We start from the raw sequence: 266339 nt of genomic DNA on the forward strand, positions 1-266339 counted from the left end.
AAGGTACCGCTGCAACAGTACTGCTACAAGCAGCAAATCCAAAAAAAGAAAAAAAAAAACAGAACAGAAATATTAAATGAGATGTGCTCTTTTCCACAAATAGCATCAGGGTAGTTCTATGATTTCATAAATCATTACAGGAATTATGGGCTTTGGCCATAAAAAGAACTGCAGAGTGTACTATAAGTCTACTTAATTCAAGGAACCAGTGCCAGTCATGACTATTTGTCACTGTGAAAAGAGATTTTATTTTTTCCCATATTTGAACACGTTTTACAAGTGCATGTGGTGATCGGACAAGGGGAAATGGCTTTAAACTGATACAGGGTAGATTTAGATTAGATGTTAGGAAGAAGGTCTTTCCTGTGAGGCTGGTGAGACACTAGAACAGGTTGCCCAGAGAAGATGCCCCATTCCTGGCAGTGTTCAAGGCCAGGTTGGATGAGGCTTTGAGCAACCTGGTTTACTGGAAGGTGTCCCTACCCATGGCAGGGGGTTGGAACTAGATGATCTTAAGGTCCCCTTCCACCCCAAACCATTTTATGACTCTATATAATGCATACATATGCATAGGCAGAGAAGTACACATATATTTTGTATGTGTGAATATGTGGATTGAATTAAAAATGTTTTAACCTACTTGCTCTCAGACTTAGCTAAAGGCACAGAACCCCTCATGAGTTAAGTCTGATACAGAAGACACTGATTTCCTCACCCTGTTTGTGGAGGTTTTATATTTTATATTTATATTTTATATGGTTTGTACTGATAAACTTTATTAATAATAATAGTATAGATCTTGTAGATTACATCCTCCAAATAAGGATATATCTAACCTGTTCATAGGTCTTCTGATTTCTTATGTGGGTAATCTAACAGCATTGGTGCATGAGACAGCCATATACAATATGCCATGAAGAGAAGATGTTCAGCCAATGTTTATTGTTAGTTTCATTATGCTTTTATTATGGCAAGAAGAGTATTTTTAATTGAAATTAATTGCTAAAATATGAACAATTCCTCCAGAATCTAAACCAAGAAATGATTTTAAATAATCTTGTATTTCTTTCCTTAGAAACATCAATTAGCCAAAACTGATAGAGTTTTTCAGCAAAATTCTGACAAATTTCCATTAGTAATATTTGAGTTGTTTTTTTAAATTATGATATGCTCTGTTACCATATTTTCTCAATAAAAGTTTACATTTTTTCCTAATTATTTCCTTACTTATAGCAGCTAAGAAAAATATTTCAAACCCTGCCATTTTAATGTTCATCTCTGTGTGTGCATGCTACATACAATACACATAAAACTGTAAGAGTATGTCTGTGGTGAGTCAGATTAAAGGTGTCAAATAGCAGATCCTGAGGAGAGAGTATAAGAACGTGCAAACAGTTCTGCTTCTTCAGAATACCTTCTGAAAAGCAGGAATTTATTGCCCAATAACTACCAAATATTTAATAAGCACAGATGACTTTTCATCCACAACATAATTTCTGGTTTTGAAAATATGCAAACTTTCAGCTTCTACAGCATCTTATAATGAAACATTTCAAGTAGAGCTGTGCATTTTGCGTTGCTTTCAAGCCTCATTTCATGCTCCCAACACTTTTTTTTTATTTGAAGCAATTAATAATTGCCTATTCACCTTCTCAGCAGCTCTCATAATAGCCAGCCATACTCATTTCCTAGGCTGAAAACTCTATTTATTGTTTCTTACACAAAATCTGTTTTTTATCTTTTAATTTCAGTTCTTAAACACTTTTGACAGTTCAATTTTTCTTCTTGGTTTAGTCTGGGAAAAATGTTTGAAATACAAAAAAAAAAAGAGATTGTTGGGGATGGGAAAATCATTTTCTGTCCAGCTCTAACTTTCAGTTCCATTTTACTATCAAGAACAAAGCATACAAAATCCACAAACATGTATAATACATCTGGAAGCAGGTACTTTGACATAGAAAAAGACTTAGACAATGAAATAAATTTACTCTCCCTGACTTCCTCAGGTGATTTGTTGTCACACAATCTTCTTCTATTTTATTTTTATTAAGTGTATTCACTATTAAAAATTATTACCATCTGTTTGAGTTGTGCTCCAATTTGTAGTGCTATAAATTAGAAGTAGCTTTGCAGAAATCAATATGATGTTTGCTTTAGATTACAAACTTGGCTATATTCTACTGATTTCATTCATGTCTGCTGGAACTTTATAAACAGTAAAGTGTATAGAAAAAATTAGGATAACCTCAGAAGTCAAGCTATTATCATGAGTCACAGGGTTTCCAAAGGGCATTAACATTTATGAACACCCAAAATAAAAGCTGCAATTTTAGAAAATATTTAGCACACATCCAGAAGATGAGGTCATTTTCAAATGTTTTCTGTGTACTTAGTAAAGAAAACCAATGATTTTTGAAAATCAAATGGTCTAATGCGTTGATTCTGCAAGCTTACTATTCTGGAGATATCAAAGCCTCTAACGCTAGTAACCAACAAGATTCTAGATGTGTTATGTACCACCTGTATAAAAAGTTAAAGTTTTTATACCTCTTTACTTGAGGATGAAGTAAAATAAGATATCAGACAAAGCCAATTGATTGAAAGAGAATACCCATAGGAAAATAAACTGTGAATAAAAGGGAATGTGTATGCTTTCTCCTGATACCTTTAAACCAAGGGTATGTGCTTCTCTGGAGTCTGTTTCACCAACAGTAGGTAAAGGATCAGTGTAGCAGTGACTGTTTAGTATGTAATTATTGTTGCTATATAAGACATTACACAGGAAGAGACACTGGCCCCTTCTGCCTTACCTTTTTTTTTTAACTTTGAGGGCTTACCCACGTGATAAACTATCATGGATGTCTTCATAGGATACGATGGATTGAAATACACCTAAAATATGGAGCTGCAGACTGAATGACAAAAGCAAGAAAATTACATTTTGATGAGATGCACAATAAAACTGGGGAAGAAACAAAAAATTTGTGCATGCGAGTAACAACGGATAAACCAAAGAAATTATTAGTCAGCTACTATTTTTTAGTTACGCTTAATTCATTCGCACTTATTTAAAAATATCTATCTATCTTTGCTCTTGATTTAGGACTAGAAGAGAGTTACTATTAATTTATAAGGCCTACAAAATCTAGCAATAAAATATATGATCAAAGATTTTAGTGGTGGATGCAACTTTTCTGCCCTGTTAGATTTTGTGTTACAAAAAGCATTCAAGACAAAGACCAGCTGTGTAATTTTTATTAAGACTGGCCAGAAAAAAGATAGTGCCTGATACTTTTATATACTGGCTTCCTCTACAAGGTAAAAAATGCAATTTCCAGTAGTCCTATTAATCATCTGTCAAAATTCTTGCTATTACTCTATATGTAAAAGGTAACATATATTGCAGAAAAAAAAATTTATTAAAAGATAACTGAGTAAGCAGTTTAATGCAGAGACTGTGACAGTGACTTAACCGAGTCAACTGCCAAATAAGTTAATTAAGTTTCTACTGTGAAGCTCCGGAGAGAGCAGAAGAAATAGTTTCCCAAAATACTGGGGGAAAGTTTGTATTGTTAGAATGAGTATGCAAGGAGGGATTTCATTCTGTCTAGTATTTCAAACACAACTCCAATCTTCCAGTTACCCTTAGCTATAACACTTGCTCTTTCTCAGTTGGAAGGGACTCATACTTTCCATTTAAAAAGCCTCTAATTTGAGAGTCGCATCTGAGAGATTTCTTCCAGTTGCCTCAGTTCCTGAAAACTTCTTTCTGGTCTTGACAAATGAATTAAGTTTCATATTTATTTGTAATGATATATTCCTGAGTATGGAAGGATTACAATAGAAAGTACAATGGTATGTGTTTGACAATATAGCAAGCTAAGGAGAGAGACTGGCATCATGGAGTTGAAGTAAGGGAAAAATAGGAGACACTATCTTGTGGGTAAGTGGCAGATAGATCAAGATAGGACAAGACTGCAAAATACTGTGACCACAAAGACAAAATCTTATGCTTGCTTCAGTAGAGAGGAGGCATGAAACAAATAGACTGAGAAAATTATCTTTGCTCTAGTCTCCCGGTTGACATAAGAAGGAAGAAAAGTTCCTTCTAATGTTACCTTGTTTGAAGAACCTCCATCTTTGATGTCCAGTGATTTTTCACATCTGCCAGACAACAGAAAATACAGTTAAGTTCCTGACATGCAAAATAGCAGGTTTTCTGGTGATCAGTTTTCCTTTGACTCTTGTCTTCACTCCTATCCACCTACATCTGTCTTAAACTAAGGCTACAAGCCCTTTTTGTATTTTATGCATGCTCCACCAGGGAAAAACAACAGTCTAGTTCACAAACAAGGTTCTTTGGTACTACAGTTAAGCATGCAATAAAATTATCCTTTATCACATTAAAATGGTGATGAACTGTTGGAATGAGACCTGTATCCATCTCTCAAGACATAATATAGACTCAGAGAACCACAAAATGGTTTGAGCTGGAAGGAACCTTAAAGATTATCTAGTTCCAACCCCCCCTGCCATGGGCACCTTCCACTATACCAGAGTGCTCAAAGGCCCATCCAACCTGGCCTTGAGCACTTCCAGGGATGGGGCAGCTACAGCTTCTCTGGGCAACTTGTGCCAGTGCCTCATGGGCTGCTTGATCCTAAATATCTAACCTAAATCTACACTCTTTCAGTTTAAAACCATTTCCCCTTGTCTTATCACTATTTGATCTTATAAAAAGTCCTGCATAAGTTCAAAGATCCATTTGGGAAAATATGCAACATCACTATAAACACACCAATATGGATATCATTTAGAAGTACCAGAGGTCCCAGGAAAGTTACTGCTACCGGAAACATACCTTAGACTTGATTTTTGTTTTGTTTTGATTTTGGGTTGTTTGGTTTGGTTTGTTTTGGTTCTTTTCAGAATTCAGTGATACTCTATAAATTCAGAATATAATTACTTTGATATTTAAAGGCCAAATGAAATGGATGCCATTGGAGCCATTAAAGGGATTTAAGGAGGCAAAACTCAGATCCCTGCTGTGTGTCTGAGAAATCTCTGATGAAAATCCTGCCCATTTACCTTCAGAAAAAAGTCTTTTCAAAAGTCAGATATAGAAGCCTTAGCCCAGCCTGGAAAACTCAGTTTCTCCTCTCATGTGATGTTTTTCCCATGATGTCTCCACCAGATGTTTTTCTTACAGAGTACTGGACCATGAGCCAACTGTGAAATTCTGAAAGCTGCCATCCTTTGGCTGGCTTTTCCCTCTGCAGAATGTACATAAGGAGGGTGGTGGGGGAGAAGTGGGAGGAAGCACAAGAGAGAAAGGACATGCCTTTACACAGCAGATCTTTCTGTTAATTATAAAACAGTTTTGCAGTAAGAAATCAAAATGTTTAATAAGTAAACAAAGTGAGCAGTATTTTACTCTAGGTTTCAACAGGACTATTTTATTAATGGAGCAGACTGCACAGCATGCCAGCACCATGTCCCTGAAATGTACTTATATTTGACAATGCCCTTCTAGGTAAAAATAGCTCCTGTAAGACATGTTTCTTTTCTGTACTGATGATATCTATATCTATACAGCACAATATAGCACAGTGATAGAAATAGCTGTGTTACTTCTGAACAACCTGAAGCAAAGATGTGTGCAGAATTAAAAGGATGCTCCTGGAAGCAGTGACGACAAGTTAACGTGTCACTGCCTCTTTTCACACCATCTCACTGGGGACAGAAACACAGCTACACCTTTTCTTTTTCCAGAGCTATCATGTTCAGAGCACCCCACAAAACACTGATACACAGGCTGAAGCCAAGCCTTGAAGGCAGTGAATTTCATAATTTCATTCTATAGATACATCTTTTCTCAGTTCTTGTACAATAGTAATAAGATAAAGTGAGGACTACACCATTTGGTGTGATCAAGTAGTTAAATGCTTTAAAGGGCTTCTTGCACTTTTGTGATTTACTGAGTACAATTGGAGGGGTGAGATTAGGACACTGGTGGAGAGGTAAGATGAGAGGCAGATTCCTTAATTCAATTTCACATCAAAAACCTTTCCAAACAGCAGCAATAGTTTATAAAAGCCCTTGCAAAGACTCTGCAGCTGTCTGTACTCATTCTTTTTCCATTAGCTGTCTTCTAGCTCCTTGTACAAGGCTTCTTTCAAGTGTGTGTCTACTCTCACCTGGGCAAATATTAGAACTTCATAGAATTTCATCAGGATAATGTGGCGTATACTTCCTTTGCAAAGTAACCTCACTTAAAGGCCCTATAGTATTATTATTAATAGTTTTGGCTCTAAAGACTCTTACAAAAACTAGGAGATGATTTAATAAATACAAGAAAAGAATAAAGTTAAAATCTGAGTAGTTGTAGAGTGTAGAGAGTGTGCAAGAGGATGAAGGACAAGGATGTATTTGCTGCCTTCAGTATTTATTTACTTAGTAAGTTATATTCTGACAATTACAGGCAGGGCTTGAATAGACCCACTTGTTAAAAACTTGTGGTATTTTGAGTCAGACCCCTAGGCTGAGGAATGAAGAGGTAACTTGCATGTTAGGCTTTGAATTGCTACAGTGCCTAACATTTATGAGAGCTCATATCTTTTCCAGAGCTGGATCCACTGCTGCCATCCCAGTCTGTGTTGAAGCTTGAGACTTGTGTAACATTCCACATTTTGCTTAACTCTGACTGCTCAATCCTCTGTGCTACTGACCATGAAAACATGCAGGCAGCAAAATGACCAGAAACAGTCTAGATTGGGGCCCAAATTCTGTTACTTGGGAAGGTTACTGTGCACTCTCTGTGTGTGACGAAACTGCACAATAGTCCAAAATTATACTAGATAACCAAATAACTGACAATTTGTTCTCAAAAATATGAGATCTGGACTTTTTCTTTGGGCAAAAGACACATTATTCAGCCTAATGAAAACAAAAGCAACACGCCATAATGTGGAGGAGTAAAGATCACTCAAAATTCATAAGTCCATCACTCTAAGCAGTCCCTTTTAGCCCTGGGTAAAGAGAGGTGGCTATTTTAAAGGTCCCACTGGAATATTTTCTTCAACAGCATCTCACATCTCACATGCAGCATATGGGTTTTTGTGGAGTCTGCAACTATTCAAGTCATGGCTCATAACAGACTGTGAAAACTAGAAGATTCCTGATAGAGATACCTTCCTCCAAAAAGTGCTTGGGTTATTTACCAGCCTTCCACTGTGTGACTATCAAGGCCATAGATCAGGTGACCAGTACTTTGTAGGGGAACAGCTGGGATAGCTGACCCACACTGACCAGAGGGATATTCTACAACTCACAATGTCACATTCAGCAACAAAAGGCTCAGGAAAAGGAGGAAAAAGGGTGTTGCTCGTGGTTATGATAATTGTATTCCCAAGTAAATGTTACAGGTGCTGGGGCCCTGCCTTCCATGATGGGGTTGGACAGCTGACAAAAGGAAGCAGTGAAAGAATTCCTTTTTTTTCCTTTGCTTGCACACATGCCTTTTTCTTTCCCTATTAAAACATCACTATCTTCATTCATGAGTCTTCTTGCTTTCCTTCTATTTTCATCCTGTCTCGCAGGCAAGGGAAGTGAGCATATGACTGGAATCTGGTCTATATAAACACAGTTTCTGATTTATTTTATTTTTTTTTTACTTGCCCCAGCAATTCTGAAGTAATTATATGATGAATGCTGCAATCAAAATATTTTGCAAAAGAGATACCTCATCCTACGTATTATGGTAATGTTGATGAGAACTGTAAAAAAGGTTATCTTCATGTCAGGCTAAAGCAATTGAACTATGATAAAATGAAGAGCTGTTATACAGAGAATTTTCAGGGAATTACTTGGTGAAGAAGTTTTTCTTAATATCCCATCTACACCTCTGCCAGCAGAACTTGAGACCCTTTTCCCCTTGCCTTCTCCTACACTTTACATAACTTGGTAATTGATTAATTTTTTGCCTATAGTTACTTGTCGATGGAAACTTCCCTTCCTTCTCTTCTTTCTTATTTCCCAGTAATCTATCAGCTTTTTTTATTTTTAAACATTATTTTGGTTTTGCCACAACAGAGACACCTGAAGGGCTCCCTCCCCTTTCAGGTTCCCTCTGCCTTCCGGTTCCTTCTGCTTCTCCCTGACTCCATCCTGCTCCACTAAAATTTCTTGTGGATTAGTTAGGTTTTTGTTTGGATGGGTTTGGAGTTTGTTTGGTGTTTTTGGGGGGTGTTATTTTGGTTTAGCGGGGGGGTGGTACTTGACTGATGCTGGTTTTTGATCTGGGGAGAAGAAATGAGGTATTTGTCTGCAATGTTTGTGCAGTGCAAAAGGTACATCCCTTTTTTCTTCTCCATTTCTCAATGGATTGGAGAGAATAAATCACCATGTGTTGGGAAATGGACGACAAACCTAAGAATCATTAAAACAAGATGTTATCAGACTTTTTCTTATCACTCTGTCTCTGCTTATTAGAAAGAACATAACTGTTTATCTGGTGGGAACTATGTAGGGTAACACTTTCACACCATGGGACTTTTCAGAAATAGGATATATAGCCAGGTGGAAGAAAACCCTAATACAGGATGTCCTGCTGAATGTTTATTGCACGAATTGGATTGTGAACTGAGCAGTTCCTCGGTGTGACTGGGAGAGTAAGGGCAGTGATTAAGAGTGGCTGCAAGACAAGTCACACTTGTGCAATTAAACAGATGAGTTGCTGGAATTTCCTTGTGTCATTTATGCTGCTTTAGCCCATGCTATGAACAACTGGATGCCCTGGCAGTCATTTATTTAATTTCCTGCTCAACTTATCTTCTAAACTGAGAGAAAATCTGAATTTTGGAGTGAAACTGAGATGCCAAACTACAATGCAATGAAATGGCACTCAGGTGGACTCTTTGGCACCCCTCTTATCTACAGATAAAGAAGGCAGATTGGGAAATACAACCTATCAATCCTAACATCATGGTGCCTATGAGACAAACATTCATTTTTCTTTCCATCCATTCCACTACTGACATTCAGGCAAACTACAAGACTATGACAAACCAGCTAGTAACAGCTGTGAAGTTCAAAATCTTCCAGACAAACAAAGCACATATAAATACATGCTATATTTTGCCTTTTGAGCAGAATTTATCTGGACACAGCAGGAAAACTCATATTAGCCCAAAACTGTTTTATTTGTTTAAAACAAATTAATTCTGGATTTTAATCAATCAAATTCTAATGATCACAACAAGGACTAGAGCTTGGTAGGGAATGAGTCATTTAATGTATTCTGGGAAAGCTGCTATTGAAGGGGGAAAGTCAAAACTTTAAAAACAAAGAAACACACACACACCCTAAACCAAGCAAAAAAGAAAAAAAGAGAATGAGGTAGAAATAACAAAGTTATAAATTCCATTTACAAACTCAGTCCTACAGACAAGAAAAAAAGTCCAGAAAGTTTATCTAGTCTACAAAGCCAAAAGAAAATAATAATTGAATATTACCAAAGAAAAGAAACTGGGAAAATTCTTGTCCAAACTGTAAGTTTGATTATTTATTTCCACTATAGGTTATCATGCCTGAGGTCCTGAAGGAAGGAACGTAAGGAAAGGTACTCTGAAAACACACAGACAACAAGGCAAAATAAAAGTTTGCGCTGAGCCATTTCCTTAAAGAAGATAGACTTGTGCCATGACTGCTTGACCAGAGGGTTGTCTCCTCATTGACACAGTTACCCAGATAGATAGTCATTAAACCATGTTGCAGTGAGTGCTTCTGGACTAGTAATTCCTTCAGTAGTCCAGAAAAGGACTTATATGCTATCTTGAAAGTTAGAATTTTGCTACCCTTTTTGTCCAACAGATTCATGTTGTGTGCCATTCAGGAGGTTGTGACCTGTCACACAGTTGCCAAATATCTTCCTTAGAACAAAAAATACTGTCTATTTAGCAGTAAGGATAAACACTAGAGAAAAAACAAAAGTAAACAAGTTGCCCACATACCTGTCATAGCCCTCAATCATCATTTTGTCACGGCCTTGAGAAACCTTTCACAGTTCAGAGCTCTAACTTATTTTTTCTCTTTTGCTTTTCTCCCCAAAGGATCATACCTCTTAAATCTGAACAGAGGGTGATTTCCTTCCACTTTGTCCTTTGACTTTGGCTTTCTTTCACTAGGATAGATTTCATGGTCAGCCTGGAGAAGCTGGGAAAATAACCAGAGTTCTTAATGTGAGAACTGGCCCTTTATCATTCCTTTATTGTTTGCTAGTGGGTGCCAAATTTGCACTTATTTTTTAGAAAAAGACTGTTTTAATAGAAAACATTTCCAACAGATGTGACAAGATGCTGTCATAGGTAGTTACTCACACTGCTGAGAAGTCAGCATTTTTACTTCTAATATGAATTCATGTAACCTTGGGAGTGACTCCTGGTCTGTGTATCATCTCTCCATATTATACTGGAATGCCCTCCACCATCACACTTCTGCTCGTTGTATAGTAATGTAGAAGAATTTGAAGGGAAGTCATCCTGTATCATTGCTTTCTGCAAGCTAACCAAGCCAAATTTTTAAATTCTTCTGCTAAGAGACACATTTTTCAATTCAGTGGTCTTAAAGCTTTCCCAGGAAACCTCCAGTTTCTGAAAGACTATTCTAACAGGTTCAGTAGATTATTCAGAATCTATGTATTAGAAAAAGACTACCTTTAGTGAGATACAAACGGATTGCTTAGATAATGGGCTACATGCTTTTGCAGTACACCTCTGCAAAACTGTGTGGGAAATGAAGCCAACAAACATTTTATTCTAAATACCAGAGTCACTATGGAAGGAAAGAGCATGGATAGATTCTTCAGAAGCTTCTTGGAAACGGTGTACAAAAAGCAACTAAGCCAAACATGCTTAAGTGGGAGAGATCCAAGAAGTTATAGCATGATTTTAAGAGAGCCTCTAGTCTGAAATATCAAAACCATGTATTTGGATAATTGTCTAAATATAGAGATGTTTCCGATTGACAGTTCTGATTAACTCCATGCACTGGTATTCACACCACACAAAAAAGCACTGCCCACATATGGAGATAACCAGAAACAGTTACTGAAACAGCTCCAGTTTAGCTGTGGGGTTGTGACCAGAGCTTTCACACTGCCCTTAATAGTGCTAATTAGGAAGGTTCAACTTTTTCAGCAGCTTTCTCCACCTCGGAGAATCAGGTTTGTCTGATTTTACATCAACTAGATTTTGAAAAATCTTGAACAGCTCACACATCTCTAAAAAAAACCAAACAAAACCCAAACAAAACATACGGAAATAGTATAATGCAGTATAAGTATCAGACTGTGGGAGTCCTTAAAGAAAACAAGTTTATGCCTACCGTGACAAAGTTGCTAGGAAAACTTTTAATGGCTAACAACTTAAAGGGTGTTAGCATAACAAATCAGAAAGATGGAATTTATTTACTGATTGAATTCTGTGGGAAAATACTGCAGAAATCTTATCCTTGGATGTTGAAGGTTAGTGTTTGTACAGAGTACCCAGAAAGCCCAGAGGGAATTCCAGCACAGGGAATACAAGCCATCTTACTTATAACTTGTACTGAAAGAAATGCTGGAAAAGCACCCAGCGAGTGCTCAGGGCATTCTGGCCTGCGCTCCTAAACAGAAAAAGAGAAAAAAAGAACAAAAAACACAACCAAAACCCTCAGTATTAGTGACACTAAACAAATTCATTCAAAGCAGCAACACCTGTTGCTTTTTAACTATACTTCCCAGCAAACTTTTAAAAACACTTCCCATTGTATTCAAAGCCCACAATTTTCTCAGTCTCAGACTCTCATGATGATTTGTTCATATTCATAGGATTTTGAACAAGCCCAGTTCATGAACAGGGAGTGTGAGATATTTAATAAGGCACAGGACTGAATTTGGCAATAGCTTGGACTGTGGATCATTGCTATATGCCCAGCGAGACTCAGACTGAGCAACTGAGCATCTATGTGCTTAGATCATCAGATTGTAGCTTAGCAGCTTCTCATGACTCCCAAGTTACTACTCACTGTTTTGCACAGAAGCCTACAGTTAGGCTTCAGAAATATTTTGATTGCTTTGCGCAGAGCATGAGCAGATCAGTGCTGTTGTCAAGGTCAGTCTTCCGACGAAAGAGAATTAATGATGTGCATCAGTTACGTTCCTAGGATTTTTTTCTCCACAATGCTCCACTGAAGTTATCTATGCATGGGTCAAGTGCAATGTATCACTTACTTCATGGAGTCCCACCTGTGTCCAGATGTCAGGTAGAAGGCAACACAAACAACACCCCACAGTAACATAGCACTGAAAACAATCCCTAGATGTTGAGTAAAATTCATCCTATAAGACTTTACGTTTATTGCATGAAAATAAGAGCTTCTTCTAGAAGTGGCAGATTTTTTTCTATTTAATATAAAAGGAGTTCAAAATGACCAGCTTACACTTACACAATTAATTTTAAATTTCCAAGTTAATTAAAATTAATTTTTCCCCCATATCATGGTCTGAAAAAAACAAATTTTAGATTGTGCTGTTATACATTGTTAGAATAATCCCAGCAGAATACAAAACTGAACTCCAAAAGGTGATTTTAGGAACTGATCAAAACCCAAATCTGAAAAGGCCACAGAATTGCCAACATCAAAACCTTCTCATCGTTATGGAAACAAATCCAGTGAGAAATGATTGCATATTTCTTTTGCGTACCAGTTATTTCTAATAACATAACTTCAACAATTCCTCAGTTAGCAAAAACACTGTTCACAATATTTTTAATCTGATGTCATATTCAGAATGTCTGGTCAGCTTATACAAGGAAATATCTGTCTGCATAAAGATGAAAATGTTAAATATAGCACAAGTTAACTTATAGATGTGACTAAGGATAAGCTATAAAGACACAAACACACAAGACTAAACAAGCTTACTGAAATATCAATACAGTTGTTGAGAAAAAAAAAGTGCTATTGTACTCTCCCTAAAGCAAAAGGCAAAAAAAGGGTCATACAGGGCAAATAAAGACACATGAAATATATGACTGATCATAACCTGGAAGAAGTAACTGTGAATAAGTCCAGCCAAGAAGTGCTGTAACAGAACTTGCCTCTACAGGACAAATCACAGGAAAACCAGAACTAAAGCAGCTCTACGTAAATTTTAGTAGCTGTAGCTATGTTACCACGATAATCTGATTCCCATTTCTCATTAAATTACTTAGTGTAAAAGAAGATCTGAGTAATGAACAAAACCCACACATAGAAGCACAGGCATTCTACTAACTAACACACTTACTTCAGCATCTTATCTGGCTTCTTTGAATTACCCATTGTTTAGTTAATTCCAGACTTCATGTGAAATACTAGTAAACTAATCACTGAATATTGATTCTATAATTAAAATTGTCACATTGATATCGTCCTTAAAATAGCACAGAATTCAGCTGGCCACAACTATATAGCCACAATCAGTATTTCCCTAATAAAATGGCCTACTTTTTATCCCTTACCATTTCACTAATTTACCATTTCATTATGGAAGTTATTTATTTCCTATACTTCCAGCATAAAAGTGTTACTGTATAAAAAATTCTTTCTATATTTTTTGGCTCAATACTGGATTATTTAAAATAGATAACAAAATTGGGATTAATCTCAAATTTAATATTAGTCTTAAAGTTAGCAAATAAAAATACCCTTCCCCAATAAATTAACAAAAAAGAAGAGAGAGAGGAAAATAGCAACACTAACAAAGATGAAAATTCGGGCTAGAAAAAGCTTGTGCAGTGATGAGAAAAAAAAAATACATGACCAACAGGATAAATGAACCATAACACATGCTATGATGGCATATATTCACCATGTATTTTCAGAGTAAATATTTATATTCAGATGAAGTTATTGCTGCCAGTGGATAAATTCCTCTTGTTGAAGCAGAAGAATAAACAACATAATAAGTTAGTACAAATCCAGACCATCAGTTGCAGAAGGATGATATCAAATATACAGGGTAGAGGAAAAGCAACTTGGACAGTTTTCCAAAGGAAAATAGAATTGTAAGAAAACAGAGTCTTATATCAAAAATGCACCTGGCAATTCATTAAAAAAATATTGCAGAACAGACTGTTCTTAACTATATCCGGAAGTAGCTGCTGAGCATCTGTACCAATGACGTCCATCTCAATACATACTTTCCTTGGGGACAGCAGGGAGCAGAAAAACAATGCTGTGAGAGCTACAATATCTTCCCATTGCAATGCTAAAGTTTGTTTGTTTGTTTTCAATAAAACTGCAGTAATTTCTTCCATTTTCTATGGGATCTCATAGACACCTGGCAGCAGATACAGTATTAGCTCATAAATAATCTGTCTTGTCTAGGTTTTGAGGAAGAATTTCATAGAAACATAAGCACTAAAATAGATTCTTTTTAAGAAAGGCCTATTTAGAAGCTAGTATTTGATGGAATGTATTTAATGGAATTTATTTGTTTAGACCTATGCATACTTTTACTGTACAGACTTTGGAGTGACAATTCACAGACGAAGTATCTTTTAGTATTCACCTAAAACTACTTTCACAGTTTTGCCACTGTCTTTTTAATTCACCTTAATGCCACATTCTCTAAATTGAAGCCACCTGGGCAGGTCAGCTCTATCGAGCTCTGAGAATTGATGGAGAATTAGATAGAACAGGCAGGTACTCAGGGAATTTTCACTCTCCACAGTTATCAGGAAGCATTTTCACAAGAAACTAGTGTCTAAAACAACCCACCTATTAATCAAAGTAATACATGCTTAGAAGCATTAAAAGTCTGTTGGATTTTATAAGATAACTACAAAGTTCTGGCAGACCTTCTTATGAGAGGAAAAAGCAGAGTTATGTAAAATCTGATTAAAGTCTTGTTGGCATTAGAATAGAGTTATCCCGTTCACCAGAAAATGGTTGGCCTCAAACAGGCCAGACAGTTTCTTGGACATAGTTCCTGAAAAAGGGTGGCATATACTGGCCTGCAATTGCACTTACATGACATGCAAAGTTGCTAGACTAGAAAAACCCCCTAACAGTCTTCTGGGGATAACTTTTCATCCCCATTAACAAGCACTTACTTCTAAGATGTAACTTTTCTAATGCAGGTAAGAATGTTTCCTTTTATTTTCAGAACTGGGAAATTATTAATTAGAAAACTAGTATTTTAAAGAGAAATTAGTTAATTTAGTGTTTATGAGAGCTTTGGTGGGTTGAACTTGGTTGCCTGCCAGGCTGCTACCCAGCTGCTATCTCATTCCGTCTCCTTAACAGGACATGTGGGAAAATAAGATGAAAAACCCTGTGGATTGAGATAAAGATAAGGAGATAACTTCAACCATAATGGGCAAAACAGACTCAGTTAGAGGAAAAATTAATTTAATTTCTTGGCAATTAAAGTAGGTTTAGGTAGCGAGGAGGGAAAAAAAAAGACAAGATAAAATGGCTTCTTTCCATCCATGCCTACTTTCTATCCATGCCTTCTCAGGTGCAACCTCACTCACCTCCTCCACAATCTCAGTGGTGCAGTTTGGGTCCTTTTATAGGCTGTAGCCTTTCAGGATAAACCTGTTTCACCACAGTGCCTCCATGGGCTCCAGCTCCTTTGGGAAATATCCACCTGCCCCTGTGTAGGGTCTTCCATGTGCTGTGATGTGGATGTCTACGCCACTATGGTCCTCCACAGGTGTCAGGAAGTACCTGCTCCACAATGCTCTCTCCCATGGACTGCAGGGGAATGTCTGCTCCAGTGCCTGGAGCACTGCCTCCCACTCCTTCTGCTTTCACCTTGGTGCTCACAGGATGGTTTCTCTCACCATTTTTAACCCACGCTCCTGTATGTGTGCTGCCGGTGGCTCTAATGGGAACATTTCACCCTTAACCATCATTGTTCTCAAGTTACTCTGGTGCTCACAAAACCTGAGAGACAATATTTTTCACCACCATTTGTGTAGCTTTTAGCCTTTCAATTTAAGATCAACAGGGAAGCAAAATATTAACTGGCTATTTCATAAGCATCATGCTAGGACAGGCCTGGCGGCTTCCACAGAAGCCTGGGGAGTAATGCGATTCATTTGCTGCCATCCTGCCCCCATTACAGCCACATATTTGCCCTGAGAGGCTGCATTTACCCTCTTCTGCATGCCCATCCACTGAGTCATCCAGTGAACCTAGCCTCCCTATTTTGAGACTCCATTGAGCATACGATGTGGCCATAAATAGAAACACGTCTGAAGACAAATAAATACAAAATAAATTGCTCATTTTAGCTCGTTGTAAAAACTGTTGAAAATAGCTGTCCTTCCAACATGAAAGTCAAGGCAGTTTTTTGCCATTTTTAGCTAGGAGTTCATCTGTTTCCTTTGAATTAAGGAGTATTTCTGTACTTCGAAAGCTCTGCAATCTGAATAAATTAGAATCTATTTTGTCGCTTTCCAGTATCTTAACAATTTTCCTCTTTTTTGTTGATTTCAAATCATTTCCATTTTAATTCAAAATGGATATTTCTGTCAGCTGATAATATTCAAGTTTTCAATTTCTGTAAAAATTAACCATCCTGTTTGGTTTCTGATGGCGGTAGCTGAAGTATGAAGTCAGTGATTACACCTGCTGGTGTTGGCTTGATTGAAGTTTTGTCGTCTGCTTTGCAGCTGTTTCTAATGCCATGTGTATGTGGCTGTTGCTGGAGATGACTGGAGCACAGTGGTGTTCAGGGCAGATATGTGATCTGCTGTGACATCTCTGTGTATTTTGGGAAGACATCTATTGGTGCACTTTAAAGACGTGTCTATACCATGTAAGAACACTTTCAGGCCTTTACAAACATGGAGAAGTCAGTGGTTTGTGGCAAAAACTTGTGAGCTTTGGAAAGGTTAAAGTGTTTGAATATTCCATTAGAACACTCTCACAGTTCCACTCTGTACGTGTGGCAGTTCAAGAAAGTTTAAGATTTTTTCCACCAAGAACAGCAGAAGAACTGTATTAAAATTTAGAAGATTTAATAATTTATAATTAATAAATTTAGTAAATTATGAGATGCAAAATACAAGATGCAACATTACAAAGAATTTGAAAGGCAGTACTAGATGCCATATAGGAAAATACTGATAGAATAGCAAGAGTGAAAGCTCCAAAGTAATTATAGTTTTCCTTGGTCCAAAGGAGTAAGTTAAACAATTTAGTTAGAAATCTACTAGAAATGTCATTGCCTTGATATCTCCAGGTGTTTGCTCACTTCATACCTATTAGTAAACCAAACTTGTCAAATTGTTTTTATGTGTCATCTTGGTAAAGCTCTGCAGTGAAACATGCTTGTTCTTCTTGTGTGCTTGTATGCAGTCTGATGAGCACGAATGTTTATATGTGTATATGAATCTCAGTTTTTAACATATAGGAGATTGGATGCCCAGCCTTAGGCATCCTCCTTCCAGTCATAAAATCTTTTTTCCTTCTAAGCTTTTAAAAGTTTGGCCTTTTAAAAGTTAAATGAAATACAAGGTATTTCAGTGAGAAGTTCTGTTTGCAGTCTGGGCAGGAGATGATTCACTCTAGCCCAGAGACTGCAGCATTGTCAACATCAGGTAAGGGCCATCCATAATTCCTTTGGGAGAAGTAGTAGAATTAGAAATGCATAATGAATTAATGAATCACACAAAAACCTTGGGGAAGAGATTTGAATCAGAACAAAACAGAAAAAAGAAGGAAATGGTGTGAAAGGAACTAGTGATTTGGTATCATGACTCTGTTTGTTGAAAGCAATACCCAGGATGGAATCTCCCACTGAACACAGAAACACCCAAAGAGACAGTTAAGGAACTAAACTGAATGGCCACATCTAGAGAGTAGTGGTGAATATCCTAAAGATCAGTGATGAGTGGTATCCCTCAGGAGTTCGTACTGGGACAAATACTGTTTAACATCTTCATCAGTGACATAGACATTGGGGTTTAGTACACCCTCACCAAATTTGCAGATGACACACCTGAGAGACAGTATGCCATTAAGGAGAGACCTGTACAAGCTCAAAAAGAGGGCCCATATGAACTTCATGAAGATCAAAGAGTCCATGTGCAAGGTCCTGCACCTGGGCAACCCTCAGTATCAGTGCAGGCTGGGGAATGAAAGGGTTGAGCTCAGCCCTGTGGAGGACTTGAGGGTGCTGAGGGATGAAAAGCCAGACATAAGTCAGCTTTATGTGCTCACAGCCCAGAAAGTCAGCCCTATCCTGGGCTGCATCAAAAGGAGAGTGACTAGCAGGTTGAGGGAGGTGGCTCTCCCCTTCTGCACTGCTCTTGTGAGACCCCACCTGCAGTACTGAATCCAGCTCTGGAGACCTCAACTTAAGGAGGACATTGACCTGCATGATCAGTCCAGAGGAGGGCCACAAGAATGATCAGAAGGATGAGATAACTTTCCTGTGAGGAAAGGCTGAGAGAGTTGGGGTTGTTTAGCCTGGAGAAGAGAAAGCCCCAGCAAGACCTTATGTGTGGCCTTTCAATACTTAAAGGGGGCTTATAAAGAAAGATGGGGACAGACTTTTTAATAGGACCTATAGCTACAGGACACAGAAAAATACTTTTAAACTAAAAGAGAGTAAATCCAGACTAGTTATAAGGAAGAATATTTTTGCACTGAAGATGTAAAGGTGAAATACTGGCACAGGTTGCCCAGAGAAGTGATAGATGCTCCATCCCTGAAAACATTCAAAGCCAGATTGGATGGGTTTCTGAGCAACTGATCTGGTTGAAGATGTCCCAGCTCACTGTAGGGAGGGTTGGACTAGATGACCTTTGAAGATCCCTTCCAACCCAAACCATTCTACGGTCATGAATGATTAATTAATATTACGGCATAGAGTATCCATGGCAAACATGCCAACTTTCGTCTGATAGTTTTGAAAGAATTTAACAGTTAAATTATTGAGCTGCTTAGTTATAAAAACTTAATGACAAATTCAAAGGATTAGATCAACCTTTAATGTACCACCAAATATGAGCACAGTGGATCTGAACAGGAAACCTGAAAAATCATTGAAATGAGAATTATAAATCACTTTGTTAAAATCATATGGGTTTGTAATGGGCAATAATGGTTGTAATATTTCAGCTAAACAGTCAGTAAAGGATATCTAACTAATTTATTTGGACTTCAGAAAGCATTTCAAACAACCCACTAAACAGACAGTTATGGAACTAAATAGACGCAGGGTAAGAGATAATGATCATCCAAGATGAAAAAACAGTTAATTTCTAGAACCAGTTAATTTCTAATCACTAGAACAAGATCCACAGACTTAGGTGCCTTATGTAGCTCTCCTGGGCTCAGCAGTAGCAGTCATGTTTCTCCTTCGTGGTAGCTGGTGCAGTGCTGTGTTTTGACTTCCAGCCTGGGAGCAATGCTGGTGATACCTATGTTTTCGGTTGTTGCTAAGTGATGTTTACCCTGACCAAGGATTTTGTGAGGCTCATGCTCTGCCAGGGAGGAGGGGAAGCCAGGAGGAAGCAGAGACGGGGCGCCTGACTCAGGCTAGCCAGGGAGGTATTCCATACCACAGCACGTCATGCCCGGGGTGGGGGGTAACTGGGAGTTACCCGGAAGGACACGGGGCTTCCAGGTGGGACTCGTTTCTTGGCTGGTGGTATCGTATTCTCTTCCCTTGTTATTTTCTCTTATCATTGTTGTCGTTGGTAGTAGGGGTGGTGATTTGTGTTGTACATTGGTTGCTGGACTGTTCTTGTCTCAACCCGTGGGAGTTGCACTTTCTATCCTCCTCCCCATTCCTCCGGGAGCAGGGAAGGGGAGAACCCCGGTGGGGGGGGGGGGGGGGGGGGGGGCCCTCAATTGCTCTCAGCCCGGCACCACTCACTGGGAGTGAGTGAACAAGCTGTCTGGCTGGGGTTTAAACCACGACAGTTCTTTTGCCATTCCCTCCCACGGATGATGACTTCTAGAATGCCTGGACGACTGAGATTTCCTGTTTGAGTTCGTTGTATAATTAGTGCAGCCCATTTACTCCATGTAGCATCAGTTGCATGATGTGTAGAGGAGACCCTGCCTTTGAACATCCAGCCCAGCACGGGCAATCGGGGTGCCAGGAGGAGCTGTGCTTCAGTGTCAATCACTTCTAAAGCACCTCGAACCCCTTCATAGGCTGCCAGTATCTCTTTCTCAGTTGGGGTATAGCTGGCCTCAGATCCTTTGTATCCCCGACTCCAAAAGCTGAGGGGGGAACCTCGAGTCCTACCTGGAGCTTTCTGCCAGAGGCTCCAGGTAGGACCGCTCTCCCCAGCTGCAGTGTACACTGCATTTTTTTCATCTGGCCTGGTCTGGACAGGTCCAAGGGCTACTGCATGAAATATCTCGCATTTAATTTGTTCAAAGGCTTGTTGTTGCTCAGGGCCCCATTTAAAATCATTCTTCTTCCGGGTCACATGATAGAGAGGGCTTACAATCGAACTGTAATTTGGGATGTGCATTCTCCAGAACCCCACAGCACCCAAGAAAGCTTGCGTTTCTTTCTTATTAGTTGGTGGAGACATTGCTGTTATCTTGTTGATCACATCTGTGGGGATCTGTCTACATCCATCTTGCTATTTTATTCCCCAAAATTGAATCTCCTGTGCAGGTCCCTTGACCTTACTCCGTTTTATGGCAAAACCAGCTTTCAGCAGGATTTGGATTATTTTCCTCCCTTTCTCAAAGACTTCTTCTGCTGTATTGCCCCACACAATAACGTCATCAATGTATTGCAGGTGTTCTGGAGCTTGCCCCTGTTCCAGTGCAGTCTGGATCAGTCCATGGCAAATGGTAGGGCTGTGTTTCCACCCCTGGGGCAGTCGGTTCCAAGTGAACTGGACAACCCTCCAAGTAAAAGCAAACTGTGGCCTGCACTCTGCTGCCAAAGGAATTGAGAAAAATGCATTGGCAATATCAATCACTTGGCTGCCTTTGACTCTAGTTCATACTGAAGTTCTAGCATGTCCGGTATGGCAGCACTCAATGGTGGTGTGACTTCATTCAGGACACGATAGTCTACTGTTAGTCTCCACTCTCCATTAGACTTTCGCACTGGCCATATGGGGTTATTAAAGGGTGAGCGGGTCCTGCTGATCACCCCCTGACTCTCCAGTCTACGGATCAGCTGATGGATGGGAATCAGGGAGTCTCGGTTGGTGCAATATTGCCGCTGGTGCACTGTTGTGGTTGCAATTGACACTTGTTGTTCTTCGAGTTTCAGCAACCCCACAGCAGAGGGATCTTCTGAGAGACCAGGCAAGGTGGACAGCTGCTCAAATTCCTCAGTCTCCAAAGCAGCAATACCAAAAGCCCACCGGTACCCTTTTGGGTCTTTGAAGTACCCTCTCTTGAGGTAGTCTATGCCGAGGATGCATGGAGCCTCTGGACAAGTCACAATAGGGTACTTTTGCCATTCCCTCCCAGTCAGGCTGATTTCAGCCTCCAGCACAGTCAACTCTTGGGATCCTCCTGTCACTCCAGAAATATAGATGGGTACAAATTGTTCCTCTGGTTTGGCTGCAGTAATTATCACTGTGATTTGAGTAGAAACTGTTCTTGTTGCTGGGGGTGGTGTAGCTGCTGTGCTTGGAGCTGGGGTAACCGCGCTGTCTGTTGCAGTCGAAGTTTGAGCAGCTGCTGTACTTGCCACTGGAGTAGCTGTGCTGTTCATTGCAGCCAAAGTTTGAGTAGCAACTGTACTTGTCGCTGGGGGTGATGAAGCTGCTGTGACTGCAGCTGGAGTAGCTGCGCTGACTGTTGCTTTGCCCTCAGATCCGCCAACATTCTTTTCCTTTTGAAGGTGCTGGATAGTGTTGAACAAGGCCCTGTAAGCATAGGCCAAGCCCCAGCACTTTGCCATGATTTGTCCATCTCTGGTATGGCCAGAATGACCACACACCTCATTTAAGTGTTTTATTAATTCTTCTGGATTTTGCAGTTGTTCGGTGGTGAAATTCCAAAGTACTGGAGGGGCCCACTGACCTAGATACTTGCCCATACTATCCCACACACCCTGCCACTCATGGCTCTCCAGCCTCAGAGAAAATCTCTCGGTCCTCCTACATCGTCGTTTGACCCCAGACAAGACCCAAACCTGACTCTGCTTAACTCTTGAAATCAGTAGTGGGCCAAACACACTCTGTATGCGTGTTAGCATGGTGATTCCCATCACCATCAGCAAACAAGTCTCAACAGCATTAAAAGGCCATTCAAAAAATTCAAAATTCTCAAATACAGATGGTCTGGGGGGAGGACTGGGAGGGTAAAAGGATGTCTCCTTCACAGGTTGAGCACCTGAGAAGGAGAAAAAAGATGTGTAATTGCTAAGCACTTCTATTATATACCTCCCAAAGTATAAAGGTGGTGACCACACTGGGAACATAAGCCAGATCAGTTTCATGATCAATGATTCTATTGTATTACAAGTCATTACCATAAAGTACAATGAGACAAAAACCTTAGCCCAAGCCCCACACTTGAAAAACACTAATACAGCAAATACCGGATGGAAGTAAGATCCAATATACTGAAACTGTGAGATCAAGAGGAACAACCTTGAGAGCCAATAAATCAGCATTGTGACGAGTGACTATTAATCCGGACAGATCTGTCATTATCTCAACCCCTCGTGCCCCACGTTGGGTGCCAAAAGAACTGTCGTGGTTTAAACCCAGTCAGGCAACTTGTTCACTCACTCCCAGTGAGTGGTGCCGGGCTGACAACAATCGAGGCCCCCCCCCCCCACCGGGGTTCTTCCCTTCCCCGCTCCCGGAGGAAAGGGGAGGAGGATCGAAAGGGTGCAACTCCTACGGGTTGAGACAAGAACAGTCCAGCAACCAATGTACAACACAAATCACCACCATTACTGCCAACGACAACAATGATAAGAGAAAATAACAAGGGAAGAGAATACGATACCACCGGCCAAGAAACGAGTCCCACCTGGAAGCCCCGTGTCCTTCCGGGTAACTCCCAGTTACCCCCCACCCTGGGCATGACGTGCTGTGGTATGGAATACCTCCTTGGCTACCCTGGGTCAGGCGCCCCGTCTCTGCTTCCTCCTGGCTTCCCCTCCTCCCTGGCAGAGCATGAGCCTCACAAAGTCCTTGGTCAGGGTAAACATCACTTAGCAACAACTGAAAACATCGGTATCACCAGCACTGTTCCCAGGCTGGAAGTCAAAACACAGCACTGCACCAGCTACCACAAAGGAGAAACATGACTGCTACTGCTGAACACAGGACAGTAGCCTTTTAATATACACCCACAAAGTTACTTTTCATCATACAAGAATGATGGGGAAAAACTATATATATATAAAAAAAAAAAAAAGATTAATCCAGAATCCAGAACATTGCAAAACTAGGTCAGTTTGCTGGAAATTGTAAAAGAAACTTTGTTTCTGAGGAAGTTAACCTCACTAAGACCAGATTCCACTTTTTGTGCAGCCTCTTGGAGAGTACTTAAATAGCTACTTGGAAAAAACAAGAAAGTATTTGTTTACAAACTGTGTCAGTAACTTATGTAAGGAATTGATATATAACAGTATTAAAAGCATGTTTATATGGAGTCAGCACAGATTAAATCACCTATAAGGGAAAGGGCTATTGTGCTTTGGGGCATAATCAAAACAGGAAACAATGGAGCTAGAAAGAAAGTTGGTGTTGGCAAAATGATACTTATGTCTGCAAAGTGTATCTGAGCTTCCTGCTTCACACGTTCATAGGTTCTTGTGATCTAATGTATGTTCTTTCACATCATAAGCTAGAAACACTGTGTCTGGCTAGGTTTATTGCTTGCTCTTGTTCCCAAGTGAAACATTTCTTCCTACATTATTTTAGCAGCTTAAGTGGGCCCTGGAGATCCTACATCCTGCATCTTAGAACACCATCAGAGCTGTACAGAACTAGTCACCCTTATCTGACTTCACAGGATTCCCTTTTTTTTACATTTTGATTTTTTTCTTTTTCTTCTAATTCAATATGTTACTGCTTTTATTTGGCACTATAAATCTGTCAGTTTGTAATCTCTGCCTTTAATGCATCTTAGCTCCCTGTGTTGTTCTGGGCATTTGAGAGTTTGTGGGTTGCTAAAGACAGCTTTCCAAATGCATTCTGCCCATTACATAGCCCTGTGCCAGCTGAAGAGGACTGTATGTTGAAGTGAAGTTGAAATCTGAGCTCCCCCAGACCCATCTAGAATCACCTAGCTGGGGTGCTGACATTGAACAAATTAGATTAGTGTTACTGCAAACTGTAAATGGCAAAGAAGAGAAAATCTCTGAATCCTTCCCTATTAAACTATAAGAGAACTGGAGATTCTTATTTTTCTTTTCTCTTCACCACAGTATAAAAGTAGTAAAGATCTTGATCCGTAGACTGACAAAAAAGCTTTCTGGTACTGGTATTGGGCTGACCTCAGGTTGATTACTCAAGAATGCGCTCATAAGGTGTCTGAAGTCTGGGCAGGCCATTATGAGGAAACTAAAGAAATTGTAAATCAACTGCTTTACTGCTCTTTGGTCTTTTCTTGCTCACTATTAGCTGAGAAGTAGCTGTCTGATACTTACTTTTCTTTCTTTTGTAAGGTGTTTTGTACCAGGAGATAGATACTTGTTATTTTTGGATTCCAACAAGAAAGCCACAGAGATTTTCAAGAGAGTCAACTGTTTTATCAACATCCTGGAAAAGATATGCTGAGTTATAAAAATCTTATGCCTGTTCCTGATTCTGCTATGATGATGTAGCATCTGACAGACCTTTGGTCAGGGCACAGCACATGGAATATGGCACATGGCACACATCCTGTCCATGGTGAGGTTTGCCAGCATTACAGTCTTTACTGGGTTTTCCTGCAAGTAAACAACTCTACTCATCATTTCTGCTGTTGAGCAAAAGGATCTGTATGTGAAAACATGCTGCTTTGCTTCAAGATACAGATAAGAACATGCTGGTGGTGTCATCACTGGTAATAATACATCAAGGTATTTGTGCAGCACAGAACAGTCCTAAAGGCCAAATAATATATGCAGTAAATCACATGATTTCACCTACTCAGGTCAGCTGCTGCTTGGATCAATAACTACTTATCGTACAACAGTCTGTCCTGGTTCCATCTGGGATACAGTGATTTTTCTTCCTAGTAACTGGTGCAGTGTTTTTTACTTTAGCCTGAGACCGATGCTGATAACACACCGATGATTTGGTTGTTGCTGAGTAATGTTTACCCTGATTAAGGACTCTCATGCTCTGCCAGTGAGAAGGGGCAAAGAAGCTGGGAGGGAGCAGAGACGGGACACCTGACCCAAAGCAGCCAAAGGGGTATTCCCCACCACAGTACATCATGCCCAGTATATAAACTGGGGAGAGTCACTTGGAAAGCACAGATCACTGCTCAGGCTGGGCTGGGTATCGGTTGGTTGGTAGTGAGCAATTTTATTGTGCATCATTGCTGTTTATTGTTTTTTTCCTTTCCATTTTTAGTTTTATATTCTCTCAGCTGCTTGTTTCCCTTATTGTTATTATTAGTAGTAGCAGTAGTCTTATATTATACTTTAGTTATTGGAATTCTTATCTCAGCCCATGGCTTTAAATTCTTTTTCATTCCATGACTTTTACCTTGTGAGTCTTAGGCCACAACCTAAGTCATTATCACAAATTTCTGAACAGTTTCACTTTAATCAAAAAATATGATTGCTAGGCTTTTGCCTAAGATATTTAGAACCCTTTAAAATTTCTCTAAAGCCAGAGGTCTTTAGGGTTAGTTTTCTGTTGCCTATACATATTGACCATGTATCATCCTTCTCCTCCAAAACAAATAACATAGAAAAAGCATGCTGATGACCCTTTTGCATTCTTATTCTCTCCTTTTGTCCCTCATTGTATTAAACTTTGTTTTCCCTTGAGGAGACTGTAGGATCATAGGGTAACTAATGGTGAAAGGAACCTCATGAGAGTCAGCATTGAGATCAGGCCAGGTTGTTCAGGGCTTTATCCAGTCAGATCTTGAAAAACCCCAATGATGGAAGCAGCAAGTGCTAAGTAGAGAGGTATAGTCTCTCTCCTCAGTCAGCTGGCTGTGCTTCTGCTAATACACAGCATAGGATGCTCTTGGCCATCACTAATGACAGAACTACTGACAGGACTCACTACTGCCTCAGGCTCAGCTCCCTGCCCACCAGGAACCCCAGGACCTCTTCAGCAGAGCTGCCCCCAGGCAAGGTGGCCTCAGCTGGGATCACTGCAAGGGGATTAATTTCATTTGAAGTACTGATCTGAAGAGTTGTTCTTATTGTGGAAAACAGATGTTAACAATTTAGTGACTCACCTTAATAGAATTATGTGTGACACTGAAGCCCACAGAAGTTAATCCATCTCCTCACAATTCACCATCCTGTGAATGCATATCTTAGTAGTTGCCTCAAAGTATGTGATGATAAATGTATTCCTATTTCAGACCAACCTTTTCCAAAGGATTTCAGATCAATTTACTACAGCATCCAATGTTACTTTAATGACTAACATTCTTCAATAATTCTGGTATCCTAGGCTGATACACATTTTTACCACTCAGTGACAGGTAAGACATCTATGTCCTTTAATGTTATACTCTATCACTGAAATGAATGCACAAAGTATTTTATTCTTGTGTTTTTTTCTTTCACTTGCCATGGCAACTTCACCTTCAATCCACCCTTCAGTCAAATTCTGGCACACAAAGTACTGTCAGTGTCACTGTTAACCTTGAAGCCTTGGTTGGTGTGAATTAGTTATCTTATAAAAAATTTTCTTTATATGTAGCTTTTCTTTGTATCCAGCACTATACCTGAACATCCTTCCAACTGAGCATTTGCTAATGACACCGTTACCGACACTTGTTTTACCTGATGACTATTTGTCTACTTGATTACAGCTCTTTCATTTCATTAGTAATGACTGCCCTTGCACCTAGTGTTCTTTTAACTGTTGTGGATTATTACCAGGATGTAACAGAGATCACATCATTCAGCTGAATTTCCCACTGACACAAGTAGAAATAGAAATTATTGTAAGTGTTCCCTGAACTTATTATTTCTTATTTCTTATTATTTCTTCAAGAACAGACCATTTCAATTTCTAGTTATTGAATCACTTCATTTTATAGTCCATCTAAGGGGTTAATTTATTTTGCTTTGGTAATTTCTTTTACTTCGTGGTGGTAATATCTTCTTGTTTCTTTCTCTCAATAAACAGATTGCACAATATTTGCTCAGACTGACCTTGAGCATTTTCATTTTTCCTGTTTTGGTTTTTTTTTTTTGACTATTGCTCCATTTCTCTACCATACGCAAAGCTCAATTTTTCCAAAAAAGGCTCTTCATATAAACTTAAATCTTTTAAGAATGATTTTATGTCAGGATTAATATTGTCATGGTGCATAAGGGAAAAAAATGAAAAATTGAATATTATAACGGAAACAACTGAGACTGGTAATTTAGACCTAAATTAAGTGTGGTAATTTATAATCCTAAATTAGGATTAGGTGAGCTGTGATGGCAACCTAAACTTTTCAGGGGAACCAACAGATCTATTAGAAAATTGGATTCAGTTCTTTTGGTTTCTTGAGCTATTTTATTTTAATGGAGATGGATGGCTTTATGTTAACAAATAATAAAAGCTGAGAATTCTTCTAAAATTGAACAATGAGAAATCATACATCTAGCCAGTTTAAGTGTTTCAATTTTGGATTGGTTTCCTGAGTCACATGTGTAATTCTGGCTTTCAGTAATGCCACTTGGCTCTGTTTTCATTTAGCTATCTCAGCCTAATAAAACGTGCCTTGTCTTCTTGTGTAGAATCACCAAGCCTCCTGTGATCCTGTGATTTTCTAAACAGGGACTTGCCAAGTTTTAAATCTGAGGCTGTTTGTATGGGGCTTCTGCTTTTAGTAGGCTTCACCAATTCAGTTTTCATAATCTTTGTTCTATATTGTTCTCCTGTCACTTGTGATCATCCTACCTACTTAGTCAGAAAAATAACTAGCTCTATAAGGTATGTAGTTTGTGAGAACTAAGGCTGGCTTTGATGATCCAAATAGCGAAACCTGGGCATTCTTTTTTAACCTTTGTGGAAGCATACTCTGGTTGTTCCTGCTGCAGGTAATAGTAAATTAAATAGCTATAGCTTATAGTCGCTTGATAATACCTTGTGATGTGCAAGGGTACAGTCAGTGCCAGCACAGCCTGCTCTCATCTCAGGAAAAAAATTTTTAGTCTCCACCATTCCATGTTTTGTTCATCTGCATTCTCTAAATGGCCTGGAACAAATAGTCTCGTTGGACCTTTCAGATTCATTACACTCTTAATCACAAACTCAGCTATTTGAGGGGTACTTTGTTTATACTGGGGATATCGTCTTTTTCTTTCTTTTAACAAGCTTCTTCTGGATTGTGACTGCCATGGTCCATACCTACATAGATACAAGTCAGCCCCCTTGCTGGCTGTCAATCACACCACAATACTTGACTCACTGTCATCCTTCTCTTATTAAAGGAACGGCTCATAGCCCTCATGCTATATCGTGCGTATCATTATTAAAAGAGAAGTCAATATATTGATTGTCTTACAAAGAATTCACAGCAAAAAGTTCTTTGCAAGGACCTTCTGGGATTGCTCCACTTTGACTTGCTGACATCTGTTCCCCTGAAACTTCTGCCAGTAGGAGACAAGTTTGCAGGGTCTTGAGAAACCTATGTAAATGTTAACCTCAATTTGTGTGTGCCAAACAGAAGTACTCTCAATTTAGACTATTGCTGATAAAGGGGACAGTTACATCTGTATGTGAGCATTTCATCATGTAACAAATACATAAGGAAATTTCACTCTGGTTTTGACTTTCTCAAATATTCCTGCCTTCTGTCATCATTCCTGTTTATATGTACTGCAACTGTGATTTGCATTTCTGTCATCCTCCAAAGCATGACTACAAATCAAGTTATTCAGTAAAATTATTCCCATTCCTCTCCTAACAATATACCCACCTTTTCCTTCCCTGTTTTCAGTTTTAATCTAGTTTTAACTCTAATCAGTCTGTCCCAGTGATTTTATTTTAGTCCCTGTTGTTTTCTCTCCACCTTTACTGTTTCCTCGGGCCAGTCATCCTTACCACAAACGTCTTCCCTTTGCTTTTTACCTGAGGAAAGCCCTGTTCTGGATCCTATGTGCTAAGCACAGTCTTATCCCCCCTGTATTGTTTGGCAGTGGTGTTCAGCTGGTTCCTGCCACTTTCTAGACATAATTTTGAGGTTGTACTGAGGGAGAAGGAGCTCAGGGAAAGGGGTCAGAGATTACATTTTTTTTGCTTGCTTGTTCGCTCTGTTTCCCTTAGGAATCCAATGAAAAGAGTCAGAAGGTGGAAATGCATTTCCTAAGCTTGTGGTCAGCAATATGCTATAGAAGCATACCATGGGGTACACAGAATATTCTTGTATTTTGGTCCTTTTAGGACAATAACTGTCTATAAAAATGAAGCAGGGAACAAGCCAGGTGTTATTACCATCAGTTGTTAGTTTACTGTGGGTAAAAATTCCGACAATGTAAGCATGTGGAAATTGTAAAAAGGCATCCACAATAGAGGTCAATTTAGGGAGATATACATGGTGGAATAAAGATTCTAGGTCTAAATGCAAGACTGAAAGGAATGTGCTAGTCCACACAAAGGAGTATAGGTTCCTCCCAAAATAGAAATAAAGCCAGGCCATGGCAAAGCAAGTAAAAAAACTTTTTTCCCTAAGTGACACTGAGCAGCTAGAGCTCAGGTTTTATGTCCTGTGTCAAGAAAGAGAAGATGCACGGCCATCAACTTTCTCTTCTTATTAGCTAGCAGGATAGAAACACTATACATTATAGTCCTTGTAGACCTCTTTGAACCACACAGAATTGAGGTAGCCACCTCCAAGTGCTTTGGACAGTTATCCTGAAATTAACTTATCTCATGAGTGCCAACAGTGGAGACTGTGGCACTTAGCTGTAGAACTGGCAGCTGGCTTCCTTGGGGACAAGCTATGCATGGTGGCCTCTACCTTGTAAATACCTGAATTTCTTAAGCAATGTTTTCCTTAACCAACTACCTGCAAATGCTTTTGCAGTGTACTTGTTCTGTTGGTTTTTTTTTTTCTTTTTGTTTGTTTTTTTTTTTAGTGGTTGCTTTCAACATTTTTCCTTTTATTTTGTAAACATTTTGTGTTTTCCTGATGACAGGACAGTAAAAGTCTCCCATGGATGAGTATAAGTCTATACTCTGGATTGTTCTATTTGAAACAAACTAGGAATTTTCGGATTTCAGAGATAACTTTGATGTGGCAAACTAATCACAGTAAGAGACAGCTGGGGGCTCTCTGACTCCAGGTGGTGGAGTGGAAAGATATGTAGTCATGGTAAGTGGTCAGATCTGAGCTATTATGTTAGTTAAGTAAAAATGACACCTGTATTACTGGAACATATCTCAGAACATTGATTCACTCTACAGAGTGGGAATAGAAGTTGCTTATTTGGGACAGTACATCACGGTTTCACTTTACACTAATAAATTGTTGGGTTTTTTTGGCATAAAAGTAGTAAGGACTGAAGATTAAGGACTAGACGGCAGGGTGGAAAGTTTTCCTAAGGTTTCTACCTACTATATTTAAAATTTCTTTCTGCAGATCTGCCAGCCCTCACTGGCACAGGTTGCCCAGCAAAGCTGTGGTTGCCCCATCCCTGGCAGTGTTCAAGGCCAGGCTGGATGGGGCTTTGAGCAACCAGGTCTAGCAGAAGGTGTCCCTGCCCTTTGCAGGGGGGTTGGAATTAGATGATCTTAAAGGTTCCTTACAACCCAAAATATTCTATGATTCTGTGACTAACAGAATGAGTTCTTTGAGTTTCCAAATACTTAAAATATCAAGGCTACCCTGTAGCTCACACTTCCAGTAGAGCTTGGATATCATGATAATTCAGTACTAGTAGTTGCATCAACACTTGAGAGAAAACTCCCCCCCCCCCCCCCCCCGCCCCCCCATCATGTAGACTTCATTACTAGGGTATAACCTGATACAAATACAGACATAATCTACATTTGACAGAACACAGAAGGCACAATGCATAAGTTTTAGACTTGGCACTAAGCACCAGACAAAGCAGAATAACTCTACAGTCTGTGTCCAGCACATATTTTCCCCACCATGGTTTAAATTTAACAACTTCAAGTGGTTTTCTAGGTTACAAAACACTTTCCAGACTCATTTCTGGGTTATGAGCATTAGTTTTGATACCTGTTCTTCTTCAGGCCAGACTGTATGTCTGCTTCCTGCTCTTCCCTGCAATCTCCCTTGCTAAGACAACTCCTATTCTTGCTGAAGACAGTTAATTTGCTGAGATAACTTCTTCTTCTCCTTTTTGATTCTCCTTAACCCATGTTAAGGAGCAGCCTTCTTAAGAAGCATCTTTTTTATTTTCAGGAAAGAAGTTGTCTCCCTCCTTGCAGATAGTCCTGTTGCAGCAGGCAGAACAAATTAAACAACCGGCCTTCCTTTCTACAGCCTGGCCTACTCTTTTACTTTTAGAAGGAACATGATGTACAGTAGCTGTGAATAAACCCATTAAACAGTTGCACAATCCACCATAAATGTCAAAGACCACTTTGTGATTGTCACAGAAGTTTAAGGTGCACAGTCATCATTGCAGGACTGATTTATAATACAGGCATTGTTGAATCTCTCACGAACATACTGCCATTGTGTTTTAAGAAGTGATCCATCCCCACGTAACTTTGATGAGAGTCGTATCACACCCTTAATCTTTTGATCTTTTATGTACCATTGCAACTGCATTTCCAAGAAATCCAAACTGGGTAATTTTCAGTAAGTTTTCCTACCAAGCATGTTCCTTGTGGTCCTCTGATCTTCATAAGCAATCAGCAGCACATCAGACCCATCTGTGAGAACAGCCTTGTTAGAGGCAAACAAAGCGGAATTTTCAAGATACCTAAGGGACTTCTGGTGGGTTAGAGAAGCCTGTCCTACTTTACAAGAAAGACTTTTTGTTGTATACTGATCTTCTAGTACTAACGCTTTCTCTCTCATAACTCTTGATCCTATTACCATTTTACCTTTCTGCAAGGAATAGTCTTGCAGGTTCCATTTCCTGATTGAAAGGAGAGAAAAGCAAAGACAAGAATTATAAAATACAGACACTAGCAAACTTGTAAGTATCATAAAAACACCAGTTAAAACCATCTTGTGAATGTGAGTGCTCATGCATATATGGTTCTAGTCAGCCAGAACTACCATCAGAGGAAAGGTTAGCATTGTCTTAAGTAGAAAATAGATTAAAAATTGTGTGTGCTTGTAAGCACATAGATATGTAACACTTGGGGACATAGTTTAGTGGTGGGCTTGCTAACATTAGTTTTACAGTTGAACTTGATGATCCTAAGGGTCTTTTCCAACATAAATGATTCTATGATTCTGTATTTTCACATTGACTTCACAGTCAGACACAGAAACACAAATAATCACAATAGCTTACATGACATCCAAACCTTACCCATATGGATTTTCTTAAGATTGGGAGCACTGAATTTGAATACACAATGTGTCAGGATATCCAGAGCATCCCACTAGTTTCACATTTTGCTGCTCTGGAAGGGGACAGGCTTTGTGCCTAAAAAAGCATCGGCATGGACCATGATGCTTAGTGGAATAAAAGTGGTGAAATGCCATACCTCTATTTAGAACACGTAAGGTTACAGTCTTATGAGGCTTAGAAATCTCCTTGTACATAACCCAGTTGAGAATCTAACCTTCAGACAGATTATATTTTTCCTGGTGTGTATTAAAATGACACACCTCTGCAGGCCCCCTGGGGCTGTGGAACACATTCAGAGTGGAAGTGCTGAGAGTTGCAAGGTGGCCTCTTGATATTAATAGCCTTATTATAACACTGTGTTCTTCCAGCTTATACACTAGTATTGAAAAATGTTTGTCCAGACAAAGTGTTTTTGGAGCAAATTGCTAATGAGAAATAATGAAATGCTGAAATTTCTTCCTTCCTTTCACAATTTCTTATTTAAGGCACCAAACTCTCAACATTAACTTATTCCCTTCAGAGTCATAGGACAGAATCTAGCTTAGTAGCTTCCTGCCTAATGGATCTTTCTACACAAATTGGGCTTATAGAGGTTTATTTTTCCCTGGAGAGAAGATAGCTGGATTATTCTTTTTTTGTTGTTCTTTATCTACTATTTACATAGAAAAACATTCCCCCTTTTTTTTTTTCTTGCTGAAAATGCAGTTATTCCTGGCACTAATAAAAGGGGTTCTGTTGGTGTAATACATGACCAGTTACTGTTTTTTTTTCTAAATTTATGTCTTACAGAAATAGATGTTGAGTGTAGAGCAAGTCTAATTTTGACATATCTAATTGATTTGAGTTGAGACAATGTATCCCAAAATAGATAATATTTTTATGAGTGTACTGAAGTTTTGGAGATACCCATGTATATTTTCTCTGATCCACAAGAATTATTTCTCCATGATTCTACACTTTTTCAACATCAGTCTTAGCTTTAAAATACAGAAAATTTGTAATATTTGTTAACACCAGCTAATACATACTCACAAAACACATTTTAGTGTAGCTAAAAGGAGATGATTAAATATTACTGTGTTTAAGTATTAAGGGATGGGGGTTTTACTGACAGGAAATCCATAATATCCAGAATCAGAAGATTTTTTTTAGACATTACTGTTCTAAATGCAAGTTCCATTAGGCCTATGGAACTTTGTCTGCTGACATTTAACTGTTAGCAAAGATGACTTCAGTGTCTGGCTAATGTGAATGTCATGATTTTTTTTTTTTAATGAAGGAATTCAGTCACATGCCCAAGGAGATGACGTTCTTCAGGTGAGTCTGTGTCACAAGAAATTACTAGATACAGAAATGTCTGATGGTTAACCAGACACAGAATCTACCAGTCTAGAGAGAGCTATTTAAAGGCAGCAGCTTTCTCTAAAGGAAGTCCAAACTTAGCTGCTCATGCATCACCCCGATGGGAGAGATAAGAATGCAGTAAGCGATTTAAATGTGAAAAAAGTAATATATCAACAGTTGATTCCATAAGGATTCCACAATGAACAAGAGACAGACTGGGAAAAAATCTGCTCCCATTGAAATGAAATAAAATATTCCATTGGACTTCAAGGGACCCAAAGTTTTACCTCTGTTCCTTGAAAATCGGGACTTCATTCCTCGTTTGTAATATCATTATATATAATATCAATAGCTTATCTGACTAAGCAGGTACAGGAACATTTCTAAAAGTCATATTGTCTGCTCTGAACTTATATGCAAATGTAATACTTGTATTCAAGAGTATACGTGTTCAGCATGGTCATTGTGAGTATAGGTTAAATATTCTGAGGAAGGTGTACAAAAAAACTGAAGGAATTATTATGGTATTTGCTGGTCCAGATTACTGCATGGAATACATATGTATTTGTGTTAGGGATATACGATCAAAGTCAAAGGTCTGTCTAAGATTAGGGACCACCTAAAAACATGTACTCATTTCCTTAGTTGCTAGGGAAACTTATCCTTTAGAATAAGGTGAAGTATAAGTGTGGAAGTCATTTAAAGACAGATCATCTCTAATAACTGGTCACCTCTTGCACATCCAAACAGCTTTTCTGTGTGATCCCCTTTGGCAGTTGTGCATATTAGCCAAAATCATAGCAGCACACATCCATGATGTTGCATCACTGTTGACTGCCTGGCCATAGAAGCTGGCATTTATATTATACAGAAAGTGTCTTATAGGATACGTCATTTCATTTTTTCTAAAATTTTCCTTTATTTTTAAGAAATTCAATCTTAAGGAGGGCTTGTTTTTTGTTGTTCCTCAAAACTACAAATTAATAGTTTTTATATGTTTTCATTATTTTAAAATTCCAATGCTTTTTAGAATTTCTTAGAAAGTTTCCTAGAAAGAGTTTTTCAGAGAAAAAAATAATAAATGATCTGGCAAATCAGGTGAATTCTTTGAAGTGGCAAAGTCATGCATCAAAGAAAGAAAGAATGCAGTACAGCTCCATAACAATGCCACAGAACCAGGTCCTGAGAACATGCTCATAAACTGTAGACAATAAAATTTTCAGAAGAGTAATACATATTGCCAGTACCATAGTATGTATTGGTTCACTTATCTATCAATGACATGATCTACAGACAGACGTTTGACCTCTCTTGATATTTTCTGTATTTTTCCCACATTTACAGGTGTACCAGCAGGAGAGTTCAGTCAGTTTCACAAAGTCACAGTAAAAAGAAATTACTACATTTTGGTAACATTTTCCACAGTGAAAAAAGATGTACAGATAATGTTAATTCTGATCACTAATATCTTGTACAATCATTGGCTTTTGACATTGTCAGTACTGCAATTATTTTGCTAAAGTTGACCAAGAAATTTAGGAATAAACCAACTGTAAAGCTGCACAACCACCATAATATTTTGATAACTATTTATCTCAGGTACCTTTTCTGCCCCTATTTTTTTAATATCACCTATTGCTGAAGAGTAAACCCACAGTTCATGTCTTTTTTGTGCTACAATTTGTATGCCAAATAAGCAGGCTTTAGACTGTCTTGACAACTTAATTCTTCTAGAAGCTCTACCAACACTTTCTGCAATGACTACTGTTTTAAAATGGACTAAAATACCTCTACTATTTAATATCAGTAATGCCATCAGATAGCAACACACATTTTTTACAGATGGCTAGCATGAAGAGTATATAATTGTCCTTGCTAATAAATAAACATGTAGCTTTGGTTAGAACACATGAAATTTCAGCCAACCCTTCCAAACAGTGAATACCAACATCCTACATTGGCAATAATGAGGTCAGTTGTCGTGGTTTAACCCAGGACATCAGTGCTCGTCGATCAGTTACAGAAGGTAACTAGAGAAAGCTTAGTTTCCCATAGGTAGCACAGGAATCCCTATCTATGTCATCTCTAACAGGAAAGTTAAAAAAAAATATTTATGGGTTAAAAAATCTGAAACTACTGTATCAGGTATTTATGGGACATGTGCTATTATGAAAGCCTTCCTGACTCTTAAGTTCTAGAAATAGAATAATTGGGACAATTCTCACTAGCCAAAAGTGAAATGAAATAAATTGAGATCTGTGCCACTGAAGTGGGCAAAATTCTCCTGGAGTGAAATTAGTTGATGCAGCCAAGACTAAATTATACTTAGTGACAAATAAAACTTACAATTCTCTCTAGTCACAATCCCAAATCCTCAGAAACAAAGTAAAATGAAAGGTAAATTCAATAAGAATTCTGAGGAGGATTTCTGGTCTTCCACTTATGTCCATTATCATGTGATTCTCATTCTCTGCTGCAGATATTTTGATAAATCTCATCTCATTAGATAAAACTTTTTAATTGAAAAGACAAAAACCACACTATAATTACAAAAATGAAACAACCTCATTTTTTTTTAACAAGAAAAAAAAAAAACAGTATCATTGGATTTATTCCAGCATCAGATAATGTCCTGGGTTCAGCAGTAGCAGTCATATTTTTTCCTTTGTGGTAGCTGGTGCAGTGCTGTGTTTTGACTTCCAGCCTGAGAACAGTGTTGGTGAAGCCGACATTTTTGGTTGTTGCTAAGTGATGTTTACCCTGACCAAGGACTTTGTGAGGCTCATGCTCTGCCAGGGAGGAGGGGAAGCTGTGAGGAAGCAGAGATGGGGTGCCTGACCCGGGCTAGCCAGGGAGGTATTCCATACCACAGCACGTCATGGCCAGGGTGAGGGGTAACTGGGAGTTACCCGGAAGGACACGGGCACGTTTATCAGCTGGATACAACTATTTTATGCAGTTTAAATTACTCTGAAATATAACACATTTTCCTAGGGTGACCTGTAGTTGTCTAAAATGACTTGACATAGACTTCCCTTTGCCATCACAGGTCTTTGTTTACTCATTTCTTACTGGAACTCTGTGAATGAGTTGTGTTGATGCATTTTTAACCTGCTACAATTAATTTCAATCCTCCATGTGAATTGCTATCTATCTGTGTGACTGGATTTTTCATGATTTCTATTTCCAAAAAGGTGTTCAAAGCTGGGCAGTATCTTTACAAAAGTAGCTACTGTGAGACGGTGAAAACTCCCTGAAGGTGTATGCCAGCTGACTGCAATTTTGTTTCTGAATCTCAAAATTTAAAAAAAAAAATCAATGACTCAGAAAAATGCAGATTCTTTTGGGATTCTTTTGGGATTCTTTTGACTGTGATTCCCGGTTAAAGTTGACAACCAGGCCTATTTTCCACAAGAGGTGTTTCTTTCCAGACAATTTTCTCCTGTTATTTACAGGAAAAATTGTGAACCTGGCTTCTGCTGCACTCCCAATTCATATTAAAAAACCAACAAATTTGTCATTTGAAAAAAGCCCTGATTTTCTATTTTTCCCTTTGTCCCATAAGGAAAATATCCTCATGAACACCTGGTGAACTCTCACTAATGAGATTATTTGTCTGCCAAGGCAGTTCCTACGATTACTAGCTCTGAAATATGTAATTCCCCTAAAACATAACATACTTCTGTGTTAAACTCCCAGTGATGATACTCATAAAAATTGCTAAGTGATAAACGTGAGGTTATCTGATGAGGAAGTGTATTTTATTAAATCAGTAAATGTGTGTGTATATATATATATAAATTATATATCTGTATGCCTGAAACAACTTTTCTTAAGGTATGTAAAACTAAGAAAGCGTAGCAGATATCGAACATGCACTCATGAAAAATAAAATCTTGACTCTTTAATGGAAAGTCAACTAAATATTAATTTAGTACTGGAAAGAGAAAATCTTGCTAAACTACGTCTATAACTGAAGGGTGTCTAAAACTGTCTACAGCTGTAACATTGTGCTTCTATTAGTACTTCTAGGAAAATCAGGTTTTAATTGGAAGAAATTTCTAAATGAAGTGACTCAAGGTAATTTCATTAAAAATAGGAAACTGAAAGAGCAGACTGCATTACAATATACCAGAAAAAATTGAACTGATTAATTTAAAACTTTGAACCTCAAAATATGGGAATATGAAAGACGAATGGTAAAGTCAGAGACAATTAAACTATTTGAAATATATAATGATGTGTTCTTGCTTCTGTTCGTAACACTACTGCCAGTGAAGGTCTTTCTGATTTATCTAGCTCATTCAGAGATGCAACAGAAATATAAGGTAATGGACATAAAATGAGAATGTGTTTGTCATGCTGCTTGAGTTTTATGCTTCTTTGCTCTGTAAAATTAGCTATTAAAGAGCACAAAGGCCAGGTTTCTTATAATGCCTAAATTGTTTTCAAGCTACCAAAAATAATTCCAGTGAAGGTGTTCTGTGTGATGTCTAGCGCAAAGGGTAGGGTGCAGTTCACATTCTAGCTTATATGAACCATTACCCAACACCATCTGAATCTGACACCTCACCCATCTAATGCACCCCTAATCTAGACTGTAACATGCTAAATTGCTGTCATGGTTTAACCCTAGTCAGCAGCTCAGACCCACAAGCCACTCGCTCTCTCCCCCCTGTAGTGGGATGGAGGAGGGAATTGAAAGGATAAAAGTGAGAAAACTCCTGGGTTGAGATGAAGACAGTTTTATAGGTAAAGCAAAAGCTGTCCACACAAGCAAAGCAAAACAAGGAATTTATTCACTGCTTTCCATTTTCAGGCATCTCCAGGAAAGCAGGGCTCCATCACACGTAAGGGTTACTGGGGAAGACAAACACCATCACTCCAAACAACCTCCCTTTCCTTTTTCTCTGCCAGCTGTATATGCTGAGCGTGACCCCATATAGCATGGGCTATCCCTTGGGTCAGTTGGGGTCAGGTGTCCCATCACAACTTTTTGCGCACTCCCAGCCTCCTTGCTGGTGGGGTGGAGTGAGAAACAGAAAAGACCTTGACTCTGTGTAAGTACTGCTCAGCAGTTACTGAAACACCCCTGTATTATCAACATTGTTTCCTGAACAAATCCAAAACACAGCTCCAAACTAGCTGCTATGAAGAAAATTATCCCAGCCAAAAATAGAACACTTGGATACAAGGATACTGTCAGATGTCATGTCAAAAACCTTGCTAAAATCAGACATCCACCTCTCCCCCTTCATCCACAGATCATCAGACCTACAAATTATTTCATCATAAAAGGCAACTGGATTTACATTTGATTAATCCATGCTGGCTAATCACCCAACCAGCCAATCATCTTCTCATTTGTGTGCTTACAAATGTTTTTTGGGGAATATGGCTTTGGATTTTTCCAGGACAGGACTGAGGTTAACAGCGAATAGTTGCCCATTTTCATGCCCTTTTTGAAGATGGATGCAACATTCCCTGTTGCTAGTTTAAAGGTATGTCCCCTGAACACTAAGGCTCAGAAAGCATCACCTTATCTTCACATGTGGTCACCTTATTCATCAATGGCCCCACATTTTTCTTGTTCACCTTTTATTATGATGCAGCTGTAGAAGTTCTCATTGCCCTTGACAACCCTTGCTAGTTCCAAATGCAGAAAAGGTTTGGCTTTCCTAACACCATCCCTGCAAGCCCAGACAGAGTTTTTCTATTTCTTCTTTATAGTCTGTCCTCACTTCAATGTTGTTAGCTTCCTGTTTACCCAAGCTGAAGTCCTGACACATATAATTATTTTCCTGAATATAGGAGTGAACCATTCTTTTACTGAAACAAGGTTGTCCTTACAGATGCTAACACAATGGAGAAAGAAAGCATCCCCTTCCTTGAAGGGAAAAAAGGAATACATCTACAGATAGAACCAAAATGGTTATTCACTTCCTTCTACCTGCTAGCCAATATGAAGTTATGCTCAGGGTACCAACATAATTCACAATTAAATAAGCTAATTGTTAGTAATAGAAATGAGAAATTTCAGTAATACCTTTATAAATTAACAAACTGAGCTGTACTTGAAATTAATGGTAAACTGTCCCATTGGTAATCACCAAAACCTTTAGCTATTCTATCTCATTACAAAGAAAAAAATCCACCTAACAGCTAAAGAAAAAAAAAAAAAAGAACCAAAATCAAAACCAAGTGAAAAGTGGTGTAGAACTGAATGTAGAAAAAGTCTATATGACTAAAAACAAGCACTTGGAATATGATGCATAAATGCTAAATCAGACAATTCCAGATGTGAGCAGGTTTTATTGTTTACATATAGAATATTACAAACCATATGTTTTAGGACACAGACACAAAATATGAATTTCAAAGAAATAGTAGTCCAAGCCAGCTAAATTATAATTTATCAAAAGAAATTGACGTGGTTCTTCAAATATATTTGAATTCACTTACTCTTATAGCCATTTTGTATCATGTCAGATAACTTCAACCTAAAATGAAGGGTTGCATACAATTAGAACTAGACTAATATAGTCTTTTTCACATGGCAAAGTTATAAATGAGGATTAGTAAAATCAACTAAACATGCAAAATGTATTTTGCAGTCATTTATGAAATTCCATAATGTATGTACATTTAAATCTGCTGTCCACAGATTTCTTAGATTGTGTGGTAAATAATACCTTCTCCCACACCTGCCTAACCATTTTTGAAATAAAGAACAATAACAACAAAACCACACTGGCATTAGCTGATATTACCAACATTCATATTTTTAACACTAAATTAGATGTCAGAGCACAAAATTCAGTGGATTAGCATAACAATATGAGCAATTTGAAGAAGAGAAACAACATTTCCAATAATGTATGAGAATCTTTGGAAGGATTTTTATTTACTTTTTGGTACAGGCATTTTGTTTTCTTTGGTCAACTGTATAAAAAATAATCCAATATTTACCAGGCTGCTCTCAAACAAAAAGAATTGGATGGTACCCATATTTTGTGCTAAGCTTCTGTTATGGGAAAGAATGTGTAAATTGGGTTTGTGCCATTGAGTTTTGTACCTTGGGTATGAATTATATCTGAATAATATTGTTTTCTGGTGCCCAGTTCTGTGGAACCCTATTCTTTCCCTCTCCCCCTGCTCCCTCACATGGAACCCTACAAACTAGTTCCCGGCTTCCTGAATAAAACTGAGGAAGCGCATTTATAAATACATTCTGCCACTTTCAAACAGGAATACTGTGCTGAAGGGAAAATGGGACCTTACAAATGCTGTTAAAGACCTCATGTTGCAGTTTAATTTGGTTTCACCATTATGGTTTCTGATAGAAGAGACAGGAGAGAACATTTTTTGGAATTTTATGAGGGAGAACGTTTCCTTATGTTCTAAAAGTTTTAGTTGAACATAATCTTTAGCTCCTCTTAAACTATTTACTTTTTCACTTTTATTAGAAAGGCTTTTACAATTTAACAGAAATCTACACAATTCAGATGTCATTTACATTTGCTAGTCTGCTTACCAGTTACAGCATTACAAAGAAACCTCATAATCTGAATTTTGTGATCTTTTCTAAATGTCACATTAAAATTATCACCCAGCTTCATTAGATAATGCACATGCTGAGATGCTGCTCCACCTACTGTTTGCAGGAGCTCCTGCTCAGTGACTGTACTTGTTACTGGTAGAATAAAGACAACTGGAACAAAGACATTTCTTCCAAAACTATAATGTGGCACTGTGTTGCCATGGGAAGGCCAGTACAAAGTTATTTTGATTGTGAATATTGCAATGGCAATAGTACCTACAGAAAGGAGAGAGGGAACTCAAAGCATAGTACTTATAATTGACACCAAGAGTCAGAATCAGTATATAAAAGGAATTGTCCTTACGCTGCGTTTAAAACGTCATGGTTTCTCTGGGTTTTTCTTAAAATGTATGTTTTCTTGAGCAACTGATGGCTTGTTGAGAAGATTTTCAAGATTTAGCCAACAAAATCAACTTAAATGAATGCTAAACTGTTAAAACATCACTAAGGTTGTGAGAGTGCTCATGTCAAGAAAGTTGACAAAAGTTAAAAAGCAAAGCAATCTTAGCTTATACAAATTAATACCATGTCAAGGATGATGTTCAATACTAAGGCCATCGTAGCAGCAGATGGGTCAAATTTTTGCTTGGTTTTAATCAGTCAAATTCTCCATGTTCCAACAGAGTTCTTCTGATTAAAAACATCTGAGAATCTGGACCAATTATTTCCTGATAAATCATTCATGAACTAATGGGCAGAATTGCAAATAATCAATTTTATTAATATGGCCTGACCATCTATAGAGTTGCCCAAGTAGGAAAAAACATTTTTGTTAAAACATTACATGATAATTAATTGACAAAAAAAAATCAGTTCTAATTATTCATCTCATGCAAAAAGAACACAGAATACTGTAATAAAGTGATGACAGTGACTGCAGGATTGTTTATTGAATAATTACAAGCTATAGAAGTGGAACGCATATGTGTAACTTGCTCCGAGATAGAAGTTTTATTGCTCAATTATATTACAATTACATATATATTAATCAAGCTAATGTGAAACAGAGATCAGTTTGACTCCAAACATCCAAACAAAGTATTTTAGAGAAAAATGTGGACAGGTTTTGACTTTCTGCAAGTGGTGTAACTGCATGGATGGATTTGAACTTAGGCCTCTGAAAGACTTAGCCTGTTTATATCTGATGATAGTGAGGGAAAACAAAGTGGAAGCACACAAATATCAGAGCACATTAGGTATTACTGGGTTCCAAGAACAACACAGTACATCACTCCTAACATCAGGCTGAGCGTCAACAAAGAAATAAGATGCAAATTTGACATTAATTAAACTTGCTATGTTTCCACTGCATCCTGGATATGTCCCAAGTAAGTATAAACAAGTTTATATATATTGGATAAACATCTGGACCATTAATATTGCCATGTATAATCAAATTAGAAAACAGTTGCTTAGACCCAGTCAACTTTCTGAGGTACTAGAAACACAAGCAAAATGTCTTAATTGTGCAAGCCAACATATGTTAGACATTACCATATTACAAAATTGCTCAACATAGCAATTAAAAATTCTCAGAAATAATTGCTTCTAAAAGAGAAGTCTTTAGTTTTTATAACTATCTCTGCTTCAGTACCCAGGTAATTTTTTTTTGAGATTTCATTAGCTTCCATATGCATCAGTAACCTTACTAGTTTGAAAGACTCACAGAGCATTAGGCCTTGAAGTTTCTGTTAAATGTTCAGACAAAGCATTAAATGAAAAGTCCTCTGGCTTCTGCTAGTATGCTGAGCCCTAGCGTCGACAGAATCCAGTCTTTTGTCACTTCCTCACACTTGAGAGTACTGAAAATTATTGCTCTGTATGTCACTAGATTTTTTGCTCTTCTCTTCCCTCTCCCTTGTCTAGGTCCAGGTCTACTACCATCTTCTCTCCCACAAAGCACAGGCCAGGCTGTAATTGTTAGCTCATGCTACATGCTAACAAGGCTCTTGTTTTCTTGGGAACCACAGTTCTAGGACATAAAAGGTCTGTTAAAAAGGATTTCAATTGCTTCCTTCCACTCCTAGACCTACATTTATAACATCCTTTTATCAAACTCTATGTGAAATTACCATAGAAAGGAAACCAGAAACACAGTTTTCGGTCAAACTAACTGGTAATTTCTTTCCCCCTAAATAGCTTTTAAAGATCTGCACTGACACAGTGAAATGATAATACAAGTCCAGGACTCATGTCTTATGGATAAATAAGGGGAGTAATTTAGTTTTAAATTGTTTGTTGCCTTCATTTCTTTTGTGTAGATTTTAATTTTTCTTTGATTTCTCTTTAAATCTCAGAAAGTATATTTGGCAATATTTTTGTGGAGAGGAAAACATTGCTCTGCCAGATCTCTCTCATTGAGTTCTGATACAGTAAGTGTAGAATTCAAGCAGCTAAACCTGTTTAAGGAAATGGTGAAGGGTAGCTATTCTTACTTTTATTAATCTTAATTTTGTATCCTATCAAATATTAAATATTAAATCTGTAGTTTTATGGAGGCTACAGCATCATTCTTTGTGCTTTACAGCAACCCACACACATGAGAAAAACTCATCTGATTTCATTAGAATTACATTTTATCTTCACTGGTGCAAATAACTTTGCAATCCTGGGTAGGATTAGAAAGGTAAGCTGAATGGGCTTTCTGTCACTTTGGCATTATGTAATTCTAAATCTCTTACAAATCACTTTCAGTTAAATAGGGAGAAAAATATGCATCATTATATTACTGTCCTGCTCAGACTGAGCAGTGGCTCAGTATTTTGGCTGCAGTTAAAATAAGAGAAACTAAGTGATTATTAATTACACTAAGCATAAAAACCCCACAGCATTTAAGGAAGAAGACAAACATAATTTAAAGAACATGAAGTCAAAGACAAGACACATAAATTCCTAACAAGCTCTTATACATCTGAGAGACCACAGGGCCTCTGTTTTCCCTAGAAAATTTTAAAAGCTTTCATTTCTCTGCAGATACTGAACTGCAACCTTAACACCCAACCTGGCAAGCATAAAATAACGATGACTATCAAATGCACATACAGTCCGTTATATTTCCATGTTTGGAAGAGATGATAATGCCAACTTGTGGTATCAGGGTTCTAAGGATTCAGGGTTCAGATTTTCCTCAGTGGAGTCTGCAGATTACTGGGAGTCCACAGACATGATGAGAAAAAACAAAAAAGTCACATCTGTCTTGCTGAAACTAAGACTTCTGCACAGAAGGAGAGAAAATTTTCGACCTGAGAGGTGAGTGGCAAGAAGAAATCTCTGCATGTGTGTGTGGCTCTCACTTGAGAAAGGAGACTTTGGGGCACTCCTCTGTGCAGAACTGTTCATGTTTTCTGTCACTTTAAAAGGAATTATATAAGATTTTGCTGAAATAAAATAATCTTATTAAACCATGTTTAATTTAAGTATGAGTGTGTGTATGCTCTCTCCTCAACTTAAAGGTGGTAGAGTTGGGGCCTCTGTAAGGAAAAGCATTTCTCTGCCATGTACTGTGTGGAGTGAGCAGCTCCAGAGCCACAGCTCTTTCTTTGCTTCCAAAGAAGAGATATGATTTTACCAGGGAGACTGTGTTGTGTTTTCTCAGCTGTTTTGATTATTTCACACTTTTTTTTTTATAGCTAATTCTGACCAACTGAGGGAGCAGGCAGTCTGGCTCGTAGTCTTTCTCAGTGTGTTCCAGCAAATCAAATTGCTATGACCACTGCTGAAAAAAGAGGCCCTAGGTGGTTAAGAAACTGTGATGACAGAGAAGAAAATATAAGATTCATGTCTCTTTAATTTGGACTGGAAGTGACATTAGAGCTGTTCCCAGGACTTCTGAAGAAAGCTGGCCATGTGGAAAGGTTTTGTTTCTGTTTAATGCAGTCAAAAATCTTTAAAATAGTTAATTTTATAGCTCCAGAGTTGTCTACATAGGAACTAAATCTGTATTCTTTTAGCATGACTTATACTCAAAAAATATCTATTGTGACATGCTTCTTCCTTTTTTCATGACATGTGATAATATAATATAGTTGTTATTGCTGTACTATGATTCTGAGGCTGATACGACCTGAGGATCTCAGTATAGGCATATGTTTGCATTTTCAACGTAAATGTAGTCTTATCTATTGTAATGGAAATTTTCCAATAAGCTTGATTTGTTTTCTAACTCATGTTGTCATTCTCTGTCACCATTTCATATTTCCTCATTTGTAAGCAATTCATAGAAAATATTCCTCTGGTCCCTTTTTATAGGTACCCAAATGATTAATTAGAAAGCTCACCTGCTCTGTGAGAAGTTGAAAAGACACTCTCAGGGGCATCTGGTCCAAATGACAATCTTCATTCTTCTCTCTCCTAAGCTGGTTGCAAATGCCTTGCACATGTTTATCATAAAGTCAAAGTCACTGTTTACCTGAGAAAGTAGAAGTTGGAGTTGGTGTTGGTTTGCACCTTTTGTTATTCTTGTCCAGTAAGAAAAACCATGTGTGAAATACATTATTGTATTTGCTTAATTATTTGCAGAAGAATGAGAGTAACAACATGGTTTGAAAATGCCTGGGTTTTTTGTCTCCTGAACAAGACTTCTGACATTATCCTAAATGTCTTACATCCTTTACGGACATAAATCTTTCAGAACATAAAAAGTTTATGAGCCACCAGAACCAGAGAGAGAGATTCCATGAATCCTGTGAAAGCTGCAAAACATAAAATGTAAAACATCAGACTACAGCAAGTACCGGAGGCTGACTAACATAGATCACATACACATATGGTATGAAATAATACCAAGAGGAAACTGGATGGACTAATTAAATGAAGGTAATACTTGATGAATGTTCCTGATGGCATTGTCATAACAAGCAGAAAAGAAGCAGTGCACAACATGGATCTTGATTTTAGGAAGGCTTCCTATACTTTGTTCCCCTACCCCACCTGTAGGGTGTGAGTGAGCTGCTGTGTTGGTGCTTCAGTTGTCAGCGGGGGTTAAACTACGACAATATGAAATGTTCAGATAATTTCTTCATGTGATGCTCATGTATCTATTAGATTTTCATTCTTGTAAGTAGAAGCATATTCTCCAATGCTCCAATATTCTCTGATTGCTTACAGTGTTTCTTACAGCATCAAGGAGCCTTGAAAAGGATACTGAAGAGCATGAGATGCCTTATGATCAAAAGTCATGATTATGTGCAAGTTAAAAAAGCAAGGTCTCTGAATTTTTTCATCAGGGTGTGGGGTTGACTATCATGTCATATAAGGAGTTGTTCTGGTGGCTTTCAGCAGGGTAATGCCTTAGAAATTATTTGGTTTGGTCACTTCTGTAGGAAGCTTCTTCTCACAGTGCTTTTGAGTACAACCCCAGTACTACACCATTAAATTTATTTTAGTCAAACTCATGTGCTAAGGGACGTACAGACACTGTTTTAGATAAACCAACAGATGAATGAATTTATTAAAATAAAAGCTTTTCAGACTAAGGTAAATGTCTAGAGATGGATAAGGCTACCCAGATCTAGACCATGTTGAGCTTATAAAAATATTTCTGTTAGAGCAGAAAAAAACATTTCTGTTTTTCATTCTTTTTTTTTTTCTGAAAAGTATCCAATTACTATAGAACATTTTTGTCTAAATCAAACTGCTATAATAATAATTTGCAAGTCTGAAATGATGGGAAGTTTTGCCCCAGTTAAAGTAAGACCCTGAGCCAACATCCAGAGAGTCATTTAGGTAACTCATTCCTTAGTCTCCTGAATTTCAACTGATATAGAAACGACACTTCTAAACAGTGCTGATGATCCTACATACCTTTCTAGGTTATTACTTTTTTCCAACTAGAGTCATTAAAAAAAATATATATACGTAGCAGTCTGTTGTTGGCAACTGCACACTATCACCTCAGCCGTAAGGTTATGGAATTTGATATGGTTTTACTTACAAGACCAAAAATCTAAAGAAAAGGTACATGAACACCACATGAAGAAAATATATGAACAGTTCATGTTGTTGTTTAACCCCAGCTGGCAACTAAAGCACCAACACAGCACACCAACTCCTTGTGCACCCCCAGCCTCCTCACTGGTGGGGTGGGTTGAGGAGCAGAAAAGCCATTGACTCTGTGTAAGCACTGCTCAGGAAAAAACTAAAACATCCCTGAATTATCAACAGTTTCCAGCACATATCCAAAGCATAGCCACATACTAGCTATTATAAAGAAAATTAACTCTTTCCCAGCCAAACCCAGCATATATAGATATGTGGCTTTGCCTCTTCTTAGTTGCTCCTTTAGAAGCTATGCTGCCTAGTGGAAGTGTAACAGGCAAAGGCTTGAGAGGCAAATGTGTGCTTTTCAGTTCCACCAGCTAACTAATTTACCCAGAAATGAGACAGCAGAGCTTGAGGCCTTTCTCCATCTGTGAGTCAGCTGTACTCTCCTCTCCCAGCAGAAAGCTGGGAACAGCAGATACTAGGTGATCAGCAACACTGGAAGTAAACCTGCTGAAGGTGGGCAACCTCAAATTAGCAAACCTAAGGTCTTAAGGGAGAGAGTGATTCCTACCTCTGCAACAGAATCAGCATGAAACTGTTCCTAGAATCTTCCTCTGGTAGGAACAACACTTGGGTTTTTGCATAAGGAATACTTGTGTGAAATGTAGTGGAATTCAGAACTACTTCCTAAGAAATTTTTTTCAGAGGATTTTCTGGCTGCATTTATTGAGGAAATCATAGAATCACAGAATAGTTAGGGTTAGAAAGGAGCTTAAGATCATCTACTTCCAATCCCCCTGCCATGGGCAGGCACACCTCACACTAAACCATGACACCCAAGGCTTCGTCCAACCTGGCCTTGAACACTGAGTGGGATGGAGCATTCACAGCCTCCCTGGGCAACCCATTCCAGTGCTTCACCACCCTCACAGTAAAGAACTTCTTCCTTATATCCAGTCTAAACTTCCTCTGTTTAAGTTTTAACCCACTGCCCCTTGTCCTATCACTACAGTCCCTAATAAAAGAGTCCCTCCCAGGCATCTTCAGAGGCCCCCTTCAGATACTAGAAGGCTGCTATGAGGTCTCCAAGCAGCCTTCTCTTCCCCAGGCTGAAAAGCCCCAACTTTCTCAGCCTGTCTTCATACAGGAGGTGCTCCAGTGCCCTGATCATCCTCGTGGCCCTCCTCTGGACATGTTCCAACAGTTCCATGTCCTTTTTAGGTTGAGGACACCAGAACTGCACACAATACTCCAAGTGAGGTCTCACAAGACCCACTCAGGATAAAGTTAGCTTTCTGGGCTGCAAGCACACACTGGAGCCAGCTCATGTTCATTTTCTTATCCACCAACACCCCTAAGTCCTTCTCCACAGGGCTGCTCTGAATCTCTACTCTGCCCAACCTGTAGCTGTGCCTGGGATTGCTCCGACCCAGGTGTAGGACCTTGCACTTGGCATGGTTAAACTTCATGAGGTTGGCATCAGCCCACCTCACAAGAGTGTCAAGGTCCCTCTGGATGGCATTCCTTCCCTCCAGCGTATCAACCGAACCACACAGCTTGGTGTCTTCGGCAAACCTGCTAAGGGCGTACTCAATCACACTGTCCATGTCAGTGATGAAGATGTTAAACAAGACCGGTCCCAGCACCGATCTCTGAGGGACACCAGTCATTACTGGTCTCCAGCCGGACACTGAGCCAATTACCAGAACTCCTTGTGTGCAGCCATCCAGCCAGTTCTTTATCCCCCAAGTGATCCATCCATCAAATTGATGTCTCTCCAATTTAGAGACAAGGATGTTGTGTGGGACAGTGTCAAATGCTTTGCACAAGTCCAGGTAGATGACATCAACTGCTCTACCCCTGTCCATCGGTTCTGTAGCCCCATCATAGAAGGCCACCAAATTGGTCAGGCAGGATTTCCCCTTAGTGAAGCCATGCTGGCTGTCACCAAGCACCTTGTTGTTTTCCATGTGCCTCAGCATGCCTTCCAGGAGAATCTGCTGCAAGATTTTGCCAGGCAGAGAGGTGAGACTGACTGGTCTGTAATTCCCCGGGTCATCCATTTTCCCCTTCTTGAAAATGGGGGTTATATTTCCCCTTTTCCAGTCATCGAGAACTTCACCTGACTGCCACGATTTCTCAAATATGATGGCCAGCGGCTTAGCAACCTCATTTGCCAGCTCCTTCAGGACTTGCGGATGGATTTCATCAGGTCCCATGGACTTGTGCACATTCAGGTTCTTAAGATGGCCTTCAACCAGATCCTCTCCTACAGTGGGCGCAAGGTCTTCATTCTCACAGTCCCTGTGTCTGCCTTCCAAGACTTGGTTGGTGTGGTCAGAGCCTTTGCCAGTGAAGACTGAGGCAAAGAAGTCATTAAGAACCTCAGCCTTCTCCAAATCCAGGGTAGCCAGTTCTCCTGATAGCTTCTGGAGAGGGCCCACTTTGTCCCTAGTCTAGTTTTTATTCGCCACATACCTATAGAGTCCCTTCCGGTTACCTTTAGCATCCCTAGCCAAGTTTAATTCTAAGTGGGCCTTATCTTTTCTAATCTGGTCCCTAGCTTCCTGCACAACACCCCTGTATTCTTCCCAGGGCACCTGTCCTTGCTTCCACCTTTTATAAGCCCCTTTTTTCCTTTGAATTTTCCTCAGGAGCTCCTTATCCATCCACGGAGGTCTCCTGGCCCTCCTGCTGCACTTCCTTCTCGTTGCGATGCAACACTCCTGAGCTTGTAGCAGGTGATCCTTGAATATCAGCCAACAGTCTTGGGCCCCCTGCCCTCTAGGGCTATATCCCATGAAACCTTACTAAGCAGGCTCCTGAAGAGGCCAGACTCTTCTCTCTTGAAGTCCACAGCTGTGAGCTTGCTGCACACGCTTCTCACTGTCCTGAGGATCTCAAATTCGACCATCTCATGATCGCTGCAATGAAGGCTGCCATAGAGTGTCACATTTCCACCCAGCCCTTCCCTGTTGGTGAGCATGAGGTCAAGCATGGCACCTCTGTTTGTTGGCTTCTCTATTACTTGCAGAAGGAAGTTGTCTTCCACACAATCAAGGAACCTCCTGGATTGCTTGTGCCGGACCATACCATTGCTCTAACAGATGTCAGGGTGGTTGAAGTCCCCCATGAGAACAAGGGCCTGCGAGTGTGAGGCTGTTCTTATCTGTCTATAGAGTGCTTCATTGGCAGGTTCTCCTTGATCAGGTGGTCTGTAACAGATCCCCACAGTAATGTCTCCCATAGCTCTTCTCCCTTAACCCTGACCCACAAACTCTCTTTTAACTGCTCACCTGTCCCCAGACAGAGTTCCATACTCTCCAGACTATCCCTAACATAAAGGGCAACTTCCCCTCCCCACCTACCAGGCCTGTCTTTTCTAAAGAGCCTGTAACCTTCCATTCCAACACTCCAGTCATAGGAGACATCCCACCATGTTTCTGTGATGCCTATTATATCATACCCCCGTAGAAGTGCACACATCTCTAATTCCTCTTGTTTGTTCCCCATGCTATGGGCGTTTGTACAGAGGCATCTGAGCTGAGCTTCAAATGAAGCCAGCTCTTTGGCTGGAGCGGCTAGAATATCTCTACATTGCTCTGAGCATTTATTATAGGTGCTGGCAACTGACTGGGTGTGTTGGGATGGAATGATGCCCCCCTCCCCCAACACATCTAGTTTAAAGCTGCCTTGACCAGTCTGGCAAGCCTTCAACCAAAACTGCTCAAGCAGCTCCACCAGCCCCCAGTAGACCTGGCCTACAAACTTGGGTCCCATGTTCAAGACACCCAAACCCCTGACTATGACACCACTCCTTTAACCATTTATTAACCTGGCTGGTCATCCTAGCTCTTTTTAGGTCCTCCCCTGTTATCCTGGAGAATTGGCGAAAAGACAATCTGAGCTCCAGTGCCGCTAACCACCTCTCCCAGGGCTCTGTAGTCCTTCTTTATGTTCCCCAGGCTACTACTATCTATATCCTTTGCACCCACATAGATCACTAGAAGTAGGTAATAGTCAGTGGGACTTACTAGAGCAAAATCCACATCAGCTTCAGCACAGAGTATAGGGAGAGTGTTCAAGCACTGCAGTCTGGCCTGATAAACCAAGACATCATGGTCCCACATGGGTTTCAGCCCCAGAGGTTTGAGCCAAAGGTAGCCTAGAATCCAGATCTCCAAATTCCAAATAAGAAGACGTACCTTTCCATCTTCACAGGTCACTTGATAAACTGGTCATAACCATGGTGTTGGCATGCCCATCATTCTGAAGTCGGTGTTAGCAGTGTCTTCCAGGAGACTCTGAGCACATGCATCTCCCTCAGGGAGAGCCCTGGTGGTAACTATTTTGTGAGTCCTAAACAGACCTGATCTTGTTGGACAAAATGGCAGTGCACAAAACTGCAGACACCAAAAGGCACTTGGGGATCCAGGCATGGAGGTTACATTTTATTGCTTTGTTAAAATTCAGTATCTAAAATACGCCTAAAGTAGTCCTAAGGCATTTTTGCTCTTTTATTCTTGCTTCAAAATATAATGAAAATAATAAGCAAAGAAATATATTGGGACTAAAAAGACATTCAGGGGGAAGTTAAAACTGTGCTCTTGGTCAGAGGTTTCCTCATAGTCCCATATCTCCTATGTTTCTTTAATTTCTCTTTTCATGATATACATTAGCAGAACTATGTGGTGATTTTGTTCTGCTCCTTATTACTCCAATGCCAAAATCTACAAAGTGAGTTAAATAATTTAGCAATCTTGCCCTTTAAACTAAGAGATGTTAAAAGGTCCAATGCAGCCAGGAGTTTCTTCAATTATTTAATTCAACCACCTGAAAATAGAATACAGTCAAGTAATAGGGCCACTGTTCAAACACTCATCTAAATTATATCTTTTTATTTCAAATGTTTTGCCATCAGGCAGTATTAAAAGTAGTATGGATCTTATTAAAGCAACAACTTTTATTCTGGAAATGTTCCTCCTCTGCTAACAGTCTTGAATTATCTACTGAAGGGTTTCCCTTATCAGCTAAAAAGTAAACCCAAGGTTACCTGTATTTCCTTCTTTCTCTCCCATTTTTTCATCACCCATACTAGACAATGCAATTTCTGCAAGCATCATAAATTCTAAGAATCAATGCTCTGCAGAGACTGCAGTCCAGCCTTAAAGCCAAGACAGTATTCCAGCCCCCAAAGCTGTCAAGTTGCAAGTGGTCAGTTTCATTATAGGAGAACTTTTGGCTGGTGCATAACTCTCCATTTTCTTGCTTTGTTCTTCGTACTCTTAACCCCCTTCACCTAACAGTGGCTGGCACTGTAGCATGTCTTTGTTGTAAACTTAGTGGTTTTGTGGATGGTTTCAACAAGCACCGCCAACTTAAGAATTCTTTATATGAGTTATAGCAATAAACAAAAGGCCTTAGGTTTGCCCTCTCTGGAGCTTATTATATACTCCTTTGGTGCAGATAGGATTAATATTTATATTTGTACTGTCTTTGTAAGATGGTGCTGTGGTTGATTTAGGGAGGATTGGTTTATCTAGATGAAATATCTATAGACATTCTATCATAGTGTCAGATCAGACGTCCCAGAAGTTAGTGCAGTTAATTTGTACATTAGCCATTCATTCGCCAGACCTGAGTACAAGCCTGTGGTTTAGTACTCTCTATGTAGAGTCTGCAGTGAGTTGGATCCTCTGAGGAGGGTAGCCTTTAGACCCTGAAGGAGGGGGGACAGCTCACCTCCCACCTACAGTTGGCATTTGAGCAGTCTGAGGGTCACAGAGGGCAGGCCTATCCACCTTTGTGCCTCTTCTGCTGAAACTGGGCCACCCTGAAAAGGAAACCACAAGTGTCACAGAGGCAAAAGATCAAAGGAAGGGCAGCATGACACAGTGGTCTTATGAAGAATACAGATGGCTAAAGTGTAGGGGGCATGGGTACTGCTCCTTGAAACAAATATCTTTCAGATGATGGGGTCTTTTACCTGAAATGCAAAAGCTGTCCTGGAACTAAGACCCAAAACCTGCCTGTTCCGGTGAAGTTTTCCAGCCACTAAGCTACAAAATCGTTCTTGTTATGCTTGCAGTTATTTGGTCTTTTGCCTTGAAGACACAGAAGCAATGTCATTACCATCTGAAAGTTAAGAGATGAAAGCTGTCCTGGCCTCTGGTGTTATTTGACTATTTATCTAATAGAAACTTGCCACCTGCCAGGCCCTTCTAATGGAAGTGCAAACAACTCCCAAGAGTGGTGAGGAATGCTGTGTTTGCCCGGCACCTGTGGGAATGAAAGGACAGTCAGAAAACAACAAAGGCAGAAAATTTTTATCACTTCAAAGCTACTTGAATTCATAATTCTATTTTTTAAAGAATCTTTGCCATGCTTTTGTTGAATCCTTTGTTTTCCTTTAACAGCCATGGCTGTAATGCCATACATCTGTATGGCATCTGTAATGCATCTGTAATGCATCTGTAATGTCATACTGAATGCATGGGTATTTAAATGTAGAAATTGAGCCGATGTTATCATGATCAGTAACAATAAACAAACATGAGAAATCAGTAAGATTGGTTTGGCCTTCTATACCATGCTAATATAGATAATCCAAACAACTGCTTACTTAAAATGACAAATCTGGCATTTAAAAAGTGAATGTTTGTATGTGTGCAAAAGGGAAACTCAAGTACATTCTTCCTAATGTCTAGCTACTTTATCAGAATAGCATTTTACACCTTTTAAAAAGCTAGCAGCCTATTACATATGACTAATGTATCAAGTTTCAATGCAGCTTTTATTCAAAGTTTAATAGAGATATAATAGTAACATAAAAGCTACCCTCTGGTTCTTATAATTAAAAGAACAAGAGCCTGAGAGTCATAAGAAGGGAACATAAAGTTAATTACTTGCTTGTGTGCAGAATAAGAAGTCTATAATCTTAAGTAGTAGCCAATTTATAGGTTTGAATTCCTGAACACTAATATATTAGGAGAATCATTTCAAATCCTTCTGATAATTTCTTCACATCATTGTGATTAGACTCTTAGTTATAGTTTAATTTACTATGATACTTCCCAACACGTCCCTTTCTCTATGGTTTTGTTTACCAGAGCAAAGATTTCAGGCACTAATATTGTCTGAAAGCTTACAGTAAATCTAAACACTAAAGATGCTTTACAGGCAGAGGTAGCAGAAAATAAAAAGAGATAGTACTGAGATATTTGTTAGTAGATATAAAATTCACTGTGGGGGAAAATTATTCTGACATATTAGCTTTGCTCTCTTTATAGGTAAAATAGCTTGAATTTAAAAATAAATACTTATGTTTTCTATGGAAATAATTTTCAGCTACGTTTTGGTGTCTATGGTAATTTTACAAGGATCTTTTTCATTATCGACTCTTCTGGGAGATTAACAAAGTCAGGAGACATAATGTTGTAGATGCAGAACTAGCAAACTTTTTCCAAGTTGCTCTTGAACATTTTAATTATTTTATTTCCTCCTGTATATAATTCTCAACTCTATTTTTTTCCTATTCCCTGTCCAGTTGAGGAAGGGGAGTGACAGAGCAGCTTTCTGGCACCTGATGTCCACTGTACGGCCAACCCACTACCATGGTTGTGTAATGCAATGAAATATAGTTACTGTACATATTCAATAAATTGCTGTACTTTCTGGAGACACTACTACATGATCTAGATCACACTTTCATTGATTCTGAAACTGGATTTGTAGCATTGTCTGGATTGCCAGGTCTGGATCTGAATATGTATTTATAAGAGTGTGTAGTTCACTTGTATTGCTCAGAGAAGTTGTGAATGCTCTATCCCTGGTGGTTTTCAAGGCCAGGTTGGACAGAGTCTTGGGTGACATGGTTTAGTGTGAGGTGACCCTGCCCATGGCAGGGGCATTAGAACTACGTGATCTTAAGGTCCTTTCCAACCCTAACTACTCTGTGACTCTTTGATTCTAGAAGTCCCTCACAAGCAGACTAATTTTAGGACAGTGTCACTGTTCTCAGAATCAATTAAATTGAAGAATTACTAATTAAACCCAATTCTCTAATTTATATACAAAACACATATGTTGAAAAGGAATACACGCATACCTGAGGGCATAAGTCACCCCCGGTAGTGTGCATTATTTATGACAGAGTTTCACAGCTTTTTTTAGTTAATTTCTCCTTCACCATTTAAGCCAGAGTACCACTACTAAAGACAAATGAAAATAATTACAGTAGAAGATCAGGAGAGGCATTTTTTTTAGGCACATGATAAAAAAATAATGCATAGTTTTATGCTTTGGGAATTCATTTCCCATGTCCTGCAAAATACAGTACTGAGATGGGTTATAATGGATCTGGTTTATCTGGTGCAAATACCGTAAGACATGATTTCCTCTTCAGCTAACAAGAATTTGCTAATTATTAGCATGGAAGATTAAGTGTTTTGGAAGAACAGTGAGAAGGAAATTGCAGTGAAAAAAAATCATATTAAAAACTTGAAGCAACACTTATTATTCCCATTAAATATGAATCATTTATTAAGAAAAGTGACTGTAAGTGATACATGATACACAGATAACTCAGTGTGAGGCTCATGAAATTAATGGGAAATAGAGCAATCTTTGTAATGTCCTGTTTAATGGCTAGATGGCTAGTCCCTGCTAATATAGCATGAAGCACTTTGAAGGGTCGTGGCCTTATATCCTTGCCTCAATTATGGTTATTGTACAGCAAACTTGGTACTGTGAATTGCGTAGAAGTACCCAGGATGTGTGTCTTTCCCTTGATTAGATACCTTCTGTAGAAAAAACACAGTCACATCAAGTTAAGAATGAAGGAAGCTGGAACAAGTAAAAATTAAATTAGTTACCCCTAGAAACAAACATAAATGCTAGTGACTAAGGTCCATATCTCAGCAGACATTTGTGTCACCTACCTTTTATTTAAAGAAACAGGCATAAGGAACTTGAGTCAAGAAAAAGAACTAATTTCTTCAAATAATTATTTTATTACTATTATTAAAAATGAAGATCATAGCATCATGAAATCACAGAAGGGTTTAGATTGGAAGTGACCCATAAAGGACATCTTTTTTGTGAGAGTGGTGAGGCACTAGAACAGGCTGCCCAAGGAATCTGTGTCTGTGTCATCCCTGGCACTGCTCAAGGCCAGGTTGGACACAGCTTTGAGCAACCTGGTCTAGCAGAAGATGTCCCTGGCAGGGGGATTGCAACTGAATGAGTTTCAAGGTCCTTTACAACACAAACCTTTCTATGACTCTATGATTCTATGATTCTATTTAGTTTCAACCCCCCTGCCATGGATGAGGACATCTTCCACTAGACCACATTGCTCAGAGCCATATCCAACCTTCCCTTGTATATTTCCCAGGGATGGGGCATGTACCAAACTTGTACAATGGAGCTGGAAAATATAGAGATTTTAAAAGGATGCAGTGTCAAACTACTCTCTCTGCTTCTAGTAGGACGTGGCCATATATCTCTGATACTGAAGTTACAAGAGTTTGAAAGGATTATGCACCTGTTAGATGAAATTATAAGGAAGATGTTTTGCCTAAGTTTTTAACCACCACACTGAGGTTTTCTCCTCAAAGAAGGCAGGTGAATATCAAGACATTTGGCAATTCCTGGGAGGAAAATTTTTATGTGTTGAAACCACTCAACTATTTCCTTGCCTTGAATCTCCGGTTCTCTGTACAATTCCTGAGTAGATTCAGTAACATACCTACAGGTGGCCTCATCTTTTCATGAAATATTTATAGTTTCTTATGCAGAAAAAAACTATGAAAGATAAAAGATAAAGTGTGGAATAAAAAGGTAGCAAGACAATCTGATCTGAGCTCACTGCAGTGTTTGTTACAGAAGTTGCAGGTAGCTTGTAGAGTATGTACATATGTATGTGTATTGGGTGTCTGTCTGGACATTGGCCATGGGGGGCTGCAGGGGTCACTGTGAGCAGAGGCTAGGGCTGCCCCATGCCGGACACAGCTGGTTTCAGCTGGATCCACCCCACCCATAGTCCCCCATTCCCCATCAACCCTGTCCCTCTCAGGGTGGTAAAGGAGTCAAGAGAGGGGGCAGGAAAAGTGTTGGTTTAGTATGTGTTTTTCAGTACCTGAATCTGTTTTAATTGGCAACAAATTAAATTATTTTCCCCCAAGCCAAGTCTGTTTTGCCTGTAATGGTCACTGGTAAGTGATCTCCCTGAATTTATCTCAACCCACAAGCTCTCTCATCCTGTTTTCTTCCCCCATCCCACTGAGAATGGGAAGTGAGTGAGCAGCTGGATGGAAGTTTGGCTGCTAGCCAGGGCTAACTCGCCATTATATATGAGTCTTATTCATTTTAAGACTTAGCTGACAGATGAGCAATCATCTAATAAAAAATATTTCCACAAAGATTTCTCTGTGAAAGCCTCATTAGAACATAAATACTTTTTCTTGTGACAGTATAAAAGATAGATATTTTCTATCCAATTCAGATCCCCTTCTACAATCCAATTAATTTTAGATTTCATTAGAGCTTCCTGAAAGGCTTTAGTTTAAGAAATAATAGGGTTGAGGATATGGTGCATAAAAAAATCATCTCTGGCGCAGGCATTTTGTTACTAGTAAAGCTTATCTTTGACTTAATTTGTAAGTCCAGTCTAAGCCTGACCTTTTTCTTTCCCTTTCATTTATAATATCCAGATTCTTTCTTAATAAAGCAGGATTTATAAATGCTATATTTTATATTTATTAGTCTATATTTTGTATCTGACTTTTTTCTTCTCAACAGTCTCTTTGTACTGGTTTTTCTCTTATTGTTACAGATTACTCTCCAATTTATCAAAATTATTGTGAGCCCTCCAAGGTGCTTGTGATTCCTCCAAGAGCCTTGCCATCAAATTTTACTGAATACTTCCATCTTTAGTTCACTAAACACAGAGTTTCTACCTAAAAAAAGAAAAAAGTATAAACACAGAGCTTGCAGCTGGGAATTCCTCTGTGATACTGTACAGAAGAGGCTTCTGTTTCCAGTAAAACCACTTACTTTTACATTTAATTAGAGGTGAAATTTGAATAAAAGCGTAATGTAATTTGTTAGAACTATAAACATAAGTGGAAAATTGGCGAGATATGTCCAATTTGCCAATTTTTAAAAGTCACTTGAAATGAAAGAATCATACCATACCAAATTAGTGGTCTTGCATATTTCATCACCTTGTTCTTCATTAGTGCTTCAAGACTGCATTGTATCCTTTAATAGACTTAATGACAAAACAAACATGTAAAAAAAAAAAAAGCAAAAAGAAGGAATACTTTATTATAAATTGTGGTTCTTCAGCAAATGAGAAATGTCTTAGATTCCTTCACTGGGAATTTGGGCAACAAAATACCTTTCATGTCTATATTTTAATCAAGCAGTGCCTCCCGATTCATAAGCTGAATCTTGAAACCATAAAGTGGAAAAAGATGGGGATGGAATAAACTCAGGAAACCCAGCAATAAGTAAATTGGCAGGTCCGTTGTTAGAGAAGTTGCCCATTCTAAGAAGTCCCAAGGCATGGTTAAATGCAATTTCCTTCAGCAGTAGGGCTAGTGTGTGCAGATGGCATACTCCTCTCCTTCCTCTCTTACCAGCTGTTCCTTCCTACCCCTGTGCACAGGTCTCACAACTAGATCACACAGCTGTTTGTGAGGATTCACGATATATCAGTTAAAAACTGGACCTGATGAAAAATAACCCTTTAAAGATAACTAATTCAGGTAACAATTGCTTCTAGCGTTATCTTCTGCTTCTATTTCATTCTCTCTACTCACAGTTTGGATTTGCAGAATGCTCACCATAAGTCAGTTAATCAAAATATCTAAAGAGAAGCCATCCCAGCTGAAGAAATTATAGTCGCATATGCAGCATCTAGGGAAGTCTTCCTCAGGGACATTAAAACCAGGTTTCAGTTCTCAGCAATAAATCTTGCCTTTGTGTGATCCAATGCTACAGAACTCCAGAGATTTACCCACCAAAACCTGAGATACTCAGTATTCAATGAAATGAAACTTTCCCATTACATGGATGTCAAATTCCTATGTCTTTTTACCTGCAGGCAATTCAGCTCCATTAGAACAGACAATTCAAGAGCATATATGTATAGTGAAGAAGACTGATGAGAATATGATCATGTTGTGGTTGGTTCCAACTATAGAAAGATAAAGAAGTTTGAATAATGTAGGAAAACTAGACAGGGAAACAGAAATAGAGGAGACTGGTATCATCATCAGGATAAATGAAATTCAAAGATCTTGACAAAAACTGAGTAGAAATTGGCAGCAGTGCACTTGTGGAGGACTCCTGGTCTCATCTTGCTTACAAATTACTTTAATGGACTTTTAAGAAATATCTTGGGAAGTATTTTTGTATGCTTCTTAGACATGTGTGATTATAACCACAGATATGGTGTGTGATACACAGTATTTATAAAAAAATCCAAACAGTATATTCCAATGCAGTTAAAGATTAAGTATAATGCAAGCGCCTAAGGAAGTGGAGATAGCAAGTTGAGTCAGCCTTATCAGAGATACTTTCAGGTACTCATCTTGTAGCAGAGATTTCAATGGAATACAGAACTTAAATAAATATGCAATTATTTTTTTGTTTCAGAATCAACATTCTATACCTTTGTCGTGGTTTAAACCCAGTCAGGCAACTTGTTCACTTACTCCCAGTGAGTGGTGCCGAGCTGACAACAATCGAGGGCTGTTCCCCCCCCCACCGGGGCTCTCCCCTTCCCCTCTCCCGGAGGAACGGGGAGGAGGATCAAAAGAGTGCAACTTCTACGGGTTGAGACAAGAACAGTCCAGCAACAAATCACCACCACTACTATCAACTACAACAATGATAAGTGAAAATAACAAGGGAAGAGAATACAATACCACCGGCCGAGAAACGAGTCCCACCCGGAAGCCCGTGTCCTTCCGGGTAACTCCCAGTTACCCCCCACCCCGGGCATGACGTGCTGTGGTATGGAATACCTCCTTAGCTAGCCCGGGTCAGGTGTCCCGTCTCTGCTTCCTCCTGGCTTCCCCTCCTCCCTGGCAGAGCATGAGCCTCACAAAATCCTTGGTCAGGGTAAACATCACTTAGCAACAACCGAAAACGTCGGCTTCACCAACACTGTTCCCAGGCTGGAAGTCAAAACACAGCACTGCACCAGCTACCACAAAGGAGAAACATGACTGCTACTGCTGAACCCAGGACAACCTTCTAATGTGCCTTATTTTCATTTATGCTATGATCTAGTTTTCCACACATATCCTTATTGGTCTGTACTTTTATCTAGATTTATGTCTTTTTTTTTTTCTATATGGGTATTTTAAATCACCATAAAAAGCATACAAAAAGAAATTAATGTAAAGGAAATTGTATTCAGAGCCTTCCCTCTGAAATTCCAATTCTTAACTGTGCCTTCAGTTGAATGACAGTCTTTCTTTCATCATTCAGTAATCAATACTATAATCAATAATATTAGGCACTCAAAATTTTAATGATATAGTTATTTACGTTTTCTTTGCTTTCATATTGCCCAATTTCCATGGATGTCTTTTAGGGGGAGAGTTATTGCCTGTTATTTTCCTGAATATGGCATATTTATTTCCATAGCCTCTTCCATACCTCCCAATATTGCATTTTATTCCTCTGCCTCTGATACTACCCCCATTCTCCAGTTCATTGTACATACAAGAGAGCATCTTTTTTTCTGCTGAATCCACAAATAACCTGATTAAAACACATACTTCTCTCTTATGAGGAGAGATTGCAGGAGCTGGACCTGTTTAGTCTGGAGAAAAGAAGACTGAGAGGGCATCTCATTACTGCATATAAATATCTCAAGAGCAGGTGCCAGGAGGATGGTGCCAGACTCCTTTTGGTAGTGCCCAGTGACAGGACGAGGAGTAACGATCATAAACTGTCATGGTTTAAACCCAGTCAGGTAATTCGTTCGCTCACTTCCCCCCCTCCTTTCTTGCCCTCCCCCTGCTCTCGGAGGGACGGAGAGGAGAATCAAAAGAATGCAACTCCCACGGGTTGAGATAAGAACAGTTTAGTAACTAAGGTATAACACAAATCACTACTGCTACCACCAGTAATAATAATGATAAAGGAAATAACAAGGGAAGAGAATATAACACCTCAGCACCAGCTGACCATTAACTCGCCCCCCAGGCCCGACCAAGCTCCAACCGATACCTCCTCCAACCCTGCAGTCTCCCAGCCCTTCCGGCTAACTCCCAGTTACATCCTGGGCATGACATGCTGTGGTATGGAATACCTCTTTGGTCAGTTTGGGTCAGGTGTCCTGTCTCTGCTTCCTCCCAGCTTCCCCTCCTCCCTGGCAGAGCATGAGGCTCACAAAGTCCTTGGCCAAACCAAAACATCCTTGTTATCAGCTCTGTTCCCGAGCTGAAAGTCAAAACACTGCACTGCACCAGCTACCAAGGAGGAGAAACATGACTGCTACTGCTGAACCCAGGACAGAAAGATACAGAAAGTTTCACCTCAACATGAGGAAGAACTTCTTTATGTTTAGGGTGGCAGAGCACTGGAGCAGGCTGCACCGGGAGGTCGTGGAGTCCTCCTCTCTGGAGAAATTCAAATCCCACCTGGATGTTTTCCTGTGTAACCTGCTCTATGTGGCCCTGCCTTGCAAGTGGGATTGGACTGAATGATCTCCAGGATATTGCACCCCTAATGGTTCTGTGTTTCTGTGTGAAATGAAATGACTGAAGCTTCCTCTCTTGATAAAGCAAAGCTTCCAGTCTAATTTTTATTGTCCCTCTGGATGCAGGAAGATGGCTGCACTTGCAGGATAATTACTTGCTTCTACTTTTAGATAAAAGTAGTACTGTTTTTCTTTAAGTTTATGACAAATCTATATTATGAGTCACTCTCCGTAAGGTCACTGTAGGTGCATTACATCACAGGGAGAGGCACAACTCAGCATTGCATTTCTGTATTATATCACTGGAACAATACTGCCAAGTTTTGTCAGCAGCAGGAAGGGTCAGGTCCAAAATCTATGAGTTCTTTGTAAAATTACAGAACAAAACCAGATGAGTATACATTCAAGCACCTGGGAAAATGAAACCTTTCCTCTGATAGGCCAAAGGTAGTCTACACTTTTGTATTCTAAAGGAGTATATAATTTTGTGCATATAGTAAAACAAATAAAAGCAACCCCAAAATATTAATATTAAGGTGTGAGAGAGCAAAGAAACAATGAATTACTAAAATGTAAATAATGTGTAAAGCACATAGCCCAAACTTAATTCTGACACTAAACCTTCTCCTTTGCTTTCTTATGTGCTTATGCAAGTATTCATTGGATAAATGTCCCTTTGACACATATATTTCTTGGTTTTAGTTTCTAGTGACTTGCAATTGTTTTCTCTAGTTAGTGAAGGTTCAGATGCAGGAATCCACCTGGATGGGTACATCTGAAGCCTCTCAATAGAAGTACTCCGTGGACTCTTTGGACATGCATACACAAACTAGAGCTCTTTTGATCTCACTAGGTTAGTATTGAAGTACCCAGTTTGCTATCAGGTCAGAGCCATCCTGCTCAGACAACACAGAGGATCATAAATCTTTCTAAACCCACCCCATAATGGAGTACGCCCATTAAATGACCTCCTGAAAGCACCTTCAGTTTTGCAACAGTCTGGTGAACCTTGAGCCTTTCAGATTTCTAAAAGTGCAGAAAAACCTTTAAATTTTTTTCCAGGTCAGCTGCTGTAGATAACAATTTGTAACGATCTGCAGCAGAGATGTTCTGCCATCTTTTTAACTGCCATATTTTTAATGCCCATTACATTTGTAGCATTCTACAAAGCCATGCTGGTTTTAGCTCTGCGGCTGTTTGAGAAAAGATGGCTATCGTAAGATCTAATTCAGCTCTTGATGTGAACTACAGTTTCAGCACAAAGTTCACATCACACTTCAGGAAGACCTTGGACTACACATTTGACCTTTGGACTGCATTATGGATATGATTAAATTGAACATGGGTGCACTGAATTGAACCTGTGCCTTGAAGTACATGCACTTTTCAATATGGGTCAGACAAAGATGGGCTGGCAAAGGCTGGAGCAGGTGGAGCCACATCTATCTCAATATACCCTCACAAATCTTTAATGTGTCTGTTATTATATAGAATCATAGAATCATAGAATAGTTAGGGTTGGAAAGGACCTTAAGGTCATCTTGTTCCAACCCCCCTGCCGTGGGCAGGGACACCTTACGCTAAATCATATCACCCAAGGCCTCGTCCAACCTGGTCTTGAACACTGCCAGGGATGGCGCATTTGGCACATTTTGTGCCTTCTGCATTTGGTACATACTACAGAGAGTTCCCTTCAGTATCATACAACACATATAGGAGGAAAAAAGTATTCCTGCACCTGAAACTTAGTAGAATTTTAATCTGTATGTTAACAAAATATTGGGATTGCTAGTGAAGAGGCTGTGCATTGCAAAATGCGTCTTCCATGTGATTTCTTCTCCTGGTTCAGCTGCAGATTGCAGAGTACTCATTCATTTTTGACCCATGGAAATGAACGGAGCAATATGATCCTTAAATACCATACATTTTTTCTTTCTCATTTCTTCCAGCTGTGTTTTGAAGCTAAAGGATAGTGAACCTAGTTTCTTTGTTTCATGTTGAAGAACGTCTATTGAAAGCTGAAAGAGGACCAGACTTTCAGCCCTATAAATTGGAAATGCAGAATCAGTTCTAAGGTTTTGTATCTACATCTGTTAGTTCATACCCCAGTTGAGGATCTGGACCATAGTCTCTAAATTAAACAAATGTGACGCTATCGTCTGAAAGATCATTAGTTCAAGTTTCCATTGAGTCATAACTCATATAACCTCTAACACTAGAAAGGCACACGACAGCTTTCCATCAAAGAAGCTAGTTTGTCCAAGTTGAAACCAAAGTTCCAGCTGGTTTCAGTGGTAGAAGACCAAACCATAGATGTTTAAATCTGAAAAGTAATGTTCTTCTGTTTCTGCTTGGCCTCCCAGGTGTCCTGAGTTTACAGATGATTTGAAACAGATGATGCAGAAAGAAAAACAACTATACCACCAACAGTTAAAGTTTGAGATTTTTGTTCATATGTTTGATATTTTTGTTCATATGTTCTTCAGAGGTAAAGGCAAGATTCTTGGACTAATTAGCATACTTGTTCTACTGGGTGGACAGTTTAATTCTTCATCCACTACTTGGCTTCATTTGGCATCTAGTGTGAAAATTCTCATCCAGTTTGTGAATAAAATGAAATAGGGTGAGGTGAATGAAAATAAGGGAATTTTAAGACAATTATTTCCTTAAAAGTTCACAATTTATACATTTGCCATTTTGTAACATTTGAATTCTATGCATGTTATCCCCATGACACCTCATGGACTTGTATATAGAAATGAGAAATAAGTTACTTACTTTCAAATCCTGAAAAAGAATCCACTCCTGAAAAATAATGTGTCTCTTCCTGAAAGCAGGAGCAAGAAAATCAAGACTAATGTAAATGAAACATTATGCATGATTTTTGGTTAAAGAATATTAACAAAATATTGATTTAAAATCAGAACATTCAGGAAATGCTAAAGGTGTTCATAAAGTTTAGATAAGTTTCAAAAAGTCAAACAAGATGTTTGTAAAAGAATATACGTTTTGCTTGAAAGCTGTCCAGCATAATTCTGCATCCATTCTGGATAAAAATTGACAATACAGAAAGACAAGGTCCATAGGGAGAATGCCAATGACCTGTCAATGCCATCCAAGACAAGATCTTGCATAAGGATTCTATTTATAAGATGATCCAAAGTTGAATATTCTGCTTTGAATTAATAAAAAGTAGGTTTCTGCTAGACAGCAAATTATCTATTCCTTCATTGCTGGTAATCCCAAAAAGCGTTCCTGACATGCTTTGCTCTTTTTCTGCTGGATACTGATGTGCCACATTTCTTAGTATTTTAATCTATTTCCCTCTTTACTAAATAAGCATAAAGATCTGGCAGGAAGGTTAATGGGGAGACACAGGCATATTTAGCAAAGAGACAAAGCATACTTAACACTGTATCTCTTCTACCAGTTATATCCGGAACTTCTGAGTAAGTGACTCAATGTGGATGAGACTGGAAATTTATGAAACTTGTCTAGCAAGGGGTCACCTATATAAAACACTAGAAAGCTGAAAGAATTGACAAAAGCAATTGCTCATGTTACACAAACTGTTTTGCATGTAATTCTGTGAGTATCTTCAAGTCTTCTTGGGCTGTGTCACACCAGCTTTTCAGCTCCTGGTAAATGATGGGTTACCAACTGTTCTGCATATTTGTAGTCACTGTATCAGAATTAATAAACCTCTAGAAAAAATTAGTGTCACTAACCTCCTGTCCCTCCCCCCCAAAAAACCCACCCTGAATAAAACTATTCTATTGAAGAGCACAACTCCATAGCAATTTAAATAATTTCTGATAGGAGGCAACTGTTTTAGCTAATCAGGCCTCATGTCTTTCTGCTGCCTTGACATTGTATTCATGCACAACAGAAGGCTAAGTTGTTTGGGGTTTTGGTGGGGTTTTTTTAAGTGTATGTAGCCTGGAGCAAGATTTTAAGAAAACCCAAACACCTAAAAATTCTGAAAGAACTGTTGAAATATGTACAGCATTTCAACTTGTAATTTTGACTTAAGATTACTTCATTTACTACATGAGTTAGACCTTTATGTTGATTTTTCTATGTACCTTTATATCTGTTTTCAGGTAACTAAAGAGATCTGCAAATCTTGCTGTTGTTGATTCACATTCTTGGTTATTCAGCTGATCACACACTCCTCAAGCTCTCACCTGTCTTTACCAACAACAAGTTACAAAATGTCCTGGGTTCAGCAGTAGCAGTCTTTTTTTCTCCTTCTTAGTAGCTGGTGCAGCGCTGTGATTTTGACTTTTGGCCTGGGAACAGCACTGATAACACCGATGTTTTTAGTTACTGCTGAGATGTTTAGTCTGGCCAAGGACTTTCTGAGCCTCATGCTCTGCCAGGGAGGAGGGGAAGCCGGAAGGAAGCAGAGACAGGACACCTGACCCAAACTGACCAAAGAGGTATTCCATACCACAACACGTCATGCTCAGGATGTAAACTGAGAGTTACCCGGCAGGGCTAGTTCACTGCTTGGTCGGGCTGGGTATCGACGGGTGGTATTGTGTTCTCTTCACTTGTTATTTGCCCTATCATTATTGCTATTGGTGGTAACAGTGGTGTTTTGTGTTATGCCTTAGTTACGGGACTGTTCTTATCTCAGCCCATGGGGGTTACATTCTTTTCGATTCTCCTCCCTGTCCCGCTGGGATGGGGTGGGGGGAGAGAGGAGGAAGGGGTAGAGTGAGCGAGCAGGCTGTGTGGGTCTGAGTTACTGACTGCACTTAAACCACGACGCAGAATTAAAAATGTGAAAGTCTGGTCTAAATTTTCAAGAGTGTGTAGTGATTTAGGATTGTTCAAACAGCTGGAGATCAAGCATATGAAATTTATAGATGCAAGAGCTAGCTTTCAACCAGTGAATTGCTGAATGCCTTCTGGAAAATAAGCTTAAAAACAACACAAGAACTGAATCATTCAAATGATGCACTAGCAAATTCTGAAATGCAATTGAGCTAATCTTTTCTGTTCTTTATTCTTCTTATGAATTGCTGTGCAGTTAAAATTTACCATACTGACAGTAGTGGCAATATCAGGATACAGGCAGAACAATAGGCCTCATCTTTGTGTTGAAAGAGCAATAGTAAAATCTAGAGATCAGCATAGTTAGCAGGTTCAGTATGATTCCTGCAGAGATTCACTTCCTTAAGGACAGAATTTTGTAAAGACAGGAAACCAAAAGGGAGGGAGGACCAGTTAAACCAAGTGAAGAATTTTTTAAGAAAATATTTTTTCATAATAAATTGTGTGTGGTCAAAGCAAAAAAATGTTCACAAGGAAGGCAATTATAATAATTTTCTCCTTTGGATTTATTTTTTTTTTTTCTATACCTTTGAAATTGCCATGAATAAAGATGTATCTTCTCTGTTTCATGTCGCTTCTGGATTTTAAATGTAAGCAAATTAGAGCAGTGGTCTTTTTAAGGCACAAATCAAAAATACATGTTTAAAGATTTGAGGAGAAAAAGAAAAAGACATTTCACCTGACAGGATACTGATTTTCCTTGGATAAATATTAGTTGTCATTCATGAGCCAATTTTTTTTTTAATTTTTATATTTCCAGCAAGAAAAAATATTTCCTGCCTATCTTCAGCAACAGGAAAGATTGTGACATTTTTCTCAGTGTAGAAAATAGAGACAGAGTGGACCTACATGAGGCCTTGGGAGAAAGCACTGTACCTCTAGACACTGGAAAGAATGTAAACTGATTTGCCCTTTTTAAGGATTCCCTTGCTCTTTTCTTAGATCAGTTTGGCAGGAGAAATATCAGGGGCTGTGACTTCCTTCTCTAGACTCACTGAGACTGGCATCCCAAAGATGGATGCAGGTAAAAATCCAATTGCATTAGTTTCTGACCCTTCACTAGTAGAATTTAGGGTACAAATTTAGTTCCAGTGAAAATTCAGCTCCACAGCTAAGTCAGATTTGGGAGCACATCAGAGTCTTCAGATTTAGGTACTCAGCTAAGATAGCAAAGTTATGTAATCATCCAGGACTTTCACTCTCAATGATGAAAAGAAATAGGTGTCTTCAGTAATTCAATCTATCTGAGAGCACAGATCTGAGTGAATTACCTTCTGGAAATACCTGTCATTTCCTCTCTTCATTGAACTGCAGAGCTCCTCAGTTAAACAGCTAAAATTAGGAGACGTAAATCTGTGCCCATCAGTCCCAGTAGCACTACACCTTAAAAAGTTCTAAGGGTCTGCTTGAAAGTCCTGTTGGAAAGATGTATATTGCATTGCTGAAGAAGTACTATGGTTTTGCTATTCCGTTTGTACATGTTTATATTGCTTCTCTTAATGCTTCTTTTTATAGTCAAAATTATAATTTAAAATTTTATTCACTCTTCATGTTTGTTAAGTTTATGTTTTATATTGGATACTACCCATATGTGTTACTTGGAAATCCAAAGCTGTGAAAATGTAACAGTAACATTTACGGTAGGATTTTCATTTTGTTGGACAAAATGCTGAATAAAAGCACCCCATTTTGCTAGCTGAGATAATCATTAAATAATCATGACAGCTCTGGTTATGATTATTAAAAAACATAATTCTTTGACAGTTATGTCTAACGTTCACATCAAATTGTAGGGAACCGCTTCCTGAAAATCAAACACTAATGAAACAAGGTAGCTGGCTGGAAAATTCATAACTCAAATTCAGTTGTCAAGGTTTCTCCTTATAATCTCAAAACTCAACCCAAAGAGTTGTCTACAAGTTGAAGAACAAAAAGCCCCTGTGTTGGAGCAAGCCTAACAAAATACAATAACTACAAGACTTTTCACACTAATCTTGCCTGATTTACCACATCCATTTTTCTATAACAGCTCATGGGTGATGATAATCAATTGGGCAAGCGGTAAGAATATACATTTAGGCCTTTCCAATTCACAGCAACATTGCTGATAAAGACCCTCACCAAATAACATTAGTTATCACTACATGGGAACAAGTGACATATTTTCAGTTCTTTAATCAGGCTGCATCGAATCATTCAAGGTCGAAACAACTAAGTATTTTTTATTAATATATTCTGTAGTCTATTACAAATAGTAATCAATAAAAATATTTAGAGTACTCAAAGAACTTTGTGAATGACATAGATGTATGTTTACTCATTTTTACAATTTTACCCTGGAAAAAAAGAGAGACATAACTGAAATAATACTCCCCTTAAATTTGTCACTTTCCAAAACTATGATCATAGAGTCACAAAATTACAAAAGTATTAAGTTTGAATCTACCACTGGAGATGGCCTAGGAAGATTACAGGAATATTGTTATCTGGGAAGCTAGGGACCAGGTTAGGAAAGATAAGGCCCACTTAGAATTAAACTTGGCTAGGGATATTAAAGGTAACGGAAGGGATTCTATACGTACATTGCAAATAAAAGACAGACTAGGGACAACGTGGGCCCTCTCCAGAAGCTATCAGGAGAACTGGCTACCCTGGATTTGGAGAAGGCTGAGGTTCTTAATGACTTCTTTGCCTCAGTCTTCACTGGCAAAGGCTCTGACCACACCAACCAAGTCTTGGAAGGCAGACACAGGGACTGTGAGAATGAAGACCTTGCGCCCACTGTAGGAGAGGATCTGGTTGAAGGCCATCTTAAGAACCTGAACGTGCACAAGTCTATGGGACCTGAGGAAATCCATCCGCAAGTCCTGAAGGGGCTGGCAAATGAGGTTGCTAAGCCGCTGGCCATCATATTTGAAAAATCGTGGCAGTCAGGTGAAGTTCTCGATGACTGGAAAAGGGGAAATATAACCCCCATTTTCAAGAAGGGGAAAATGGATGACCCGGGGAATTACAGACCAGTCAGTCTCACCTCTCTGCCTGGCAAAATCTTGCAGCAGATTCTCCTGGAAGGCATGCTGAAGCACATGGAAAACAACAAGGTGCTTGGTGACAGCCAGCATGGCTTCACTAAGGGGAAATCCTGCCTGACCAATTTGGTGGCCTTCTATGATGGGGCTACAGAACCGATGGACAGGGGTAGAGCAGTTGATGTCATCTACCTGGTCTTGTGGAAAGCGTTCGACACTGTCTGGCACAACATCCTTGTCTCTAAATTGGAGAGACATCAATTTGATAGTTGGATCACTTGGTGGATATAGAACTGGCTGGATGGCCGCACACAAAGAGTTGTGGTCAATGGCTCAGTGTCCAGCTGGAAACCAGTAACGAGTTGTGTCCCTCAGAGATCGGTGTTGGGACCGGTCTTGTTCAATATCTTTGTTGGTGTCATGAACAGTGGGATTGAGTGCTCCCTCAGCAAGTTTGCTGATGACACCAAGCTGTGTGGTTCGGTTGATACACTGGAGGGAAGGAATGCCATCCAGAGGGACCTTGACACTCTTGTGAGGTGGGCTGATGCCAACCTCATGAAGTTTAGCCATGCCAAGTGCAAGGTCCTACACCTGGGTCGGAGCAATCCCAGGCACAGCTACAGGTTGGGCAGAGAAGAGATTCAGAGCAGCCCTACAAAGAAGGACTTGGGGGTGTTGGTTGATGAGAAAATGAACATGAGCTGGCTCCAGTGTGTGCTCACAGCCCAGAAAGCCAACTTTATCCTGAGTGGGTCTTGTGAGACCTCACTTGGAGTATTGTGTGCAGTTCTGGTGTCCTCAACCTAAAAAGGACATGGAACTGTTGGAACAAGTCCAGAGGAGGGCCATGAGGATGATCAGGGGACTGGAGCACCTCCCGTATGAAGACAGGCTGAGAAAGTTGGGGCTTTTTAGCCTGGGGAAGAGAAGGCTGCTTGGAGACCTCATAGCAGCCTTCCTGTATCTGAAGGGGGCCTATAGGGATGCTGGGGGTGGACTATTCATTAGGAACTGTAGTGATAGGACAAGGGGTAACGGGTTCAAACTTAAACAGGGGAAGTTTAGATTGGATATAAGGAAGAAGTTCTTTACTGTGAGGGTGGTGAGGCACTGGAATGGGGTGCCCAGGGAGGTTGTGAAAGCTCCATCTCTTGAGTTGGTCACGGCCAGGTTGGACGAAGCCTTGGGTGACATGGTCTAGTGTGAGGTGTGCCTGCCCATGGTAGGGGGGTTCGAACCAGATGATCTTAAGGTCCTTTCCAACCCTAACTATTCTATAGTTCTATTATTCGATAGCCTAGTCCAACCTCCTGCTCAGAGTAGGGTCATCTAATGATATCTGATGACATTTACCTGGACTTCTATAAGGCCCTTGGCATGGTTCCACACAAAAACTTGTCTCTAATAGGAGAGATGAATTTGATGGGCAAACTATTTCATCGATAAGGAATTTTCCACGTATGAAGACTTGCAGACAATGATTCAATGTCCAAATGGAAAACAGTATGATGTGTTCCATATTGGGAACAGTACTGTTCAATTTATTAATGATGTAGACAAGGATGAATAAAATCTCATTAATAAGAAACCTGATGAACTGTACCTGTTTTCAGTTCTTTTTTTTTTTTTTTTAGAAATATCTGGAGAATGAAATTGTGACAATATTTTGCTTGCACTGCAAATACTAAAAAAAAATGAGTGCTAAGATAACCTACTTATGTTCTTGGCAGGAACTAGGTCCTTTTCTTTCAGAAAATATCGCTGAGACTTGCTAACAGAGCACATGCCTCATGTGCTAGCCTTCATAAAGTAATCTGCTATTGCCTAGTGTTAATGAAGACTTATTATTATTTTAGCTTTGCATAGCTTCCAAACGTAGTCTTACTCCTAATATCAAAGGATTGATTTTGTGATTCATGTTATCTCTTTTTCCTACTTAAAGTGACAGAGGTTTGGAAAATAATCTGTGTTCAAACTCAGTTGATAAAAACATGTGGTTGTCCATATAATATCATAAAAGTACTTTTTATTCAAGACAAGTTTTACAAGGTCCATTCACATGTGCTAAAAAATTACTGCTTGGTGCTTTTTCTCAATAAATCTGCTGGGTAAATAAGATTTTTTGTGGGTTTTGTGGTCACTTCTCAATTGTCCTTTATGGCAGCTGTATTGGTACAATTCTCTGACATGCAATCTCTATTTGTAGTGCCCAAAGCTATCTTTACCTGAAAAGTATATATCCAAAAATATTACCAACTGTTAGGTGTAGTATGCATTGACCTAACTAAGTAGGCATTATGAAGCAAATGAAGAATTACACATCTTTATGCGTCTTTATGGCATTTTTCAAAAAAAGCATGTTCCAGTTAAACAGTGAACATAATAGCAAAAAAATTAAAGCTGAATTTCCAGAAAGTTTTCCACAGATCATTTCTACTAATGAAGTGTTTCCATCAGCCTAGCAGTGTAACTTGCTGCAGCAAAGCCACATGGACTCATGAGGCCATAGAAGCCACATGGCCTCTTCTAGCTGTGCCAGGGATGGAGAGCATGGCCATGCAAAAAGCTAAACGTTTTTAACACTCAGGATCTGAAGGGGCTTCATTTTGTTCTAGTTATTGTCAAGACTTAATATAAAAATAAAAGGCAGGAGTCAGAAGCAAGGAAATCTAAAATGGAGGAAGCTTCTCCTGCTAGCAAGCAAGAAAGGAAGGAATCTGCCAACAGGAAGGATCCTACTTTAAACTAGCATGAGCTGCTTGAGACATCAAGTGTACCAGAATCTAACAATCATTTAAAATTCTGGCTCATTCAGCTTAGAACAAGAGTTGCTTTTCATCAACAAGAAACTTAAGGAGACAACATCACCATTTTAAAATACCACAGTATCAAGTATGACAATTATACTCTCTAGAGAGGTTTGAAGAAATACTAAGATATAGTTTTCTTTTAGATTCCCAACTCTTGTCATTGGGAATACATCTTTGATCATGAGCAAGTGAGTACCGCAGAGAAAAACCAATGTCTGCTACCAGGATTAGCAATGGTCCTGTTTGATTCTTTTTCTGCTTCAGTCATCATGAAATTTCTGGCTATAGAGTCCAAGACTGAGAAGGCCACTGTGGTTCTCTGTGCTGATCTCTTGTATAGCAGTGACCACCAGGTTTTCTTGAATTTTCATGTTTTCTTTACCTGAAGTTTTTTTAGTAGATAATTTACTCATGCTTTAAATCATAATCCAAATTTAACTTACTTCAGGTTTTAATCTTTAGTGTTTTTTTATAACTTTGCCTGCTAGATATGTAGAGCTTTTTATTAGCAGATTCCCGTTCCTTATGTAGATACATACAAAAATGAAGTCTTCCTTTTGCCTTTCCTTGGGTAACTCGTTGCAGCACAGGTCAGAAACAGTGTGAACGCTTTATATTTGAGTTTGAGCTAATTCTTCCACAGTCTGCTGTGAAATCATGAACTGATATTCCTACACAGACTTCCATTGTCAGAGTGTAGGTATGCATTTTCCATGTTTTTTTCAGAATCTGTTGTTGACATCACAGTATCAAACATAGAGGCAGTAAGATTTTAGAAGAAACAAAAATTCTCTTCTAGAATTACAAAATTTAGGAGTAAAAACCCAAACAATTTCTGTAAAATACATTTTACTTTCAGTGTTTCCTTTTCATTTTTTCATTTACAAAATAATTTTCCTTTCTCAGAATTTATCCTGGTTTAGGTTTTTTCCCCCTGAGTTTTAAGTCTAGGATTGATTCAACAATTAAAAATAGTTGAAAAATGAAGCTCACCTTGGGAGGTTTTTAGACTGAAAATAGAAGTCAATTTAAACTATGATGCTGTTATAGTGTTAGTTGTGAATACAGAAAAGATTCACTTCACTTAACAACCATGTCTAAAAAGTTAGATGTCTAAGTGTCAGTCACTCCCTTTACATGCAATGGAGTATAAGAGGCATCTCCATTAAATGATTCATAGCATCATAAAATAGGTGTCCAAGATGAGTTAGTTACCTGAGTCACTCTTTGCAAGCATATTTTTCTCTCCGGTAACTGTAAAAATGATAATTGTACTAGATTTAGAAGGATAGCTTTCAGGTATTTCAGGAATGATTCAGGTGTCTATAGAGAGGTGCTGAAGATTATGTGAGGCATCCTCATGGAGCCAACAGAGATGACAAACAAGTTAAGAGACCCACATCTACCCGCAGCAGCAGCTGGAAACCAAACAGAATGCTCCAAGTATCTAGTATAGTAGCAAATGCTTACGTAAGTGAATTTCAGCCCTACATTCAGGTAAGATAAAATTTCCATGATTACATTATTAAGTACAAAAATCATTGTAGGTGTTTATCCAGTTTTTTAAATATTCCATAAAAATAATTCTAAATGATGCATCAACTTATTTGCTAGTGTGTCTTGAAACATCAATACTATCAGAGATGTTGCTTCTACCAACAAATGCAGTTACATGAATGAATACATAGTTAAATAAATTTTTTACTCATACTTTTTCTCTCTAATGTTAAAATTATTTGTAAAAAAATTCCTAAGCTGTATAACCTCACTAAAGTACCAATGAATCAAACTTTTACTTGCCTGTTAGAGGGTCAGTGAAATTTTCTGCACAAGGGGACTAAATTTTGAAACTTGTTTATTGATAAATGTTGAAATTACTTATTTGATGGCTTGGATTTTGCACTATGTTGTATCCAGACTCCTGAGCAACAATAAAGATCTTCATGAAGAGGATAAATGGTAAACGCTCCATCCCTGGCAGTGTTCAAGGCCAGGTAGGACAGAACCTGGGGTGACATGGTCTAGGGGACCATGCCTGACCATAGCAGAGGGGTTGAAACTAGATGATGTCAAGGTCCTTTCCAACCCTAACCATTCTATGATTCTGTGATACAGATACTGAAGGAGAGACGATTCAGCTATGTATGAGGTTAACAAGGCTAGTGCTGAGTCCTGCACTTGGGTCACAACAACCCCAGTCAATGCTACAGGGTTGGGGAAGAGTGGCTGCAAAGGAGCCTAAAGGAAAAGGACCTGGAGGTGCTGATTGACAGACATTGAGCATGAGCAAGCAGTGTGCCCAGGCAGCCAAAAAGGCCAGTGGCATCCAGTTTCAAGTCAACTCAAAAGCTGGAATCTTGGGATGGTGATAATAGCAGAATTTGAGGTATCTAAGACAATAAATGGTAAAAGTTTAAGCCCTAACAGGTCCTTAATTGTGTAAGTACTAGATGTGAGCTTTACTACTTCAGAAATCACTTCACTAGACTTTGATGCCTACATTCCCTTTGGGAATGTCTTTCAACTGAATTCAGAACCTCCCTGTCTTGCACATCAATTTTTCAACTTGGCTTCTGTCATGTAAACCATAAGATGTGCATCCAAAAATGAACATAAAACAAACACTAAAGTAATAGGTTAATCTGAAAAATGCCCCCTAAAAAAATCTATGGCTATGAAAAACTACATTTCATACAAACTTTTCCCCTAAGATGAATATGAGAAAACTATGCAAAAACTACATGAAACAGGTGTAGCCATTGAACCTAACATAGCACTGGAGGGAGCCCAGAGGTGGTAAAAAAGACAGCTTAGCTATCTTTATAATCTGTATGAAAAACCAAGAGATGCTTTCTTGAAGGGATGCTTTCTTGTCAGGATGAAATTAATTTCTTGTCTTACTGATAGAATGGATTAGTTCTTTTTAATTGTTCCCATGCATTTGGGTTTTGGTACCCGTGTATTCATAGTACCCATACATTCAGACAGCATGTTACATCTGAGCCGACCAATCATTTCTTTTTCAATAAGTAATAATTTAACCAAAAAAAAAGTAATTTTTAGTTAAAAAGGTATTGGAATTGAAAGCCAGCAAGAAGATGCAGTTCTCCGTTTTCATCTATGTAATGAGAATTGAGAAGCTCGCTGAATCTAATTCTCTTTTAAAGCATATGGATTCTTTGCATCTTTTTAACATGCATACAGAGCCTGGTAATTTCATGTTTTCTGTATGTTCAGATGATTTTTTAGGATAAACAGAAGAAATATTTGTCTAACATTATTTATAAATGAACCTTTTTCTTTATTAAAAAAAAAAAGAATATAAAAGAGGGAGTATGGTAGACATTTGCACTTTAGAAAGATCTCTAGCAATGCATGCACAAAGTACATGAACTTTTCTCAGTTATTGATTCTTACACATTCAAGTCTCTTTCCTAACTTGGGAAAATGAATTTTCTGAAAACAGAACAGGAAAAGATCATGCAATGCAAGCACAATTTTGTTTATCTGCTGTTATAAATCCAGTCCACAGAGTTATAACTCTATTCTTGAGTAAAAACCACCAGTACCCCCAAGTCCTTCTTCATTGGGCTGTTCTCTACCTACTCACTATGCAGTCTCTACTCATACCAGTGATTGCCCCAGACCAGGTGCAGGATCTTGCCCTTGGCATTCTTGAACTTCATGAGGTCAACATGCGCCCACTTCTCAAGCCTGTCAACATCCCTCTGGATGGAATAATGTTACTGATGTTGACATGAAATGTATTAATTTAATATCTACAATTGCACTTCATTCTCTAATTTTTGCATTTATATAATCTAAACATTTCTATAATTGAAAATGGAATATATATACCTATATATTAAATATATATAATCTATTTAACAATTGCCATTTTGATACCCATAGGATACATTTCAAGATGGCTATTCTGATGCTTCTGGAACAAAGTATTGGGTTATTTTCCTCCATGCTGTGTTTTGAAATTTCAGCCTTTTCTTAAAACTTTATTTCCAGTGAGTTTGATATGCTGTTCTCTCCTGCTTTGATATTCAAAGTCTATCAAAGTTAACAAAAAAAACCCTGTCTGAGCAGTGATAACATCCTGTGCTGTACTCTGAAGATTTACCAGTTTCTAAGACTATGCACTGCATATTAGTTCAAATTTAGGCACATATATTCAAATATTAGAATCTCAAAAGCTGTGTCTTATTTAGTTGATAAAACTGTTTGGGCACCTACATTTCTTTTATTCAATGTTTCTTTAAATAAATCACCAGAACAGTGAAGCAAGGATGAAAATAAATTCTCTCATAGTTCAGATAAATTATCTAATCACTGGGATAATGAATCAGTTTTCCCTTTTCCTCCTTCCTTTATGCTCAGTAAATAGCAATTACATAATGCAAAGTAGAAGAGCTTTGCATTTCCTCCTGGCAACAAGGAGAATGAACTTAAATGGACTTATTTCTCTCTCTTCCCACTCAAGGAGGACCTGTTCTGGTTTAGGCACTTGAATCAGGGGACTGATGGGTAAAAAAAACGCACTAACTCAGCGTTATTGCTTGAAGCCAGTTTGAATTAACATGGCTTGATAGACTGGAGTAAATCTATTGAACTGAGGTACCCAACCCTGTGTGTTGGGGTAGCCCATCTCAAACATGTTTAAAGTGTATTAGACTAAACTTATTTTGCTGAAACTTAAGCTAACACCATTTTCTCACATTTACCATGATTGAGTGTGTAGATGGCAGCACACAACAGATATGTTGACAATGGAAGTCTCTGCAGTGATTCTCTCTACCTGCTACCCAACCTTAAAGGAATTAAATTCAGAATTTAAGACACCCAAGCAGGTGTTAACACAGAGATGTCTGCAGGTACACTGTTTGTTAAACTTTCATTACCGTCAATGGATAGTTAACAGAATCAGTAGAAATAAAAAGAGTGATACAGGTCATTATAAAATAGATATCTGGTGGTATCATCTGAAGCGGAAATGTTGATCACTAATTATCACTAATTATCGACAGTTTAACACCCCCCCCCCCCCCACACACACACACATACACCCCCCACAGTGAGGTGATTGCTTGTCTCTTCTGATTACAGATTAGCTCAGAAGCCTAGTTCTTACATGTCCAGAATTAGATGAGATCAATCTCACTGGTTTTACTACAAGCTTTTATCTCTGCCTCTCTCTCATACTCATCCTTTGGCCATTATTTCTGCAAATTTCTCTGCTACATTGTGAATTCTCTGATAACATTGTTAGCAGTGATTGAAAGAAAAAAATAAGTGGGTATGTATCCTGATTGTCTGTATTTCTTTCTGAAATTTCTGTAGACCTTTTTCAAAACAAAATAGGTAAACAGGCCTTGATTTCTCAATGGAGCAATAATCTGATAAAATGCTGTTCTCCCAAAGCACGTATTTTTGGTTGCTCAGGACAGTAAGACTAGGAAAAAAAAATCTTTGAAAGCAAAATGATTTGCAATGATGAATCACAGCTGAAAAAGGGAATATACCAACTCATCCTCTTAGCTGTATTGATTTCAGTGTACAGACAGCTCAACCTCTGATATAACAGGAAGCACTGTCCATGGCATTTCCCCAAGGACTAAGAGGCTTTATATTATTACATGAGTGTCTCCTAAATGAGGATGAGGATTAATTTTGAGAATTCTGAAACAAAAACTTAAAATAAGTTTTGTTCTCTCACACTCGGTTGAATTTATTGCATACTAACTCCCACCACTTCATTTTCCAAATTGCAGCAAATTGGCCCTGACTTTTTTGGCCTTATCTCATGCAATCTCCAGAACAACTCCTATTTTATTTCCTATTGTTTTCTAATAAAACAGCAAATTATACAAATTAAATTCCCTTCAAAGTGTTCTGTTAAAATATGTACTTAGATATACTGAGTTGGGAAAAACTATGAACTCTTGATCCTTTTCTCAAAATCATAGGCATAGAGACCTGAAGTCAACAAATTTTGTTTTCAAGTGATAAAGGCTCATGTCTTTACTGTTGGAAAGTGATTGATTAAATTATATACAGTGCAACTTCAGATCTAGCCAAACATGAACAAGTACAAATCTTTTCCAGAAAGAAATTCCAAGAGTTCAAAATATGCTTAACAAGATTAGTGTTCAAACATACACATACCATATATAGCACCTTCATGCTGACATTCACAATCTCCATTTCCTGTCCTTGTCTTTCTTCTTAATTTTCATAGAGTTCAGGGGTGTAATATAACATGATCTATTGAGAGCACTCAAATGCTTCAAACGATATAATTTTTAATTGGCTTAGCAGTACTGAAATCTAACTTAGATACCCATACAAACATAGGCTGTTTAATTATAGGTTCACATTTAATATCATTAATGAAAATAGTTTTTATACATGACATGCACATAAGGAACTCTGAAACCCAAAACAAAACAAAAGCCATATGCAAAGGAGGGAGCACTAGATTAAGCATTTACCTGAGTTAAAATCATTCTATTATCCTGAAACTTGATCATGTTTCTTTTGACTGAAACATGGAATTTTTGCTCCTTGTTGAAAGTTTTTGGTAGTTGTCTTGTTAGGGAGACTTGCAAAGCAGTTTCACACACAGTAAATTAAAAACGCAGAGTAGTTGCATTTTAGTAGACATGAATGTTGTTAAAATCAGATACCAACTAAGCTGTATTACTCTGATTCTCCCATGAATGGTGTGTGAGTTCTCTTTCAGTATCACAGAAAATACAGCTCAAATTCATTCATCAAGCAGCAAGAACCTGATGGTTTTATCACCTCACAGGAATCATGATGAAATTTAAGAAATGCATATAGCTTTATATATTTATCTTATTAAATCATTCCTTTAACATAAAAGTTCAATCTTCATAAGCATCTTCTTGTTTAAGCAGGCTGGCAAATTAAAATGAATGCTTTTTGGAGAACAAATCAAGAATACACTAGGAAATCCCAGATTAACTTCTGATCATGCATGAGATGCTGCATGACTGACGGGCTTGCTCTTCCTTCATGCATGATGCGTATAAAAGATCATGTTGGGCAACATGAAGTGGTAGAAAAAATTCATTTGGTAGTTAAGAGATACATATCTGTATGAGTTTCTGTATTTAAGGCACTGTAATGAGACCAGGTTTTATGTGCATATGGAATTTATATTCTCATTAAAAACCTATCATATTAAAAATATACAACTGGGAAAATATATCTTATTAATGTTATGGACTGGTTAACATCTGACAGTTACCATTTAAACCTTAAACTAGTGCCTGCACTGCCCTTTTTACATATCATACAGGATGGAGAGAAAGAAACGTTCCTATCTGACTATTGTTTAAAAAAATCCTCTAAGACAATCCATTTTGAACTACAGCATGGAAGGGCACACATATTTACAGCACTATGAGACCTTTCCTCCTCACATTGTGTGCTATGCACTCGTACTCTAAAAGAGTCAAAAGTGCTTGCAAAGAAGCTTCCCCTTACATAAATTTTCTTAAAGATAGCTACAGAAAAGGAAGGGATTCTACAGTGATCAGTTTACATTAATTTCACCTTCCTTTGAATGCCACAGGAATCCAATATTGTTAGATTGATTAGTTTCTTACGAACTTTCTCTTCTGTAACATCACAAAGACTCAGACTAAGAGAAGTTTGGGAGAAAAGACTCGGCTATTTTTATCCTACTACAATTAATCATGCTACTACAATATTTTGGCCTTGCCTATTCACTTACTTAGCCCCTTCAATATTTTAACTACTATCTTGTTTCCAACTCAGATCTATAAAAACTTTATTTCCAGTCCTTGGTGTATGAAGAAGGTAATAATGGCAAAAGTTTCTTTAAACCTCTGTTAAATATTCAGGTTTTGCATCTCAGAAAACCTCAAATCAGAAAGGGATAAACCAGTGGTTTAAATTTTCCAAGAAATAACTTCCATATGGGCTGTGTTGAGATTTTGTTTGATGTTTATTCCAGCTACTGCACAGTATTATGTCATTGATAATATAAAAAATAATAATTATGAAATTGAAATATTTCAGCTTCCAGAACTGGCTTGACCTGGCCATAGGACTTATGAGAGGTTGAGCTAAGACTGTAGGAGAAAAAGGGGGAAAGAACAAACATGACCAGGGTTTTTTTGAGAACTCCAGATCTGCATATCACACCATTGGACGGGTAGAAGCTAGAGGAACTAACAAATTACAAATACATACAAAATATCAGATAGAGGTGAGAACATAGCAATAACAGTACAGATGGTCATAAGAGTGGCACAGATACAAAAAGAGAGCAAGACCTGGAATGGGGACAGGATGGACGAGGCCAAGGTGGGCAAGTCCAGGTCAGGAGATGAGATGATGGAGAAAAGTAGATACGGCATGCTATTACGTTTCTTGTCAACGCACAATGTCCTTGCACACAGATTTGAGAGCTGACTGAACAGGATAGGCTATGACCATCACATCACCAAATTTCAGAACTTTTCTAGATGTCTTGGACTCACCAAAAAGGCTCAAATTCTCAGCTTGTCTCATAAAAGATGTATCTGAGCACCACTGTGAATATCTTAATTGGTTCTACTAGTGCATCCTCAGACTGCCTCCTGGCATAACAGCTGCAAAAAGCAAGTCTACACATAGGTTTAAGGTGAAGACATCCTGACATTATGTACTTTGTTATGTAGTCCAACTACTCATTGCTGATAATGAGCTGCCTTATTGGGGAGCATACCTAACAGCCTGTCCCCCAGACTATGTATCTCTTTCCCTTTATTTGGAATTCAGAATTGTCTTTAATTCTCAAAAGAAATACTAGCCATAGGAGCCAACAAAGGTCTTGCTGCTTAATATCTTGCTGTCTGAATATCACACATCAGAAACATTCTCTGGAATATGGTGCCAAATTAGAGATGTAGGGAAAGAGCTGTCCTAAATTATAGAACTATGCAGAAATGCCCAGAACATAGCCAGAATGTGTGACCACCTATCTAAGGAGATGTTCATCTGCAATTAATGAAAAGGTTTTCAGAAGACCATGAAATAAACATCTAAATATCTTAAATTAGGGTCTACCTACTTGTGAAAAAATTGAAAAAATTTTAAGAAATTGCTTTATTATAGAAGACAATGAAAAAGATATGTTCAAAGTTTTGCCAACAAGTTATCTCAGATAAATGAATGAAATCTATTGTTTAATAAAGCTAAACATCCTCAATAAAACTAGGTGCACTGCTAAAAGAGATTGTATACACCTACAACACATATGCACCAGTTTCTCCCCATGAAAATAGAATTATGTGGGCAGCAATACATAATTCTTTTGCTGCTTCTCAAATTTCAGTAGTAATCTACAAAGATCTACTTAGGGTAGCTGACTTTCTTATGTGTTAATATGTATAATAACATTCTGTATTTTATATGACCTTTTATCCAGACCTCATGAACTTATAAAATCTTTCAGCATACCATTAGTTTGATAGACTGAGGAGAGTATAGAGGATCATTGTTTCCAGAAAATTGTTGTTTCAAGAATAATGGTACTCTTTCAATCAACAGGGTATACCATTTACTTTTAACACTCTAATTTTGCTTTTTAATCGTATGCCAAAGAGGATAAAAATACTCGGGGCAGAATCCGAATCACTGAATTACAGAATGGATGATACTGGAAGGGACCTGTGGAGACTGTCTAGTTCAACAACCAGCTCAAGGCTGCATCAAGTGCAGGTAACTCAGGACTATGTCCATTTTTTCTTATGTTTGAACAGCTGTATCTGTGTTTCAGTTTGTGCTCATTGCCTCTTGTGCTGTCAGCAGGTACCAGTGAGAACAGTCTACCTCCCTCTTCTTCATTCCTTCCCTATGATAAGATCCCCCAATGTAGATTTTTAGTTATAACTGTGATTTTGAGGGGCTTTGTTCTGTTTTGGGGTTTGGTTTTTTTGTAACAGGCAAATACACACTGAAAACCAGAAACTAATGGTTAACTTTTGCAAAGAATGAAAGTCAAGATTTTGATAAGTAACTAAGGCTGAGTTCTTTGAAAATATACTAGGTGTTTATTTTCATTGAAATATTCTGATCACCTGGTCTTTGTGGCACAATTTTTAATTGCTTAAGTTTTTATATCGTAAAGGAATCCAATGATTAGATGAAAAATGCTCTGTAGTTGAAAAAAGTGTTTGAAACTGCATGTTGAAACTGAAGCTGATACAAACAAGATATTTAATTACTTCAAGAATTCTTAAAAAAAAAAAAAAGAAGGTTCAGGAAATACATCTTCACAAAATATGATTGATAGAATTAGGTTAAACAATTAAAAGCTAAAATAGTTTTGTTCAGTATTTCTACATTACAAATTGAGATCCATAGGCTTTGCTTCCCATCAGGTTTACTCTGCCATTGTGATCACTAGGCTATCACTGCCTGGCCACACAAGGGTTCTGCTACTCATATTTTCATACATAGTAGCAGTGATAAAATATATTTTTGAATGTCATAATCCGTGAAAGAATGCCATATATTTCAAATTCCAAATACCTTCACAACTACAACTGATAATGGCAGTTGCATCCTTATAAGAGCAGAAATGATTATAGAAAGAGCTAATTTTCCACTTAATGCTTTAGTGAAAAGCATTATTTTAGTTTTCCAATGCTCAAGTATTTTTGAATGCTTTTCAGATTTTTTTCATACTCAGGTTATAGGATTTACACTTGCCATTATTCCTTTACTTTGAAGTTTCATACTAAGGTTTTAAGAATTATAAATAACATTATAAAATAAACAACAACAAAAATAATTTTACCATTGCAAGTCCATTAGTTAGTTCCATAATGAATTAGTTGTTCATGTCTTAAGAGCAGCGTGATTTCAAAATAGAAAGGCAGACACGTAGGAAAACTCACTGAATACCAAAAATTCCCTTCTCAAAGCGCTCATTTCTCATTTTCCCCCTAACTACCTGTTAAGTAGATAAAAATCACTCTGGATCAAGCATGAATCATGTACCTGCTATTAAAGGCAGTGAAATTGGTAACATCTTTCTTCCTCCTGAAATTGACTTTACCTTTCCTTCTCTCAAACCAAGTTGAAGACTTCTCTTTCTCCTACAACTGCTCAAAAAAAACTTCTCAGTCTTATTCCTTGCCATTTATCTACTGCCTAGCACACTGCCCTTTGTGTTAATGCAATGATGCATGTTGTCCTCTGATCATTTGGAGGTAGAATTTCTACAGATTTCTTCTCCCAGAAGCACCCTGGAGAAACTTGATAAAGTAAACAACACTCTCTGATTACTCAGTAATGAACAATATTTCCCCACTTGCAAAAAATAACAACAATTAAACAAACAAACCCCACCAGGGAAAAAAAAAAACAAAAACAAACAAAAAAAAACAAACAAAAAAAAAACAACCTATAAGGCTTTCTTAAGTTTAAATGGGCTAAAAAGCTAATCACCTGGAAGGGTTTATGTCTTGCCCCAGTCATGATGTTACCATCATCACTGCTTGTCTTTCTGCTGCACTTATGACCCTTCTCCTCTGCCCACCTTTTCCAGCAATCCCAGCAAGGTTTCACCTCTTGCAGAAGAATCTGACTAAATTCTTAACATGCCAAAGAAAAAAAAATTGGTGTCTCCTTCACATTCTCATAGTTCTACTCATTTTAAACTTGATCCTGTCACAGGCCGCAGCATAGTTATGTGGTCACCCAGGTGCGTTGAACTGAGATCACACAACACAGCTCTTCAATTCCAAATAAAATCTCAAGCATCAAAATGTATTGGAATGCTAGCAATGCCTCAAATCCTTACATAACTTCATTTCAAATGAGGATTAGCTTACTCTGGCAGCTATCTTGCCAGCAGATGCTGGCAGAACACTTTTTCCCTGGGGAGGTTTCTCTCCATTTGCAGTTTTAAATAGCTTTGGACTCTGCTTTTGATCTGTTTCTCAACAAAGGTCAAAAGCAGATTTTTTGTTTAAGGTTTCAAACTAGAGTCCTAGTAGGCAAAACAAGAAGTTATCAAGACTTCCTTCTCCAAGCAGAGAGACCTTATCTTCGGGCAGTAGATATGTGTGCTCACATATCTTTACTGTCTCTCACATTACAGATGCTTTCTTTTTTTGTACAACCAGTGGCACAACTTCTTCAGGAAGTATGGTCATGGTTCTGTTCTCGCATCTTCTCAGCCTTACCTATGGCCTAGCAATGAGGATATTCTACCAGGAAATTGAAGTAGGATGTTCAAAATTCTGGGAAAGACAGAGAATCAGTTATTCATATTGTAAAGGTGCACACATACCTCTAAACCTAGTTGTAACCTTTAGCCAGACACTTTTGTGCCAGGCTTCTATATAATACATTAATAGATCTTTTCCCCTCCTCACTTAGCAACTTTCTGAAGGTCAAACACCAGCACTGTGAGTTCTGTGTTGGACTCTGCTGGGGTTACATGCTAAATATGGGCTTCTCCTATTATGGAGCTAAAGACACCCAACCCTAGCAGATGGTTCAATTGAGTCAAGATAGGACAAGCAAGAAAATTACTGTGAAACTGTTCTTCCTTATACCTTTTACCTCCTTACTACTTCCTCATTCAGAGGCATTATGAATTTCAGGGTGAGCTGTTTCTTCTTCCAGATAAACATCAAGGTAAATTTATGGCTTTGGCATCAGCTACAGCATTAACATGTATATACTACAGTATCAACTGTGTTGTGACTATGATCACTGATTCTGTGTTTATAGTATTCTATCTGAGAGCTAATACAATGTAACAGCTTGGAAAGATATTGCACCCTTAACAGTCTGGCCTCTGCAATAAAATGATACAGTAGATAAGCTACACACTCTGTTTTGCACCGATGTCTCAGCAACTTTATATTTTCAGTATCGTTAGCTAAGCAGCCTTTCCAGTATGTCATTATTTATACTCACACAATATTTTCAAAGGTAGCGTTGAAGAGCAGATGTCAAACATTCTAGCCTGGTAACAAAAGCCTCTAGCACATGATAGACATATAAAAGGAAATGTTCTTAAGAAGGGTGTCAGGTCTTTGCCCTTCTGAAGCTTGAGAGCCATGTGGCACCCAGTGGAGTCAATGGAAATCTTTTCATTAACTTCAGTGAGAGATTTGTATTAGTATTTCAAGTTTCTTGTAGTAGTCCTGATCAGCCACTGCACAAATGCTAATGAGATGAGTTGAACAATGCCTTTAGAAGCTAGAAAGACAGAAGATATCATTTCATCCATGCATTTCTGACAAGGGTGAAGGGGTGCAATGGAGGAATGTAAAGAGATACCACACAGGGTCTCAAGATGGGAAGTGAAAATGCTCATTATACAATTTAAAAGTCCAAAGGGATTTAGATGGGTGAGTTTCTATTGGCTCTCTAATAATTCCTCTTAAGGATAAATCCATGAGAGGAATTAGAAGGGAGATAATGACTGAGGTTAATAGACATTTGCTGAAACTTCTTTCCTGTCTGTCAGAACCATGCCTATGGGCTTTTAAGCATTTTAGAGCCACTCCTTAAGTGGAAAGCCACCAACGAATACTTAAAAGTAGCTGAAGTGATCACAGATGATCCCTTTGAAGTCTTAAAAAAAACTATTTTCTCACAATGCTAACTCAATGCCACAGCAAATTCTGGAAAATAAAGATATAAAAACAGGTTCAAAAGTAATTAGCTGTAATTTTGGAAGAAACGTTCATCTAACTATTAAAATAATGATGTAGGTATAGATTAGTCTCATGAAGTTTCTATAAAAAATGTTTGTGGGAGGACATACTTAAAAATACTATTTCCTATGCACCCACTCTTGGCCTCTATCACAGGTAGTGGCTTAAGCTAGATGTCTTGGTTTTCAGTGTGAATCTGAAGCTGTCTGCTACTAGGCCAAACAGCACATTTTAAAGGCTATGCTTGGGAGGTAGGAGACAGAAAATAAGGAAGATGGACAGAACAAAGACATATAAAGACATAAAAAGATCAGTTATGCATTACAAGGAGGTTTCTCACAAATATATACATAGGTCATATTACTCATTTGCAAACAAAAAATCACTATGAAATGATAGCAAAAAAACCCCAGCCTACTGAAAGTAATAAAACTTAACTAGAATTAACATTAGGTCTAAGGTAAATAGTCCCATATATCTAGATTTCGTAAAGCTTTGTCCATTATGTTGCCTATTACCAAGATCACATGCTTGGAATATATATATTGTATATATGTTGGAAAACTTACAAACTGCCATGTTTCTCCTTCCAGCAGGAAAGCCTGGGTGGAAGTAGTTTCTCAGTGTTTTCATGTTAAAACTTTCTGTGTAAAAACAGAAAAATGTCATGACTCCTATTAACTATGTGAACTCTCAAATAATTTCCTAACATAAAAAGAAAGGACACTTGAGAAAATACAAAAACCTTCAGACTATTATAATATGAATCATTACTGATACCAAAATCTTTCTTGTCTGTTTATCTGTATGCTCTCAAACAGAATTTTCTCCTATGCATTTTCTGTTTTACAATATATTATACAAACAACAAGCAATTGAACCAATCTCTGTCAAAATTTTAAGAAAGTAAAACAATACATTGCATTTTTGAGCATGATATGATCAAGAAACCTGATTTAACACAGGAATGACTGGATGAAATTCTAATTTTATTACACTTAATATCAGACTGGATAAATTCTATCTTTTTTGCTATAAAATGTATTAACTGATTAAATTGCATACTTCAGGTTTAGCTGGAATATGATAATTTCACACATGAAAATTATTTTGGAAATTTAAACATATGGAGTCTAGCATATCCTACTGAAAAGCAGTAAAGCTAAATGAGAAATTTATGTGCATTATTTTAGTTCCAATTACAGTAGTTATAGTTCCTTGACAACTATCAAGAAATGAAATTCCCACTGAAGGGAAAATTATTGCTTACTGCAGTGTAGCCACAATCACACTGGATCTGCTGCATTTAGTTGTGCAATTGTATGTATATTTCCTTGTTTATAAAATAGTCATAATTCTACTTTTTTCCCCTGTTCCTTCTAATATTTTCCAAAACAAAATCAGATGCATCTTTTTAGGCCAATTCTCTCATTGCAGGCTCATAAGTAAAATATTTTCACAAGTTACTGCTTAGTACCAGTACTGAAATACCCATTTTTCAAAGACATCTAATTAAGGAACATATAATATTTTCCTCTGGAATAATTTATTGTCATGGATTCTTCCAATCAATATAACTGTAACATAAATATGCTTTTCTTTTCATCTTTCACACTTAGATATTTGGGAATTTTTTAGAAAGTATAAGGAATAAGTAATTTTGCTGACAATCTTCTCCCTGCTGTGACTGCTCTGTGGGCATCTTCGTTTCCATATGCATATTGCAGGAAGACAAAGGACTGTGGTGGGTTTGACTTTGGCCATCAAACAGACCCCCATGCAGCCACTCTCATTCTCCCTCAATGGGATGGAGGGAGAAAATAAGATGGAAAGCTCACAGGTCAAAATAAAGACAGGAAGATCACTTACTAAGTATGACCATGGGCAAAATAGATTCAGCATGAAAAAAATGAATTTTATTTATTGCCAATTAAAATTATAGTAGGATGGTGAGAAACAAAAACAACTAAAGCACCTTACCTCTCTCCACTTTTCTTTGGTTCAATGTTACTCCTTCATTCCCAACTCTACTATGCCCTTCTCTCAACCCCACGTTGTACAGGCAGATGGGGAGTGGGGGACATGCTCCTTTCTGTTGTTTCTTCCTTCTCATACTTTTCCCCTTTCCCAGTCTTTCAGGGTAAACCTGCTCCAGCAAGATATCTCCACAGGCTCAGCTCCTTCAGGGCACATCCACCTGCTCTGCTGTGGTGCTCTCCAAGGATAGCATGGTCTCCATGCTCTTCCATGGGCTGCAGGGGAAATGCCTGCATCACCATGGTCTCTCCCAGGAGCTGCAGGGGAATCTTTGTGCTGGTGCCTGAAGCACCTCCTGCCCCTCCTTCTTCTCTGAATTAGGTGTCTGCAGGGCTGTTTCTTGCCCTCCTTTTTCCCTCTTCCTCTGCCTGTGTGGTGCTTTGCTCTTTCATAAGTATGTCACCCCAGAGACCACCACCTTGTTTGTGGGGCTCGGCTGTGCTCTGTCATGCATTGGTTGAAGCCTCACAGAGGTTGACCCTACCACCAGCCCCTGTGCGCCTGCATTCAATACAATTTCTCTGGGTAACTCTGTCTACAATCAGCAGCTGATAACACAAACACCCTCTTCAGATTGGCAAAAGCCAATTCCTTGGCTAGTAGAGCTTCTTTTAAGTATACCATTGAGGTTTACATTTCTTTTAGAGATCTCAACAATTTTCTGTCACTAGGGTTACACTAAGTGTATGCCTACAACTTACAGGTGCTCTGTATTACAAACTAGAATTCCTTTCTAACTGCACTGCTTACTGTTTGATGGGGTGTTCAAGAAGGGCAAGATGGAGGATCAACAGAATTACAGGACAGCCTCACTTCACAACCTCATAAGGTGATGGAGATAACTGTTCTGGAAACCATTTCCAAATATATGAAGGACAGAAGGGCGATTGGGAGTATTAAACAAAGGGAAATCAGACATAACCAGCCTCATAGCCATCCACAGTGAGATGACTGGCTCAGTAGGTAAGGGGACGTCAGTGACTGTTTCTTATCTTGAGTTTAGTGATGCTACTGGCAGTCTCCATCACATCTTCACAAACAATCTGGTGAATTGCAGAATCATAGAATACCAGTTTGGAAGGGACCTCAAGGATCCAGCCTTTTTAGGCAAAGAATGACCTAGACTAGATGTCCCAGCACTCTGTCCAGCCAAATCTGAAAAGTCCCCGCCACTTCCCTGAGGAGATTATTACAATGCCTGGTTGTTCTTATTGTGAAATTTTTTCCAATGCAAATTCAGATTTCTGCCCTTTCTCAGACTTCTATAATCCTTTTTTTTTTCTTTTTTTTTCTAATACCTACTTTTTTCTGTCCATGGTTAACTAATTTTACCGTGAAATTTACAGCTCTGTTGTGATTTTCCATTAGCACATGCCTTCTAATTTTAACTGCATCATAGGTCCTTTGTATACCAGGCATCTTGATTATTGGTACATTTATTTAAGCATTGAAAATTCCTAACACTGAATTGTGGTCTTGGACAAATCATGCATCATAAGAAAACTTCAAGTTTCATAAGCTTTGTCATTACTATAGCCCTATCATGCTCCTAACAGTAGAAGCTGTACATGAGCTTTCAACACATTATTAGTAAAGGACATATGCAGAAAAGGTACTTTCCTCTTCTCTACTGTGAGGAATTATGCTTCTACTTCCATTTGTTACAAGATTTTTTTGTATCACACTAATGAAAAATAATGACTAGTGTGATTCAAGTTTGCTATGATCAAATCATGTCAATTAAGGCTTGATTAATCTCTCCTAGGGTATCAAGGAAGCTGTAACAAATTTATAAATGCCAAATGTATGTGATCTTAACAAAGTGTTAACCCAGAGAAAGTACTGAAATCTTTTACTCGGAAGACAGAATTCAAGCAGCAGTCTTGAGAAAGGCAAAACAATGTACCTTAATTCTGATTAAATCTCATTACTTGCCTCTACCTACATAAGTTCAGCACTTCTTCAAGACCATTGTACCTTGGCCTCCCTGCCGCCCATTAAAAGAAAATACTCATTCTGATGATTCAGATGTACTTTATAACTGCATTATCTGTGATGCTCTTGCTTTGAAGATACATCAAAGATGAAGTGGTGCTGAACTGAACAGTTGCAACTTCTTACACTGTGGTCTAGCTTCTTTTGTTCTCTCATTTTCTGAATAACTTTTCTGTGGCTACTCCTAAGGATGAGCTGTATGAGTGTTGTTAAGTCAGGTAGAAAAAACAAGATAATGGAAAAAAGGGAAGTCCTTAGAGACAGCATCCTTTCAAAATTAAGAGGACTATAACTGATACAACTGAAAAAAGTTTAGTCGCAAGAACCTTTATTCAGATTTAAACTAGAATCCTTTAAACTAGAAACCTCATTCAATTTACACTGTCAAATATATCTAAAAAGACACAAAGTTCAGTTTTAAATAGAGATCACACCTATAAATAAAAGGCTATACACAGATTAGCTCTAGATTTTGAGGCAGCACTTTTATAATGAGGTTCATTCTTTATCACTGTATTTTGTCTGGCTGAGGTGGAGTTAATTTTCCTCGTAGCAGCCATAATACTGCTGTGCTTTGCATTGGTATCTAGAAAGGTGTTAATAACACACCAGTGTTCTGGCTTCTGCTGAGCAGTGCTCACACAGCAACAAGGCTGTCTCTCCAATATTACCCCCTCAGCAGCAGGCTAGGGTGGGCAAGATCTTGGGAGCAGAGGTAGGCAGGACAGCTAATCCAAACTGAACAAAGGGATATTCCATACTATATGATATCTGTTCAGCAATAAAAGCTAAGGGAAAGGAGAGGAAGAGGGAGCATTTGTTACTGTGTCTTCTGGAGCAACTGCTATATGTACTGAAGCCCTACTTCCCACAAGTGGCTGGACACCACCTGCTAAATCTTCTGTTTTCCTTTGTTTCTACAAACAACATGACCTTTCCTTTTGCTTTTATTAAACTGCCTGTATCTTAACCCACAAGTTTTTCCCATTTTACCCCTTCCTCTGCCCCCATCCTGCTGAGGAGGGGAGTAATAGAGCAGCTTGGGGGGCACCTGGTAACCAGCTGAGGTCAGCTCACCACAGTCAGATAGCTCCTAGGCTTCCATTCTCTGTTTTTGCACAATTATAGTTGTGGCTTCCACACTTTAATCTGATATTGTGCACAAATGTATGAATCCCAGAACCTCATTCATGCATTCAGTTTCCAAAATATAGCCTGAAGGAAAACTCTGGAAAGTTAAAAAAAGGCAGAGATTTTAAAAGCTGCTGTCCTTTGCCTTTTTAAATGTTACCTTTCAAGTTTGCTATAAATACTTCTATGTATTTTATAACTGAAGTAAGTTACCTTTGACAATTGAGGTTTCTCATTGATTATTCTGAATATTTCATTTAATGATTAAAAACAATGAAAAATTTGAGCAAATACTAGCATATTCTAAAAGGAGATACGGCAGTAATAGTCACAGATCTTCACATAAAATAAGCGAAAATCAGATTACTATTCAATAAAGGCTCAAAGAATTATATAATAATATAAAATTGTGGCAATAATTTCAAATATTCTTATAAGTAGGCAGTTCAAAACCAGCACAGTGAAACCTCTTTCAACAATGAAAGAGGTCAAAACTTTGCTTTCATCTATATTTGCAGCTTGCAATATTGTAAAGCAGGGTGGGTCTACTTAGTCACCACGTAGTTTATACCAGTCGCTTTCCATTAATTGCAAGACAGTGACATTCATTGTAACAGTCCTAATGAAACCACATCAAGTGATCTCTGTAGATGGCTGTAGTACATCTCTCTCCCTTTTCAATACATGCTGAGTTTTCTGAGGGCAGTAGTGCCACTAAACCAAATGTCAGAATCCCTTCTCATGAGGGATTAGCTCAAGTCGGAGTACTTCAAATATGTTTAAATTGCCTTGTTAAACAATTTTTTCTAAGTCAGGAAAGATAATTTTTTCTAAGTCAGGAAAGATAATTTGAGAAACTTCTATGAGGGCTAAGGTTGGTCAAATTATTTATCATTACATATAACAGAATAGGTTATTTACAAAGTCAGTATACTTCAGCTCCATGTCTCAGCACTTAATAACATACTGAGGAACATTTTCTGATGAAAACTTGTTTTAAGAGTGATTTTCCAGAACTTTGTAGCTTCACCAGCTCACAAAAAATGCAGTAGACACCTGACCTCTGCAGTATGCAAACAGAATGCAAGAGACAGAGAACAAAAAGTGGTATTAGAGAGTTCTCATCACTTCCTCTTTGTCCCTGAGTTATGAGTTACAGTGCAAGACTTCCCTTTTACCTCCATAGACTCATAGAATCATTGAATAGTTAGGGTTGGAAAGGACCTTAAGATCATCTAGTTCCAACCCAACTGCCATGGGCAGAGAAACGTCACACTAAACCATGTCACTCAAGGCTTCATAAACATGGCCTTGAACACTGACAGGGATGGAGCATTCACAACCTCCCTGGGCAACCCATTCCAGTGCCTCACCACCCTTACAGTAGAGAACTTCTTCCTTATATCCAATCTAAACTTCCCCTGTTTAAGTTTGAACCCGTTACCCCTTGTCCTATCACTACAGTTCCTAATGAATAGTCCACCCCCAGCATCTTCAGAGGCCCCCGTCAGATACTGGAAGGCTACTATGAGGTCTCCACGCAGCCTTCTCTTCTCCAGGCTGAACACCCCCAACTTTCTCAGCCTGCCTTCATACAGGAGGCGCTTCAGTCCCCTAATCATCCTCGTGGCCCTCCAACAGTTCCATATACTTTTTATGAGGTGAGGACACCAGAACTGCACACAATACTGCAAGTGAGGTCTCACAAGAGCAGAGTAGAGGGGCAGGATCGCCTCCTTTGACCTGCTGGTCATGCTCCTTTTGATGCAGTCCAGGATACGTTTGGCTTTCTGGGCTGTGAGTGCACACTGAAGCTGGCTCACGTTCATTTTCTCATCAACCAACACCCCCAAGTCCTTCTCCACAGGGCTGCTCTGAATCTCTTCTCTGCCCAACCTGTAGCTGTGCCTGGGATTGCTCCGACCCAGGTGTAGGACCTTGCACTTGGCATGGCTAAACTTCATGAGGTTGGCATCAGCCCACCTCACAAGCGTGTCAAGGTCCCTCTGGATGGCATTCCTTCCCTCCAGCGTATCAACCGAACCACACAGCTTGGTGTCTTCGGCAAACCTGCTGAGGGCATACTCAATCCCACCGTCCATGTCGGCAACAAAGATGTTGAACAAGACTGGTCGCAACACCGATCCCTGAGGGACGCAACTCGTTACTGGTTTTCAGCTGGACATTGAGACATTGACCAGAACTCTTTGCATGCGGCCATCCAGCCAGTTCTTTATCCACCAAGTGGTCCATCCATCAAATTGATGTCTCTCCAATTTAGAGACAAGGATGTTGTGCCGGAAAGTGTCAAACACTTTCCACAAGTCCAGGTAGATGACATCAACTGCTCTACCCCTGTCCATTGGTTCCGTAGCCCCATCATAGAAGGCCACCAAATTGGTCAGGCAGGATTTCCCCTTAGTGAAGCCATGCTGGCTGTCACCAAGCACCTTGTTGTTTTCCATGTGCCTCAGCATGCCTTCCAGGAGAATCTGCTGCAAGATTTTGCCAGGCAGAGAGGTGAGACTGACTGGTCTGTAATTCCCCGGGTCATCCATTTTCCCCTTCTTGAAAATGGGGGTTATATTTCCCCTTTTCCAGTCATCGAGAACTTCACCTGACTGCCACGATTTTTCAAATATGATGGCCAGCGGCTTAGCAACCTCATTTGCCAGCCCCTTCAGGACTTGTGGATGGATTTCCTCAGGTCCCATGGACTTGTGCACGTTCAGGTTCTTAAGATGGCCTTCAACCAGATCCTCTCCTACAGTGGGCCCAAGGTCTTCATTCTCACAGTCCCTGTGTCTGCCTTCCAAGACTTGGTTGGTGTGGTCAGAGCCTTTGCCAGTGAAGACTGAGGCAAAGAAGTCATTAAGAATCTCAGCCTTCTCCAAATCCAGGGTAGCCAGTTCTCCTGATAGCTTCTGGAGAGAGCCCACTTTGTCCCTAGTCTAGTTTTTATTTGCCACATACCTATAGAGTCCCTTCCGGTTACCTTTAGCATCCCTAGCCAAGTTTAATTCTAAGTGGGCCTTATCTTTCCTAACCTGGCCCCTAGCTTCCTGCACAACACCCCTGTATTCTTCCCAGGGTGCCTGTCCTTGCTTCCACCTTTTATATGCCCCTTTTTTCCTTTGAATTTTCCTCAGGAGCTCCTTATCCATCCACGGAGGTCTCCTGGCCCTCCTGCTGCACTTCCTTCTCGTTGCAATGCAACACTCCTGAGCTTGTAGCAGGTGATCCTTGAATATCAGCCAACAGTCTTGGGCCCCCTGCCCTCTAGGGCTATATCCCATGAAACCTTACTAAGCAGGCTCCTGAAGAGGCAAAACTCTGCTCTCTTGAAGTCCACATCTGTGAGCTTGCTGCACATGCTTCTCACTATCCTTAGGATCTCAAATTCGACCATCTCATGATCGCTGCAATGAATGGCTGCCGTACAATGTCACATTTCCACCCAGCCCTTCCCTGTTGGTGAGCATGAGGTCAAGCATGGCACCTCTGTTTGTTGGCTTCTCTATTACTTGCAGAAGGAAGTTGTCTTCCACACAATCAAGGAACCTCCTGGATTGCTTGTGCCGGGCCATACCATTGCTCTAACAGATGTCAGGGTGGTTGAAGTCCCCCATGAGAACAAGGGCCTGCGAGGGTGAGGCTGTTCTTATCTGTCTATAGAGTGCTTCATTGGCAGGTTCTCCTTGATCAGGTGGTCTGTAACAGATCCCCAAAGTAATGTCTCCCATAGCTCTTCTCCCTTTAACTCTGACCCACAAACTCTCTGTGGACTGCTCACCTGTCCCCAGACAGAGTTCCATACTCTCCAGACTATCCCTAACATAAAGGGCAACTCCCCCTCCCCACCTGCCAGGCCTGTCTTTTCTAAAGAGCCTGTAACCTTCCATTCCAACACTCCAGTCATAGGAGACATCCCACCATGTTTCTGTGATGCTTATTATATCATACCCCCGTAGAAGTGCACACATCTCTAATTCCTCTTGTTTGTTCCCCATGCTATGGGCATTTGCATAGAGGTATCTGAGCTGAGCTCCAAATGAAGCCAGCTCTTTGGCTGGAGCGGCTAGAATATCTCTACATTGCTCTGAGCATTTATTACAGGTGCTGGTAACTGACTGGGTGTGTTGAGATGGAATGATGCCCCCCTCCCCCAACACATCTAGTTTAAAGCATCCTTGACCAGTCTGGCAAGCCACCTACCAAAACCACAGCAGTTCCACCAGCCCCCAGTAGACCTGGCCTACAAACTTGGGTCCCATGTTCAAGACACCCAAACCCCTGACTATGACACCACCCTTTTAACCATTTATTAACCTGGCCAATCCTCCTAGCTTTTTTAGGTCCTCCCCTGTATCCTGGAGAATTGACGAAAAGACAATCCGAGCTCCAGAGCCCCTAACCACCTCCCCCAGGGCTCTGTAGTCCTTCTTTATGTTCCCCAGGCTGCTACTGTCTGTATCACTGGCACCCACATAGGTCACTAGAAGTGGGTAATAGTCTTTGGGACTTACTAGAGCAGGCAGCCTCTCTGCAACATTCCTGATCCGTGCCCCTGGTAGGGCAACACAAGCCCCTTGAGACCGGGTCAGGCCCACAGGTGGGTGCTTCTGTCCCTTTCAAAGTAGAGTGCCCTACTACTATGACCCACTGCTTTTTCCTGGCAGCACCAGTAAAGATCTTCTTTGCCTGTGCATCATACGGTTGTTTCTGGTGCGAGTGCATTTCCTCATCAGCCCCCTGCAGGACAGCAAACCCATCTTTGATGATTCCAGTTTAATTAATCCCTAGTTTATTCTGAATGTAATTAACTAAAACTGCAGAGTTCATTTTTCACCCTGCATGACACAAAATCATCTGAGAAGAAAGAAAGAAGACTTGCAAGAGACTAGTCACCTGCCAGTACAGGGGTACCCTACTATTTCTACCATGTAACACAGAATAGCAGAGGTGATTGGAATATTTAGGGACCATAGATAACCGAATTGCAGATAGAAAAATCTTTCAGTGTTAAGTACGGTTCTCACATCTGCATTTTTTCTCTTTTCTCCCATTACAGAGTGTAAAGCCAAATAAAACAATTTATTTAAATAAAAGGCAGCTAAAACTTATTATTTCCCAAAGAAAATTAGATCATATACCGTGAGGGATTTGGAGAAAACACTCCAAATATATTCTTACTTTTTGAATTGCCACGGGGATTCTGCCATTCTTTTTCATGCTAAATAAAGAAAAACTCCTGTTAGCTTTATGAAGTGCTGCTCCTGTAACACATTCAACAGATGTTTTCTATTAGGAAGAGAATGCTTATAGGGTTTAAGTCCTGTCTAGTCAGACTTCTTTAAACATGGACATATAAGGGATGCATATACTTTGCCAGGATTATCTGTCTCTTTTTTTATGATGGAACCTCAGTGAGAATTTATACAGGAATGAGGGAAACAAACCTGCAGAAAAAAAAAAAACTTTCAGAAGGCATAAAATGTTGAGGGAAGTAGATATATCAGTCAATAAAGCTCTCTTTGTGATACTGACAAGGTAGCTTGAAAAAAAAAATATGAATCTGAAAAAATTAACTTTTGGTTGATTATTTACATTTAGATAAACAAAAGCACATTTTTCACAGTCAAGCTTCAGTTAGGTAATAATAAAGTTACATGTTGCAGCTAACATTTAGATCCCTGAAACTTGAACTCAGATCTAGTCTCTTGATAGTATTTGTGGATACTGGGCACCTCAGAATAGGACACAAATCAAATAGCATAGAGGACATGAAGTCAAAGCAGCTATTAGAAAACAATATGAGGAGGAAAATGAGTCCTTGAGCGTCTGTATTGCCTAAATTGTCCCTGACATGCTTATTTCAGTGCTAAGAGCTAAGAGGGATTTAATATTTTATTCCAGAGAAATATTAAGAATGTTATCCTTCCATATTTTATTGATTAGTGCATACATGTGCGTGCACACTCAACCACCCCTTGTGTAGAGTGAGAAAGACTCGCTTTGTTCTTCAGTCTGAAGGGGCCTCACATGCACTTACAGACACATGCACCTTACAGTGTCTCAGGTAGTTCTCGAAGAGTTATTGCTTTGCAAGAAGAAAGGATGCTCTTCATATATCCTACGGACATTTTCTACACTGAAGGTTTTGAAAAATCATCCATGTTTTCAAATTTAGGAAAAGAAAAAAAAAAGACATAACACCGTTACCAGGTGGCTAGGACAATCTACTGGGAAATAGAAGGGCTGTTTATTGAACTGGTAACAATTTAATATAAAACGTAGGAAGTGAATGAGGAAGAAGATTAAAATAGATCTGCCTTCTTAGCAGAGATGCCTGGTCCACAGTCCGTCCTCCAGGCTCTCTGTTTCTCTTACTCTCTTAATCTTGAACTCCTTCTAGAATGGCAACGCAGCTTCTGTAGAGGTGTGAAATGCCTGGTCAACACCACCAAAGCAGCCTTCAAATAATATTCTCATGGAGATGTATTCTCCTGGACTGCATGGTCCCCCTTGGGCTGCATATGGCATACAATTCAGGTTCTCTGCTTTTTTGATGAAAGCTATAACTACATGCTACTATACAGAGGGGAAGAAGGATTGGACTGAGCTCAGCTGAGCTTGGCAAAAAATTGTGCTCATGTTTACAAAGGCTTCTATTTATACAGGGTGCCTTGTGCCAGCTCAGCACCAATCCCAGCCATATGGTGGAACAGAAGTAAAAGATTTCTGCTCAGAGTTCTCTACTCTTCACCTAAATGCTTTAAGCATGTACAAAATGAGCAAAATGTAGGAAAAGGGAGGCTGCATGTGAATTTAGCATTTAGGCCATTAACCTCTGTCTTTCCTAAAGAAATACAATAATGTGGGAAAAGCTTATATAAAAAAATCAGTTTGGGCACCATGCTACTGACTGCAAAACTGATGGCAACTGTGAATTTAAATAAATTTAAATAAGGAAAAACTGATAGGTTCAATGTTGGGAGAAAAACTGGTTACATAGAGGTAGGGCAGTTGGTAGAGTTAATGCAGTTTTTTTACAAATGAGGACTAACTATGATTGAAAGTTATTATTTCTCAGTAGAGGGCTTTGCACATTTAGACTCTAATGATGTTAATCCCTTCATCTCATTTGAATACCACTGAAAAAGCACACGTATTCCTTGAAATAAGTCTGGGGTAAGTATTAGAAAGATGTATTACTATGTTTTTATTTCTGAAGAAGACGCAAGGCCAAGGGGCTTTTGAAGGTTGGGAGAAATATTTTAACAGGTTTTGACAAGAAAAGGGTATATTTATGGAGCTTAAGAGGGCTATATGTTTTACTACATGCTCTCAAGACCAGAGACTGTAGATAAATGACAGTTAAAGAGCCCCCAGCTATGACTGAACTTCATCATGCTAAGATGCAAAAAGACATAAATAAGCACCTGCTGCATCGTAGCAGGTCTAAGTTAAATGTAAAAACTGTGTTCATAGCTCCCCAAGATGAATCCACCTGTTGTGCAAATAAATGGTTCTACTTAAAAGATTCTAGGAGGAAGGGAGATCTAATAAAAATTAGTAATTCACTTTTATGTACCTAAAAACAGCTATAGAAAAATTACCTTATTTCTGGTCCAAAGTTAGTTATATAATATAAATTTCAGAAATACCTACGTTAAGGTTTCCTGTGTTACCTCAGTTTAACTTCTTTATGTTTATTAAATGATCATTTGTGGTTTTCCTAAATTTATTCAGTTTTGAGGAAATCATGCAATGATACATCCAATTATTATTAAGGACAGAATCAATGTATATTTGTAGTAACTTCATTTTATTTGTTTGTTGACACTGAAATTGAGGGTAGAATACCAGTCTTAAGACAACTTTCTTTTCAGCACCTGTTAGCATGCTTCATCCATACCTTGGGCTGATTATACGCATGAAATAAGTCATTGTTACAACTATGTTCTGTTGTTTGGGATGATTTTTAGGGAAGGGAGTGTCCTGGGTTCAGCAGTAGCAGTCATGTTTCTCCTCCTTGGTAGCTGGTGCAGTGCAGTGTTTTGACTTTCGGCTCGGGAACAGAGCTGATAGAGATGTTTTGGTTTGGCCAAGGACTTTGTGAGCCTCATGCTCTGCCAGGGAGGAGGGGAAGCTGGGAGGAAGCAGAGACAGGACACCTGACCCAAACTGACCAAAGAGCTATTCCATACCACAGCACGTCATGCCCAGGATGTAACTGGGAGTTAGCCAGAAGGGCTGGGGGACTGCAGGGTTGGAGGAGGTATCGGTCGGAGCTTGGTCGGGCTTGGGGGGCGAGTTATCGGTCAGCGGGTGGTGAGGTGTTGTATTCTGTTCCCTTGTTATTTCCTTTATCATTATTATCATTGGTGGTAGCAGTAGTGATTTGTGTTATACCTTAGTTACTAAACTGTTCTTATCTCAACCCGCGGGAGTTGCATTCTTTTCGCTTCTCCTCTCCGTCCCTCCGAGCGCCGGGGGAGGGCAAGAAAGGGGGGGGAAGTGAGCGAACGAATTACCTAACTGGGTTTAAACCACGACAGGGAGGTAGAGAAACACTATAACTGAAGTAACTGTAAAACAAAAAGGAGAAAAAAATGCTAATAAAGCGTTGTAATTTTTCATAAGATCTACAAGAAACCTTGTAGTTAGCTCAACCTACCAGTAAGTCATCATTTTAAATGTAACATATACTGGTAACATAAATTTAAATCTCAAAATCTAAAGCTCTAGCTCTCAATTATTCAGAAATCAATGTGGCTCTTTGAACAGTCAGATAATAAATCTAAATTGGCTTAATTACACAATTTAGGTAAATTAAGGAATAATTTTAAAACTTGGCATTTTATCATCGCATATAATGCATATTTGTGAATAATTTACAATAGAGAAGTGAAAGGCAGCACTTTATGTTGATATTTTTTCCAGTAACAATTTCAAGAGTTCCTATAGAAAACAAAAAAAAAAAAACAAACAAACAAAAAAACCCCACACAAAACAACCACATTTATTTTCTCCATGAATTCTGAGAGTTTTGTAACTTTTTTTTTATGAGCAAGCAAATGAATGTAAGTATTTTTAGTAAGCACAAATTCTGGATTAAACAGTCCTTTTGGGCATGTTATGTCATTTAAGAACTCACTCATGAATAGGAAACGCAAGGAAGCGTCTGTGAAAAGATAAACACTAAACTGATACAGAGAACATAACACTATTTTAATTAGGCTTGGCAACACAGTCCTAACTTTTCATTCTGAAGGTGGGCAGCAAACTCATTTATATGGTGAATTGGGGATGAAAAGTCTGTTGTTTAATGCACGTGAGAAGTTCTCACAAAATTTCTTTCAGACCATGGAATATTTTAAAACCTATCCATATTATTAGGAAAAAGAGATTCATGTATTTTGTAATGAAGATATATATATATATATATATATATACACATGCATAATAAAGATGCATATAGAAGAAAACGGCTGCTTCATACAGCTTTTTCTTAACTAGACCCTAGGAAGGAGGGAACCTCATGATGCTCTTCAGAAGTAAACTTACTACAGGTTACATATCAGAGGCTTAAGAAGCTTATAAAAGGTGGAAACAAGGACAAGCGCCCTGGGAAGAATACAGGGGTGTTGTGCAGGAAGCTAGGGGCCAGGTTAGGAAAGATAAGGCCCACTTAGAATTAAACTTGGCTAGGGATGCTAAAGGTAACCGGAAGGGACTCTATAGGTATGTGGCGAATAAAAACTAGACTAGGGACAAAGTGGGCCCTCTCCAGAAGCTATCAGGAGAACTGGCTACCCTGGATTTGGAGAAGGCTGAGATTCTTAATGACTTCTTTGCCTCAGTCTTCACTGGCAAAGGCTCTGACCACACCAACCAAGTCTTGGAAGGCAGACACAGGGACTGTGAGAATGAAGACCTTGGGCCCACTGTAGGAGAGGATCTGGTTGAAGGCCATCTTAAGAACCTGAACGTGCACAAGTCCATGGGACCTGAGGAAATCCATCCACAAGTCCTGAAGGGGCTGGCAAATGAGGTTGCTAAGCCGCTGGCCATCATATTTGAAAAATCGTGGCAGTCAGGTGAAGTTCTCGATGACTGGAAAAGGGGAAATATAACCCCCATTTTCAAGAAGGGGAAAATGGATGACCCGGGGAATTACAGAGCAGTCAGTCTCACCTCTGTGCCTGGCAAAATCTTGCAGCAGATTCTCCTGGAAGGCATGCTGAGGCACATGGAAAACAACAAGGTGCTTGGTGACAGCCAGCATGGCTTCACTAAGGGGAAATCCTGCCTGACCAATTTGGTGGCCTTCTATGATGGGGCTACAGAACCGATGGACAGGGGTAGAGCAGTTGATGTCATCTACCTGGACTTGTGCAAAGCATTTGACACTGTCCCACACAACATCCTTGTCTCTAAATTGGAGAGACATCAATTTGATGGATGGATCACTTGGGGGATAAAGAACTGGCTGGATGGCTGCACACAAGGAGTTCTGGTAATTGGCTCAGTGTCCGGCTGGAGACCAGTAATGACTGGTGTCCCTCAGAGATCGGTGCTGGGACCGGTCTTGTTTAACATCTTCATCACTGACATGGACAGTGGATTTGAGTACGCCCTCAGCAGGTTTGCCGAAGACACCAAGCTGTGTGGTTCGGTTGATACGCTGGAGGGAAGGAATGCCATCCAGAGGGACCTTGACACGCTTGTGAGGTGGGCTGATGCCAACCTCATGAAGTTTAGCCATGCCAAGTGCAAGGTCCTACACCTGGGTCGGAGCAATCCCAGGCACAGCTACAGGTTGGGCAGAGAAGAGATTCAGAGCAGCCCTGTGGAGAAGGACTTGGGGGTGTTGGTTGATGAGAAAATGAACGTGAGCCAGCTTCAGTGTGCACTCACAGCCCAGAAAGCCAAACGTATCCTGGACTGCATCAAAAGGAGCATGACCAGCAGGTCAAAGGAGGCGATCCTGCCCCTCTACTCTGCTCTTGTGAGACCTCACTTGCAGTATTGTGTGCAGTTCTGGTGTCCTCACCATAAGAAGGACATGGAACTGTTGAAACAAGTCCAGAGGAGGGCCACGAGGATGATCAGGGGACTGGAGCACCTCCTGTACGAAGGCAGGCTGAGAAAGTTGGGGCTGCTCAGCCTGGAGAAGAGAAGGCTGCATGGAAACCTCATAGCAGCCTTCCAGTATCTGAAGGGGGCCTCTGAAAATGCTGGGGGTGGACTATTCATTAGGAACTGTAGTGATAGGACAAGGGGTAACGGGTTCAGACTTAAACAGGGGAAGTTTAGATTGGATATAAGGAAGAAATTCTCTACTGTAAGGGTGGTGAGGCACTGGAATGGGGTGCCCAGGGAAGCTGTGAATGCTCCATCCCTGTCAGTTTTCAAGGCCATGTTTATGAAACCTTGGGTGACATGGTTTAGTGTGAGGTTTCCCTGCCCATGGCAGTTGGGTTGGAAGCAGATGATCTTAAGGTTCTTTCCAACACTAACTATTCTATGTTTCTATGATCATAAAAAGAATTTTCCAGCATCTGAAGGGTTTACCAGCAATTGTAAACTAATCTATGCAGGTATGGATTAAAGTATACCTGAAGAAAGCTTTAACTTTGTGAATATGAAGAAGAGATTAACAAGGGTTTTTTTATGGTTTCTGTAGTCCCGCACTCTAGAACGCACAGTACTAGAGGCTCGAAGTGTGTCTCATACATGGCATGCTGTAGTCCACAACTGTTGGATACAAACAGAATTTCTATTTTGGGTGGCAGTTTAACTTTACAAAGCAGGAACGGAATTTTTCAGTTCTTTATGTGATTTACAGGGTCAGAAAAGTCAGAATTAGATGGATCTGGCCAACAAGTCTGTTATTAAAGTTTGATTTATATTTCATTTCAGTTTGAAGGTTAATTTTAGGAAGTACTGAAGTTGCAGGTTATAGATCGTAAGACTCACAGTCAGGAACAGAAAGTGTGAAATAGTTAAGACTATTTATGGAAGCTGCAAAAAAGGCAGAAAACAAGATCTGGAAATCTTAGAAACAAATCTCTTGCAGCTGATCTCCTGTCTTAAAAAGAAAAAAAAAACAAACAACCAAACCAAAACCAAAACCAACACAAACCTAACTGTAATATACAACCTCTTTTCACCAACAATTGACAATAGGCTTTCCAAGACCACCCCTTGTCTTGGCTCAGAATATCTTGAACTATATTGTAACCAGCTTAGCTCTAGAGGTCTCATTTTATAGCACCTAATCTTTAAAATAAGCATAAATTTACCTTTAAATAAGATATACAACCTGAATCTGTCTCAAATCTACAGAAAACCCCTTGCCTCTATTGCTAAATTTTTATCCCAGCTTTGTGAGACATTGTGGTTTCAGTTCCAGCATAAATATAGATTTTGGGTATCTTCTGCACTAGTCATTAACCAAGACATCAGCACCTACTCTAGTCTTAACCAAAATTTTCCTTTAAATACCCGTCTTTGTTTTAGTCTACACAGGCTGCAACAATTAACTTTTTTTCAGTCTCTGATAAACTGTAATACTCCCTTACAATCATTACAGCACCTGTCCTAGATTTATGTAAACCATATTCAAACCAGAAATAAAACCACTTATCCAGGCCAGCTGTGGGATCATCCTAATTCTGCAGGCATTAGAAAACACAAAATTCTCAAAACTTTTCAGTACCTCTTGTACAAAATTCATATTTAACCCTCTCCTCAACTATGCTTTAAGGACCTATAAACTCCTTAAAAGAACTTCTTGGCCCTGTATACTCTGCTCAGTCTAGCAATAAACTTAATTTCTTCATCTGATTCTCTCACCTTATTTCGATTTGTAAACCTGATTAAAATAGTAAACTGTCCAACAGAACCATCATACCTAAAAAATCAAGAGAAACAATTTTTTCTAACAACATTTATCCTCACTCTGCCTCTGTAAAATACATATGAAAAAACTTCATTACCTGCTGTTCCTAGTACTACTCCATACCATAAAATCAGCCCCACACTTTACCTTTTCCACGGAAGTATGATCCCTTCCCTTGCAGAACTAAACTTTTCATTCAGACCAAAACCAGCTAGAATTCTGGTCCTACAGAACTTGCAGGAAAGACAAAGCATTATGACAAATCTGCAGGCACGGTTATGATAATCCCTTTTATTTTTAAACTTGTTCACAGTAGTCTGATTTGTAGGAACAAGTCTCTAATGGCTATTGTCTAGGAGATAACCCTGTGGCTATTCCAGCCTGCTAGCATGCAGTTAAGATAAAGGAAAGGTTGCGGTTATGGCAAAATGAAGAGTTTACTGCATTATACTGTCAAGGCATGCTAGTTGGCAAAGTGGGACTTGGTCTGGGCCTGGCAAGGTTACAGATCAAGTCTTAACAGTTAATTCCTAGGCTATTTTAGGCTGAAAATATGACTGAAATTAAGATTTGAGTTTGGTGTCAGTAGGAGAGGAGATTATAGAAATTGGGGGATATAGCCATATTATGAATAGTGCTTTTACATCCCCTCCTCTCACCCCTTTTGCATTCCCCTCAGCCCCCTGATTTTGAGATTAAATTTAAGAATAGGAGCAACTGGCTTCTTAAGATTATTGCTGGATCTTGCTAAACATGAGAAACTGGATGAAGGCTGGGTCTGGAATATCTATATCCTTTTTCTCCTTAACCTGAACTTGATCTCGAAATGTACATCTACATTTAGCCAGAAAAAAAAAATAAAGTGTTTGCCACACTCATCCTAGCTCTGCATGGCTTGCAAGATGCCTTCAAGATCAAGTTGTTCAGTATCTATCCTGCCAGCATTAACTGCAGCACTGTTTCTAATATTTGCTCTCAATTTGCATTTGTTAGTCATAACTGCCACAGAAGGAACCATGAGACCCCCACTCCTCCTGTTGGTACCAGCTTTCATTACAATAGCATGAGCCTTTATTCCAATACAGTATTATCAGCCACTTGGTCTCACTTTATGACACTTGGTAATGATATGAAACTGTTTGGCACTTTTATCTTACCTGAGGATTTAGGGAGGAATGAAATCTCCTGGCCACAGCTGACTGCCTAGGCTTTTGGAAAAGGTGTGAGGTTCTTGTATAAGACACAGTAAAAACTTAACTTTTTAGAGTTCTCAAAGGACAGGAAAAGCAATGGTTGAACTTACAGAGGTGAATGGCTACAGTGTAATTACTACCAGCTATAATTCCCATCTATTGAATTCTTAGGGTCATTGATTTATTGAAAATTAAAAGTTTATCATTTTAGTAAAGATTCCACTTAGGAGCATAAGAGGCAAAGTAAAAATGAGATGAGTGCTGGATGTGACACAGGTAAATGTTTTACAGCTGTTTCTCTAGCTACTACAGGTACACTTTTGTATGGTGAAAGTGCATTTGGGGTGAATGTAAGGGCTCAATACCTACCAAGGACAAGGGCCTGAACTGAAATTCAGCTCCTAAGCCATCTGAGGCCTCCAACACAGCTTCTCACATCTCTTTTGCAACTCCTTTCACAGCAGTCTGATCCCAGGTGATATGGCTGCATTGTATCAGAGCTGGCCTTGACCACAGGTAGTCAAACTTCTCAGAGAAGGGAAAAGAATACTATTGTTGGTGCACCCATGGCCCTGACAGCAAGAGTAGGTGGGAAACTCCTACCATGAAACCTGAATGCATGTATGCTAACAGGGAATAGGCACATACAAAAGTAGATCAGTATCTCAGCTCATTTCTCAGTTACACTTGCAGTATTATCCCCTGTCCACATTGTTGCAGCCCATGCAAGACAGAAAGGTTAGCTCACTGATACTTCAGCTGAGATAAAGGCAACAAAACGTTCCAACACCCACAAAAGGTAATTGTGACACCAGCTGTGTCAGAGTCGATAGAGTCAGATCTGTCACGCTTTGTAACTAACATGGTTGCCTAACTCTTTAATGTTATTAACACCCATCTTTTGTTACCCTTTTACTGTATGCTGCAGGCTTTCTATACTCAGAAGTTGTACAAGCTCCTCTATGTAAGTGTCCAAATAAATGCATGTCCTTAAAATCAAAACAAACATCTCTGAAAACTTTCCAGGCAGCTGCTTATGTTCCCCTATTATCCTGAGGATAGAATCTCTGCATCTCTGATTGTGCCTCAGTCCTGAAACTGAGCCAGTTGAAAACATCAAGGACTTACTAAACACAAGACACCCAGGACTTGTATATTATAATAATACTACACAACATGCCACAGAATCCCATGAAGATCAGCAACTTGCTCTTTCTTACTGAATTAAAATACAATACTGGTTCATGGATACTCGAATAGATCCTGAGAATGCTTTTCATATCATATTCATATTGAGTAACCAGTAAGATCTAGCCTTTAGTTTTAGTCAATGCTAGACCACATTTTGACTTCTGATCTTCCATTCCTGCAAGAGTTCCTGCAGCAAGTCTGGGATTTTCCTAAACTGCCTTCCACAAATTGGATGGTTTGACAACCAAAGGCTGTCTGGATCTTAGTGAGCCACAGCCATTGCAGGAGGACTGCTGGCGTCACTCCACTGAACAGCTCTTGATCATTACTTCAAAACAGTGCAAATGTAGCAATTCTACCCAGGGAACAAAACAACAAAGCCCTTCTTTCTCAAGTAAAGATATTTTTTCAGTTATTATGGAAGAATCTGGACATACATAATGGCAGCCCTGCTCTTTTAAAATCTACAAATACTTGAAAAATTGATATGCAAGCTCTCCTACTCCTTCTAGCCTGGATCTTAATTCATTGAGGTAGGAATTAACCTCTGGGGCCTATCGCAAGCACATGCGTTATCATTTTATTACGGAACACAAACAGTCGATTTGCTAGATTCAGAAAAAGACACATGAACTCTATTTGAGGGTGCTAACAAAATTAGTCCTTGTGAGTCATCACAGCATTGCTGGTAAGGTGAAAGTATTTGGAACAGGAAGGATAGATTGATTAGCTTTAAACTTGAACCATGCAAAGCTTGCAGGGTTAGGATAAAACCAGGAACCAGCAGGCATATAATGGTTTTTATTTTATTTTCTAGAAAGTATGGATAGGTAGTTTATGAGGGTAACAGGGCTGAAGAGCAAAGCATATGCATCTACAGGATTATAACGACTGTCAGAGATCATACTGGTAGTGCGTATTTGGCTTTGGTCTACAGCAGAGTTAATTCTGGTTCCAATTAAGGTTTCTAAATCGAAGATGCTATTTTATTTATTTGTTTGTTTATTATATAGCTTTTACAAGATCTCCAGGAATACGTGGAGGTTTGGAGCCATTAGTGGTATTTAACTCTGAAGCAAGTATGATCATATTATCACATGAGAAAAATAGTTGGTTTTCAGCAACTCAAAATAGGTTATAGTGCATGATGGGATCATGGGCTACTGTTAAGCTAACAGTGTGGTCTGGAGATGGGCTAGGGCTCAGGCCTACAAATAACTGGGATGAGTGCTGTACAATTAAGATCTTTGATTGAGTAGGGTGAAGGAGTTAACAAAATGGTTTATGGTTAAAATTTTCTGAATTTACTTCTAAATATAAAGTAACTTGTTGCTGTCATGAGTAGCAGCATAAATAACCTAAGACTGCATTTCTCCACTTCCCCCCATAAATAAGTAGAGTAGTTGCTGTTAAGTACTTTAATACTCCAAAACACAATAGCAAAAGAATAAGATACAGAAAATCTGAGGAAGTGTCCTTGGGAAGAGAAATAAGATAATATTACAGCCAGTGCAGAAACAGCAGAACAGCAGCCACTGAAAATGGAGACATTACCAGCCTCAGTTAGAAAAAAAAAAAAAAGAAACGAAACAACAAATACGTGAATGCTTTGGACTGGTGAATTTGGAACTTAAAGGAACTGAATATGCCCAGACCTCTGAAGTATCTCTTCTTCAGTTATGAGAGGGTTTCCCAATACATCTGTCCCACAAATCACAAACAGATCTTGTCGATGGAGGCTACCTAGCACTGCCTAGACTTCTGAAGTAAATTCAGACTCATGTTGGAAGACAAACTATCCAGCTTCCCTTGCTGACTGCTCATATGTCCTCTATTCAGGTCTATCACTTTGGCAGATTGATTGTTTTGCAGGCTTGTAACTAAGATTCAGGTGAGAGGTGGGATTGGGATTGCAGGCTATGGCAGCAGTAATGAGAAGCTAAACCCCAAAAGCCTACAAAGTGGGCTGGTTCCTGTACGACCAAAATGTTCACAACTGCAGGTTCCCATGCTGTTGTGTTATGGTTTGTTTGCTTGGGGTTGTGTCAGGGCCCCTCAAAGCCTGTGTGGTTAAAATGAGGGCTGTATACAATGTGGGCAACTCTTTTATCAAAAACTATAGGGAAAAGCTGGTTCACTGACTTCTGTTAAACACAACACTGGGCATCATATTCTGATTAAAGTCATCTTATAAATAATGACAGAAAGCGTATTTATTATTAGATTCTATGAAATTTGCAGAGCAAGTATGTTGGACACCAGCAAGGGTGAACTGACTAAATTCTGCAGTTGATATAAACCAAACCAGTTAAAAACTATGGTTAGGTTGGAAATAAGGTTATAGTTATAAAAATAAGGACTGAAATGATAAGTAATTGATATTTTTTTATGGTGTCCTTGGAGCCTGGAGAAAAGTTAGAGCCAGGGACACAGTTTGTAGTTGATTCTGAGGTAACTGAAGGCAAACAGGCTCTAGATAGACTTAAAATGTAGCACCAAACTACAGTCACGACTGCCAATTTTGATTCTGATAGATCTGGACTTCTTACATTTCTTAAATATATTTAATTAAATTTCTTAATGGCCTACACTGAATTTTCTCTCACCCATAACATTCCTGAAGAGTGGTCATGCCTGTTGAAACCATGATTCCACACAGGCCAGCACCCAGACTTTGACAATAGAGCACATAGGAAATAGCATAGAAGTGCATGCATTTAATGATAAATTTATCAGAAAAAATTACTCTCGGAATCCCCAGGACCTCATTCAGACTTCAGAGAAAAGAGGTGTCAGCTTTTTAAATTAGGTAGCCTTTTGTTTTATTTTTTTCCATAGATTTTTCCAGTCACCTCTGAATACATTTAAACCTTTACCATTTGGACCATTCTGTGTCAGGGTGTTTTGCAGATAAAGCAGACTTTTTGTTAAGAACTGCTTCCTATCTTCTCTTTTGAATCTAAGGCCCCCAGACCTTGCAATGGAAAGCACAATCATTCTTATTCACTACTCCACCCATGGCACTCTTGATTTCACAGACTTCATCTATCACATACCCCTTATTCATATAATTTCCATGTTGAAAGTTCTAACCCACTCAGTCGCCCCCTGTATAAAGCTATTTTACATATCTGACCACCTTTGTTAAAGTTTTCATAACTTCCTCCAGTACTAGTATATATTCCTGTAGTGCGGAGGGAGGAGGGAAAACAGCTGCAGACAGATTACCCCACTCCATGGAGAGGGAAGGAGTTGTTTATAATGCGTTCTCTGTTCCTTTTTAAGTAGTTCTTAATACTGACTTGATTTTGAGGATGACATTTTTAACAAAACTTTCTATTCTAATTCCAAGACATCATTCCAAAAGAATAGTAGTTAGCTCAGAGATCATACTGCTTTCTGCGTAGTATTAAAGTAATAACTTTAGATTATTTTCCCCATATATTTTCATTAACATTGGATGTGTCTATACTGAGGTTCATTTCTATTACAGTGACCATTCAGTCTTCTAAGACTGATTTTTCATGGTCAGGATTTTCTGGATAACTTAATATCCATAAACACCACCACATTTTCCAAGGAAGGCCTCATTTATGAATATGCTGGAAATTACCAATCTTGGCACAGATCCCTAAAGGGCTCTACTGATAGATAACCTTCTTGCACTATGAAAATATACTTCTGACTCCAATCTCCATTTTCTGTATTCTAGGTAACTATTTACTCATATAATGACTTTGGTTCTAATTCAGTGGATGGTTTATTTATATAGGAGACTTTCGAGAGATTTTGTTGACTGTATCAGATAGATTTCCCTAATGCAATCTGATTCCTTCAAAAAAAGCACAGTAGATTTTGAGGCATAATTTTCCTTTACAAAACTCGTGTTAATAATACTGAAATACAATGTTAGGCAGCTAAAACGACCTGAACTATAGGAAAGCTAACAATGGCAGAAAAAAAATCCATTTGTAGCACAGCTAAGAGTGAGGAATTCTAATGCACTGAAAAAGAAATGAATCATAGCAATGAAACGGGCCTTTTAACTAGACATTAATTGTTAAATTATTAATAGTGCAGAAAAGGAACAATTATTCAATTAATACTTTTGTTCTGTCCTTAGAAGAAAGCAGATAAGATACATGGATCACATAGGAATAAATGAAAGATTCTTAATTCACTAGTAACTGAGAAAAGATATTAGACAACATCAAAAACACATAAGCATCTTATAGAAGGTAAGATGCTTCCAGTAACACTTAATTGTTTGCTGAGGAAATATCCAGCCTTCTGATTTTAATTTGATTTATTTATTACAGTGAGAACAAAACTGTAGAAGATTGAAAACACTCATTTTTTTTGTCACCCTTCAGGATGAGGAAATGGAGAGATATGGATGATAATTGATTCGTCTGATTACGGTCAGAGGTAAAGGAATAGAAAACTATTTTTAAATTCATAAATAAAGAATTAAAATATGGGAATCTACTGAATCTCAGTCAACACAGACTTTACAGAAAAAAAATAGGTTTTGTCAAACAGAGTGTGATGGATATTTTTTTTTGGTAGATTTTGTTTCCAAAAGTAACTGCAAAGATATGTTGTTAAGGAGATAAATTATGTGCTACAAATACAAAAACCCAATGCCATCCTGTAGGAAAAGGACAGAATGAATTGTCACTTGAGTTTACTAACAAATCATATACAGCTGTAAATCCAGATACAGCAGTAATGAGACTGCTGCTGGCATGCAAGAGAAGGCTATGTGGAGACCTTATAGCAGTCTTCCAGTATCTGAAGGGGGCTTATAAGGATGCTGGGGAGGGACTCTTCATTAGGGACTGTAGCGATAGGACAAAGGGTAACAGCTTCAAACTTAAACAGGGGAAGTTTAGACTGGATATAAGGAAGAAGTTCTTTACTGTGAGGGTGGCGAGGCACTGGAATGGGTTGCCCAGGGAGGCTGTGAATGCTCCACCCCTGGCAGTGTTCAAGGTCAGGTTGGACAGAGCCTTGGGTGACATGGTTTAGTGTGAGGTGTCCCTGCCAACGACAGGGGGGCTGGAATTAGATGATCTTAAGGTCCTTTCCAACCCTAACTATTCTATGATTCTATGCTATGAATTCTTTTGATATTTCCTTTTACAAAAGGATGTGTGCGGAGGGAGAAGTGGAAGTACCAAAAAAAAAAAAAACACCATAAAAACAATATAAGGACTGTAGGAAGTGACAAAAGAAACGTTCTAACAGAATCTAGAACAACTCAGTTGTTCTTTCCTTGAATAACATAAAAATCCCTTAAAATGGGCAAGTAAACACAATAACTTATGTCTGTTTTCTTCCATTAGCTACGATTAACCTCTTGATGTCTGAATGGTTAATTGGGGCTGACTTCATGAAGAACTCTTCTGGAGGCATAAAGTAAATGGATATTTCATCAGCTGAGAGAACTAGGACCAAGGTTAATGTGGTTCTGCTGAGTTAAATATCACCTGAATTTGATCTTCTGTAGGTATTCCTTTGGGTAAGATAAGAAAGAACAAAGCAATTTTCCTTTCATAGCCACAAAAAGGTACCTGTTTTCCACATTATCTGGAGCAACTAATCAGAGCATCTACTCTGGACACATGTATGATCAATATTGAAATACTGTTTCTTTTCCAAAGGATGCTACAAAAAACTGCCAGATCCATTTGGCATTCTCCTGAGATACACTGCAGACAGCTGCTCTGTTGGCAGGGTCATCTCACCTCGAATGTAGATTACTATGAATAAGATGAAAATACCTATTTTTGCAATGCACATAAACCCCAGAAGTTTTTCTGGTTTTTTTCTATGCCTCACTGTTTGGCAGGTAACTGCTTGCCTATACAAGGACTTCATTGTTGAACACAGCAAGTTTTACCTTTTTTTGGGGGGGGGGGAGTGCTGGAATTAGCATTTTGCTACTAAGAAACACCCTAAATGGATCATGTTCCTTTAATTTCTACTCCTTCACCCCATTTCTCAGACTGAGAACTTACTCTTTCTACTACATGAAGAAAGCTAGTATGATGCTTTCAAACAAGGCAATATTTCATCAGAGGAGTACTCCTTTGCTAAAAACAAAGTTCTGCTGGAATATTTTACTTTCTATCAACCACTGACAAACCACAACACAGCTCCCTAGTAAGCTGCACCAAACATATTGCTCTACAGACAGGTAACTGGGGACTTAACAGTTTGAACAGCCAATCTCGAGATCAAGTTTCTTGGCACAGTCAGGAGTCACAGGACATCAAGGTGCCAAGCACATCGTAGCCTTTGGAAATCTAGTTATAGTCAAGCTATAAAGACCCTGGAAGGCCTTTCAAGACTTGGTTTGTTAAGACATCCTGCTCCACATATTCCACACTCTAGTCCCAATTCAGGGGAATTCCCAAGAGTGCTCCCACTTCTGTATTAGCTGGGTTCACCATTTAATTTTGGAAAAATTACAGGATATTCTGATTTTCTGAAATTCTTTTAGTATTTATTTTCCACTATCAATATTTTGGAAGGGTTTTTATTTGACTTTCAGATTGTCTCAAATTGAAAGAAAGATGTTTTGAAATGTTAGTACTTTTTCAGAGAATGGAAGTTCCAGATTTCATCTAGCTCCTAATCACTATTACTTGTTCAAAACCCTTTTCCTTTGAGTACTGCCCTCTTGATTCTCTAACAAGTGGGGAATGAACAAAGAACAGAAGACAAACAGCTCTGTCTGAAAGAAGGTTTTTTTTTTACTCCGAATCCTGTGTTTAAATAAAATAATTGCAGAGGTCACAGCTGCATTGGGCAGCATTGACCAGGGAACATTCTCCCTTGATGAGAGCCTCTAACAGAAACATCTGACTGCAATTCCTGACTTAACTGAAGCTTCCAAAGTGATATTTTTGCTAAATTAGCAGTGCAAAATAAGTAAGACGATGGGCATAAATAGTCATATCTGTGTGCAATACCTGATGGCAGCTACAGAAGCCCATCTGCATTTCCTTAATTACAGAGACAAGTTCTTTGGTATATCAGAACAACATTTTACAAAATTTGCATAAAAGAGAAATAACCCCTTGGTTGAATATTTTAATTGGAAATTAACATTTTAAGACAGAAACCTTTCCCTTGTGGTATTTGTTGCCAAATCATTATAAAAACGCATGAAGACTTCCACAGATGACTGTGCCAACTGGAAAAGGTGAAAACAATTGCACTGCTTCTGTTATTCAGGCTAAGCTCAATGTAAAATCTAAATGAATTACATAAATACTGAATTGTCACTCAGATTTTTATCTTTAATGCTAACAAATCGGTACTAATTCAGCAACACAAGGTCTTCTCATAGCTATTCCTGTTGTTGGTTCTTTTACATTTAGCTGTGTTTCCTTCACAGGAACAAGTTAGAGCAAAAATTGCAGAAAAGGCTACTACAATGTGATTTTTTTAATTAATATGACACTTCAATATCAGCGATGGAAGAACCCATAAAAATTGAAGATTGGTCCCACTTTGTGATAAATGTCAAATCCAAGTAAATTTTCAGCTTCAGAACCATTTGGCATTAATGTTCTGTGAGACAAATTTGGAAAAAACTGACATTTTAGCTTAGAATAAGATTAAAAAGTGAAGAAGAATAGTAACAACAATAATAATATTAATCAACCCCTCGAATAGAACATTTTCACTGGTCTCAAAATGGCACTATTATGTGTGAAAACTTATTAAAAAATAGACTTGTAATTTTGAGGGAAAAATCAGGTCAGGAAAGAGGCTGAAGAGATCAATGGCCAGTAGCAAAATATTCAGTAAGTATGTTATAGCTTGTTAAAAATAATGTAATGTGAGGTAAAGTCATTTTCTGTCTTAGGAGAAAGACCAGCTTGTAAAGGTCATACAAAATTTATTTCTAACCTTTTCTTTTGGGCTAAAACTAAAGATATTGATAATTTTGGTCCATTGTCATACAAGATCTAGAAGCCCTTGCATTTATACAGACAAAATCTTTTTATTCTGTTCTGTAACTAAGTTGATTTCACTGTGATTCGGCCCAATTTACATTGATTGTTTGCTGCCTCCAGTGGAGGCCTTGTACAGCTGCCTAACCATAAAGACACGGAACTCTTCTTTTTAAGCTGATTTCAAGTTTTTAAGCTGTTTTTAGAAGCTGCTGCAGTTCCCAGATTCTGATGCTTATTTTATTCCAATTTAGGCCACGATGCAAAAAGCCCTCCTGTCAATTCTACTAAACGGTAAAAGTCTCCAAAGAGATGGCCTGTTTGCCGCCACCTCTATCCCTTCCATCATAGGAAGGTTGTGACTATACCAGAAGACAAAACTGAATGCTACCAGGGAGGGCTCCTGGCACTGGAACCCAGCTATTGAAACTGGTAAATCCCTGCCATGTGGTTAGCCTGTGACAACTGTCCCGATCGATTCCAGGGTATTGTTGGGAAGCTAGACAGTCCAGGAATTGTTCCTAATGAGTAGTCTGAGTAAGGCTGTCCTCTCACAGGCACTAAGAAGAATGGACAGAACAAATGTGGCCTATCCTGTGCCAGCTGGCTTAAGTGCCACAGACTACCAATGCTCTTGAGCACATTAGGTTTACTCCCGTAGATGAAGCCTCTATATGCCAGGTCCTGGATTTCCCGCAGTCTTGCTGACTCAGGATGTTTTTTCTCCCCCTGAAGGACAGCAGACTTCCACGCAAGAAGAAACACCATTCACAAATCTGGGCTAGTGGTTGTACAATACATTATATTGAAAATATATTCTGCATTTTTGTATCTTTGTACCATTTCAAGTGCAAAATCAAGAAAGGCTAGGAGTTGACATCTTAAATTTATAGACTTGTCTTTATAGTCATCTGCTGCTGTTGAGTAAACCTTCTAACTTTACTCTGGAAGGAAGTTTATTTCATTACAGAGCTGGTCATAAGTTGGGACTGCAATGCTAATTTCTGGAAGGAGAGAACCACTGGTGAACAGTGAACACATATATAGCAGGCTCACTGCTGCACAGTAGCTATAGAGCTGCTCATGGTTTCTTAGAATTGGATTAACCTCCCACCCTCCCTTAGCTGCTTTTGTAGGCACATGATCTTGCAAAGAGTACACTTGCCTACAAGGAGTCATTAGACCATGATCATGCCAATAGGCCCACTCTATAGCTGATCTGTACAAAGCTCTCCACCAGTCATGCTCACTTAATGGGCAGCATGCCTGCCTACTGGTGACCCACAGAAGAAAAGATGTACCTCTGTTCTTTAAAGTTCCCAGTGTTTGTGCTTATCATTCAGATGATGACAGTGAGTCAGATGGGATATCCTTATGTTGCCTGAAATGGCATTTGTTTTTCAGCATAAATTTTTTAAGAAGTGGTGCAAACATACTGTGAGATAACATTCTCAAATTTAGGCTATACTATCAAAACATGTTATCATTTATCAGCAATGGCTCTAAAAAACACATGTGATCCACTTGTCTCCTCAAGCTGAGAACTGTGGCTGGGAATGAAAGAGGAAGCTACTCTGCCTCTGAAACTGTTGAGTTCTTATGTACACTAAAGATACTCTCCTTCTGGCACAGAGAGATCAGAGTGAGCCAGAAAGTGTAATGCACTCATCAGCTAATGAGACATCAGCTAGGGCTTTTACTCATAATCTTATTTTGATGGGGAAAGGCAGTTTCTGCAGCTCCAGCTATACAACTCTAATCGAACAGATAGGATTCAACAGTGAACACACATATAGAAGGCTCACTGATGCACTGTAGCTGGAGAGATGCTTATGGACTGAAAGACAGTTTCTTAGAACATGATTAAGCCCCCCTACCATCTGTTAGCTGCTTCAAAGTTACGGGTTACATTAGTGTCCGCACACAGGCAACAGTCTACAGCCAAGAGAGGTTTGACTTGCTTCACTGGGGCATTAATTTTATTGTGCAAAATAAAGTATCTCTGAAAACTTAAATATAGAATAATTTAGAGTGGTGGTCTCTGGAGATTTCAGGCAATACTCTGAACACCATGAGAGGCAACTAAAAAAAGCAAGGCTATTCTGGTAAGACTTAAATGGTCTCCTGCTGGTTCAGCAGAATTTCCACACCAGCTTTACACTGCTGCAGCATTGCAAACTTGACTGAAGACAGTCCTGAAACTGGCTCAGTAACTGATGCATTGGCAAACTCAGAGTTTTCTTTAGGTTTGAATTTATATGCAGAGAATAGTTATAGCCAGAAATCTGGTTTGGGGTTTCTGTGGTGGGTTTATTTTTTTTTATTTTTTATTTTTTATTTTTTTCTTTTCACCGAACATCAAGCCATCAAGCTGTTCCTGGTCATAATACTGATAAAACATTTGGGAACTGCATCAAGGTTCTTCAGGTTTGGTTGCAGCAATGATTGATGGGATTTTAATCCTGTTGACATTTGCCTCAGGTAGGAAGTGGGGAAAGCCCGTAAAATGATCAATTGGCTTTAATATCCCTAACATCTGTTCAAGTTTTTGTTTGAGTTATATATGTTCTCTGGCTGATACAGGAATTCTTAATGCCTCATCTTTACTCTTCCCAGCAGCTGTCATTGGGCATTGCCTCTGAGAGTTGGAGGCTGACAGAGACGACTGAGCCAGGTGCATAAATATTATTTTATACTTATGTATAATACATTATATTGAAAACATCTTCTGCATTTTCATAACTTGAAGCAGAAATTTTGGAAGGTATCATCTGTTGGATGCAAAGTATATATTTTTCTATATAGATTTGAAAAGTAACTGTCACACATGTATCACACACTGCCATGTGTGTTGTCAGTATTTCAGAAGTCCAACTGCCATGTCATCCCACTGATACCCATTCAATTAACCCAACAGAATTACCAGCCCCATCTCATTCCATCCCATTTATGTCTAATGGGCCTGATGTGTAACCTGAAGATTAAACACTGGTTTTCTTCTGTGAAAAGTGGAAAGTCTAGATTTTAAACCAAAAAGAGCAACTTGATTTTTTAAGATTTTTGTAATCTGATGTAATGTTTAAGGAAAAAAAAAAACCTTATTTAAAAATATCATTTTGAGGTTCTGAATTCAGTAAAGACCAACAGAAGCAGCATTTTTGTAGGCTAGCTATATGAATGCCCATTGGAATTTTATCCTAAGTGTACACTCAGTTCCTGTATTGGTTATGAGCCTGATTTAGACAATCAGCTCTGCTCTGCAATCACTTCAGAAAACATTGCACTTGCTTTTATTAAATATAGATAGGAACCCTTATGTCTGTTATAATCAGCTGAAACAAGAGCATGCTTGAAACTGTAGGGCTCTTAGCATGAAAATTTCACCAGTCTTTGAAACAAGGAGAACACATTTTCTTGTTTTCATGTACACCATGTAAGAGAAGTCAAGACATCTTTCCTTTACTGTCTCACCATGGCATAATAAAATGGAATTGGTGAAAACAGTGACTAATGTGTGTTATTTAACAAAGTTAGAAATTCTGCCTGGCATTTGCTCCGAATACCAAATGTAGTGCCTCTGTTTCATAACCAGCAAGGGAACACAGGAGAGTATACAAGTTAAAACTATCCACCAGATACTGCATTTGATCTTCTCATTCATGTATGCTTACTTCACAAGGCCCTTATTCTGAGGATCATGAATTTTACTTTAAAGATGGGGCATTTTTAATTACAGTGTAGACTGATCTACTCACAAATTTTGATTGCAGAAGAATTCACTAACTCGACATCCTGTAAAAACACAGCAAAAAGTTGCACCAGGTGTTTTATAATGAAATCTACCACTCCAGGACAAGGCAAAATACTACTGTATAACATTACCTCCAATGATCTGCTCTCCCAGGTTCATGCTGCTTTTGGACACTATGTTTCATATCTCCCCCTCCATCTTCTTTCAAGGAACTCAAGCAGGGTTTTGTCCTGGCTGGGAAGGTGTGTTTATCTTTCATCTCTGCCTGAAGGGATTAAAACTTACATCTTGTAAACCCTGGAAGAATGTTTTTCTTCTCCATCCTGGCTGCTTGGTGTTGACAAGAGTCAGGTGCTTTCCAGTATCCAGGGAAGAAGTCCAAGAACCTGTGAGCAGTCATGGCAGACAGTGCACCTACTCACTTTAGAAGCCACAAGAGTCAGGCAGAGGGTGGGTGGAAATCTCAGGGATCGCAGTTCTGGTAATATACATGCGGAGTAGGAGCTTGGTAACATTTAGGTAATTAGCATGTAGATGGTTAGCTCAGATGGAGCCCTAAGAAAACATCCTTAAGAAAACGTAACCTGTTGGAACATCCAAGTATCATCCTAAAACTATCAGTGTGAATTTCAGTTAACTCCATTGAAGCCATGAGAGCTATTTCATACATTCATATAATCCAGAGTAAACAAATGAGAATAGACCCTTGCCTCAGTTTCTGCATGCACAAAAATGCAACAGACTGTTTATCTATCTGCCTCCTATTCCAGTATTACTATTGTACTTTGAGTCTACATGTCTATTGGTAAATGTAAAGGGAATATTCCTGAGCACTGGACTGAAATTTTCTATGACGTTAATTTGTCCTCAGTGCTTCTTGGGCTTGTGCCAGCTATCCTATTCCCAGACTCACGGTGGAGTTACCTCGTAAGAGGGATTAATGAAGTTTCTGATAATGCCCACTGTCACCTCAAAAGGAAGGAAGCTACATAAGCAGTATTACTCACAAATCACAGGTCTTTCCATGCCAGCTCGTCTCTGTGCCAAACATGACAGGCATGTCTAGATACACCTAACTTACTAGGAAAGAAACAGACTAATGTTCCTAAGTCGAACTGGTGTGGATTCAAAACACAGCCTGTTCCTTCCTTATGGGGTGGTGACCAAAAATGACACAGAAATTGTAGCTATAAGCTAGGTGAGAACCCACCCAGGTGTTCAGTTGACTTCCCAAACACCTCTTCCAGTTCTGCAGCTTTATCTACCTTTTTTTCCAAAGAGATTACTGTGGGTGAAGGATTACTTGAAATGTAATCACAGAAACAGAACAGCAGGCTGTATACTACCTGGCTCGTTTTGCACCTTCCCTATCTCCATTCGGTGACCCTAATGTGTCAATATTTGGTATGACTAACTTGTAAATACAGCCATACCAAGCTATTTCATGCAAAGGGCCTCTCTCTCCTATTTGTTGAAGTGCTCATTCAATTTATGTGTTTCTTCACGAGCCTTAAGGTGACTGGAAACAAACCATGAAGCCAAAGAGAAGGAAGGATTCTGGACTCCTGACAGAGCCTTCTTGCTCAGTCTTGCCTCTGGGTGTCTTTCTTCATCCTGTGCTGTATTTGTCCCTTTTTCTTTAGTAACTTTCTTGTGACAGCATGGACAGAGATTTTTGTGAAAACACATGTACATACCATTTATACGTTACTTTTAAAGGAAAGACAAATTGGGTAATACAGGTAAGAATAATAAAGCAGTAGTCAGAGACTACAACTGCATGAAGTAAGAGGGTGAAGGGTCTGGAGCACAATTCTTATGAGACACAGCTGAGGGAACTGGAGGTTGTTTCGTCTAGAGAACGCTCTTGGGGGACCTTAGCGCTCCCTACAGCTATGTGAAAGGAGGTTGTAGTGAGGTGGGTGCTGGCTCTCCTCCCAGGTAACAAGTGATAAGACAAGAGGAAATGGTCTCAAGCTGTGCCAAGACAGGTTTAGATCAGATATTGAGACAAATTTCTTCACAGAGAAGGTGATCAGGCATTAGAACAGGCTGCCCAGGGCAGTGGTGGAGTCACCGTCCCTGGAAGTGTTCAAACACCGTGTGGATGAAGCCTGCGGTGACATGGTTTAGTGGTGGACTTGGTAGTCCTGGGGACTTGATGATCTTACAGGTCTTTCCCAACCTGGTTGATTCTATGGAGGCGTGCAGCGCTGTGAAGGGCTATTAGCAGCTGTCCTGCAGCCCTCCCGCCCCGCTCCCTCCGCTCGCCCTGTGGCCGGCGGGACACGGCGGCTCCTCCGGGGAGTGGAGGGGCGGTGACCGCTAACGGCCGCAGAACGGGCCCTCACGCGAGTGTGGCGGGACCCTCGTGGTGGCCTCGTCCCTCAGCGCCGCCCGGCGGCAGCGCCTTGCCGAGGCTGGGCACCGGCCGCTGGGGGCCGCTGTTGCCTCTGCCTGAGTAGGTGCCGGCGGCGCGCGCTACCTGTGCGCGGTGCTCAGCAGAGCTGCGGTCCCACCGCCGCTGCCTTCTCAGGGGGCGGGCTCGGGGCACCGCCCGCTCGCAGCCCGCCAGCTTGCGGGGCTTGGGAAGCGCGCCCGCAGCGCGGTCCAACTCCGTGTTTGCCCGTTTCGGCTGCCAAGGGAGAGGTTTATCCACACAGTCAAAGTAAACAGGAAAGTTCAGGCGGATCGTGTTTCAGCCCCTCCACTCCGAGGGGCTCCGCGGGGAGGGCGGCAGGGGGTCGGGTTGCTGGTATTCGCTGAGGGAGCTCTAGCTCTCACAGGGAACCGCTACGTTCCCGGGGTGCCCCCACCCACCACGGCCACCACCTCCCCTTCCCTTGGGCTGTCACCGCTTCCGAGGGAGCCGGCGGCAGAGGGGCCGGCGGGGCTCTCCTGCCGGTGGCGCTGCCTTCTCCCTCTTCCCCACCGCACCCGGCCCCGATGGGAGCTCTTCCAGGCAGCGCCGCGCCACAAGCCCAGGAAGCCGCTTGGCCACCCGGGACCGCCCGTGCCAAGAATCGGCGAGGAGGGCGACGCGCCCGCTTCTCCCTCCCGCCCGCCCAGACCCCGCTCCAGCCACCTCTCCGCGTGCTTCCCGGCCGGTGGGAGCAGAAAATAGCCTTCCTCTTCCCCGGCAGCTCGCCCGCGCCCCAACACCTCCCCTTCCCCGCCGCGGCCAGGCGCGGAGTTCCCGGTAAACAGGCGTCTTCCCCGCCAGCCCCCGCCACCGGTCCCAGGCGGGGGAACGGCAGGAGCGGTGCTGGGGACCCGCCGGACGGGGAGCCGCGCCAGGCACATCAATATTTCAGCGGCTCCTCGACACGGTTCTAATTAAAGGCTCGGGCGAGGCGGACACCCCCCCCCCCCATATTCCCGCGGCCGCCCCCTCCCACTCCACACACACACGCTTGGGACCGTCTCTTTACGTCGGAGAGAGGCGAAGGAGTGACTGAGCCCTACCGGGAGAGCCGAGCGAGGGGGAGGGACGGGGGGACCGGGGAGGGAGGGAAGGGAGGGCGGGAAGGGGGGGGCTTGTGCAAGCAGCGACGCTCCCGGGGTTGCCAAGTGGACTTTTATTGTTTTCCACCCACTTCCAAGTCGATACTATCTGCCGTCTTATGTCCATCCTATAGCCTATATAAGCAGCTGCGCCCGGGCTGCCGGCGATGGAGTAGTTTGTGGATACGACAGAGCGCAGGGACGTGAGAGGGGCGGGCGGGCCAGCCGCAGAAAACTTGGGACTCCGCGCAGCTCGCGAGCTGTTGCCGTCCGGGGAGCGGCTCCCGGGGGAACAGCGCCTTGGCTCCGGGGAAACGAGAGACAGGTAACGCAGCCGGGAAGGGCCAGCAGCCCTTCTTCCTCCCCTCCTCTGTGTTCACCCCTCCCGTCCTGCAGGGCCAGCGGCCCGGCGGGGCAGTGCCGGTGACAGCCCGCGGGCCGGACGCCCGCGGGAGTTAGTGGCGACCCGCCGCACGGAGCGCGGGGCAGCCGGTGCATGAGGCTGGCGAGGGGGGCAGCTGTTCGTCCGAAGGCGAACGGCCCCCGGGACGAGGTACCTCCGCTGCGGCTGGCTGCCGCTCCCTGTGGAGGTGGCCGGGACCGTCCGCACCCCTTAAGAAAGGACGGGCGAAGGGAAGGCCGGCATTACCGCTCCCTGCCCCCGGACGGCTGTCCGCCAGCCGTGCACCGCCCGTCCCGGCTCTCCTGCCCGCAGCCCCATCGCGGCGCGTCGCAGGGCGGGGGACTCTCTGGGTGCACGGCTGCCGCCGCTCTTCAGCAAGAAACTTCGTGGAAAGTTGTCGCCCCTCGCCCCGCTCCTCAACTCCACTCCGAGGTGGGGCGGGACGCACCGCTAGCCGCCGCAACCGGGGAGTTGCTCCGGCAGCTCGCCGAACAAGGGGCTCCCGCCGAGGCTGCCCGCTCTGCGGCCCTCTGCTCAGCTGCGCAGCCCGCCCTCCCGTGAGCCCGCTGCTCTGCCCGCTGCTCTCCCCGCTTCGTAAGCTGCGAAGCGGCCTCCCCGCTTTCCTCCTGTAACATTTCCGATTTCACAGCCATGAGTCTCTCCACCCCCGACCCACCCCCGTTTTTCTCTTCCAGTGAAAGAGGCGGCCTCCCGCGGCAGCGGATCCTTCCTTCTCGTCTGCTCCTGAACCCTTCGGGTCAGACCGCAATGAGTGGACTGAGGTCTCCTGGGCTGCTGGGGCTGGTGCTCTTAATGCTCTCAGCAGGGTACTGCAAAGAGAAAACTGACTCCTCAGATTTGAAGGACAGACAGAGTCTCCTAAATCTGATCATGGAGATCATTCAGGAACTGAAAAGGTACCACCTGGAGAAGGACAGTGGGATGCAGTACTTCTCCAAGCACGACTATAACTTAGATAGAAGGGAAGTGGCCGACTACGGAGGATATCAGGACGAGCAGAGAGTTGGTAAGTCACAGTCTATGACTTGGGAGATCTTTTTCCCTGGGATGCCTTGGTGAATGAGACGTCACACCAGGTTACTAATTTTATATAAAGAATTCACTGCTCAAAATACGTGCAGATTCCCTTTGGTACTAGAAAGAGACACAGATGGCAATTTGGGATAGAAAAGCTCCATTCACATCTCAGAGTCTCTTAGTCTCTGGATAATGTGCTGAAATGAAAGTCCAACTTCCTGTGTGCTGGCTTCGAATAAAACCTATTAATAAGGGAAAAAAAATCTAAATGGTCTGAGATCAAAGAAGTAAGGGATGAAACCACTCCTGAAAGTTTACCACTTTTTAAAATGTGCTTTAAGTGTTTCTTGGAAACAACCCTAGTGAGAATTTCCCCTCCAGGACTATAGTATGTCCTCGTAGATCTCACAGCTAGAAGTCTTTCCTGCAGCTCAGCTTCATTAAAACTTTTTGCCCTGCTTATGAGTCCTTTTTGTACTACAGAGATAGCACCTTTGAAATACTAGGAAGGGAAACAGAATACTCCTCTGTCACAGTGCAAGCTATGACCACTTTGGGACCCTCCTCAGTCATCTTCCTACTCGTTGGAATGGCTCTTCTGTAACCTTCAGTGGAAGCCCCAGTTGGTTTGTAAGACCTTGTTCACAGTTGTACAGATAAGTCCAGAAACAGTCATACTAAGCCACACAGTGATGGATCGTTACCACTCAGTTTTGTGATGTGCTTCTGTGCATCTAGCTGAAAGTTGATGTGGCTTCTCTTACTGCCACCTCTAACATACCATTTGCTGTCACTCTCAAACCCCTACAGCATTACTGCTGCTCATCTTACCCCTCCTACTGAACGGAGTAGTTGCTACTAGTTAGGAATATTTGTTAGCAGCTGCCTACTCACCTTTTCCCAAACTGGCTTTCATTTATTAGTGTGCTGTTTATTTTGCCTTTATTGGTCTCAGGAAGCTTCATTGTACCTCTTCTTCATTCTCATTCATATTCAAATATCCTCATGACTTGCATTTGTTGGTGGTTGTCATGAAAATGTTACTTCTCCATCAGGTTGATTAATGAATATACAAAAGAAGACAGTTTTGTTCCACTTAAGATCAGCAGAGTGAGAACGTTTTGTTTTATAAATGCTGAAAAGTTAAGCAGGCCCAACTAAGCAGGGAACCCTGATCTGCAGGACTCTCAATCTCAACCTGGAACATGGGCATAGTTTTTGGTCACTCTGCATCAGCATATTGGTGTGAAACATCTGGTTTGTGCTAAGTTATCTATGTAAATAATAAACCTACTTGAGAATAGATTATTTAGTAGTGGTGTTACTGACTCCTAAGCAGTATTTTTCACTCTGTTATTATAATGGAGTTATTCCCAGCAACTCTGAAAAGGAACTACTGCTTGGAGTCTTTCATTTCAGTTTTGGCATCACTTTCCCAGTAAGCCTGTCCCATGGGAAATTTCTGAGTAAAGCATGTGTGTTTTTAATGCTCTTCACAACATAATTAGGTCAAATATGATATGGTCAATTTTACTTACACTGACTAAAGTCAGAAGTAAATGAAGAATGACTTTCGAGAAGTGTCTAACCTCACAAGTGATTCAGATCTCGATGGAAATGCTCTCCCTTATATCTGACAAGAGGTGCCAGGGGAATGAAAAAGGCTGCTCAGGCATTTTTGGTCAAATAAATAAAGTACCGTGTAGTGTATCATACACAATCAGCACTATGCTATCAGCATACACTTGGTAATGGAAAGCAGTCAAAATAGCTGTAAATCAGGAGGACACAAGCAAGGGTTAGAGCTAAAATGAATTTCAGTAAACCAGTTTCATTTTGCTATCTGCTGAACGCAAAATGCATGGCGGTAAACCACAAACGTAGGGAGCCAGAAGAGAGCAATTTGCTTGGGATCATTTCCTGTGAATTTTGTTTACTGCTAAAGGAGGCAGGGGGAGATTCCTGTAAGTAGATCAGTCCAGCTTCATGACTGCAGCAGGACAGCGCTTGTACAAACGTACCTGTGACAAAAGAGTGGATATATTTGAATACACCTTTGAGTCTTCATTACTAGCAGTATATACAACCATGAACTAAAATTTGTGGAAGAATTTAAATCTAGGTAGTCTTGATAATCTGACTCTTACTTGTTGTCATCATTAATGAGTGCACACCTAACAGACATAACTTCTTTCATCATCACAGTGTATTTCACATTGCATTTTACTGTGGCTTCTTATGTAAAACAAATGTTTGCAATCTGGCCTACTGTATGCAAAGGACTTTTGACCTCTGTGTGTCTGTCAAGATGGAGTGGTGATGTTTGCTGGACAGTTTATTCCCTGTCCTCATCCTGTGCTTGGCAAGCACATTTCCAGTGCAGCAGAATGACTGTTCTATTTTTATTTTTTTTTTTGTCTTGACAGAAATAGTTCCCAGAGATCTGAGGATGAAAGACAAGTTCTTAAAGCATTTAACAGGTATGTTTTAATTTTGCATTTGTAACCATCATTTCATGTACATACCATAAGCTGCACTACTCTTCCTGTGAGTTCTGCTGATTCATAACGTATTTTTAATTTCTATTTCAGGTCCACTCTACTTTAGCCCAAAATGTAGTAAACACTTTCATCGGCTTTACCACAATACAAGGGATTGCACCATCCCAGCATGTAAGTCCCAAAGCCAGAGGCCTTCATAAAAAACCTAGAACCTAAAACTTAATAGCTCTATAAGGTACCAGTAGTGATACCATGTTACATTACATTCTGTGCAATGAAGAATTTGGAGTGCTCTAAAATGTACCGGGTATGCTTTACAGTGTTGCCAAAACAACATCAACATTACAGTGAGGAAAATGGAAACACAGCTTTTTCACTGCAGATATACGGCTCAGAATGGCTGTAAACACAGGACTGATGTACATGATTCTCGTTCAAAAGGCATTTGCTTTTTGTAGGAACACATAACTCCTCTCACAAGCCTCTCTCACAAACCTTTAGTTTCTAGTGCTGCAAGTTCAAGGTAGAATAAGAAATCCAAGTGGGGCTATTTCCTTTTCAGTGATCATTTAAGTTGAATATGTTTTATAGACATTTTATTCTTTGGTCAGCTACAAATCTACCAGTGATGTTGCCAGTGAATCTTTGCAATCCTTAGGGCATTCGAAAAGTGTCACTTCCTAAGGCTTAGCTGATGGACACAGATAAGCAAATTCAACTTACAAGATCTCATCAGTGCTGACAGCACAAGAGAATTTAAAAAAAAAAAAAATCAAACATTGACATTTATCAGTCAGTAGATGTGACTCCAGACTCATACTGAGGTGGACCTGTTGTGTAAGCAGATGCTATTTTAGTACAGCCTTTTCAGAATGGAAGCACACTTTATTTTACTTGTCTGAGGTCAACCAGTTGGGTCAGTAGCAGAGCTGGGAATAGAAACAAGCGTTAGAGATTCCAAGTTTTAAGTATTAATAAATATTTCAGCCCAATATATTTTAAAGGCATATTTGGTAAGAACTGCAGACTTTCTCCCTATTTGTAAGGCTTCACATGAGGAGTACCTGGGAAAGATAAGGATTTACACATAATGGCTGACCAGATCACATTCCGTTTACATGGATGGAGACGGAAGTTGTTCATAACTAGTCTGCTTTGAACCATCAAATGGTCACATTACCTGTTTCTTAAGGACCACAACACAAACATCATTTGACTCAATACTAATGAGTACTCAAAGCTAAAATCTAGTTGCTCTTACAGTCTGAATTTGCCTTTTCCTCCTGACAGGTGACATACCCAGTATCACGTCTGGATAATAGAGAATAATTTATATGAATGGCAATTATACAATATTATAATATTGTTAACACTGCATCTCTAGGAAACATTAGATGTAGATACTCATTAATGAAATAATGCCTAATGAAAATCAACATTAGTCACCAGACTGTATGACTAGCATCTTTCTAGTAACTTTCTAACCAGTAACTTTCTTCTAGGAAAATGAGGTAAACAACCTGCTTGAATTCTGCATTCATACTGCATCATACACAGTATGATGTTACTTTATGAAAATATTCTGATTTCAGGTAATTCTGTTCATTCTGTGTAGAAATTCAAAGGCCAAAGAAATTAAAAGTGTCTATGGTACTGCAACATGGTGGTAGCCAGTACAGAAGCATACCTTCTAAGACTTTGTACAGCATAGCAGCATTGGCACCTAAAAAGTAATATACTCTGCTATCTGTCCATAACTAAATTTCACAATATTTGCCTTCAGTTTTCCATGTTGAAAAAATAAAAACAACCCCCTCTTAATTTTTCAGTTTTACATTGTTTCTGCCCCTTATTATGATGCATCAAAAAAGCAGAAGGTACTCAAAATAAGGACTACTAACAATAGGAAAAAAATAATTTTATTAGTTTTAAGATGAAGCTCCATACAGTTATGAATTAATTTGTATGATGTGGTCACCTACTCAGGCTGGAATTAACATTCCTGTAACTAGGAGATGTTATTTGTCTAATTTAACAGTTTTTCCATTAAGAAAATTTATTGGGGTTGCATTACTTAATATTAAGTTGATAGACTTGCTCCCTGAGGGCTAGATTTTAAAGATGGATGTGCACTACTTATTCTTCCTCTAGCATGGAAATACTGCAGTGACATGTTTACATCCCACATTTAAACACAGACAAGGATATACACATTTTCGTAGGTACATACATTTGGAGATCCTCCAAGCACATTCATGCTATTTGTTTATAGACAGTACATGTGCAGAAGTCACTTGCATATGTGCCACTGGACATGGCTTTCAGTAATGCAATTTTTACACACTATTTCTAAGTCTAAAAGTCTGATTTCTATACTGATTTCTATACACCAAACTAAGGTGTTCATTTACAACAACAATAATTCGAACAGTTACAAATTTTTATTTTTAGAGGCAAAATTGGTTACTTTAGTAATTTTATTTATGCTCTTTTCATGACAGACTATAAAAGATGTGCCAGGCTTCTTACTCGGTTGGCAGTAAGCCCAATGTGCATGGAAGGATAAAGGTAAGCTTTCTCATAGCAGTAATGACACTTAAGTGCATAGCAAAGCACTGAAAATTTATACATGAAAATTTATGGGCATGTAATATCACTTGTCCTTTGGCTAAGGTATCCCCTTTCAGAGTACTTTAAGTAACTGTCTCAATCTGGCAAATACTGGCAATAAGTAAAGGGTACCCCCTACTGGAAGTCTTTATAGAGAAGTCCATGTGCCTCAGCTGGAAATTACTCATAGCAGTATACAGTTATCAGAATGTGTTGTTACAGAACAAAACACAACAGCTGTAGCTTATTTTTCAAAAGTTGACTCAGTACACAATTGCAGCAGCCCTTTTATGTGTGCAGCTGTAGATCTATGGTGTGCATTTTAGGATGAGTTAATATATACATAGATATACACATGAAATGCAGATAGGTTGCAGGTGCTTTCAAGCAGTTCCATTAAAATGTATTATTAGTAGCATTGATAAACCAACTTTAAGCTACTCAGACTTTTTGGCATTTTCGTTGTGTTCACCTCTCATATCTATGGGTTTATGTATTCCACTTTTGCCTAGATGTACCTCTATCTCCTACAAATACTTGGGGAATTTCACCATGCACCAAAACAAAACCAAAAGCCAACCAACAAAAAAAAAACAAAAAAACCCCCACCAAATAAAAAAAAAAAACAAAAAAACCCCTTTCAAACTATCTGTATTTATAGAAAACCAACACATAAGGATAAAGAAGGACTAATTTACATTCTGTCCTCAACCTTTACCTGAGACAAAAAATGTGAGCTCTGACAAAGGGATAAATAATAACCCCTGTGGATCTGTCAGTAACAAATGCTATCAAACCAAGATACTTTGTCACAAATTACACATCTTGTAGGGAGTCTGTGAGAAAAAGCAGTAAATTAAGCATCTTAGTTTATTTTTTTAAAGCACTGACACTGTTCATACTGAAGAGTCTAAAACAGGATAAAATTTAAAGAGCAGAATTATGAAGTCATGCAGGAGTAATCAACTGCAGAAATACATGGGATGTTGTGAATAGGCAGACACAGTTCTGTAGAAAATGCAGGGGCTGTAGTAAATCACATACCAAGTGTGACAACCATTTCACACTTGGAAAAAGACAACATACTAGAATTCATGAATAGAATCATTGTTTATAAACCACCTGAAATAATCAGTGTTGCTGCAGTACTACATTTCAGGACACCACACCTGAAGACCTATGGGTGCTTCCTGTGAGGATCTAAAGAAGTGCAACATAGATGACCAAAGACCTAGAAAACTCAATTTACAAGAACAGCTAAAAGGATTTGGGATTATTTAATCTAAAACCAAGATGATTGCAGGAAAACATGATGGAGCTATTGAGTTTAATAAAAAGTAGCTACAAGCCATTCTTTTTATCCAGTGTTGATAAAAAAAATACTTTTTTTTTAATTTTGCAACAAAAGAGGATTCCAGCTAGATATAAGACTTTTCTAGTGGCAAGGGCAGAGATAATACATTAGATATAATTCAGCATCCTGAATTTACACTAAACTCCTCAACATTTCCTTAAGTGTTTTCTCCCTGACTTCCTAAAATAAACCTAAACTAGCCCAGCTTCAATGTGGAATGTTTCTAACGTTCAGTAACTTTTACACTACTTGTCTTAATTTGAAGCCTGCAGCCATGGAGAGGAATCTTACTCACAGAATCACAAAATGGTTTGTGTTGGAAGGGACCTTTCAAGATCATACAGCTCAACTGCCCCCGCCATGGGCAGGGGCACCTCCCACTCACTCAGGTTTCTCAAGCTCTATCTAGCCTGGCCTTGAACACTTCTTAGGGATGTGAATACATCATACATCATATGTTCAGGAATGGAATTTTGGAAACAGCTGCATACAGTATTTGGATAAATAAAAGTTAGCAATAGGTAACTCCTTTTATCTAACTGAAGAAAGGCTAGTGATTCAACCTTTCAATTGTGAAATCCAGAAAGCAAGGAACAAATAAGCCATTATCTACTCACCTGTGAAAGATAAGTGACTAATGTTATTGCCAATGCTAATAAGCAGATACATCAGACTAGGGAATTCTTTTCTCCCTTTTCTTAGAAAGTTTTATATGTACCTTTACATCTTGTCATGTAAACATAAACTCAGAATACAACGGAATAGTAACTGAAGTAGTTCACAGCTCAAGCTGGGAGTCTATTTTAAAAAAAATCCACATCATTTTGCCAAACAGTGCCTTGGTTCAACTAGCAGGCATGTTTCAGCAAGAATAGCAAGCCTCACTTCTGTTATTCTCCACACAGGCACAAATCATTAATACTATCAGCACTCATAAGTAACCTCCATTGGTAAAGAGGAAGGTTATTATCTACCACACATGCCTTGATAACTACAGGTGTCTTCATAAAATTAAGCACCATCCCTCCTCACAGCTTCTCCACTGCATCAGTTCAATTTATGTGCGTAAGACATCTCCTCTCACGCAGAAGTATAATGCAGGCCTTATTTGTTTTTGTCATGTCATAGACTGAATTGTAGAAAAATGGGTTCTTTTGCATTTTTCCATTTACCTTTCTCACCATGAAGCATGTAGTTATCATTAGTCCAAAATATTTTCAAGAAGTTGCAAAGTTTTGAACATGGTACCACTTGTATGTAGCAAGAAGAGATTTCAAAGCCATTTCATACTTAAGATGGCTTTCTGGTATATGAAGTTTATTTGTAGTAAGGCAATAGGTAAACACTTCTGGTTTCTGCTATAAGGCTACTACTTAGTATCAGGTCTAAAGCTCAGACTAGTGCTTGAATATTAGTTAACAAAAATTTCTTATATGATACTGCTCCACAAAGGTCTAAATTAGATTTCCTGTTTTGCTTAGTATGTGATTTTCACTTCATTGGATGCTTACGCATGGGCTGGGCTACAGATGAATTACTGCTCTCTGATACTTAGGCAAACTAAGATGACACATTTTTCAGATACACAGATATCTGTCCATTGGTTTGGGGGGAAGTTAAAAAAAAAAGGATTTGATTTTTATTTGTACTTTAAATGTATTTTGGACTATCATAGCTTTAAAGCACTCAAGACACTGAAACTAACTGTTAAGATCAAACAGGAAGAAGTGAAAACAGGAATTGGGCATCTGTTACTGTCACAGTACATACCTAAAGGTATGTGTGATACAATGTGCATTACAGAGCCTTCACTTTTCCTCATTTATCCTACACATATGTAACTGGGCTCCCTCTTCTCTTTAAGAGTACATGTTCACATTTTGCCTGTCCCACAGCTGTAAGCAATGCAGGGACTCAGAAACAGCGAAAACACTCTGATAACTGAAATTGTCTTTGGAACTCAATCTTTGTAAACCCCTCAGGATATATTGACCATACTAGTAATGTATGTTAAAAAAGCTGAAAATACAAGATAAACTTAGAAACTTTAAATGCCTACAGGTAAAACTGAAATTACCACAATAAATATCCAATTCCTGTACACCATTTAATATAGCCATTAATTCAAACTATTCTTAAACCAAAATAATATTTCAGCTCTTATGTTTTGCTTCAGGTGTTTTGTAACAATGGAACCAACAGCCCTTAATTGCTTTCTCTCTTACACAGCTTCTAATTCAAACTAGTATCAAGTGCCCTCAAGAAATGTCAGATGCTTTCATTTCATAAAAGAAGTGAAGGTAGAATTAAGATGTGGGGTTTGCATACTATTCAGTGAAGGCAGACCCTTCTCTAGATTTATCACATATTACTTCCTATGACATGTTCTATCACTTCTGCTTGGTGACAGGAAGCAGTGCCTACAGTAACAAGTTTAAGACTTTTATGAGAACTACTGCTTTGAACTAGAGAGGCAGACAGTGTAAATGGTTACTAGTGTGGTAGAGTACAATTTTTAATTTAAGTAGCAATTCTGCATTTTCCTTACTATGGGGTCTCTCTGTGGCTAGCACCAGATGTAAAATTATGAGCTTTATCAGCTTCAATGCACAGATCACTGCGATCTGTTGACATTAGAGCAGACTTCCACCTGGATATTCACCCAGGGAAGGAACTTCTTTTATAGCACTTGGAAGCTGAGCTACAAAATCCTGCTGGCACAGTATTTTAAAGCTTATATTAATATTTAAGCCACTAAATTCTTCTCTACTATAGATCAGCTTTATCTTAGAGAGTTTAATTCTATCATCATGAGCTGATGATAGAGGTTCCCAACAGAGACTTTAATCAGATAGCACTCAGGATCTTCACTAAGACTACCTGCCATTCTTCAGCTAAATTCCAGTCTAATTTTCCTAGACTGACGTATATAACATAACTACATGAAAAAAGTACAACAGATTGATTGATGCTAACAAATCTGGGGCCTTTTCAAGGGTTTCTGAAAATGCCAGGGATTTAGAAAACTGCAATTCAGCTGAGAATCTAGGACCCACAACTTTTGATCCAAAGGCAGGTATGGATGAGATGACAAATGAGCATCCTACCTACTTCCAGTTTTTCACCCTCAGTGAGCTGCACGTTCCCATTAGTATTAGTAATGAAAAAAAAACTATTAAATTCTCAGTGTTTAACTTGTCAGTTGTACCACACACTAATCAAAAGCATGTTTAAACATCACTTTTAAGCATCACACCTTAAACAGGGTACAGCAGAAGCACACATACGGAAAATAAGCTAGATGAAAATGCAAGACAAGGAAAATTTACGTCATTTTCCCCTCTACGGAAGGATATTTAAAAGAAGTATGTGTCCTATCTGCAAAGCCAGAAAAAAACCCTAAACTACATTAAGCTTTTCAGTAACATTATTACATTTCTTAATAGCTTTTAAAAATTGCAAAACTAAATATGTTTAAATACTATTAAAAAAAATTTCTGCATGCATCAATGGCTTGATTTCCAATGGATTATGTCAAGTCCAACTGACTCTGCATTCAAATGATTCTGTTACAAGTTATACTTCAGCAGTAGAAAATGCAGAGAAACCCAAATCAGAGAATTGCCACTGATCCTGGGAGAGATGGTTACATATAGTCAGATAGACAATATGAAATCTTTTTCTGTGAAAAGTGACATCAGCAGAACTCTAGTATCAGAGAACACCTCTGTTTTATCTCCTACATGGACTTTTGGGGTCCATGAAACACAAGCTTCAGCTGAACTCTCTTGGCATGCAAAAGTACGGAACCCGTGCAGGTCCTGTTGACCAGTAAGACATAGTGCATTTTTTACTTTGAAATAATGGCATTAACAGGTTGTCTTAAAACCACATGAAACTGAGGAGACTTGCTGCAAGTCTCGAAGATGTGGTTGCTGAAAACAAACTCAGAGGTTACTAGAGAGAGGATGGATTACTAGATAGGTATAAGCCGAGACAGTTACGCTACATTTTCTCAAAAGGCTTAAAGATGTGGGAGAAAAGGGTTGAAGCCTGTAATTTTCTGTCAGTGATTTTGATATCACTGTCATAAAAATGGTTTTGATTTCATTCCAAGAAACTGTTCTGGGAAGAGTTAATGGGCAGCAAATCCTGGAACTCCTACTCAGCTGGTGCTGCCTTAGTGTTTGCATATCCCAAGGGCTGCATTTATATGATCAAACTGTAGAAATTTCTGTTTGTTTCTTGTCTGCATGAGTCCAGATTTCTTCACTAATGGGCCCAATTAAACATGAAATCGCTCCTAGGTCCTTCCAGCCCTACCTTGACAAATTTGTATTACTGGGCATCGTACCATCAGCTTCAAGACACCAAGACATTAAGATAGAAATCTGCAATCTGTTAATACTATCATTGAGGCTTTTTGACTTCGCAGCTGCACTTTAAGAAAAGGCTAAACATAACCATAGCACATTTTCAATAGGTAGAACTGTATTTTCCTAATCTATTTACCTAAAATGAACCAGTGCAAAAAGGGACCCTTTCCAAAATTTCAGCCTTTATTAATAAACAAAACAGTAATTTAGCAGTCAGGCTGCCATGAACTAAACTAAGCTAAATCAGAACTGCACTACTGGATCTTTCCAAAGTTACTACTGAATTCTCCAGTTCTATTGACTCAATATGATGAATACATTCTTAAAACACATGCATACAAGTATAAAAATGATGAAAGGCAATTTTCTTCTTTCTTTTAATCCACCAGATGTTATTACCATGAAAAGAAATACCAAGAACCAAGAGAAGTGCCTTGGAAACCAACAGGGAAATAGAATTTACTACCTTTATAACATATTCCATTGTGAACAAGAGATTTATTTTTGCAGATTGACAGACTACTTCCCATAATTCTTTTAACATGCGTTTTGTATGTCATCAACAGTTTGCAGTGACATTCTTTCCAGTAGCGTAACTGCCAGTAGTACTTAATGCTCCATTCTTTACACTTTACAACTGATGTGTAATGCTACCAAAAATTATGTAAACACAAATATTTCACCAAGAAAATTGATGTTCTGTTGCTTAATTCTACAGTTTCAAGGAATGTTTGTTTGTATATCTAGAACTACTAAAGATCTGCTCCACAGTAGTTGTGGTCACTTGATATCCTTCATGCTTATGCAATTTTTTAAAAGTTTGGTTAAAACAGACTTGCATTGGGGTCACATTGTACCCTAGTAGTACAAATTGCATGACAAGCAGGAATGTGATTCCAAGCAGACATATTTTTTGGGACAATGGAGCATGGATTTTGTACACAAACACAAGCTGCCATTAATTTACTTTATATAATAAATGTATAAAACATTCCAGCAAACGTGCAATATGTAAATACTGTAAATAATAAGCGTAAGTAATAAAGTGTTTGGTATTAAGTTGTTCTCAGTTTGCTTTCTGTTCACTGAATCCAGATAAACTATCTTCTGGTAGCTGCTATCATTTATCCACACTCAAACCTCTTTCTGTAAGAGATCTGAGTGTAGATAAGACTTTCCCTAGAATGAGAAAGAAAGGTGTACCCACCTCAGAGGAGTCTGGTCATGTGAACACTTGGTATGGATTTGTGAGGATGGACCAATCTGTGTGTTCAAGTCTAGACCACAAGGCTGCTCCAATTCTCTACAGCCTCATAATCTTTTTTATTACCAATGATTGTTTCAGGGTGTTGTTTGCATGTTAAAAAATCATAAAAAATAAAAATAAAAAAATCTGCAGTCTATTTATGCTATTGCCAGGCAATAAAAATCAGTAAACGTCCAATAAATCATTTCAGTGTCATAACATTTTTAAGGAGTTAGTGAACTCAAGAAACCTTAACACACATTTCCCTTTATTCCTTAAATCAGGTATTAAATCCAGTTGTCATTATAAAATAGTTTAAACAGGAAGAAAAATTTTATCTGTGAACTATACATGAACCTCAGGTACTCTTACCTTCATACTGTCATTTAGCTTCAATTTTACCCTCAATTCAAACCACAAAATGCAGAAACAGAACCAAACATACCCCTCTCCACCCTGAGAAACAGCTAGAAGCTGGGATACTGGAAATGCACACTTCAGAGGCTTTAGCATCTAGCTCTTCAGAAGAAAGAAAAGGCAGAAGTACAAAATGCCAGCCTAGAACTTGGCTGTATTTAGTAAAAGAGAGGTACATATTTGTTACTTGGTTTCAGTGATCACTAAATGCTGAAGTTTCATTGCTCAATGGGAGTAACACATGCATACTGAAAAACTGGTAGTTAAAAGAATCTACTACTACAGGATTAACTTGGCTGCTCACCCGCAGTAAACATATGGGTGGGTGGAACTCTGCTTCTCTGTGGTTCCATGGGCTGAGATCAGATCACAGCATATGACTGAACATGAGTTATAAATTAGTACAAATCTTTCTTTCTGTCGTAAAACACCTGAAATCCAGTTCAATAAAAATCTTCTAGAAAATCTTGCAAAAGGAAAAAAGTAATTTATTTAATGATTTAATGGATGAATATAAATAAATCAATCCCATGGAAGTCTTCTCTGGATTTAGCAGAGGTCTGTGTGCTTTGAAAGAAGATACAACTATACTATAGCACAATTTTCTGTATTTAGTCTTGGATATAACCTTACTACCTGATGTAAAACAAGCCATGGGGGAGAAGAGAGGGAAGGAGGAGTCCGTTCTGTAGTTTTCCATTCAACGTTACATTTTTCATGACGGGTATTTTAAACCTGTAAGAGCTTAGACATCTGGATGATAACTTGTATATTAATCCAATGTCCACTGCTTCTCTTGGAACCCAAATAACGGTCCTGCACAACTGTCCCTCCTGAAGGCAATCCCTTCTCTGTATTCTTGTGTTCTACAAGTGATGTAAAATACCACGGTGCTCTCCTTCCCCTTCTCCAAAAGGAACCTACTAAGGGTAAAATCAATCCATCAGCTTCTTTCTCCTAACAGAGCTGGTGAATGATTTAGCCAATAGATTGCTTGCTGAAAATATCTTAAGGCAAAAACTTTTAAAATCTTAACTGAATTTAACACAAACAGTTTTGACTTCATGTTACTTTGCAGGGAGATTCCTTAGCCTAGTGAAGTTAAACAACCATACCTTTTTATTTCCCTTCTGTTACCCCAGCAACTCAAAGATTTAAGACTTTTAAATCTTAAGTTTAATATGTAGGAAAATATAGGCTCAATTCCATCATGGTCCTACTCAGCCATGAATGGCAAAGCACAAACCATCATGTTCTCAATCTTCTGAATTATTTTATTTTCACTGGAGTATTTTAAGTGGTCATTATACCAGAGAATAACGTTAGATTACACCTAAATACTTCCACATCTGAGGTCAGCGCATAAAACCAGATTTAAGATGGTTTGTCTCTAGCTGCTCATTGTTCTCCCTCATTTACTTTGTCAAAACATCCATAAAAGAAATGGGAAATAATTTATTCCAGAGTCGGTGCTTCATCTCACCTGAAATACTACATATATCGGTTACTCTTTGTCCTGAAGTGAAACATCTATTAATTTGCAAATCCCCAGCTTGTTCTTTTAAAGTCAAAGATACTGGTAAAGCAAAAAAGCACAAAGATCCAGATTTCTGTACTTAAGTGTTCCACCTACCACTTGCCTTTCTGTAAACAGGTTCTTAAGTTTTATGTCTGATGGAAATTTTAGCACAAAACAGAAACTTTACTAACACAAACAGCTGTTCTACAGCAAGAGTCCCAGGATGGATCATCCCCATTGCGCAGGCTGCTGCACAGGCAGAGTGACAACAGGATTCTTTCCTCCTCAGGAATAACAGGGACCTCTATCAAAACGCACCCCTCTCTCAGAGGAGAAAGTGGGTGACAAATATAGAGGCTACTCTAGTAGCTAGGAAGGCAAACAGAGGGAAAAACACAGCTCCATAAGTAAGAACGCAAGTTTTATAGATCCAGTTTTACAGACAATGTGGTAATGTGAGTTCATACCAATGTTGTCATTATTGAAAATAGGACAATTCTTCTGGTATCATTTACGTTACTGATCTTACTGATCGCAGTACACTTGCGTTTCTAGGCAGAAATGAAAGGTGATAGTCAGACAAAAAGAAATGGATTTTAACAAAGCATTCAATTTTTTTTTCCAAAAGCAGAACTTTCTACTTACTGGCCTTCTGTTAACTTTGCATTACATTACAGATGGACTGTCTCTGGGCTGAGCTATGTTCTCAGAGAACACTTCTGACAGACTATCAATTCTCCTGAGTAAATCTGAAAATACTGTCTGACACCCACATAGGAACTAGGATTACAGCAAATCTCACTGAATATATTGCATGGATTTGAGTATTTTACTACTGTGAGATACAAACTGTACGTTTCACAATTAGGCTTTTATGCTGACTTGTTCTGTCCCTAAAGTAAATACAATATTACTGTGCTTGTATCAGTGCACTAGGAATTGACCAAAAGACCAAAAGAAGACTAGCTGAAGAAGTCCTGTTAACATCAATCATTATTTCTGAACTGTGTTCTTCCTAATTAGTAGAAAATGTATTAGAACAAATATTACTTTTTCTTTAAATAACTAAGCACTTAAACTGACACAAAAACATTTTCACAGGATCCTGTTGACACACACAGAGGTTTTGGTTGCTTAAGCTCTGAAATAGTGCTAAGAGCAGCATCTGTCTGGGGGCAGGCAGTTCTTTTAGTCTAGTAGGCTCAATATGGAACAGCATCAGTCCAAAGGCTGTCTAACAACACCAGGATGACACGCCTACATTATCATACATGAAGTATTATCTCACAGACTCCCAATGAAAGTCATTTGTACTAACTCACTAATGGCACAATAAGACCTCAGTTAGTTAGTACAGCAGATAAAGAAGCAAGATGTTACTTTTGCAGTGCTTGCGAGAAAGCACTGGAAAAGTTTAGAGATAAATTTATTCTGAATTACATACTTTACTACAACATTGATGTGTGATAAAACGGTTGATCAGCTAATCCAATTAAAACTTTTCTATGCTTTTTAATTAATGACAGAAAACCTAAAATATAAAATGATACTGAAACAGTTTTGAACCCCGTGAGGCATAATTTTACAATTTACATACATCAATCAAGTAAACCTTACATATTTCAGGAGAAGCTAATTATTTTCTTTCAGAAATAAAATGACGAAGCATTAATGAGACTTCTCCAAAAACACTTTACAGCATCTAACACACTGCTCGTAAACAGTTTCAAAGTCCTTTTCACTCCCCTAGAAAAGAACAGAGGAAAAGAAAACCCGTAAGAACAGCAGTAGTGGCTCAAACAAAAAGGTTTTGCAGACTGGTTTCCCCATGGTCAGCAATGGTAAATAACTGACATTAGGGGAGAATAAGATAAGACAATACAAATACATAGTGATAGCTTATGCATATTTCTCCCTAATTTGAACTACCTGCAGCTCAGGAGTTTCCACAGCCAAGCACTATAACTTTGTACTCAGCTGTCCTGGATAAACTTTCCAAGAAATTCTTCCATTCAGTTTTTGAGCCCTTATAAGCCTTTTCTTTTTTTCTTTCACAGTAACCTGTCACTTTGAGATTCAGAGTTTGATGAAAGGCTTGGTGAAAAAAAAACCTCACCCAAAAAAACAACCAAAAAAACCCCCTCAAACCCCCACCCTGTTTCCGTTTTGAACCCACTTCCCACATATGCCATTTGATAGTTCTGTTCTTCTTGGGTAATGAACAGCAATTCCTTACTCACCTTTTCCAGTGATAAATCAAGATTTTACAGAACCCTCCTGCACCTTCATCTACTTCACTTTTCTAAACCGAAGAATCTTAATCTAATTGGTTGCTCTTAGTTCATGTTATTCAACTTCTTTGACCATCTCTGTCCATGTCTTTGTCTCTGTCTTGATTAGGTCCTCTTTGCAAGGAGGCTGACCAACTAGAGCATCATCCAATATTGAAAACATAGATGCACTGCCTTATTTAAATTTAAGCTATTGTTATAAGCATGGACATGCTCTCTTTTCCTATCCCAATAATTCATATTGTTTTGTTAAGTCATTTAAAAAAATACATCTACACTAGGTTTTGTGTAGTATCAGATCATATATCACATGTCAATATGCGGGATCTCAAAAGATCATATGCCATATACACATAATTTTTAATCAAGCCACCAGAAGAATTCTTTTATACATACATAGTATGGATCTTCAATGATAAGTTGTTTCTGTGGATCGTAAGTCCCAAGCAGCTCAATTTTGGCCTTGCAGTCTTTAACTTGGTTGCTTTTCCTTTTCAGATCTCTGTAAAAGAGAAAGTAAAATTTTTCTGTGAATTTTTCTTCAGAACTTTTTTGGCATCAGCATGAGATGCTCAATGACCGTTTCTAAAGAACACAGGAAAACAATATGCATCTGGACTCTGCCAGTTCTGTGGACCTTCTACTCTGCTGTTTGTTTTCATTTGTTTCTTATTGTGGGGTTTGGTTTTTTTTCTTTTAATTGAGTATGGAGAACATGTACATAAACTTAATTCAAAGCATAAACAAGCAGTCAGTCACTTAAGGTTTAACAGAACTTTGTAACAGTATGTTTATCAACTTCTTCCTCAAATCAATTATTAGTACTTTCAATATCCACCTTTAGCTTCTACTGAACAAAAAATAATGGAAATTGTCCAGATATTTTTCCAGAAGTATAAGTAAGCTTCTCCCATTTGTTCAAAACCAGTGTTTTAAACTGGCATGCTGCAAGTATTGCTCTCAATACTACCTCTGTAACTCCCATCAAGCCCTATTGCATTTGGTTATCAGAAAATGGTAAACTGGTGAGCTAGACTGGTCTTCCCTCTGAGATACTGTAACATTCGATCAGTTGTCACATCCTGTTTCTTTTACATTGGCTTCCATTGATAAAACATACTTGTTTTGAGATGGTATTTTCCCCACCTACTTATAAAAAGCGGTCTATTAACCCAAATGCAGTTATAATGTACCTCTCATCATCTTCAGATTAAAAGCAGCTCAATACTATGATTTTCACAAAGCTAAACAGCCAGAAATATTCTTTTAAGATTACACATCTCCATAGCAGCTTACTTACCCAACATTAAAAAGTGAAAAACCCTGTGAATACTTAGTCATAAGCATAATCAGTTTTAAGAAATTAAATTCTAATTATTAATTCTGAGTAAGAAAATAATTTTAGAAAGTCTAGAATAGCAGTGAGACCAAAATACTGGTTTTCCTTGAAAAATCAGGATTCCTCTACAAAGTTATTGCTTTAAATTACAGATTCTCATTAAATTCTCTAGTCTTTTATTATTAAAATAATGGCTAACCCTTTTCTTCAAGGCTTTTGGCATACTAATTAATGAACAGGAGAGGGCCAAGTAGCTATGGTACTAAGGAAAAGGGATGTTCCAAATTTTTCTTTTCTGTCACTCCATCAACACCTGGAATCAGACTCTGAGTGCTACAAAAAGGCACATTTCCCAGGGAAAATGGTTGAAATGGGTACAAGTTTAAGGTGAAACTTAAGTGTAGCAGTATCAATATCCCTATTACAGTTATGACATTTCTTCTGCTCTACAGCTCGTATCATATAAATTTTTAATATAGAATAAGTTTCATTCAAGAATTCAAGTGAAAATAGAAGTAAGCCTAGTCATGCCTTTGCCTGACACGCTGCAATCAAGCAAAGTGTTTCATTCATGCAGGCTGTGTAAGAGAGGTCATTCCACACATCTAGAAAATTCAACAAAATAATACTTCGTTAAGTAGTGCTGCTTCTGAAAGTCTATGTGCTACTAACAGGGTGTTTTTGGGCCTTGGGGTTTTTTAAACTAACTTTACAAGTAACAGTCCTTACAAGCACTTTGATATTAGTACTTTATTAAAGCTCAGCTCCTTAATCCCAATCACCAATATGTATGTAATTAAGTAAAAATAATGATACCCAAATTCTCACACTAGGCAGCTACGTCACCAAATCTTTCTAAAGCATAAATTGTCTCAAAGACACACTTAATTACAACATGGCTAACAGCAACAAACAAGATTTCCCCAGCTAACAACCTTACTTATCTCACAGCTTATTCTATTTCTATTAAAAAATAAAAAAAACACAACATATTTAATCCTTTCCAAATTTCCACAGTGTCTTTTAAATCCCATGCACTTAGAAAGCCAGATCACTGATCAAGACAGTACGTCCTCATTCTTAACTGTACAGGCATCAGCTGCACATGTATAGCACAAAGCATACTCAATTTTCACATCCTTAATTGGCATGGATCACACAAATAAACCATTGAGTTCTAGCTCACTGCACTTATTAGAGGTGAAGAGTCTATCTATTAGGATATCATCCACACAAACATACAAAAACCCTAAACCAAACAAAGAAACAAACCATACCCCCTCCCTCCAAAAAACCCACAAGACAAGCTAAACAGTAAAATGTGCCATCTGCCTTCGAAGTGATTTACAAGGCATCACTAGAATAATCCACATGAATTTGCTTCATATCTTCATACATTACCTTAGATTGCTCTCATCCATACAGAGTATATAATCAAAGGTCTGGAAATCATCTTTAGTAACCTAGAATTAAAAATACGTGCTTTAGCCTATAAACTGTGTTTGATTTATAAAAAGGGGAAAGAAAGTACTTTCAAATTTTGTAGTTCTGATTTATTAAAAGAAAAACAGATGGAAAGAATAAAACTGTGTACCTTCATCAACTTTTACAATAACTTAAGACCTTTTAGGTATACTCTGCCGTAATTACCCACTTCTGCAAGTTTTCCACAAAAAACCCAAGTTAACTATTTCACCAATACAACTGACATTTCTAGTGCTTTCCAATTACTAAAACTAAAGTAGGTTTCCAGTTACAGACACCATGCAGTGAAAATGTAGACGAATTACTTGCTTGATAGGAAAACAAAAATGAAGGTGACCTGGAAATCAGCTGCAATAATTCTCATCTAGAAATTTGTCATTACATACACAGAAAAAAGATACCAAATGAAATTCAAAGCTAAAGTAAGATGGTATGAGTTACAATCCCTTAAACACAAATGTATTCACAGTATTTTAGGCCATATAAAGTTCACAAAATTTATAGTATGATGTAAAAAAACACTGGGATCTATTGTACATCTTCCTACCACCATACCATGTTCCTTCTCTTTCCTGTAGTAGGACTACTGACTCCTAAGCATGAATATTAACTACATTCTAAATTCAAGATCCGAGTTCAGAGTCAGGTAGGCAAACATTGCAGATAAACCACTAACTTAAGTACTAATGTTATCTGTATTGAATAAGGATGGCTGCAGATTTTTACCAGTATAATTATATTTTATTTTACACTTAAGCCTTAGCATAAGACCTTTTCAGACCATGTCTACAATGCACAGTATGCTAGTATAAGATATCTGAACAAAGTGTCCATAATGAGTATGCATAAATGGAATAAAATCTGTAATGAGTTCACATTAAGACTGCATTTCATTAACAGTCTGTGGAAGTTTGTTCAGTACAGGTTTTTCTGGCAGGCATCTCTGAGAAGGATGTGCAGACAAGTGAGTGAGCAAGTGAACAGACAAAAGGGCAAAACACTTTATCCTTTAAGTCAGAGTTTTAACTTGTAAAATTCATTTACATATTTTAAGAAAAGTTTAGATGGCAAAACACCCACTTGTTTTTTGTGCAAGCAGCAGATAGATACTGATCAAGCCCCCATAATAGCAGTAAGAAAAGACACACAGAAATCACCACCAGAGTAAAGCCATTAAATGAAATATTCCACACAAGGAGAATTGAATGAGTGAGGTGTGGGGGAGGGAACATTTGAAAAGAAAGGGTTAATAGCGGAAACTAATGCAAACTTGTTTATTTTCACTGTAAAAATATTTGCTGTATTCATGCAGTGCCTTTGACCTACGAAAATATTTTTGCAGTGGAAATAGCTCTGTTTTCCTGGCAACTCTAAGCAATACCTCTACAAGATGCTTCTGATCACTCTACAGGGCTAAATACTAGCCCCTATGAAAATATGTGTAGTGCAGGCATACATAGGAATAAAATAAAAACCAGTGAAAGGGAAAAGCATACCCGCCACACTTCCCACACTCCCTGTGTACTTGACAACTTGATAGTTACTTCCCTGTGAAAGAGCATTAGCACAGCCCTAAAAACAAGATTACTGGCTCGCTTGTGCTCATAAGCCTCACAGTAATGTCAGATACAAAAAGCTTAATTGAGCAAACTCCAGTGAACTGAAGATACTCCTCAAAAACTGTAAAAACTAGTACTCTGGGGGAAGAAATTGAGGACATAAAAATTTATATACATTTTGAAGAGAGTAGCGGAGAGTTCAAGTAGTCAAGTTTGGATGGAACTACACAAACGGTAACTTTACATTCAAAAAAAACCCCAAACATATAACCATTATTAAAGACCATCAATGGAGAAACATATCAACATTCTAATTTATTTCTTAAAAATTTCCCTTTGTTTAGAGGAGGGAAATCTTTCCTCTGTCTAAAAAACAAAGAGAGGCAGCAGTCCTCAAATTTATCCAGTTGTGAAACAGTGTTAAATAGCAAATGGAGATTAGAGGAAGGTTGTGTTAAAGGCAAATGCACAGTATGAGTCATATAGAAATCAATTTTGGTTTCAGCATGAACAAAAGTGAAACACAATTAATACCTATCTGTTTTGTGCATGAAGAATAAGAGTTTAGAGAATTTCAACCAGTGCATAAACATATAGCAACCTACCATCAACTAAAATGTTAAAATACCCTTTATTTTATATATGAATATATACATTTATTGTTATACTTCACTTTTTACTTAAAATTCACTTGATCACTGTATATGATGGTAGGATGTAACCAATTTAACATTTTCTCTTACACAAATCATTCTTGTAGCATTTATGCCAGTTTTGCATTAAAGATACAATCCATGATTGTCATAATTATGCACAAAATTACATGAAAGAAAATGCCTTTCACTGGATGGGTAACAGTTTTCCACAGGAGTAAAGAGGATAATTGCATGAGGTACTCATCATATGACAGTATTTCGAAGGCAACAGAAGATAAATCCCTCCTCTCTACTCCTGCAGCTCCTGTATTAAATCTTTCTTAATCTATTCTGAAACAAGTCACATACAAAATTCTATCCTTGAGTTTGTCTCTAATGGTGAAACAAATACACTTCCATTTGTACTAACCTGACCACTTTGAAAACTCCTATTCTACACTGTTGAGTCTCCCTGCTTTCCAGAAGAACTACAAGACCGTATCAGGTCCACAGTTTAGAGAATCAGCAGAGACCATCTGACAGAAGCTTGAAAACAATTATCTGAGTTGCACAGTTAACATCAGTGCAAAATTAACAGTTACCTCTAGTTCAGGGATGTGAAATTTTCCTCATAAAAGAAACTGCTTGTACTGGAATGTTTTAGAAAAAAATTAATCCTCTTAGTCTTTCATTCTATTGTCTCATTCTTGTTAATTTTCTATCCCTTTATATGTAACGTTTTAGGCTCTTCTGCTTTAAGAATCTCTTAATTTGCCAGAATGTTTAAGCAAATGTCTTCATTACAGTGTTTTCATTCCCTCTCTGCCAAAGGAGATTACATGAATATGTTTCAAAGGAGAGGATCAACTAGTTTTGAGTGCTTTGCTTTAATTTAACTACTTATAAACCACCCTAGTAATACCCAAGAACAGTTCTCAAGTTTCCAAGGCTTGTCTTTTAAGAATGCAAACAAATTACACTGTTTTGACAAACACCAACTGATTAGTTTCAGTACCATTTAGCTTGTGTAATGATAAGTAATACTGTGTATCATTTATCATTACACAATCATGTAATAATAAAGCACTGATAAATAGTAAATCCAGAACTTCTAATACGAAAAGATCAGAACAGACTTCCCTTATATTTATTCCAATAGTAAAACACTGAACATCTGAAACAATGTTGTGCTCGATCCTGTTTCTTATTATATAACGGAGATCAGCATAAGGAGGGGTCAGCAGAGGGCAATTCACTAATTGAGGGAATTTATTTTTGAAAGTTAAAAACCTAAACATGTAGTCTTTGAAAGTGAACAAAGTAAATATGACCTCAGTGAGGTCTAGGAAATTCTGAAGGGAACAGAAATGGAAGGTAATAACAAGACTACTTGACCTTTTTGTCAATACAAAAACTAGTGGCATAAACTCAAGCTAACTAAAGATCAAGCCCTAAAGGACTACCTTATATCCAGAGAATAGTTAAATGAAGTAAGTTATGTGCATTTATTGGAGTGTCTGAATTATTTAAATAGATGCATACACATTTATTTCCAGTCTCTCTGGAATGCAGCATGTAAATACACATTCTTTTGTTCATGAAAACTGAGACGATTTCATTAGAAGACGAGCCGCATTTAAGCTAAGAATGCTTCAATAGTACATTTTCCTCTGAATTTACCACCAACCATGCTATTAATCTGGGGTTTGAGTGCCTTCACTCTAACTTAGCACCCCTTTTTTTTTTTTTTTTGTAAATGGTCTTCATGCAAGAGCAGCAGCTTTTTGTTACAGGTGAACAGGTATTCTACTTCTTTTTGGACCTGCTAAATAAAAATACAATTCCTGTCTCCAAGCAGCATCATGGATTACTAGAGTAGGTCCATTTTAAAAAGTATTAAAAAAAAATATTGTTTCATAAAAAGTCACAAAATAGTAAATACTTGAAGGCAGGATTTTCCCACAATTGCTCCTATATTCCCTAGTTATACTTCCACTGAAGCTTAATAATAGGAAACTCACTAACCTCAACTTTAAGAGTTAGGCCACTTCAGAGACCTTTGAAAAACTAAACATAGTATTTGTTACTTGGTCCTTAACCATGCATTGGTCAAATGACTTCTGTGATTGGAATGGTTAGGACTAAACAAAGCATCGGTATGAATAAGAAAGAAAATATACTCTCTTCTACCTGCCGTGCCTTATGTGCTGTCTCAATGCCATGATTTCTTAGACAGCTTAAAGCCCTTGTATCTGGGGAGCGCCCCACGTTCCAGTCTGAAACAGCAGCGCTGTCTGTCATCCACTGTAACAACAAAACAAATATACACATATATTTAAAGAAAATTAAAGTACAGTACCTGCCTGGCAATATGATTCATGGTAATGCCATGCTTCTTCATGCAACTCTGTCCTCGATAGTCAGGAGGGCTTCCTATTTCATAGGCAGATGTTGCTGCACTGTCTATCCTCCACTACAGAAAAACAGATTTATATTTTTATGTTTCCTTTCTCACTGTTTATATTTCTACTGAACTGGCTAGGAGACAGTTATTTCTTAGGCAGGAACAGAAATAAATAGCTTACCTTATTTTCAACTTTTTCATCAGTTACAAGTTTTCTAAAAACTGCTTCAGCTATTGGAGAGCGACAAATGTTTCCTACAGAAACAGGAGATTAAAGTGAAATTTAAGGCAATTAAAACCAAATAATCAACAATTGTGTGGATTTGTCAGCACAGATCAAAGATTTTTAGTTACTTAGGAAGAATGTGGATCACTTACATTATTATAACCCAGGAGATTCTGTAAGTGTGGAAGCCCAGAGTACTGTACCTGGGTTCCAGCAATTGCCAGTATACAGACTGAGGGATGAAGGGATTGAGAGCAGCCCTGTGAAGGAGGACTTGGGGATACCTGTGAGTGAAAAACTGGCCATGAGCCAGCCTTGTGCACTCGCAGCCCAGAAAGCCAACTGTATCCTGGGCTGCAGCAAAAGGAGCGTGACCAGCAGGTCAAAGGAAGTGATTCCCCCACTGTACTCCACCCTGATGAGACCACTAGCACAAAAAAGACCAATGCAGTGAAATGGCTGAACAACCTGCAGTAGAAATGCTCTACTGACAAAGGTGTAAATAAGTTAACCACCTAAGGTAGGCCTCTCAAAAATGCATGCAAAAATACACAGTCTTTGACAAAGAATGAAGTATCTCAACAATAAAAAGTCTATTCAACTATTACCTTATCTCCCACATTTTCATACTTCAGAAACTGAGTAACTAGATGACTATCCATAATATTTGGTATGCCACCCAGCTGCACAATGAATCATGCAAACAAATCTCCACTTTCCACCAAAGAGAGTGTATGACTTTGCTCACCTCTTACTTTTGAACGGGTAAGTATAAAAGACCACAAATGGCAACACTCATTTCTATACCTTTAAGTAATCACTCTGCTACTACTGATAGAGATCTTTTCAAACCTCAAACAGTAAAAAAAAAAAAAAAAAAATCAGATCAGGCACTTGGCCTCATTTTCATGCCTGTATTTTTCAAACTAAGCATCAAGGTAGATACTTCTGTGCTAAAGAAAAAGAAGCTGCTATGATCTGGGCATTTAATAACTTGCCATCAATCATACCACCTATAAAAAAGCCCAGCATGGGAAGTGAGCCACTAATAGAAATCTGATGTCAAAGTTTTAGAAAATATCAAATCACTAAATGGGCAAAAGGAACTGGCTAACCACTGAGAAACAGATCTTGCTGAAACATTAAGGGAATTGTGATGGCAGCAAATCTTCTTCCAGGAGAAAGCATATTATTTCTTTTGTCTGAAGTAATTTCTTCCAAGCAGAGAAACTAAATTGGTCTTACAAGAAAAATAAAGCAGGGAAAGTTGGTTTTATTTATAAAGTAAGCAAGAAAACAGGGTAGCAATTAATGATAAAAACATTAAAGAATGCGGTAACGTATTAAAAAGTTAATCTCACTTTTTTAATTTAATAAGCGAGTTAGGCATTAACCAATATAATTTTAACAGGAAACAGAAGGAACATGTAACATACATGAATACTTTCTTCCCACGGTAGCCTGAAACCTTCAAATTCCCACTTAGTATTTATTCTTGCATGGCTACGCTCATCTGATCTTTGTTAACATCACTATGTTAAAAACCTTTCTTTCCTTTAACAGATACAGCACAGCTGTGCTAAACTAAACAAACCAAGCTCTTGGTCTCCTCATGAAATGTAACTGACTCCTTATCCAATCAGTCCAAATAAGCCAGCTCTGTGCTTGTTCTAATTTCAATTTATTTTTCTTGAATACAGGCAAATATAGCCACAGACTACACTGCAAGCAGCTTTTTACCAATTTGTTTTATAAAAGAAAAATAAAAAATCTTAAATATTTACTTAGGTCTTTTGAAAACTACCTGAGATAACTTCTACAATCGCATTTGACTCCTTCGTGAGTATCAAGATTTGTGATCATAATCCCCTACTTCTAATTTGTCCATTCCCTCTTTCTCCTGTTGCATGAAACAGGTGACATTTAAGTCTTCTTTCTAAGCTATTAAATTCTGTTTCTATTAAATCAGCTGTTGAGGACATCCACTGTGTAATATTTTTCCTCTGTATGAACGATCCCACACAATTTGTGCATGAACAGTAAGTTTTATTACTACATTCAAAATTTCGGTAATAAACAATGATTAATACTATTGGCCCTACTAATTCATTAACCACCTGCCAAAATTTCAAAATGTTTCTTTTGGAATAAATCCTTCATTGCTTTTTCTATTTGTTTTAACCTTCTGCTTTACCTGGATAGAATGAATTGTTCCAAATTTTCACCCTTCTACAACCTGCTCACTTATTAAAATAAATGCCACAAATATCATCGTTGATGATAACATATAAAAAAATATCATCATGAATGGCACCATGATCACTGACTGATTAAATGTATTTACTACTACTTCTAGCAATAATTAGAAACTGTAGTTACATTATTTCTGAAACAAAACACGTAACCTAGTTTGTGACTTAAAAATAAACATATTCCATGATGACACATTCCAAATACTACCAGAATTATTAACTCTATTATGGAACTGCAGCCATCATTCAAATCTATTCTTGGGGACTATGGCCCAAATCCTAAAGCTGACTTAACAGAACCTCTTTTCTCCTCATGCCCTGCAATATTATTTTCATCCTAACCAACTCTGCCTATTCATGCTACACCTTGTGACTGTTACCATTCAGCTCATCATTAATGCAAAGCCCTATCTTTTCTCACTGACTTATGCAAACCTCAATCTTTGTTTTCCAGTCACTGTCCCTTTCCAAATATAATCTCTATCCATTTTGGACTCCATTTTACATCCCACATCTGTCTTTCCAGGCTTTGCCAAGGTTCCTTACAGGTGCATAGTATTTCCAAAGCTATGGATTGACAGCTGGAACTGGGGAATGAAGGGGGCAATCTCAGAAAAATATTCATAAGGAGATTACCTTCCTCCTTGATATTGAGCTTTATTTCCCTTAAACATTATCTACACCCTATCTCTGCTCTCTGTCCTCCTCTGGTGTTCCTTTCTCCTTTGTCATATTTCTGACTGATGTGCTCATGCTCTTTTTATGTAGAAGATAACAGTATTAAGTTCTCTGAATCTCCATCTTTTCTGTTTTTTATATTTCAACCTCTTTAAGTTGCAGTGACATTTTCAATCACAGAAAGACAGTACCTAAGGTACCAGACAGTCTGCCCACTGAAATACATCCTACAAAATTCTCCAAATGTGATGATTCAAAGATAAGAGACTTAAATTTCAATCACAGAATCAGTACTGGAACCATTTATTGATTACTTTTATGGAGTCATGCTTTCTCACTCATTTGCTAGGAACAAGGACTCCACTGATGGCTATCCAAGCCAATGCTTCATTTTCAGACTTCTTACTCCAGTTTCTGCTTTGACCCATTCCCACAGAAATGGAAGCACTGCTTCTACTGACAAGATAGACAACCTGAATCCATCTCATGCTCAGGTCCATAACTCATCTCTAGATACTGCTGATGTAATCATCTATTCTCTCAATCATTTTTGTATCTTCACTGTTCCTTATTCAGCTTTTTCAGAGCTTCCCTAAAGCAAACAAAGGTTTTTCTCTCCTTTGTTTTTCTATTGTATTACAGAAGTTTTATTCGCTTTCATCCTTTCACATTTAAAAACCTGCTTTTAACTCTACTTATTTTTCCATGCACATTTCATCTGAGTGACTATAATAATGCTTCCCAGTCCCATTTGCATGATCCATCAGGTTCCCTTTGTAAGCAAGCATTTAAAACTTACTACTCATTCTATTCAGTTCTGTACTCAGACTCCTGTCTGAAGCTCATCATGAGTCCTAGTTCCTTATGGTTAAGTCTATCGCATCACACTCAACATTCAGTTACCTTTGTAAGGAACCACTCAAGATTGATATTAGCACAGACTCCCTGGCTTTTCCATTCACAATCTCCTTGAATACTTACACTCTTTATCTAAAACACTTAAGTATATGGCTACCAAAATGACATCTGACTTTCGTATATGCCCCCCACTATCAAGACCCAGTGGGATTTCTCTCAGAAGTAGAATATTAGCCAGTGCATGTATATGTATCTAAGAAGAACTCCATTTTGGCTCAAGAGATCTAAATAGTGATCTCTACAGAAGCACTAGGTTTCAAAGTCCCTTGCCAATCAAGGTTTAGTCAATGTAACCGATGTCAATAGCAATATGACTTGCCAGGATTCACGGTAGTCAAAACATCAACTAATTTGCTCATGTTCACATTTTAAAAATCTTCCCCTGCAGCAAGATTTATGATACTGAGTTACCAGCTACTGGAATACTAAGCTTTATCCCAGCAATCTAAACGTTCCCCAATAACAAATTAGGATTTCCAACAAATAAGCACTTACTTACAACTACAGACTTTTTTAAGCATACATCTTAATCGTATTTTCCAATACCAAGATCACTTTTACAACCATGCTTTCAAAATCTCTAGTACTTCTGCATCACTGAAACGCAGACTAAATAAGGCATGTATTCCTACAGCTACCTTTACCAGTGCTCCACAGAAGAAAGGTATTTTTCTTATGTTTATCCAACATTCTCTTCCTTAGAAAAAAAAATGGCATTATTTCTTTTTGTCAGCTTGCAAAGAACCCTCATTACAGCAGCCGTTTTCTGTAACGTCTTCAATGTCTTATCCAACCTACTGCTTTCCCATTCTGCAGCTATAAACTGCATTTTATCCCACGTATTTGGCTGTACCTAAACATATGTAATGGATTGTGACAACTGAACTAGTGACCTGGGTTCAGCTGTAGCAGTCATTTTTCTCCTTCTTAGTAGCTGGCGCAGTGCTGTGTTTTTTGACTTTCAGCCTGGGAACAATGCTGATAACACCGATGTTTGTAGTTGCTGCTCAGTAATGTTTACTCAGACCAAGAACTTCGTGAGTCTCATGCTCTGCCAGGGAGGAGGGGAAGCCGGGAGGAAGCAGACACAGGACACCTGACACAAACTAGCCAAAGATGTATTCCATACCACAGCACGTCATGCCCACTATATAAACTGGGGGCAGTTACCTGGAAGGGTTGGTTCACTGCTTGGTTGGGCTGGGTATTGGTCGGCCGGTGGTGAGCAGTTGTATTCTCTGCCCTTGTTATTTCCCTTATCATTATTATTATTGGTGGTAGCAGTAATGGTTTGTGTTATACCTTAGTTACTGGGCTGGTCTTATCTCAACCTGTGGGAGTTACATTCTTTCGATTCTCCTTCCCATCCCTCCAGGAGCAGAGTGGAGGAAGTGGGGGAGGGAGCAAGCAGCTGTGTGGTTCTGAGTTACCAGCTGGGCTTAAACCATAACAACTAGGAACTCAAATCTCAAATTATCTGTGCAGTCTAGAATCACTGATAGGAATACTCATACTCAGTGGTTCACAACAAACATCAATTTTCAGAGGACCCAGCCAAACCCATGCTGCTTACTGTTCACCTGCCTTACAGCTGTTCCTCCACACCTGGAGGAGGTAAGTACACCAGAGCCTGGTCCAAGATGCTCATGCAGTTTATTACACTAGAGCAGACAAGTCAGCAGAGAGAGACTGACTTATGTCAACACAGCATCATATCAAGCTCATTTCTGGAATTCAACCATTAATTAAATGAGCTAGCTAAGTGTAAAAAGAGCAAACTGCATTTTGGTTCACCTCTAGTTTTAATTATTTCTTTTGCCTTACATGAAAAATATTATTTCCTGGTGCCATTTCATATATTGTAATTACCTATGTTCATTTATTTCTCAGTGATGAGGAACCCTTATAATTAATGTAGTAATGTACATTAACTAGACTGTATTTTATTGTGTAATGAATATATACTTATCTCATTACAAACAAATAATACAGTCAATAGATACCTCAGTAATATGTTTCTTCCAAAATAATGTAGGAATAAAATAATCTTTCATAAAGGCTTGCAGTTTTTGGGATCAGCTCTTACTGAATGTAGCAAACTTCAGAATTAATGTGCTTTATTAACCAGCACAGAATACTACAGATAAATGCAACTCCAGAAATCTGTTTAGTACTCGTTTCAACAATAACCATAGGTACTCTTTCTACTTAAATTTAGGAGGAAAAAAGCTATTAGGGCATAAGTATCACTCTTCAAAACTAACCAGAAAAAAACAAAAGAGGAAAAAGTTGCCTTTGAAACTTAACTGAAAAAAGTATGCATTTGACTGGAAAAAGAAGTGCTTGTCATCATACACTGTCATGGTTATTTTTTTATAACGCAGTAACATAAGAGTTTAAAAGGTATTTATAACAATTGTAAAAAAAAAAAAAAATCCACCCCCATTAACATTGGCCCTCACCTTTTCACCCTTTCTTCAAGCTTAATAGTAATAATATCACTCCCATACCTAGATTATTATATCATCTTCCATTAATAACAGTTTCTCAGAGACTCAACTAGATTAGGAATTTGTAACAGTACAAATCACCATCATGGGTTTACAGACCCATGTATATGAACACTTTCATAGAACCCTATAATCATTTAGGTTGGAAAAGACCATTAATATCATCACCCCCAACCATAAACCTAGCACTGCCACGTCCACTGCTAAACCATGTCAAGTGCCACACCTATACATCCTTTAAATACCACCGGGGATGGTGACTCCACCTCTTCCTTGCGCAGCCTGCTCCAATGCTTGACAACTCTTCTGGTGAAGAAGTATTTCCCAATACCCAATCTAAACGTTCCCTGGCACAGGGAGGCTTGAGACCATTTCCTCTTGTCCTACTGCTTGTTACCTGGGAGGAGAGCTAGCACCCACCTTGCTCCATCCTTCTTTCACGTAACTGTAGAGAGCAGTACTCAGCCTCTCCTCCAAACAACCCTGGTTCCCTCAGCCATTCCTTATAAGAATTGTGATCCAGACCCTTCACCAGCTTTATTGCCCTTCTCTGGACAGGCTCCAGCATCTCAATGTCTCTCTTGTAGTGGGGGGCCCAGAACTGAACACAGTATTCAAGGTGTGGCTTCACCAGTGACAAGTACATGGAAATGATCACTACCCTGGCCTGCTGGCCATACTATTTCTGATACAGGCCAGGATGTCACTGGTCTTTTTAGCAGCCTGGGCATACTTCATGCTCACCTTCAGTTGTCTGTCCACCACCATCCTCAGGTGCTTTTCCACAGGCCACCATTCCAGCCACTCTTCCCCAAGCCTGTAGCATTGTATGGGGTTATTGTGACCAAAGTGCAGGACCTGACACTTTGCCTTGTTGAACCTCCTAACACTGGCCTTAGCCAATCGATCCAGGCTGTCCAGATCCCTCTGCAGAGCCTTCCTACCTTCAAGCAGATCAAAACTCCCACCCAACTTGGTGTCATTTTCAAACTTACTGAGGGTGCACTCGATCCCATCATCCAAATCATTGACAAAGATACGAAACAGAACTGTCTCAAATACTGAGCTGAGAAACACCACTTGTGATCAGCTGACAACTGGATTTAACTCCATTCACCATAACTCTATGGGCCCAGTCATCCAGCCAGTTTTTTACCCAGCAAAGAGTACACCTGTCCAAGCCATGAGCAGCCAATTTCTCCAGGAGAATGCTGTGTCAAAGGCTTTACTGATGTTTAGATAGACAACAGCTACAGCCTTTTTTTCATCTACTAAGCAGGTCACCTTGTCACAGAAGGAGATCAGAAGAGTCAAGCAGGACTTGCCTTTTACCAACACAGGCCAACTGGGCCTGATCTCTTGGTTGTCCTGTATGTGTCACATGATGGCACTCAACATGATCTGCTCCATAGCCTTTTCTGGCACCAAGGTCAGACTGACAGGTCTGTAGTTACCTGGATCCTGCTTCCAGCCCTTCTATAGATGAGCATCACATCTGCTAACTTGCAGTCAGCTGGGATCTCCCCAGTTAGACAGGACTGCTAATGAATAATTGAAAGAGGCTTAGTGAGCACTTCTGCCAGCTCCCTCAGTACCCCTGGGTGGACCCTACCCAGCCCCACACACTTGTGTGTGTTTAAGTGGTGTAGCAGGTTGCTGACCATTTCCCCTTGAATTATGAGGGCTTCATTCTGCTCCCCGTCCCTGTCCACAAGCTCAAGGGGCTGGGTACCCTGAGAACTAGTCATACTATTAAAGAACAAGGCAAAGAAGGCATTAAGTCCATCAGCCTTTTTACTCTTCCTTTGTTACTACGTTTCCTGCCATGTCTAGTTTCCTTAGCCCTCCTCTTGGTGCTAATGTATTTATAGGAACATTTTGTCTTTCATGGCAGTAGCCAGATTAAGTTCTAGTTGGGCTTTGGCCCTTCTAATTTTCTTCCTGCAGAACCTCATGATATCCTTGTATCATCCTGAGTTGCCCACCCCTTCTTCCAATGGTCATAAACTCTTTTTTTCCTGATGTCCTGGGTTCAGTCTTTTGAGAGATATTATTATTTACCTTGAATAAGTAAGTTTTAAATAGTTTGAGTCAGTGTTATTATACTGTGTGGTTTAGAATGCTGTTTGCTTAGCTTTACTTGCGTACCATGAGCAGCTAAATTTACTGAAGCCTTAGGCTGTAAGCTGTGGACTTTCACCTAGATATGCTTTCAGCTGGAATAGAGTTAGCTTTCTTAGTAATTTTCCTAGAAGATGGTACAGTACTGTGTTTTGTCTTTAGTATAAGAAGAATCTTGTTAATACTGATGTTTTAGCTATTGCTAAGTAATGTTTATCCCAGACTTAGGACGTTTTCAGTGTCCTGTGCTCTGGCAACAAGCAGGTGCACAAGAAGCACAAATCAGAAAAGGGCTACCACTGTCAGCAGAAGCTGCAACTGAACAAGGTAAGAACAGTTAACGACCTACCTGTATGAAGACAACAGTAACATAAGACCCTAGACCAAAATATAACCATAAGATAAAAAAAAGGCACATGAGGAGCAGGTGCATAAATCACAACAGTCCAATTGCCCAGTGATGTCTTTGTTCAGGGTTCATCTCTGGAGGTACCCAGTTTTGTTTGTTTTTGGGGGTTCTTTTTGGTTTTTGGTGTTTTTTTTTTTGTGTGTGTGTGGTTTTTGTTGTTGTTGGTTTTGGTTGGTTGTTTTTTTTGTTGCTTTTTTTTTCTGTACCACTCAATTATTAAATTATTTTTTCCTGGAATCAAATGAGTGAGACTGCTGCAGGAAATCTAGGATCAAGCACAAAGGAGTAGGAATCATGTCCAAAAGTGAGTATGTATGTGACTGAGGGGTGGAAAGGGGCACTCCTCAGTTCACTGGAGCTGCCCGCTGCAAAGGAGCTCTGGTCTTAGCAGTTAAAGTCCCAGGTATTGTGAGGACAACTCCTCGAATGGTGTGTGAATGCTTGGGCAGCAGAGTCTCCCTAACACAGCCAAAGCTGTGTGAGCCAAAGCTCTGCTCAGCCAGGCTTCTTCCTTGCCAGCTCATCTGTCAGCACATGTGGATGATGATTATTGCCTTTAGATGGTGATTACTGCCTTTAGAACATAGTGTTTGGAAAGAAGGATGCATATTAATTACATGTTTTTCTGCAAAAAAATGTTTATCTAGGCCACTGGCTCCCAAAGATAAAGCAACTGACAATCCCTTCCTAAGAAGTTTTCCCTTAATTAGTATTAGGGGCCAATTTTTCTCTAAGGTAAACATTAGCACATATTTCACAAAACTAAACTCTTGGTTTGCTGTTTAATTAATCTGCACTTCTATTACAACAGAAACACAGGTACTAAAATAAAACCAAAGATATTAACCAATGGTGTTGTAACAAAAATGTCAAAATGCCAGGGATTCATAGGGATCAACTCTCAGCACATAGGTAAGATTATAAGGACTACGAAGCAGATAATGTTAAAATCCCTCCTAGATCAGTGCAAAGAGCTGTCTGGCTTGTTATCCCCAGGAGGGAGCCGAAGCAGATGTTTAGAGAAAGCATGTACAAAATGGGGCATGGCTCTGTAATCCAGGTAGTCAGGTTTGCAATCTATTGATTTTGAAGATGCAGATCACCTTGCTTATGAGTAACCAATTGTCTTAACTCTCAGGAAAGCATCCAAAACATTTCTGATCCCATTTACACTTCTGTTGTTCATGATCTCTTATGACATGAGAGTCACAATTTAAAACATACAGAACATCTTAAAAAAGAGTGAATAAAAAACCTAGTACTTCATTTACATAGCCCTTCAAAACAAGTCTTTTTTTTTTTTTTTTCATGTTGGCCAGAATTCTATAGCTCAAAATGACTTCCACCTCCACCAAGTTCCTTTTTTATAGAAGTCCTACCATATGTACTCTCTTTTTACAGAGGCTGCTCTACTAACTTCGGTCATTCTTGTCACTGTTTTAGCTCCCTTTTTAGTGCCAGATGCTCAGAACCATATGTCCATGTGGCACTGCTGCAGTATTCCCTCCCTGCTGCTCTAGAAGCAAAGCACCGAACAGCCTATTTCAGAAAGCTGTTCCCCACCACACTGCGTACAGCAGTATTTAACTCAGAGCTCAAGTTGATTTTCCCCACACATAACCTTCGCTTTTATTATTGCTGAATTCCACGTTATTTCCTACTGATTGCTGCTTTATTACCACAAAGACGCGCGAGGAAACGATGGATACTGCTCTGTGCCTCCCTTCTCGGCTATCGCTCCGACCCTCCCCGAGAAAACAGACACCCGCAGAACCACCCTCGTCCTGCACGCCTGAGCTGCGAGCCGGGCCTACCCGCAGTCCTCCGATCCTCACCTCACCGCGCTCCCTACACCCCCACCCGGGACCCCTTACGGAAGAGCGGCGGAAGGAGCCAGAAGAAACGCGGAGGAGCGCAGACCCGACTCTCCTGTCCCCTCGCCCAGCTCACCCAGGCACACAAAAAGCACCGACTTCACCTCCCCAGCCGCCATCTTCGTTCAGCCACCCGCAGAGAAAACCTTCCCGACTGTCGTGCAGCCTGCGCCACACTTTACGGCACAGGACGTTACAGCCATCTACGTTTTTTGCCTGATTTGAGTCAAAATTAAAAGGGGTAAACTGTGGCACTATACCGAGCACTCGCGCATGCAGGGGAGAGACCAGGACCGGCACCGGGACGGGGACGGAACGGGACGGGGACGGAACGGGACGGGGACGGAACAGGACGGGACGGAACGGAGCCGCGGGCGGGCAGGCGGTTTGTGGACGGCTCGGCCCTGTCCGGCTCCGCCCGGCCCCGCCCGCCTCACCTGCGGCAGGTGCGCGGCTTTGTGGGGCCGCCCTTGCGCAGTCCAGTGCCGCGGCGCTGAGGAGGAGCGAGGTGAAGGGAAGTGGGGGCGCTTTGGCCCAGGCAGGAGTGAGTATCGTTGTGGGGGCAGGTGGGCTCCTCAGCGGGGGAACCGTGGGGGGGGGGGGCTTCCGCCCTCCTCGGCTGTTGCTCGGGCTTCCCCCGCTGAGGCGGCGGCTCCCTCGCTCTCCTCCCGGGTAGCCGGATCAGTTGGTCCGGCGGACCAGGCTTGGTGTACTGGGGGGAAGCCCCTCGCCTCCCCTGTAGCTGCGAGAGGCACCCAGAAGGGGTGACAATAGGCTACAGGGCCAGTCAGCCCCTGGCGGGCAGCTTGGGTGGCTGCCCCCGGTCAGGCTCTTGCCACAGATCAAGCAAACAGGCGAGCAACAAGTAATTTTCTCATTAATTTGCCATCTCTCCCAACGTTGTGGCATGTAGTGCATCTTCCAAGAAGAAATTTCAGAGGTGCCAAATCCGGTGTCGACCTCACCAAGCTGCTGGTGAAGTTAAGAACGCACAAATGCTTTGTTTTCCAGAAAAGGTTGAGCGTTTTTTTTTTTGTGCGTGGCTTCTCCTGTAGGGTTATCCATGTACCTGACTGCATTCTGCAACGCTGGCTTTGCAATGGTAAGGTGTGGCCAGGGCTGGATTCCTCTGCTGCTTTTATGGCTTGTTTACCTTGGTTTTCAGTCAAAATGAAGCTCTTTGGAGGTTAAACAAAAATACCAGGTTCTGAAAATTGTGCCAAATCTTTGGCTTACACATGAAAGCAATGATTAAGTAACCTTATAACCTGAAAAGCTTATATAACATATTTTCAGTTGAGTGGAACAGATAGCACATTTCCTTTTATAGAACTTCATATGCTGACCTGCATATGTCACTTTTGTGTTTGTTTGTAAATGCAGTTGTACAACTGCATTTTTTAAATACTTATTTTACTTGGAAGTGCAATTACTGGTAATCAGAAACATTGATTCTCTATCCATCGCTCCCCTCCCTGTGCACTGCAGCATTCTGCTGTCTCACAGGCCTGCTTGCTGGTGTGAGGATTGTGAGGTGGTGGACCCCAAAGGGGGCTGTGGCACTGCTCAGTTGTCAGATGTGGCCTCAGCAAAGGAGGGCAGGGTGAGGTGAGTCAGTTGTGTAATTCTCACACGTAGCTCTGCCATGTTACACAACCAGAGCAGCGTAGATTGCCTTTACCCCTGCTTTCTATCAGGTGGAGTGCCTTGAGGTGTCAATAGAGGAAGCAGATTCGCTACCAACTTCCTATGCATGTGTGGGTCAGGGGAGATTGAAGCTATATATAGAAGCAGATGCTTTGAAAGACCATTCTGGAGGTTTTCTAAACCCCAGTATCTGTGTGTGTATGTAATATGTAGGTGTATGCCTAGCTCTAACTTTGAGATGAAGTATTTCATTTTTTGCAGTCCTGGGGAGGATTGTTATCTTAAGCATTCTCCTGCATTCTCAGCCCTCAGCAGGGGAAGAGAGTCACAGTCTGTACCTTCTTCAATTAACATCAAATTCATACCTTTGGAATGAACTGTAACAGAATTCACTGTTGTTCTTTGTCTTATATCATGGTTTCTCACCACTAAGAATTCATATTTCTGATGTTTCTCTCTGTATTTCTGTTGGGTTTTTTTTAGACATCCATTACATTGTTATAAACAAGCCTGTAACGCAAGGCTACTATGAAGAACAGTATGACTTTGTGGGAGAGGAGTGCTATTGTGAGCAAGACAATCTAAAAGCTTAGGTAGAATGAGGGTTTTTCAAACCCTTGAATAACAAATATCAAGCACTTATTTTTCTTTAATGTTTATTCCTTTTATTTAGAAGAAATTTCCTGTCTGATTAATTGTAGAAATTAATTCATTGTGGGAATTGGTAATTTCTTAGATTTGATGCATGCACATAGAGAATCGGGACATCTATGAAGTGGGGGCATGAGAAGGTCAGGATGATAGTGATGGTTTTACTGGTAGAAGTGTTGAATGTTTTATGCAGTAAATAACTGGAGTCTGTATTTTCTTAGTGTAGCTAATTTTTTTTTCATGTAGGTTATTATTTTAACAGACAGGACTATCACATAGTACACATTGGGGTTGTCATAAGTTACATGTTGTGCTCTCTATGCTTCTATCCCTGGTGAGGATATAAACGATGTTTTTTTAAGTTTTTTTTTTTTTCTGAAAAACAAGACTTTGTTTTGGAGCTTCTTCCACAGAGGTTAATGTACTTGTTTACAGGCTTGGATCACCCTGAAGTTTATTCTTCATGATTAAAATGAAGTTAGCAAGCATAAATTGGGATTCCCTTTGGTGTTTCTCCCTTAATCCCATATATAAATTTCCTATATCATGCCAACTCTTGTATTGACACAAGGAGAGACAGGCAGAACTGAATTCCTAGCTTTGACTTAGCTTTGGCTATGCTGCGTATCTTGCTTGGTGGGCAGCACCCAACCCCTTTGGTACCAACTGTTCACACATCAAACATATTACAAGTGTATGTGGAAGACTTGCTAAAAGGGTTTCACGTAGACAGTTTCCCAGGGCCTGGGTGGCCGGGTGGATAGGTGTGGCATGTTTTGAACAAAAGCTTGCAATTCTTGTAGTGCAAACTATTGGAAGAGTTCACTTGTTAGTCTCAGACAACCCCCAGGGTAACTGCCTTTGGTGCTTGTTGTAGAGCATACCACTGGCTCTATTCTTGAAAATGCTGTTTTCTGACTATCTTTGCACAAACTCAGTGATTTCTTCTTCATGACCCTTGTGTTTATCCTCTTTCCTAGTGCAGAGGCTACAATTTAGTTGGACTCTTGTAATTGCTAAGTTACAAAGATTTTTGAAGACTTTTAGCTACAGGTGTTCGCTGCTCTGCCTCCCATAGAGTTGAACAGATGTCTGGTGTGTTTTTTGGAGCAAATCCTCTGATTCAGCTGTACCTCCTGCAGTTAGCGACTGTCTTCATATGCCACAGTGCCTTAAAAATTAGGAGCCATTACCTAGTTGTAACATCTTGCATATACAAAGGGAATGCGTTTTTCTTCAAAGTGCATTGTTCAGCTATGCCAGTATCATTTAACTCTCATCTAACTTAGCTCTCATAAGAAAGTTCATCCTTCTAGGAGATCAGAGGAAATTCACCATCTGTAGAATTTCCTCCAAGATGACTTAAGTAACAGCTAGGAACCCAATTCATCAAATGCTTTTGATGATGTGGGTGGATTTGTATGTTACAAGTTTTTGATCTGGAGTTACTTTTTCAATTCCAAATTCGGTAGATTTAGATTAGATATTAGCCAAAAATTCTTTCCTGTGAGAGTGGTGAGGTACTGGCACAGGTTGCCCAAAGAAGTTGTGACTGCCCCATCCCTGGCAGTGTTCAAGGCCAGGTTGTATGGGGCTTGGAGCAACCAGGTCTTGTGGAAGGTGTCCCTGCGGGTGGTAGGGGGGTTGCAGCTACATGATCTTTAAGGTCCCTTCAAGCTCCAAACATTCCATGATTCAGGATCGATACCCCGTTAAGTTTTGTGTTTATGTTTACACTTTGTGTTTGGATAAGTCCTTTCCTCTTAATTGAAAAAAGTAATTAAGAATATGCACACAAAGAAACTGTGGGCATGGGAGCTTTTGCCTGTTGTAGGGTTTCTTTAGCATTAAAAAATGGGTATTCTACATGAAAAATAATAAGCTACCATGGTGTAGAAGTACTTATATAATTGGTAGCAGAATGCAAAACGGCAGCTTGTCTACACCGGCAGCTGACCAAAAATCTTGTATGCTTTTGGACACTATACATGACAATATTCACACTAATATAGCTAACACGCTTAAATACTTTTATCACATTTCATACAATTTAATTTATTCAGATAGCCCATGCAGAGGCTAAGTTTATTTTTGGATGTATTATTTTATGTAATTACTGTATTTAAAAAAAATCTTCTTTGCTTTCAGATATGTCATTGACTAATATCTCAGTTTGTATGTCTGTAAGCTTGAGTTTACAAAACCCCTGTGCTGAGAGGACAGCAGCCTAAAGACTTGACCAGGAAGGAGAAGTTTTCTCCATTAAAAAATTCATAGCAGAAAGCACAAAGTTACGTGCTTCTAAAAGCATCAAAGAGCAACTTGCCTCAGAATACCAGCTAATAGTAAAAGTAGTACAGGTGTGGGCTGGGGGTGAGGCACTTTCCATCTCCAGGTTCAGAGTTACTACATTTAGAAGCTTCCAATAATACTAGCTTCCTTCAAATTATCTTCAGAGGTATTTTGATTTCCATAATTCAGGGTAACATACTGCCAAAAAGCACCAAAACCAACCAACAAAAAAACCTAACAAAACTTTAACCCAAACAGAAAAATCAAACAAACCTACAGGCTTGCAGAGATGAGAGCAAATGAATAAATGTGCTTTTTATCTCCATTGCTTCATTTCTATCAGTGGAAAGGCTTCTGTGTTTCAAGTAGTTCCTTTTTGAATAAAGACTTGTGATTGTAGTAGATTTTGGTTTGACTTCATACTGTGTATTTGCGTACCAAAATCCAAATATAAATGTCTAGGTTTCTTGTTATTTTCTGAATTCTTAGCTGTCATGGATTAAGCACACAGATGCAATGCAAGATTCCATATAAGTTTTCAAAAGTACTAATCTTTAAAATGGTATTTGTCCCCCCCCCCCCCCCCCCCCAATTACTGTAAATACATAAGTATATACACAGAGGTAACTTTGGAAATATAAGCTTCATAAATTCAAGAATGATTTCTTTTTATAGCCCTCTCCCCGATCCAATAAAAGAATAAATCTTCAAAATACTGTAAATAGCTTTATGTAGTGATAGAAATGTCTGTGAGATGCTGATTTTAAGAAATATAAATGTCAGTCTTTTTTCCTTTTATAGAAGGTGCTGACTTTTGGTGTGTGACATTGCTTTTTAATATTTGAGTTCTTGAAGGCTGAATTTAGTTGCAACTTTATTTTGCTCATGAGGTTTTTCCTGTGTGCAGGATATCATCAATGGCTAACTTTAGTAGGTTATTGCAGGTACACCAAGAAAAAACAGGCTAGATTTAACATGGATTGGGGTGGGGTGGTGTTAATTTTCGGGTCTAAGTACCACTTCACTTCCTTCCAATGTAGTGTTTGGGAATAAAAATATGATTTCTTATATTTCCATCTGTCTTATGTAGCCTTAAAATGCTTCCAACTCCTTGTTTTTCTGTATGCTGAAGGCTGCAGGTTCTGCAGAATTTTCAAATCTGTTCTCCCTCCCTCCCCCACCACCTTCCTACCAGCACCAGCTTTATGTCATACCATCCAATAAACTTCTTGTTATCCAGGGTGGGGAAAGGGGGTAAAAGCAGTTACAGTAATCAACAATGCAAACACTTCTAGGGTTATGAAGCAAGTGCAGCTCAGCTGTCACTCTGCAAGGCCGTGTAGCTCCTGCTGTAGTACTTTTACCCTGCCATAACTCTGTCTCTTGACACAGCACTGACTACGTACTCCAAGCCTGTTGAAGAAAGTACTGCATGAAAACTGGTAAAATTTCAGGCATCTAAGTGAGGAGAGGAACATGGTAGAAATACATGACATTAGCGTAAGGCTTCCTTGTGTGGAGAGACCCTGTTTTTGCCTTTTCAACTTTGCTTCCATTGCCTTACACTGATGCATTTTCTGTTGTCTTCTGCCTCACTTGCTGTTCTCCAGGTGCCTATGGCAGAATTGTACAACATAAACAATTGGCATGAACTTTTGTGTCAGTAATTATTACTTTCTCATTCTCTGCTACTGCTTTCCTAGACTACTTTTTGCCATACAATTAGTGTTTTCCAGCAGGATGATCAAAGTGTGCGTTCTGAGGCTTTCCTCTTTCATGCTCCTTGGAGTCTTGGGGAAGAAGTATCTGCTTTTTGCTGTTGGCTCCAAAACCAGGAGAAAGATGCTCAAGCTCTGACAACAGAAGTCTGCTGGGTTTCTGCTAAAGGGAGTGGTTATTGTTTTCATTTTATTCCATCCTTTTCCCCCAAATTTCTTTTCAAGTTCTGCCACTATTTCCTTGGACTCCACAGACTTTTCTTGCCATTTCATTGACCTTGCTTCTTTGCTGCCTACCACTGGCTTCAAGGGTTGGAAGTAGTAAATGGAGGGAGACTGATGGAGACATGTTTAACGTAGTCTGCTCCTTGTTATCCACTCCTCTATTTTGCCTCACTTTTCTTGGGTTAGGCAAAATGCTTATGATTCATATCTTGCACGCTCTTCTAGGAATTCCAAGTACCAGGTGAATCCCAAGGCTGGAGCTGGCTACCACAATGTTATATATTTGTGAAACCAAAATTGCATTAATCTCTTTAATTGTAATGCTGAATTGAAATCTCTTGTTTAGGCTCTTTTCTATCACTGCACTGTCTTGCTTTTCAGGTTCTTCTTTCCCATTAGATGTCCTGTAACCTTTCTTGGCTATGCTAGTTCTCATGTTTATGAATGCTCTTAATTATAGATTTGAATTGTCTCTGTTCATGCAAGCTTTTTAGCATTGGTGTTGCTACTGTAACCATGGGTGTTAGCAAGCCAGCTATGCTTTAATGTATTATTGTGCTTTTACTAAACTTTTTAGGGAAGTGAAAGTGAAGACTGAATTACTGTCTGAGGCTTACAGCGAATACCACCTTACACAGCAAATACCACCTTATTTTGTAGCTAAAAAAAACCAAAACAAAACCATGACCCACCCACCAAATACTTTAAAGCTCATATATAGATGAGCAACATAGGGAATCTGCATGTGAGGTGTTGTCTCCACTTTATCATCAGTCTTCTTTGAAACTGTATTTTTGATGTTCAGATTCTCATAACACCACCATGCTTTATTTCATCTGTTTATATTCAGCAGAATTTTGATTATATCAGAATAAGTTATAGTTTTAAAGTAAAAAGGCTTTATTTATTCTTTATTACACCTTGCTCAGATAATTTCACCAAATGTTCAGCCAACACATTATTACTGTTAGTCAGAATGTAAATTAGATGCTGACGCACTTGCCTCATCAGCTTACAAATTAAGCAGTTAATCAATTTTGGTGTGATATTCCCCCATGGGGTTTGTGTTGCTGACTCACATATGCTCAATCTCTTCTCCTTTCAACAGCAAGCAGGAGTGCAAATGAAGCTTGCTCCCAGCTGAACACTGACTGGTCATGGCATTCCAAATCCATCAGTCAGTATATCCTCCTGATAGATGTTATTGTCGTATTGCTCCTGGTTACCTCTTCCCTGAGCATTACTTGCATACGAAACAGACAATTATATATGCATATTTAAAAGCTGATAGTGAAGACAATACTACATGATTATTCCATAAGTTATTGAAGGGTAAATTAAACATGGAACTAATGCTTATGTCTAAATATTTCATACAGTATTTTTACTAAAAAGCAGGTATTTCTATAATATCTCTCGAATAGACTTGCAATATTAAATCAGTTTTTAAGAAAAGATTTTCATGGTTTAAATTTTAAGGTAAACTTGAGGAGAGGAGGACAATTTAATAGGTGAACAGAAGCTTAATCCATTTTTCGTGTCACAGAAATCCCACTTAAAGTGTTGTCTGTTTATACAGTGATTAAAATAAGTACAAATGAGATTCTGTTCCTAACCTTCACTATAATCTTTAGGAACTTTATTTCTATTGTATTTTGGGAGAGACGGCACAATTTCAGAGTGCAAACCACCACACACTTTTTTTTTTAACTAAATAAGTAGTTTTGAAGCCTTTGACATATTTGTGTGATTTTCCACTTTTTCTTTTTACTGAAAAAGCTATTCTTTCGTTTTGAACAAGGTTTTATGAAACTGATCTAAAATTTAATAATATGTGAGGCCTCATCCATGCTTTATAGCTAAGCATTAACCTTTGCATTTTAAGTGTTAATTGTTGTGTCCTTAATTAATGTTTAATTCTGTCAACAAAATACTGAGTATGGCATAGTCCAAGAGGGAGAGCCAAGCCTCCCCCTTTTTTCAGTGATAAAAATATTAGTTTTCTTTTGCTGTGGCTTTAACATTTGTAGCAAAAATGGGAGTCCAGCCAGGCTTTATCAAACATCATATTGTTAATTAAGGTCAGGGTGTTGGCTTGTTGGTTGTGGGGGTTTTTAGACAATTTATCAGTTCCTCAGGACCTCCTGTAGGCATCCTGCCAGTTCCTTAGTATCTGTATAACATTATGGAAATAAATAGAGGAACTCAAAACGAGCCACTATGAAAATAATCATATGGTAGCCACTTGGAGTAACTATTGGTTTTCAGCAATGAAAGTGTTTAATCAGTTGGCTTACTGATCCTGTCAATTGTTGTTGAAACCTTTCTGTGCCATGCTTGCTTACCAATTAAAGTCGCTTTATTTTTTATACATTCTGTGGTCTAAATTAACATTGGGCATAAGTCATCTTTCTTGCAATCCTTCTCTACGAGGTGTAGCTTTGAGCTCTTCCATTGGCAGGCATTCAGCCTCCTCCTTTTCTCCTTCCCTCTCCCCTGCCTCTGTGCTTTAGGATGATCACCTGTTTCTTAGACCACTTGTGAAAGTGCATAGATCTGGCTCCATGCAAAGTAACTGGCTGAATGTTGTTGTCAAATCTGCTTGCTGTTTTAGTCCAGAAAAATAATCCTGCATTGCTTCAGTCTGTGGCAGGAAGGGAAGAAGCAGGGGATAATAGACAATAGACATCTTCAACTAGGTCAGGTTGCTCAGAGCCCCATCCAACCCAGACTTGAATGTTTCCAGGGATGGGGCATCTACCACCTTGCTGTGCAACTTGTTTGTAAAAACACCATCCTCATAGTAAAAAAATTCTTCCTAAACAGCAACATCAGGATAAGCAATAAGCCAGGTAGGAAAATCATGGAGTTGTCCTAGGTATCTTGTGAAACTTTGAAAATATACTGAGAAGGTTGTTTGTTACATCCTCCCTCCTGCCCCAAGGTGTGACCAAAACCTGGTTTTGAAACCACTTCTATGTTGAGAATTGAAGAAACGGTGAGATGGTAACAATATTACTTTTGATGGCTCATGAAGTTCAACTTTGAATGGTCTTCAATTAAATAGTAAGGCCTGCATGCACATAAACATGCGGCCACTGTTTTCTGGTAAGCATCAAATCTTTGTGAAGCAATTCTAAATTCTAAATATTTTTTCTTATTCTTTCAGACTTTTAGGTCTGAAAACATCTCATGTTTTCTTCATAGACTTAGCTAAGGGGTTTCTCTTCTAATCCTTTTGAAATACGAGCTTTTTCTTCCTTTTTTTAGTAGTAACAAAAATTAATTTGAGATATTCCTCCAAGTTCTGAGGTTGGGCAAAGCGAAGCAAAGGAGAAGAAGGAATGCATGTGAAGATAAGGAAGAGGAGAGTGAGAATAGCGCAAAGCTTCTCCATAATTTAAAAGCTGGATAGTGCTTGCTTTTGCTCCGCAGAATGTTTTTATCTTAGCCATGTTTTGGGGTTTGTTGTTGTTGTTTTTTTTTATCTCCAGTGTATACATGTCTTATTTTCATTGTCTTAATAACTCTGCTAGGAATCGTGCATTGTCAGGCATGTAGCTGTCCATTCTACAACAGTAAAAGTAAAGCATATCTTCCACGTTAACCTTACCGAACTGTAAAAATAATTAAGTACTATGAAATGTACTTAATTACATTAAGTACCATAAAATGTGTATTCAAGACATCTATACGTCTAAAATACCTTAAGTGAAAACATACATACAAAAGTGTGCATCTGACTATGCAAGTGGACATGCACTGTGTGTTACAATATTATGCGTTATAACAATCGTAGAATTGTTGGGGTTGAAAGGACCTCAAAATCATCTAGTTCCAACCCCCTTGCCATGGGCAGGGACACCTCATACTAAACGATGTTGCCCATGGCTCTGTTCAACCCAGCCTTGAACACTGCCAGGGGTGGAGCATTCCCAGCTGCCCTGGGCAAACCATTCCAGTGCCTCACCACCCTCACAGTAAAGAACTTCTTCCTTATATCCAATCTAAACTTCCCCTGTTTAAGTTTTAACCCGTTACCCCTTGTCCTATCAATACAGTCTCTAATGAAGAGTCCCTCCCCAGTATCCTTGTAAGGCCCCCCTTCAGATACTGGAAGGCTGCTATGAGGTCTCCCCTCAGCCTTCTCCAGGCTGAACAGCCCCAACTTTCTCAGCCTATCTTCATATGGGAGGTGCTCCAGTCCTCTGATCATCCTCATGGTCCTCCTCTGGACTTGTTCCAACAGTTCCATGTCCTTTTTATGTTGAGGACACCAGAACTGTACACAATACTGCAGGTGAGGTCTCGCAAGAGCAGAATAGAGGGGCAGGATCACCTCCTTCGCCCCGCTGGTCATACTCCTTTTGATGCAGCGCCGGATATGGTTGCCTTTCTGGGCTGCAAGCGCACACTGCTGGCTCATGTTAAGTTTCTCATTGACAGCACACCCAAGTCATTCTCTGCAGGCCTGCTCTGAATCTCTGCCCAACCTGTAGCTGTGCCTGGGATTGCTCCGACCCAGGTGTAGGTCCCAACACCGATCCCTGAGGGACACCACACATTACTGGTCTCCATCTGGACATTGAGCCACTGACTACAACTCTTTGGGTGCAGCCATCCAGCCAGTTCTTTATCCACCGAGTTGTCCATCTATCAAACTGATGTTTCTCCAATTTAGAGATAAGGATGTCATGCAGGACAATTTTCAATGCTTGCACAAGTCCAGGTAGATGATGTCTACTGCTTTACCCTTGTCCATCAGTTCCGTAGCCCCATCATAGCAGGCCACTAAATAATAATAATAATAATAATATACTAAATAATATACTAAAAGTGTAGCTTTTGTATGTTCTTGAGAAGAATGGCATTGCAATATGCTTTTTGACTGCCTTGGTGTATGTCCATGCAAAAGTAAAAGTCTTATTTTTTTCTCTTATGACATGTTGGTAATGTTTTCTCTCTGACCTTGAAAATCCAATGTCAAAAGTAAAAGTAATGGAGACGTTTTCTCCAGCCCAGTTTTTTAATCAAAAAATCAAATGCAATTGTTCATGTTTTGTTTGGGCTACACTGGCGTCTCTCCTTCCTGTGTCTGTGTAGCTGGGATCCAGCCTGGAGAAGGCTTACAACCAAAGAGGAAACGTATGTTCAAAACTCCTGCAAGCTGACTTACAGTTCTAGTGTCGTAACAGCTAAGAGAAAATTGCATATGCTAATAGGTTTTTCTGAAGGTCCTCAGAGGCTTCAGTGATTAATGCTTTGTCTTCCCCTGTCCTTTCACACATGGAGATCAGGCTATAATCTTAAATTCCTGAAAACAGAAAGGATTATTAGGAGATAGAATTAATATGTCTTCTCTCTGTTACTGCAATGCAGTTTAGAGCCTGTGGCATGCTGCGCACTTATTTCCTTCCTTTCCCAGAGGCTGATATTTCTGCACAGCCTTGTGATGTCTGCTGTCACTTCCCACTCTCCAATGTTATATCTGCTGCATTTTCACCAAAGCCAAATGTGTTGCTTCAAGCTTTTGCAGGGGCAGCTACTTCAGAGATTCAGCTGTCAAAACCTTTCTTGTTCTGGCAGTCTTCCTTCTTGCTTGGAGAACATACTGAGGAATATAGCTAATTTTAAAAAATAGAAGTGTAATTCCTATTCTAGGTAATGGAACCTGGCCAGAAACTTGGCTGACTTGCCAAGTGTTTCACTTAGTCTGAGCTGAATTGCTGCTCTCCAAGCTTCATTGATTTAATCTCAAAATGTGTTTAGGCCTCACCTTCATGGTTTTGGGTGGGGGTGTTGCCTAGAGTGAAGAGCTGAATTAATGTTCAGGGAACACCAATTAAAAAAACTAGGCCACTTTTGACTGAACGTTGTTTCTTTATGCATAGTCTTTTCTGTGCTTTTGTGAGTTTAAGAACAGTGGAATTTAATGGAAATACTGTCAATAGCTGTTTTTAGGGACAAGGCATGAGACTAGATGCATCTTTGGTCTGAAAATGAATTAATGTATTACTGGGACAGTTTCTTGCTGGTAAACTTCAAAGTTGTGGGTGTTGATAGGTCCAGATGGGACAAGAAGAATAATTTAAGTGGTAGGTTGGATGGGTTTCAGTAGGTAGAAGAACCAAGACTAACTCATATCTTTTTATCTGCACTAAGGCCTCTTTTTGACAATCTACAGGTGAAATGTTACTGTTCATACATAAAGTGGTATTTATACTATAGCAGAGTATTACTATCTTATCATAATTGATCCTGTTCACTACTTGATTAATGACAGGTGATCTGGTAGATCTAAATGGATTCAACACTTTTCTGTAGAATTTATAATCTCATGGATTTTGGAGGTAAATTTCAAGGTCTTTTGTATTTGCTGCTGTAGTCTCTAGCTTTATAAAGCAAACAGTCTATCTCAAATCCCTGCTTTTTCCTGAGCTGAAATCTACAGAGGTGCTTATGTTGGGTCACACTGGAGAGAAAATATTGATAAGCCCTTCAAGAGCAAGTAGATTTCTAAAGAAGATGTCTAGGTCTGAAACAGAATTTTGTTCATTTTGAGAACATACTGCAAATTTAGCTCTGTAAGAGAAGTTCCCTGAAGAGATGATAACCTTTTGGTGGTCATTGGTCAACAGTGGCTGATTTGAAGGACAACAGAGTTGGTGGTGTTACAGAGAAGAGCAGTTAGATTGATCAGAGTGATGGAGCAACTACGTTGAGGAGAGACTATGAAGGCTGGGCTGAAGAAGTAGAGAAGGCTGTGGAGCTGTGGCTTTCTATAAAAGCATGAAGATAGTGGATTTGTTGAATAAGGTAGTTGTTCACCAGAATTAGTGAGATTTGAACTAGCAGGCGTTCACTGTAACTAGTAGATTATTTTAAATCAAGTATTTAAGTATACTTATACAAGTATAAGGTAGAGAACTGCTGCTGCAGGCGTTCTGGAGGGGAAAGAGTATCAGCAGGTTTGAAAGGTATTAGACAAATTCATATGCAACAAGCACATCAATAGTCATGGGAAAAACAGGATGTATTTCCTACATCCTTTGCTGTTACCAGCATGGACTCTGGGGAATTACAAGAGCGCAGATAGTGGAAAAGAACTGGGCTTGCGTGTTCTTTCTAAGTGGCATCTTCTGTTACAGCCATCAGAGACAAAATGTAGGTCTGATGCAGAAAATCATTTCTTGTATTTGCTGTTTCCCATTTGTTTAGTTTACCCTTTATTTGTGAAGAATCACTTTTCTCATACAAATTACACCTTTATATGAGCTACACTGAGCTGACCATAGATATAATTTTTTTCATGTTTTACAGTGAATAACCCTATACCTTCCAACTTGAAGTCAGAAGCTAAAAAGGCAGCTAAAATATTGCGAGAATTTACTGAAATAACTTCTAGAAATGGACCCGATAAAATCATACCTCGTGAGTAAAGAAAATGTTCCGATTCCGCTAAAACCTCCAGCACTCCCCTGTGTTGCACTCATGCTCTTTTTCCCAATTCCTTCTGTTTTCACTGGCCATAAGTTAGAGAGGAATGAAGATCTGGGGTGCTATATCTCTTATGAAAGCATTTTGGAATTGAACAGTTTCATTTTGCTATATTCTAGTCAGACACTACTTGCTGGGGAAGAGCTTTCGTATGCTTACAACCACAGGGTATCTGAACAGGAAAGCTTCCCTTTAGGGTGGACAACTGTCTTTCGTGCTTGCCCTGTGAATGTGTTTTTAAGGGAGAACCTGGAAGACTAGCTCTAGTTCTTGAGAATATCTGTGTTTGTTAGAATTAGCAAGGTGAAAATAAGTTGAAGGAGAGAGATCAGGGTATCTTTCTCCTTTGATATTCTTATTTTCTGCTGTCCTCTTTATTTCTGCAGTTGTTATTCTGTGTTTCTACTAGTGTCCTCCTTCATCTGGTATTGCTGTTTGTGGCTTTGAATTAATAACTATTATGTTCCAGAAGGTCTGTAACAAGACTTGCAAGATGATGACACTTTATTTGCCACAATATGTCTAACGATAATAAGCTCATTAGGCTGCTGTATATCATTGTGATTTAAATTCAGACTCCTTTCCTCCGAAATCTGTGAAGACATAGACGTCAGCTATCTTGCTAAGGGTACTCGCAGTGCTCATGGCAGTATGCAAACTAATTGTGGATGTGCTAACCAGGATAGATGAAGCAGTTGTGACAGTTTAGGGGTCAGTACACCGGCTACCATGACCTGTGACAAGTTTTGTGGTTGACTGTGGAGATGTGGGTTTAGCCCCAGCCAGCCACTGGCTCAGTCCCTCCCAGTGGGATGGGGGAGAGAATTGGAAAAGTGAGAAAACTCATGGGTTGAGATGAAGACAGTTTTATAGGTAAAGCAAAAGCTGCCCACACAAGCAAAGCAAAACAAGGAATTCATTCACTTCATTCACTTCCCATTGTCAGGCAAGTGTTCAGCCATCTCCAGGAAAGCAGAGCTCCATTACATGAAACAATTGCTTGGGAAGACAAATGCTGTAATTCCAAATGTCCCTCCCTTTTTTTTCCTCCCTCAGCTTTTATTGTTGAGCATGACTCTGTATGGTCTGGAATTATAGGCTGCGAAAGTTGGGGATGTTCAGCCTGGAGAAGGCTGAGTGGAGACCTCATAGCTGCCTTCCAGTATCTGAAGGAGGCCTATAAGGATGCTAGGGAGGTACTCTTCATTAGGGACTGTAGTGATAGGACAAGGGGTAACGGGTTAAAACTTAAACAGGGGAAGTTTAGATTGGATATAAGGAAGAAGTTCTTTACTGTGAGGGTGGTGAGGCACTGGAATGGTTTGCCCAGGGAAGCTGTGAATGCTCAACCCCTGGTGGTGTTCAAGGCCAGATTGGACAGAGCCTTGGGTGACATGGTTTAGTGTGAGGTGTCCCTGCCCATGGCAGGGGGGTTGGAACTTGATGATCTTAAGATTCTTTCCAACCCTAACTATTCTATAATTCTATGAATATCCTTTGGGTCAGTTGGGGTCAGCTGTTCTGGCTGTGTCCCTTCACAATTCCGTGTGTACCTCCAGCCTACTTGCTGGTGGGGTGAGGTGAGGAGCAGCAAAGGCCTTGAATGTGTGTAAGCTCTGCTCAGCAGTAACTAAAACATCCCTGTATTGCCAACAGTGTATCAGCACAAATCCAAAACATAGTTTCATATTAGCTACTATAAAGAAAATTAACTCTATCCCAGCCAAAATCAGCACAAGGCATCATCAGTTCAGCTCTTTCTGTATTTTTCTTTAAGCTTTTGCTTTGATTATGTGACTCTTCTGTCTTCAGAATTGTTAAAGTTTTATTTTCCCCTTCTTTTACAAGTTTTCTTGCAAGATCTTGAAGAAATTATTTTGCTGTTTCAGCTCATGTAATAGCTAAGGCCAAAGGCCTTGCAGTTTTGTCTGTTATCAAAGCTGGATTTTTGGTGACTGCTCGAGGCGGAAGTGGAATTGTATTAGCTCGTCTTCCTAATGGAAGTAAGTGGATATTTTCCTTTTCTACTTCACGGGAGAATTAAAAGAGAATAATAACAATAAAAAAAAACTTCAGTATTTTTTTTCATAGCATAAAACAAAAGCTGTGTGAGGATTCAAGCCAGTAGGTGACAATGTTTGGTTTGAAAGCTATTTTCAAAATATTGTACGTATTTTTTACCAGATGTAAATGCTTTCAGTATCTTTGTAGAAAAGGGTGAGATATAAAAGCATATAGATTAAAACTCATAAGAAGAATGAATTATATCCAATTATGGACAACTCTATGATAAATAATTTGTAATAAAGGTTTGTTAGATCACAAGGGTTTGTATTTCTTAAATGCATTCATGTGGAACAAACCAGTATAGTTATGTGATTCTATTATAGTGGGTTTGAACATAGTTTTAAAGAGAGAATTTGCTAGTAGTTTTTAACTGTAATAGTAAAATTAGTATTCCTTGTAACATGTGGTAAAGATTCTGTAAATTTGTCTTGTTTTGCTTAACAGCCTGGTCTGCTCCTTCTGCAATAGGAATTGCTGGCCTGGGTGGTGGATTTGAAATTGGAATTGAGGTATAATTTTTCATTTGAAATACTTGTTGGTAACTTTTTTTGTAAGAAATTATATTGACAAAGATCTAAATGTTAGTGAGATAGCAGAATCTATTTTTCTATGTTAAAAAGCTGTTACAGAATTCATATATATATATATATATAAGACAAACAAAACAGGGATTTTTATCCTATCAGTCTAATTGCTTGAAGTGATTTAAATGAAAACAAGTGACATAACAGCTATTTACTTGATTTCTCACTTCTGAAAGACTGAATTTTTCCCTTATGGAAAGTTTCCTTTCAGTATTCACATACAATCCAATTGGAATTAATTAAAAGTATTCTAGACTTCATACAGTATCAAATGCTTTATGAAAGAGTGCAAGGACTCCATCTGGCAAGAAACAGTGAAAGGAATTGAAGGCTAAGTAAAATGGAGCCTAGCTAATGTTACTGTTCTTCATGCATTTCCCACTCAAACTTGTGATTACTGACTTTGGGAATACCAAAACTGATTGTTTCTCCTGTCTAAGAATGCTGCAGAAAACAAGCTAGTTTGCAGCCAGCAGAAATGGTCAAGTAAGGGATTCTCAGCATGTTCAGAAAAATCCTGTTGATCTGAGCCCTGTCAGCACTTTGCCTCTGCTTCCTGTCTCTTCCTTCTCACAGCTCTCACCCGTGCTTGTTTCCATCTTTCTTCTTCTTTTCCACCCTAGCCTCCAGTTCTGCCCTCTTTTGTTTCTGTTTAGCTTCTTTTCTGCCATTCCCACAGAAAATCAAAGTAACAGTATGCTGCCAGCAAAATCTGTTGCTATGGGTGTTCTGCTCTTCAGAAGAATCCATGCATAGCTGACATGAATGGTCCACACCGGTTCCCAGTGTGTCTCTTACAGCTAAACAGCTCTTGACAGCCAGTTAGCTATCACTCACATAATGAGCGAAGGATCAATATTTTGTTGTATCCTCGTTTGCTGTGTGATCTCAGCCATTATTGCTATGCACTTTTTAAAGGATGCTGTGAATATGAAATTATTGATTTTTTTTTTTTTTTTTTTTTTTTTTTTGGTAGGGATTTTTCTTCAGTGTTCATGGCTACAGGTTCTGAACACATTACAAAACATTGAGTTTGAGCCACAGCATCCAGGGGTTTAAGGGGGTTGGGGGGAGGGATTGTTGTTTTTTTTTGGGGGGGGGGGGGGGGGTTAGCTTTGCTTTTATGACAATGAAACAGATTTTTCACATGCTTTGATTAATCTATGAAACTTTTCCTTTAATCATCTCCATCTGATATTTTAGATAATGTAACCATTACTGATACTTACTGAAATAATTTTGACACAGAAGCTACTTCTGAGATGGTGTGTTTTTTCTGAGCAGTATTTTCCTTTATTTGAAATTTTAGCTTACAAAATACTGCTTCCTTATTGGCATTATAATAACACAATCTTATTTATTTCTTCTAGAGAAGAGGTGCTATTCAGAAATACTTAAGTGGCTTAGTAGCCCAGAGTCCAATATCAGCATCCAATATCAGTCATATATAAACTTAAACCTTGTAGAAATAAGTTGAATTTTATTCCTGTAGGAGAGATTATAGTTGGCATAGTTGTAGTGGTAATTATGGGTGGTTTTAAACAACAAGGAAATCACAGACTTCAGAAGTCACTGTAAGCAACCTGGTACCTCAAATTAAAGACCAATTTTTAAACTCATCTAGATGCTTTCCTTGAGAATTTTCTCACTATAGATTAATTTAGCTTTAGTTGTGGATTCAGCCTCTTAATGGGTTAGAGGAGGTAACAGCATCATGAATGACATTCTCTTTCCATCCTTGGATGATTCAGAAAGTACTCATGTCAGCTATCTTTTCTTTGGGATGGGGTGGAGCTTACCAGGGGGCTAATAACAAAGGCCTGTCTTACACTGTGTGATATTTCTGGGCCAGCTTTGTTTTGCAAATAATTTGGTATTTCCTCTTGTATTCCCTGCTGTCACTGTTTGGAATGTGGGGTAAGTTGAAAGATTTTTCTGAACCTGGCATTCAGTCAAGTCCATCGGATGAAAGATCAAGCACAGCAGTTCTTGGATAATCAAGGTATCTGTTGAAAAGATAATCCAACACAGTAAGCTGCAATAGTGTAATATACTTTGTTGATCAGGCTGGTATATTTTTTAATACATGTAATGTGTTTACTGAGCTCTCAGATAAGATATTGATCTTTATAGGATCATGCTTGTGTTTGAAAGACTTTTTCTTTCTTTTAAAACTCTTCCTAGTTTGAGAAGAGTTGTAGGAGACTTTTATTGAAATTTGTTAAATCATAGAATCGTAGTATCATGGAATAGTTAGGGTTGGAAAGGACCTTAAGATCATCTAGTTCCAACCTCCCTGCCGTGGGCAAGGACACCTCACCCTAGACCATGTCTCCCAAGGCTCTGTAATCAAAGACAGTTATAGTTTTACAGTGCTGATGGTAATTGGCATAAACTTAAATACTAGTAGAAGTTCTTTGATGTAATTTTCTGTCACACTTCAGGCAAATAAAGTCTTCTAGAAATAGTGATTTTTCTTTTTTTTTTTTTTTCCATTTTGCATTTGAACCTTTCAAAAATACTTCGTTAGCTTTTCAGTTATTTAGTTAGGTTTCTTGAAGAAACTGGCTACATCTCATGTATTCAAATCTTAAAAAAATAAATATACATTTATATATGTATATATACATATATATATTAAACAGCTAATTTTCTCAAGAAAATAAAGTCAATAATGGGATAAACTGTATCCTTTTTACTGTTTATTCTTTGAACAGTAATTTTGTTTACTAAGATCTGTCTTGCTATTATTGATTCCATTATTGAAGGATCAAAATTATTTTCTTAATCTAATCTCACTTCTCATCTGAAAATGCCTTCATAACTGCTTGCAAAAGCTGTAGAAAATAAAAATTTGTTAATTTGGAAATTTTGAATTAAAACAGGGTTTCAGTTGCAGCTATTGCTTATCACATACTGACCATATCAATGCTTGGGAAAAAATCAGTCAAATTTGATTTTTAGTTTAAAAATACCTTGCAGAAAAAGAATCAACTTTAGTATGAAAACTGTTTCAAATGAATCCTTTACAAGTAAAGAAGTAATTCTCTGAGAGAATGAGTGATTCTTGCTTGAATTAAAGCCTTAAACAAGCTGGTGCTTAAACAAGCTCATTTGCGGCTTCCACCTGCTTTCCTACAAAACTGAAGATACTCCTCCCATGATGTTCTAATTTTCTTCTTAAAAAGCATACTACTTTTATTTGATATTTTGTAGGTTTCAGACTTAGTAATCATACTGAATCATGAAAGAGCAGTAGAAGCTTTTGCCAAAGGAGGTAATCTTACACTTGGAGGAAATCTTACTGTGGCAATTGGACCTCTGGGGAGGTGAGTGAAATACTTTCCTAATAGATTTGAGTATAGGGTAGTTAAGTAAGGAAGATAGTTTTTAAATCTATATATAGACATTAATGTGGCTTTTTCTGATATGTTACAAAACAACCTGGGCAACCTGTACTGTATGTTGACTGGATCATACTGTTCTTGTAGTGTTACACCTTTTAAGTCACTTGTTTGTGGGGGTTTTGTTTGTTTGGTTTGGTTTCTTTTTTTGATAAAGGCACTTATTGGTAGAAGGAAAGTGTTCCGACATTTATTCTCTTTTTACAGGAGACTGCTTGAGTAGGCTCAATAAAGAGCACAGGCATTATTGTGCCTGAGCTATCATTTTGTTAATTACAGGTTCTGCTTTCTGTCACCACAGATCTGCCTGACAGTAAATAAAAATATACCAAATAATTACTTTTAAACCTTAAAGCAGGTTAAGCCAGCTGACTTTGAAGGTTAAGATGGTGTAATCACAGGATAATTTAACTTGAAAAGGGATCTTACGAGAACTCTACTCCATCCTCCTGCTCAAAGCAGAGTCTGTTTTGACTTCAGATCAGGTTGCTCAGGCCTTTATTCCAGCTGCATCTTGGAAACTTCAAAAGGTGGAAACTGCTTAGGCTCTCTGGGCAACCTGCTTGACTGTTCAGCTGTCTTCATGGTTAATTTTTTTCCTTACATCCAGTCAGAACATTTGTTGCTTCAATTTATGTCTGTACCTTTTTATCCTTCCACCATATACTGCTGGTGACTTCATATTCTGGATTGCCTCTTCACAGACACTTAAAGGCTGCTACATTCTCCCTAAGTCATCTCTTCTCCAGACTTACCTAGCCCACTTGCCTCAGGCTATTCTCATAGGACATGTGCCTCGTTATGCCTTTTTTAATTATGGTTTTTTTTTACTGACCTTTTTTTTTTTCCATGTTCTCTGACAAAATAAAAGGATAAGATGATTCCTGTTCCACAGATGAGAGAGATCTATGGATCAGGGGTGAGCAGTGAATGTCATCTGCCTTTCAAAGGCATTCAATATAGCGTTCTGCAACATCTCCATGTCCAAGCAGGGCTATTTCGGCCTAGGTGTCAGGATGGGACAGACTAGCAAATAGGTGAAAAACCAGATAAGCAGGCTTAAGAACAGTGGTGAATGATTCATGTTGTACTCAGAAGCCAGGTTTCTGTGGAATTCCTCAGAAGAGTCTTATGAGACCACTCCTGCTTGATATTTTATCAGTTACCTGGAGGAGCAGTTGCAAAACATTCTCTTCAAGTTTGTGGATGACACCAAATCAGGGGGTGCACTTCAGGGTAGGACCACCATTTTGAGTGATAGACCTGGAATATCCAACAGAAAACTTCCTGAAGTTAAACAAGGACATATGCAAAGTTCTGCACCCTTGGTTGGATGAACCCTCTGCAGTCATGTAGGCAAGCCTGCCAGGCTGGATAGCTGCCCTATTGGGAAGGTACCAGCACCCTGGTGGACAGTAAGTTGAATATGAAAGCGTACAGAACAGAAAACAGCAGCCTGAACAGTGTAAAGCTCTAACCAGTGGATAAGAGACATAACTGTTCCCCTTCACTTGGCATTTCATAGACAGTCTAGAATATTTCGTCCAGTTTCAGCCCTACATTACAATAAAGGTGTTTATAAATTTGATTCTGTGCAGTGAGTGGCTACCAAGATGGCCAGGGACATGGATTACATGTATAATGAAGATGGGATTGCTCAGTTTATTTAACCTGGAGAAGACTTTGAGGTCTTCCCCAAAAGGGAATCACCAAGAAGACAGAGCCCAATTCTTTACTGAGGTGCATGTCAAGGCAGTGAGAAATGATAGTCATTAATTGACACAAGAAAGGTTATGACTGGATATGAGAAAAAAAAAAACATGATTATGACAAAAATAATTGGATCAAAATTATTGCATTATTGGCAAAATCTTGGAGCAGATTCTCCTGGAAGGCATGCTAAGGCACATGAAAAACAACAAGGTGCTTGGTGACAGCCAGCATGGCTTCACTAAGGGGAAATCCTGCCTGACCAATTTGGTGGCCTTCTATGATGGGGCTACAGAACTGATGGACAGGGGTAGAGCAGTTGATGTCATCTACCTGGACTTGTGTAAAGCGTTCAGCACTGTCCCACACAACATCCTTGTCTCTAAATTGGAGAGACGTCAACTTGATAGGTGGACCACTCGGATAAAGAACTGGCTGGATGGCTGCATGCGAAGAGTTGTCATCAGTGGCTCAGTGTCCGGCTGGAGACCAGTAACGAGTGGCGTCCCTCAGGGATCGGTGTTGGGGCCGGTCTTGTTTAACATCTTTGTCGGTGACACAGACAGTGGATTGAGTGCGCCCTCAGCAAGTTTGCTGATGACACCAAGCTGTGAGGTTCGGTTGATACGCTGGAGGGAAGGAATGCCATCCAGAGGGACCTTGACACTCTTGTGAGGTGGGCTGATGCCAACCTCATGAAGTTTAACCATGCCAAGTGCAAGGTCCTCCACTTGGGTCGGAGCAGTCCCAGGCACAGCTACAGGTTGGGCAGAGAAGAGATTCAGAGCAGCCCTGTGGAGCAGGACTTGGGGGTGCTGGTCGATGAGAAAATGAACATGAGGCGGCTTCAGTGTGAGCTCACAGCCCAGAAAGCCAATCCTACCCTGGGCTGCATCAAAAGGAGCATGACCAACAGGGTGAAGGAGGTGATCCTGCCCCTCTACTCTGCTCTCGTGAGACCTCACTTGCAGTATTGTGTACAGTTCTGGTGTCCTCAACATAAAAAGGACATGGAACTGTTGGAACAAGTCCAGAGAAGGACCATGAGGATGATCAGGGGACTGGAGCACCTCCTGTATGAAGACAGGCTGAGGAAGTTGGGTCTGTTCATCCTGGAGAAGAGAAAGCTTGAGTGGAGACCTCCTAGCAGCCTTCCAGTATCTGAAGGGAGCCTATAGGGATGCTAGGGAGTGACTCTTCATTAGGGACTGTATTGATAGGACAAGGGGCAACAGGTTCAAACTTAAATAGGGGAAGTTTAGATTGGATATAAGAAAGAAGTTCTCTACTGTAAGGGTGGTGAGGCACTGGAATGGGTTGCCCAGGGAAGCTGTGAATGCTCCATCCCTGGTGGTGTTCAAGACCGAATTGGACAGAGGCTTGGGTGATATGGTTTAGTGTGAGGTGTCCCTGCCCACGGCAGGGGGGTTGAAACTAGATGTTCTTAAGGTCCTTTCATAACTATTCTATGATTATAACTGAGCACTCATCCAGGTTGCTCAGAGTGTCTGTGGAATCTGTATCCTTGAAAGTCTTCAAAACAAAGCCCAGAGCTGCCTGCTCTCAGTTTGATGTTGTATCTGTTTTGGACTGGCTGACTGCCTGAAGTATCTTTAAACCTAGAATATTATGTGGTCCTGTGTAGGACAAAAATTGTAATCTTCCAATTCTGTTGAGGTTTGATAAGGTCTGACTTGGTATATTTTGTGCTGTTTTGGGCACCATAAAATCAGGGAAGATTTGTATGTATTGGATAGGGTCCCAAGTCACCACAAACATAATCAGATAATTTGAAAACATGATTAAAACATGGGGTAATATTTCAGACTTCTGAATGCAAGAGGAGGTCTAATGTGGAACATTCACACGAGACAGCATTGTTCTGTGCTTCAGAGGAACCAACCTAAATTACATTGTACTGGGTCCTGTCTAAAATAAGAACTGAAAAGGGATTTCAAGTCTGACCCACTTTAGTGTATTCAATAGAGTTTATAAGAGCAGAGGGAAGTGAAATTTTGCAGTGTTTTGTAGGATTAAAAAAAAAAAAGACAGTTGCTATTCTTGTTGAAAAGCCATATTGAAAAATGTTAATCAAATTTTTTTTCCTCCTAGAAACTTAGAAGGGGATGTTGCCCTGAGAAGTTCTGCGGCTGTGTATACGTACTGCAAATCTAGAGGTCTGTTTGCAGGTGTATCCCTGGAAGGAACCTGTTTAATAGAAAGGAAAGAAACAAATCGCAAGTAAGTTCTCTTTAAATCTAGAAGATTCAGTGAATTCATAGTGATAAAATTAACTAGGACACATTCAATCTGGAAAAATCTTTGTTGTAAGAACATACTGTGCTGAGTTTAGAGTTTCTTGAGGGACAAGGGTTTCTTCAATTTGGACATCTTCTAATGGGTGTTGAGGTGATGCTGAATGTTCAAAGATTATGTATATATTAGGTGCTTCTAGCAGCTTCTCAGAGTAGCCGCCCTTGCAGCCCTGCCTCTTACCAAAACCTCGCCATCTAAACCCAGCACCATATTGTAGAAGATAAGTGTTGAGGTGTTTACTGCATAATAATATTCTTTTAGGCAACTTGAAACAAAAAAAAGATACCTGGTTTAGAGCACCAGTGAAATTGGAAAAATGCCCAGCTTATGAAATGGTGCTTTCTTTTTGCATCCTGTTAAGTTTAAAATCCACAGAACCTCTGTGTCTTGCACTTCTATGTTCTGTGTTTCTGAAAACTGTGATTCTGGTAACATCAGCAAAGACTTAAGACTGATTTTAATCACAGCATGTCAGTAACTTTTAGCTATCTTCAAAAAATTCCATTCAGGAAAGAATCTATTAAAGTGTTTTTGAAAAGTGGTGTGGTGTTTATTGGTGAGGCACTGGAGTGGGTTGCCCAAGGAAGTTGTGAATGCTCCATCCGTGGTGGTGTTCAAGGCCAAGTTGGGCAGAGCCTTGGGTGACATGGTTTAGTGTGAGGTGTCCCTGCCCATGGCAGGGGGAGGTGGAACTAGGTGATCTTAAGGTCCTTTCCAACCCTGACTATTCTATGATTCTATTCAGTTTGCTATGTGATTGGATTTCAGAAGGTCTAGTTGATTTATACTGTGTGACCAGGAACAAAATATTACTCACAAAGAATAGGTAGAAGTAAGATGGTAGGTAGGCATTGAGGTTTGCTGCAATTACTTATCATTCGAGATTTACATAATTGAATTAATTCTGTCGCTTCTCAATGTATGATCAGTAGGAGAAATGCAGGGACAGGAAGGGGGGCAACATTTGCACACATTAATTTATCTAGACATTGCAATGTAATGATGATCAAATACCTGGCATCTTTTCTCCTGTATCAGGTTTTATGGCCAAGATATTCGTGCTAGTGCCATCTTGCTTGGTGATGTGCCTTTTCCTGCACAAGCAGAAGATCTTTATGAAACTCTAGCATCCTTCACTGAAGTATATGAAAATGAAGAGCAAAAAAATAATCCAGGGAAAACTGTAAGGGAACAAAGAAGGGTTTGTGCACCTCTCTTTCACATAGGCTTTCTCTGCTCCTGAGCTGTTCCTAGTCAGTGGTAATGTTGATGGTCATGTACCATTGTTCACTATTGGATGCTTAAGCACATTGCAGATACTTCATATGAGTAATACATTCATTCAAGCATTGCCCTGGTAGGCTCTTGTGGACAAGAATGTTTTTGATTTTGCTTTGCATCCTCCAGGATAATAAAATACATCCTTGTTTTTACAGTAGTGTGTAATCAAATCTGAGATGATGATTAGAAAAGTTTGTTCAACTATTCCTAATCAAGTTAATCTGCAAGTAACGTGGGTTTAATAATAATGAAGTTAATACCAGGTTTGATGTGGATACTTTCTTTCTATTTTTCTTTTCTTCCATTTAAACAATCACATTTACAAGGTCATACTAAGACTGTAGATATTTTCTTGTAGATGTTAATGTTACAGATAAACAGTAATTTACTTACATCTTTGTTAAACTATGGTGAATTACATTACAGTTATTTATGTCACTGGTTCTTCAGTGTGCTTCTGGAGTTCACACCGTTTCAGTGGAGAAAGAGTGATTTTTATGGTTTTTTTTTTCCAGTGTAACTTGTCCTACCTCTAGGCTCTGAAGTTACAATCTAGTTCCAGGTGTGATACAAATTTTTTATTAAAATTTGTACATTTTAGGTAAATGACCCCCCTGCTAGACCATCGTTGAGACCTGAACCACCTAAACCCACTGTTAGACCAACACCACCAGGTTAAAAGCATTTTGATAATCATTAATTTATTCTCTAAATAAAATTAGACACTGAAGCTAATGAATATTATGCAATTATTATAGTAGTAGCTGTCTCTATAAAAACTTGGGCAAACATTGAAAGCATGTTGGGATAGTGCCATGAGCACTAAAAGGTAAATATTTTGTTTGGTTTGCTATATATAGTGTTTGTGTAGTTACTTAAGCATGTAAGTGTTCAAAAGGAACCATTCATGTTTATTGCATGCTTAGAAGCCCCATGGTACAATGAAGCTTCTTAGTAAAAACAACAGTCCTACTAGAAACTGCTAGTCCTACTCCTAGAAATTCTGGTTTCTAGAAAGCTTAGTTTCTCTTTTAGGTTGTCATTGTCTATCTCACAACAGAGCAGAGGAGGCAGAGTTTGGGCTCTGTAACAGTTTGACTACCAAAGTGCTGTCATTGAAAGTGAGGCTTTAATGTGTAGCTCCTATTGTTAACTTGATTTATTTCTCCAGACAAGGATAGAAGGCAAAGTCCTTGTTTCTTTCTTGGGTATTGCTCCTTAGGTAACTGCAATCATTTTATAACTATTGAACATGTATTACAAAAGCAGTATATGAAATATAATAATATGTGATGTATATTATATAACTTGCTACTTTTTCTCTTTCAGCTAAAAAGAATACAAACAAACTTTATCCTGAGCTTCCAAATGATTATGCCTCTGTGGGTAAGTACTAAGATTACACATATTTTACTAATGGAATGTGCAATCTGAGAAATCCTGAAAGTACTTTGAAAGACATCTAACAGTATCGGGCTATACATATTTTTCTTCATTGTCCATATGTTAAAATGAGATTCAGATCTTTTATGCTTTTCTGAAAATATTTCACAAATGTGAATCTTATTCCCTGGCCTTATATTCCACTATCAGTGTTCTTTCTCTGAACAGCGCAAGTTCTTTTGCTTTATTCAGTCAGCTTGAAAAACTAATTGAAAGCAGTAAAACTGTTTTATATTACTACCTAATTGAAATGAAATAGAAAACTGATATAACAAGCTTGTGCCCAACTCCTTATGCAAGGTACTGTAACTGGTGTTTTAATTAAAAAATGTTTCTGCAGGTCATATCTGATTATGCTGGCATAAACACAGATTTTCTTGCAGTTATACTCCATCAGGTTTATGTACTGAGTTCAGGACTTTTTTTTTTTTTTTATTCTGTTCCGATTCTCTTAAGTTTAAAGCACTTTTGGCTCTAATGGAAGAATTTTACTGTGTAGTACTTGCACAGTACTGTTGATCTGTGTGGAGCCTGTCATCTGGAAATCTGTGATCTGTTAGAAAAAAAATCATAATAAAAACTGCTTATGTTCACTTGCCTGCTGTAGTGTTCTCTCCCACCAGGATCTCATGTTTCACAGGTAGAAGACTGTTAGCTCTTTAAAGTCAGTGAAATTAATTATTCCTACCATGAAATATATTGTCCGTTTGATAAACAAATGTTTTCATGGTCTCTGCTATGATCAAAACCAAGACCAAGGCATTATATATTACATACATATATGTTTGTGTGTATATATATATATGTGAATGTGTACGCACAGTTGCATATATTGCGTGCACCACTTGAAAGTAAAAAAACTTTTGAAAATGGAGCTAAAGTCAAGCTTGATAATAGATCACAGTGAAAAGTCTGTTTTAGGTAGAGTACTGTGATTTAACACACTATTTAAATAGTTGTCTGAAGGTCAAATCATCATTGTTTTTTTCATTTCTTGGTTAATGTAATTAGAGATTTTTCACTAAAAAGCAAGATAAATTATCTGTCATTGTCTTTACATTCTTCTTTATACCTTTTCTGTATACATGCTGTTGATGTGTGTATCTCTTGAGGGGACCAGCATAGCAGGATCTTAAGCTCAATTGTTGATGTGAGTTCTCCAGATTAGAGACTTTCTGAGAATCAAAGTTTGCTGTTGTGCTCTATCACTTTTACCAGGAAAAGAATGATGATCCTAGTGATCTGTACTCAGCAGCTGTGATCCAAAACAAACAAAAAAAATTAATCTTCTGGCCACTCAAATTAAACTTTCTCACTTTTCTTGGACCAGTTAAGATTACTAAAGCAGTAGGAAAATCTTGCACACACATTTGCTCTATTAAAGGGAGTGTTCTTTCTCAGGTGCAAGAGACAAGGTAGAAATCTTCAAGAACTATCTCTGATTCAGGATTCTTTGAAATAAATATGCAGACTTGATCAGTCTACTACTGATGATTTCTAACAGTTTCTAGAAATACACAAGCTTATTTTTGAGGAGTGCAAGGGGCAGTAGCATCTGTGTAAATGTTACTCCCTGCAAGAAATGATGTCTCATGGTAAATCTGTTTACTTTACAAGCTTGGCATGGTATATTTTGCTTGCTGTTGCAGACTGTATTTCCATAGGAAACAGTTCAAATGCCAACTGAATCCTCAGAAGTACTGTATGTTTCTAAAGGCTAGAGAATTGTTCTTATCCCAGGGAAAAATCAAGGTTAAAGTCCTTTACCCTGAGTGTTTCAATACTATAGCCTACATGCATGTTGATGGGAGGCTGGAATAGAGTTGAAGCCCCTTTTACAGCAGTAACATAAGAGTGGATTAATGCTGGATGGTGGAATAGAAGGAGGTTTAAGGCCATACCACCTGTCAGTAATCTCTTTCTGCATGTTTATAGTCCGGCTGATTTCAGTAGAGCTGCCTAGCACCTACAGTTCATACTAGCCAATTTTGATTGCAGGATTACTTGCTGCAACTGATGTGCTGCAGTGATCTGAAAAAAATGTCTTCAGCATTTTTTTGCATCTTCCTAATTAAAAAAAAAATATATGTATTAGTTAACTAATAGAAGACTGTGTGAAACTAACCTTTAGGAAGCTACATTTTAGGTGTAATGGCTGATACAGGTGTAGGTTTTGATGCTGAGCAATAAGCTGTTCTGGATTGCCAGTAGCAAGGACTTGCTTTTGGGTGGGAAGGGAGGAGGATGGCATTGTGTTATGAAGCTTTGGTTTTGCAACAGTTACAAAAGTAGTAGAGAGGTTAAAACATTAATTTTTCTCATCGGATGGAAGAAGAGCTAGACTTCTGGATGAAACATTTTTAATTATTTTATGTGGGCTGTATTATCTAGATAGGTAATATAATATAACCTATTTCAAATGCAAGAAGAATTTTAAATGAAAAACATGTTTTTCTTAACTGACAGTGTGATACCTGAACTCAGATGCAAGTAGATTGTTTTCATGTAACTGAATAGTACTTAAGGTAATGCATTTAGTTGTAAAATTAATTCAGTAATGCTTTAAAATGTTTCCAGAAACTTGAAAATACCACAATTTATTATTTTTTTAATTATCAATTTGCAAAAGCCTTTTACAATTCTGAGGAAAAAAAAACAAACAAACCAACCAACCAAAACCCAATAACTGATACAGTTATTGAGATTCGGTGAAGTACGAAGTTTCTACAGTAGCAGAGATTTTTCTGGTGACTGTTCAGATAAAGAAATTGGATTTGCTTATGATAGTTCATACCTCCTCCATTACTAAAATTAGGGATTTGCAGCTTCGTTTTACTACTTTTCACCTCTATGCTGTACAATCTAACAAAAGGGTCGACAAGGCATTGCAACTTTGTTACCGTGATCTAGCTTCACTTTATCTGGATGGACAGTTTCTGTACTACATCTATAATATAAATGACCCATGACTCTTCAATGGACTAATTCAGCATTGTAGACTCAGGAGAAGTTTATTTTATTAGAACATTTTGTTTTAGATACATTAGTTTGGTAGCTTGTCACACTAGAATATCTATTTATGCATGGTAGTTTTTCATTAGTGTTATGATTTCTAATTATTTCTGCTTGGGGTACTCCCATGGAGCAGCAAGTAACCAAAAATGTAGATAAATGGTTACTTGACTTAGTTTTCTATCCTCCTAATAGTTTGCTGAATACTGTAGGATTCTGAAAACATCAGTGCCATGATTTCCCAGCTGAACTGGTAGTAGCAGGGGTAGCAATCTTCTAGTAAAAGTAGGAGCTGGGTTAAAGTGAATGTTGGTGAGAAGCAAATAATGAACAGACAAATTGTTCAGAATTGGAAGTCAGGTATTTTTTCACTTTTTCTTTAGCTCAGCTAATCAGGGAAGGACTTGTTCACATGTTTGGAAAATCATCCCTTCAAATTGCCAAGATGCAGAAACAATCGGGAAACAGATGTGAGGCAGGAAAGGGGATGAAAATGCAAAAAAAAAAGGTTTTCCATCCAAACACTGTTCTTTCACTACTCATTCACAGTTATCAAAAATCATTATGGGCTTGAGTTCTCTGGCCTCACAAATGCATGCTTGCTTAGTGCTTCATTCTGCCTTTGCTCAGTAATGTGTTTCCTTTCAAAAATGTTTATAACAAGGCCTACGGCTACAATACTGTAAGTCCAAATGCTAATCGTAAACACAAAAGCAGTTCTTTTTATAACAGTATAACTAATAATTTTGTCATAATTTGGCAAAAGTAATGATACTGTTTGCCTCTTTTAGGCAGTCATGATTTGCTTAAGAAACTCATAAGAACTTGTACCCTAAAGCCTGTGTTCAAGGTTTTCTTTAGATTTCTCTCAAACTCTCTCAGAAGGCTTTCTTACCATCCACAATTAATTGAGCTAAATAGTTTTAAATTTCATTTTATCTTGGGGAGAATGTGTGCCCTCTGATTTTGATTTTTGAACCGAATAAGTTATTTATGCAGACATTGAACTCTTAAGATTATTATTGTGCATAAAGTCATCACACCCAAGCATGATTACAGTAATTTTTTTTTTTTAATCTAATTTTTTAGCAGAAATGTTCTACTTTGAAAAACCATGAAAATATTAATAGATTGTTACTGCCCCATTAGGCATATACTTGTATTCTTACATGCTGAAAGAGGTGCTATATCAAGCCTACTGATGAAGACACAGGCAAATGAGAAATGTTACTGGTTTCCCTCCTTCCTTCAGTGATGGTTTGAGTGATTTGCCAACCTTATTATTGAAAATTCTTGCCTTCCCATATGAATTTGTCTGCATCTTTTAGACAATGATGTTTGTTGTGGCTTTCTTCACTATATTATAGAGTCCTTTCCTGCCCAGGGTTTTTTTTGTTCCCCTCTTGTTCCCTTTGAGACACTTGTGCTGTAATCAAGTCACCTTTTGATCTTCCTTGATCTTTCTTTTGATTGCTAAACAGACTGATGAGCTCTTTGTCATAAGTAATTTTCTCTTTCCTCTCCAGTTTTAAATAGTACTACAAATAGCAAATTCTGAGATGCAAGCTCATTAAGATTTGGGCTCCTAAAAACCATAATGAATATGGACAAAACTCCAGTCCTTACCTTTTTTTTTTTTTTTTTTTTTTAACCTTCTTACATACTGCTACTCTATGTTAAAATGGTTGAGACAGTGTCACAGTTTCATAGAAGAGTTTGTGTTGGAAGGGACCTTAAGATCATCCAGTTCCAACCTCCCTGCCGCGGGCAGGGTCACCTTCCACTAGACCAGGTTGCTCAAAACCCCATCCAACCTGACCCTGAACACTGCCAGGGATGGGGCAGCCACCACTTCTCTGGGCAACCTGTTACAGTGCCTCTCCACTCCCATAGTGAAGAAACCCTTTTTGATTAGGCAGTATCATGAAGCTGCGGTAACCTCAATTTGTGTTAACTAAAACCCTCTCAGAGATGCTGTTTTTCATGTCTGTTGTTCTGTTTTGCAGCTCTCTGAGGGCGATAGCATAATTTTTACTTGTAACTTCATCTCCCATTTCTTATTTTACATGCATGCTTGTTCTGCAGTGCAGTTTCCATCTGACTTATGATCTTGTTATTCTTAGAACTGTTATCCTGTAGAATAATATTGATCAAATTCGGGGAAAGGACAAAATATAACCTGGAACGTTGACAGCATTCTAGTTGTCTCTTCATTAGTTAGTACCTCTAATCATGTGCACTGCTGAGCTTATTTAAAAACAATGTAGTGAAAAGATGTAATTTTTAGTTCGAGCTGCTGGAAGAGAGCATCACTCTAAGCAAAGCAAGCCTGTTTTTAAGTTCCAAGCGCATAATGTGTGTTGAAGCAATCACTTTGTTTTTCTAATATGCAGCTCAGATTAGTTTTAACAAAACTAGTACTATTTTAGACCAACGCAAACTTAACTGGAAATCTAACATGCGGCTATTTATATCAGCTATGCAGTTCCATATTTAGAAATACCCATGGACAAAAAAATTCTGACAACTAAACTATAAGAGAAACGTAAGCATTCCCAAATCTTCGCTTGATGAGTGACTTTTGAGTTGTGTATTTTTATGGTAATTAAAACTAAACACTGCAACAGTAAAGTAAAAGTATCTCATCAGTTTGGAAGCCAGTAGTTTAACCTGAACCTGAAGTTTTGCTTTTGCTTTGTTGTAATACCTGAAGTTTTGCTTTTGCTTTGTTGTCAAAAAACATACTGAAAGCCTGTTTTTCTAGGATATTGACAATTATTGTAGGTCTTGCTTCTTTCCGTATATTCTGAATCAAGATGATTTAAAATAGTGTCATCATTCTGGAGATTGATTTGCCAACTTGAAGGAAAAATGAATCAAAGCTTTTAACTTCTACTTAAGCGAGATTAAGAAGTGGTTTTTGTACCATGCTATCTGCATAGACCTGGAATGGAGAAGGAATCCAAAATCTGTTGGGTTTAAGGATGAAGGAAGGCTCCATGTTTCACAGTAAGGGAAAAAATGCATTTTGTTTTTGAACTGGAAATGAAGTCATCCATGGAAATATGATTTATTTCTGTCACTAGCTGATTATTTCAGAAATGTTGGCCCTGAGTCATTTTCATAGGCATTAGACTGTACACTTTAAAAGTCTATTCAGTAATGGATGTATGATAACTTGGAGATAAATAGAAAAATCTGCTCCACCTCATGGAGCATTGATAAAGGAAGCCTTTCAGTTGAATTTTCCATGTTTTCCTGTCATATTTCTGAGCTATTACTCACTCCTTTTAGATAAGGAAGTTAACTGGTTAATGAAATTTTTCTCCCATTGTGTGTATTCATGGAGTGGGGTAAACATTTTTTATGGTGAATAAAAGATAATTATTTCAGTAATTAACTGAAACTGTATAAAATAATAAAATCACATAGGTGCATATTCCTTTAGATGCTGTATATCTGGAACTGATAAAAAGCCAGTCTTCATTATTCAGTTCATGAACTTTTCCTTTTCCAGGAAAGGCAGAGATTTGCTGTAGGATCAAGTTGAGCCATTTCACATTGTAAGCAAGAACCCTCATCAAGCTGTGCAGAAATCTGTTCCTTCTGTACTATAATTTGAGGAGGAAGTCTAGGAGATTATAAACTGTAAAATCAGTTAAGACAGCTCAGTGTGACTAATAGATATTTGCTGTAGAAAAATTTTACAAAGTAAGATATATGATGTATCTGTCATAATCCTTCATGACACTGTCTAGTAATTTAGTAAACGTGAAGAAGTTAATTCCCAGAAAAGTAAAAAAAATACCTTTTATTTTTTTTTCTTTGTGGGATTTTGTTTGGGTTTTTTTTGTTTGTTTGTTTGATGAGTTTTAGCTAAGCTTGGGTCTATTTTTGTTTTTCATGGCAAGGCTTGTGACGTGTTTATATTTAGAAAAATAAAACATCCATCTGGAGGTCCCCCACAGTATTAATTTTCTTGCTATTATGAGCTCTTTCTTAATACTAACTGAACCCAGGAAATCCCAGGAAATTATTTTTGAGACTATTTTTATCCCTGATTCGTTTTTACTAGGTTCATACTATTACTAACGTGAATGTAATAAGTCAGATAATCAAGCTGCTTGTGGCAAGCTGAGAGGAAAATACGTAGCATGCAGGACTTCACTGGTCATACTGAAACAAATAAATTACTGTATTTAATCAACTAACTCAAAATACAACAAGGCACAGAGAGATTGAGGTCAGACATGCTAGGATGAAATTGGTGTCTTTCTGATGCGAGCATGCAGGGGCAGAGAGCTGTTGTGCTAAATATGAACCACATATATTGGCACAGGGAGCAGTATTTTTTCTTGGCATTTTGGAATAAAAATTAGATAACTGGAGCTAAATCACAGGAAAATCTCAGTGCAATCTATACTTATTTTTTAAGTGTGGTTCACAGCAGATAAAATATGAAAAGGTTCACGTGAACACATAAATGTTAAATGGTATGGGTTAAAGTCTTTTGTTTGAAGCCCTTGTCAATCAGGCAGCGTAATGTTTTGGCATTTTTATAAATAAATGCTTAAAAAGTTGTTTCGATGCTGTGTCCGGCATTAGATAGTATTTTCTTTCTTTATTATTCAAGGAGTAGGACAAAGGCAAGTTTAAATTGCTTTCCTATCTATTTATCTCAAAGTCTTTGGGAGTATGAGAGCTTCTGCTTCATTAATACTAGTAGAAGCCAAACAGGATTTTCAAGTACCTCAAGGAAGTGATAGATATACAGGATTTTTGTCCAGACTGTGGCAAAGTGCCCTGTGCTTGATCGACTTGAGATGAAAGCCAACACTGATTTAAGAAATGGAGATAATTTTGCAGTAATGGTAAGGTGATGCCTACAGATCCATCACGGTAGCAGGGACAAAAAGTTTTGCTCTATCTGAAAATTGAATGTTTGAGAACATCTTGTTTTCCACATAGTCCCCTTATCTCTGCTAAGAGGCAGGAAGGAGATGGAAGGAAATGCTGTGTACAAGTTCCTGGAAGGATACTGAACATCTATACTAAGTGCTAAGGGAAAACTCTGATACTACTTTCCTTTCATTGGGAATTCATTTGGTTTTGCCCTGATCGAAAAAACACTTTAAATATATTTTTCCATGACCAGTAAAATTAAGTGCCATGATTCCCAAAAAAGTGATGTGCTCTCTGTCATGGAGGGACCTGGGGTCCTGCCTCTACTTTGGCTGTGCTAGTTCAGTGTTAGATTGTGCAGATAGACAGCTGGATATTGCTGATTGCACCAAGAAGGTCATTCATATATTGTAGAAAAAAATGTAGGTTTCTGAATAAAAAAAAATAAATAAAAATTGCAAAAATAAATCAATAAGGCAAACACTAATACAAACTTAAATTAGTGTGACGAATAACTGTTCTAGAACTGGTGTAATAATGCTTTCACTTTTACAAAAAGTTACAGTTTCAAGAGTTTCTTACCTGATCATGGGGAGGTCTGGCAAGGATTTAATTGAGGCTTCTGTGGTTATATTCCGTTGAGTTTCACTTTCTCATTAACAATTTTATCACTATCTTAGGCAACCTTCAAATAGTCCATTTCCAGTTGTTTGTTTCGTTAAGAAACCCAGCTGGAAATGACCTCTAATGGAAAGGAAGTGTGAGGTATTATTAATCTGTTCATACACTGGGAGGCTTGAAACAGTCGTCCCTGTTACCACTCAGTGATTCATGTTTGTGTTCTTAGCAGACCCTTTGCTATTAGCAAGGAAGATGTCAAAGGAAAATAAAAAAAAAAAAATAGACTCTTCTGCAAAGAAAAATAGAAGGGAAAAACTTGCTCTGGTACACAATTCCATGTACCTGGTCCCTTGCTGTGAAGTTCAGACCATCTCTTCCCTAGTCCTTCCACCAGTTCTGTTGTTTGTCAGCTACGATAGAAGGATGAGGAAGAATTTGGGATTAGTGGTACAGCTGGGTATGGGGCAGCAGTTTAGAGGTAGAGCTGGGGCAAAATCTGCCTTCATGTTTGTTGCACATTGGATGAATTTGAGTTAGTGGCTGAATCCAACCCGCAAGTTAGAATTTCCTCATATTTGAACTAAGGGATGGTTTTTGGGTTTGGTTTGTTTTTTGTTTTTTGTTGGTTTTTTTTGGTTGGTTGGTTGGTTTGTTTGTTTTTGTTTTGTGTTTGGGTTTTGTTGTCTTGTGTGGGTTGTTTTTCAGGGGTTTGGCTTGTTTTTTTTCCCCCACAAATATAGTTACTATAAGCTTTTGCTTTTGAAGGAGCATCAGCACATCCAATATTTCACTTGACCTAAAGCATATGCAGCACTGCATCATGTTCACAAAAGTATGAAGAATACTATTGTCGTGGTTTAAGCCCAGCTGATAACTCAGAACCATGCAGCTGCTCGCTCACTCTCCCCCCTTCCTTCCCCCACTCCCAGAGGGATGGGAAGGAGAATCAAAAGAATGTAACTCCCACGGGTTGAGATAAGAGCAGTCCAGTAACTAAGGTATAACACAAATCACTGCTGCTACCACCAGTAATAATAATGATAAGGGAAATAACAAGGGAAGAGAATACAACCACTCACCACCCGCCAACCGATACCCAACCCGAGCAATGATCTAGCCCTTCCAGTTAACTGCCCCCAGTTTATATAGTGGGCATGACGTGCTGTGGTATGGAATACCTCTTTGGTCAGTTTGGGTCAGGTGTCCTGTGTCTGCTTCCTCCCGGCTTCCTCTCCTCCCTGGCAGAGCATGAGACTCACGAGGTCCTTGGTCAGAGTAAACATTACTGAGCAACAGCTAGAAACATTGGTGTTATCAGTGCTTTTCGCAGGCTGAAAGTCAAAAACACAGCACTGCACCAGCTACTAAGAAGGAGAAAAATGACTGCTACAGCTGAACCCAGGACAACTGCCAATACCATTTTTAATTTTAACTGAAAGCTTCAGAACTGTTTGCTGTTTCATTTCATGAACTTTGTCGTAGCTGTGTGCTTTTTGGCCAGACGGATGCAGTGAGTATTCGGCAAAGGCTGGGAGGGCTAGCCTGGGAATCATAGTGTGAACACAGGTTAGGTGATGGTGACAGTCCAGGATACTTCATCCTCATGAGGGCGAATGTTGTAAGTTGCAATATTTGCAGTCATCAGTTTAGGCATCAGTTCATGGATATGTGCTGTTTCTAGCCTCAGTTTACAGAAATTGTTCTGTGATGAAGTAGGGGTGTTTGCCTTTCTCCTACAAGTTTACACTGTACTCAGATGATACAGGATTGTGCTATGGGATGCTGTAACTGGAAGTACAATTGCTTGTGTGGCCATTTGGCAGAGGAAGGAAACATCTGTTGAATACCTTTTGAATTTAGAAGCTGATGGAGACTATGGTATAGGTAGAGTTAATAATAGCTGTACTTGCAGTAGAGTAATGTTACAGCAATGAGAATAAGTAATTGTGGCAAGAATAAATTCTAGCATAGATTTCAACAGCCCCTGAACCCTTTAACCCAACTAACATTAACAAAATTTTTCTATATATTGCAGGTGTTCACATAAATTAGCTTAAAATAGAGATGAGATTCCAGCTTTTTTTTCCTTTGCTTTTGTTATTTTTTTTTATTTTGATTTTGATGACTTTGATTTTGATTGACTTTGATCTTGAATCACTTGCCATGTCTTTATGCTTTTCATTTAAATTCATTCTTAGCAAGATTAAATCTTTCTTGTTTCATGCTCTTTCGCTGAAATACTTTTCTGTCTTATCTATTTATCTGGTAGTAGTAACCTCTTTCGTCTGAGTTTTATTCTGTGAAGCTCATTTTCATTTCCCCATGAAAAAGGGTTTCTGTTCCTGGTCATCCTATTCCCTGTCCAGTTTTAAACACTGGTAATGGGGGTTGTCAGCAGCACTTCAAATGAGGCCTTATACAATGATATTATTTCAATTATTTTTTATATTTCTATATGAGATGACTCTTTGTCTCATATAACTTTGCTGTTTTTAACTATTTTTTCTAACCAATGCAAAGAAGGTTTTTTCCATGAAAGGCTGAAAATAATTTTAAATTGGTATTACCCTAAGAAACTGGCAGAAACTATATAGAATTAATATGAGTTTACTCCTTTTGATTTGGGATTTCTTTAGGCGTTTGGAGAGTTTTTTAGTTATGAGGTTGTTTGGGTTTGGCTTATTTTATTCTTTCCCAGACTGGGAAAAAAGCTAAGACTTACATCAAGAATCATGTGCAAGTACCTAATTATCAGAATTTTGAATCTAATAGTGCAGAAATTTGAGAAGCAAAATACAGAGACAGTGTATTCAAGTTGAGATGTTAACTCAGTATGTGTAGAGGAAACATGGAGAAACTTGTCAATGTAATAAAAGATCCACAAATCATTCCTATATTGTCAGTTTGACCTGAATAAAACAGTGCTTATTTCTTTTCAAAATATGAAGGTTATACTTAGCATTGCATTTCAGCTTTTGCAGTATGATTTCAACACAGGCATTATTTGCATTAAAGTAATCTTGAACATAATAAAGCCTTGGTATTAATATAGTTTATTTGACCATTTCAGTCTGAATGAAAATTTAAATGCTTTTTGGAAAGGCAGAAAAATCCAAAAAGTAGTCAGCAGAAGTACTATTATGGAATTGACTCTTGCAAGCTGGGGGGGGGGGGGGGTTATACCCTAAATATCAAATACATCCACAGATGCTTAACAGAAAAGGCACTTCTTTAATGCAAAAGCTGACTGTGCTGCAACAAAGATAGAAAGCATTCCATCAGCAGATGAAGATGATGAGCCAGCATGTTCCCTACTAGGCCAGAAACTCAAAAACAGTGAAATATGTTTCATACTGAATGAGCTTAATTTGCACAGTAACTTAAATGTTAAATATAGTAAGGTCTGTTTCAACCACCAATGAAACCACCAGTTTTGTTTGCTAGACTTGAGACTGTTCAGCTAGTGACACAAGTTGATGACCTGGAAGCTGCTTTTAAATTGCCCATTTCTAGCTTATGTGAAAGAAGTCAAAAATACTTGATCCTTTTTCTCATTTTTGTGAGTCTTTTGCAGAAGTGTGTATAATATCTCTCTTCTGTGCATAACAGATTTGCAGCTAATGATGAATCTGTTGAGGCTCTGGAGCAAAATTAAGGGTGGCATCCCTTGTATGGAACAGCTGTGGCTAACTTTGCTTTGTACTGTCTTTAACAGCATGGAATAGTTTTTTCCAGACGCCATTTCTTTGTTAATGTAGAACATAGTTATTAAGTTATTCCAGAAATCAACTGGAGGGCTTTGTAACACTTGCAATCTGAAGGAATTACCTAGTTGAAGTAATTTGTAACATCTGTCTCTGCAGCTAATTCAGAACATAGGGTTTGCTGAGGCAGTTCCCATGGAAGTCGAAGAGGGCTTAACACTTGGGTTTGCACTCCTTTCCATGACGGGTGTACATTTATTATCAAGAGATATTAAAGAGTGTAGTTCCTAGAATGATACAGGCCTTCCTTGGTATTATCCAAGGTATGCTGAACTTTTTGAAATTGCTTTAAAGCTACAGCTGCTGTAACAAAACAGACATCAGGTCTTCTGGATGTAGGACATTTCTTTGCCTGTGATTGTAGAATAGAGCAAAGCAGCTAGTGCCTAACCTCCCTTTCAGAGCAGGTTTGTGTGACTGATAGCACAGAGGAATTTCTGTAGGCATTTAGGAGTATTCCTTTACTGTAGTGTCACTGAAGCTCAGGTTCCCCAAAAAAATCCATCCTTATTTTCTTAGTTATGAAGAAGGAATTGTTTTCGAATTTCAGTGTTAACGTTAAACACTTTGAGAATCTTAAAAGAGTTGGTTTTGTTGAAGGTTTTGTTGTTGGTTTTTTTTCACGAAGCGGAGAAAGACAAGAGGTTTTGTTTACTTACCGCAAGCAAGCTATACTTAGTGGCAGAGCAACAACTAAGGCAAGAAATTATTTGTTCTGAGCATGATTTGCTGGGTATCATGTCTCCTGACCTTTGATCAGATGAGCATTACTAGAGATTAATTGAATCACTGGTGGCATATGAGATGCTTCAAGTACCTGTATGGAAAGATTTATGTTTATATCTGATTATGGCAGATTAGTACCTGTAGCTTTAAAATGTCAAATCTACTGTGCATATTTCGGCCTTCCCAAACATCTGTTCAGTGAGATCTGATGTTGTTGTGTTGTGTATGCTGAGGTGAATCTACATGTAACAAACAAAGTAAAAGCCATTATGGAAATTAGTAGTTTAATGTAGATAGGACATTTGAGATTTCATTTTTAAGGTTGAACAAACACTTTGTAATTTGTCTAGAAACAATTAAAATGAACTTTGTAAGTAGGTATATGTCTGTTCTGTTCTAAAAGCTAGGATAAAACCCTTTCTTTTTAGGTTAAAGCCTGAGAGGTGTGATCCAAGAATATGGAAAATAAAGTACATTAGGTTGAAAAACAACTTATCTGTATACTGTTATTATCAGGAACTGAAATTATTTTCATGACTTCTATTCTTTAAGATACAGTTGGGCTATTATTTTTCTTTCTGAATGGGAGCTCATGGAGACTTTCTTTCTTGGTATATTAGCACAGGTAATATTTGGTTGTTCTGCAGGTCCTGAAAAGGTAATTTCTTCAGAGTCCCATTCTGTGACATGCTACAGTATACTGCTGTTTTAGTTTTCCCCACTCCACTGGCTGATGTTTCATCTTGTCTTGAGAAGAACCCCATGACATCTTCTAGTTTGCTGTCCAATTTTTCTGTTATAGCAACCTAGAACCATGCAGCTGCTCACTCACTCCCCTCTCTTTCTTCTCCTGCTCCCGGAGGGATGGGAAGGAGAATCGAAAGAATGTAACTCCCACAGGTTAAGATAAGAGCAGTCCAGTAACTAAGGTATAAAACAAACCACTGCTGCTACCACCAGTAATAATAATGATAAGGGAAATAACAAGGGAAGAGAATACAACTGCTCACCACCGGCCGACCAATACCCAGCCCAACCAAGCAGTGAACCAACCCTTCCAGGTAACTGCCCCCAGTTTATATAGTGGGCATGACGTGCTGTGGTATGGAATACATCTTTGGCTAGTTTGTGTCAGGTGTCCTGTGTCTGCTTCCTCCCGGCTTCCCCTCCTCCCTGGCAGAGCATGAGACTCACGAAGTCCTTGGTCAGAGTAAACATTACTGAGCCACAACTGAAAACATTGGTGTTATCAGCATTGTTCCCAGGCTGAAAGTCAAAAACACAGCACTGCCCCAGCTACTAAGAAGGAGAAAAATGACTGCTACCGCTGAACCCAGGACACTCATATAGCACTTCCTTTCATCCTTTCTCTGATTTACCTTACTTCACTTCCATTTTAAGTCTTTAAACACTGACCCCTTGTCACTTTCCAGAAATGCTGCTGGTTTAGACCTATCGGTAGGAATGGTGAATGATAAAGCCTGGGAACTGATGTCGCCTAATAAGAGAATCTAACCTTATAAGGTATTATTTTTTTCTGCTTATCATGACATTGTAACCTAGGTAATTCAGTAATCTGACTTCTGTGCAACCTAGTTGTGAATAGGAACTCAGCATTACCTTTGTGGGTCTGAACCCCAACTTTGAGCCAAATTTCACATTACCTAAACAATATTTGTTAGAAAATACTTAAGAATAGTAAAGCGTTGGAATTCAAATATCATCAAAGCATGGACTGTTAGTTGCATTAAAATTCTCCCATCCATAAAGCATTATGAAGATCCACTGAACTATACCTGTTGAAGTCTTAATCTCCAAGGTGCCTATTTTCCAAAAGTCACATGAAGCAAGATGTTGTATCTGTCGTGTTTTTATTAGTGCATGTGGTCATAAAGTGGATATTTTAAGGCAGGTTTTTTTCAATATTTTAGAACATCATTGATATATTTTTTTAATTATATAAAACTTATAATATTTTTTTTCTTGGTTTACATTCTAGCACATAAATGAACCAGTCCTTTTTAAGGAGTTACGTATGCAAGAGGTTTTTAAGTTTAAGGAAATATTTAAACTGGTAGTCACATACATTACAAGCCATATATTTTCTATTCCAGTAACAGAATCCTGTTTTCTGATGTAGTTTTAATGATCTTGATTGCTTTCTAAAATCTGAGATTTATTTTTTTTTTTCTTGGATGTGTGCATGTAGTTACTAATAAACATAAAATTATGTACTTTTGCGCCTTTATTTCTTTACATCCTAGAGTATCTTTTTCTGTTTTTTCAAAAGTATCCTTTGTTCCAAGTCATTTGAGTGTGATTCATAAGAACTATTATGATGAAAACCACTGTTAATTCATATACCTGGAATTTAAAACTAGTATTCATTCTTGTTTAAAATTCTTAGTTAAAAGCAATTACAAAATGTAATAATGATGCAAGGCATGAGATCCATAAAATTAAAGGATTGAACAGCTTGCAGGAAACTAGCATGTAGTAATAATTAGTGATTTCCTAGAAAATCCAGGTCTAAGCTGTAGGTTAAAAAAATAAAATGGGGTTTGACTATAAAAGCATAAGAAAGGTAACTGTCAAGAAAGCAAGTTTTCAGCCAAAAGCCAATGTTAACAAACAACAAAATAGATGTAAACTGGTAGCACATTACTTGAAGCTGGACATAAAGAAAGCAATTTTGCCAGCAGGGGGAATACAGCTCTTAAATAGCCTCTCCAAATGAATAGAGGGGGCAAAAAGAGGACAGGCCAAAAAGGTGGTTTAATGTGTGGCAACACACCAGACTCCAACCTGGGTCTCAGAGAATGTGCTTTATTTAGTTACATGCTCCCAGTCTCACCGCAAGGAGGTCTTGCATTACTATAACATTCCTTAGATCCTAGCCAGTTCCTGTCCTTTCTTAGCAGTACATACCGGGTATCTTTCAGGAGTATGCTAATAACAGATATGATGGTTCTACTCATCCTCAACTCATATCTTCTATAAACTTTTGAGTTTTCACAGATTCAGGAGATTCTCATTGTTTTATCACCTCTCTGTTACAGGTTTCCATCATATCTTGTTGCTCCTTTTGACTTTTGAGCTTTCAAGCTCATCTAGCGATATCTTTCCAGTGTTAGCATCTCATCCCTTTTCATCTTATAAATCCCATAGTTGATCACAATCCTGTTAACCTAATCTTTTATGTTGTTGCTTTGGCGTTTTTCAGTACTATGCTGGACCCTCTTTAAAACAGTTTCTCTTGCATGTGGTTCAAAACATCAGTTCTGCCTATGCTGATAAATTAAACATTGCCAGAGAATGTGCTTTGGCACTGAAATGTTATCATTTATTCTATCAAATTGCTAGCAAGTTCCCAGTGTGATTTTGATCTAGGAAATGTAGTGGGCTGTTCTTAGTATTTTGGAAGTTTGATGTGCCAGAGACTGTCCCCAGTAGTCAATGTAAATGAAACTACTCTGATTTGGAGACATGGAACTTAATAGCATGGACAGGGCCAGACTAGCAGTTGGCCTTGGTACTGCTCCATTCACTGATGTAAATGTTACTTCCAAATCTCTGGTGACCTCTTTATAACCACATATTAGAAATCACATTCCATCCTCCCTTGCCCTAATAGACAGATTAATTGTCACCTTTGGTTTTCTTCATTAATACTTGTGCTCCCTGAATTCCATTGCTGGCCTATGTCTATAATTGCCTTTATATATAAAAATCTTGGAGCAAAATCTTGGAGCAGATTCTCCTGGAAGGCATGCTAAGGCACGTGAAAATCAACAAGGTGCTTGGTGACAGCCAGCATGGCTTCACTAAGGCGAAATCCTGCCTGACCAATTTGGTGGCCTTCTATGATGGGGCTACAGAACTGATGGACAGGAGTAGAGCAGTTGATGTCATCTACCTGGACTTGTGCAAAGTATTTGACACTGTCCCACACGACATCCTTGTCTCTAAATTGGAGCAACATCAATTTGATGGATGGACCACTCGGTGGATAAAGAACTGGCTGGATGGCCGCACACAAATAGTTGTCGTCAATGGCTCAATGTCTGGCTGGAGACCAGTAAATGAGCGGCATCCCTCAGGGATCGGTGTTGGGACCGGTCTTGTTTAACATCTTTGTTGCTGACATGGACAGTGGGATTGAGTGCGCCCTCAGCAAGTTTGCCGATGACACCAAGCTGTGTGGTTCGGTTGATGAGCTAGAGGGAAGGAATGCCATCCAGAGGGACCTTGACATGCTTGTGAGGTGGGCTGATGCCAACCTCATGAGGTTTAACCATGCCAAGTGCAAGGTCCTACACCCGGGTTGGAGCAATCCCAGGCACAGCTACAGGTTGGGCAGAGAAGAGGTTCAAAGCAGCCCTGCAGAGAAGGACTTGGGGGTGTTGGTTGATGAGAAAATGAACATGAGCTGGCAGTGTGCGCTCGCAGCCCAGAAGGCCAAACGCATCCTGGGCTGCATCAAAAGGAGCATGACCAGCAGGTCAAAGGAGGCGATCCTGCCCCTCTACTCTGCTCTTGTGAGACCTCACCTGCAGTATTGTGTGCAGTTCTGGTGTCCTCAACATAAAAAGGACATGGAACTGTTGGAACAAGTCCAGAGAAGGACCATGAGGATGATCAGGGGACTGGAGCACCTCCTGTATGAAGACAGGCTGAGGAAGTTGGGTCTGTTCATCGTGGAGAAGAGAAGGCTGCGTGGAGACCTCCTAGCAGCCTTCCAGTCTCTGAAGGGGGCCTATAGGGATGCTGGAGAGGGACTCTTCATTAGAGACTGTAGTGACAGGACAAGGGGTAACAGGTTCAAACTTAAACAGGGGAAGTTTAGGTTGGATATAAGAAGGAAATTCTTTCCCGTTAGGGTGGTGAGGCACTGGAATAGGTTGCCCAGGGAAGCTGTGAATGCTCCATCCCTGTCAGTTTTCAAGGCCATGTTTATGAAACCTTGGGTGACATGGTTTAGTGTGAGGTTTCCCTGCCCATGGCAGTTGGGTTGGAAGCAGATGATCTTAAGGTCCTTTCCAACCCTAACTATTCTATGATTCTATGATTCTGTATATTTCCAATGTCTCAATGAGAAGGCATTCTTTTCAGCCCTCTATTTTTCTGTTAAGATTTCCCAGCTAGCTGGCCTTTGTCCATTTTCATTTGCTAAATAACATTTTCTGCAGACAATTCATAACTATCTTTGTTCCAGATCTCTCTCTTCCTCCCTTACTCTGGTTCTCTTTTGTTAATTAATTATGAATTCAAGCTAAAAATGATCAAATAGAATCTGAAACTGCCTGTTCCTAACCAGTGCAGAGCACATGTGATCATCAATTTGGAATTTCAGTTTCTGAGCAATAAGTCTTATAGATGGTTCTCCTCCATTTCAGTACCATTTGAAAGATGCTGCCTTTTCTTTCTGTCTCCACTTTTGTCCAGGGTTTCGTCTTGTTATGATTCAATTGTTACAACATCCTTCTGTCTGACCTTTGCAAATTCAATATTCCTTTATTTTCATTTAGATTCAGTTGTTGATTCAAAGCTAATTTCCTGCCCTATCACTTTGCGCATCCTTTACATTCCTCCACTGACTCTTGCTTAATGCAGCTCAGGATACTGTTCACCTTCTTTGCTGCAACAACGTGTTGCTGGTTCATTTAACGATGTTGAATCAAGCTGATGTTTGTCTTCCACTTTAACATGCCCATTTGGGGCCTGATAATAGTCTTCCTTTTTAATATGATAATTTGGGACAGATATCCTTCAGGCAGTTTATTATAATCAGTGTATGTATTTGATAGAATCATAGGATGGTTTGGGTTGGAAAAGTCGTTAAGATCATCTAGTTCCAAACCCCCTGCCATGGGCAGGGATGCCTCACCCTAGACCATGTCATCCAAGTATTTATATTCACAATAGTGTCTTAGCAGGTGGTGTTGTCCAGACCATTTGCTGAGGATAATAATTAAAATCTCCTATAAACTCTTCGTTGTTGCTGGCACCAACTATCATTTTTGACTTGGAGATTTGCAGGATACTGTAATTAACTTAGTTCATTAGCCTGCCTTGAATCCTTTCCCGAATTCTAATTATAAACTCAGTATTAATTCTTTCCAAACAAAAGCCCAGTGTCCCATCACAGGTAAAGAACTAAGATTTCTGTCCCCTGCTAGTTACAGCTCTCATCCTAAACCTACAAGCAGTACTGAAGCTTTCAATGTCTCTGAACAGTGTATTAGCGATAGGTAACCTTTTTGATACTTGATATATTTGTTTTTAAAAGCATAGATGTTTAAGTCTGCCTAGATTGATTAGTTGTTTTCTGTGCTTTGGTCTCTGTGTCAGTTTTCTTTTACTTCTGCTGCACAAACAGGATTCATGTGGTTGTTTAATTTTCTATGTCTCCATTTAACCAGTGAGAATTCTATTGCAGCTTTTCTGTAAGCTGACACTTTTTGGTGGAGCTTTTATGGCAGCAGGGTACAACTTCTGTCATCTCTGATGCTGGAGACTCATCTGACTTTTAACATTTTGTATTGCAGTTCCAGTCACTTCTATTTCTTTACAATATGCAGAGAAAGTAGAATTTAGTATTTAGAATGTGTTACTCATCCACACTGTTTTTTAAATATCAAAAGCTACTAGCCATGCATTCTAAAGGTTGCACAAAAAAAAAAAAAGAGTATGATAGACTATTCAGTTCCAAGGAAAAATATATCTATCTAGACAATCACATCTCCATATGGTATGTTGCATCCCAATAGAAGCAATGTTACGACCTTTCAACTGCAGAAGAAACCAGTCCCATTTACCAAAGGAGAGATTTAGCAGAAAGTGTGTAATATATGGACAGTCAACAGTAGGATTACCCTGCCAGTCATCAGTCACCTTGATCAGATGGCTTGTTGGCCGTGGCAGTTGAGTCCAAGGACTCCTTTTGTGTAAGCTGTTTAATGTGGTTTAGATTAACCCAAAGCCAGAAGTACTAGTTTGAGTTAGTACAGTTATCATTTCTGTCATATGGATTGTTCTGGTTTCAGCTGGGATAGAGTTAATTTTTTTCCTAGTATCTGTACAGTACTGTGTTTTGGATTTAGAATGAGAGCAATGCTGATAAGACACCAATGTTTTAGTTGCTCCTGAGCAGTGCTTACATTAAGTCAAGGACTTTACAGCTTCTCATGCCCTGCCAGTGAGCAGGCTGGGGCTGAACAAGAAGCTGTGAGAGGACACAGCCATAACAGTTGACCCTAACTAGCCAAAGGGATATTCCATACCATGTGGCATCATGCTCAGCATATAAACTAGGGGGAAAGCTGGCCAGGGAGCTGCTGCTTGGGAACAGGCTGAGCATCAGTCGGGTTGGTGGTGAGCAGTTGTTTTTCATTCACATTACTTGTTTTTCTTGGGGCTCGTTTCTCTCCTTATTTTCCTTTTCATTACAATTATTATCATTATATCATTATTTCTACTAGTAAACTGTTCTTGTCTTAGCCCATGAGTTTTCTTACTTTTACCCTTCTTTCTTCCCTATCCCATTTAGCCCGTGAGTTTTCTTACTTTTACCCTCCTTTCTTCCCTATCCCATCAAGGGGGAGTGAGTGAGAAGCTGTGTGGTGCTTAGTTGCCAGCTGTGGTTGAACCATGACATAGGTGCACACATGACCCACAAAATCATGCTAACTCTCTAATTATTGATAATTAGTAAATTTTCCAAAGTGGATGTTTAGCATTCTCACCACTAATCTCAAATACGTGAGATTTGTTTCAGTTTGCTGTGCCAAGGACTAAAAGCAGCACTTTACAGTTTTTGTATAATTCTTCTGCAAGCTCTTCAAGATCAGACATTCAGTGGCTAGGGTATATGTGCATCTATGCCAGTAAAATTAAATTTGGGACCCACAGCTGAACTATATTATTCTGTCTTCCAGCTCAGATTTATGGAAGCATAATAAGCTGAACCTAAAATGATGTAAAATGACTGTTCTTCTCTAAAAAACAGTCTTAGAAACACCCTATGGTTTAATTAATATTTTGTAGGTTTACATTAGAATGTGAAACTAATGGCTACACTTACTACTACATTAAAGAGTGTGAAGGCACAGGCCTGTGCACTATAACTCAGTTACCTGTGTGGTTGTGGTGTTATAAAATTCTTTGGCGTTATTCTCACCTTGCACTTTTCCATATAATTCACAGATGTAATTTAGGAGTTACTCCAGCATGAAACAGTAGGTAGTTTGGCTCTCCCGCCTGTGTGGTGAGTGTATACTGGTAGGTATGTGGCCAGTACATGCCGATTGGTCTTGAAGTCAAAAAAAGGCTCCTGGCACTCTTCAGCCAATTATTAGAAATGCAGACCATGTATCTGTTCTGTAGCAACTTTCTAGAGAATGTTCTTGTTCTGTGCTAAATGCCCTCTAATTAAAGGTAATTTTATCACTCTTTCAGTCACTCTGGGATGGGTACTGCAGCACAGCCAAGAGGCTGTAAATTCAATCTAGTTTATACCCCATTAAGTCTCTAGCAGTAGTCCTTAGCAAAAGGTTCAAATCATTATGGTATGTAAAGATGAATAAAAATGAAAAGATATTGTGGTCAGAGCAGTTTGTTATAAAGCATACACCATACACATGTATGCTAGAGCATTGAGTATGTATGCTGGCTGCTGCACTAATTGATCTTCAGCCAAAATTTCTGTATTTCTGTTTTGACCACTGTTTGTAGAAGTGTGCTGTGTTTATTCAGATACCATTAATTAATGATTTTCTACAATGTAATTTGTTTTTATTTCAGTGTGCACACTCATAAATCTCAATGATTTCAGTATCTTTTCCTGTGTGTAGCCCTGTAGCACCATCTTGTGTGAGCTTCAAATGTGGTTTCAGTATATGCATTCAGCAATCTTCATATTGACTGTAACAATTTTATTTAAAACCCTTTCATGTAAAACTGAAATTGGGGAAACAGGAGCATGAAATAATTCCCCCTTATAATGTATGTGGTAGATTTCATAACAATGCATTCATTTAAGATACCTATATGCCAGGATGATCCAAATAAATCCAAATGGGATACTGCCATCAGGAGGCAATAAATACGTATTTTATCTGGTTTTATGCTACAAAAATACAGAAGTAAAACAGAGAGATTAGAATCTCTGTGAGAAATAAAATGAACTATGGGATGGGAAAGAGCTGCTAGGGAAAATTAAATAGGAATTGTTATGAAATAGCTGACAGGAATAAAGTTGGAAAATGCTTTTAAATGGTAGCAAAGTAGCAAATGGAGCAAGGACACAGAACCCATGTTCGTAATTAGCTGTAGTGCTTTGAGGTTTCTGTATGTTTACACAGATACAGAAAGTGGGAAGGGAAATGCATAAACCAATCTTTTTAATATGACAGTGCAAATAATAATTGGAGGCAATATTGTGGTGCGTTTCAAGTGTGAAAGTAAAAGTATATTTAGAAAAGCTGTATTGCTGCCTTTTTTTTGTTCTTTTGGTTTGAGTAACTGCTGGAGATACGGACCTGATAAACATGGATATTCTCATCTGGTTTTGTTTTCACATTAAAAGGAATACTGGTGTCTGACTTTAGATCATGAATATAGATATCAGGAGGGAGAGACTGGAATCAAGGAAAACAGGATTTGGCTTCTCTGCAACCAACACTCTCCCAGCACACAACCAAATAATTTTGCATAAATCTTTGATGATTGCTACAAATGCAGATCATGAAGGCAAAGAACTGGACTATGGAATGAATATATATATTGACAGATGGTGGGGGGGGGAGGAAATCTATGGTGTTCATGCATGTATTTATAGTCCATTATTCTTCTCTGCCTGTCCTGTTTTGTCTGCAGTTTATATTTGTGAGGCCTGGGGGAAAGGACTTTTCCTCTTTCTTTTGAAATGCTAAAAGCAACTAGAAGAAAAGTTCTGCGGGTATCAGTTGTTGACAACAGACTTCCAAACAAAAAAAGAGTTGTATCAGTGCTTCTCTCACTATCCTTTCTAGCTCTGTACTTGCAACATATAGACTAAAAAGAGCCTGGGTTTCCTCTCTTGCAGCACAGTTTTGCCAGCAAGCAGGTGCAAGTCGTGCTAGAAACCTTTAATCTTCAGCATTTGTGCAGCCATCATGTCCATATGATCCATACCTCCTGAAATCTCTCCACTTGACTGTCTGAACATCTTTATTATTTCGTCTTGACTATGCTTCCATTGTACCTTCCATTTTTCACTTTTAGGTGCATTCATGCAAGAGATGTAACTACTTTCTACATCAACATTAAACAGACACAGATACCTCTTATAATTCAGACAGTTGAAGGAATTGAGAGCAAAAACAGTTATTAGCAAATTAAAGATATTCAGTTAGATTAAAAGTTCAATAGTAATAACCATTGAGATACTGGCTAAAATGTGTCAGCAGGAATGGAGGCTGGATGATGGTATCCAAGAATTTAGATCCCTTTAAAACTAGATCAGAAAACTCATGGCATGATTCCAACCTCAGCTAAGGACTGGAAGAGTTATGTAAGAGACTGGTGGGAAGAGAATAAAAGCCACATGTGTATGTGGTCTAACATACCACAATGCAAGCCAAGTCACTTCCCGTACATCAAACCATACTCGGTTCTTTCTGCTAGCATGTTTTGTGTGTTTTGTTTAACATGCAAGGTATACCAGCATCTAGATGCAGTAAACCCCCTGGAAAGAGTAAGGAAGTGCTGTGGATGTTGTATTTTGCCATCTTCTATCCTGAGTATTGATAAAAAAATCAAATACCTGGTTTAAGTTTTGCAGATTCTGTGGTGAAAATGTCACAGAGAACACATACCAAAACTAAAATCCAAAACTGTTTATTTTCAGCCATCTTTCAGAAAGTGCTCGTGCTTTCTTCAACCCACTGCTTCTGTTCCTACTGTCTCTGACATATGAGGCATATAGAAAAAATTGCTGATCTTTATTTTGCATAGGCTACATTATTAAATAGACTGTGCTGATAGGCTGGAATCCATATTCCATTCACTTGTAGTGGAAATGGAGGGGTTTTTTTCACCAGCAGTTTATACGCTCAGATAAATTATTTTGGTGTCTTTGTCACAGATTTCTACTGTCATTTAAGAATATTGTATGTAAGGACTTATTGTATATGTAGTTTAGTAATTTTATTTAATTTCTGTCATTTCAGGTAACTCTTGGAGTAAGCCGGTAGAAGTGACAGCACTTTATTCATTCGAAGGACAACAGCCAGGTGACTTGACTTTCAAAGCTGGAGACAAAATCATGGTCACAACCAAAACAGATTCCCAGTTTGATTGGTGGGAAGGTAGAGTAGGAGGACAAACTGGCATCTTTCCAGCCAATTATGTTGCCATAAGTAACAACTGAGTTCATATAAAAGAAAATGTTGAAGCAGTAGTATATTTACAGTGAAAAATATATTTTAACTTTTCAGATCTTGTTAAAATGAGATTCTTGGTCAAGACTATTCTAACATAAAGTTGAAATGCATCAAATGACCTTAACTCTCCTCTAAATTCATTTCTTAAATAAACAGTAATTGATAATCCATTTATGAGAAAGTTTTAGTTTTTAGCAAGTTGCTGTATAAATCTACTCCAGTTTGTGTCTTGTTTCAATTCTGCCTTGCTATATGGATTTATTTTTCACATGAGGGAAAAATTATGAACAATTTCAAACTAAACATAAATACTAATTTATTAAATTATAATTTATGGTCTCTAATAAATGCTCTCAATTTTGCTTCAAAGCATCTCTGAGTTGGAGTTTGTTACTTTTAGTAAACACAGATCTTTTATTCACAGGTATAGGGGAAGAAATTACCTTTATACTTGGTTTTAAAAATCACTTTAGGCATTGCAGTACTTCTTAGTAACTACTGTAGGTCCTGTTCCCAGTATTTATCCTTGTTAGGCATATTAAGACCTTTTTTTAGACAACTCTGTAACAGTTAAGCAGTTCAGCTTCTCTGATAGCTTGTTTATATTGCCCTCAACTTTGAAGAGTTTAAGCACTTCTGAAAGTTTGCTTAATAAAATGCATGAATAGTCCCTCCCAGAAAATTATACTTCCTCTAGCCTCGTAGAGAGGAAGGCATCATTAGGAAATCATTCCATTACACTCACTGGCAAAAGTTCCTGGATTTCTTTCAGACAGGGCTGCAGGTTTTTAAGAAACTCAAAATGAGACAGAAGAGACTGAAGGAATAGTGAAATGTATTTACTAGCTTTCAATGAAAATCCTTCATATTCTTTGCCTCACAGACAGAACAGATGCCTGTGGTCTGTCTTCAGACAGATGCCACCACCAAACAGATCCATACTGTTGCAGGTATTTTTTTCAGAAGTTATTTTCCAACCAGCTGGAAAAAGTTATATAGGCTTACATAGCTGCAGTGGAAGTGTTAATATATGTCTTTAGAAGGACTGTTGTAGCATCTGCCAATTTGAGGTGAGAAAGCAAATTCTGTGTTTACCTATCATAGGCTGCATCTATTGCTTATTAAGCAAGAAAACAGTAAATTGTCCAATATGAAGACTCAGCAAATAGAATTAATATCATAGTCCCAGAAGCTCTATATGCCTCATATTCATGAAGAATCACTCCTGCATTTATCATACCATGTTGCTGCACTTTAGTTATGCAGTAAAAGCTGAAGCATCCACTAGCTGAATTGTGCTGTAGTACCTCATTACTCATTTCCAGATGCTGGCTGCTTTTTCAGCCAGTGTACTTGCCTTTCTGTAGGGTTGTTAAAGCTTCTTAATTCATCTCAAGTGTCTTCTTCCATGAAACTGTCAGTATTTCTGAACTTGCACAGTAAAATCATTTTATTGTTTATATAAATTCGGTTTCTTGGATTGCCTTAGCTGAGTTTGGGGGAAAATGAGGATTGGCTAATCTAAGTATTCATGATAGTCTGTAGACTTTGCAGGATAGTGTTGAGTAATTACTAAATCCAGGCTGCATTTTTAGGAGAAAATATTGAATGGGAAGTGTATCTCATACCTGGAACATTCCTTTCTTCATCTAAATATAATGGAGGAAAGAGAGGATTCAGTGAATTAGCCTAATGCAAGAAAAGCTATTGGTTGTCAAAACCAAACCTTCCTAAACCAATACAGAACTCTACTGTCTCATCCTACATGCCTTTGACACAGGCTGGATTGACCCACATCAGTGGGCTCAGGCTAATTCCAAAAGTGTTTTTACATTAAAAATATTTTACAGTTAAAGGCAGTCTGCACGACTCAGTAAACTTAAGAGATGTGTAAGAAACCAGTAGTTTATATAGGAGGGTTCCCTGAAGCAGGTGTAGAAAGAAAAACCTAGAGATAAAGGGTCACCCAAGAGACTTCTGTTCTGGTAAGAGAGGGTTTTCCATGAAAAAAAGTCTATGTATGTGTTCCTTTGCTGTAGGATGCCTGCTCAGATCCAGAGGAAAGAAAAGATACTGAAGAAGGTGGTGCCTCCAGCACGAAGCATTAAATGTGTTTGTAGAGCAGCTATGGCCTGGCATCTGAGTTTTGGTGGGGAGTTGGGAGGATAGATGTCGATAGGACCAAATCAGTGGGTACCTGTACTAGAAGAGAAGAAATGAGTTACAGAGCCGTGGGCTTCCCTGAAGGAAATACTTTAATGAAAGCAACAGAGATTACAGGCAAAGTACTGCTGTGGCATTGAGCAGGTACATTCGTCATCATACTCTTAGAAGCAGTTGCCCTCAGCATATAAACCAACTGTTTTTATCGGTGAAGTGCAGTTAATCAGACAGTAGTAATTTATATATAATACAAGTACTTTACGTATTTATTTTGGGACTATATTTTATATATGGCAGCCCAATTTCCTGTCAGTCTTCATAGGGTTTATTTTGATCAAGGTAATTCCCAAAGGGTCATAGTTAGGACTGTATGCTCTGTGTTCAGCGTCAGCAGATAACTTAATTCACAGTATCACAGTATCACAGTATGTTAGAGATTGGAAGGGACCTCGAAAGATCATCTAGTCCAATCCCCCTGCCGGAGCAGGAACACCTAGATAATGTTACACAGGAATGCGTCCAGGCGGGTTTTGAATGTCTCCAGGGAAGGAGACTCCACAACCTCCCTGGGCAGCCTGTTCCAGTGTTCCGTCACCCTCACTGAGAAGAAGTTTCTTCTCAAGTTTAAGTGGAACCTCTTGTGTTCCAGTTTGTACCCATTACCCCTTGTCCTATCATTGTTTGCCACTGAGTAGAGCCTGGCTCCGTCCTCGTGACACTCCCCCTTTATACATTTATAGACACTGATAAGGTCACCCCTCAGTCTCCTCTTCTCCAAACTATAGAGACCCAGCTCCCTCAGTCTTTCCTCATAAGGGAGATGCTCCACTCCCTTAATCATCTTAGTTGCCCTGCGCTGGACTCTCTCCAGCAGCTCCCTGTCCTTCTTGAACTGAGGGGCCCAGAACTGGACACAATACTCCAGATGCGGTCTCACCAGGGCAGAGTAGAGGGGAAGGAGGACCTCTCTCGACCTACTAACCACCGCCCTTCTAATACACCCCAGGATGCCATTGGCCTTCTTAGCCACAAGGGCACAGTGTTGGCTCATGGTCATCCTGTCGTCCACTAGGACCCCCAGGTCCCTCTCCCCTACACTGCTCTCTAACAGGTCATTCCCCAACCTATACTGGAACCTGGGGTTGTTCCTGCCCAGATGCAGGACTCTACACTTTCCCTTGTTATATTTCATCAAGTTACTCCCTGCCCAACTCTCCAGCCTATCCAGGTCTCGCTGGATGGCAGCACAGCCTTCTGGCGTATCAGCCACTCCTCCCAGCTTAGTGTCATCAGCAAACTTGCTGATAGTACACTCAATTCCCTCATCTAAATCATTGATGAATATATTAAATAATACCGGTCCCAGTACTGACCCTTGAGGCACTCCACTAGTCACAGGCCTCCAACTAGACTCAGCCCCATAGACTACAACTCTCTGGCTTCTCTCCTTCAGCCAGTTCGCAGTCCACCTCACTACCTGATCATCCAGTCCACACTTCCTCATTTTAGCCGTGATCCACTGTGTTATTTCCTCATAAAAGGCTAAGAGATTGGTCAAACATGATTTCCCCCTGGTGAAGCCATGTTGACTGCCCCTCATAACCTTCTTATCCTTGATATGCCTTAAGATGGTACCAAGGATAAGGTGTTCCATCACTTTCCCAGGGATGGAGGTGAGGCTGACCGGCCTATAGTTACCCGGGTCCTCCTTCTTGCCCTTTTTGAAGACTGGAGTGCTCAGTCCTCAGGCACCTCTCCCGTTTCCCAAGACTTGGTAAAGATGATGGAGAGTGGTCTAGCAATGACTTCCGCCAGTTCCCTCAGCACCCGCGGGTGCATCCCATCTGGACCCATGGATTTATGGATGTCCAGATTGCTCAACTGGTCTCTAACCCATTCCTCGTCGACTAAGGCAAACCGCTCCGTCGACCTGACTTCATCTAAGGTCTCAGGGGTACAGGGCTCTTCAGGACTGCCCGCAGCAGAGTAGACAGAGACAAAGAAGGCATTCAGTAACTCTGCCATCTCTTTATCTTCTGTCACCAGGGCACCCATCCCGTTCATCAGTGGGCCTACATTGCCTCTGGTGTTAGTTTTGTCTGCCATGTATTTAAAAAAGCTCTTTTTGCTGTCCTTGACCCTTCTTGCCAGGTTTAATTCTAAGGATGCCTTAGTCCTCCTAGCTGCCTTCCTACATCCTCTAGCAGCAGCCTTATATTCCTCCCAAGTGGCCAGCCCCTCCTTCCATGACCTGTAAACTCTCCTCTTCCACTTGAGCATACCCAGCAATTCCCTATTTAGCCACGCAGGTCTCTTGGCCCTCTTCCTTGACTTCCTACGTGTCGGGATGCTCCGATCTTGAGCACGGAAAAAGTAGTCCTTGAATGTCAACCAACTATCTTGGGCCCCTTTACCTTCAAGCAGCCCTGCCCATGGGATTTCCCCTAGCAATTGCTTGAAAAGGCCAAAGTTTGCCCTGCTAAAGTCCAGGGTTGCAATTCTACTTGGTATTCTACTAGTCCTGCCACACAAGATCCTGAACTCCACCATCTCGTGGTCGCTGCAACCAAGGCAGCCCTCAACCCTTACTGCTTCAACCAGATCCTCCTTGTTAGTGAGGATGAGATCCAGCAGCGCTCCTCTCCTGGTCGGCTCATCCACCATTTGCAGGAGGAAGTTATCATCCATACACTGGAGGAACCTCCTGGACTGCGGCTGGGTTGCCGAGTGGTCCTTCCAGCAAACATCAGGGAAGTTAAAATCCCCCACAACGACCACGGCCTGTGACTGTGAGGCCGCTCTCAGCTGCCTGTAGAAGGCCTCGTCAACTTCCTCACCCTGATCTGGTGGTCTGTAACAGACACCTACAACAGTATCCCCCCTGCCAGCCTGCCCCTTAATTCTCACCCACAGACTCTCAACTTGCTCATCATCTGTCCCTGGACAGAACTCGGTGCACTGTAGTTCCTCCCGCACATAAAGAGCAACCCCACCACCCCGCCTGGCTGGCCTGTCTTTCCTGAAAAGGACATAGCCTTCCATGACTATATTCCAGTCATGTGAGCTGTCCCACCACGTCTCTGTAATTGCCACCAGATCATAATCTCCTGACTTAACACAGGTTTCCAACTCCTCCTGCTTATTTCCCATGCTGCGCGCATTGGTGTACAGGCATTTCAGGGAGCGAGCTGAGCACACCGATTTCACCCTAGGATTGTAGGAGGCCTCCCAGTCTTCATTAATTCTGGAGCGCTGCCCCACTGGGGCAAGCCCAGCTACAACCCCATCCCCCTTCGAATCTAGTTTAAAGCTCTCCAAATGAGCCCTGCTAATTCGTGCCCCAGCATCCTTTTCCCTCTGTGAGACAAACCTTTCTCACTTGTCATTGTCCAGACTGGTGCCCTATAAAACCAGCCGTTATCAAAGAATCCAAAGCCCTGCCTGTAGCACCAGTCTCGAAGCCAATTGTTCATGAACTGAATCTTCCCATTCCTTCCCACATCATCAGTGGAAGATGGAAGGAGAGAGGAGAAGATCACTTGAGCCCCAGACTCTTTCACCATCCGCCCCAAGGCCCTGTAGTCTTTCTTCATCCCCCTCAGATTGCGGGAAGCAGCTTCCTCCCCACCTGTCTGGAAAACCAGCAGCGGGTAGTAGTCTGTCGGGTGCACCAGGTTGGGGAGCGCCCTGGTGATATCCCTGATCCGGGCTCCAGGCAGACTACACACTTCCCTATGATGAGGGTCAACTCTGCATATCGGGCCCTCTGTTCCTCTCAGAAGGGAATCCCCTACTACAATGACCCTTCTTTCTTTCTTAACAGAGGCAGTCTTGAGGTGCAAAGTCGACTCCCTTTTCCTATGTGGCCTTGTGGGCTGGCCTTGCCCCACATTCTCACCTACCTCTCCTTCAAGATCCAGGGCCTCGAACCTATTATGGAGGGACACCTGGGGAAGCAGGGCAGGAAGGGGGGAGGGTTTCCCACGACGTCGACCCGGAACTAGCTTCCAACCCTCGTCGTCTTTTTGGTCCCCTACCTCTGCGCAACAGCTACAGGGCAGAGTTTGAATTCATTCCTAAGCAACCTGTATCACCTATAGGAAGGCACTCCTAGAGCCTCAGACATGTTAAGATGACATATCTTCTCCACTGATCTGAGTTTTTTCAGTGCATGCAAGTTTTTCCTTGTGAGACGGTTCACTGTTCATCACGTAAATTCCCATTTTTCCACAATAAAAGAGAATTACTACCAGAGAATATATATTGATGGTCATTATCAGGTCTACCCAGCAAGAATTCAACTCACAGGAAGATCCTAATGCATATACTCTCCAGCTTTTGGATCCAGACTCGCTCTCCTACTTCTGTATTTTATGTGGTTTCAAGTCATATGACAACTTAGTTTCTTCAAGTCTGTCCATTCCAGGGAATAAAACTTCAAATGACATTATATCTGTTTTATATTGGGATGTAGCAACATTTACATTAGCTGACTACAGGTTCTGTCAGTTTTGCAAGAAGAATCCATTGAAAGAAATCAGAACAAAAAAAAAAAAAACAAAACCAAACCCAATCATAATCACCAAATACACCAAGTTTGTATTGGTGAAACAATAATATCTGACAGTTCCATGCTTCCAAAATTTTCAATATTCAGAATGTTTAGGCAACCATCTGTCAACAAATTATGTAAATAAGTATTCAGCTTTTGGTAATAGGGCAGGATGGTACATTTTGAAGTTTATCTTTAAACCATTAGGATTAGCTTAAAACCCAAAGCACTCATTTTACCCTGATACCAGCCAAAGATACAAAATGCAGGGGGAAAACTGAAAAAGAAGTTTTTTTCTTACAGGTGTTTTGTCAGCTAGTTGTTAGGGCAGAAACAGCGTGAAACTGTTATCAACAGATCTTTGTTCCATATCCATTTTAATTAATGCACACACTTTAATTAACTATTTGAAATGGTATCTATGCTTTCTGAAATTTCAAGAAGTTAACCTTATTCAGTTTATTCCAAACATCTGTTTGACAGCTTGCATAATTTTGTCCCTTTATGTTCATTTGTGGTTAGTATATCACCATAACCATAATTACAGTGTGCCCAGGTTCTATTTTTTGTAATACCTGTTTTGCAAAAATATGTTAATTTACTAGTAATTTAATTTTAAATCATAATTTTAGAAATGTCTTTGGTAAATAGTATAACAGAAAAACTTTTGTACTAACATATTCTTCCATTCTTTTTTTCCTTGCAGACCATTTCTTCTGAAAAAGTATTTCTCTTAGGTGTAGGTGTAAATTTCCAAAATTTCCATTGTGGCTAATAGCTGCAGTTCTTCAGCAACAAGTAATCATGTAATCCCATTCTCCCTTCTCATAATAGGCCAAACATTCCTGTTTATCAACCCTTTCAGAAAAACATCTCAGCACAGTCTTTCTTGATTAGCTGTTCTGTTTCATTCTTTCTGTATGTACATGCATGCACATATTTACTGGGTGCTTATTTTGGATCCATGTTTGGATAAGGACCAGCTCAGCCTGACTAAATGTCTTTCTCAGTGATGTTCTATTCTGTTTACCTTAATAAATTGAGAGTAGGATGGCAGGAGGAAATTCCTCAAGTTTGAGTACTGGTATCTCCTTGAAAATTTATTTTCTCCTTTAAAAGCTCAGTAAATTTCTACAGCAGCTCTAATCATGCTTGCACAAATTCCTAAACCAGATTTTCACCAATTGTGTCAACCTTTACAGTCTTAAATGAGTATCACATATATTTCTATGAATTCTATGTATAACTTGTGCCAGTAGGATCACAAGGAAGACAAAAATAGTTGTTTACTAGCCTTTGCAGTAAATCTTTTAAAGAATTGTCTGATCTAGAGGGAGCTGAACTGCAGGTGTTTATGTTGGTTTATTGTGGATATGTAGATCCACAGAACTTTTGAAATGTAGACCTCTTTTCTGTTGTACCTAAATTAGACACAGCATCTTACCTATAGGCATCTATTTCTAAGAAACTTAGCCAGAACATTTTAAAATCGAATTAGGTTGTATTGAGATCTAAATTTATCCAAATCTTCAGTCTGAACATTCATGGGAAAATATTTGTGAGTTTTCGATTGGTTCTTGCTCTTAATTGAATTAGAAATACTGCAGAAAAAATCTTTTGGGCTTTTCCCATGCCATAACTAATGTAAGAAAAATAAATAAAAAGAAATAGCAAGCTTCATTCTTTGGAAAAGGTTTTAGCTAATTTCATCTAAAATTAAGTGCAGATAGTTCCTTAAATATCAGGAGTGTATGAACTAATGTAACACTAGATTGATATCCATGTGTTCTTCTATATCTTTGATCCATCCTGTAATTCTTTACCTACATCTGGTTTTTAGCAGTAGAAATAAAAATTCTGGTAACTGTAGACTGCAGAGGAATTCTGCCATCTACATCATTAAGATGAGCCTTTGCATCTGCCTTTATAAAGCTTGCAGGTAGTATCAGCTTTGGAGTTCTCTTCAATGGTTCCTGAACATTTTACCTGGCAAAGTTCACATTCCATTTAATGTTATGAAAAAGGCAAATACTCCTAGCACACTTATTCATACTTCTGTCTTCCAGCTTGAGAATTTGTTTCATACAAGGGTCTGTATGAGAATCAGAGAAGGCAAGCCAGGCAGTGCATAGAGGAGCAGAACGTAGCTGTCTACCACATGGAAGATCTGCCTAGCTGAAGGACCAGGAGCTGCTTGCTTGTTGAATCTGAGGATGTTGTCTGCTGTGGTAATACGAGCCTGAAGGTCTTTTTAAGTATATGAAGTGTATCCATAAACTACTGCAATACAGTTAATTCAGTTCACAAAAACAATAATCATGTTTAAAGTAATTTTATTGGTTAAGAAGTTTTGAAGCAAATTTTCCCTCCTCTCTTCTTCTTTTCCACCTGTGTATCCTCCTCCAGTCTTGTACTACTCCTGTGCTATGCATGGCCTTTAAGTATCTTGACTTGCTGAATGCTTCAGGACTGTGTTTGACAGTATCCAGGGCAATTAAACCCGACCTTCCTGTGGCCTCCCTGGAAACATCTGAGTAATGCTAGCTACTGTATCAAATAGGTGGGGCAAGGGGGAAAAGAGGCTACTTAACTAGCTTTGGCAGCCTAAATTCTCACGTCATTCCTGTAAATGAAAGTTGTTGTTCTGTCAAATGAGATATATGGTCTCACAACAAGCATCATTAGAATTCTGAACATCCTTCTTTCACAATATTTGCAGAGCCTTTTATGCTTTTAGACATTTTAATTTTATTTTCCAAATGCAAATACTAGTCAAATTATTGTCTCCAAGGGTTTAAAATAATTTTAGACTCTAATTTTCATGCAATCAAATGTGAGTTATGCCTCACAATAAATTTAGATAATGCTGTTGAAGGGAATAAATAAAGCACCTGGATGCAAAAGTATTGTCACAGATTGACAGTTCCAGCTGCTTGGGAGACATTTTTGATTACTAAAGTATCAAGTCACTTAAATAGGTGCCATTCTGTAAGGTTTTATCACCTGCAGACATTAGGGGCAGAATGAACTTTTCTTAAGCAAAGGTGATCTGTTAAAATATTGGTTTTGATTTGAATTATACATTCTGTGGTGGTCATTTTTAATGGAAACTAGGTCTGCCTATTACCTTTTAAAACCTGTCTTAGGCTATTACTTGCTTTCAGCTTGGTATTCAGTGTGTCTTGTATTTTAATGTTCCAAATTTCCTTCTGTCATATTTGATGTCAAAATTAAGGCCACAGTTAAGCCAGAAATTCAAAACATCAGTCTCTTACACTAATTGGTTTCTTGTCAGCCATCAGAGTCTTACAAATGTGAACCAGGACAAGCTGCTTTAAGATTTTGCAGCCAAAGATTGTATTTGATGTGCTTTGGATCACTTCTTTTGCATATCTGATTTCATGCTTTTCATACTAACCCCTTGTTGCCTTCCGGCAATGCTGAAAATACTTGGGCCTGTTCCATCTGATTTTACATCAGTAGGATTCTTTTGGTAGCTTTGAGGTAGACTTTAAACACTACATGGTGTTACATTTACTTGAAACCTATGTTACTCTGCTGACTACAGCCTAGGCTGCTGCTCAAACTGTGTATAAAACAGATTATTGTTATATGCCTCTGAAAACAATACAATAAATATTTTCTCCATGGCCAACACACTCTGAAGCAATAAATACTCTGAATGTAACTTTCCAGTAGCTCACTTTTGTAGCAGAAACAATACTGACTTTGACATGCTAAGTATGGGGATTCTTCCTGTATTGCCATCTATGTGTTCTGGTCAGTTACTTCTGCCATTGAAAAGGCCACCCCATACATCTCGCATGTTTGAAGCCAGTTAGAACTGAAGCTCTGAAGCAGCCCTGGTGGCCTTTGCAGATTCCTGTGCAGGCTGCCAGCATCTTTTCCTATAGATCCCTTGGATTCTGGTCATGAACATGGCAACCAAAGGAAACAGACTTTCTTTGTGAGGATTCCAAATCACAACTGCTCTTTGGATAGCATATTAAAAAAATAAATAAATGCTATATTAAAAGTAAAAGCCTATAGCTATTTCCTTATTTTGCCTTTTCAAGGTCTGGAACATTACCTCAGCTTAAGGTAGAGTGTTTCATGATGTCAAGAGTTTTCCTTTTGTGGCAAAGCTTTTTCTTCTGATACACAGAGTTCCCCTTCTGTAGAGTAGCACTCACTGCTACACTACTGATAAATGTTAAAAAACAAAATGCAGGGTAAGGTTATTCAGCACCAACCAACACATCATCCAAAGAGCATTTTTATTTTTGAAAATACATCTATATTTGTGCCATCTGCTTTTGAGAAGCTGTTCAGGTAGGTTTAGGAGTACTGCCAAGTTAGATGTCTGTTTTTCCAAAGCAGTCAGTCAAGAAAGGTAGGTTGCATGAAATGCCTTCTAGAATATGTACTAGAGAAGATTAACTTGTTCCTTGAAACTGTCATCCTAATGTCATTTTGTTGGCAATCCTTCAGGATGATCTCTGTATATAAATACTTTATTCTCTCATTTCAGAAATAAAGATGATTTTTTTCTCCATGACCTACTAAATTGGGCAAGGAGACACAATTTCAAATCCTATTAACAGAAAGTTTCAAAACTGGAACATGAACTGAAACTATGGATCACTGCCACTGTGAATGAAGAATGGAAAAATCTAAGAAAGGGAAAGATGTAATTAACAGCAATTTAAGTTTTTATCTACTTAGGTAATAGGAATTAATACGGGGTATTTGTTGCTAGTTTTGACACACCCAAGCTATCTGTTTATTTCATCATTCCCTTTTTTGGTACTAAGACAAATGCTGGATAAAAATGCATGTCAATCTAACTTCATATTCAGATAACTGTTCTAGATCAATAGAATAGCCTTTAAATTATTCTTCTTTTGATCAGTTTAGAAATACTCTTGGCAAAACAAAGAGATGGAAAATAATGATCTGAAAAGAGAACTCCCTGAACTGAAGAAAATACAGATCTCATGAAAAGTTAAATCTGTTCAAATCATACATTGCTAAATGGATTATCTTCATCTAGGGCTCTTAATTTACCAGTATTAATTGTTGATCATACCTAACAACCATGTACATACTAAAGAACTCAGCCTGGAGTATCTTTCTTTTGCATGTTATCATGTTAAAAAATTATATTCTCCTGGGGGTAAAGTCAGAATAAAAAGCCTGAATGTTATTCACTTGCATTTTAAAGATGCTAGTTTTCTTAAACATGAAGAATTCTCTGTTAAAAACTGGGCTCCAAAATCCGAATGAACAAAATATTTAACATGAAACTCAGCAGTTTCACATTAATAGATCCTGGTTGACAGTGTGCGACTTGGACGTTATTGATTACAGCTCCAATGAGATGTACTAGCTTTCATACAGTGTACAAGCAACATGTGCAGGCAAGCCAGATGCAAAATTGAAACATTATCTAAACAGAGTTGATTTCAAATGTTTCAAATGTAAATAACCCACTGGGTGGTCCTTGAGACTGTCAGCAGTCATTATTTTCTGTAGCGTAAACAGGGCTGTCAGCTGGGATTTGTGTCACAGAGATAAAAAGACATTCTTCCTTAGCAAAGCCTAGGCTGTTGTTTTTAAAGAAAGTTGTGCACCTCCATGATAGATGGAGAATACCTTTCTGGATTTTAATGAAAGTGTTTTATAAGCTGTCATGGAAACCAGAATAGGTGTCTGAACAATGTAGACTAGGAGGTAGGTAAAGGTTAATGGAATTACCAGAGTAATGGAATTACCAGAGTAATAAGCCTTAAAATTCTGACAGATCTAAATAAATACATAATTTCCATAGATGCACTCTGTTCATTCTTCAAAGTTTTCTGCAGGTAGCAAAAGGTAAGTTTCTGGGTGCTGAAAGGGGAATGTGTTCTTCTTGGTATGTGGTCTTCTCTGATTCTTTGAATCACAGCTGTGGTTTTTGTTTTTACCAAAAGTCAGTTTTTCAGCAGAATGGAATTTTACACAAAATACACCCTTTCACAAGAATTGTCTATTTTTTTTACTCTTTGAAAAAGGAAGTGGTTACATTTACTTCCCACACCCCCAGCCCCAACCCTCTGTCCCCCCTCCCCCCCCCAAAAAAAAAAAGTTGAAGGATAATTTCAATAAAAATCAGGCAAATTTAATTTTTCTTCAAATATGTTTCACGTGTTCCAGCCCCTTGAGACTTTTCTTCTACAGTTCCCAGTAGTTTTGTCATCCTGCAGTATTTCTCTAATTTTCATACATATTGCTTTTAGCTTTGTGTATATGCATTTCATGGCTGTTCCAAGCAAAGAAACTTTACTGAAATAAAAAGGGATTGAAATCCTTGCAGTACAATGTGTGCATCAGAGATACAGAAAGCTGTAAATGTGCACTTTGTGGTGGTAGTTCTTTCTTTCCTTTTTTCTTCACCTGGCATTACTTTTCTTCCACTAAGAGTACAACAGTCTAGTAATTGTCTGTGTAAGAAAAATGCAAACTATCCCCTATGCACTGACGTGTCAGATTTAAATGTTAGAGGAAAACACACTGAAGCCAGCTGAAAATGTTGTTGCAGAGAAAGAATATTATTCTGAGTCCTGATATTGGGTATCTTTTTTATAAGTATTTATTTAATTTATTAAATTAATGTCGAAAAGCTTTACTGCATCACTAGGTAATAAAGTGGAGGGACTGGGTAAGATAAGGGAACATTCTGTGTAGCAGTTTTTATGTGTGTCTCTGCATGCGTATGTATCTAGGAGTAGTATTTGGTGAAGAAATATTTAGACTGAACCTTGTTGATTGGATTATATTGCATTTTGCCCTTTCCATCATTATTATATTATTAGCTAATGTTTATTTTCATAACCATTCTTTTACTACATCTGTAAAAAAATAAAATCCTGCTTTGAAGTTCAGGATTATATTGTGCTGAGAATATTAGAAATTGGCTAAAGCACAGCCATGGAGGGAGGGGGCTGAGCATGGGAATATTAAGGCTGAGTGGAGCAAAAGCTAGAGATGTTCTGAAGCCCTGGTCCCATGATCTTTAATAACATAGCTTAGTTTGTCTTCCACTCCACAAACAGAACCACTGATTTTCTCTCATGAGTAAGATTTAAAGGATCAAAACTCTTAACTTGACACTGGTGGACATATTGGCATCATTTGGTTTAATCTACTGAAAAATTTATTTTTACTCTGATTCAGAAGAGAAAAATGAGCAAACTCCCTACATAGTCACTGGAAAGAGGTAAGTGCTCCCAGGGAGCCTCTTAGGCAGTGTCACTAAAATGACTAAAGCAGACAGCATAGAAAATGTGGTTCTGAAATATAACCGTACCGTGTGGTTCTTAGAAAGCTAGACAGAGACTTGGGTGCATGTTAAGATAGTCAAAGAAAGATAAACTTATGGTGGAGTTCTTGCTGCTTTCTTTTGGAATGTTAATAGCCCAAATTAAACAGTGGAGAGTACTCCAAATACCAGAGCAATGAAAAAGTTTACAGCAGCGATAGCAGCATTTGGAGTATCCATATTTTTTCTCAAGGTCTGCTCACTTCCCATGACTTTCAGATTACTTGTATATAGCCAAATATAACTCAGGGTGCAGATACGATGGAGGACTGATTTTGAGTGCCTGGGTATAATTCCTTCACTGATGTTACCCGATGAATCCGAAACAGAACAGAACCAAATAATATTGCTTTCTATTATAAGAAGTGTATTTTGTCCCATAGATGACAGGTTAGTGCACTCAATCAGCAAGGAGTTCAAGTGAACTGGCACAGAAAAATTCCCCCTTTAAGTAAGAATAAAGTGAATTTCTAAAGTCAGCATAGAAATTTAAGTAACCTCTATTATTAAAATTATGTAGTCTCTGGGTAAAAATAGTAAGTTTGTTCTCAAAGTCTGACAACCTTGTCTTTTATAGTCCTGAATTGAGGTGTTACATGCAGCTTTCACTTCAGAGTGGGCATGAGAGAAAGCACCATCTCCTTAGGCCAGAAGCTGAAGTTTTGGTCACACATTTTTTGCAAACAGAAGTGATCAGGGACCAAGCTGCCAGGCTGGAAAAATGGCAAAGCAGCAAGCAGAGAGATAAAAGCTGGGCATTTGTGCCCATCCAGCTCACCAGTCTGGCCCTTGCTGCATGCAATCTATTGGTTGAGCCAGCCTTGCTGCTTATTGTTCCCCATGTGCAATGTGAGGAATATCATGTGTTTAGAACACTTCATACATGGAAGGAACTAAACACAGGCACATTTGAAAAGATGGAAGTGTATTTCAAAACCACTCTTGTTAGATTCTCCATGTTGGTAACTTGGCAGCAAGGTTCAACTTACTGCTTGTGTGGAGTTTTTTTGGACTAGCAGCTTATTTTAGGGGACAGCACAGTAATATGCTGAGCTTCCTTTGGCCTCTATGGTGTTAAAGAAACCGAAAGCAAATTAGCTGTAATGCTGCTATGTGTCTGCAAAGTAATCAAAGCTGTATCCTGGAGAAGACTTGCCATCTTGGGTAAACCCCAGCTGTCCTGGGCAGCCATCACTCCAAAAGCAAACCTTTGACCCCTTTATATTTTCATAATTATATGTATGTTATCAAAAAGAAGCAGGAACATGGGAAAGAAAAAAGTTTAAAATAAGTATCTGTACTGTGGGAGTATGGTGGGGTAAAAGTGGTGAAGGCAGCAGCTCTCCTTCACAGCAGAGTGCAAGTCTCTGCAAGAGTCTATTGCATACGTATCCATATCATTTAGAAAGGCACTGTTGCCTGAGCATCTTCCTGGCTTACCCTAAAGCAATCTGAGAGCAAATAGACCATAAAAATGGCCTTAGTTTGTGCTTTCTAGGTCCAGAGCCAGTGGGAGACCAGGCTAAGCAAATGCACCTTCTAGTTTGGCAAGTTTGGGTGCTGTCGGCTGGTGAGAGTATACAGATGCTACATATCCTAACTTGAAACATCTGAGGAAAGTAGAAGTAACATATGAACGATGAATATGGGATAAGAGGTTCTCATGCAGAAATGAAAAAAAGATAAGGAAAAGGGTAATTTTTTGCTGCTTTTCCACTATGGTCCTACAAGTCCTCTAGTAAATGCCAGAATGTAAAAAATATGAACCAACCAACAAAAAAAAATAAATAAAATAAAAAAAAACCACACACACACACAAAAAAAAAAACATCATCAGAGACTAGATTAAAACAGTTTATATGCTAAAAAGGTTTGATCCAATTGCTCTTGAAGTCATACGGAATTAACTTGAGAGAGTTTCATACTGAATGCCTAAGGACATTCTTATAATAAATGAGCTGCCTCACTGAACAGACTTGAAGAGGTTGGGGTAAAGTGAAAAACATTCATTTACAGAGCTGTGGGCTAATGTACCAACATTCACAGAATTACAGTGATCACAGCCCCAGGCAAATCATAGATTAAATATAACATCAGTGTCAGCAAGAGCAGCAGTGGGCTCTACATTAGCTCAAGAGTAACTATGTTTACCATCTTCTTACCTCTTGGGTTTTCTTTCTAATATTTTAAATGTTCTAAATCAAATTAATTTCATTTGGACAACATGAGAAGCTGATCAAGGCTTCTTGATAAGCATTTATGTGACATAGAAGACACTACTGCCCAGATACCAGTTCCATCATGCGTATGGAGCAGGAGGAGTCAATGCCCGACTTGTGAGGGACAAAGGGAAAGGAGAAAGGGATATGTCACTCCTGGAAGAAGATCCTGTGATTCCAAATAAATAGAGAGGATAAATAAGTATCCAACCAGCTGAGATGGTTTTACCAGTCTGCTTCAGTAAAGAGTAGCTGCAGTACCACTGCCAGAGAACACTGGAATTTGTGAGAAAATGAGAGGTTGGGAAAGGAAGAGAAAGCTTGGGAAGAAGCTGTAGAACAGAGAGTGAAAAAGGATTGTATCAGAAGATTTGCATCACCAATTAACCACAAATATTTTGTGGCTGATGTGTCAGCCTCATTTTATTTTGGGAGTTGTCTTTTAGGAGGAAGAACAGTCCATGTGCTCTCATAAACTAAAGATAAATGGAAGAGATGTCTGTTGTTCTGTTGAGTTACCAGTGATATTAAACATCCTTTTGTTTCTCCTTATCCTCTTCCCATAAAGCCAAAAGCATAAAATTAGCACAACACAAACATTAGCAAGGCCCCCACACGCAGGGATTACACAGAAATCTGTAAAGTGTTCTACTAAGCCAGAAACATGGTCAAAACTTGGAAGCCCTGTCAAGAAAAGTGATGTTGCAAGCAAGGATGTTTGTAATGTTTGATAGCAAAACTTTCCCTCCTGTGTATTATTAATAGCAGCTCTGAGTGCTGGCCGAGGTGAGCGTGCCACGATAATGGTATGAGCAGTAAGTAGAAAGTGTTCAGCAGTGAGCAAATATGTAAGCAATAGACCGTAGTAATCCCAAAGAAGCAGTTCTCCTTTCAGCCTTTGTGCACCTATCCCTAATGTGTGTGATTTCCAAAACATTTGAGAACTAAGTAGAAAGTCTTAGTCTGATGTCTTCACATTCCCTGTCCTGGAATTCCTCACACACACACTCTCTTCTGGTATATCAGTTCAGTTCCTTTCAAAGAAAATTACGCTTTAAAGCTCAATACAAAATTTAGGACACAGGCAAGAGAGGGAAAAAGGCAATTATTGTTACTTTTCCTCTCAGATACTTCTGTGTCACATCACTACTATTATTGCAGGGGCCACACCTACCTACGCAGACATTTTCTTGGGAAGAGAAGCACAAAGAGTATCTTGACATCTCAGATGGTTCTGTCACTACAGAAAATTAACACAATTCATTTGCTTACATGATCTGATAGTCCTTTCTGCACATTTATGTGATGTTAAAATGCTAACATTGGTATGAGCTCCATAGATTTTAATTTGCTTTTGAATTTTTGTGTTTACCTAGCCATTAACTGTGTATCTGTACTTCACATTAGGGAATAAAATTTACCAAGGAAATAATATACAGAAGAGATAAAGTCTTATGAAGGAAGCAAATATTGAGTATAGTTTGGCTGCCATTCAAAATTGCTGAATTCTGATGCCTCAGTTCATTTCAGTGGGAGCCTTGCTCTCTATCGGTCTAAGCTGTTGTCAGTGGTAGCCAGCAGAGTAATAGCTAACTTGGCTTTTGACAGATAGAGCTTCTTGCTAGCCAGCTGTGTTAGTAAACAGTTTTGAAAGCATTTTTATCTAGTGTTGCATTGACAAAAACTTGCAATCATTGAAATTGAAAGTCTGAATTAGAAAGGAATCTTGCGTCCTCCTTGTCTGTATTGTCAATGTATAAATACGTTGCATTTAAAACAGCATTTTTTTGTTTGGATTCCTTTTATTTTCTTTGAACAAACACTTGTATATTTTCTTTGCTTTGAGCATACCATGTGTAAATGCCATTTTTTAGCATGGCTAAGTAATTGTTGAGGTTTTGCTCTTTGTCACAAACACAAATATCTATCAGTGAGAAAAGTTTAAATGACCTCTCTTGAAGTTTGGATTTTGTCCTGAGTTCTAACAACTAACATCTGACAAAGAAAAGTAACTAAAGAAATGTATCTTGCTCCCACTGGAGTCAAAGAACCAAGCAAACAGTAGGAGAACCTAGGGTCAAGGTTATGGATAGTTGCAGTAGCAATCTAAAATGCTGTATAGGTGAAAGATATATTCCATTTCTTTTGAAAAATACATTTAATGTACTTAAGTCACACTAGACTTTAATGAATGCTTACATTTAACAGAGAATTAAGTTTCTTTGCTGAATGAGGGCCTAAACGAAATCGTTTTAAAAAATAAAAAATAAGAGTTTTCTAGTCTTGTAGATTTTTCATCTCTAATTAAGATATTGGGGAAATTGTAAGTTTTTTATTTTTTTAAGGAGAAATAGACAAAATTCAGAACAAGAAATTGTTACTTATTTCTGATTTCTCCTTCCAGGTTTTTAAAAAGTAAGCCCCACAGACTTTGAAAACAGAAAGGATAAAAACAATCCAGAAGAGTGCATAAGGAGTACAAGCAAGGAAATTACTAGAAACAGCTGACCTTAAACCAGTCTTTCAGAATGACAGGCTGCCAAAGTTAAAGGAGCAGATGGACAAGAAAAGAATATCAAAGAAAGGACAGAAAAAGTACTCAGCCTTTGTTTTAAGTACTTTTAGACATTTCTCCTGCCGTTGTGTTATTGACTTAAAGAATAATGACTTCCTTCGCTTCCTAATTTCTATAAATTATGTTTTTTTTACAGGTAGGACAATGTCAGCTTCACCATGCAGAGTGTTTACAGTTGGGAATGTTTGCAAGGAGAAAAGATAACTTTATCAGATTACTTTTCACAGGGTTTTTTCTGCAGATCTCCTAGGCACTATAAGGTTCACTGTTGAAAGATTTGGGGTGAAATCATGGCCAATGGGAATTCTGCCATCAACTTCAAAAGAGTAAGATTTCATCCTTGATCTTATTTGTTTAGCAAGAAAGTGCTTATTTTTCTATTCTTTTTTTTTTTTTGTGCACAAACTGCCAGCTTTGCATGAAACAAACCATCCTGATTTCCAGAGGGCCTTTCAAAAGCCGGGTGATTGCCAAAATTGCAAATCCAATTTGTTCACAGATTGACCAGTGTGTGATCATTCCAATTATATTTGGCACATGTCAAGTGGAAGAATCAAACCTCCCTCTTTTTGGATCACTTATACACACTTCAAAAAATAAACTACCAATATAATTAGCTGCTGAAATGCTTGGCAGGTTGCCCTGAAAAAATCCCCACCAGAAGAAAACACACTCCCTTGATTCTCCCCAAGCTTGTTCTTCAATAAGCTACCCAGATCTTGTCCCTTGCACCTGCACTGATTAATGTAATCCTCCTGACTGCCTGCGGGTACCCCCAGAAACTAGTTTTCCCACAAGTGAGGTCCAGGAACTGTGTTCCATGAGAGCTGGACAACGTGGCAAGATCATTCCCCCCCTCCCTCAGTCTCACCCTGCACAAGCTGCTGGTTAGGCCCATCTGCACGTCGAATGTGCTTATTGGCACCCTATTTAATAACTGTGTTACAGGTCCATGTTGAGGTTTTCTTTTTGTGCGTCGGTGAAAATGTGTGACCCCATCAAGCTGCCTGAAACCCTGTGTAGGAGCTACTTTTTCTAGCAAACATCTGCCTTACCTCTTAAAAAAGGTCCTTCTCTTCTCCCTTTTGCCTAATCCTGCCAAAAGCAAATTCACTGAGCATGCTACTTATTTTGTTGCTAGCTTGAAAGGCAGAAGATCTTCCTTTTATTTCTTTATCATTTCCATTTTCCTTCCCAGTAATTGTCATGAGAATAGCTTCAAAACACTCAGAAGCTGAGAAACAGAAAAATACAGTGCTGAAGAAGGAAAGCCAAATAGCAGGTAAATGTATCATGAAACACAAGCTTATTCAGTAAAACTACATTTTTGAGAAGAGTTTGGCAAGAGCTAAAACACACCTTTGGGCTTTTAAAGCCAGTTTATACTTTGTCATCAGAACACTGTGGACCGTCCACTGCTTAATCTTTAAAAGACATTACTTCTGAAGCTGATTCACAGTCCCCTGGTGCTCTAAGTTCCACTTTGTGCTGTTAACTCTCACCCTATTTCTACAAACCCAAGTCTCAAGATTATCCAGATCCTGACCCTCCTCTATGCTTGAATGCTTCTTAGTGTTCTTTTCTAGCAATTTTTTTAAGGACCCATTTTGAGGGAAGACCATCAATAAAACTATTAAATCAGCAACATCTCGTGACCATTCTCTGTCAAAAAAAAGCCCTTTTTAGGTTGAAGCAACACCTCACTTTCTCCCTAGTATTTCTGTTCTGACGATCACTTTCAATTTTATACATCTTGTCCATCTCAGTTCAGTTCTCATGTAGAACATAATCAAAGGTTACTGCAAGTGTTCTAGACAAGTCTGGACAGTTTATATCTGGTTCATCACCCTTACCCAGGAACAGTTTATCACAAAAGCTGCCAGATAAGCCTTGCGTTATCCATATTTGGTAAGTATTGTTGCACTTCTTCCATGTCTTTATTTATGTTTTTCTTCAAAATTGTTCTGAATTCATGAATACTGACAAATAGATCTGTAGATGCCTGGTTTGTGTTTTTCTTTCATTAAATATAGCTAGTAAGTTTATTATTCTCTAGTCAAAAGCTACCACAGTCAGTGTGATGGGTGTATTTATAACAGTTTCTACCAGACTTCCAGCTCCACGTGCCAGTTCTCTCAGTGTCCTGGGATCATTTGATCCCTCTGGCTGAACCATGGTGAACTATTGAAGACTGTCTGCCTTATTGTATACAATAATGTTCATGTCCATAATTCAGCTCTCCCCATTTTCTATCAAATATTCCCATTGAAAAGTGATGAACCACTTCCTTTTAGAAGTTTCTCAGCATGGGAAAATTCAATTCTGAATTTATGTTCACATACACCATCTCATGAAATTGTGTGATATTGCTACCCAAAGACTGCATTTTGGGGAGAAAAACAGTTACACTTGTAAGGATATGCAAACCCTAACAAAAATCTTATGAAAGTAGTTTTTAGGCAGGAAACCTTGATAGCTAGTAAAGTAATAGATCTCCCTCACTCCTTTTCATTTACAAACTACTTCAAACTGAACAGATTAAAAACTTATTATTAACATCCTCTAGAGGACGTTGTGTGTTGTGTTTCTGCTTTTTAAGGCAATGTAGCAATCCTTGCTTGTATATATGGCATTGGGACACTGCTCTTCTTTCTAAACCTGTATTTCTGGATGTGTGCAAATCAGCCCTTCAAGATCGTTCCAGACAGAAACTTGGCTTCCAGACTCTTGGTGCAGAGGAGAAAGGTTTTCTTTTCTTCTTGCTTTTGACAAAAGTAGATTTGATAATGTGTAAGCCACACCACTGGAATGCAGTAAATAAACATTTAAAAGACCTATTAACAGGCTCAGCCAGTTTGTTTACCTAGCTCTAACTCAAATGACCTCAGTTTAAATCACAGTTCAGGCATTCAGCTGTGCCCTGAGTTTCTGCATCCTGCCCCCTCACAAGGACAAAGGAACTGAACAAAGAGCATCACAACATTTGGGAGTATGCAGGAACAACAGATACAGGGGAGCACCAAAGCCTCAGGACCACATTTGAGCGCAGAGGGCACTGTAGGCACTGCTTACACCGTACCCAGAATGTGAGATTCTGGGCAAGGAGACACAAATCCACCTATCCCAGAAGTCAAGCTATTGTAATGCTCTACTGCTATTCTACTCTCTGCTCATTTTTATAAGTAGAAGGAAATGCAGGCCACAGAGAATGAAGGTAATGGACCCACTATTACAGAAATTCCCTATTGTTCTCTCCTTTCAAAGGGATATGGCAAGAACATTGCATTTCATGCTATGAAATTGTATTGGTATTCCTCAGCTGCTGGGTTCCTCCAAGCCCCTCCTGGGGTCAGTGCTATGAATATCCCCTCCAGCACAGCAAGCTGAGGCAGGCAGCAGCCAGGGATGGCATTTGGCTTGGAGAATGTTTAGTTATGTGAACATCAGCTTTCGCAATCTGATTCATAGCCTGAACGAAGGTTGCGAGTTTGCAGGCTGGTATGTGGACACATTCAACACTAGATTATAGCTTTACCATCTTTTGCTTAACTTGAAGAGAGTCAAGTTACAGTGAACATAAAAACTCTTTAGAATCCCCTGTGCATTTAAATTTCTCCCCTTCCTCCCCATTCCAAGTTCCATTCCATCAGGAATCCATCAGGAGTCCGTGTTTTAGAGAGGTAATGAAGAAAAAGAGTTATGCATATATTGTTCCTCCATGGTCACTTGAAATCTTTTACTTTAATTGTCTAAAGAAGGAAAATACTGCCTGCTTTCAACTACAGAGTTAATCAAGAGTCTTAAAAGTTTTGTGTAGAAGAGAGGAAATCCCCCCTGTCCCTTCTCCCTCTATAACTTCAGCACTAAACCAGTCATCCAGCTTTGCTTGAGCTTGTGCCTGAGGCATCCAAGAGCACTCCATGGCCTCATAAGGAAACAGACATGACTGTAGGACAGTTAGAGGGGCCTCACAGTGTCTTAATTCAGTTCATAGCCTAAAATTAAGGAGAGTTAATTGAGACCACAGTTTAATGGAAGTAGAGGTGTGAAAAAGACTCGAAAAAATACCTGGTGCAGACATATGTAAATAAAAGGCTTCAAGTACTTAATAATCATAGTGTTTGCATCACAGGGAGGATTTTCTCATAATATTTACAAGCAAATGGACAGTGTTTGTGTCAGAAGTGCACAGCCTAACCTGAAACAATGCTACTTGTGTTTGGTTGGGGTTTTTCCCCTCTGAGAAACTCTTCTTCTTCAAATATAAGGCTGTAATTGTCTTATACGTCATGGTTTCCATTTATAGCAAAGTCAGCATAGCTCCTTAGTGCTGTTTAGTGGAAAAAGAGAAAGATTTGGTTATTTAAACAGGAGCCCAGTCTCTATGGGATGTGTAAATTGTGTGGAGTTTCATGAGTAGGCATGCAGCTTTTATAGCTAAAACTGTTGATGAAAAGGGCTACAAACAAACAATGAGACCATGTATGGGGTTGTTTTAGATTAAGATTTGCTTTTTGATTAATTGTTGTCTTCTCCAAGAACAAACTGAATGTAAGGACAGATCCTGGCTCCTCCCTTATGCTCTTTGCAATGCCTTGATACAAGGTGAGATGCTGACCTGAAAATATTTGGATTTACTTTGAGATAAAACACTAAATACCTTATTCTCATTTTGATTGTTATGGTCCTAACAGATATGCCAAATGATGCCTTTTAAGTGTTAAAACCAGTCAACACCACGCTGCAGCCATCACAGTAATTGTCCCTTGCCAACAGAGCCAAAGAAATGTATAGACAGTTCACTGGTCCTTTTCTGAATGTGAAATGCTTCATCCAGGTATCAAGCAGAGAATGGTGGGTGCTGTGAGGACAAAACTAACCAAGCTGCGTGTACCAAGGTGAACACAACACTAATGTACATTAACATCAGGTTAGCATTGGGAGAATATATTTCATAAAGCAGACACTTTGAGCTACCAACCCTGTTCCCCTTCAAAGGCTGAACTTGAAAACTAAAATTAATAATTCCACTTGTTTTATAGACAATAGAAATACTTCTTCCTATCAAGCTTTCTCTCCCACAAATCTTTTTCTTTTTGTTCTACTGAAACTAATGACCTTATCATCTGTGCTCTTCTAAAATCCTCTATCACTCCTTTTTTCTTTCAAAATTGTCTAATTCCTTAAAATAAATAAAATATACTCAGAGCAGTTGTTCTGTTCTCAGCTTTTCTCAATCCGTTCTTGACCTTTTTTCAATTCAGATTTTCTTCTACCTCAGACTCAAAGAAAAACTATTTATCCCAGGTGCTGCTTGTTTGTTTCATCTGTGTAGAAGTTTGCTGAATGGCACACAACCAGGATGTTTATATTTTTTTGAGGAATTTCATTATTTAATAGTATATATAACCTGGACTTCTTAAAGTATAAAAAAAAAATGAACAAACAATGTTTTCATAGCATCATAGAATCACCGAACAGCCCAGGTTGGAAAGGAATTTGAAAAACTATCTGGTCCAATCTTTCGTGAGGATAGGAGTCTAGATAAGCCTAGATGTTAGTTCCTATAATACCTAAGGATTATAAAAAGTGGAAATAATGGGAATAATCTTGTAAACAGAACTGCCATTGAGTAGGTAATGTGATGTTTGATGTTTGCTGTTCAGACTGTCCTTTATAGGCAATGAAAACTTTTGCACCTTCTGTCACTGATGATCAAAGATCTGGTTGTGTAGTGTATTAAAAGAACCATCAGTTATCATTTCTTTTCAAAGGAGCATTAGTCTTGTGTTTCTAAACTGTTGGTTTCATGCAGTAAAAAAGCCTTTGGAGAAGTGATTATCCCGGGACCTGATGTTCCATACTTGGTGATGCATGTGCTTCTCTGCATGTTCTGTTGGAAATCTGTAATGTCACTTTTCCTGTTGTTGATCATCAGTATTTTTTAAGAGGACACGAAATTGAAGTATATGTGTTTAAGGCCTTATTAGCACAAGAATATTTCATGCCTGTTAGCTGTTAGTGTAGATATTCTTCTCAATTTGTATCCTTTCTGACTTACAGACTTGTTATTTTTCGCTATGTTTTTCTGTGATAATCACCAGGTTAAGACATTTGTCTCTTCAGATTTAGGTTTCTTTCTAAGAATTTCCTAATCAACCTCTCTTCATTTGGCTTCTTTTTGTGAATTATAAATACTTTGTCATTATTTTAGAAACTAAAGATTATGCCTAAGTGCTTAATTAATAACTTGGTTTAATGGCTGACCTCTAAAATCTGGGTTGATGAAAGTTTATGGCCAGACTAATACAGTTACTAATTTGAAGGTGGAAATATTGTCATATGTTTAAAAAAACACTACTCAAACTAGGCATTAATCCAACCCAAAGCCATTTAATTTGATTCAAACTGTCTAGGTTTTATGACAGTGGCATTTTCCAGTTGTAATCAGATTTTAATTCATCAAAATGCACCCACCTGGTATTCTAGGTGACATTTAGTGGAGCAACAATGTAATGGTAAGATGTGTCTTCCTGAGGATGCAGACTTGTGCTCTCATCAGAGATGATAACAACACCTTTAGCTGAGCGGACAGCCAGGGGCAAGACTGAAAGCCAACTTGTCCTCATCCTGTGTTGGGGAAACAGAAACACCTACTGCCACAAAGTATTTTCTATCTGATTAAAAGTTGAAATCTTTGCCTAGGACTCAGGTGGGCTGAATAAAGTTTATAAGGAATTAGGTCACTCACTTCCATGCTCTGGGAATCACCTCAGTGATTAGAGGTCTATTATAAGACCTAGGATGAAATTAAGAATTTGTTCAAGAGAGACTAAAACTCAAATGTTTTTCAGGGAAAATGGCAGTGGTGTTATAGTTTCATGTTGTCTGGGCTGAACAGAGCTTCATGGTGTAATCAGGCTTCCCTGTGTTTTAGCTGTTCCCCCTATTCTGACAGCAAACATTTTTCTCTGAAAACCAAGTAGAAAAGACTTCCTTGTGACTGGTAACTGATTCTAAACAGTACAAATTGCAGGCAGGTTTTCAAAAGCATTGTCCGTCAGTTCAGTCTACCTGTGACTTTGGAAATCAAAAACATTTCCCTCCCAGCACTCCAATGACTTCCATGAAGCTGTTTAAAAATCCCTGACTCTTTTCAGGTCACTGGCACTATTCCATGGATCTGAAGTTAAGCTCACATTGTCTTACCAGACCAAGAACATTCAAGTGTTTTTTGAATCAATAGTTTTCCCATCCTTTCTACATGCAAAGTGGTTCTTTTTTCTCTTTAGTTTCTCCATAAATCTTAAAATACTGTCAAAATGGAACATAATTTGTATTCATTGTGCTTCGCATATGTTTCCCAAAGGTGCCAAAACAATAAACCTTGGATAACAGATAAGTTATTGCTGATAACTCAACCAAGAGATATATGACAACTGTGATAGCATGGTTTGCTCTTAGCAATTATTTGTATTCTCTGAGACATGGAAACTACCTCAGAGCCTGGGAACACAAAGCATCTAATCCAGCTGTTAGGAAGAGACTATAGATTCGCTAAACTGCCAGGCCATAGAGATTGCTTATCTCTTTGTCATTTCACTGGGGCAAAGGCAATTATTTCTGTCAAGCCTGGACACAGGTTTCTCTCTGAAGGAACCTCAGATGGGGAGCACTTGATTTCTCCAGGGAGAAATATAATTGATCCTATTCATAAGCAAATAACTAAGTTAGTAATTAACATGAGAAAAGCCTGTATGAAGCAGATGGCAGAAGGGAGAAGAACTGGAACCTCAGGTGACCACTGAACAGCAGGGCAAAGGCATGTGGAGTTGCGGTGACAGCCTCATGCCCTCTCCACCTACATCCAAGGTCAACCAGGCACAAGCTGCTTTCTTTGCTCAGCAATGTACAGAAGCCACATCCTTGTGTGCGGCTATCACTGCTCTCAGTGGAGCAGCAGGAGAATAAACTTGGTGCACAACTGCCCGGACCCGTGGTGCTTAGCTGAGCAGTCCAGGAGCAGGCAGCATCACCACGGTCTGCCTGGTGCGCACTGAAAGCCGGGGTATCCCTGAGAAGATGTGCAATACGAAATTCAAAACAGAGCAGGGTTATTTAGTCAGCAATATGTTTGCAATAGCACGAATGGCTCCCTGGTCATAAGCATGTGTAGTAAATGCTTTCCAGAGACCAGCAGAGTAACTACACATCCGAAAACCTCAAGGAATGAAAGGCACTGGGATCCCTCCCAGCCGTGTAGTGTTACAGGCAACACTTAAAAAAAACACATCCACGTTTAAAAATAAAGCAAATAAACAAGTAAGCATGTCACCCACCACCACTCCTTGGTATGTAACCTCTTACTGAGAAAGGAATTGTCAGCAGAGCTGGTTATTGAGATTGCCACACCCGCAATGTAGGTTGAAATTCACACCATGTGTTTGGAGATTGAGGTACCAGAGCTACATATCATCCAGCTGAGCTCCTCTGATAGCCAGAGAAAATGCTGCCCACCACATACCCAAATCATGTACTGGAGGAGACTCTTCCATGGCTAAGACAGCTGAGAACCACTGAGATGCTCTGACATCCCTCACTAAGTTTGGGAAGGGGGATAGAGATGGGATCTAGTGCCCTTACATAAAGCCTAATCTGGAACTTTGGAATACAAGGACCTTTTGTGCCTCTTCTTGCCCTTCTTTCTATTTAACTAGCAGACTTCCGCTCAGGAAGAGCCTCTGGTACAGTTACCAGAAATCACAGGTGCTGGCAACACAATTACTGTGACAGTGCAAGTTCCCACAATGTCACAATGGCTCATCCACTGTTGAGCCCACCAACATGGACTCGTTTGCTTTTACAGCACATCTGGTTCTGTGATCCCAAGTTTGAAAGAATCCTGTTGTGAGATCTAAACCTCCAGAGTATTTTCTTTGTGCAGAATGGCATGAACAAAGGTCTCTGGATTTTGCATTAATTTCTCTAATCCCAAGTTGGTATGAGTGGGAGAAAAGGAGGATTTTTTAGTAGACATGTCTTAGTTTGGGCCGTATCTTGCCCTATTCACATTGGCTCCCACAGCAGTGTGTTTAAGGAAGGGACTGATGGCCCCAACTCCTGTGCTGCCCATGAACTGCTGCTGCTGCACTCCCAGACAAGCACAGCTGGGACACCCAGGAGCCCCCACTCCTCAGGACAAGCAGCTTGGTGCTAGCCCTTCCCTCTTGTCCTGAAATATCCAACATAGTTCCTCCCATGCCACCAGGAATAACTGGTGGTGCAGTACAAGGCTGTAGGTTACATGATGGTCAGACCTGGTCCTCCAGCTCAGCAGTAGCTTCCTCAGGGGCTGATGCCTTGCAATACCAATGGCAGGGGTCTCAAAGGGTAAAGTGAATTAAAACCAGCTTCCCCAACTCGCCAAAATGGGATTGAAAAAGGAGAAATGCTGATTAAGAAGAAACTGATGTTTGTGACTTATACTTGTTGAATACATGCAAATAAGAAGTGCATCAACAAGAATATTGTTTCTTAGTAACGCTTTAAGTTATTTCATAACTTAGATACTCTAAAATGTGATCTAGCACACTCTGCCTGCACCACCCCTTATTTGTATTTAGTAAATAAGTCTCTCCCTGACCATAGTGCCTTGTGGAGGGGTGAGCACAGCCCAAGGCAAACCCAGCAGAGGCTGGGCCATCACTTGCATCCAGGATGGGACACTGCTCGTGGGGGATGCCTGGCTATCTACAGACACCAAGGGACAGATGCCATCACCAACACTGCCACAGGACACACTGCCTCAGCCTGCAGAAGTGCAGGGTTTGAGCAGGTAGCTGCTCTGCTCTTCTCTGAGCTGCATTGCATGGCTCGTGTGTCCTGACACCAGTGTTGATGGGAGCAGCATGAGAAAAAGAGGATAAACAACATCCTTGCAGGCATATAACAAAAACCCCAGTAACACTGGGGTTAAATTTAAGGGGTTCTGGTCTTTATTTTGCCCACAGAAAACACAGAAACACACCAGCACTCTTTCTTAGAAATACTCTGAATTTTTAAACTGTTGTGTAGTTTTAATGCTGATTAGTCCTTACAATCTTGCACCAGCAGTATATAATGTAGCAACAGTTTCCAAGTTAATAACATCTAACTCATATAACAAAATAAACAATGATTATTATTTACTGCAGGAATAAATGTAAACCTAATGTCTCAAGACCATTATATTTCATAGTCTTCATTTCTGAACTGAAGGGGAAGGCAATAGTGACTCTTCATAGGAATGCACAGTAAACAAATATTTGGATATGAATTTTTAGCCCAGCAGCATGCCCCTGCAGGTCCAAATTCTGGTAGCAGGTTTAACTTTAGAAAATAATAACTCATCAGCCACAGAGTTTTAGCTTTTTGTGAGAAGTAATTTACTTTTATGTTCATCTCAGTGAAAAGGTTGCCAGTGCAGCCTTCATCAGAGTGCCACCATGGCGCTGTTTGGAAAATACAAGTGGTGAACAGCATGTAATTTCATAGGAGGAAAAGGGTGTAAGCAGAGTTATGACAAAAATTTCCGATTCTGGTAAAAATCTGCAGTATCTAAGTAACTCAGAATCATGTTCCATTGGAAACAACGTAGTGCATCAGCATTTATCTGTTTCCACAGATCGTGACCTATTGCATTTCCCAGTCACTTAAGTGCCCTTCCGCAGAGTTCAGTATTTACCACCAGGGATAGAAGTAGTGGCTTAGAGTTCAAACCTCTCTCCGTTTGGAGAGACAGCGAGATACACGGTTACCAGGGAATGCAATACTCGAAGATAGTCCCTAGATGTCACTAAATACCACGGCTGGTTTAAACATAAACCAAGGCGATTTGCAACAGATGAGCAGTTTTAGTTCTGGAGACACCATGTATTCCCGCTAGCTGGAAAATTGCAGCTTTCAATTTTTTAACTTTCTTTCGCATTTCGTCCTTTCATTTCGGCGGTGAAATAATCACATGTTGAAAATTAGGAAAGCTAGAGCATGCTGAGCTGCTTGAGCACCAATGCTAGCTGATGGCTGGGTTTGCTCCTGCACTCTGTCAGACCTGTCAGGTGGCTTGTGTTTACAGGAGGTGACTTGGGGCCCGTCCCAACAGCTTCTCAACCAAGAGGGAAAACTCCTGTTCCTTCAGTGCTTCTGGAAATCCAACCCTTCATCTATCTTGTATGAAATTACTTTCCCACTGCAGCTCGTCCACACTTTGTGCTCTTTGCTATCTCAGAGGCGCCTGGTCCCGTAAAAGCCACCAAGGCTGGAGCAGTGGAGATCAGCAGCTGGGTAGTGTTATATGATAGTGTTTTCTGCCCTGTCCCAACACAAAGATGCTGGGACCACGCTCCAGCACTGAAGCCAACTGATATGGAGCAAGCTGTGCTCATACTTTCTGCTCTCTCCAAAGCACTATGAGCACATGCAAGCTGCTGTTTGGTAGCATCCCCCCAGCCTGTGATAACACCCCTGAAAATAATTTAGGAGATTTCTGGTTGATGCAGACCAAGATTATGTCAGAGACTGTTCCCACAAATCAGCAGTGTGGGTAACCACGCTGCTGCTGCTCATGAGACTGTGACTTGGCACTGCTACTCCATAGCTGCAGAGATACTGTATCCTTGCGCTCTCCAAACAAGGAATACAGAAAATGGATGGAGGAGTGCCTGCATTATTAAAAATGTTGATTAAACATTTAAACCTTTTCATTGCTCAGAAGTGTGACGGCTACACGTAGCCGTGCATGTTCATTATTAGTTGCTTTTTCAACTGTGTTTTCAAACAGCAATTATCCAGCAGCTAATCCTTGGTCTTTCCTGATAACATTTCTTTTTTAAAAAGCTTGTTATGCTTTCCTGGTTTAATTATATTCTCTGTGGAATTACATCTGTATATTTTCTATATATTTTCTGCAGAAAACTCCCCTCCGTATCAAGAATTTGAGTTAAAATGCTGCTTTTGATGAGCCGTAGGCCTATGGAGAGGATTTTCAAAGGTAGGTATGACAGGTGATATTTTTGATCATCATTGCCTTTACATTGCAGTACCATAAATTATGCAATACTCAGGTATGATCTACACTTGCTGACGTCTAGCATTTCCTTGGACTCCAGAAGCAGCCCAGAAGGAGTGACTTTTTTGGCACAAAATGTGTTAGTTAGCCAAGTGGCTTTTTCCTTATAAAAATGAAAAATACTTGCAAACATTAAAACTCTCCCAAGTACAGAAGAGATTCTGTTTAAAATGAAGAGTGAGAAGAGAATTTAAAGTATGAAGGAAATGTAGCCAAAAAACTCTCATAGGGTTTGTGCTTACTGAAGAGGCTCTAAACCGGAAACATGATTTACCACTAAATCCAGGTTGCTGTTGCTGTTGCTGCTACAGTCCCCCTCTTATCCAAACAGCATTGGCTTCTCTGCCAGAAAACACCAGAGTCTGAGGGTGTATTCTCAAGGTCAAGTTATCAAGTAACTTTCTGCAGGGTATATTAAATCATACCTGAACCTAAACTGTCTTGACAACTTCAGTGCTCTGTTCAGCACACTGGGATGACACAAGTTTAGCTCTCTTTAAACTTTTCTTCCTTATCCCTCACCAGTAATACAACTACCTCTGGTTGTGTTTATTTGGCACCACTGGAGCAAAGACCAGCTAGGTGGACAAAATTAGAGCAGTATAACATAATTCTTGTATTATTTCTGTATCAAATGGGAATAATACAGTACAACAAATAACTGGGAAGAAGTAGGCATGGAGAAAATCATTGGAAATCAAAGCTCATCACATACATAGGTGTGGATTTACTGTAAACATCATCACTGCAAGAGTATACACAAAGCATGACTGCTTACTGCTCTCATTCCATGATTCCCTTGGGACACTATAATTAGAATCATAGAATCATAGAATAGTTAGGGTTGGAAAGGACCTTAAGATCATCAGGTTCCACCCCGTCTGCCATGGGCAGGGACACTTCACACTAAACCATCTCACCCAAGGCCTCGTCCAACCTGGTCTTGAGCACTGCCAGGGATGGAACATTCACAACCTCCCTGGGCAACCCATTCCAGTGCCTCACCACCTTAACAGGAAAGAATTTCCTCCTTATATCCAATCTAATTATTAATAGTAGCTATTTTTTTTGCACTATAACAATGCCTAAGCATCCATCCACAAGGCTGGACTCGGCTGCTCTATGTGCTCTGCAAACAGGACAGAAAGCCAGGTTGTCCCAGTCAGTTCTGAGGCCTTCAAGGACTCAGCACTGCAGCTGCAGATACTCTGCTGCTGTTAATCCCGGCTCACCTGTTTGTGCCTGGGGCAGCACTCATGAGGCATCTTATGAACAGCAGGGCAAGTCTGATGGTGTTTCTGGGGGATCTTGGTAAGGTGAGATGGAGGCATCACAGGACAAAGTAAGTTAGTGATTGCTTTAGAAAACATGAAAAGCAGCTAATAGAGACTTTCATTTTTGGCTGACTGAGGAAGGCTATAGAAGAGCAAATATGTCACTAATGTATTAGATATTATGATGTTGCAATAATTGAGATATAGTAGAAACCTGAATGAAAATCTTATCTGGTTGGATGGACAGAAAAGATCTACCTTACAGATTTAGAGAGTCACAAAAATTCAGGGACAAGCTTGGTATAAACATATGGATCCAAAGTCATGGAAGAAAACCAGTGCTACAGGTCTGAGTAATAGGGAAGATGAGTTCCCAATGACTATGGGTGAAGATGATGGAAGACATGTGCAGGAGAGTGTGTGTGATGGGCTGTACTAATTTTGACACCTATATATTTCCAGGAGATGTGAAAAGACCTGAGCTTTGATTTTGGGCAGGCAAGAAAAGCTCCAGAGCAGAGAAGAGAAATTCTGAAGTCTCCAGCATACAGTTGTGTTCAGGAAGGAGATTACTTAAAATTATTTGTGTCTACATGTTTGAAAAATGACATTATGTGAGAAACCTGAGGTGCACTTGTGAGCTGGTGAATGCTGCCAGCTCCTGCAGAGTGGTTTGAAAAGATCACCAGACAATTGTCACTCTGGCACGTTTACATCCAGTTCTCTGACAACAGCCAGTCACAGACACTTGAATATGGGTTGAGACTTTCTACATTTCCCCAGGACTTCTCAGTCTCCTACTTACTAAAAAAAAAATGTATTTATCTTGTAGCCCTGCACAAGTTCAGACTTTGTTCTTTCATTCCAGCTCATTTTGTTCATCTGACCATAATTCAGGATGCAAAAGGTTTAAGAAATCTGTCCCAAAAGTTTTCCTGGTAGCACATAAAATAAATTATATTTCATATTTTGAATGTGTAGTACAATGAAAAAATAAAGAACAATGCAATGTAGTTAGCATACAAAATGCACATAAGAGAATGATAAAAAATATGCAGTCTATTATTGTCTAGATATTTAATGAAAGCAGCCATAAAAGTAAGAAGAAAAATACCCTCACAAAATTAATGGTTACTTTAATAGGGTGCTATTAGGGCAGTACATCTTACTTCACTTAAGTAACTTTATAGTTTTGTAGTATTTACAGATAAGAACAACCACATGAACATACCTAAAAAATCAGCACTGGACCTCTTTTTCATTATCTTAAGGAGTAATAGAAAATTATCTTAGTCTGTATAATATAGTGGATATGATGATTTTAAATCAATGCAAAGAAGGGAAAATTATATCTCTCGGCTATATAGCAGTCAACCTGGTTTTCTGATGTTTTGCTCACAGAAAGCTCCAGGTCATTCCCATCTCCTACAGAATAATCAATTTCCCATTAACCAAATAAAAGCTGTGATGGCAGAATATGCGTACAATGGTTACCCATACAAGCCTACAAACTACTGCTCACGTTACCTTATTTTAGCACTAATATTGTTTCCTATGTTACCTTATAGTAAACACACGCTTCAAGTAAGATAAAATACAATGCCTTGTGCTGAAGTATGTGTGAAAGATCATGAGGCGCAAGGAGGTACTGTTAGACCCAGGTAATATTTCAGGAAGGATTTGACATTTCAACTGAATAGAGGCAAAAGCACAAGTATGTGTTGTTTCACAGTTTTGTCTTTGCCACCTTCCTGCCCCTCTCCAACATTTTTGATGAGCATGTTTCAAAAAGTGTTTTCCAAACCCCTGTGGCTTTGGGAATCATGCTACCTGTGAACTGAGCATCTGACATCAGGGACCTGTAACGGATTCTGGGAAGTGTTTTTATAAATCCTGAAGACAAATTTCAGTTCCTGAACTGAGTCAAAAATAACCAGCTCCACAAGTACAGGTAAGGCAACACGTTGCTATGTAACAGTGCTGCAAAAGCTGAGCAGAGGCTTCAGCAGCTCACAGGCTGAGACACTGGTATTGCATGAGAAGCAAGCTCCTGCCTGAACAGGAGTTTGGCCTCCATAAGGTTCAATGTATGTCAAGGGCCCATCCTTGTGTTTAAATTTTGACTGCTGCGCCTGGATGTATGCCCTCCTTAGAGATGGTCCAGAGAAAGGCAGTGAGAATGATGAAATTCTGGAAACCTCTATCTTAAGTAAAAAGCTAGATTATTTGGAATGAGAAGAGAAGATACAAGAGACTTGCAAAGAAGGGAAGAATCTGTTCTCTGTGCTCATAATGAGCTGATTATGCAAGTGTCCTGAACTGCACCAAAAGGAGCATGACCAGAAGGTCGAGGAAGACAGGCTGAGGGGGTTGGGGTTGTTCAGCCAGGAGAAAAGAAGGCTCCAGGGAGACTTTAGAGCAGCCTTCCAGTACCTAAAGGGGTCACAAGAAATCCAGAGAAGGGATTTTCACTAGGGCAGGTAGTTACAGGACATGGGGGAATGGCTGTAAACTGAAAGAGGGTAGGTTTGGATTAGATATAAGGAAGAAATTCTTCACTATGAGGGTGGTGAGACACTGGAACAGGTTGTCCAGAGAAGTTGTTGCTGTCCCATCCCTGGAAGTGTTCAAGGCCAGGTTAGATGGGGCTTTGAGCAACCTGGTCTAGTGGAAGGTGTCCCAGCTCATGGCAGGGTGGTTGGAACTAGATGACCTTTAATGTCACTTCCAATTCTAACTGTTCTATGAGTCTATATTATGTGATTCTATACTGTGTTGAAGTTGCAGGAAAAAAGTCAAGTTTACCATTAGGAATTTTTTTCTAATCATCACAGTTGTGAAGCACTGACTATGTGGAGGTTCATGGAGCCTGCACGGTTAGAGGTGGCTTGACAGAGATGTCTCTGAGAGTGGGATAGATCAGATGACCTCCTCCAGTCCCTTTCAAGCCTGGGAATAATGATTCTATGCTTTAATGAATGATGTCAAATAATTTCAAATTTAAACTGTTTCCACATTCCACTGGAAATATTGTAACAACTTGACACCACCTGCATGTTTAAAGAAAAAACCCTAATTTAATCCAAAGGAAATCAGTTTTAACTACAGTTTGCTTCTATCTATAGTGGCTGCTTTTCTTTCCAAATTGACATCCATATTATTAAAGCCTTATTAATCACTGTAAAATATGGTAAAGAAACTAGAGTTTTACATAGTTCTCTCATTAAAAAAAAATAATCGAATCCCACTAATCTCCCCCCTTATCCTTTACCACTGTTACCTTTCTTCTTTTTCAACAGCCACACACTGAGTGCTGTAATTTGTATGTGTGGCACTGCGTTTAATGATGGACTCCAAGTCCTTGAACCAAAATCTTTCTGTAGGCAAGACCAGACATGCCACTTTGAGACTTCTAAAAATCTGGGATCAAAGGCACAGCAATGTACTGCCTTTCCACCTGATTGCTACAGTGACAAATCAGATTTGTCTTTCAGTCCCAAATTTACCACGTGAAGTGTACCAACATAATAAAAATTTCATTAAGCAGCTTTATTTTTTCCATATAACCAACTTCAAAGGAAAAAGAGAATTTGGAAGAACAAGTGTATGATATAAGAAAAAAAGATACTCCAAATGAAAGGATACTATGGAGAACTGGGACATTCCTTTGCAGAACTATTAAATGCTTGCAGCTGAAAATTGCTCCGTAGCACTGAAAATAAGGCTAACATTAATTAATCAAGATAACTATTTTCCAAATATCATTTATCAGCACTAATCTGTAAAAACCTTACAACGAGTAACTAATTGCAGAGTTTGGCCTTAAATATTTCTGTTGCAGTAATGTCTTTTGCCTTTTATGGAGAGACTGTTTCTCCCTTCGTAATATTAATATCGACAGGAACCAGCAATGAGACTGAAAAATGGCACAGATTAATTGAAAGGAGACCATCTTGGAGCATTGCCAAGAGTGACCGAATTTTTCCTGGTTTGATTTGGGGAGATGATAACACCCTTTAGTTTCCCATTAACACCATGCACAGGGTGAGGCATCCTAAGAACTGTTCAGCCCCCATCAAACCCACTGCAGGAAAACAGCTCAAGTCCCTATAACCTTATAGACAGAACATTCACACTGATACGTGCAATCCTGTTAACTCAGGTAACAGAAGACTGATTGCATCAAATTAGATGAAAGCAAATATAAAAATTTCTCACAACTTGAAATCCTTTTTTATTCCATAGTGTGTTGCATCTGTCTTGATGAGTAACATGCAAAATAAATCCCAACTTATAAACTTTTAATTAAGGTGGTGTTTTGGGGGGGATGTATTTCTTTGCACTGCAAGAAAATGTAATGGTTTGTTCTTCACCGTAATTTCTGGTGTCTTTGTTCCATACTATTTCATGCCCATTGGATAAAACAAAGTATTAGCTAGTGAATATAGGGCCATATAGTAACCTAAATCCTGTCTTTCTGGTCAGGTCTGGCTTCTAGGAACAAACTAGCTTCCATTTAGCCTTTTCATATCCTTGTAGTTGCAAATAAGACATATAAATATGGAAACAAAACTTCACTTACATTTACGTACTGGAACCTTATTGCTTATGTCTACAACAAATCCAGAGAGTAGACATCTAAGGTTCATAGCCATTGAACTTGCATCTAAAGTGACATTTAGACTTCTGATTTCCATCTGCTAAAATATGTGCTTGATACAAAATCCCAACTAAATTTGAAGGATATCAAGGGTGGAAAATCCTGTGGCCTAGGGGCTCAAATTCAGTCCATGACTTCATTTTGCCAGGCATGTGAGTACGTGCTTTATTTCATGTTATATTGAATAAACAATTGTGGTTAATGTTTGGCCTAAAAATGTTTTTGAAAAGCCTAGTCAGCATTTGGCAAGGATTAGTTTCCCCACCTTGAATATATCCTATATAGCCTGCTTTTGGTATTCAGAAAAAAATCAGAAAATACACCAAAAATTGTAAAAGAGATCTTGTCTGTCACCCAGAGAGTATCCATAATATATCTGGTCACAAGATACAAAAGAAGAGGTGGAAGAGTCATATTCAGTTGCAGAACTTTTTGAGATATTATATGTACTGCACTGGCCAGTACAAGAGATCTCTACAGTGAAATCACCATGCCTTCTTTGCATTTAGGATTGACACTCTGTAGAGCAATTTTCTTTTACACAGGTCAAAGAGAAGGCATATAATATAGTCTGGGTGTAGTAATTACAATTTATGTCATTTAGTGTTCCTGGTTAAGCAAATCACCTCTATTATAATAATACAGGCTTCCAAGAATTTTGACCAAAGGTGAATGGTGTTCATTGAAATTATTTTAAACATTGCAAACAGCAGGTTATGCATGCTACTACTATGGAGGAATTTCCTGTAATTCAGCCATGATCTGGTGATACTTAGATTACTTTTGGCCCAGCTCTCATTAGGAAACCTGATCTTCAGTGAGTAGCTTTTCTTGAACATTGTTCTGACATGTGCAATACATTTTCTGCCATGCAATTCATGCATCTGATACAAGATAAGGAATCAGTTCTTCTATGCAAGCTTGTTCTGGTCTGTCGGGATTTTCTACTACTCAGTCAGGTAAGCTTGATTTTTGTTTGAAAAGCTAACATTTTGGACTTTTGTCTGCCCCCCAAAGTTTCATGGGTCAAGCCATTCCCCAGGAAAACAGTATTATCAATTTAACCAGGAGACTTTTACTATACAGGAGGTTGTGTCAATCTGTTTGTTCTCTTTCTGCTATTTTCAAGAGTGCATTTTGGTCATACTTTCTGGCTTTTCTCTTAACATATAAGTCTTAGACTTTTCTGGTTTTTAATGAGAGCTTGTTTTTTTTTTCATAATCCAATGACTTCCATATTTGAGGTTTAAGAAAGCTATCAGATATCAGGAAACCTAAGATAAAATTGTAAGAGTTGTTACCACTTCAACTGCATGTAAAAACGGAGATAAGCTTGCTATGGATGACTGACTTTCCAGTCTTTCTAAAATCTTATTCCAACTTGACACCAAACCCTTACCATTCAGCCTTATCGCCAAAGTAATTAGTATGATCATCACCTGTCAGAGCCGTATTTATTATGGAGGTAATTTGTAGCCTATCCTTGTTTTCCTGAGATTGGCTGGAAGAAAGAATAATTCAGAATCATTACTTTACTTTTATCTTATTTTATCCACAAAACACACAGTCTTACATTTTTATATGGTCTTCTGAGTTTAGGTTACCAAGCACAAACATGCCTGTCCATATTTTTCATTTTAGCCAGTCCTGCTCTCCCTGCACCGTTCTTGCTGGCTGTGAAATTCTGAACCTTAAAAATACTTCACACTTTTTTTGTTTTACTTTCTGAAGTTTTTAAAAAGTATTTTGTTACTTTTACTGATGCTTTTCTCTATGGACAGAAATTTACTTATATGTGCCTGCTAAAATTGAGGAAGCAGAAAAGATAATAAAATATGCTGTACCTTTCATGAGAATTTCTCCCATTACAGATGTTCTTACTCTAATGCTTTCCTCTAGAGCAACCCTTGGACCCAACAAAAATTGTTCTGCTGCTTGGCTTTGATGAGATTTATGGAGCAGTGGTAAACATCTTACATTCAAAGGAAGGAAGAATATTCTGAGTCTGGGGAGAGGTCACTGGTGGTGTGAGAAGAGATCCCTCTCTCCCTGAGAGGATGGTGGCCACTGAGAACACAGGGTTCTGAAACAAGGAATTCAGATGCCATCATTACGGTGACCAACTTCAAATCACCTGCCAGCTTCAGAATAAGAGGTTTGTGGTTGCAAGGCAGTTAAACTATCTCATTGCTGTTAAACTATCTCATTGCTAAAACTATGATGTCCCCAAAGGTGGCAAAGAGAGCATTAACAGATATCACCTTTGGCCAGAGCAAAAAGTACTTTGAGAAAAAACTGACTTCAGGGTCATTGCTCCTTGCTCTAATGAGCATAGCAACCAGTACAAACTGTATTGCTTAGATGTAGAACAAACAAACTAGAAGTATTAAACAACAATGGTATCCCTGGTACCACACTAAATCACTGAGGAAATCTGTTCTTGCTGTTAACAGAACTTCCCAAACTCTGGGTGGACTTTCCACCTCAAGCTTTATTTACTTTAGATTGTGAGTTTGCCTTAATGTGAACAAGCCTTAGCCTTCCAGCTAAGAGGCAAGGTGGGATGGCTTCCTCTCCTCCACCAGAGACAGTGATGGAGGAGTTAATTTCTTTCCTCACAAGGGAAGCTGTAGCCTCCCAGGTATTTGGACATTTGTTATGTTCAGAACAAATGAATGAAGAAGGTCCTCTAGCACATAGAGGAGACTAGTTCTGCCATATTGTTCCTGAGACGGCATGACAAGAAATTCATAAAGAATTCAAATGAGAAGAGCCATAATTAGGTTCTCTGTTTCATTTTTTTCTAATAGTTCCTAATTTGCATTGTGCCTTTGCAATCAAAGCTAAGCACTGGGCTGGTGTCTTAGAACTCCGAAACTTCACTTTTCTGAGCAGTTTTAGAATCCAGTCACTGTGCCTGTATAGTTACTGATATTTTTCCCCCTGTGAATTCCTTTGTATTTAAGGACATTGCATTTCATCTATCATTTTGCCATTTATCATTGTGGAATTCTTCTTCTACAGCATTCTGTATTCACCTTTAATTTTGAATCCACTGAATAATCTCTTAACCATTGCAGACCTTCACCTCACTAATAATGCCTTTATTCCAGGCTAATTCTGAAGATGCTGAACAGCAAAAAATCCAATGCTGATCTTCAGAGGTTTCTGCTGACAGTTGTGATCTAAGCATTTGTTCTTATCCTTAGTTTGTTCAAAACCAGATCTTCATTCTAAGCCAAGAAGGAGCTATTATGTCTAGGAGTCAATGGAGAGGAATATCACCAAAAAGTTTTGAAAATTAAGGGACATTGTAAGGATCAGTTCATCCCTTATCACAAATTTAAGCTTTTGAAAACATGACTTTCATATGCCAGACACCAAAAAGGGCATTGTAAGGAATGTAAATGTTTTGCTGACATATCCTTTTGCTTACCGTTGATATTTCTTGTTAAGGGTACCTCATCTCACGGTGGCTTAAACTCCTTTATCACACAGCTTTCTTTGCTCCTCCACTACTATGCTGGAAACTTGTAACTTCATCGCAAATCCCAGACTCCTAGCACAAGAGCACCCAGCTCCTGAATCCTCTTAAGCCAGGGTTTCCCAGGTCCCTGTTTACACCTCTGCTTCCCAGGCCCATGACTCCCACCCATCCTAGATGTCTTACCTGGCAGGGTTTTTCCTTGCTTTGCTCACCAAAATCTCTCTCACTGGAGAACTTCTCCTTTCCACTTTAAAGGGAGGCAGGTAACCAGATAGTTAGGATGGTTAGGATAGTTTCACCTTTAAGTGAAAAGATACATTTAGATACTCTCAATGAGCTCTATAGTATACAGCACTGAGTAGGAATGAAGACACTCTAAACCATTCCTGCTGGTTCCCATTTTAGGTACTTACAGATGTCTCTGTTAGCAGTCATCTTCTGCATTACTGCAGGACAGACTCTTTTGCAACGCTACTTCTGAAACTCCTCCTGGTTTAATTTCATCCCTTCTCAGGTCAAAAAAACTGGTGTTAAGAAAAACCAGTTGCCCCCTGATTCAGAAGTTGCGTATCGACTCTGAACCCATGTCTTATTGTTGCAACTATGATTTTAAAAATTATGTTAATATGTTCATGATGCTACTGCTAATAGAACTTTCATGTTGCAGTAGTAGAAATGGATGTTATGGGATAATACATATAAAATATTCTTCAGATAAATAAAATATTAGCTTCTCTATGTGAGACTCTGTAGAATACAGACAAATGAAGTAATAACAATGAACTGAATCAGAAACACATTTTCATTCTTCCAACTTGCCTGATAGAAGGAAAATAATGAAAATCAAAAGAAGGTGGAATCAATAGAATCATTTTCAGAAACACTTCAGTGTGTTTCTGATAATCCCCTCAAATAAATTGATACTTTTTCAGCTCCTTTTAACTAAACTTTGCTTCCCATTTGGAGCCATGAGCCATGCTGATCCAATGCTGCTTGCCTTAGTTGCAGGAGTACTCTCGACAGCCCTTTTAAATGATGCCCCAATGGATTATCTGAACAATTTCCCAATGAAGGCAGTGAGTAACCACTGAGTGCTGAGGTAGTATAATTTCAATAAATCAGTTCCATCTGAAATGTCAGATAATGGCCAAACCACATAATGGAAATGGAATACAGCCATATCCCTTTGCAAAATGCCAGTTTAATGTGAAATAAAAGCCATTAATCCTTCCCACTCTCTAAATCACATCAGTTGAAACAAAACAGAATTTGTTGATGTTGAAATTGTGATGAAGGCGTAGATTCAGGGAAGCAGGTAGGTAACAGCAAGTTGAGTGGTGTGATACCTTAACCCTGAAGGGAATATGGATTGCCTCTCTCCTGGAAAGCATGCCTCTCTCCTCATGTACCGCATGGGGACTGCTCAGCACTCTGAAAGGTATTGGCCCCCACAGTTACATACAGGTTGAATGGCTTAAACAATGACCAGTGAACGAAAGATTTAGTCTCTCCTCTTTTAACTGGACATGGAGGTAAAATAAGCAGGGTCAAACCAACTTCTCTGATCTCCAAAGGGAGTTTCCTAAGTATCTGGTTATGGTGTAGGAAACAGGGTTGAAGATGCTTTCTCCTTTTCCTGGTGAAAACTGTCATCAGTCCCCAGTGAGCAGCACAAACTGCACAGGGCAGAGGAGTCAGCTAGCAGAAGACTCGTTAACCTAGGGCTGTGGTTAGGACACATCTCTGGAAGTGGTAGGTACTAATGTGAGCCATCTCAGGTGTTGGAAAACATGAGCCATCCCCTCTCCAAGGCAAGCAGCTGGGTCATAAACTGCAACTGGAACTGGTGTTGTGGCAGAAAAGTTAGGGGGCCACTCAATGATACGAAGAAGAGGACACAGCCACTGTCCCCTTCATCCAAGTATTTGCCATGGGCCCCCAAATTTGTCAGTGTGGGCCCTCCCAGAAAAATTGTATAGGAGGATATCTGCACTAGGGGATGGTCCAAAGGTGGCATGGAGCTGCTGAGATGGCACAGTTCTGGGACATCTTGCAAAACTGGATTAATGAGTCCTCTGGGTGCTGTATGGTCATCTTATTTGTCTTCAGGAGTAGGGGCTTTCAAAAAGAGGGGAAGATGGGGGAGGAAAGGAGATTTGTGTTTCACAGCTTGCAGTTTAGGTATCTGAAAGCTGCCCAAGTGCTGGTTTGGTTCTCAACCCAAGCTGTGCTGTGAATAGCAATCACATCTGAAAGTTTAACACTATACAGCAAGACCTGAGATGGCAAGAAATGAGCTCTGTGGAAGCTGGAAGCCATAGCAACATTTCAAGACAGAAGACAGTGTTAGAGATGCAGAGCATGAAGACTTTGATGGTACTCAGATGGGTAATTGTGAAGTACAAGGAAGAGGCTACAGTGTTCAAGCTAAGAATTCATTTTGGCAGTACAGATAAATAGGAAGAAACACGTTTTTCAAGCTGAGATTGGAAAAATAGGAATGATATTTGGCAAAGTTTTTGCTTTGGTAAGGAAAAGGAGACAGAAATGGCTTGTAATGTTATATTGGTAACATTATTGTTGCCTAGTAAAATCTGTGCACTGTTAACCAGATGTTTGGAGAACAGACAGTAAATCCAGGCCTCGTTTCCTAAGAGCCATTAAAAACCTACTCAAGTAAAAGAAGTGAAAATTAATTTGATTAGATTAAATAAGCAAGATGATGCCTAACGTTAAAGTGAATATGCATTCAGACATCTTCCCAGATGTATAATGCAAGGAAAGGTTTACCTTTGCCTTGAAAACAGCATGATGACTCAGATACTGCCCTGGCTGAGAAGACAAAGTGGTCAAGGGAGAAGTGGTGGTCTCTGTGATTAGGATAAACTCAAACACTAACATTCTGCTCTCATCGCACTTTTAAGCACAAAAGCCCTGTTTTGACAACACAGTGCATGGTTACAGACTTTTTACCATCACACAGCCCGTTGGATGAGCTGGGATCACATGTGCACTAGTGCAGCATTTCATGGGGCACATGTAAATGGCACAGGAGAGATTAATTTAATCTGTCTTTTAAATGGAATTGTGCTAAGTACACATACATAGGTTAGCATAGAAAAGAAAACCAGGCATTTCAGCATGCACCAAATGAAATTGCTGCCCCTGAAATAGCTCCCTTTGGAAGGCCTCAGCAGGATAATGGAGATTTCTGCTGCAGGAGGCACTGGTGGGTGGAAGGTTCCTATAGAGCATGCAAAAAACCCCACTCATCCTCTTTTTCTTCAAAGAACAGTGGTGTGGAGGCTAATGATGCATCAGATCCTCCAGCTTCAGTCAAACATGTGCATGACTGTAGTCAGAGTCTTGAAATCAGGATAAAACAGACCGTAGAGTGAAATAAATGAAAGCAGAATTTGACTATACATCAAAGTTTTATGCACTTTGCTCTCTAACACTTGCATATTCTTAGGAAACTAATTGTCATTACCTGAGAAAGCAGGAAGTTCAGAAAATGAGAAACACTAATCACAACAAATTGATTTTAATGCATCTAAAAATAAAAGGCGCAGTACTTGTCTCAGATATAGCTGCAGAGAAACTGATTCATTGCACTTAATATAAAATTGAAATTCTGGATTAATTCTCGAGGGAAAAGGAGCTAAGGCAGGATCACCACAGCTCTCTCCTTCAGTGTGCCAAGGTAACTGTATTCCTGTAGCACTGAAGTTCTGCAACAAGCTGTGCTGTGTTTTGCTGCTGTATTTGGTTGAAGTTTCTACCACGTGTTCCTCCAGAAGCTAATTAAGCTGCCCTCAGTTTATTCCACTTTTCCTTTCTGACAAAGAGAGGTGGTAAGTCCATTGGATTCCTAACTGTCAAGTGTCATGACATTCAATTACTAATTTTGGCCATAAGATTCTTAGAAACCTTTTCAGCTCCAGCAGTCAATGAAACAATGAAAGGTCTTGTTAATGCCAGAGTTGTCTGATCTTCTTCTCCCACTTAAAACTTTCCATAGCAGCACATTAATTGTCATTAGTCAGAACAGAAATACCTTGTGCAAAAAAAAAAAACAATGTGAAAATGCCTAAGATGCCAAGTTAATCACTCAAAAATGAACAGATTCCCAATTTTGGTGGTTTAAACCCAGCCAGACAGCTCGTTCACTCACTCCCCCCCTTCTTGCCCTCCCCCTACTCCCAGAAGGGCGAAGAGGAGAATCGAAAAGAATGCAACTCCCACAGGTTGAGATAAGAACAGTTTAGTAACTAAGGTATAACACAAATCACTACTGCTACCACCAATGATAATAATGATAAGGGAAATAACAAGGGAAGAGAATACATCACCTCACCACCAGCCAACCGATAACTCGCCGCCCCCAGCCCGACCAAGCACCCACCCATGCCTCCTCCAACCCCCAGTCCCACCCCTTCCAGGTAACTCCCAGTTACATCCTGGGCATGATTTGCTGTGGTATGGAATACCTCTTGGGTCAGTTTGGGTCATGTGTCCTGTCTCTGCTTCCTCCCAACTTCCCCTCCTCCCTGGCAGAGCATGAGGCTCACAGAGTCCTTGGCCAAACCAAAACATCGGTGTTATCAGCTCTGTTCCCGAGCTGAAAGTCAAAACACAGCACTGCACCAGCTACCAAGGAGGAGAAAAATGACTGCTACTGCTGAACCCAGGACACCAATTTAAGATCATCTGAGTAACTTCATGCGGTATGACACAGCCTTTAGATATACGACTACTTCCTTTCCCCCCTACTTTCTCATGGGAAATCACCTACATTTGGGATATAAAATAGATTTACTTGAAAACTTAGGATGGAATGCACCTCTGGAGGTCATCTGGTCCTATTCCCTGCTCAAGGTAGGGCTAACTTCAAAGTTAAATCAGGTTGCTCAGGACATTGTCCAGTTGAGTTTGAGAAGGTTGTAGGAATCAGTAGATCCCTTTTCTTCTCCCAGCATATTCAGGACTGAAAGGGATCTCTGAAAAACTGAAGTCCAATTTGAGAAAATTTGGAAAACTAGAGGCGTTCCAAAATAACAACAGACTGCCACTAGAGATCAAAACATGGAATTAGTTACCTAGGGTTCTATCAGCAAATAATTAAACCTGAAAATATCATTCAGGACAGCCTGCATGGCTTTACAGAAGGCATCCAGTGAAACAATACTATCTTTTTTGGAGCAGCAGGTAGTTAAAGAGAAGGCAACTAATTTTTACAATATAAATTTACTACTACAGCATTGTATTTTAAGGCAACTATTTTTTACAGTTTTATTACTGCAGTATAGTACTTCAACAAAAATGTGTGCATTATATGTGGAATTAAGAGGACGCATATCAAATAAACAAAAAGCATGCTCAGTGACAGCTCTTGGAAAATAAATTGTTGATGGAGAGGTATCCATTAGCTAGACAGTTGCTAAAGGGATATCAGTTCTTGATCTAAAGGTTTTTATATGACTGGGATGGTACAAAATCATTGCTAGTGTGTTTGCAAATGACACAAAATTGTCAAGGTAGTAAATAAGAATAAATTTCTCTTATATAGGAGTTAAAACTATAGAGAGAAATATTTCAAGTTTCACAAAATGTGTTTCAATTCAGTTGTATGCAAGGTAATATCGGGAATATCTACAGTCTGGAAGACAGTTTTAGAAAGTATTGTTTCAGAGAATGACTGGATGTCATCTCAGACATGAGATGATCAAGGCAAGAATCAATCTTGCCTCACACACAATAAAGCTATTTCTAGAATATTTCTACCTGGTTTGGTTTCAATATTGAAATAATGGAAAGAGTTCAAATGAAACTTTTAAAATTATTCAGAGGCTGAAAAAAAATGGTGTGGAAGAAAACATACTGCCTTTTTCAGGAAGAAAAACTGAAATGTGACTTAGTAGGCAGAGGCATAGGAAAAAAAAAAATTCTGATTCTGGGGAAAGAGACCTTTTGATCTGACAAGAAAATTCATGGTAAAATTATTTTTTGTCAGCTGAAGTTAATTCATTCCTGGTGTTCCTAGCCAAGAAGGTCATTAAATACTGAAGCTCTTTGGATGGAGGGATGGTAAGCCTTGGGGTGGTTGCAGAGGACCACAAGCCATCTCCCTCCCCACAGTTGAGTGACAGTCAAGAAGGCTCAGGTTTGTCCTTGCCACATTAACAAGACATGAAGCCTGTATTAAGATAATGTGTCCCCCTGAGCTTCCCTGGTGGAAACAGCAGCTTGGATTCAAATGCCTACATCCAGCTGATTACTGGTGTCCAAGCTCCAGCAGGAATTTCTGACAGATTGGACTGGAGGCACCTAGAACATTGTTTATTCCTTTTCCTCTGCGGCTTGTTTCAGAGATCTGCAAGCTGCTCTGGTACTCTCAACATCTGAATATTTTGATCAGCTCTCTGACAGTGCAGGAGCTGCAAATACCAATGGGAGCTGCCTTCCTCTTTGTTATGGTTTTATTATTTAATTTCTTATTTCTGCGAGGCTATGAGAATGGAAATACATTTGCTTATGCAATCATAAAGTTCAATGTGTTTGCATGCAATCCAATGAGTCATAAGAAATAAATGCTCACAATGAACAATACAGTAGTGTATTCTGGGTTTAAACTGCATTAAAAGATGATGTTACCTTACGCATATCATTTCCCTGTCCCTGGAGGAAAAGGGACATCTCCCAGCATCGTAGTTTTGGAGCCAGCACAATCCATGGCCCTGTGCTGAGCATTCCCATTGTGTGCATCAGGACAAGCACCTTGGGATTTGGTACCCTCTATCATCACAAAGCAGTGGCTTGTTTCTCCACATCCCACTGCCAAATGGGATCAACATTTGATATTTTAGAAAAAGTTTCAAAAAACCCCAAACACAACAGCTAGCAATGTTGGCAGCTGCCAAAAGACTCTGTGTTGGCCAAACCCCAAAGTGTCTCCCTCTGGCTTCTCCATAAGAGATAACCAGGGTGTTGAAATCACAGTGCTCCTCACAACCCTTCCCTCTCCCCTAGCCCTCTCAAATCACTTTCTGCATTTTAGGCAATCCTGGTGTTAAGGCAGGGCCCTCTTTCACTCACTGGACACCCTGCATAAAGGTAAAACCCTGGTGTAGCAAAACAAAGAGAATTAGGGTCTGAAAGGGAGATTTGATTGTCATTCAGCTAAAACAGCCCCCATTTAGTTTCTCAGTAACGGTTCGTCCTTTTTGATCCCATAGGGTGGAAAGGAAATGTTCAGTTTTAATTATTATTTGCCTTCAAGAGTTAGATTTCAAAAATGTATTAACTCAAAGCCAGGGACAAATCAAACGTTTAAGCCTGAGAGTCAAAGCAAAACTGGGAGTTTGCAAATGAAAACAGAACAAGCAATCCCAAAGTCTTCAAAACAGCTCTGAGCCTACCCTGAAGCTCTGCTCATCCCTAAATTCTGGTACACGCTGGAGTTATATTTGCCCCTTGTGTCCTGTCTGTGACAGCCTCATAAAACTAACCAGGAATTTATGCCAGATTAAAAACAAGATCCTTTCTCTGCCTTACTGAATATTACATTTGGGCAGAAGACAATACCTATTGCTAAAGAAACACAGAAGTTATATGAGAGGTTGTAATTCAGCAGGATTATATTTAGAGAAAGAGCTTAGATGTCTTAGGATTTCTTTTCTGAATGCTGTGAAATATAATTTTCATGTCCTAAAAGAGAATTAAAAAAAATGTCCCTCTTTCCTAGTAATTACTTCTGCTCAAGCATTATCCATTACCAAGGTGAAAGAAACTCTGAAAGAAGTAGACTAGAAACCTTCTGAGTACAGTCTTAGTGAACTAAAGCCAACACTGACTTAATTTTGTAGCATTTTCCAAACTGTTCCAGTTAAGCACCAAATCCTGTGCTTTCAAGTGTGTGATAATTATGGATGCCCAAATGGAAACATCAGGTTTTGCTGGGTTTAAGTCTTACTGTGTCCTTACAAAACAAATTGAAATTTGTAAGTAAAATAACTGAAAATTTGAATACTGTTGGCTGGGTACTGCAAAATGGAAATGGCAAAGATTAGTGAGATGGTGAAGATCAATGAATTCCCTAAAATTTGTGATCTAAAGACCTGATTTTATAAAGTGCTTCAAATCACGTGGACAGAAAAGCCTGTGTATTTTTACATATATACCTGGTAACATGGAACTTCAGGGTCCTGCTCCAAGTTTCTCTTATTTTAAACCCCAAATCATATGACCATGATACACAAAGACAAAAGTTACTGCAGATGAAGTTCTGGAGTCAATGAAGTCCCAATCACTTTAGAAACCTTGAGAAAAGCAGATCAAAATTCAGTATAAAAAATCAAACCTTTATGCTATTCTGATTGTTGCATACTGTTATTTGTGGTACGTATAAAGTGCCATAAGCTATTTCCCTGTTTAGACAAGATAGTTCTTTAATTTCTAAAAAAAGTAAATTATAGTAAATTATGATCTGAGATGAGTTATAGTAACCAGAGTTTCATGGGGTTTTATGTTAAAAGCTTCTTTCCCCTTGGCTTTACCCTGCTCCCTGTTCCTACAAGAGGAATATCAGATTTTCTGAAAGCATGTTTAAATGGGATTTGGATAATTCATCTCCTACAGTTTGGCTGTGCTATGCTGATGATTATTTCATGCTTTGACCCCATCATCCAGAGCAATTATTCATATTTAGGGAAACATTTCAAGCCAAGCAGCTGTTCAAGTTTACTATGTAGAAAAAGGGAGGCCTTCTCTTTCTTTAACCTTTCCTACTGGCTCATATTTTGCTAGGGAGAGTAGTCTGAGAAAACACAGGGATTTTTTTTTAACTTCAATTTTATACTAAACAAGTTTAACGTACTATCCACAAATCAGTTTCGATTTATTCTAAGCATCTGTAGAATAAGATGAATGTCTTCCACCTCAGTACCACAAGTTTAAATAAGTCATAAATCACTTTTTGTTGGGGTTTGGATACACAATAGGTCAAACTGTCTGAATGTTTGTGTCAGTCTCTCATAAAAGCACTTACAAAAATCTGAACCTTTATACCTCCTCCCCCCATCCAAAAATCTATATTTACTCAATAATCTTTTTTTTTTTATTTGTTGCTCGCCCTTGTGAGACAAAACATACGCAACATCTATTTTTAGCTTTGCCTTTGACAGAACATAGTTTAAATCTGAAATGTTTAAATGAAGTTATGATGTCCACAGAAAGTCCTAAATACAACAGTGAATCTAATGGATTTTTGGAACAAAACAGTGAAAAAATAATTTGAACTTTTCTGGTATTTGGCAGTGAAAAGTCATTTTGATGGCTTTGCCCATTAAAATGAAAATTAACTCTTTCCAGAGTTTTGTTGCCTTATAATTTTTAGATTTACTGAGTTAAGTAGCTATGTAATAAAAATAAACATCTGAGGTTGTACTACAAATTTTGTTGTAAAACTGCTTTAACTGTATACAACCTTTACTTTCAAAATAGCCCTGATTAACTGTTGGAGTTTGTGAGTTGATATTTCTTTTTACAAGAATATTTTCTTTCACGCATTGTTAGTGTAATTAATATAAATATTAATCGCTTTGTTGCAGGGTTACAGCATGTACCCCTAAACCACAAAAACTTTTTGATCTCAACCGCATTTCTGTTAGATGAATTGTGAACTTGGCCCTTCAGGCAGGTTTTCAGGATTGGGTGGTCAACAGATAGAACAGTAACTTCTGTCAGTGTCTCTGTTTTGAGTTTTTAAAAGTCATAATAGTTAGGGTAAGAAAAAAATATCTGCATTTGATTTTATAAACAGGGTATTCCAGACCAGCTCCCAGAACACTTTAGGAATTCTGGTTGGGAAATTTCTGCCAGCCTACCACACAGAGAGACAGAAAGAGGAAACCAAGTTGTTGATAGGTAATAATCTTCCTCTTATTTTTTTTCTAGAAAAAAAGCTATGGTCAAGTATCCCATAACTATGGATGTCCCAAGCAACTAGAAAATAAGTCTTGAGGTATCTGCGCCTCAGGAGATGGTGATTTTTATGTGTTTTCTTTTTTCTTTCTTGCTCTGATTGGTATCAGCCACAAGTAACATGGATAAAAGGACTACCTGTCCCTCTTGCCACTGAAACATGAGTAACGGGTCAGACCTTATCAATAGAGCTTCTCAATCACTGTGTAAAGAGAACAAAATTCATGAGATCCTCCTAAACCTTCTCTTCTCTAGGCTAAACAGTCCCACTTCTGTCAGCCTTTCCTTATAGGAGAGATGCTCTCTTAATCATCCTTGTGGCCCTTCATTGGACCATGTCTCTCTTGTACTGACGAGCCCAGAACTGGGACAAAGAAGGATTACCTTCTTTGTCCTGCTGTCAACACCTTGTATAATGCAGCTCCCTTCTGCAGGTCCAAACCTTGGTTGGCCTCTGGGAATTCACCCAGGCTGTTCTTCCCACTCAGTTTTAAGAGGAGAAAAAAAATATTTCCTTCTGGAAGTGGTGTTCTCCAGCCATGTTTTGTTAATGCCTCCAGGGAGGTGATGGCATCAGGAACATACATGGCATATGGGGAATCAAGCTCAATCAGACCAGGGCTCGACAGCAGCAGGAGAGATGAGTGAGGCAGAGAAGAGCCCTAATGCTAAACACCTTCAGGCACCCCAGTTCTTTGCGGAGACACCTTCCACTAGACCAGCAGCAGCTGAATAATGGACAATAATCAGTTTCTTAATGGGACATTTTTAAAGCAAAATGCTTGATACAGTGGTATATGAATAGCTTTGTGGACTTGAAGGCTAAGCCAATTAAGTGTGATCCTTGATAACATAGAAGCAGATTTGCTGGCATTAATCCAGTCTTATTGTTTTCCAGCAAATTAAAATAAGTAGAATTTTATATTAATATATTAATAATTTAAGAACAACCAAATATTGTGAATATTATTTTAATATTTAATAAAGAAGTGGTAGAATACTCCTTTTTTTTTACTTTCTCTGTCAAAATAGAATATATGACATTTTTCCACATTAAATCTGATAACAGTCTGTTTTTAAAGTTGTACTTCTGTTTCTTGCTGAAGTGATGACAGGCTGTCATGCACATAGAGCTTAGCCAGGGTACAGTCTATCTTCAGCATGAAGACTTGTCCAACATACAGCCTTAGAACTAAAAACTATGAAAATAACAGGTAACACAGGTATAAAAAAGAACAGATTAGGTTTTACTGAATAAATGAAATTAATTTGTTTGCTTGTATCTGTCATAGAATAGTTCTATCACTAATATATAGAACAAAGTAAATAGTAGCAAAATCACTTACTCTGTCATTTCATTACATGTCATTATAAAATGTCCTGTGTTAGGTTTTGAATAATGACTAATGTTTTGTAATACCTTAATTTTCAGATGATATGGTATATTTCAGTTCAATTAAAAAAAAAACATTTTCATCCCATGCAAGGTCACAAAAGATATAAAAAAATTATTTCAGGATAACTCAGACACATTTTATTGAATCTAGCCTTCAGTTATATATCTATCATTGCTAAGGCAATAGCAGGATCACGGTGTTGCCTTTGTAAGATTCATGCATAAAAAGAGCTCTTAACAGTGATGGATTCTTCTCAGAGGTACAGCTAATATTGATCTGCTCCTGGTGGCACCCCAAATGCACAAGATACTTTCCAAAAAAAGAAAGGCATAACTTCTGTTGCTGGACAGCTTCTTGCTGAAGTTCACTGAAACCATGCAGGGTTAGGTGGAGGAGGGGGAAGGAAAAGAAGTCTACCTGAGAAACAGAGTTGAGCAAACCTTGCATCTTGGGTTGATCCAGCTGGCCTCCAGGAAGAAAAAGTACGTTCACATCTGACATAAGACACAGCACAGTAAGAAATAACCCCAGCAGGGCACAGAGATGCTTGTGTGAGAGTCAAGGGCACACGTTAACATGTGAATGGTTACCAGCAGGCAGAAAATCTGGGAAACTTGTTGAAATCTCTAGTACAATCCCCATTCTTGGAAATATGCAAAACTTGATGGCATATGATCTTGAGTGACATAATCTAATGTTGAAGCTGGATCTGACTTTGAGTCCTGCAAGAGTTAGATCAGATGAGTTGCATCCTAAATGGTTGCGTGATTCTGTGAGAAAGGTAAGATAGCTTTATTTATTCAGCCAAATCTCAAACAAGATGACTAGGCACCCATTCTCTGCTCTGGACACCTCCATCACATGTTGAAAACCATGATGCCCACAGCAGCAGGGGTGGGCACACTCAGCTCACTCTCTTGAGTGGCAGTGTTAACACAGGGATGCAAACATGCCAGGAGCGTTATCACTTGTGGGGTTTGCTAGTGAGGAAGGAGTGGTACCTGAGAGGAGGGGAGAGTAGCTGAGAAGATGGGGACTCTTTAGAGGGATCACCCTAGAGCAGCTTTCCTCTGTTTTGTACAGATGAAGCAACATGTTGAACGGTTCTGCTGATCTCTGCTAAGACAACCCAGCAGCTGGGTCAAGGACTGGATCAGGAACTGGGTAGGACTTCACAGCTTTAAGCTAATGCCCTGCATTCCACCAAAAAGCTTATCAGAGACACCAGCCAGTCTTAGCACAGGTCTCTATGTGCTGCTGGGGTGCAGCTCCGCTTTATAAGCACCCACAGCCTTTTGCAACAGCATAAGCTTGCAGATGGTTGCAAGGTGCAGCACATATCAGCAACCTAAGCTTCAGTGTGATAAACGAAAGATAACTGATAAAGACCACATGGGCAAGGAAAGGGGAATGACCTCAGCAGGGGCTGATGGAAAAATCTTGCATCTGCTGGATCCTGACCTGTCTGCGCTGAGAGTCAACCTGGCTGAGTTTTGATGGGCAAAACTGTTGTCCTGTTGCCTCTGCTCAGCCTGCCTTACGTCTAGACAGCAGCCTGAGGCAGAGGTACCTGTCAGACTCGCACAGGTTGCAGCTGCCTTTAAATGAGCAAGTTGTCACACCAGCAATGGTGTGGAGGGTAGCTCTAAAGCAGAGGAAACTGAGGCAGGTTACTGATAACACTGATGGAAAAAAGGAAATTAATGGCTGAACCTGGTCTGTTGCCAGGCAAGCCCCAGCATATGTACAGATACATATAATAAAATAATTGAAAAAAATATTACAAAAAAAAAGAGAGGAATTATAGCAAAAATACTTGAATTGCTTTTATTTCCAGTCCAATCAACAAATATGTTCATTTTGCAAAACCTGTTGGACTTCACGCTAAGTGATACATCCAGAAAACCTGCCCATTACTGATCCTGTAAGATACAGACTGAGTTCATCTTTGAATGAGTGCCCAACCCCATGCATGACTCTGAGGTATAACGGAAAAAAAGATGAGTCATTTGTTTTCAAACCAGTTTCCTCTCTGGGAAAATATTCCTGTAGGTCACACAGTACTTATTTACTCAGTAAATACTATGACAGTGAGATTTACAACCACGTCATCAATAACACTGATTGACAAAGAACTTCCCCAAAGCTCTTTTATCTCCAGACAAACATGATACATGCACAAAAGGATGCAGTTAGACATTTACAGCTGAGCAAGTGTGTTTGGAGCAGGGGTAGGTAGGGAAAGGGGGAGGAGTGCATGAAAAACAACACTTGAACTATTTTTCCTGTAAGATCAGTGTTTGGAGCTCCCTCATACTTGTTTTGAATAATCACTTACTTGTTTCATCGGCTGCTGAGGGCTCTTTTGATCTTTTAGAGAATGAACCGAAAAGGGATTCCTCTTTTAGAAAACTTGGGCAATTCTTCACACTCAAAACGGCACATGCTCAGTTCATTATTTTGTCTGTACCGAATGAACTAGGTGATAGTTCTCACCGGATCTGGTTAAGGACCATATTAATAATTTTCCCTGTTGTCTGAATTCACCCGCTCCACATCCACCCTGCAGGAATAACAAGGGGAAAAAGGAGAGCTTGGTGGAGATAAATGCAGCTGCTCAGATGCTCCTTTTTATGGAAGCTATTCTGTATTCCATGAGTATCTTTTGCCTGTGTCTCATAATGGCCATAGGATTTTATATTTATTGGTACCAATTACACTTGGTCTTCTTTTCAATAAAACAATTTTTCATTGTAAAATGATCTTGTGTCCAAGGAGAAAGTTTTGTGGGTCCCAGTTACCTTGGAGAAATTTTTCTCAGGAAAAGAAGGCCTAACAATGCCATTTCTTCTTTCTTTTCAAATACTGGCTTTTTATTATTTTGGGTTCATAATTTAGATTTATTTTTTAATTTTGTATCATATTCAGGTGTATTTTACACTATATTTCGCCAAAATATCAACTGAATATTCAAAAACACATCTTACTTAGACTCTAGAGAAACACAGAATGTTAGTTATGTTTTCTGGCCATCCTTAATACCAAACTTTTTGTCATTATCTGCAGCTGCTGAATCTACTGGTCTCTTTTACTCTGCAGGTTTATGCTGAATCTTTGAGCATTTTCTAGATACCCCAGTTCGGACAGATTAATATTGGAAAAAAAAAACCAAACATTTCCTCTAAAGGCTGGATTTTCTATGCAGTCAGTGCACAGAAGGAGCTACTCACACCTGCACAGGGAGATTTTATGCGTCTTTCTTTGGTCCCTAGCCTGAAGAAATGCAAGACTTGTGGAGAGGGGTTATACCTTTTATGGGACCAACTCCATGTAATGAAGATTTCAGAAGATGCACCAGCTTTCTTGATCACCTATATAGAGAATTTGGGGTTTCTCCTTAGAGGAGAATTGCCTCATTAGGCGTGGACAGTTTAAGTGCAAACTGAATTAAGCAGCCAAGTCCCGGCTGGTAGACACAAAAAAAATCCTTGAAAACCTCTGAACGTGCACAGGAACTAAGGAGAAAGGCACAAATGGCTTTAAAAATAAATGCCAGGTTGCACCAGCTTCATGATTTCTAGGGTCTGGCTCCTGCTGTTCGAACTCGTGGATTTGACAGTAATACAAAAATTGCTCAACCAAGCGTTTGCATCTTGCAGCCTGTCTGGCATTCCTTCAGCTTCGCTTCTAGTAAAGCCTGTTCCCCATCACCGAAGAAGCTCTCGAGAAACAGGGGCTTTTTAACACACTGCAGAGCTTGTGCCACCATCCAAACAGGCAAAGACATCTACTGCAGCTCTGGCAAGCAGATGGGGTGTGCTGACAGACATCTCAGACAGTGCATTTACAGTGCTCTGGGGGCTACAGTTTATTCCCAGCTCTGGTTTTGCAGTGCCAGTGGCTGGGAGATGAGCTGCTCTGGGGCTGCAGCATCTGACCTCCCTGGGAGCATTGCAGGCCATGGATGTGGGTCCTCTCCTGAGTCACAGAGGGAGAAGGAGTGAAGCCAACCGCATGCATCTGGCTGCTGTGGAAAGCAGGGAACACAGGCAACCAGAAATGGCTACACAAGAAGAAAGTCATTGTAATGCAGTGGTGGAGACATCCTTAGTTGGGGTAAGGGAGTTTGTGGCCCTTCCCATAGGTATATGATTCAGTCAACGGCACCTATAGCTATGTAGTGCACTCACCTTTAGGAATACTTACCAAATTGCATCCATGTTTGAGGCCCTGAAAGTGTCCAGTGTGATGCAAGTATACAGAAACAAGCAACACCAGCCCCAAAGAACCATGGAATAAGTAGTTAGGTTACAGCAGGGTAGGGTGCAAAAGAGAGGTCAGAAGGGAAGTAAGAAATGTTCAGAGTGATGCATCTAGAGGCAGAGTAGAGATGGGGGTGGGGCCCAGATCTTCTAATTGTGTTTAGTGATAATTTTCTGTGAAAAATAAAATCGAAGAATTAAGCCAGACTGCACTGTATCTGCCTCGTTCTGTCTTCTTTCCCTTTCAGATATACTTACTGTACACATATAAAGGCACTGAGAATACCAACAACACTGCAGAGGTGATGCCGAGTTAATGACTGTATCAGTACTCATACATGTAAGAAAACCAGATGTAAGTAAATCACCAGTGTAATAGCACAGACACACACAGACATCCACACCTATTTGTGTTAGGGCTTGTATACGTGAAGAGCCACAGA

General features: G+C 39.2%; 3 protein-coding genes and 1 long non-coding RNA gene across 10 annotated transcripts; 3 read left to right on the top strand and 1 right to left on the bottom strand.

Moving 5' to 3' along the window:
• The first annotated feature begins 121682 nt into the window (after positions 1-121682).
• Positions 121683-135753, top strand: ALKAL2 (ALK and LTK ligand 2). 3 transcript variants are annotated; one of them, XM_057431870.1, is made up of 7 exons: positions 121683-122015; positions 122547-122615; positions 123511-123842; positions 126280-126333; positions 126445-126525; positions 128856-128922; positions 135084-135753. In XM_057431870.1, the coding sequence occupies exons 1-6, from the start codon at positions 121855-121857 to the stop codon at positions 128918-128920; spliced, it is 762 nt and encodes a 253-aa protein (XP_057287853.1). In that variant the 5' UTR covers positions 121683-121854; the 3' UTR covers positions 128921-128922; positions 135084-135753. The 3 variants fall into 3 exon arrangements, with proteins under 3 accessions (XP_057287853.1, XP_057287855.1, XP_057287854.1); XM_057431872.1 differs by having other exon boundaries at positions 121955-122015; positions 122547-122737; XM_057431871.1 differs by lacking the exon at positions 121683-122015 and having other exon boundaries at positions 122401-122737.
• A 3681-nt stretch (positions 135754-139434) lies between these two features.
• ACP1 (acid phosphatase 1) lies at positions 139435-158750 on the bottom strand. Of its 3 annotated transcripts, none has more exons than XM_057431874.1 (6): positions 158654-158750; positions 147771-147844; positions 147376-147489; positions 142908-142969; positions 140564-140669; positions 139435-139622 (listed from the first exon to the last, which is right to left on the bottom strand). In XM_057431874.1, exons 1-6 carry the CDS (start codon positions 158694-158696, stop codon positions 139545-139547), a joined length of 477 nt encoding a protein of 158 aa, XP_057287857.1. In that variant the 5' UTR covers positions 158697-158750; the 3' UTR covers positions 139435-139544. The 3 variants fall into 3 exon arrangements, with proteins under 3 accessions (XP_057287857.1, XP_057287856.1, XP_057287858.1); XM_057431873.1 differs by lacking the exon at positions 147376-147489 and adding an exon at positions 147545-147658; XM_057431875.1 differs by lacking the exon at positions 147376-147489.
• A 294-nt stretch (positions 158751-159044) lies between these two features.
• On the top strand, positions 159045-210232 carry SH3YL1 (SH3 and SYLF domain containing 1). 3 transcript variants are annotated; one of them, XM_057431868.1, is made up of 10 exons: positions 159045-159121; positions 172431-172541; positions 174497-174610; positions 175119-175183; positions 178475-178587; positions 182485-182613; positions 183727-183889; positions 184571-184643; positions 185299-185355; positions 209648-210232. In XM_057431868.1, coding segments are annotated over exons 1-10 (1026 nt in total). In that variant the 5' UTR covers positions 159045-159120; the 3' UTR covers positions 209848-210232. The 3 variants fall into 3 exon arrangements, with proteins under 3 accessions (XP_057287851.1, XP_057287850.1, XP_057287852.1); XM_057431867.1 differs by lacking the exon at positions 159045-159121 and adding an exon at positions 164800-164830; XM_057431869.1 differs by lacking the exon at positions 159045-159121 and adding an exon at positions 164800-164830 and having other exon boundaries at positions 183727-183871.
• Positions 210233-228489: 18257 nt separating this feature from the next.
• LOC130611274 (uncharacterized) lies at positions 228490-230076 on the top strand. The gene is made up of 2 exons (XR_008975206.1): positions 228490-229055; positions 229928-230076. It is a non-coding gene; the product is annotated as an uncharacterized LOC130611274 (long non-coding RNA).
• The last annotated feature ends 36263 nt before the right edge of the window (positions 230077-266339 follow it).

This window comes from Pezoporus wallicus, unplaced genomic scaffold (genome assembly GCF_028554395.1).
Source record: "Pezoporus wallicus isolate ANWC-B61680 ecotype Strahan unplaced genomic scaffold, APGP_CSIRO_Pwel_v1 contig_161, whole genome shotgun sequence".
Taxonomy (NCBI): domain Eukaryota; kingdom Metazoa; phylum Chordata; class Aves; order Psittaciformes; family Psittacidae; genus Pezoporus; species Pezoporus wallicus.

What these genes read in the sequence shown, in the direction of transcription:
- ACP1 (XM_057431874.1), bottom strand. Translation starts at nt 158,696, where the DNA reads ATGGCGGCTGGGGAGGTGAAGTCGGTGCTTTTTGTGTGCCTGG. An exon ending in ATGAAAAAGTTGAAAATAAG is followed by an intron (nt 147,490 to 147,770) that starts GTAAGCTATTTA and finishes TTGTTGTTACAG; the next exon opens with TGGATGACAGACAGCGCTGC. An exon ending in ATGGATGAGAGCAATCTAAG is followed by an intron (nt 140,670 to 142,907) that starts GTAATGTATGAA and finishes TCTCTTTTACAG; the next exon opens with AGATCTGAAAAGGAAAAGCA.
- ALKAL2 (XM_057431870.1), top strand. Translation starts at nt 121,855, where the DNA reads ATGGGAGCTCTTCCAGGCAGCGCCGCGCCACAAGCCCAGGAAGCCGCT. An exon ending in CTCCGCGTGCTTCCCGGCCG is followed by an intron (nt 122,016 to 122,546) that starts GTGGGAGCAGAA and finishes TCCATCCTATAG; the next exon opens with CCTATATAAGCAGCTGCGCC. An exon ending in ATACGACAGAGCGCAGGGAC is followed by an intron (nt 122,616 to 123,510) that starts GTGAGAGGGGCG and finishes TTTCTCTTCCAG; the next exon opens with TGAAAGAGGCGGCCTCCCGC.
- SH3YL1 (XM_057431867.1), top strand. An exon ending in ACCCGATAAAATCATACCTC is followed by an intron (nt 172,542 to 174,496) that starts GTGAGTAAAGAA and finishes TTGCTGTTTCAG; the next exon opens with CTCATGTAATAGCTAAGGCC. An exon ending in TGTTAGACCAACACCACCAG is followed by an intron (nt 184,644 to 185,298) that starts GTTAAAAGCATT and finishes TTTCTCTTTCAG; the next exon opens with CTAAAAAGAATACAAACAAA.